This window comes from Xiphophorus hellerii, chromosome 9 (assembly GCF_003331165.1).
Source record: "Xiphophorus hellerii strain 12219 chromosome 9, Xiphophorus_hellerii-4.1, whole genome shotgun sequence".
NCBI classification, from domain to species: domain Eukaryota; kingdom Metazoa; phylum Chordata; class Actinopteri; order Cyprinodontiformes; family Poeciliidae; genus Xiphophorus; species Xiphophorus hellerii.
The window spans coordinates 12965959-13252421 of NC_045680.1; the positions used below are offsets into that span (position 1 = coordinate 12965959).

At 37.5% G+C, this 286463-nt stretch overlaps 16 protein-coding genes across 34 annotated transcripts; 4 read left to right on the top strand and 12 right to left on the bottom strand.

Annotated features, from left to right (window-relative positions):
• Window positions 1–2652: 2652 nt before the first annotated feature.
• Window positions 2653–10213, bottom strand: LOC116726527 (afadin- and alpha-actinin-binding protein-like). 3 transcript variants are annotated; one of them, XM_032573303.1, is made up of 14 exons: window positions 10131–10213; window positions 8940–8995; window positions 8443–8594; window positions 8107–8310; window positions 7869–7979; window positions 7618–7753; window positions 7254–7329; window positions 6004–6184; window positions 5624–5771; window positions 5117–5253; window positions 4458–4631; window positions 4263–4380; window positions 4027–4174; window positions 2653–3941 (listed from the first exon to the last, which is right to left on the bottom strand). In XM_032573303.1, the coding sequence occupies exons 1-14, from the start codon at window positions 10133–10135 to the stop codon at window positions 3788–3790; spliced, it is 1800 nt and encodes a 599-aa protein (XP_032429194.1). In that variant the 5' UTR covers window positions 10136–10213; the 3' UTR covers window positions 2653–3787. The 3 variants fall into 3 exon arrangements, with proteins under 3 accessions (XP_032429194.1, XP_032429196.1, XP_032429195.1); XM_032573305.1 differs by having other exon boundaries at window positions 8940–9047; window positions 10131–10200; XM_032573304.1 differs by having other exon boundaries at window positions 8940–9149; window positions 10131–10199.
• Window positions 10214–24992: 14779 nt separating this feature from the next.
• On the bottom strand, window positions 24993–33411 carry lpar3 (lysophosphatidic acid receptor 3). Of its 2 annotated transcripts, none has more exons than XM_032572831.1 (3): window positions 33263–33411; window positions 31897–32645; window positions 24993–27200 (listed from the first exon to the last, which is right to left on the bottom strand). In XM_032572831.1, the coding sequence occupies exons 2-3, from the start codon at window positions 32630–32632 to the stop codon at window positions 26872–26874; spliced, it is 1065 nt and encodes a 354-aa protein (XP_032428722.1). In that variant the 5' UTR covers window positions 32633–32645; window positions 33263–33411; the 3' UTR covers window positions 24993–26871. The 2 variants fall into 2 exon arrangements, with proteins under 2 accessions (XP_032428722.1, XP_032428721.1); XM_032572830.1 differs by having other exon boundaries at window positions 33251–33410.
• Window positions 33412–35279: 1868 nt separating this feature from the next.
• On the bottom strand, window positions 35280–59765 carry mcoln2 (mucolipin TRP cation channel 2). 3 transcript variants are annotated; one of them, XM_032573006.1, is made up of 14 exons: window positions 59649–59765; window positions 58910–59063; window positions 57657–57830; window positions 55016–55169; window positions 54789–54867; window positions 54650–54701; window positions 54407–54506; window positions 54046–54158; window positions 53631–53780; window positions 51621–51722; window positions 51200–51322; window positions 48167–48373; window positions 47310–47449; window positions 35280–35725 (listed from the first exon to the last, which is right to left on the bottom strand). In XM_032573006.1, the coding sequence occupies exons 1-14, from the start codon at window positions 59690–59692 to the stop codon at window positions 35689–35691; spliced, it is 1629 nt and encodes a 542-aa protein (XP_032428897.1). In that variant the 5' UTR covers window positions 59693–59765; the 3' UTR covers window positions 35280–35688. The 3 variants fall into 3 exon arrangements, with proteins under 3 accessions (XP_032428897.1, XP_032428896.1, XP_032428899.1); XM_032573005.1 differs by having other exon boundaries at window positions 54605–54701; XM_032573008.1 differs by lacking the exon at window positions 59649–59765 and adding an exon at window positions 59153–59318 and having other exon boundaries at window positions 54605–54701.
• Window positions 59766–61377: 1612 nt separating this feature from the next.
• Window positions 61378–75580, bottom strand: LOC116725999 (chloride channel CLIC-like protein 1). Of its 2 annotated transcripts, XM_032572447.1 has the most exons (10): window positions 74352–75569; window positions 73654–73677; window positions 72780–72866; window positions 71965–72177; window positions 66149–66289; window positions 65965–66064; window positions 64203–64300; window positions 63263–63409; window positions 62702–63150; window positions 61378–62580 (listed from the first exon to the last, which is right to left on the bottom strand). In XM_032572447.1, exons 2-10 carry the CDS (start codon window positions 73669–73671, stop codon window positions 62520–62522), a joined length of 1314 nt encoding a protein of 437 aa, XP_032428338.1. In that variant the 5' UTR covers window positions 73672–73677; window positions 74352–75569; the 3' UTR covers window positions 61378–62519. The 2 variants fall into 2 exon arrangements, with proteins under 2 accessions (XP_032428338.1, XP_032428340.1); XM_032572449.1 differs by lacking the exon at window positions 61378–62580 and having other exon boundaries at window positions 62969–63134; window positions 74352–75580.
• Window positions 75581–76425: 845 nt separating this feature from the next.
• On the bottom strand, window positions 76426–83583 carry LOC116725998 (chloride channel CLIC-like protein 1). Of its 2 annotated transcripts, XM_032572445.1 has the most exons (11): window positions 83197–83583; window positions 82992–83099; window positions 82458–82568; window positions 81869–82090; window positions 81436–81576; window positions 81249–81348; window positions 81013–81110; window positions 80312–80458; window positions 79617–80222; window positions 79468–79518; window positions 76426–77305 (listed from the first exon to the last, which is right to left on the bottom strand). In XM_032572445.1, the coding sequence occupies exons 1-11, from the start codon at window positions 83335–83337 to the stop codon at window positions 77207–77209; spliced, it is 1824 nt and encodes a 607-aa protein (XP_032428336.1). In that variant the 5' UTR covers window positions 83338–83583; the 3' UTR covers window positions 76426–77206. The 2 variants fall into 2 exon arrangements, with proteins under 2 accessions (XP_032428336.1, XP_032428337.1); XM_032572446.1 differs by lacking the exon at window positions 79468–79518 and having other exon boundaries at window positions 83197–83581.
• A 2105-nt stretch (window positions 83584–85688) lies between these two features.
• Window positions 85689–90755, bottom strand: LOC116726000 (uncharacterized). Of its 3 annotated transcripts, XM_032572451.1 has the most exons (10): window positions 90642–90755; window positions 90323–90407; window positions 90193–90246; window positions 89310–89459; window positions 88563–88712; window positions 88368–88467; window positions 87882–87979; window positions 87573–87719; window positions 87117–87488; window positions 85689–86795 (listed from the first exon to the last, which is right to left on the bottom strand). In XM_032572451.1, the coding sequence occupies exons 2-10, from the start codon at window positions 90395–90397 to the stop codon at window positions 86664–86666; spliced, it is 1278 nt and encodes a 425-aa protein (XP_032428342.1). In that variant the 5' UTR covers window positions 90398–90407; window positions 90642–90755; the 3' UTR covers window positions 85689–86663. The 3 variants fall into 3 exon arrangements, with proteins under 3 accessions (XP_032428342.1, XP_032428341.1, XP_032428343.1); XM_032572450.1 differs by having other exon boundaries at window positions 90323–90738; XM_032572452.1 differs by lacking the exon at window positions 89310–89459 and having other exon boundaries at window positions 90323–90737.
• A 655-nt stretch (window positions 90756–91410) lies between these two features.
• Window positions 91411–99881, bottom strand: ftsj3 (FtsJ RNA 2'-O-methyltransferase 3). The gene is made up of 21 exons (XM_032573069.1): window positions 99689–99881; window positions 99454–99559; window positions 99014–99060; window positions 98860–98939; window positions 98646–98745; window positions 98370–98564; window positions 97796–97911; window positions 97525–97629; window positions 96274–96374; window positions 95789–95875; window positions 95534–95701; window positions 95303–95438; window positions 94985–95172; window positions 94094–94208; window positions 93854–93935; window positions 93160–93316; window positions 92920–93014; window positions 92644–92746; window positions 92275–92458; window positions 92065–92159; window positions 91411–91955 (listed from the first exon to the last, which is right to left on the bottom strand). The coding sequence occupies exons 1-21, from the start codon at window positions 99753–99755 to the stop codon at window positions 91706–91708; spliced, it is 2577 nt and encodes an 858-aa protein (XP_032428960.1). The 5' UTR covers window positions 99756–99881; the 3' UTR covers window positions 91411–91705.
• Window positions 99882–100552: 671 nt separating this feature from the next.
• Window positions 100553–109102, bottom strand: plaat1 (phospholipase A and acyltransferase 1). The gene is made up of 5 exons (XM_032572857.1): window positions 108876–109102; window positions 108120–108169; window positions 106127–106265; window positions 101723–101991; window positions 100553–100729 (listed from the first exon to the last, which is right to left on the bottom strand). Exons 2-5 carry the CDS (start codon window positions 108144–108146, stop codon window positions 100628–100630), a joined length of 537 nt encoding a protein of 178 aa, XP_032428748.1. The 5' UTR covers window positions 108147–108169; window positions 108876–109102; the 3' UTR covers window positions 100553–100627.
• A 4182-nt stretch (window positions 109103–113284) lies between these two features.
• mfn1b (mitofusin 1b) lies at window positions 113285–126408 on the top strand. Of its 2 annotated transcripts, none has more exons than XM_032572332.1 (18): window positions 113285–113449; window positions 113862–114019; window positions 114099–114234; window positions 115420–115582; window positions 116226–116350; window positions 116479–116587; window positions 117470–117577; window positions 117914–118067; window positions 118395–118462; window positions 121293–121414; window positions 121668–121794; window positions 121889–121993; window positions 122853–122955; window positions 123338–123576; window positions 123650–123823; window positions 124342–124538; window positions 124729–124863; window positions 125529–126408. In XM_032572332.1, the coding sequence occupies exons 2-18, from the start codon at window positions 113872–113874 to the stop codon at window positions 125596–125598; spliced, it is 2283 nt and encodes a 760-aa protein (XP_032428223.1). In that variant the 5' UTR covers window positions 113285–113449; window positions 113862–113871; the 3' UTR covers window positions 125599–126408. The 2 variants fall into 2 exon arrangements, with proteins under 2 accessions (XP_032428223.1, XP_032428224.1); XM_032572333.1 differs by having other exon boundaries at window positions 123338–123564.
• Window positions 126409–127433: 1025 nt separating this feature from the next.
• LOC116726095 (guanine nucleotide-binding protein subunit beta-4) lies at window positions 127434–150349 on the bottom strand. 2 transcript variants are annotated; one of them, XM_032572617.1, is made up of 11 exons: window positions 150226–150349; window positions 144287–144370; window positions 139432–139617; window positions 139286–139324; window positions 137190–137296; window positions 135353–135416; window positions 134306–134468; window positions 134092–134158; window positions 133669–133870; window positions 133311–133527; window positions 127434–132453 (listed from the first exon to the last, which is right to left on the bottom strand). In XM_032572617.1, exons 3-11 carry the CDS (start codon window positions 139486–139488, stop codon window positions 132347–132349), a joined length of 1023 nt encoding a protein of 340 aa, XP_032428508.1. In that variant the 5' UTR covers window positions 139489–139617; window positions 144287–144370; window positions 150226–150349; the 3' UTR covers window positions 127434–132346. The 2 variants fall into 2 exon arrangements, with proteins under 2 accessions (XP_032428508.1, XP_032428509.1); XM_032572618.1 differs by lacking the exon at window positions 150226–150349 and having other exon boundaries at window positions 139432–139493; window positions 139582–139617; window positions 144287–144504.
• A 1033-nt stretch (window positions 150350–151382) lies between these two features.
• Window positions 151383–154689, bottom strand: aldh7a1 (aldehyde dehydrogenase 7 family, member A1). 4 transcript variants are annotated; one of them, XM_032572614.1, is made up of 3 exons: window positions 154609–154670; window positions 153598–153630; window positions 151383–153491 (listed from the first exon to the last, which is right to left on the bottom strand). In XM_032572614.1, exon 3 carries the CDS (start codon window positions 153484–153486, stop codon window positions 151858–151860), a length of 1629 nt encoding a protein of 542 aa, XP_032428505.1. In that variant the 5' UTR covers window positions 153487–153491; window positions 153598–153630; window positions 154609–154670; the 3' UTR covers window positions 151383–151857. The 4 variants fall into 4 exon arrangements, with proteins under 4 accessions (XP_032428505.1, XP_032428506.1, XP_032428504.1 ...); XM_032572615.1 differs by having other exon boundaries at window positions 154597–154615; XM_032572613.1 differs by lacking the exon at window positions 153598–153630 and having other exon boundaries at window positions 154609–154689.
• Window positions 154690–154719: 30 nt separating this feature from the next.
• Window positions 154720–163185, top strand: actl6a (actin-like 6A). The gene is made up of 14 exons (XM_032572616.1): window positions 154720–154884; window positions 156884–156960; window positions 157621–157795; window positions 159210–159310; window positions 159590–159687; window positions 159864–159958; window positions 160868–160974; window positions 161076–161165; window positions 161260–161321; window positions 161409–161523; window positions 161713–161793; window positions 162145–162240; window positions 162356–162442; window positions 162549–163185. The coding sequence occupies exons 1-14, from the start codon at window positions 154860–154862 to the stop codon at window positions 162627–162629; spliced, it is 1290 nt and encodes a 429-aa protein (XP_032428507.1). The 5' UTR covers window positions 154720–154859; the 3' UTR covers window positions 162630–163185.
• Window positions 163186–163251: 66 nt separating this feature from the next.
• mrpl47 (mitochondrial ribosomal protein L47) lies at window positions 163252–165906 on the bottom strand. The gene is made up of 7 exons (XM_032572619.1): window positions 165750–165906; window positions 164816–164964; window positions 164528–164588; window positions 164185–164281; window positions 163909–164039; window positions 163636–163731; window positions 163252–163540 (listed from the first exon to the last, which is right to left on the bottom strand). Exons 1-7 carry the CDS (start codon window positions 165881–165883, stop codon window positions 163429–163431), a joined length of 780 nt encoding a protein of 259 aa, XP_032428510.1. The 5' UTR covers window positions 165884–165906; the 3' UTR covers window positions 163252–163428.
• Window positions 165907–166045: 139 nt separating this feature from the next.
• ndufb5 (NADH:ubiquinone oxidoreductase subunit B5) lies at window positions 166046–169706 on the top strand. Its single transcript, XM_032572620.1, has 6 exons — window positions 166046–166212; window positions 167362–167444; window positions 168035–168101; window positions 168233–168294; window positions 168710–168816; window positions 169493–169706. The coding sequence occupies exons 1-6, from the start codon at window positions 166095–166097 to the stop codon at window positions 169611–169613; spliced, it is 558 nt and encodes a 185-aa protein (XP_032428511.1). The 5' UTR covers window positions 166046–166094; the 3' UTR covers window positions 169614–169706.
• An 834-nt stretch (window positions 169707–170540) lies between these two features.
• Window positions 170541–204380, top strand: usp13 (ubiquitin specific peptidase 13). 3 transcript variants are annotated; one of them, XM_032571712.1, is made up of 21 exons: window positions 170541–170890; window positions 172695–172820; window positions 174396–174456; window positions 177479–177600; window positions 178933–179075; window positions 179508–179692; window positions 180931–181028; window positions 181214–181404; window positions 182351–182422; window positions 183559–183652; window positions 184826–184951; window positions 187334–187487; window positions 187914–188088; window positions 188184–188272; window positions 188626–188748; window positions 193738–193761; window positions 194127–194270; window positions 198417–198586; window positions 200536–200725; window positions 201027–201111; window positions 201244–204380. In XM_032571712.1, exons 1-21 carry the CDS (start codon window positions 170780–170782, stop codon window positions 201338–201340), a joined length of 2580 nt encoding a protein of 859 aa, XP_032427603.1. In that variant the 5' UTR covers window positions 170541–170779; the 3' UTR covers window positions 201341–204380. The 3 variants fall into 3 exon arrangements, with proteins under 3 accessions (XP_032427603.1, XP_032427604.1, XP_032427602.1); XM_032571713.1 differs by having other exon boundaries at window positions 183559–183631; XM_032571711.1 differs by having other exon boundaries at window positions 170543–170890; window positions 183559–183664.
• A 294-nt stretch (window positions 204381–204674) lies between these two features.
• pex5la (peroxisomal biogenesis factor 5-like a) lies at window positions 204675–285280 on the bottom strand. Of its 3 annotated transcripts, XM_032571714.1 has the most exons (15): window positions 284731–285280; window positions 252350–252454; window positions 242771–242882; window positions 238897–239106; window positions 238059–238179; window positions 236693–236786; window positions 236406–236435; window positions 233997–234092; window positions 227109–227225; window positions 225408–225551; window positions 223172–223242; window positions 221145–221363; window positions 217250–217415; window positions 213945–214102; window positions 204675–211182 (listed from the first exon to the last, which is right to left on the bottom strand). In XM_032571714.1, exons 1-15 carry the CDS (start codon window positions 284749–284751, stop codon window positions 210981–210983), a joined length of 1866 nt encoding a protein of 621 aa, XP_032427605.1. In that variant the 5' UTR covers window positions 284752–285280; the 3' UTR covers window positions 204675–210980. The 3 variants fall into 3 exon arrangements, with proteins under 3 accessions (XP_032427605.1, XP_032427607.1, XP_032427606.1); XM_032571716.1 differs by lacking the exon at window positions 252350–252454; XM_032571715.1 differs by lacking the exon at window positions 236406–236435.
• Window positions 285281–286463: the final 1183 nt, after the last annotated feature.

The window sequence follows — 286463 nt, forward strand, 5'->3', positions numbered from 1 at the left end:
TTGTGCATAGTCCCTAACATTAATATGATCAGGCAGCATGTAATCATATTTACTTAAATGAATTTTTGTTGTAAAGAAAATTTATGTCTGTATCAAACAAGTAGCCCTTCGTGTTACTCTGAACCTGTGAAGTAGCTCCCAGTCTCAAAAAGGTTGGTGACCCCTGGTCTAAAAATAGCCAGACTTACCATGATTTTATGTAAAAAGAAATCAACTGTTAAGTACTATTTTTTTTTTTTTTAAATGGTTTCCACTAGTATTTTAACCATTTTCTTTCTTTCCAACAAGAATCCAAACAAGTGTTTGTAGTTGGAAGTTCTCTTTTCCATGACATCATCTTCATTCCAAATTTCTAAAATCTTCAACTTTTCAAGGTTAGAAAATTTGTATCCCTAACCTTCTTGAAAACAAGAAGGTTAAAACAAGAATGTCTTGCATGGCAGGCACCTATTGTTCCACACCTAATAAAACGTCTCTTTATTGGGGCCTAATATTAGCCTGCATTATCTTGTTATTTCAGGTTAAGGCACTGGCTTGCGCAGATAGTGCCGATCTATTAGCTTTAGCCTTTAACCTAATGCTAATAGATAGGACTACAAATACGCCATATCTGTAGTTCTAACTAACACTGAATTAAAACAGAGGACTGAGCTGCCATTTAGAACTACTGGCTGTTTTGCCAGTAAATAACTCATTTAACCTAAACAACAATTCTATATGAAGCTTACTGAAAATTTCAAGATAAAAGCCTCAATATCCCTCTGAGGATAGTCACAGATTGACTTCAATGCATTTCTGAAAAATTTCTGAGCTCAGCACACACCATCTTTCTCTCATCGCTGTTATTACTGTGAGTGAGGTAGAGAATATGAATCGTGGTACTATTGGAGACGACAAATAGCCCTCTCAGATGCTTCAAACGGTTTTCAAGTACGTATCACGGTTCCCGAACGGGAAGGAGTTGTTAGGACTGCTTTTTTCTGTCAAACTGGCTGACTCAAAGAAATAGAATTCTGTCAGCCCTGAGTGTCTGACAGACAAGCTTCATTACCATAGCAACAGAACAAAGAACAGGACAGGGCAGAGCAGCTGATTAGGACTACAAAAACGCATCACTGTAGTTCTAACTATGGCAGAACATGCAGGTTAGAACTACGACATGGCAGAACTGTCAGTTACTACAGAGGAGGACTGAGTCTGCCTTTAGAACTACTTGTGTTTTGGGCATTTTATAGCTGATTTTACCCAACCATTGTTACACATGGGATTAGTGTGGCCATTTTAAATTAATCTTAATAAAAATGTGAAAATAAAAGCCTTGACAGTTTTTACATCAGGTAATTGCTCTTTCGGGCATTATATAACTGATTTCATCCAATCACTGTTACTCATGGGATTAGTTTGGACATTTAAAATGAAGCTTACTGAACATTTCAAAATAAAAGCCTGAATATTCCTCTCAGATCTTTCAGAAAAACAAACTACTTCAAACTACTGGAATTCTGTCTCTTCCTGTCTGCTTCATCACGCGACAGCTGAGCTGCTCTTTAGAACTACAATGACTCAAGGTTAGGACTACAACATGGCGGAACTGTCAGTTACTACAGAGGAGGACTGAGCTGGCCTTTAGAACTACTTGTGTTTTGGGCATTTTATAATTGATTTTACCCAACCATTGTTACACATGGGATTAGTGTGGCCATTTAAAATGAAGCTTATTAAACATTTCAAAATAAAAGCATTGACAATTTTTACATCAGGTAATTGCTCTTTTGGGCATTATAGAAACGATTTAACCCAATCACTGTTACTCATGGGATTAGTTTGGACATTTAAAATGAAGTATACTTAAAATTTCAAAATAAAAGCCTTAATACTCCCCTCTGGTTAGTGCACGGCCGTAGGCGGTGCAATAATTTTAGCCTGTATTATCTTTCTCTCTTAGGTTAGTGCGCTGCCTTTCATAGCAAGGCAGTACATTAACATTAGCACAAACATTAGCACTTCACTGCCCTCCACTAGTGCACCGCCATAGGTGATGCAATAATATTACCTTGCATTATCTTTTTCTCTCAGGTCAGGTCACTGTCTTGCGCAGTAGCTAATCTTAGCATTGATGCTAATTTTTAGCATCCGAACACTGGGTCCAAACCGACAGGCACACTTTGGCAGGCCCCGGTTAAATTTCTTCAGGAATTTTCTAGTTTATATCACTGTCATAAACAGCGTTTCCCCTAACACTGGAGCAGCCTTAAAAACGTAAAAAAAAAAAAAAAGACGAAATGCTAACCAGTGTTTTTACATACATATATGACTGCGCGCCATTGTTTTAACTGAGTCTAACTAATGGTTAGACTCATAAAGCGATAATTGACATCTTTCTGATCATACTTAAAAATACATGGACGTAAATCTTCTTACCTTGAAAAAAGTGTTCGCTACAAATTCCCTATTACACCGAGGGCTGCCAGTCACCGCCGATCCACCGCCGCCGCATCTTTCCTCATTAAACTAAAATGACAAGTGCTACTGTCTAAAGTAGTAGCACTATCCAATGTGTGGCCCTAACTGCATTTTTAAAATGATACAAATCTGTAGTTTAGTATTACTTAGGGCAAAAATGATTACCGACAAAAATGCTCTTAGAAAATATTAGGTACAACAAAGTATTTATCTTTTAATAAGCACACTTGTAGGATCACATCTATTCCATGACTTTTACGAAAAAGTCAAATTTGATGGACTCAAATATGCTTTTAAGTTATTGAACTTGACCAACTACAGCAAGCATTTCCAAAGACATCCGAATTCCGCATTGCTTCAATTAGACAAGTTTTAGTTTTTTGTTTGTTTTTTCAATTAAGACCAAAATTATTTGCCATTTGTCTTTATTTTCATGGCTGACTTGACAAATTTGGTCCATAATCTGACAAAATGTCAGTGGTCACCACGTGTTTGAATTTATGCTTCACAATGCACACCAGCACCACCTAAAGGGCAAAGAGAGGTAATGCAGGTGAAAGATCAGAAAAGGGCTAATGAAGTACGGTCAGAATATCATATTTAACAATGTGTAATGACTCATTTAAGTATAAAGTGTGTGATTTCATATTAGAGAGTTACAGTAACTGTCAGAAACCTTAACAAACCACATTTACAATTATAGAAACACTGAAGTGGTTTGAATCTAACACATCATGTACTTTTATAAAACTTACACCCTCGTACACATTTACAAAAAAAAATCATATTCTAATAAAGTTGATATTAAAACTAGGGAATGATAAATTGTTCATTCTATTTGTGCTACATTCACATTGCTCTGAGATAAATAGCTGCTTTAGTGCTACATTCTAAATCTTGGCCAGAAAAACAATATCTTAACAAGCTCTACCAAGGAATTCCTCTTTTAGGCTATATGAACCACCATTAAACACTGAGCACAACTAAGAACAGTCCTGCTGAAGAGAAATATGTTTGCTCCTCCACAACTGAACAGAGATTAAAAAAGGTCCTCATTCAGTTTCAAACATAAAATATTACGCTCAACAACAATGATTACAGTACCACATAAATAAATAAAAATTTTCCCCCAATTGTTTTAAAACACTAAGAATATAAAACAAGAAACCTTTACAATTCATTTTGTTTCAGTCATTAACGAGACATATTTGGCTTCATTTTACTGTCTTTGATGTTTGCATTCATCAGATACACATTTCTGCAACTATGCATAAACAGCATACATTAAGAGATTCTCATTCAAATAATAAAAGTTTCCATGGCTTCATATACTACTGCTCTTCTCAGGTGTGAGTGAATGGTTGCTGAGGTCTTCGCTCTCCCTCCACTGTTTGTCCCGCAGAGAAATATTTTTGCATAGTGGGCTCAATTCCTCAAAATGTTCTGCCTTTCTGTGTTTTGACGAGCTGCAAGTCACACTTTACAAAGAGAGATAAAATACAATTACATTCAAACGTAGAAATTATTATTTTACAAACTTAAATTCAAGTAAAGACGTTGTACCCGTTTTCTGGAATAATGCGAAGTTCACACTCCAAATCAGCTGCAGAAGACGATGTGAGAGAAACCGATCTGGGTATTGGGGAGGCCGAGTCTGGTTGCCATTCGCTGAGTGTTTCTGGACCCATTGGTGCACTAACCTCCGTTTCAGCTGGTTAGATAAAAATGTGACTTAATAACCAACCAAGATTAACAACACTGTAACTGTTAAATGGTTCTGAACTTAAGGAAAGACTCACAGATCAATAAGGCACTTGCAGACTTCGGCACATGAAGCTGCTTTGAGTTTCCAAACGGACTCATACTTAGAAACTGCTGTTTGAGCCATGTTCCCCGATCCTCCTCAAAGATCTTCCTCTGCGAGTTAAATCAGAACATCTTTAGAAACAATCATCATTTTTAGGCTCACGTTTCCTGTACAGCATTTTGTTCACCTCATGGCTCAGTCTAATAGCTGCTTCAGTGAAGTTCCTCCTTTCCCTCTCAAAGCTCTTTCTCTGTTCCTCTAAGCTCTTCCATTCCTCACTGAGGCGTTTCTTCTCCTGCAGCATGTAGCCATCATTCTGCAGCGACACCGAGTCTTCGTTGCACACACAGCTCAGCTGCTTCTGCAAACCGATTGAGCACAAGTATAGTCAGGACCCCAGCAAAGCAGGAGGTATTCAGAAGAAATTCACAAAGCTCAGAATTAACTTGATAATTTCAAAAAGATAAGATAGGAATTGTGACCATTTAAAAAAAAAATCATATATGATAAAATATGGCAGCTTTAGTAGTATCTTTATGTAAATCTGTCTCACAGAACAGATAGACTAGCATCTATAAACATAACTAAACACAAAGATACACATACAACTTCACAGAAACATAACAAAAATACTAAAATACACCAATATTGAGGTTAAATAAATACGCAAAAAGTGGTTCGAAAGTCTGAGAACAAGTAAAAAAATAAAGGCCACAATTCAATTAAGATCTATTTCAGTACAAAATAGGTCTTGATAAAAATATTGTTTGATGAGCTTTATCTTCAGACTTTCTATATTCAAGTACATATTTTTTTATAATTTAGCCCCTCAAAATGCTGTCTTACCTGTAGGAGCTGCTGCTGCTTTTGAATGAAATCTTTGCACCGCTGGATCTCCATCTTTAGCCGGTCCATCTCCTCCTCATGATTCTCACGAGGGACAACGTCATCATTGTTAGACTCAGACATCTGAGTCAAAGATACTAAAAAAAAAATAAGGAAAAATCATCTATGTCCCAAAGGTCTTATAAATCTAGAATTTGATTATTACCAAAAGAAGAGGGCCTTGAAAATTAATAATAAATTGATGCCAGACCAGAGCATTAGGATGATAAAAAAAACTGCATGTACTGCTTATACAGTATATGCACTGTGCAAGATGTGTTGTCTGATTTTAGAAAATCTGTTGAATCCTTGATCTTGAAACTTTCCTTTTTAGTCATATGATACAAGGAACAAAAATAAAGAGCTGTTTGAATGGTTAGCAATGAACAGTTCTCTCCTGATCTACTGAAATTTATTTGACAATGGTTAAATAGTCCTCAAACCCAATAAGTTTTTTCTCCACACTACCTTGGCTGTCCAGTCTTTCAACATGGCTCTTGAGTCTTCTCCACTGGAGGCGAATACTGTTAGTCAGCTTCTCCCTGGCATCAATACAAAACAGCTCTAAACTTTCCTTACTGGGGTCAAACACCTCATCGTCTTCGTCTGAGGCAGCCTGAAATCAAGATACAAATTCTTGGTAAAAGTGTGCAAAACACCGTATAAAATATATTTTTGTATTCATAGATAAAATAGACAAAACGAAAGGAAAACTAGTGTTTACAGAAATACGAGTAAATTGTAAAGAATATTTGGTTATGTGTGCAACAGAGACTTAACAGGAAGAAAAAGGACTAGAAAAAGTGGAAACAGTATTTATAAACAGTACTGGCCAAAACAGCGCCAACCTGCGTGTCATTATGGTCATAATTTTCTCCTTTGGGGATCAGTTTTCTTGACTTCAGGATGGACACCATCTCCTTCTTCATCTGATGCATCACCTTCCTCAGCTCTGCATTTTCCAGGACCATCTCCCTCTGCCTCATGTCGTAGTTGCTTAGTAGTGTCCTATACATCTCTCCCTCATGCCTTCAGGAAAAAAAAAATATATATATATATTATTTTATTTTATATTTTTTTGTTATTAGTCAGTTATAAAGCTAGAGTCAAAGGCTGCCAAAACCATGTAAACTCTACCAGATATGATGCTCTTAAAGGTAAAGTTTAATCTCATATAACAATCTGTTTAAAAACCTGGGTGACTTTAGGTTTTACACCTTTAAATTCAGACAAGACAGAAGTTGTTTTTGTTAAGTCTTCTCCACTGGAGGGGAATACTGGTAGTCAGCTTCTCCCTGGCATTAATACAAAACAGTCTCTGAAAAATGTCACCAAGGGCTTAACTAGTGACAGCATCTGAATGGCATTAAATTGGCGTTTGGTAATAAAGTAAAGAACGTTGGTGTTATTTTTGACCAGGTTATTTTGAGCTACCTCTGTAGACATGCTGAAAAGCTTAAGGATGCTGGAAGCTGTTTTTCCTCAGTCTCCATTTTATGTCTGGTCTGGTCTTAAAACAGCAATATTATCATTTATCACAATAATGATTGGGACAATTTCTTGCACAGAAGTTTTTTTGATGTTGACAGAACAGAGAACCGCCCAGCTGGTCGTGGCAGACGGTTGCTCAAAATGAGTCGGGTTCTGCTGTGGGTATTTATTTTTTTTCTATTAAAAGGAAGTCGCCCCTTTCTCATGTCCAAAGTTGATTAAAGATGCAGAGAAAGCATGTGAACACAGTTTTGTTGTTCATGAACATAGCAATTGCTTTAAATTACTGCTTTATAAATAATATAAACTAAAATTAAAGTTCATGTTTGAAATACATATTATTTAAACATCCTGGCCAAAACATACCACTTTTGCTGGCAGTGTAATATTACAATCACAACAACCTTTAGCACAAACATCTTTACCCAAATTTTAAATACCTCCAATGATTTTCTTCCTTTATGTGGCAATACAAATGTAATAATTTCCTAATAATGATAAAAGCATTCTGAATTAAAATGTATTTCTTTAAAACTGACAGTAAAATCTACCATGGCTCTAACAATAGAGCTCTAATTTGATTTTACAAAAGTTAAACAGAACCTACTTTGCTTCTGTTTTTTCAGTTTTCCAAAGGCTTCTCTTTCCATCAGCTCTTCCAATGTTGTTTAATACGTCAATAGCTGGAAAACAAGAACATGAAAAACAAAGAACATAAAGCGGGGGAAGTTACCTGTTTCTCCAGTTGGTTTATGCATTATAATATTGTACACTTTTATTTTCCGCCACATTTTCTTCTTCAATCTGCCCTGAAGTATCTCATTGTTTTTCACAAATACAACTATCATTCTTATTTTCAGCACAGTAGAGGGGTGAGCAGGTTTCAGTGCATTGTCTCCAAGCTTTTAATTCCTTGTATACAGTTAGTACTAAAATGAAAAATTATTATGCAAGCAAATGTGCTATTTTACCTGGTTTTCTATCTTTTTTGTCAGCAAGGAGTTGATTCAGTCGCTCCTTTAGTTTAGTGAATTCTCTCTCCCTCCTTTTCATTTCGTGGTTGAACTGACAGGCACGGCTTGAAATTATGTTCTGCAGTTTTTGCACCTGTCGCGAAGGAGAGAAAAAGGAAAAACAAGCTGATGCTTTTTGTACAAAATGCATGGGGTAAACTGTGAAAGTATTACTTATGATAAAACTAGTGCACATTGCCTCATCGCACCTCTTCTTTCTCATTTTTCAGACAGTTCTGCAGACTCTTCAGTTTCAGCTGCAGCTGTCGTTCTCTCTCAAGCAATCCCATGTTTTGTCGTTTGGAAACTTCAACCTCTTCCTGCACAGCAAAGCCAGATCACAGAGAAATCCAATTGAGTGTGTGTGTGTTTTTACTATTCATTAACTAATCTGCAATTTTATTATTAATGCAATATTAAAAATAGGCAAGTCACTCATTACTTTACCTTTAGATGAGTGTTATTGATCTTCAGGAAATCCATATTGCTGCTGAGTTTCAGCTGCTCTATTTCCATGTTCTCCAGTGTTCTCAGGCTCCTGTGGTGCAGCTGAATCAGGTCATACATGCAATTCAGCACAGCCACAACATTCAGCTGTGAGCCGCTGTCTGACTCGGTCCAGCCAGGCGAGAGACCCAGCAGTGACACCTCCTGTAAAATAAGATAAATCAGGTGAGTTGACATTCAGACTTCCAACACATTGCTGCAGTTTGCCCCAGATCTGTCTTTGGGACTCAATTTATGAGTAGGCCTATCAATTTGAAAGCTACGAAACTAACAGACCTGACTGATGTGAGACAGGCATTCCTGCAGATTGTGCTCTGTGCAGAAGGTGCTGAGCCTGTGAGAGTTTCTGTGGAGTGGCAGCGATGACTGGCTGAACTGACTCAAGGGAGGTGTTCTACATTCAACAGAACAGCGGCGAGCGTCCTTGACTTGAAGGGGAAAAGAAGTCTGTCAAATATCTCCCGTCTTATGTTCATTTACTATATGAAAGAACTAATAACTTTTCAATTAAAATAAACTGTTGAAGGAATTTTAGGAATTATTTTTACAATGATTACAAATAAAATTTATCAGTTATGATTTCTTATACAGGACTAAGCTTGGATATACTGTTTATTGAATAATGCAATAGAGGACTAAACTGTAGAGAAACCTACAGGACAGAACATGTAGCGCTGAAGGACAAGATTGATAGGTGAGTCAAATACGACACATTTTGTGAGACAAAGAGCATTTTGCAATGAATTATAATATTTCACGAGACTTAAACTCACCCTGTGAGGACTCTGGCATTGTTGCAGTGCAGCCGTCAGCAACCAGTGTGGAAAATCTACAGCATGTGCAGATTAGAAAACATGAATGCAAGATCCACCTACTGCATCCTGAAATAGACGGTCAGATTAGCAGTGGCCATTCGACGCACTCTGGATTACCGGGCTTTGAGAATAAACATGCGGTGGTGAGGGGTTGAAACCTGCAACAAACTGAGTAAAAAAGCTCATGAATCAAGAATAAAAAGGTTGTAATTTGCATCTAAAATATAGTGTATTTCTTTTACAACTATTAATATGGTTATTTTGTTAGTTTAAGTGTATGGTATCATAGCACTTAAAGAGATTGCACGCTGAGCCAAGGCTGTTAATTTTTCTTAATGGAGTAATCTGTTGATCAGATTAACTCCAGGCAGACAACATGTTGGTTTATTTCCAGAGAAACAAAATCAAGAAACATGGATGGAATCTATGTATGTTACAAAAATAATTTATGGGCTTTCGAGTGAGACTGATCAACTCTCATTTGAAAGCGCTTACTGAACTGTTTCTCTTACAATTTTTGGATAAAAGCTACACAAAAATGTATAGAGTTCAATTAAAACCTAAAATATTTAAATAATTAAAATGTTCTGACAATTCTGTACTACTGTTGTTGTTTTTTTTTAACCTTTCCTGTATCTTCTTAAAAGTTAATAATATAACTCAGAAGGATATGCATTTTCTCTCAATGACACCTATTCTGGTTAGACAAATTGGGAATCCTTAGTGACAGACTACTAGTGTTAACCTTTAATGAGGGCATTTTAAATTTAAATGTCTGTTCATGCGTGGTATTTCGAGAGTTCTGCCATTGTCTATAGGGCAGTATCCAATAAATATGATTATTTATTGGATATTTTTGATTTAAATTAATTATGAAGTAGTCCTGGAGCTACAGTTCAGTGTCACTTATTTTAGCATGTCTTGTCTGAGAAAGACTAAAACATGTGTACTTTGTATAACCAGAAAATTGAATAAACAGAAAAAATGCACACGTTACTTCATTATAATCGAGATAAAACATTGAACTGAGCGCTGTGCGGCGTGACATTTAAACTGTATTGCTGCCTAATCTGGACAAGCTTAATCGTATAAGGCGTGAATGAGTTTATTTACAGAACAAAATCAACGAGTAATGTTTTATGTACTCACTTCATGCTTCAATTTATGCCGTATTTCCGAGGCTAAATGCGTCCCAGCTCAGCTTGCCTCTGCAAACCACCGACACACAAACCAAACACGGCGCTGAATGGCCCACTCGTTGCATAGCAACCAAACATGGCTCATTGTGATTGGCCGCTGGCTGTGAGGCAGTTCGACGTTCTCAAACGCAATAAATTTTTAACGTTAACTTTTACCATGTTTAACAAACCCTTCACACAAAAAGCGTTTCTCACTTGGTCAGATTAAAAATGGACTTGAAGACTGGAAGTCTAAAGTTAAAAATAAATTTAAAGTGAAATGTCAACTATACACGAATTATTTTTAAACGAAAGCAATGCAAAATGGCAGTTCGAGCAAACATGTTGCCATCATTTAAAAAACATTTAAAACATAATATCGACATAATATAATAGTTCTATCATTCTAAATCAATGTATTAACTGATATGTTATCTTCTCATCATTCCCAGAAAAATATGTTTCTGGGTTGAGGTGTCTGATTTTGTAGTAAGCCTTCAGAGAACCTAAAAATTATGAATTATGATTATTTTTAAGTTCATATTTAAGCTTGGACATATCTACTGTCTATTACAAACACAAGAAAGAAGAGCTTGAAGATAAACATAAAAGCATATGCAATTTTTAAAATCTTATGTAAGACATCATTTAGTTAAAATGAGAGCAGATCTCTGAGTTCTCTTCACCCTTTTATAATTTCCTCTTTATTCTGTTACATTGAGACAAAATAAGAAAACATGGGAGAGTGAGACAGTCATATTGCAAAGCATGTGTCCCTTTAAAATTTAAAGGAAGCCATTAGAGTCTGGTGGCCAAAGGAGCACCACTGAAACACATCAGAGTGAGCAGAGTAGCTTTGTCTCCAGGGACTGGGGAGTAAACCCATCCCCATCAATTACAACAGCCCCACCCTATCAGATCAAGGGTCAAAAGAGAAGTAGAACCCATATTCTGAAAGAAAAACACATTTTGCCTGTTTTAGGAGGGTTTAGGATGTCATTTGATCTTTTAAAATCTTTATTCTGTTTCGGTCAGTTTCATGGCATTGAAAAAACTGTGGCATTCATTTCACATTAAAAGTGTAATTATTTCCAGAAGATTAAGCGTGGATGAAAATTAGGCAACTTGAGCAAAATATTTTTACCACTCTGTCTGGATAGGCCTGTCGCAGTGAGTAATAAATCAATTAATTGTACGATAAATCAAAATGAGCTCAATAATTTCTATTTGCATAATTTATTGTTTTTTCTCTCTCTTTCTACCAAAATTTGTATGACAAAAGGCTTCAGTCTGGTAGATTGGTCTCAACTAACCCTTTTGTTGAAGGACAATTTTGTTTATAGAGATTTCTTAATTTATTTCATTTGTTAAATGTTAATAGGATTTTAAAATGTATTGATAATTTTACCATTACCATCATATTATTTGAAAATGGTCTCAGGAAAACAATATTATTGTTTATCACAATAACATCTTGGACACTTTATAGTCCAGCAAAGTTTGACAGGGATCTGTTTCAGAATAAAATGTAAATGTCTTGAACCCCAGACAAAATCGATATAATACAGTTATTAAAAATTTCCATTAACATAAAACTAATCTTTTCTAAGAACTTTGTACATCTATGACTTTTCTGTCTGTTCTGAATTCGTAATACACCATATTTGTACATAATGTGTGTACTAAGAGATTGTCCAAAAACCCTTAAAACATGCAGGGATCTTGAATCTGCTGCCATCTTCAAATATAATGAGTGTTCTGTGGTAAAGAAACCATCTCAGGTGTTCAAAAAACTTCTGAAATCCACCATCAGTTAAAAAAAAAATTAAAGAAATAATAATAATAATAGTAAACTGTTTGGAGTAAATGCAAGTTCAAACTCCACCAGCAAGCTATGCATGACCTAGGAACAAATGTTACTCTGCCCATCAGTCAGGTACTGCAGACAATGTAACAGCTTTTTTAGGGAATGAGTTCCCGACTGACCTGCCAGCAATTTTGACCTGCCACCTACTGAATATGAAAATATATTAAACAAAGAAACATAGAAAGTTTCTTTCATTTCAACCTGACTTTCAGATTGAAAAAGGTGTAGATGCTCTATTTTTATGCCTGCAAGTCATGTGGAGATCCAGGATCCTACTGGCTGACTCCAGCGGGATTGATGCCGTTTTGAACCCAAGGGACCACTCAGCAAGTAAAAGACAGGAGGAGAGCGATGTACTTATCTACTGTATCTCTACATAGGTACATATGTTTGCGCAGTCTGTGTGAAGAAACGAGCGTTATCTAGCAGTACCACACATTTGGATAAATGTGGGTAGTTTATCTGATTGCAGATTTTGAAAGAACACCACATGAGTGAAATCTGATTCTCATTGTAGATAAAGATGCTTACATCCGTTGTGAAGCAAGAGATAAGTAAAGACGTAAAAACACACAGAAGAATTAGATTTTCTCTGTGGATCTCAGCAAATTATTGTAGCTATGTCAACATCTAAATAAATTCAACTGTGACATAACATAGAACGACCAAAATCTGTAACACAGCTGCAGCTACAAAGGCAGTGACATATTGATAAACCACTTACTTTTGTAAATTTTGAAAAGACGAATTTCTTCACTTCCACTAGATGGCAGTGAAGAGCTCTGGATTAGATTATAACCATAGTTTGAGATTCAGGGTTAAAATCTGTTTCTATCCTGCACTGATATGCATTGTTGTTAATTATGAACTATGTTTACACATTAAACTAGTACATACACTCCTGCTTTGTTTTTCTCAGGGCTAAGCTATACATTGTCAATAAATTCTGTTTTAGTATTGTTCTGTCTGTCCTTTTTCATCGTATTAGTTTCTGTTATATTTGTGTGGAAGTAATACACAATGACCAGCATTTGGAATAACTCCAGAATTCGTCAGACTCTTAAAAAAGTAAAAAGAAAAATGATTTTTAAAAAATCATATTAGAACAAGTAGCAGATTCATCATCACAAGTGACGATGACTTTGTCCGTCATGGTAGTCATCTGTTTTACCATGAATGTAAATGGCTCCATGATTTTATAAGGTGCACACTCTTTTAAAAAATATAGCAAAACATCACTTAAATATAGCTTCAGTTCTACGTAACATCCTTTCTCACCCATATTCCTGGTAAAATTAGAGACAACACCTGGTACAAATCAAATGGCTACAATCTATAGAGAAAGCTGTAACTCTGACTGAAAGGAAGTTAGAGCAAGTCGCACTTTCAACCACAAAAAGAGTCATGTGGTGTTACCAACAGAAAAGCTGGAGCCCTGATAGTTACTGTGTGTTTATTTTCATCTCAAGCAAATCTGCTAATAATAATTATACCAAACATTTGTCTTCTTCATCCAAAGATCTGCATGTGTAACGTTAAAAAAAATCTCCGAGTCAAACATGTGGGCATCTGTTATTTCCCAGGAAATAACAGAAACTGCTTTTCAACAGAAACTGTGGAACACAGTTTGCTAAGTTTACATCTCAACTACCTTGTATATTTCCTAACAGAGTGTTCCTCTGGCTGACTTTAAGAAGCCACCCACAGAGGAAATTATAGAGTGAAAAGAAGCAGTTTATTGGGTGATTGCTGCCGATGTACAATGTGGCTGTTTTGTTGTATCAGATTCAAAGTATAAAAGCTGTATAGCTGTACATGCAACGTCAAATACTGAAAAACCTGAAAGTAACACAGTGACAAAAGCTCTCACTTGTGCTGGAGATATTTTGCACACTCTGCACACTCAGCAGTCACCAGCAGCCCTGTTTTGAAAGTGAAGCTTCCCATAAAAACCCCTTGTGCTGCTGGAGGCAGGACTTCCTGCTAGCAGACAGCTAATTCATGTGTTGGACACAGCAGAGAAACGAATTACCCTTTCAGACTCCACACCCAGAACAAATAGGATGTCCTGCTGTGTCTCATGTGGGAGTTTCAATGTTGTCTGAAATGATTTTCCAAGTAGATTATGAAACACAGATGTTTATTCCAGGAGAGCAGGTATATTTATATTTGTTCACTTAATAGGTTGAGCTTTCATCTCCCACAGGACATCAATTCATTGAAAATCTTATGCATTGTGTTTGTTTGTGTGGTTAATTTCGACTGAGTCACATTGCAGGGTCCTTAAAGCAGTGTGGTTGTATAAAAGCAAATCCGGTGAGTCATGCTGTGTGTTTACAGTAAACCTCTGTCAACAATAAATGAAAACTTTTATCTCATTCAATGAACTTGGGTCAAAGTTTCTGCTTAATTGCTCTAGCTCTTTGTTATTTGAATAAGGAATTTAAGTTTCCAGCAAATTCTTGGCTTTTCACTCGTCTCATTGTATCTATCATCTTGAAAAACAAAATATCCACTGGGAAGACAACTCTGGATTCCAGAATAGTGTCTAATCTTGTGTATGACAACCTGATGTTGTTGTCATACACATGTCATTTTAATAATATTAACAAGTAACTGCCAGTCTTTTGAGATACGTTTCTACCAGCTTTGAACATCTGGAGCCTGAATTTTGTGCCAATTCTGCTATGAAAGATAACATAAAGTTTTACCACAGGTTGGATTTAGGTTAGGACTTTGACTAGACCATACTAACACATGACTAAGACTTGATTAAAACCATTTCATCGTAACTCAGGCTGAATGCTGGATGGAGAATCTTCCTCCCAGTCTCAAATTTTCTGCAGCCTCTAGCAGGGTTTCCAGGATTGTCCTGTGTTTAGCTCCATCTGCCCTCCAGTCAGTTCTGACCAGCTTCCCTGTCTCTGCAGAGAAAAAGCATCTGGTGAGAAAAAGCAGCGATGTTTTTTCACCACACATTCAGTGGGGTTTTGCCTGTACTCCAAATAGTTTATATCCAGTCCCATCTGCAGCACCTTCTTCCACATGTTAGCTGAGACTTCCTAAAAGGGATTTCTTTAAAAAAAAAAAAAAAAGCTTTCCTTTTAACACTCTCAGATCAAGACCATATTTGTGGAGTGTGCAGCTACTGTAGTTGTCCTATCAATAGAGCTGTGGATCTCTGTAACTCCTCCAATGTTACCTTCTTAGTTTAAATTGACAGCCATGTCTTGGTTGGCAGCTGTGCCATTCGCTTTCTAATTTCAAGTGATTAATTTAAGTGCTTTGTGACATGTTAGAAGCTTAAGTTATTGCTTTCTAAACTTACCCCGCATTATACTGCTCCCCAACTTCATCCCTGGCCTGTCTGCTGTGCTTCTTGGTCTTCTTGATGTTTATTCAGTAATGTTCCCTTTGGTCTTCACAGGACAGCTGTATTTATGCTAAGGATAAAGTGTACACATGTAGACTCTCTATACTAACCTCTGAAGGCAATTTGTTGCACCAGATTTCATTTAAGAATATCAGAGTCAAGAGAGCTGAATATGAATCCACAAATCTTCACCACAAATTAGCAAAGAAATTTCCACAATCAGCGTTTTATTCCAGACAGTTCCCCTGAGTCCCAGCGCACTGAAACTCAAACACCACTTCTGCATTGTAGGTGTCCTTCAGTAGACAAATTGCTGGAGTTAATGTTTACCTCACCAAATAATGAAACACTGAAATGTAAAGGTTTGAACTAAAAGCATACTTATCACTTTAGAAAAGTACTGAAGATTGAGGTTTTGAGACATGTCTTTTGTTTTTGCATTTTTTCTATAGAAGCATTGCAAATCTATATAAGGGTTTATTATGATCCTGTAAAAAGGCATGTTAAAAAGTAGAAATGCATCTTTTCTAATAGCTGTATATACATCACTTTACCTTTGAACTCCTGCTTTTTATGTGTGATTTTATGTGAAGCCGGTTCAAAGCTCTAAGAAAACACAATTTCAAAGTTGTTGCTAATGGATAGAAAATCTTAATGCACACAGCTGAAGTTGTTGCCCAACTATTTCAATACCTTCACTATTCAACATGTCCGCATTTACTGTGAAAGATGAAACCATGTAGATTGTGCCTGTGAAAGAAAAAACGTTAGAGTATGAGTTATTAGTGTGGGTGTTGATGTGTAACAGAAAACCTTTACATTTATTAGACCTGCTGTGTTGTGAAGTCTTTGTGTTTGTGACAGAGGGACCTGTTGCTGCATGCCAGCACTTCCCCATCCTGAGCCTCAGGGTGTCTGGTCTGCATGCTTTGGTTAGAAGTTTTTTTTTTTTATCTGCTTTTGTACATTTGTTTTACATCATTTCACAATTATTCTTCAGTAGAACTTGGAGACAAATTGTTCCCTTTAAATCAGCTGAAGTGAACTCAGGTTCACACACCACCAGTTCACTAACATAGCATAGAAAAACACAAACGTAGCCTGATGCTGGTGCCCTATATTTCACCAATAGGTTGGGATTTGTTAAATGTAATCTGGCATTTTGTTCTATCAGTGGCATTTCAGCCAATATCAGTACAAAACTCACTTTACTGATAATGACATTTTCTTCCCAGCTTCAGTCTGTTTTTATTCTGGCACTTAGCAAAAAAAAAAAAAAGTGGGATTTTGATTATCATAGCTCACCTTTAACTGGATGAGCTATGGTTTACCTTATGGTTTAAGGTTTAGTTTAATTTCATGTAAAAGAGTGAGGAAAAGAGGTTAAGTGTCTTTTTATACATTGTATACAAATACTTTCTTTCAACTCTATATGTACTTACTTAAAACTTACTTTTGGTTGACGCCAGTTTCCAGGGTAGTGAAAAGATTTTGCACAATATTGTAAACATGTAACTCTATAGCATTAAAATGATCTCACAACACAGATCAAAGAGAACAAATACACACTATTTAATGTAATACAAAAGCTGAATACATTCATGCTTAATTTAACCAAGAGTTTTCAAATCCAAACAAATTTTAGATGATCAGGTTATTTTCTAAAATGATTTGTATGGATATTTTTATGTTTTATTTTAAGTTTTTTCTACCTTATTTGTTGTCCTTTCCCAAAGAAAAACATTCAGAAATAGACTGTCCTGAGTAAAAAAGTAATTATATATAATTACATTAAGCCAGAGGGAACATAACAAACTTGACTACACTAGAATTTAAACTTTATATGTTAGATAATTTTGTTGAGAGCCATGTGGGATGTAGGTTAGTTCAAACATTTTGTATATCAAATTTGTCAAAACTGATCAGTTGACAAGGTAAAACGACACGTTTTATGCAAAGTGTGTGCTTCCAATCATTAAGATGTACAGTACATGAGATGTTTTTCCTGACTTAGATAAATTTTAAGCTCACATTGCTTAAAATTATAGTAGATCAGCGCCGCATTTTTAAATGACTGAATGTTTGTATTTCACTTGTAGTAAGAGCATCGGAAGTTAAGACCAAAACCTGAAAAGAGTTTTGATGACGATCACAAATTCAGCGGAACCTGAAAGTCTTGTTCATGACTGTTGGTAAAGGTGAGAAATCTGAGACCATCAACGTTTGCACGAGACATTGAACTCGACTGAGCGTCATTTTATACTGACGACATCCAGAACCGTTGCAACACTCGTCCGGCGCAACCACATTCCTGCAATTACACAAATATGCTGTGACAGTCGAGGCTGGCAAAGCCAAGTCTTTAACACAAACACAAAAACTATTTTAAATTTATCTTTACAAGTACTGTACATTGTCTCAAGTGTCACATTTACTACATACATTTTTAATGCAAGTTGTGAAGATTCTAAATGATAAAGTTTCCCATCAAACTGTAAAAGTAACAATGCTGTTATTTTAATTTGATTTTCTTGAGCTTTTAACAGACAGGAGAGAAATACGATGTGGTCATCTGCAACTGTAGCCCACCTGCTTCAGTTCAACATGACGAGCATTCAGAGGTGGTATTTCACATTCCTGGGACATCTGATATTAAATAGGTATTTTCACAAAGTAAACTGCAGGACACAGGATTTTAAAATCCAAGAATATCAGCAGTTTCTGCTGGTTGAGCACCAACAACCACAGCATTAAATCACTTCAATTCCCACATTTCTACTGTATTCATTTTGTGTTTTGTTGTTTCTTGTTCTTTTAGTTGTTTTGAAGTATAGTTTAGTATATTTTGGTTTGTGAATGCATTTTAGAGGGAAATTTATAGGACTACAAAGAAATAGTCCTTTTGGACTAATAAAGTTGTCTGGATCTGAATTGTTTTCACCATATTTTTGACTTCCTGTCATATGTTTGCTTATTAACAATCTGTGTTGACAAGCAAATAATCAGTGTACATAATAAAGTGATTAGTAAGTGTGAAGTAATTTAAAATGTATGTGCCCACTGTCAGCATCATCCTCAAGTCCTAGCTTCATCTGAAGGCATCATCTCATTCTTTACACATTTCTACTTCTAATTTCCACTAACCTTAGTATGTTTGTGAAAAAATTGTTCACAAAACTGACTTGTGACTGAGCTGAAAGATGTTGACCTAAAAACAGATTTAGCTTTGAACTTGTCATCAATCTGAGTACCACATTTTCACAACCAACAGGAACGTTTCTGCACACCAAGTCATGGTAAACATTTTTATTTTTTATTTTTGCTCACATATGTTTGCTCTAAAATTCAAAGCAAACCGAAATGCAACATTTCTGTAGATCTGTACAATTTAACTGGTTTCCCAAGAACGCGTAATTACAGCAGGGCAGAAGAAGAAAGTTTCCCTCTCTGTGCAGTTTACGGTTCATATTTTTGGGTAAGCGAAACCAGAGTGGCAGGCAGCAGTCACGCCAGGTCTACAGATTTCTCTTCAGAGGATCCAAAGAGCTCCTACCAAACAGTTTAGACATAATTTAAACCATATGAAGTGTTTTTTTTTCACATTTGCAGATACAAGAGAAATGAATTTTGATGGATAAAACTCTGATTTTTCATCTTGGGAACACTAAGATGCTCAAAGCAATATGTATTTTCTCTCAAAACAAAAGTTTAATTATTTATAACTTAACTTATTTTTCTAGTAGTCAAAGTCATATGAATTTTCTCTTATCTGAATCATGTGTCTCAGTCTTCATGGCTCTGCAGCATCAGAAACCATCGTAACTCAAGCCAGTGAACTCAGCAGATACATTCAGTACTAATTCAAGGATCTGCTTGTTCTTCTCCTCCATAGATCACTTGTTCTGCTGCTGCAATGAAAACTCAAGATCTATAGAGATATTCAAACTATTTTAGCCATACAATAAATCTTACTTCAACTGAATTCAGTAGCTTTAAAGTTGGCATCAGAAGTAAATCGTATATCTTGTTCACTCTTTTGTTTTCATTGTGTTGTACATTTTTATGTTTAATATTGCTAATATTCTTATTATTATTAATAATTGTGTGACCTTCTGACTGCAATGTGACGTTGCTAATCGCTGCAGCACTGCATAGCCGATGATTATTATAATTACTATAATATTCAATTCAATTGCATTTAGACAGCATAGCACAAATTCACTACACATCATCTCACTGAACTTCAGAAAACAACATAGTTCAATTCAGTCACACAGACAGGTTCAAAATAAAGTAAATACTGTACACTACAGTTGATCCTAGTTAAACATTGCAGTAAGTTTATTATTGAAACTGACTAAAAAGTTTCATATCCAATAAAAATGAGCAGATTGCAGAGAATCAGAGACTTGCAGGATTCATTCCTCCCTAAAGAGAATGTAGCGACAGCTGACAGTGCTGTTGATTTGGCACCAATTCATCATTCTGAGTAAGTATGTAGTGACAACGGAAAGGAAAACTCCTCTTTAGCAGGAAGAAACGTGCAGCAGAATCAAGTGGCCATCTGCTTAGACTCACTGGGGCTTTGAGAAATTACAGAAAACATAACAAAAAGAAACAGAAGCACTGATCCAGGAGTAATTGCTATGTTAAAGAACAGCAACAAGTTAATTTTAAGTAGAACTTCATTTAGGAGAGAAAACAGACTCCTATGTCTGAGCAGAGAGGCTGCTGCTTTCTCAACACATAAAGAAAGAAAAAGAAAGTTGGAGTAAAGAAAGAAGCCAGTGATCAATGCAGCTGAACTTACATTTTTACAAATAATTCAAAATATAAGATCAAAAATGAGAGAACAATAACACAAATTAAAATAAACAAGTTGGAAAAGAAAATAAGGATGGTTTTGTAAAAAAACCCCCCAAAAAACAACAATCTGTCTCTTTCAGTTCAACAGCAAATTAGTTTTAGTTGAAATAAATTCCTGATGTTTCCTCACAGGAGGTGATTTGTTCCTATTGTGATAGGAAAATGGACGATAATTAGGAAAGTGAAAGTAAATCACCATAATAAAGTTTACTACTTTATTATGTTCTCTTTGCCCAGATCAGGGTGGTGAACATGGCTTTATAATAAATCACTCTAAATATCACATCTTTATTGTTGTTATTTCCTGGCCTCTGTGTTTCCTAAACCTGCATCTGGCTGCTTGCCATTTTTTACGATACTTCTCTTGCAACATGAGCATTCCTCAGTGAGGCAGCTGTGGCAACTTTTCCTGGACGAACTCAAGAGGAGAGAAGCTTAAGGTCATTTCCAGAAAAGCTGAAAGGTTTAAAATGTTCAAAATGTGCCAGTCTGTAACCTACTGTATTAATCTCAAAACAGTAACATATTAAATCAAATAACTATTGTTAAATGAAACTTTCTGCTGTGATAACGATGAAAGCGCTCTTCTTTCTCATTTTCTTGCTTAATGAACAACATCAGAGGAACAGACAAAACTTTGTTGTTGTTTTGCCACTTTTGCAGACTGCTTAGGGTTTAAACCCTGGGAACGCATCTTACAGGTTAATTTGAATCTCATTATAAAAGATTTAAACATGTGATAAGTGATGCTGTAAAACAGGTTGCAGAAAGGAAAATGAAAATGTCTGTGGATCTGTAATAACAAAGAATAATACTACGTTTCATAGATTGGCATTTAAAAAAGGGATTCTAACAAAAAGAGAAGGGACTATGAATAAAATACTTTTTAATGTTGTCTTTTCACATCCTGTAGTGTTGTTCTGCTATACTTGGTGTTTCAGATATAAGATTTAAGATATTTACAGGAAGAAAATTTTAATCTTGAATCTTGTTTAAAAAAAGGGAAAAAGTTTGATACACACAGTTTAATATGTTTATTATTTAAGCTTAATTTTCTCTGCGCTCGTTTATAGGCTATTTATTGATTAATATGTTGCATATGATTGCTTGTTATTTATTTATTTATTTGTTTATATCTAGTGATTTTGAAATTATCACTATATCTATATAAATTACAAACGTTGTATTTATTATCTAAGATGGAGTAGCTTTCAACAAATAAGCAATTTTCCCTTGGGGGTCAATAAAGTGTATTCTATTCTATTCTATTCTATTCTATTCTACTCAATAAAGAGGAAATCTATAATTGTCTTCAGTGAGCGTAGGAAAACAAGAACCCAGTCAATCATGTTGAACTCAAAATCATTCTTTTAAATTCAGAGAAAGTTAGCATAACACTTTAAAAATGCTTTAAGTTGAATTGTGTTTTGCTAGTTTAGAGTTTAATAAACTTTTGAAATAACTCAGAATTAATCAATGATCAGGTATTACGTTTAGAGGATTGAATTTTGGCTTTTCCAGTCTAGAATATTTCTTATAGTTAAGTGGTATTACTGTATATCTAGGTTTGTTTTTCACAGTTACATTATTTTTCTTAAAAATGATCTAAATTCCCCCCCTGGTGATGTTGCAGTTTTTTAGTGTCAGTCAGACTACACAGAACGGGAATCAAACAGAGAAACTCCTTGGATTTTCCAGATCTTTTCCACTTATTTGAAATTAAGTTGCATCATTATTTATCGTAGCCAGTTGTTGTTTCAGCATATCTTACACATGAAGTTCCAGAAAATGCTGTTTATTTTTGCTTTCATGCAATTGCGGTAGAGACAGAAAAGACCGGATACAATAAGATAAATTTTTGACAGTGTTTCATGTTGAGAACTGCAGTTCCTGAGTTCAGCCCTGTTCGTAAACAGGCAGCAGAACAAAAGCAGAGCCAAAAATAAGCATAAATTGAAAGCAACTGGATTGTTTCTCCTGTTCTTTGAATAAGTTTCTCTACTCATACAAATCAAATAAAAGGACTTCTTCAGTTCTGAACAATCTCATGAACTGAAGAAACATTTTGGAGGAAATGTGTACATTTTCTTCAGAGAAGAAATCTATTTGTCTTTTGTCTAAGTGATTAAAATGGTCATGTCTGTCAGGATCTGTGTTTTTCTGTGTGTTTATTTTGAGTTTCCTGTGTCTCTGTGTCTCCGTGTTGTCCTGTCTCCTTTTGATTAGTCTCCAGGTGTTTCTCATTCTGTGATTACCCTCTGTGTATTTAATGCCACCTGTGTGTCTGCGTCCTTGTCGGGTCCTAGTCGTTTGTGCGTGCTGTCTCTGACTACATGTCCATTCGTATAGCTAGTGCTACCTGTGTTGAGCCCTGGTCCCCGCTCTGCAGTGCTGCCTGGTTTTGGACTTTGTGTTGTTTTTTCTTCATTAAATCATCATTATTCATCTAACCTGGTTCCATCGCGTCTGCCTCACCACTCATCCACACCGCACCTAATGACAATGTCCTCGTGACTGAGAGTCTACGCCGACATACCCAGGTCAAAAGTAAGGTGTGTCTTATCAGTTTATCAAAGGCTAGTTTTGAAGTCATTATGTCCCATACCTTTTGGCCTTTTTCCTCCTGAATATCCCCTTATCCCAGGGTCACTGTCCTACATGTTTTAGTTATCTCCCTGGCTAAACACCCAGGTAGTAATGCTATGTTCCAGCTGTACTCAGAACTGGAAAATTCCAACTTTCCCAGTAGGAAAAATCACCTGGAAAGCCCCACAAGTCTGACTAATCCCAGCTGTGACTTGAGTGTGTCTAAAATCAATCTTGAATGTGGCCTCTGCAACTCTAAACTGAACAAATTAAAAGTGCTGTTTGCATTGCAAACGATCTTTATGGGCGTCACCATGTTGAAATTGTGACTTCTTCTCTAGACTGACGTTAAACCGAAGTTCCAACTTTCCGGGAAACCAGAACAGCATTACTGCCTCCTCAGCAGAGTAACAACCCATCAAGTGATGAAGATGTGTTGAACCAGGGAAAAACTAAAACATGCGGGATAGCAGTCCTTGAGGACTGAGGTACAAGGAGATTATCAACAACTTTACTACTTAGTGTGAGGCCAACAACCTTCACATCAACCAAGACAAAGGAGAAAGTGACTGACTTTCACATGAAGTCTGTACAGACATCGCCAGTGAACCAGAGATTAACCCTAACCCTATTTCATGACACTGTGGTGCATCTGCAGTGTTTCATGCTGCACTTTGGGACAGAAAGAGACTCAATAAGTTGGATAGGAGAACCAGCTCGGTCCTGGATCAGCCTGTGGATCCCACTGAGGTGGTGGGTGAGATAAATTGACATTCATCATGGAGAACATGTCTCAGCCCCTCCATGCCAGTCTGAGCTCAGATCGTTTAGCAGCAGGCTGCAGCATCCACAGTGTAAACCTGAGCACTTCAGAGGTATTTCATCCCCTCCACCATCAGACTTTTCATTAATCACGTGCAATAAATCACATGAGTTACCTTCATGTGAGCACAGTAACGTTGTGCAAAGAATATCCAAAATATATTCTGTAATTATTTGTTATATATTTTAAAGCCTCCTGAATTTTGGGGTTTTTATTTAATTTTTTTTTTATCTGTAAGTAGTTTATTAATACACAGTTAATATTTTTACATATTTTGTTAGTGGACTGTTGTAACAAGTGAATTTTCCCACTGTGTGATTAGTAAAACATTTCTATTGCATTCAGTTCTTTCTATATTCCTCCTTTACCCTCTCCAAACATTTCCTTTAAATTTCAGCATTCAAATCTCATAATTTAAACGTAGACAAAGTTAATAAAGTTAAATTTTCCTTCAGATAATAACGCATTCGTTTATAATGTTTGCATTGCAGTGAACGTTTGCAATTACCCTTATGGTGGCTAGAGTTCATGTTTGTTGATGTCGTATTTTGTTTCTTTACTTAGATAATTATAAAATATATTAGTGTGATTACTAGTGAGTTAATTATTGATTCTAAATGTGACTTATATAAAGATAATTCGTGATTCTCAACTGGAGTGTCAACATTGGGGTTCTGACAATAATTATCCATCCAGAAACATAATATATAATTGTAACTTTAAATGACTTTCGACTCTTTATAGTTTTCTAAGCCAAGTAGGGAGCGCCCTGGATTACTTAAATAAACTTTTTTTCTTTTTACTAATCACCATTTAATAATTTCCTACTGACTGTGCTCTGTGTAATACTCCTGGTTTCTAATCTAAACAAGATTTTGTTGGACTGAATTAAAACAAGATGTTCTGAACAGACTGGTAATGAACTCGTCTGCTTTTATGCTAAATGTCTCATCAAAACTTTAATTTGTAATAAACTCAAGTGAACAAGCTACCCGACTCACGATTTGCACAAACTTTAATTGTTCCTTTTAAATATGAAGAGGGTGTTGTTTATGATAACTGCAGATATTACTAACAGCGTTATTTAGCAAGAGAAAAATATTATCTTCATCACATGAAACAAAATCAAATAATAGTTTGATCAATAACACTTCAATAGCACGATTCCTGTAGTAATGGGTAGAAAAAGGTAGAAAGGACAAAGACAATTTTGCACTGTAAATAAATTTAATAGGTGCCAAAATCTCATTCTGTTTATAAAAGACTTAGTCCAGATTATAAAAGTGCATTAGACAAATAAACCACTTTCAGAAATGAGTTGATTTGTAAATCCATATTTTAATGTCAAACAAGGGAAGCCCAATAAGATTTGGAAACAGCAATTTATGAAATGTATAAAAAGTTAACATTAATACATCAGCAGGTTCTTTTCTCATAATCAATTCTCTCAACGTCTTGTTTTGTTTGTTTTAATAGAGCAGAATGTACATTAAGGCAATCATTGTCTCATTTTAAGTAAATTAGACAATAAAACATAAAAATCTATTTTATCCCAAACTCTACAATTCAGATCCTCAGGTTGTGTGGCCTTAATATTTTAGATGTATCCTTGCTCCAACAGAGGTCATGAACCCCAGCATGGATTCATGTTCATCCAAAATGAGGTATGCAGGACAAGGAAAACATCTAAATAAAGACAATAATTTTATTCCACTAATCTACAGCACAGACATGCATGGTGTGTTCTAGTTTTCAGGTCAGTTACACATTTATATGGTATAAAATACTAATTCAGGCTATAAAAAAAGTGGGCCAGAAGCCTGCAGGAGCAGTTCTGCATAATATGACGTCCAAGCAATAATAGCTGCTCTTGGTGCAACAAGTGACTGCATACAGCTTGTCTCCTTTGCCCTTTAATGTGGAAATGTAGTTCTTTCTATAAGACACTAAATTATGGCGTTCTACTTCTACATGAAATAAGTTTTTATAAACAAAGCACAGTTGAAAGTGAAAGATTTCACATGGAGGAATAGTCAGAGAAGTTATGCAAGATGGTTGATGATTTGACAAGTCCAACGGTCAAAGTGCATGAGCATGGGTACGTAATCTCCGCTTAGCTTAATAATTGGAGATTCAAATCTTTCAACTGAGCAGTTTTATAAAGCTGAAGTCAAAGAAAAGATTCAAATAGCTTTGATGATGAGGGGTTTCTTTACAGCAGTGCTTTTTATTAAACACATTTAATAAAAGGTCAGTTGAACTCTGCTGCGGGTTTCGCGATGTGGTCAGCTTGCAGCGGTTTGTGCAACTGTCTGTGTGGAGAGGGATTCACTGTCTTATCCTCCTCAATGCTAAAAACAGTATCAGCTGAATCTATAGCGGGAATCCAGTGTGTTGCAGAGAGGTGAGGCATATTTTTAAAAAATGGTGCAGAAAAGCATGCTTGTCTTCATCAGGTTCTTTAACAGGACGTTTCGGGTTCCATGAGTAATAAAAAAAGAGGAGATGGATTGGGATGAAAAACAAAATCTGATCAAGAAGTATAAAAAGGGTATTTAAGAAAAATCTTCTTATACTATGTTCAAGTATAGAGTTCCTTTACAGCAGTTTACAGTCATTTACACAAACACATAACTTTAAAATTCAGCCCTGCCCAAGCATATTTCATTCTAAATCCTCCATTATAGTTTTTAAATACACATGCAGTAAAAAAAAAAATCTATTTACAACAAATATCAACAAACCTCTAATACAAAGAACATCCTGCTTCGTACAACTTTTACACTTGAGGGTTCAAAATGTTTGAATGCACCTACTTCATCAATCACTGGGGCGCAGCATCACCTTCTCATAAGATGAGTCACAGATCTGATGACACTGACAGAAAACACGATGAAACTGGAATGAATCTCCCATTACACACGGATTGGAGTAATGTGCCCAAATGGATGAAACCCTAGTAAAACCGGGCATCTTTACAGCCATTAGAGAATTTAGTAGTGCATAACGGTATCTTATCTCTTTTAATTTGAACAGATGGTCTGCAGTCTCTTCAAGAAAACCTTTTCAAGCTGAGGAAAATTCATGGAGAACCACTACAGATAAACTGTCTTTGTCCGAGTTGGCAGAGTCTTCACAACGTTTCCGAGTGTACAACTGGGAGAGCAGATCTGAAAAATCTACCACAAGACGATGTTTCACGAATCGAGTGATCCATTGTCATCACTTTTTCTTTCCTCTGAGGCCGGCGGAGTCGTGCTCGTGTCCTGACTGGAGCCCAGCGGCTTGGCATTGGCGCGCGTCGACCGCTGCCGCCGCGTGCCGTTTCCGATGCAGCGCATGAGGTTTTTGAAAGTTGTCCACATCTCCTCGTCCTTGTAGGAGTAAATGCAGGGGTTCATGACGGAGTTGGCAACAGCCAAAAGCAGCATCAAGCTCTTCAGTTTCTTCAGATTGCAATTCTCACAGTGCAGGCCGTCCAAGAGCATGACAATAAGACCGGGGGTCCAGCAGATCACAAAGGCTCCTAAAAACAGAAACAAAAATGATCATAAATGTGTGCAAGTCGCCCTGCGACAGACTGGCGACCTGTCCAGGGTGTGCCCCGCCTTTCGCCCGGAACGTTAGCTGGAGATCGGCTCCAGCACCTCCCGACCCCACTAGGGACAAAGGTGTAAGAAAATGGATGAAAATGGATGGATGGATGCAAGTTCTACATTCCCTGCACCTGCGGTAATGTAATGTAGTTTCACAATTCATACATCTTTGAATGAACAAAAAACTGTTTTCTGCATGCACTTTTTAATGCTTGGACTAATAAGAGCTGGAGGGTTTAACTTCCGGAAGTAACTCAAACAAATAGTGAAATATGAAAAGCAAATGAAATATTAGTCAGTTGAAAGAGGGAATTAAAACTCTAAAACACAGCACAAAGGAACAGAAATAGACAGTTTTTGTAAAAAGTGCAGAAGTGGTGCATCATAATATACTGGGAGCCGTCACAAGTCATTGATTGATTTTAAACTGTTGAGTTTTAGTTGCTTTTATTTAACTTATTTCTTGATAATCAGAATGATTTTATCAGTGCCAGGAGTCACTAAAAAATATTTTTGCAACATATTAAAGCTGAAGTAAACACTTTCTGAAAATCAAAGATCCACAGAGAAAACGGGTGAAGACTGGCAAGAATTTTTTTTCTCATTGGACCAAGCCCAATTAATGATCAGATGGCCTGAAAATAAATGTCCAATCTTTTCTTCCAGATCAGTGAATTCATCACATGAGACCGACAAAAACAATCTTCAGTGTGAAAGATTTATGCTAATTTCAGTATCACTGAGGGATAAATATTTCACTTCAGAGGAAGAGCAACATGTATTAGGGACTTCTGAAAAGGAAAGTGTGGTTTCTGTAAAGGGATATCTGCTTTTTTGGGTTGATAGAGGCAAAGTTGCTCTGATTTATCCTCTGAGTTTTCAGGCTCCAAATATTAAGGAACATGTTGGAATTGGACATGTTGGCTTGGAAAATCTTGCAGAGAATGCACATTTAGTAATGCTTACAGGATTAAGTGTACTAATTGATATGTAGGATGCTAATGACAGGTTAATATAATGTTTCAATTCTGTTATGTTGCTTTTATTTCTGAAATAATAGTGAAATACTGTTTAACTGCAGAGCTAGGTTCATTTTATTCTCTCAAACACACAATCCAACAGAAATTAGATAGAAATTTTAAAAAAATCATCTATCACCACAGAAAGGCTTTTTGGGCACCTGTATGCCTGAGTGATAAACAATTTTAGATTATTCTAATTTAATTGTGCTTAGCTAATAATCTGAGAAGTGCAGTAATACTTTTTAGTAAGATTTTATCCGTAGCTTTGAGCTGTTTTTAGGCCATAAAGGCTTCATTTTGATATTAACATTTTATTGCAAAAGACTCAGTTCAAGTTTAAATTTAAAAATGGTTGTTTATACTTCTTTTAAAGGAATCAATCTGCTAAAATCTAAACTGATCTATCAGATCTTTACAAAATATGCTGATGGGAACCTGACCACAAAACCTCTGATCGATGCATCTCAGTGATGCACAAAACAATTGTCTGCCCCGTCTGTGTGTAATGCATCCATCAACGCTAGTTTTTCTGCAATCCTACACTCCCCTTTCATAAGGAAAACTTCCTTGTCTGTCTGTAACATTAGTGCAACTCATCCTTTCTGAAGAATTATGAAAAAAAAAGGTGTGTCCTGGTTTGCAGCTAATCTCCTTATTCAGACTCTCTCGGCCTTTAACTCACCATGCCACTAGAAAAGCAAATTAGATATTTACTCCAAGCATGTTAGGACACACGTTGCAGGGGGAGGAAGCTGCAGGCGGTGACTTGTCTGCACTACCAGCATTTCTGTAAATATACAAATGCAAAGCGCTACTGCAGCTCACTTTGCTTTGTTTGCTTCTGCACAGGTATTTTAGAGGAGATCAAGAGGACCATAAAAGTTTAGCTTTTACATTTGAAAAGTACTTTTAGGCTAGATAAACCAAAGTTTTGCTCTATTTTGACTGTCTAAGACAAAAAAAGGTGACCTTCTTTAAGAGACAGATTGAGTCACTTGTTTGAAAGTGGGCTTGGCTCTAACTCTGACAAAAGGAAGGATTTTTTTTTATGGACATGTTCTGAACGCTTGTTGCTTTCATTATTTATAAATCTGATAGTTGAATAAGTCGAGCTGGAACAAGTTTAAATTTATGTACAAGTCCAACCTTTCTGACTATTTCCATTTACTTAATAGAGTTTACAGCATATAGGTACCAGATCGGAGTCATTATGAGGTCGTAGAAATGCACTGTAAAAGTGTCCTGCTCCAGAGTTGTACATGGTGTTGATTTCCAACTACCTTCATTCATTTCAGTCTTCTATGAACAAAGCCAGCAAGGTTCACATCCTGCATCCTGAACTGGTTTCTCCGGTTGAGCAAAAGACTTTATGTTGGGAACAAAGGTTTTTACTACTCTCCCCTCTCCTTCTTTTCTTTACTGTAATATCTGTTTATTAGTAAGATCTGGAAGGTATTTTAGAAAATCAAATTATTAATTAAATGTTACGCTGTATTGAAATGATGCAACGAGCAAAGTTTATTTTCTACCGAGCCTTAAGGTGAGCAAATAGACAGGAATCAAGGCTGCTAAGTCACACACACACAAACTTCTACTGAGTAGCATCTGAAAACAATTGCCAGAGTCTTAAAGTATAACTTTTGCTTTTCTTGGAGTTGGGGACGTTCGCTGAAGGCCAATGTGTTGTGGCCGACGGCTGGCCACACAGGCTGTGCAGCAGCGCGCTTGCATAGAGGATAATTACACGGCAGCTTGAAATAAAGGGTGTATACAGGCAAACAGCTCTTATGTACCATACAGTACAGTATGGAGCCATGTGGACGGAAGAAGAGGAAGGCCCAAATTACAGAGCGTTTTCTGCGGAGGAGACACAACAACCATCTTGTGTATGTATTCAGTTGGATGAAAACTGAAAATGCTGAGATAAAAATATTTCACCAAGGCAACACTGAAGTTTGCTCCAGATTTCAAACAATAGGAACTAACACTGAAACAAAGATGAATCCAAGCTAATAAATGTCACAACAGTTTGCTCTCCAGTCTAGCTGGGTTCTTTTTAAGCAAGTCTGATACCTGTTGATACCTGAGTTCCTTTTGTCTGGTCTGTGCCACACAAATACGGCTTCCTCAGAAACCTTTGATATTGAACCACGGCAGAGCTGCAGTCATGGCATAGCCGTGTGTGCTTTGGATGCGGGTGCTTTGGAATCAGGGGCATGGCATGTAACAGGGTCTGTTTGTTATATGACCTGCTGAAATCCTGCTGTGCCAGCTGGAGATTAAACATGGGCCTAACACACACATCAGAACTCTTCAGTTACTTTCGATTTCACCCACAACTAAAAATGTAATTAAACAAGTTAGTGGTTCACATTGATCTCATTAAAACTCAGTTTGTTTGGCTTTTGTTTGTATCTGAAACGTTTTTGCAGGCTGCTTTACTTTTTGTGTTAAAGAATTTAAATCAGGAGGTATCCATTCATACTGAGAAAGAAAATGTAAAAATATTGTAAAGAGATGTTACGAAGAGTTTAAAGGAGGGATGTGTAACTCCAGTCTTCAAGGCAAGCTGTCCTGAAACTTTTGGATGCATCCCTGCAGAATCAGCAGACAGATTTAGCAAAACTTGCTCACATGCCAAGGAGTTAAACCAGCCACTTAACTCAGGTGTGTTGGAGCAGGAAGGCATCAAAAGGTTGCAGGACACGACATCTGAGGACTGCAATTGCAGATCCCTGGTTTAGAGTTTTAATTTGAGGTACTGTGATCAGGTTATCCACTGTTCTTATCTTACCTGCATAGATAATTCACCTGGAATTTTCATCTAGCACAAATCCTGATTAGTTTGTTGTAGATGCTGAAAATAATCGTTTATCTGACCAAAGCAGACCTCTATCGTCCTAAAACTACTCCAGTTTCAACAATATCATGTCGGTGTATCTAAACACATTTTTCTAAAGTTTAAAATCATCACCATGTTTGCATTTAAACTAACATATGTGTATACATTACATGGACCTAGGAAGAGACTTAGCAGATTATCTTCTGCAGGAAAAATAAATCTGGAGTTAGAAGTAGGCCCATCACAATAAACAATAAATCAATTAATCGCATGATAAATTAAAAGAAATGTAATAATTTTCATTCGCTTGATTTACAATTTTTCTCTTTTCTTTCTCTTTTTACCAAAAACCGAATGCTAAAAGTCTTCAGTCTGGTGTTTTGGTCTCAACTAGCAGCTTTCGGAAAGATAATTTTGCTTACAGAGACTTCATAATTCATTTTATTTGTTGTTTCTGTTGTTTTCTTTATTTATTTTGGATGCTTAAAATGTCTTCCGCTTCCAGTCTTTAAATGTTCATTAGAATTTAAAGGTTATTGATCCTTGAGAATGTTTTCTTGTATTATTGCTATTACATTGCTTAAAAATGGTCTCAAAACAGCAATATTATCATTTAATAACAGCAATAAGTTCTGGGACAATTTATCGTCTGGCAAAATTTGTTATCGTGACAGGCCTAGTTAGAACCTTCTAAAAGAACCTCACTTCCAAAATTCCAACTATCCCAATGAACCCGGAGCCTCTTTCCTGGGCAGCACTTACCGAGCACAGCCATGACCGTCTTGATGAGCTTGATTGGCGTCCTTTTGCGGTTGAGGGAACTGGAGGTGTGTGACATCAGCATTGTTGTCTTCCTCTTGACGTAAGTGTAGATCCTCATGTAGATTGCCACCATGGCAACAAAAATAATCAGGTTAGAAACCGACCAGAAAATCAGGTAGCTCCTGCTAAAGATGGGGGCCATCTGGGAGCAACTCTCCAGGCTACAGATGCAGTTCCAGCCCAGGCTGGGCACCGCCCCCATAAAGATAGAGATGCTCCACACCAGAACGATCAACAAGGTCACCCTTCTCTTGGTCAGGTTGCTGTGGACTTTCCAGTTCATTACAGAGATGTAGCGCTCCAGAGCAATGACGAGAAGATTAGCCAGAGACGCCGAGAGACTGACATCCAGAAGTCCTTGGCGGAAAAAGTACTCGCTAATAGTGAGCGTTGGCGACACATCACCTGTGTTGAACATGAGGTACACGTACGCTATGCCTGCCAGGAAGTCCGAGGCAGCAAGGTTGGCAAGAAGGTAGTAGAAGGGGTAGTGAAACCTCTTATTGGTTATTACAGCAGCAATTACCATAGAGTTAGCAACCAGGATGAAGATGCAGAAGGTGGAGCCGATCACTTGGACCGTGATGAGCATGGTGCTGTTCAATCCTTGTCTCTTACCGACTTTGTCGTAGAAGAACTGCATGCTCTCATTATAATAACAGTTATTCTGAGCCATTTTGTAGACCAGTCTGTAAAAGGAAAAGATAAAAGTAGAATAATATGGAAATGACAAATACGGACTCAATCAGAAAATTTCTGCAGTTTATGATTACTGAATAACGCGTGTTTAGTGTAGGACTGAAGTTGAGATTTCTAATATTAGACAATTAAAAAATGTAATTGACTCTATTCAGCTGATGAATCTCGCACTTCAAATACTTTGCAAGTATCATATTTGAGGAATTCAGGCAACAGGATAGATCAGGTTATCAGCCAAATATGCTGTAACAGATTTAACTCTACTACCGTATCTATTTAGTAACGTTTGACAAGATAATTACTTACACCGTTTCATAGAGAATGAAACGGTGTGTTTTTAAATGTTTAAAAAAAGCATTTTAAGCTGACAATACAGCCATGATAAAACACAAGGCTTTCTCTGAGGTTTGTTACGCAACTTCACAGCTATTTGCCCGGCCAGGTCTATTAAACCCGGTTAAAGAGGAAGAAATCCAACCACAAACAAAAAAATATTTAAGAAAACAAGAAAAAGATTGTTGTTGTTTTTTGTTTGTTTTTTTTAAACTACAGCGCAGTTAAATAATGAGAAATACAATTAAACAGGTAAGTTTACCTGTGGACGGACCGAGGTATTGTAAGTGCGTTGAGGTTAGTAGAGTCAGAGTTGCGAAACCTGCTGTGCTGCGTGATTAAGCATTGCAGCAGAGTTGTTCCTGGCAGCTGTACACAGAGGGACGTTACAGCAGTGAGCCTCCGGACTACAATGAAGACGGAGCAGCCGGAGTCTTCACTTTAAAGCTGCCTTCAGCCCGCTGACGCGGAGGGCGTGGCCCACCCACACTTTCAGCTGAATTCCCCGTAAGACACGCTGACGTATTCACCCACACAACCGAGACTTAAATGTTTTAATTTTTTTACTTTATTTCATTTTTGTTTTACCCTTTTTAAAGTCGGGGAGGGGAAAATAATTAAATATCTTTAAATTAATTGACAAATATGTTTCTTTAAGATGCCTCGTTGACCAACTACAACATGATCACAAAGACTTTAGGGGAGTAGTTAGTCCGGTTTGACTGAGATTTTTTATGTTTTAAGTGGTGATATTATGTGGAAGAAGTAGGTATTAAAGTTTTCTACATGTTTTTCTGGATTGACAAGACAAAAGGACACACTTCTTGGCCTTTAATTTCGTAATATGTTCGTTTTTTTTGTTTTGTCTGGTTTGCAGTTGTTGGTAAAAATGTATTATGACTGCGTAATAAACACTCTATGCCAGTTTTGATGATTTATTTAATGTACCATCAATGCAAATTGAATTGGGTACCTATCATCTACCAATGCACCCCACTTTGAAATACTTTATTTGCACATTGTGTATTACTGAGCCAACAATAACCTGCCTGGACAGTTGTTTATTAACTAAAAGGCACTTGAAATAAAACATTGTATAAGGTGAAAGTTGTAAATACATCAGGCCAAAAGGTGGATATTTCTTCATATATACATGGAAAGTAGATGAGTTCACTTTGAGATTTATTTGCAGCCAGGCAGCTCACATGCAAGAACAGAAATGAATGAAAACAGCAACAAATACTTATTTTATTAATTTAAATCAAGATATCCTTCTTCAAATCATTTTTAAATTTGTTGGAGTGAAGTTAAAAGTTGCTTGAAACCCTCAACTTTTATGAGCCAAGGTTCAGAGAGAAATGTGACAATTTGAAAGCTATAGTCATCATGTTTCACAACAAAAGCCTCTGAACGCTATGAGAGTTTACCTCTGTCCCAGAAAGTATTCACAGCTCTTTCCTTTCTCCACATTTCAAGTCAAAGTTCAACACACAAATATCCCGTTATGAACATGTGGAAAACTGTTTTTGAGAGCTTTGCTATTTTAGTAAAAAGAGAAAATCAAGAAATCACATGAAAGTATACATAGCCTCGCCCATGACCACAAAATTGAGCTGATAGGCGATTTATCTTGTTAAATTAAACTAATATATTAAAAAAAAAATCTTGTTGCCACCAAATATTGTACTTTCCTTGTGTGTTTAAACAATCCACACACTTACAAATGTGATTACTGTTGACCAAAACACAATCCTGATTGATGAAAGTCTTAAAAGTTGCTACTCTGCTCCTTTTCTGAATATGCCAGAGTTTTGCATGTTTATGGAAAACACTGATGTGGGCAGCATGTTCTAACAAAATAATGATTTGATCTGAACCTCAACACTGTCAATGTTTATGGTCATTGTGCTGCTGGAAAGTGACACTCCATCCCAGTCGCCAGCCTTTGCTCGCCATTGTTACAAAAAAAAAGTGTCTCCACAGCATGTTTTTTTTTGTTTCTTTAACACTAAAAAGTATTTTTTCCCATGTGTGTCTTGTTCATGTTTTATAGGAATAGTCCTCCCCCAACAAGACCCTATAGGAGCAATTTTTGCAAAAAAATAAAATCCCCCATTAATGCCAACATTACTTTTACTCAACACAGTTATGTTGTGATCGTCAGTCAACAAGGACATTCATGTTTCTACTTGCATCTTTGTGCGTTAAGCTGTAAAGTAATTTCATGCAATGACTTCCTTAAATGCCTGCGGCTGTTTATAGAATTTACTTATGCAAGAAAGACAAAAGTATAAGTTTTATACCAAAATTTAATTCAACATTTGAATAATTTACATTCTGCACTGCATAGGATCCATGCAATGCCCTGAAAACAGTTCTTTGGCCTTGAAGTGCCTGTGCAGACCTAAAAAAAAGGCCCAGTAAACTTTTACGCCATACCTTGAAATACAGTGGAATCTGCTACTATATTAAATAATTCATCTCAGTTCCAGGTCAGAGTCCATATTTGTGTTTCCTGTTACACTTTATTGGATATTTTACTCATGAACTCGACATGTGCCTGGATTCTTTTTTTTCCTTTTTTTTTTTCTTTTTTTTTTTAAAGGCATTAAAGTTTGAACTCCGAGATTCCGTTCAGAGAAAGAACGTCCCGGTTCCAGAAACTTCCAAAAAGCAGCTCTTCTGGAAGTGGGCCTGCATTCAGCTAATTAGTATGACATCATCAGATGGTGGGGCCCTGCAGAGAGGGGAAAAAAAAAAAAAAGACATGAAGCAACCGATCTCGTGTGAAAGAACCATTTGAATATCAACCACACGAAATTAATAATAATTAACAGTGGATCTGAAATCATTACTTTCAGAAATCAGCATTTTCTTTCATCCCAAGGGTATGAGCCACCAAAGGTAGGTCTCCAGATTATGTTTTAGTTGTTTTTTTTGTTTTGTTTTTAAAAAAAATCATTTTAGTTGAGCTTAAATTATAATCATGTCCACAGTTATACATTCTGAGGCAGTGTGTGAACCAGTTCTGCAGGCTCACACGGTTGCAGCAACACGTTTCACAAATGTTCGTGACTCGTGGCTGTGATTGACGTCTTCAACAGAGCTGTGTAACAGCTCTGCATGAGCAAACTGCAGGCTGCATGTTGGACAAGTCTTTAATTCGATAAGAGTGTGACAAACAATCGTCCACTGATTTACTGCACAGCACACTCTAGTGTTTGGTGGCTCTTAACTTCAGCCTGAGCTTGACGGCTTAAAAGATTTGAAAAATGTCATGAAACTTCACCAAAAACCATTTATCAAGTCTAAACAGTTCCATGTGTACAAATTTGCCACAGGTGGCAATGCAGAGGGAGAATAGGTGAACATGACAGGTTTTGTTTGAAGCTTTGAAAGTGAGCATCCACAGAAATCCTAATAACTTCATATCAGACAAAAAGGTACAAGGCTTTTTTAAACTACATTTTAATACAATTAGACAGAATTGAACAGTTATATTGCTTTCAAAAAGACTAGATTATTTATTACCGTTAGTTCTTTGATTATTCTTAAAAAAAAAAAAAAATCCCAACTATATTTTGACAGGTTTAATTTGCTAGTCTCCTAATTTCAGCTTTGTCTATTTTCTTTCAACCATAAAACTGATGGAAGCAACACAAATTAATCGGATTAAAAAAAAAAGTACAATTTAAAAAAATAAATATATATATCTCCATCCATCCATCCATTTTCTGTTCACCCTTTGTCCCTAATGGGGTCGGGAGGGTTGCTGGTGCCTATCTCCAGCTACGTTCCGGGCGAGAGGCGGGGTTCACCCTGGACAGGTCGCCAGTATGTCGCAGGGCAACACAGAGACATACAGGACAAACAACCATGCACACACACACTCACACCTAGGGAGAATTTAGAGACCAATTAACCTGACAGTCATGTTTTTGGACTGTGGGAGGAAGCCGGAGTACCCGGAGAGAACCCACGCATGCACAGGGAGAACATGCAAACTCTATGCAGAAAGACCCCGGCTGGGAATCGAACGCAGGACCTTCTTGCCGCAAGGCAACAGTGCTACCAACTGCGCCACTGTGCAGCCATATATATATATATATTTATTTATTTATTTATTAGTTCAATTTAGTTGGTTTAAAATAATCTGATTATCCCACAAAGTGAAGACATGTTTTGATCCACAAAGCAAATGGGAGTCTGACCCAGCTCCTATAATAAAAAGGCTTATTTAGCTGTCAGAAAGCAACAGAATTTTTGCACCAAAGCCTCATAATTATGCAGAAAATGTTTGTTTAGTCACTCACTTATTGTTTCGAGAAGGTAAATGTAAATGTCTCATTTAGAAAGTGAGAGGGAATTAGCAGTGGGTTTTTAATACCGCACAAAAATGAGTGTGCAAAATGGTTAGTGGTGAACCTTACTGGATCTGTGCTTGCATCACCAAGTCAACCCAAGAATGACAGATGGCAAAATACACTTTGCTCAGAAATTTTAGTCTTTTTAAATTGATCAAAATCTCTGCTCACGGGCGTGCTGTGGTGGCGTAGGGGATAGCGCGACCCATGTTTGGAGGTCTTGAGTCCTCGTCGAGGGTTCAACTCCCGGACCCGACAATATTTGCCGCATGTTCTTCCCTCCTCTTCTTCCCCCTTTCCTGTCAGCCTACTTTCATATAAGGGACTTTAGAGCCCACAAAAGACCCCCTGGAGGGGTGAAAAATAAAATAAAATCTCTGCTCACTATACTAAAACAAAACAACAAATCCAGAAGGGTGAATGAGTTTTTAAAATAATGATTACTGCACTTTCGCTAAATGCCCTCTTCTTCCTTAGCCAAAGCCTTTTGTCATTTCCTAACAAAGTTAGTCATTCTTGAATACACCCCAGGCCAGAACTGCCCACAAAAGACTCAGGAAGTCCTATGAGTATGTTGCACCAAAGTTGTCATAAAACATACCACAATTCAAACAAGAAGCTGCTTATTCAAACTGCTCTGGTATTCACATCAGTAGGTGAGTGGGGTCGTTTGTAGCAAAAGGTTATTACAGATCATTTATTGGAGGTTTGGAGCAATCATAGAGAGTCTTTCTATTCCTAGATATTCTACTGCCATGTGGATTTGGCAGATACAAATCAAGCAGCAATGAGCAAATATATTTCAAGTGGGGTGGCATTAGATAAGAAAAAAATAAACATGAATTTTGTCAAGAGTAAATTTCAAAAACATAAAAAGCATCTCAAAAGATCTGGGATGCACACAGGAAATCCTACTGCAAAGTCAAAGAGAAATGTAGAAACAAAGGTTCACACAACCAGGATTCATAGTATTCCATGATTGTTCATTTTTTTAATGCAGCTGGAACAAAATATGTTTTAACATTTATTTCACAATTTTTCAGCTATAAAAAAGGGGAATTTTGTCCAAGACCAGTCATACTCATGCCACAGACCTACTCAGCCTCTCACTTCCACAAACATCCACATTTCAAGTACCGGTATGTCTTTGTACACCAGGGAGGAACAAGTTTTCTGAAAAACAAAACTCAAAGCTTTTAACCAAGAGACATCTGTGCACAACACCACATCCTCGTTTCCATTAAACACTCACATTTTAGCTTCTTTGTTTGGCACCAGCTGCTTTTATTGAACAGTAAATTGAAAAGAAATGGGGTGGAGAACAGGGGGACCTGCAGCAAACGGTCCGAGACCAGGAACTGATTGTACCCTGAGGGGTAACAGAGGAGAAATAGCCTTCATCACAAAACCAACCTTTTTTTTGTTATTTTTGCCTTCTTATTTTGTTTTGTTTTAACAAAAATAGATGGCTCTACATCCCTGTATTTGCTACAATTCTTGATTGTTAAGTCAGAAAACTAAATAAATACTTTCTCAGCTGTACCAGAATAGGCTCCAAGATGCTGTGGAAAAAATCATCAAGTAGAACTAAAGCTGTGTGTTTGTTGGGTTCTCTTTAAATGTAAAAATCACTAGAACTGTAAGGTGGACTCCTAATTTTTAAAGTTTCCCTCCATCAAATATTCTCTTTAAATAAAAATAGAAACTTATAAGAGCAATTTAAAAAATATATAGGTAGATCCTTGCATTTCAACTTCCATCTTAAACCAGAATAAATGATAAATGCTGATGATAAATGAGTCCCATCATCAGCAAGTCAAAAAAAAAAAAAAAAGAAAAGCTTACTGAATTCAGATCATCTTTCATCCTGTGGGACGTCGGCATCTCATATATTTCCACAAATCAAGACAAACGTACTCCGAAGATCAATTTAGTCAGCTGCAAGATGGCAACTGTCTCCAATTATACAGGCTGTGCAATTTGTCTTGGGTACTAATGATACAACTTACTTCTTAATTGAGTTGCACTACTCAGTCTTATATAATTGCTCCGTTACTGAAACTACACTTTAACCACTTAAGATCTAGAGCAGGAAACCCTAAATGGCCCAGAAATGGATCACAGCTCTAATAGATCCAGGAAAAACATATGAATTACATGTTTGAGCACAAGAGTCTGGTGAGAGAAACCTTATTGTGGTGATGCAGCACTTTCCACAAGTATTGGCACCCCGGGTAAAAAAAAATCTATAAAAAAAAAACAACCTTCAAATAAATGAGAACTACTGTATGTTGCAATGGTGTAATCTTCTATGGTGACATTTATTGAGTGAAGGGAGAAGAAACCGCGCATTAGGACAAACTTCCTTTTTCTTTTTAAAAATGTGTCAATAATATTTGGCATCCATAACAACTGATCTGTTGGTTAATTCTGTACTTTAAGTTGATCGGCGTCAATTCCTAGACAGTTTAAAATGGAAATCCTATCCCCAGGCATACATGGCATTGCACAGGTCACCATTTCTCTATCTCAGCACTCGGTATTAAATAAAAAGATAAAAAACACAAACTATGAAAAACAATGCTGGATGAGGACACGGTTTCATTGTGCCACCACATAGTAGGGAGGACAGGGAAGTTGTTTGGAGAACTGCAACAACAAGTGGCATCTTGGGGGGGTTACCAAGTCTCCATAGCAACAAAAGGGTAAGATTTTGCACACATATTTTTCAGGCGTGGCAATAACAACAATGGAGGGTTAAACATGTTTTCAAACAGATCAGTGTTTAAGCTAAGCCTTTCAGTTCCATATTGGATCTCATTTTAAAATTATGCAAGTTCATATGACATAGTGAAGGAGGAAAATATGCCAGGAAAGTGATACCTTCTTAACACTAAATCTGTTGTAGATAAAATTAAGTTTTTACCATAAACTTACATTTTACATACCTCAATCAACTTTGAGTCCAACTTAGGCGAAAAGAAATACACATTTGGGGAAAATGTGAACTTTTATCTTATTTTAAGCAATTTTAACATCAACAATCTAATTACAGTTTCCAACATTTTCAGGACTTTAAACATTGAGCCATTTCAAAATCTTGAACACATCAGAATAAAATTAAAACTTTTTTTTTAAAGGATTTACTTTTAAAAGTTTCTACACCATTACTGTGTAGAGTAATAGTGCAGAAACTACACTATTACAGTGTAGTTTCTGATTTCATTGAAACATTTTTCAATGCATCCAGGACTCTTTAAAGGTCTAACTGTCTGCTGGTTTACACACCAAGTCATTAATTGTTCATTTTACTTACAAAGCACATTTCATGAATATAAACTTCAAATTCAAAAGGGTAATAGAATAATAATGAACCGTTTTATCACTGCAAAAGATAAAACGGCAGCACTGTGGCTGCTTGAGTTGTTGAAGAGTCCACAGAGTGAATGCCTAAGAGGCAGACGTGACTCAAATGCGATGGAGTGACCAAGACAGTAAAACACCAGTCATTACTTTATGTTAGGAAATTCTCATGTCATCTGATTACAAAAGAGATAAAAAGAAGAAGAAGCATTTCTACAAGATGAAATTAGACACACAAGGGAGATTCTATTGCATTATCTTCCACATTAAAGCTAATGAGTAACTTTAAACCATAGATCGTTCAGAAGTCTTCCCACTAAACCACAATACGCTAAGAAAATGCTTCTGACTAGTCCAGCTCCAGTGAGAGAGCAGAGATTGTTTTTTTTAAGGGTAATGTACCGAGGAGAGGAGGTGGGGGACAGAGCGATGTTCTTCCTACTTTTCAGGATGCAGTTTCTCTGTGATCAGTCCATCACTGGGTGTGTCTGCATAGTTCCCACCACTAATTTCATTCCTCTCAGACCAAGGAAGGCCACAAGCCAATCCACAATGTGGAGGAAACATCGCTGCTGGCTGATGATAGGGATCAACTCATTGGAAAGGAATGCACATTAAAAGGAAGACAAGACTGTTACATGTCTCGTTGGCAGCAACAAGATGAAACGGATGCAAAGTGAGCTGCTAATTAAATCTACTAGCAGTGTTACTTTATAGCACAGTGGAGTTGGGACTGACAAAAAGAAAACCTGACAGCAAGTTATTAAAATCTGAACAAAAAAAAAGGTTTTGATTAATGACAAACCATAAACTGCAGCTATCTGTATAATACACTAGTTTATTCGGCTTAGGTTGCTCTACTAACACTTCAGTGTCAAACTTATAACTGTTGGGGTGCTGCGGTGGCACAGGGGTAAAGCACAACCCACATTAGGAGGCCTTAGTTCTCGATTTCGTCACAGGTTCAAATCCCGGCCTGATGACCTTACCTGCATGTCTTCCTCTCATTACCCACTTTCCTGTGTGACCACTCTCAAATAAGAGCCACTAGACCAGTGGTGTTAAGCTCAGTTATGTTTTGGGCCATATCAAAACTCTGAATGTTCTTAAAGAACCGGTTGTGCCAGAATGGGTTGATAAAACCCATTAAACTGTTAAAAAATTAAGAAATAGCTGTTTATTTGGTTTTTGTTTTAATTAAATATTGAACATCTTTTCACACTAATCAGTCCCTTCAGAATTTTTTGTGTTTTTTTCCAATCTAAATCACAGATTTTGTGGTGCTAATGTAGAAATATGTGTAAGAAATTGTTCCGATATATTTCCGATGTGTAAGGTTAAATGTGTCTTTTTATTACTCATCATATCAAACACAAACTATAACTTTACATCAAGCAAGGCTGAGGCAGAAGTCACTTAAACCAAATGCTTTTGACCAGTTTTGAGAAAAATTTGCAGTAAAATCAGAAAAAATATTTTGCATGAATTTTGTGGATTTGTGAAAAACTGGAGACTTATTGATGTAAATTGGAGTCCAGAGGGCCACATCAAAAGCTGCGGCGGGCCAGATTTGATGACTTGAGTTTGACACATGTGCACCAGACCCAACAAAATATTTATATAAAGAAAAAGAAACCTGTCACTGTCAAAGAGTTGAGGTTAATATTATTCATGCACCTGGCAGATTTAGATTCACTTCCCTTTCAAAGACAATGTTAAAGACAAATCGGTAGCACTTTATTTGAAGGAGCGTGCATAGGACTGACATGACACTGTCTTGAACATGAAGGAGTCTTGTCATGAAGTGTTAGGCCTGTCGCGATAAACAATAAATCAATTAATCGCACGATAAATGAAAACTATCGACCTCATTTTAATTTATCGGCTTTATCGTTTCTGCCTGTATTTTTCTCTTTCTATTGATGACGCTGGATGAGAAGGCTCAACTCTGGTGCTCTCCACTGACCCCTCCTTTCCTTATTTTTTTAGGAAGGGAAAAAATGAGGAAGGAAGAGTGGATTATTGCATTAGGTAGTCAGGGCGTGCATCATTTTGCACTTCTGAAGCTATAGAGCCCCGTGAGAAGATAGCAAGGTAAAGAAACACTATCTGATATTGGAGGGTGGGAGGAAGCTCGAAATGGAACTGGTTTCAAAGCCGACCGCAACTGCAGCAGTGTGGGAGTATTTCGGATACAAACCAAATGACCGAGGCGAACCGCTGAACCTTTGCGAGCCAGTATGTCGCATTTCATAAAACAGTAGCAACTAAGAGCAGCAGCACAACCAACTTGCACCTGCACCACAAGCACAACCATCCAGCGAAGTTTTTCCAGCTAGGGACAAAAAGTAGAACCGGTGGCCCGTCTCCGTCTTCAAGTTCGCGACAGTCCTCCATCACTAAAGCAATTAATCGACAGGCAGTGTACAAAAAGGACGGCGCAAAGTGGTGCGCGCACACAGACAGCGTAGTTCGCTTAATTGCTAAAGAGATGCTCCCATTTAATATTGTTGAAAAGCCGGCATTTCGAAAAATGTTGCAAACATTTGATAGACAGTATGAAATCCCCGGAAAAACATACATATCACAAACGGCAATTCCACAACTGTACAACAGTATTAAAGAGGAATACTGAAGGAGATAAAAGACATTTCATTTTACTCTGCTACGTCGGATATGTGGTCAAGTTCAAATATGACCCCTTATATAAGTTTGACCATTCACTATATAGCTGCTGACTGGACCCTGCACTCTAAATGTTTAGAGACCAGATATGTCCCAGATAACCATACTGCTGACATCCTGGGAGAAAACTTGAAATCTGCTTTAGCAGACTGGGGACTGGATGAGGACAAAACTGGTCTGCATCACAACAGACAACGGTGCTAACAATGTCGCTGCAATAAGAAATCTTGGCTGGCCATGGCTCAACTGCTTTGGTCACAACCTCCACCTTGCTTTTCCCCATGGTCAAGACCAGGGGTGGGCAATCCTGGTCTTCCCTGGTCCAACGCATTTGAATCCAATAGCTGAATTACCTGCTAAGTGCAGTCAAGTTCTCCAGAGTCCTGCTGATGACCTCATTATTTGACTCAGGTGTGTTGAAGTAGAGATACATCTAAAAGTTACAGGAGACCGGCCCTCGAGGCCTGGAGTTGCCCTTCCCTGGCCTAGACAGTGACAAAGAACGGACAGCACCTGCCATAGGATTCTGTAAAAGTTTGGTCAACACATTCAACCTGAGCTTCCTTAAAAAGAGAGGCCTGAGGAAGGCACAGAATGAAGCTAATCTCCCTCAGCACAATCTCATTCTGGTGAGTGATTTTTAAAAGTAATTTATTCATTCATTTGTAACTCAAAATATTCAGAGTCATGTTTATTTTTTTGTAGCATGTAGACCTGTAGAATCTAATTAAGACTGTTGTCTGGAAATAATTTTACATACAACAACACAAATTATTAAGGATAATTAGTAGAAATGTAAAATGCAGCATTTCTTTAAAGAAGTTGAAATACATTAACTAATAAAAATAGTATTGTTCTAATATAGTAATAATATATTTTGCTTTTTGGTGTTATTTCTACTTCTCAGCACAAGGGGAGTAAAATGTTACCTGTCACTGGTGAAGTTTGGCCCTAAATGAATAACATAATAATTATATATATTTATAATAAACACATTTTCAATATCCCACAGGATGTTGTCACATGATGGGGCACTAAACAGACGATGGTCGAGAGGGTGTTGGAGCAACTCCCAGCCATAAGACGAGTCCTGGTTCAAGACAGAAAGCACGGCCATCTCAACCCAACCTGGCAGGATGTTTCGGTGTTGGAGACCATCAACGCAGCTATGAAACCACTGGCTGACTTTACAGATGTCCTTTCAGGAGAAACATGCGTCACAGTGTCCTCTGTTAAGCCTGTGCTGGAACTGATTAAAAGCGACCTTCTCTCTCCAGGTCCTGATGACAGCACACTGGCTGCCAGTATTAAACAAAACATATCCAAGATACTGACTGAAAAATACAGCTCACTTGCCATCTAAGACCTCCTGACAAAAGGCCATCCTGGATCCAAGGTACCGTGGCAGCATGGAGGAGGCAGGGTCATCGGACGACGTCAAACATCAGCTGGTGCTTGGGCCAGAAGTAAGTGAAGAAGGTGTAAGTGGTGAGGGCTGCAGCCAAGCTGCTGGAGGAAACAAAGATGAATCTACAGCTGCCCCACCCACCAAGAAGAAGAGGCTAAGTGACCTTCTTCAAAACAGAAGAGCTCAACTAACAGGCCAGACACAGGCTAGATATCCAAAAAGAGAGCAGGCTGACCAAGTTCCTTCAAGAAGATGCTATTGATGCCTCTTGTGATCCCTTGATGTGGTGGTGTGACAATCAAAGAAGATATTCTTTAATGGCAAACTTGGCTCAAAAATACATGTTATTTGTGCAACAACCACCAGTTCAGAGAGAACGTTTAGCACAGCTGGAAACATTGCTACTCCTGACGGATCCTGGGACAGAGCCACACAAACTCAACATGTTGGTATTTCTCGCTCGGAATCTATTTGACTAAAGTAGCTACAAATCTGCTTAAAGATTGTTGAGGTATCTGGTCTTATTTAAGAGTGTGCTTTTGTTACTTTGCACTTTTTGTTTATAAAATGGCAGTTTTGCCCATCTTTATTTAAGTCTAATGATATACAGACTTCATAATCTGTACTCTTTTGGTCGAATGTAGTTTTTATTTACACTGTGACTTTATCTTGTGTTTAGTTTTTATTCAACTGCATTTTTTGTTAACAGAGTCCATTTTATTTTTATTTTTGGTTGTTTTATTTTGTTGACCAGTTCCAGTGTTTAGTGTTCTTTTGAAAATAAAGTGCATTTATCTTTGACAGGATGTGCTTGCATTATTATGTCATTATCATTACATCAGTTTAAAATGGTCTCCAAACAATATTATCATTTATTGCAATAATTTGTGAGACAATTAATCGCTCAGCAAAATTTGTTATTGTGACAGGCCTAGTAAATAATGACACTTTTAATGCAAAGTTCCATTAAAACTTGCATGAAATGTTCATTAAAAGTGTTAACTTTGTGTTACAAGTGTCATTATTTACAGAGTGACACTTCATAACAACAATTATAAACATTTATGAAGATTCCTTTATGTTCATAACAGGTGTTATAGCGTAACAGCTGACAGTGTCATCTCAGTGTTATGCACACCCCCCTTCAAATAAAGTGCTACCGAAAAATCAAATAACCCCCAAAAATGTATGAATTAATCTAGAAAAAAAATAAAAAGGTATGGTAAACATATAAACCCTTATCATCCACTCAACTCATTTATCCCTCACTTTGCCAAGATCTGCTTTTTAAAACCCTAAAACTAAAAACCACTGGAGCTCATTAATACTGTACAACAGAGGATACAGGTTGCATAGTGTAATGGAAAATGTTATAATGTGCTCCTCACCCCTCTTCTGCTTTAGGTTATTTGTCCTGTCATACAATTGGTCAACCTGCTCACACGTACACCTCTACAGTGTCATGACGGCAGAGGAAAGATCCTTTTTCCTGGATACTAAGTGTCACTTTTCCAACCCAGAACTTGTCTGCCCTCTTTAGCATCAAAGAACAACCCCCTTTCCTTAACAATAGATAAATGGCAAAAAACATCTGTGTTTTGAATCCTTTGTGCTTAATAATCAAAGATTCACACCTATAGTCTAATCAAGCCTCTCTTCTGTGACCCGAACCTATAAAAGGAAGCCATTATCCTCTATCGGAGCAGATTGACAGACTCCTTTGACTCTCCATTTCTGTTCTCACCTTGCAAAGTTTTAATAAATGTTTTCTCATCCAGACTCTTGTTAAAGTAATATTTTCCACCAAATGAAATATTAGATTTCCGTTTGTCTGCAATTTGACAGCAGAAAGCTTGAACAAATCAATATTTCAAACAAGGTTTCCGTTTTATAAATTAGTACTTTTGGTCAACAATATTTATGCAATGTCCCAGTTGGACCTTGAAGTTGAAGTTTTTAAGTTCAACACCCTGAAGTCAGAAGATCCAATATGCCTGCTGCAAACACAAAACATAATAATAGCTACTGTAATAAAATATTTATTTGAACCTCATTAAATTAATTGCACATGCAGTATAGTACAGTAAAGGTGTTGCTATTGGGGTTGAATTGAGAAAATAAAGCTGGGGCCCAGCAAGCGATCTGCCAGCGTGCATAAGGCAGATGGAAGGATGCAGTAAAAGAAGATGAGGGAAAAAGGGATTTGTATCTTATTTTATTCCAACTGTTAAGCATTAATAGTTTCCTTGATTTTCAAAGACTGGTACGCCTCAACTCAAAATGTTGACAGTAAAGCTCAATTTGGATACAACTGTGGCCGTGTTGGTAAATGAAACTGACACCAGATTAAATTAGGAGAGGAAAACCTGAGAGGACTGGGCAGAGTGAAGGCTGGGTGTTTGATATAACTGAAAAATTATATAATTTTTCAGGTATAATTTCTGAAAACTCACAGATTTGAACCAGGTTGTGATTTTAGAGTATTAGCATTGCTGTCATACCGTTGGCAGCAGTAGCAGTGACGTATAGAGTTACTGAGCTCGACTTCTGTCTGGCCGATTTCTTCTTGAACAGGAAAATCTTTATGTCCCAGAAGAAATTTCTGCAAATCAGTGAGCGGGAACCCGTCCCTCTGGTAGTTCTGCAGACAAAGGAAATACACAAGGTTAGAGAAGCAGCACATTTCAGATGAGATTTGAGAGAATCTTTGTTAATTTTCCCTTTAGTTTACATGTTTGATTACACACAACTAGGCCTGTCACAACAATCCACAAATCAATTAATCACATGATAAATTAAAACAAACTCAATTATTTCCACTGGCTTGATTTATTGTTTGTCTCTTTTTTTCTCTCTTTCTACCAAAAACTGGATGATAAAAGTCTTCAGTTTGGTGCTTTGGTCTCAATAAGCCCTTTTTTGAAGGGAAATTTTGTTTACAAAGACTTCAAAATAAATTTTATTTGTTGTTTTGTTTATTTATTTTTGATATTTAAAATGTCTTCCAGTTCCAGTGTTAAATATTCACTAGAATTTAAAGTTTACTGATCTTTTAGGACGCGCGCTTGCGTTATTATTTTGCCATTACATTACTTAAAAATGATCTCAAAATATCATCATCATTAAACAATATTATCGTTTATCACAATAAGTTCTGGGACAATTTATTTATTTATTTATTTTTTTTGGACAGGTGTTGGTCTACCACATTAAATCCAAATCAAATGTTACATTTGAAGAAACATGTCCAAATGTAAACAAGTTCAGGGGATATGAATACTTCTGCAAGGCTCTACTGTGTATCCAAATGTTTCAAGAGAGCTGCCATTTTCCCCTTAGACAAAGAGCACAGGTTTACCTTAATGGTCTCATAAGAGTCGGTGATGAGGGCGATGAAGAGGGACAGCACCATGTAGATGAACAGCGAGATGAAGGAGTAGAGGTAAGCCCGACTGAAGAGCCACACCAGGATATTTTTGTCCTTCAGCTGGGCAAAGGTGGTGAACATGTCGTCGCCATTCAGCAGAGAGAACAGACACTCTGCAACTCGACTCAGGCCCTCAAACTAAAGGAAAAGCAGGTGAGAGATAAGTGATAAAATGGTGCAGGTCTAACGTGAAAATGACTTTTGCATTTAATAATATACACAGAAAGAAATGGGTAAATTCCATATATGAAGAACCTGGAATACAAACTGAAATAAAAAAAGGAAGATCTCCAAACAAATTGAATCCAAAAAGGAAGCAGGAAACAGATAAATGACAGTTGGCAAGAGACTGAAAGAAGGATAAAGGAAAGAAGAGTCCTGAAGGTCAGACATGGACTTAATCCAAGGAGCTCTGGTCATCCAGAGAAACAACATCCCTCTCCATGGATTCGAAGCACAATACTTTGAGAATCCATGTATGGAAAGTGGAGTTTTATTACATCCTCTGTATATTTACTGGAGTGATAAACAGAGATTCCTGGAAGGGCTGACAGGAACTTCCCTGGTCAACTTTCTTCAAGTACTGATAATTAACTGCTGTGGTGAGCAAATTGAATGCGTTACAATGCCACCAGGGTGCCTGCTCATGAGCACTGGAGTTAAGTTTTATATAAAATATTAAAAGGATACAAACATGACAGTGAGAAACCAGAGAGTGCTACATGCTTTGATTACTTGGTGTAGTTTTGAGTAGAACAACAGTTTTAGGTTTGTATGAATGCATAATCAGTGTTTTACTGCTTGAAGTTAAGGGTTAAGCAAATTGGTAAATATTGAAGCACTATATAGTTATGCCATAAAATAGGAAGAAACCAGTTATCTTTATTTTGGTCAAAACAAAAAAATTACCAAAAGGAAGGGATGTAACAAATAAGGCATTCAGATGTCACCCAGCTTTTGGGAGTAGAATTACTTTCCAGTTTAATGAAAGAATAAAATAACAAAATACTGCCCATTAAATTACAGTGTGCAAACTAGGCTACTTTGTATCATGTTGGAAAAAAGAATTAAAAAGTATGTTCCAGCCAAATGTTTCCCATAAAGAAAAAAGATTTATGGCTGAACAGCTGAAGATCATCAACAACTTTTATTTGCTGTAGATGAACTCAAGTAAAGCAGCTGATATAATGCCGTCTGAACAAACTTACCTCTGCAGGCCATGACTTGTTTTGACTCCCACGTGCGGTCAAAACTTCCGTAAATAATTTATCTCGCCAGAGAAGGATCGTTAAAACACATGGCTCTCCGGTGCCGCTTGCTGGCAAGGGATTTTCCTGTCGCCACAACCAGCTGTGGCTCACTCCTTTAGAGAGGTTGATGAATAATTAAATGGTAGCAAAAGTCTTAAGTTGTTAAAGTGCTGGAACATTCAGAGTCTGCTTCATAAACTGTCCTTCATCAGGTTTCTGCATATATTGGTTGGTTTCTTTAACTACAGCCTGCAGAGTACAGATTTAAATGGATATCCATGATGTGGTGGTTTATAAGTTTATGAATGAATTGAGAATCCTTGAATATTTGTTACATGGCAGCCTAAATGACTTAATACAAACAAACACCCCTTATGTATTGAATGATCACACATTTCCAAGCATAAAAATGTTATTTCCTCCAGAATATGTATGTGTGTACAGCTTCATGACTTCAGACTAACTGGGGAAAAACACTGACACCTAGTGGATGAGCTGTATCATTACAACAACTTAAATGTAAGAGGATTTTTTTCCAGTTTTCCAACATTAATCATGCACCGCCTACACCAAGCTAGCAGTGAGGCATCTTTTACAGGCTTCCATCACTATAAGCAAGGCATGATTAAAGTTAAAATCAAGTTATTAAAGTTAGTTAATTCTGCAGCACTTTTGCAGAACCTAGATTATCATACATGTCCAAAAAATGCTATCTTGGAAGATGTTAATCCAGGTGTGTTGTGGCTTAAAGATTTTTAGATTAAAAAAAAATTCTACAACATAAATTAAATCAGATAATCAGTCTAATGTGTACTTAAATTTTTTCTATAGTCAGATTTTTACATTTATAATTAAACGTATGTTTGGCTAGAGCACTATGAGCAGCCAGCTACTTTAGCAATGACCTTTTGTGGGCATCAATGGTAGTTTGTTGGACAACAAGCCAGTCAGAACAGTGATGATGTACGGCAAAGGCATCACATTCATGCCTGAGGACCAAATTGGGCCAACAATACAACTAGTTAACTAGATCTATCCAAATGTCTTCAGGAGCTGGTCAGCGTCTGAGTAACTTTGTGCACTTTTCCTTTCCACCAAAGCATAGACCTAATTTCAGGATGTTTATTAATTTACAACTATTTTACAAATTTAAAAGTTTCTGAGCAACTTTCAGCCACAATAGTCAAAAAAATTTTTTTAAAGTTTGTCTTTTAAAATTTCTGAGTTGGTGTGTATGTATCTCTAGCCTCTTAGCAACCCAAAACCTGAAAAGGTTAAATTTTTGTTTCTTGCTGTGATTCGTTGATGAGGCAAATATAAAATATCTGCTTTTGGAAATGGAAATAAGGTACAACATCTGGAAACTACACAAATAAGCATGTGTTTAAGGATGTGGTCTCCAAGTTAGATTTTTATGAGAAGGCTGCCGTTGTATTTCTATTACAACCCTGACCTCCTCAATTATTATTGGTGATGTTGGTAGCTTATGCACTCTTGTTAAAAGGAAATTTTGAATGGAAATGCAGTTTCAGACATTTGGACTTCCTGTGTTTAACCACACACATGGCCTCAGCAGTTCTGCTTCAACAAATGGCATTAGTCACCTAAAAACAAAGACTTTACAGTTCATCCGCAGTGAGTTACTCCACACCTCTCTCAACATGACTCAGTGCAGGTTCTTGGATAAACAAACCTCTGTGTCTGCAACTTTTACCTTTTCGTGGTACGGTCCGAGTACGATCCACCCGCAGAACGTGTAACCGAGGTAGATCATGCCAGCACAGCAGCAGAAACGGAGAACTTTAGGAAAGGCTGCTTTCATTGTTAAAATCAAGACCTGGAGGCATACATGTTGAGTTGTTTAATGTTTTAGGCATACAGCAAAACTATTAAAACTCCCAAAGATGAGAGTTTAATGTCCATGTTTCTTGGCATTCAATTCTGATTGCTACACTGTTGGACACAACACATAAAAAACAAACATGTAGCTAAAGAATTATAAAACAACAACAGGTCCACTTTTTAAATCCTTCTGTCAATCACTGAACATACTCAAAAACATCTATGATAGTGAGTTTTTTGTTGTTGTTGTTTTTCTAATGAGATGCCAAGGAATAACAATGCTCTCAACTCACATTATATTTTTGGAAGTACCCAAGGTACCTGATCACCCCGACCCAGACCAATAACGTCGAGGTTCCCAGGAAGATGCTGCACACATCATAACTTGTCAGACTCTACAGGAGACAAAGAGAGCAGAGAGAAAATAAGAAAGAATATCAGAGCAGCATGAACAATTGAACAAATCACGAGTTCTTGTTTAATAAGAGTAAATAATAAAAAGAAAAGCTAATAATTGTGTGTGACTTCAGCTTTATTTTAAGAGTGAAATCACAACACAACATGCCCAAAATACAGAGTACACAAGATAGCTATATTCATATGAGTATTTTTATTTGTAAAAGTGAACATGAAAGACTTCATACAAAACATTTGTAATTAATAAATTACTTTCTGGTTCAGCTTGTTTATCTCCATGATGCAATTTCATTCCAAAGTTCACTCACAATTTCATAAATGGCTACAGGTCAGTTTATTACACTAATAACCAGATGTCAAATCAAAAGTGATACCAACCAGCTATCTAGGCACTTATCTGTAAAGATAGATAATATAATAATAGATAAAAAGTGCCACAATACATCTCCATTTGCTGAACTTCACAAAATTAACATAGAAAGATCAAAAACTGTTCTAGACGAGAAAGAACTAAAAACCTGGATTACTTCAAATGTCCAGCAGGGGGCAAAAGATTTGGAGTACAGCAGAAAACCATTGTGCACAGAATATAACTTTATACTGCAGTCCGAAGCATTTATCACATTTTTAACTATAGATCTTATTTTCATGCAACAAGTTTGTTCTCAATACATTGATAAATGTATTCTTACACAGATCAAAACATTAAAATTTTAGGCAAGTTTTTTTTTTTTTTTGCTAGATCTGTACATGATGTCAACGGAACTATGAGGTCAGATTCCTACCTATTTATTATTTATTTAGCATTTAATTCTGCATTTTTCTTATGATCTATGATACTAGTATTTTTATTGGATAAAATATAACAAAAAAAGGGCAAAAAGCAATATATCAATTACTATAATTTGAGTTTTGGCGCTTTTGAGTTAAAGGGTGTTCCTAGGCCCTGCATGTTTAGTGTCCCACTGTCTCTTAATGTATTACACATTTCTGTGAGGTTTGGGGTAAAAGCAAACTTTCTCACACCCTATTTGATATGAAATGTGATATTAATGGCTGAAAAACATCTGGAATGGGGCGTGCTGTGGTGGCGTAGGGGATAGCACGACCCACGTTTGGAGGCCTTGAGTCCTCGACGTGGCCGTCGCGGGTTCAATTCCCGGACCCGGCGACATTTGCCGCATGTCTTCCCCCCTCTGCTTCCCCCTTTCCTGTCAGCCTACTTTCATATAAGGGACACTAGAGCCCACAAAAGACCCCCTGGAGGGGAGAATAAAAAAAATTTTTAAAAACCCATCTGGAATAAAGCAAGATCGGTTGCAGATGTTCACACAGTAGGATTCTGTCTTTTATCACCAGAAATATTTTATAATATTATAAAATATAATAAAGGGAAAAGCTTTGGAGCTTCATTTCAGCCTGCTGACTAACCATACAACAAGTTGGGGAGGGGCAATGATGCATTACAAATTATTTTGTAAGGATGGAAAAAAACTCTAGTCACTTTGGTACTCCTCCTGTAATCTAATTTTAAAAAAATAAATAAATTCTATAGGATTAATATGATTTCTTTTTTTTTTTTTTAAACTCAAGTACATATCAATTTTGGTAACTGGGCAGACTTTTCTAGAATATAGGCAAGCAAACAAAGTGCAATGTTTTTAAATGAATAAATACATTTACATCATGACATTTTATACTTGATAGGAGTATTTTTTGCCAAACATCTTAAAGTGAGCAGTACATAAACACATCAAGTGCAAAAGAAGTGCAAATACACACTGACCACATTAAAAGGAGCTTCATAGCCAGTTATGTCAAACTAATCAACAAAGAATTATCACATTAAAGACTTAATGTGACTTAAGCTACATTATGGAGCTTACCTTTGCCTGAATTTCCATCTTCAGTATAGAGCCAACTATTGCCAGCAGGTCACTGACAATGACCAAAACGTACCAGCCATTCAGGAACTCGCTTTGGTCGTCCTCACACACTTTACGATTAAAGTTCTCTTGAAAGAATCGAGAGAATCTCTTGTGGAAAAAAAGAAGAAAGTCAGTAACTTAAATTTAATTCCCAACAAAAAAAGATCACAGGAAATGGAGGTCAGCAAGTCCAGATGGTAAATGTCAAATATTTTGATAAGATAAATTTTATCACTGAAGTTTTGTTTCAAAAGGTTCTTTTGCTTGGATGCAGATTTCTCCCAATAATCGTTAACCAAGTATAGAAAGAAACCGATAAGTGGACAGCAGCAGCAAAAACATAACAAAAAACATTTTCTTTATTATAGCTGACCTGGAGTAACCCGACAGCCAGTATGATTGAGCGCGTGCATAACACGGCTGATGTTATGCAAACCAGAATGACGAAGCCATCAAACACCAGCAGATAGTGTGTGTTCTTCTGAGCTGAAAACGACAATAAAAAGGAAGGGCCTGAGTGTGCGCTTATCTCCTTCACAACCCCCTCACACTCACTGCTGATATGAGTCTGCAAGAAAACGCCTTTTAACAGCGAAAAGCTTCCAGAAGGAAAAGTCTGATAGAGATTTCACTTAGAAAACGTGTTTGAGTGAAACACAGAACGAGTGTTTAACTGGGTAGAAGAAAAAACATGGTTTTGGTTAAGAAACAATTCTTAATCTACTGAACTTCACCTGTTCCAGATATCTTCCAGTCTTTGCATGCATTGCTTTCGGCATCTATGTCCAGGAATAACTTGACCTTCCCACTATGACATTGGTTGTCAAATATAATCTGAAAGGGAAAAAAAAAAGAAAAGTGATCTTTTATTACATTTCAACTTTGGCTCAAATAATTGATTTTCACCTATAAACAGCAAAGAAAATCTATACAGTGACATGGAACGAATAGCAGTCAGGTAGCTCCCGGTGTCGAACCGTCTGCAGGTTGATTCCCTTCAGCTGGAAGCTTATCTTTATGTTAACAAGCCTTAAAGAAAAAAGGAAAAAGGTTTGAAAGGTTATTTCTATTGGGGATTCTGACATGAAAAAACGGCACGGATACATATGACACTACCTGTAGAAGTCCAAACTGAAGAAAGATGCATTCTGGGTTCTCCACATGTTTGTAGTTCTTGGATCATGTGACATACAGTCTGAAAAAGAAAGAAATACATTTGGAAAAAAGTACAAATGACAAAATAATTGCTGCTGTGCATTTGTATAAAACAAGTGCAAACAAAAAAAAAATCAAGTTTCTTTTAAAAATTTCCCATATAGGATGAACATTTCAAACTGGCCTACCTGTTTCTAGGTGAGCATCGATATCATAGGTCTCGTCCGAAGGCTCCAGGCTGCCATTTCTGTAGTACTCTTTACAGATGGTGAGAGGCAGCAGCTTCCCATCTTCCTCTGCATAGCTGATAGGGCCAACCGAGAGCTGGCCCAACTGGCTGTACTGTAAAGATCACAGGATTCAGGTGAAACAGTCTCAGAGTAAAGCGGGTTGAGGGTCTCCTTACAATGACCCCACAGCAGACCGAACATCTGCTTCTGTTTTCTATCATCCTCTTCACAGCTAGTATAACCAAGCAATGTTAACATTGCAGTTCGTTACCTGTAGAAATTTACATGCATGGTTCGTGACATAATATTGTTAATATCCTACAAAATAATGCATTCAAGCAGTCCTTTGTGATTGCAGTGTTTTACAAATTCATATTAGGGAGACTATTGTGATTCCAGCACATAAAATGTCTTGCACTCTCATCTCTCGTCAGCTGGCTACTTTTAAAATAACTTGGCATCCAGCTTATCCCTGATAAAATGTTTGTAATCTTCTGTAAGTATTGCCTATCAAAAACACTTTTCATAAAGAGCTAAAGTGTTTGCTACAAACTTTCCATTGTTGAGCAAGTAGCAAGTAAAAGGCCACAAAAACCAACTCACAAAAGTTGTTACATTTGGTCGAGGTTTGCAGCTTGTCCTGTCCTTTCAATGTGACAGAATAACACAAAGTTGTGCGTAATGGTGGAATAAAAAAAAAATGACATGGTTTTACATTTCTATAAAGAATCATTTAAAATGTTAGCACTTTGCAAAAAATAAAAAAAACTCTCACTTCAGTTGCAGGTTATTTCACATTTAGACTGATTTTTATTTATGTATTAATTTTTTGCTAAAGTTAATTTTAGCTAGCTATCTTTAGCTTGGACAAAGAACATCCAGTCATAAATTTGACTCATGGAAAGTTCTTAAAAAAACAATGTGTTTTTTGACTAGAACATTGCATAATTCCACCATCTTGTAACAAGAGCAGCTTCTAGTTCGTTTAGTGTCCTACATGGTTTATTGAAAACTCAATTTCTTATGGTTTTCTTTCAACAAGGGGGTCTTCTGGACCTCATGACTAAAGTTGTTTTATTGACAAACATTTGCAATTGAGCCTCATCCCAAATTACTATTCCCATCCCATAGTAATTTTGGCCCAGACTGTCAATTTAGCTCGGCCACAATGCCTTGCTAGGTTTGTGGTTCTGTCATAATGGGAGTAGTGATGGACTCTGACCTGAACCTCCAGAGCCACATAAAGACAGTCACAAAGTCGGCCTTCTATCACCTGAAGAACATTTCCAGGATTAAAGGACTAATGTCTCAGCCAGATCTAGAGAAACTCATCCATGCGTTCATCTTCAGTCGTATTGATTATTGCAACAGCGTCTTCACAGGTCTGTCCAACAAATTAATCAAACAGCTGCAGCTGATCCAGAATGCTGCTGCTCGCGTTCTCACTAAAACCAGGAAGATAGAGCACATAACACCAGTTCTAAAGTCCCTCCACTGGCTCCCTGTAGCTCAAAGAATAGACTTTAAAATACTGTTGTTAGTTTATAAATCACTGAACGGCTTAGCACCACAATACATTAAAGATATGCTTTTATTGTATCAGCCTTCCAGACCTCTCAGGTCTTCCGGTTCTGGTCTGCTCTGCATCCCCAGAACCAGAACCAAACGAGGAGAAGCAGCTTTCAGCATCTATGCACCACGAATTTGGAACAAACTTCCAGAAAACTGTAAAACAGCTGAAACACTGACTTCTTTTAAATCTCAACTGAAAACCCACCTGTTTAGAATTGTATTTGAAATGTAATCAATTACAAATTTATTGATGTAACTTGACTTAATGATTGATTCTATATTGCATTGTGATTCTGTGTTTGTTATGATGTAAAGCACTTTGAAATGCCTTGCTGCTGAAATGTGCTATACAAATAAAATTTGATTGATTTGATTGATTGATAATCTGCCCCATTTAGAGTGACGGACAGTAACAGAGGGAAATGTTCAAAGCCTGGGACACGTTTTAAAACATAACTTTTTCCTTGACCTGTCATGTTAGCTTCTTGGTATTTATGATGATGTTTGTTCACCAATGTCCTCTAACAGACCTCTGAGGCCTTCACAGAACAGTTGTATTTATATTAACATTAAATCACAAGTCAACTCCATTTAATATTAGTTTATATCTGAAGATTAGTTGTGCTACTTTGTGTCAGTTTATCAAAAATCCTAATTAAGTTTATCACATGATAAATAAATGTGAGAAAAGGTCAGAGTTAGTGCAAAGGTTATATAAAACCACCATTTTCCAGTCAGTTCCTCTTTTTATGAAATCACAAAGTGTATTCAGAGGATTATTATGCAACTTAGTTGTTATACAGCTTCTGCACTGCAGTAGTGCCTAATATGTGCAGGATTCTTCTCAGATTCCAGGAAAAATAATGCTCACATTGCAGGGATGGACTAGTAACTGAGACAATATTTTCTACAAAGTAGACAGTTAAAGCAAGTCTTCCACATTAAGTTTCCTAAAATTCTCCTTTTCCTTATCCTAAAAACCATCAAAACACAAAAATCGAACAGCAACTTTAATTTCTGTACTTGCCTGATCAAGAATGTAAAAGAGGCTGTCAAACACAGCCTGCTGTGTATAAACAGCTACACTATAGTCATCCTCATCCACCCCAGTGTATCCTTTCAGGAAAAGGTTTTTCAGGGCCATGGTGGTTTCCTCCTTATAGGCAACCACCAGCTGGTTGTTGAGGCCAAACAGGATGAGCTAGAAAGAAAGAAATGGAAAGTGGACACTTAACAAAGGCCAAACAAACAGCATTATTCAGGAGGGTAATTTTCTTTTTTTATCCCCAAAGGTGTCTAGTTTTTTCATGGTATCAATTCAATAAGGTGTGGGAAATATTCCTCTGAAAGGTTAAGCCATTTTGAGAGAACAGACTGAATCAGAGAGTTGTAGCAGCAGGATTTTGAGCTGAATATTGATTATGTCTGTAGCAGTGGCTCGGGAGGTAGGGGTGCGATCCAGTGACCCGAGTGGGTTGGGTCCCATCAAATCTGGTGACTCTGGAGGCTATTTGAGGACAGGACAGCTACGATTATATACAAGAAACCAATTTGAGTTGATTTGAGATTCATGGTGCACCATTCTGCAGGAAGTCATCAGAAGATGGCTAGACAGTGGTCATTAAGGGACGGACACGGTCAGCGTAAACCCACAAACCCACAAACTCACAATAGACTGTGGCATTTAAACAATGCTAAAAATCTGCAGAAATGGGGTCAATAATGTGTCCCCTCACCACTAAACCATCACCAGCAGCATAAACCATTGATACAGGCAGGATGAATGCACACTTTCAGATCATTTTTTACTAAATTCTGACTTTGTCAAAGTAAATGGACTTAGCAGAGCAGGAAATAATTGTACATTCTGTTTTTGTCCTTTTTTGGCTCTGTTTCCTGTTATTAGCTGGCAGAGGAGGCTATTCTGATGCAGCCAATCAGGTTAGAGGGTTGGCACTTCGAGATGGTACACCACATTCAAGCTGCTCTGAAAGCAATATGTACATTAGATCTAAAGTCATTTTGAATCCCCTCTCACCATTTCAATGTGCTGTTTGAACTTCAGCCAGTTGCATCCATTTCATCTAGTTCCCTTAAACGCTGTAAGTTGCTGTCATTTGATTGGCTGTTTTGCTGGAGTTTCAGGGGTGTGAGGGCTGTGAAACTTAGGTTTAGTTTGTTTACAGAAATCTCTCAGGTACATGTTTGCATTTTTCCCCGAATAGGTGTGGAACAGATCCAGCATTATTATCCTATTTTGAGGCTGTTCTTTATACATACTTGTGTAGTGATCATGACGATCTTCAGAATCTGGACTCCCATTTTCCAGGGTATGTGTCGACGGGTCCTGTACTTCTCACAGGGGCTCATGAAGTAGTATCTCAGGTCGTCTCTCAGCTTCTCCTCCTTGATAAGCTCCTGAGTCATGTCAGAGCTGCAATGAAAACAGAAACATCAGGCAGGAGCAGATGGACCTTACTTGTGTGTAAACAAAGTGGTGCTGCAGAGGACAATAGTCTCTACCTTTTAGCCTATTTCCTTTGCAGAAAGCAACATAAAGCTCTCCGGAAGAAAATGCAGAAGTGGCACTGTGAGAGAGCCGTTATTTCCTATGTAACAGATGTTTAGTGAGGAGGTAAAAAAGCAACTTCACACAGAGAGTACAGTGCCTGCTTTCAGGGTTTTTCCAAGGTTCAAGTCCAAAGTAAATCAGTCAGTGAGGGGGCTACTTTCAATATTTTCTCAGTAGTTTGTCAACCGCAGGCACAGCACCAATCTCTCCGTACTGCACGTTTCTGTGAAGGTTTTTCTAGCGAGTTTTAGAGGGGGGGAAATGGTGAGGTGAGACTTAAACTTTAGCTTAGTTTCTGTTTTAGTCACTTTGAGAGTGAGATCGAGCAGACGGTTGAGCGACAGACACAAAGTAACATAAAATACTTTTAACTCCTAAATGGGATTTTTACTCATAATTAAAAATAATAATAATAATAAATAATATTAATAGTAATAATAATCTTACCTAACAGAGTTGCTCCTATCAAGATACCGAACCAGTAACTCCATTGATGGTGAGCCCCGTGAGAAGCACCATTTACTCGAGTGGGGTTGTGACAGCGATTACAGACACTTCTCGCGTAAAAAACTCCCTGCAGCCGAGCTTTCTGTTTGGTGTCCAGTCAGCCAATCAGCAACCGAGTTCAGGAGGCGCTCAGGTGCGCAATTTGTGGTCAGAGTCAACTATGGAGCGCTACAATAGCCAAATTAACAGGAAGGCGTTAAAATATTCTAATTTGAAATTAGAATATTAAAATATATATATTTCTTAAATTATTTAAATGACTATAATAATTTAAATGCTAATAATAACCCGATCATTTTTCTACACTTATTGATATTTGATCATATGCCACAAAATCTGTATTATTTTGAACACACACAGCAGTAGTTGTGATCTTTAATAGAGATTTTTTTTTCACAGTGATGACAAATGTATAATTTCACCATATTGTATCCAAAAAGTATGTTGCAATAAATCAGTAAATAAATCTACTTTGCAGTATTTTCAATCGATCAATTTTTTCGTACATTTCAAAGTTCAACAACAAGGCAGTAGAAAATGTTTTACATCATAAAAACACAAAAATACAAAGTCATTGAAAACACCATACACTAACAAACGTTACATTTTGATGAGTGCCATCATCAAAATCATCAATACACATTATGTACATATGTTGGTCAATGTTCCATTTATTATGATTCAAATGCAACTCTGAACAGGGGGGGGGGTAGCCTTGATTTAAGGGAACGGTGTTTCACTAGTTTTGCAGTTTTCTGGAAATTTGTTCCAGATTTGAGGTGCATAGAAGCTGACTGCTGCTTCTCCAGAGCGGACCAGAACCAGAAGACCTGAGTGGTTTTCAAGGTTTCTCCAAAAACTGAAGATCTTGCAAAGGATTTGAGATTAGCATTTCACCTTACAATTAATTTGAATATTGCCATTTTTTGTGCTTTTCATTAAAACAATTTACGTGATAATGACCAACCACAGAGTTCTTTTGTCAGGTTGTTGCTTGTTTTAATAGGAGTTACCAGCACCCCTGGGACCCCGCAAGGATCAGTGGGTATAGATAATGGATGGATAAACTTTAATAGCTAATAATTGGATGAAGCGGTTATGTGTCTTTATTTTATTCTTTTAGCTGCTGAGGGTTAGCGTTGGGTATTTTTGAGGTAGAAAATGTTGCTTCTTCATTTTAATGAGCCTCTCCTCACTAAATGGACATGCAATATGCATTTGTGACATCCATATGTTAGTCAATGTATAGCATGTGTTCTGGTTGATTTTGTTGGCAGAAGTGCTGCTCTGCTGGAAGCATTCGGTTTATACAGTAACAGACTGTTTGACAAGAAGAAATAGAGAATTAAAAAGAAAAAGCTTAGATAACCTTGTTCTTGAAATCTTGTTAAATAACTTAAATTCTGGGGAAACAAAACAGAATACTTGCACTTTTAAAAAAATAATCACATACCTACATCTGCTGCTCAATTTCTTATCTTTATCCCCACCAAACATATACCTCTAGTCACTTTATTTTCACTCTAAATAGAAAAACGGAAAGTAAAACAAATCTTTTGCTGTGTTTTTTTTATTCCAGAGGCGTTACATGTAATCTCTCTGGCTTCTATTTTATTTCAAAAACCTAACATTTTATGTAATGTGGTCTAAAAATAGAATACAAACAACAGTATTTCAACATCTTTTTATCATAAACAGGCAGTGTAACACCAACTGTGTAAAAATACAAACAGTGAAAAGAAAACCTTGAATCCCTTCAAATATGACAGAACTTGAGGTGTTTTAACATTTTCAATGACAATCACACACAGATGACTGGATGCATATCTGGGTCTGTAATAACTTTATGAGTTGGTTGTCTAGTGCCTGGCAACATTTTCTAATTACATATTTGTTTAAATGTCTCACAGTGTAAATCTACATAAAAACCAAGCCCATTTTACAAAGAAAGAAACTATGTCTGTCCAAACCTTATAATCTTTTTAAGCAGAAGTAGAGACAGGCAGATTTTTTAAGAACAAATAAAGCAAGAGCCGATTTATGCAACAGCTGCCACAGCAGTCAATATGAGCTGAAAATCCATATCCTTCAAGAATATCGAGTGCACTTTTTAATCCTAATTTTAACTTGTTAAATGGGATGTATAATGTGGCCTCTGTTTTTGCTTTTTATGTTGCATGTCTTACAACATATCCGTACAAAAGGACATCTGTATCTTTGACACTAACTCACAAAGTCTGTAAAAAATATTTTTAAAAAGTTAATTCCTTTATAGGTCTTAAGAATCTAAGTAAAAAATATTGCACTCATTCATATTGTCTGCACTCTTTTTATATTTTATAAAGAGTTTAATTTCTAGAGAAAAAAATATTAAAACAGACATTATAAAATAACGTGAGTAAATATTTCAAGTTGTATGTGTTTAATGCAAACAAGAAGCTTAAATTATCATACTAAACCAAGTATCTGGTTATTGCACATTCATGTTTCATGAATCTATCCTGTAGTATTGCTCCACCACCATGATTATAGGAAATAGATAAAATATTTAAACACAGTGTAAAAAAAAGTCTGAACTAAATCAGTTTAAGAGAGAATCAATGGGAACAAAGTCCTCCTGATACAATCAGCTCTTCCTTAATGCAGCTACAGTGCTGCAGACCAGACAACAAACTGCTCAGTATTGGTTCAGCTTAATTTGAATCCAATTGTTCTCATTTAATGCATTTTGAAGTGAACAGCCATCACTGATAGTAAATACCGATGTTATTTAGCTTTGAGCTATAAGTACAGGTAATCCATTGGAGCTGATCATATCTTCTGAGCAGAAATATTTTCAGTGTGAATCTGAGAGATGCTGACGCCCTTTCTCCTGCATGGACAGATTTACAGAAATGAGTCCCATTTTTCCACATGCTGCGACATCACAGTATTAAAATGTGCTTTCATAATTTTAGAGTGATTTATCTGAATGATTATTATAACTAACTCACCTGTACGCCAAAGGTGCAGGTGCTGCACCGTCTCCACAAGGCTCATCATGAGAACCTTTCTTCTCTGCTTTTACCTTTTTATTCTTTACCTGTGAATAATCTAATTCAAGTTGACTGCCTTTTGCTTGGTCTGTTGGAGTCACAGTACTCCACCTGACCTCCTCCCACATCTCCTGCTGGTCTTCAAAGCCGGAATTAATAGAGATATTATTCCTCTCATCAGTGCTTCCCTGGCACCCCTCAGGGTCAGGAACCCCCTCAGTTTGTGGACGGTCAGCACTTCTTAGAATGCTGTTGGGTTGGCTTTGATAAATGACAATCTGCTCTATCCTGACATTGTCATTTTGGAGTTGGTTAGGTGCTTGTGTGCCCTGGTTTCTATCCAACCAGGGTAGAAAACGTCTCACTTGCTGAGGGAAAACTGCTGGCAGTCCTACCATCAGAGCTCCCTGTCAGTCCAAGACATAAAGGTGGAAAACAAAGTCAGATGTAAATAAAAGTGAAGAGACATACTGTCTATGAATTTATTAGCATGTGAGTGTCATGATGACATATCTTTACCAAACTTAATATGGTGATAATGATGAGGACTGGTATCCAAAGGATAAATGGTAGATCTTTGACGAGTGCTTGAAAGAAACCACCCATCCCTTCTCCTAAGGCCCTCAGTGGCTCTATGATGAAGGTGGTCAATGTGTACACAAATGCCTAAGAAAGGAAAAAGAAGGATGTCATTTTACAACTTTCTGTTCATGAGGTATACATTTGCTTTCTGACTACGAATCAGGACTATCTGTGTCATTATAGCCAGGTCAGTTGATGAGGAAAGTTTTAAACTGCGATGAGGAACATGTGAGTTTTCATGACTATATTTCAGTATATATATTTATTTCATATTGAGGAATCATGCAATATCTTTTGAGACCTCGTGCAATTTTCTGTTTAAGAAAAGGAAAAAAGACTAACAAATAATTATTATCCTTTAGAATAAAAATCTAAACAAAATGTATGTTGTGCATATAAAAATTTTTAAGAGCAGTCAAAATTACTGCAGAGTATAGGAAAACATAAAAGGGGGGCAAAACATTCAACATAAAGTCAACATAGCAACACTAAATACTGACAAAGGACTTCATGCAATAAGAGAAGCAATTTTGTTTTCCTCATGCAGCACCTCCTTGTGGTCACTGTTGGTTACAATATCATCTTTAAAATGTTAAGTCCTAAATTCAACAGTAAATAACAAATGTTGGATGTTTAGAGGCTTTATGAATAATTAGCGATAAACATTTTATATGCTTTCATGGATGCCTGAATGATAAATGGATTTAAGGCCCATTCTAACTTTACCTTGGCACAAAAAGACACTTGATAAATGTTGTCTTTGCAGGCAAAAACATCTAATGTTGCTTTGAACATCAACAGAAAACAATTTCAGACCAAGCAACTCCCAAATCCAACATGGGATATGCTTGCAATATACAGCAGCAGAGTGGTTTACCTTGATTGGCGGTACCTCGAGAAAGGGGTCAATTAGGAGGATCTTTAGGTATTCCTCACAAGGGTCGCTTTGAAAAGTCCAAGTGGTTCTGAACCATTCTGAAAATAAAAAATACACTCACAAATATGGATTACAGTTACAGATAAAAGCTTTACATATTCTCTGTGCCATTTTCTACGCTTTCCGTACTATTACAAATGCCTCAAAAGGGACAAAAAACTTATACAAAACTGAAAGAGTGGAAATTAAATCATGAAATATAAACATAGGCAAAAAATACTTAGTCATTGTGCATTCCATTCTTAGCATCTATAGCTTCAAAAAATAAGCAATTTAATATCTTCTTTAATAGCTTGTAAAATTTCTGAATATGAACATTTTGTTTGAGAGCTTCTACACTATTTATAGCAGCTAATATAGTTATTTGATACTTGAAGTTCTTCTGACCTACCACCGATTGCAAGCTAGTTCAGTATTGATTCTTTTTGCAGTAAAGAAATGCACTGTATGCATTTAGTCACCTCAATGTGTCAAAATATATTAATCAAGCTTGGGTTACGGGTTTGGGTCTTGGTTTGGATCTCCACAGTGCCATGAGCCTTTTTTTACTTTCTCTATCTCAAGGATGTTCCAGTCCAGTTCTCAAGAGCAACAGCACTATCCTGCAACATTTAGATGTGCTCCTTCTCCAACACATCTGAATCAAATGAAACTGACAAAGTTGAGGGTTGTGGCTCTTGAGGACTGGACTTGGACACCCCGTTTTCTGTTATTTTCTTCCTCTGAGAGTTTAACTATTGTTACTTCTCCTGCGCTACTACTGCATGCGCAATCCATCAACTCACTAATTTCATGAGAAGTTGTCTCTGGCAGAAGAGATTATGTGAAGTTTAATGATGCTCAAACTTCACAGAGAAATGTCTCTGAACTCTTCGGGTCTGAATTTTGCTACTTGTAGTTTAGGATGACACAATGTCCTAACCTGTGCTAAATGTTCATAAGCATAAACTAACCAGCTGTCTACCTCAAAGTACTTTTATTTCATGTTTAATTTGAGGGATTGTTCCAACCATCCATCAAACCCGCTTATCCTTACCAGGGTACCCATAGAGATCCCATGCATGTGCAGAAAGAACATGCTAACTCCAAAAAAGATCCAGGCTGGGATTCAAATCAATGACCTTTTTGCTGCAGGGCAATGAGGTGATTGTTCTTTAAGTTTATTTGTGGTGTTTCCAAAATGCTCCTTTCAGATGTTGCTAAATCTTATGAAAAGCCAGCTTAACATTTAGGTTCCTTTACAAATTTTTATTTAATTTTGTCTTCAACTGTAAGATGATGTTAAAGTTTAGTAGGTTTATATGTTTCATATGAACTTCTAGATGTTTAACAACTCTGGTTGCTGAGACAGCTGATCTTTCTTCTATACAATTTTGTCAAAATATTTTTTTAAATATAATTTTTTTCTCCAGCTGGGTCTCTTGTTCAAAGTTAGCTTTTGTTCAAGAAACACATTTTGATAATGGAGGAAGGTCAATGAGTCTGTAGGATAGTCCAGTTCCCCTCTTGTGTGTTTTAGGTGTTAAACAAAACCGTATTTAATCTTCACAAGTAATAAAGTGAGAGTAATGGAGTCTCATTCTTTAAAGGTTGAATGCTTCCCGGTAAATCAGGATTTATTACCTTTATATTTTCCCCTGACTTGACCAAGGAACTAATTTGATTTTAAAAATCTGTTTTTGCTTAGTTCTTTCTTGCTTACCTCGAATACTACCAAACCAGCTAAGATTCTGCAGTTTCATGCACTCTTTATGGAGTATTTCCACTTTCATTAGTTTGCTCTGGTGTTTTGCATAGGCTCCCTGATCAAACAAAAAACAAAAAGAGAAATGTGAATTGTTATACACTAAATGAGAACAAAACTAAAGAAGAAAATAACTTTTCACCTTGTACAGATAGAGCCAGTTCCAAGGAATGCTGGCAAAGAAGGAGATGGCAAATGTTGTAATGAAACACTTCAGCCAGGAAACTCTTAGCCGTGGCTTAATTAAGGCAATAAGTAAAAAAATGATTGAAAACAACCCGATCTGCAACAGAGAAAAATAAAACTAGTTAAACAAGATTGAAAACTCCTCAATCCTGGAGAAGTTTTCAAGACTGAGTAAACTCAAGCTTGAGTTTTCTCAGTCTTGAAACAACATCTATTATTTGAATTTCAGGTTCAAATTGCAATACTTTGTCACATAGCAACAGGTTGGATTTCATACCATTTTTCCTTTATTAAATAAATCATCTGAAAATTGCATATAGGTTTTTCTACACCTGCCTCTTTGTCTGAAACTATCATTTGACTGATCTGAAACATTTGTGTGTCAACAAGGCAAAAAACAGATTAACTGTCAGAAGCCAAATACTTTTACACATTCATCTACAGCTCTGGAGGACAAAAATACTGAATCTTGTTTAATCATTTGCAATTATGTGTTAAAGTAAAAGTGACATTTTCCCCAAATTGTAATACAATTAAATTTTCAGCATTAATTCTTCCTCCTCCATGGGCTGCCACCTTATCGTGGTGGAGGGGTTTGAGTGTCCCAATGATCCTAGGAGCTATGCTGTCTGGGGCTTCATGCCCCTGGTAGGGTCACCCAAGGCAGACAGGTCCTAGGTGAGGGACCAGACAAAGAGCAGCCCAAAGACCCCAATGATGAAGGAAAACTTTGGACTTGGTGTTCCCTCGCCCGGACGCGGGTCACCGGGGCCCCACTCTGGAGCCAGGCCTGGAGGGGGGGCACGATGGCGAGCGTCTGGTGGCCGGGCTTTTACCCATGGAGCCCGGCCGGGCTCAGCCCGAAGAGGAAACATGGGCCCCCCCTCCCATGGGCCCACCACCCGTGGGAGGGGCCAAAGGGGTCGGGTGCAGTGTGGGATGGGTGGCAGCAGAGGGAGGGGACCCTGGCGGTCCGATCCTCGGTTGCAGAAACTGGCTCTTGGGACGTGGAATGTCACCTCTCTGGTGGGGAAGGAGCCGGAGCTAGTGCGTGAGGTCGAGAGGTTCCGGCTAGAAATAGTCGGTCTCACCTCGACGCACGGCTCTGGTTCTGGAACCAGTCTCCTTGAGAGGGGCTGGACATACTTCCACTCTGGAGTTGCCCAGGGTGAGAGGCGTCGGGCAGGAGTGGGCATACTTGTTGCTCCCCATCTCGGCGCCTGTACGTTGGGGTTTACCCCGGTGAACGAGAGGGTAGCATCCCTCCGCCTACGGGTGGGGGGACGGGTTCTGACTGTCGTTTGTGCTTACGGGCCGAACGACAGTTCAGATTACCCACCCTTTTTGGAGTCCTTAGAGGGGGTACTGGAGAGTGCTCCTCCTGGGGACTCCCTTGTTCTGCTGGGGGACTTCAACGCTCACGTGGGCAATGACAGTGAGACCTGGAGGGGCGTGGTTGGGAGGAACGGCCCGCCCGACCTGAACTCGAGCGGTGTTCTGTTGCTGGACTTCTGTGCTCGCCATGGATTGTCCATAACGAACACCATGTTCAAGCATAAGGGTGTCCATATGTGCACTTGGCACCAGGACACCCTAGGCCGCAGTTCGATGATCGACTTTGTCATCGTTTCATCGGATCTGCGGCCGTATGTCTTGGACACTCGGGTGAAGAGAGGTGCGGAGCTGTCCACTGACCACTACCTGGTGGTGAGTTGGCTCCGGTGGTGGGGGCGAAAGCCGGTCAGACCTGGCAGGCCCAAACGTGTTGTGAGGGTCTGCTGGGAACGTCTGGCGGAATCCCCTGTGAGACGGAGCTTTAACTCCCATCTCCGGCAAAACTTCGAACACGTCCCGGGGGAGGTGGGGGACATGGAGTCTGAGTGGACCGTGTTCCGTGCCTCCATTGTCGAGGCGGCCGATCGGAGCTGTGGCCGCAAGGTTGTCGGTGCCTGTCGCGGCGGCAACCCTCGAACCCGCTGGTGGACACCTTCGGTGAGGGATGCCGTCAGGCTGAAGAAGGAGTCCTATCGGGCCTTTTTGGCCTGTGGGACTCCGGAAGCAGCTGATGGGTACCGGCGGGCGAAGCGGCATGCGGCTCGGGCGGTTGCTGAGGCAAAAACCCGGGCGTGGGAGGAGTTTGGAGAGGCCATGGAGAAAGACTTCCGTACGGCTTCGAGGCGATTCTGGTCCACCATCCGGCGTCTCAGGGGGGGGAAGCGGTGCAGCACCAACACTGTTTATAGTGGGGATGGTGTGCTGCTGACCTCTACTCGGGACGTTGTGGGCCGGTGGGCAGAGTACTTCGAAGACCTCCTCAATCCCACCAACATGCCTTCCACTGAGGAAGCGGAGCCTGGGGACTCTGGGTTGGGCTCTCCAATCTCTGGGGACGAGGTCGCCGAGGTGGTTAAAAAGCTCCTCGGTGGCAGGGCCCCGGGGGTGGATGAGATCCGCCCGGAGTTCCTTAAGGCTCTGGATGTTGTAGGGTTGTGTTGGTTGACGCGACTCTGCAATGTCGCATGGACATCGGGGGCAGTTCCCCTGGATTGGCAGACTGGGGTGGTGGTCCCCCTGTTCAAAAAGGGGGACCGGAGGGTGTGCTCCAATTATAGAGGGGTCGCACTCTTAAGCCTCCCTGGCAAGGTCTATTCAGGGGTCCTGGAGAGGAGGGTCCGTCGGATAGTCGAACCTCGGATTCAGGAAGAGCAGTGTGGTTTTCGTCCTGGTCGTGGAACGCTGGACCAGCTCTACACCCTCGGCAGGGTCCTGGAGGGTGCATGGGAGTTCGCCCAACCAGTCTACATGTGTTTTGTGGACCTGGAGAAGGCGTTCGACCGTGTCCCTCGGGGAGCCCTGTGGGGGGTTCTCCGGGAGTATGGGGTACCGGGCCCTTTGATACGGGCTGTCAGGTCCCTGTATGACCGGTGTCAGAGTCTGGTCCGCATTGCCGGCAGTAAGTCGGGCTCGTTTCCGGTGAGAGTTGGACTCCGCCAGGGCTGCCCTTTGTCACCGATTCTGTTCATCACTTTCATGGACAGAATTTCTAGGCGCAGCCAAGGTGTTGAGGGGATCCGATTTGGTGGCCTTAGGATCTCATCTCTGCTTTTCGCAGACGATGTGGTCCTTTTGGCTTCATCAGATCGTGATCTGCAGCTCTCGCTGGAGCGGTTCGCAGCCGAGTGTGACGCGGCCGGGATGAGGATCAGTGCCTCCAAATCCGAGGCCATGGTCTTGAGCCGGAAAAGGGTAGAGTGCCTTCTCCGGGTCAGGGGGGGTGTCCTGCCCCAAGTGGAGGAGTTTAAGTATCTCGGGATCTTGTTCACGAATGGGGGAAGAAGGGAGCGGGAGATCGACAGGCGGATTGGCGCAGCGTCTGCTGTCAAGCGGGCGCTGTACCGGTCCGTCGTGGTGAAGAGAGAGCTGAGCCAAAAAGCGAAGCTCTCGATTTACCGGTCGATCTACGTTCCCACCCTCATCTATGGTCATGAGCTTTGGGTCATGACCGAAAGAACGAGATCGCGGATACAAGCGGCCGAAATGGGTTTTCTCCGTAGGGTGGCTGGGCTCTCCCTTAGAGATAGGGTGAGAAGCTCAGTCATCCGGGAGGGACTCAGAGTAGAGCCGCTGCTCCTTCACATCGAGAGGAGCCAGTTGAGGTGGCTCGGGCATCTGGTCAGGATGCCTCCTAGACGCCTCCCTGGTGAGGTGTTCCGGGCACGTCCCACCGGGAGGAGGCCCCGGGGAAGACCCAGGACACGCTGGAGGGACTATGTCTCTCGGCTGGCCTGGGAACGCCTCGGGATTCCCCCGGAGGAGCTAGAAGAAGTGGCTGGGGAGAGGGAAGTCTGGGCCTCCCTTCTGAAGCTGCTACCCCCGCGACCCGACCTCGGATAAGCGGAAGAAGATGGATGGATGGATGGATGGATGGCATTAATTCTTCACCACAATACTAATGCTTAAACTTAAGAATATATTTGATGGAATAACCTTGATTTTCACCCACAACCTTTCAATCTTTGCATTCTTTCTATCAGTGTTTCAGGCTGCTGATTGCACTGGTGATAACCAGTAACTCATTAAGAAGAATCTGGACTGTTTTGTGGATCTGGACCCAAATGCAGACAAGAGAATCATCAAATTTGCAACTGTCAAAATAAGATGTACAGAAGAACTGAAGAATTTATAAAAAAAAAAAAAAAAGTAAGTATGCTGGTATGGAAGACAGCAGCCTAAGGACAATGTAAGGATCTGACAAGGTGGTAAATAAACTGGCTAACTTTGAACTGCTGAGGAAATGATTGATACTCCTGACAATACTGAGAGGTTTTGGTATGAATCCCAAATGTGTAAATTTAAAAGAGCAATTTGAAAAGCAACCAGGTTTCAATGCTGAAGTAGAATATTCATCAAACAGCAATAATACTAAAAGATGTCAGCTCTCTGTCTGATTTGTATGACCAGACTGAAGACTGCAGGTCTCCTTCAGACCATCTTAATACAACTGCTTAGATGGTCATGGCACATTCGGGACAAAAGAACCTTCTACAACCTGTTTCTAAGGAGACGGTGGAAATAAGATACGACCTGAAGAAGCAAACAGAAAGTCCAGACTCTGATCTCCTTTTCTTACATTTCTCTGTAATCCTCCTCTATATGCTAATGTTGGTGTTTTAACCCTCACTTCTGGGAGTTTTTGTTTAGTAAGGCCTTCAATCTACAACTCAGGTCTCTGATGACTGGGTAATTATTTAAGAGCATGTGTTGCTAAATAAAGTGATTTATTTTAACTCCCTCCTGGAGTCACATCACAGATCTGTCTGTGTCAATAGGGGGACTGTCTACATCAATAACTATTGAGTGAAGATAGACAGTCTGGAAGCTCTGGATAAGCTCTTTTCTTTTGAAGAATCAGACACACACAGGAGGGGGCGTGTGGGGTTTTCATATAAAATTGACTGTTTTAGATATATTAGATGTTATAATGTTATTCCCTCATTAAAAACACACCCATAGTGTTCCTTTGATTCTTTCATACATGTTTGATAAATCTTTGAATCTCCTGTGGCAGCTGCTAAACATTTGCTCTCACAAAAGCCTATTTACACTCAGCTCCTCCAGACTAGCAGCAGCAGTGATTAGAAAACACCTGATTGAATTGCACACCTTCTGAGCTCATCGTACGAGCTACTTCTCAGTGCAATGCTGCTAAGAATGGTTGTAAACTGCATAATGGAGGAGCATTGTTATGATGACGTGCTGAAGGCGGGGTGTCAGAAAGTACAGGAACTTCTTAAAGGGACAGAGGTCCAATTTCAAGGCGTCAAATTTGTGAAGTCAAATTTCTTCTGTTTGATAAATGCAGAATTTTCTAACAATTGAAGGTAACATTGATACATGATCACGCTATAAGATGAAACTGAGCCTAGAAAATACATACTACAATCTCCTTGAGGTTTTCTCTCACTCTTTTCATTTTTAAGACATTAGAGAATCTAAGCCAAAGAGTAGGTTGTTAGTAATAAAGAAAATCTCACCAACCGCAGTAAGCTTGTTTGGGATGAATATCCAGCTAGTGTATGGAATATATCTGGAATATATCCTACATACACTAGTGACAATCATTTACAATCCAATATTAAAATGCCTAAAGATCAGCTGAAACAAGGATTCTTAGTTTAAATCCATTCAGAACAATGTTATTTATAAAATATAGTTTAGCAGACAGTATTAAGTTGGGTTAAAAATACATTCAAAAAAAATTTATAATCTTACTGTTAACATTGGGACAATATCTACTCCAAACATGTATTCAAAACTGGTGAAAAAATTGTGAGGTTTAAGTTCCACCAGTATGCCACTGAGAGCATCATCCAAAGCCTCGGGTCTGCAGTTGTCTTCATCATTCATAAACAATTCAATTTCCCTTATAGTTGATCTTGACAGCTTGATTTTGGCATTGTAGTATAAGTTGTTGAAGTCTGTGGGCTGAGAGAGATTGGGAAAAGTGCATTAAAGTGAAAATGACCTGTTCTCCTGTTTTGTTCCACAGGTATTTATGAAACAAAAAACCCACTGGGGATATAAAATTTGAAAAAGGCAACACTCCAAAAACACAAAATCTTACCAAGTATTTCCAGTCTAGTTTCTAGTGCAAATATCTTAGTCCGCTTTCCAGCAATGCTATTTTGCTGAAAAATAAACTTTACAGCAAGATATAGGAGCTTGTTTTGAGTTAGTAATTCCTTTATATTGATTAAAATACATATTGTATGTATTTTACAATGGCAGATTATTTCACTTGTATCAAGATATTTTTCCCATACTATAAGTGAAATAATCTGCTAATGGAAAAAATACTTTTCCACAAATATTAAGGAGTCACTGACTTAAAACGAGCTCATATTTCTTGCTGAAAAGTTAATTACAAGTTAGTTTTGTCTCATTTCAAGTGAGTTAATATATTTGCACTAGAAACTAGACTATAAATACTTGGTAAGATTTTGTGTTTTTGCAAAGTGCCATTTGACCCCAGAACATTGCAACACAAAAACATACAACATAATAGAATGCATAAAATCCTGACTTACCTCACCAGCCCTGTATATTTCCCTCAGGAGCCTGCCAAGGAACCTCTTCAACACTAAATCATACCTCGGTTTTGGTTTTGCCACAATCTTCATGAGATAAAAACAAAGTATTTAGAAAACAGAACTTTCTCTGTCCATCTTAACCACTGTTGTTCTGGGGCCCCCAAAGCTCAATTTTAGGCCTTATTTTGTTTATTTTATATTTATTGCCTCTTGGTCAAATTTTTTGCATTTAATTTGACTGCTTTGCAGACAAAGTCCAGATTTATATCCCCCTAAAAATGCTAAACGGTCAAATCTGAATCTGCAGGAATTAAGAGATTGTTTAGCTAAATCATGGATGGACCAAATTTTCTTCACCTCAATCACAACAAAACTCAAGTCTTATTATTTGATCAAAACATTTTTACTCAAAATCAGGATTAGCACCATTTTGTCTGTTAGGGGTCTTTGATAGATGTTTGCTTTCATAGCTGTTTAGAATTAGTAAAAAAAAATCTTACATCAGTTGTTAAATCAAGCTTTTACCACTAGCAGGAGTCTAGCTGACTAGACTCCTGCTTTGTGTTTTGAAGGAATTATCCATACCATTATTACATTGTAATTGGATTATTGTAATTCTTCATATAAAGGTGTGAATAAATCCTTAATACAGTGTCTTCACATGATCCAGAATGCTCGGCTTCTTCCTCCCCCTTTGATGCCCCAAGTGCCTTTTTTTGAGTTTAAGTTCATTTTGGTATCTGAACCGATAAAGTCTGTTGATTTCTCTGAAGCACCAAATGAGTCACACAGATATTTAACAATCATGAATATCAGGACACACAGATTTATAAAATCCGACAGTTTTAGTACATAAAAAAAATCTACTAACCTCAAAGAGACTCCACATTCTTTCCTGTCAATAGAACAAAATCATTTGATTTTAGTCAGACTTCTTTACATCTGGTATGTGTCAGGTGTGTCTTTTCTGACAGCAGCTCCACTTACTGGCAAACAATATTGAGAGGGAAGATATCTGTCAATAATGGGAAGGGTAGGAGCCTTCATTCTACATGAAGATATGCATGCAGAATACATATCCCACAAAGAATGATTTAGCTGAGTTGCTGACACCTGACATCTGTACCACTCGTAAAAGGAGGATAACGCAAGTTGTCATTTAATTTATCTCTCCTGTTAAAAAGGTACAGATTTTAGGATTGCAGAGAGGAAATTAAAAATATATATACAGTATATTAGTATTCCAATCCCAGTTCTTTGGATTGTTTGGCACCATACTGAGCATCAAGTCAAAAGTAGTCAGAAGGAGTTCATATTTATTCATGAACATTGATTAGAAATGCATTAATAAACTGTTTAGAAACATTAGAATCTATTATCTCTCTAGGTCAGCTATCATTAATGTGTTTGTTCAGATCTAATTAGTTCCTAATGAGTTATAGATGTTTTTTCAGAGACCCAAATTACTCTAAACAAATTTCATATTTGAGCATAAAACATATCAGGATACATGTTTTTTTGTTTTTTTAAATACAACAGTTTAGATTTAAACATAAATCATCTACTAACCTCAGAAGGTTTCCACACACAATCCTGCAGATTGGAACAAAGTGAAAAGATGATCTGAGTCAAGGTGCTTTATATCAGGTCTGGTTTCTCAAACAGCAGCTATGCCGGAGGCAAACAAAATTGGGAGGGAACATACCTGGCAGGTGGGGGGAGAGTAGAAACCTTGAATCTATATAAAGACACATCACCTGAACGAGCTAACAGAGTCACTCACGCTAACCTATTAATTATGCTCTCAAAATAGGAGGATAATGAAAGTTTGCCAAGTAATTAATTTATCTCATATGCTGAGGAAGGTACAGATTTTAAGATTGCAAAGGAGTTGTAGCATCATGAGCACAGAGTCAACACAGAGTGTTAAGCTAATAACCCCAAAGCAAGAAGGGTTAACATGCACACTTAGATTCTGGCATAGATTAAAATACAAGAATGAATAGCTTGGAAGGTGTGTCAGAGTATGAATTTAGGCATCTTGAAGTTGACTGACAGAAACCAGTTGTTCAGTTTGATTAACCATAACAGCAGGGCAAACAAAATTGCCCTGTTAAGGGAGTATCCTCACTTCCAGATGTTTGCTTTGAGTATCCAAATATAGAAAGTCATATTCTGTCACTGCACTTTAAGATGTCTGAAATTATTTCTTATTACAACTGAGCATTACTGCCAAAATAAGAAACATCCAGACTCACAATGATGTCCCAAAACAAGACCATATACTGTATATGTCACTTTTATGCTAAACCAATGGAGTCTAAATCCATTTCTAGCTCCCTACCATCCTGCTACTTTTAGATGCATCTCCTCTCCAACTCATCTGAATCAGAACATGTTAATAAGGAAATTCAGGTTGTTAAAGAAGGTGTGATGGAGCAGAGATACATCAAAATGTTGCTGGACAGTGACCCTTGAAGACTGGACATGGGCACCCGTAAGCTAGACTATAGTGATTGTAATCTTTTCCTGCTCTGCTGAAATCTTTGTGCTCTACATAACGATCAGATATCTTCATATCTATTTTAAAAAACAAAGTAATGTCAATAATTTGTGGTGGACTACTGTAAGTAGTCTTCAACAATGGCTCAGTGAAACTCTTATCTACACTAGGAAGTCACACAAAACCTAAGGCTCTCCTATTTGATGTCTTACTTTGACCGCATGTTCCCAAAACTGAGACATTAACCTTAAAGATGAAAAACACAGTTCAGATCTGTACAGTCAGGTGCGTTACAGTCCGGCACAAACCCCCCCCCAATATCTGCAACATTCATTTCCTCATAGAAATTACTAGTTGCACCAGCTCCACTGCACTCCAGATTGTTTCTACGGCATTTTTTTTGCAAGTCCTAAAGACTTTTAAAAGAACCACACAGAGGCCTGACCAAAAGTGACAATTTTCTGGTGTCAAAGAGGAAAATGTCTTTTCACACATAAGATAGCAAATTGAGCCATGGTTTTTATTTCACTGACACAAATAGGGTTCAGAAAGAGAAAGGAAACAAAACTTAGAACCTTTCTCAGGAAATGGAAACCTAAAGCATTTGTAGAAATGAAAGGATAAAAACCTAATACTGTTCTGCTAATGACGCATACCAGCAGGTTGAATGACAGTTACATAAACCTGTATTTCTTGCTTGTTCAGAGCCTGCATTTCTAAAATTGGACCTATGGTGCAACTACTTGTTTTTACTCCTGCGTAGAACATGCTGATGAATTCCTCTCTTTAACACAGGATTAGTGACTGTCACAGTATGAAAGTGTAACTTGAAGATTAAATTATAGCTGGTATGAGGACATGAAACTCCCTTTAAAAGGTCTCTAGCTTATTAAAAATATAGCCATGTGTTTTGAACCATGTGTTCTGAACATTAGGATTATTTTCAACAATAAATATTAGGTGTAGATTACAGATATATACTGTATATTTCTTTATCTTTTTAAATATCTTAAAAGTTTCACTTTAAATTCAACCATATGTGTGGAAAACCAACCTCAAGGGGGCCAATATATTTGCCAAAGGTTACGCCCAGAGTGGGGTAAACAATGTGAAATTCTGATCAACTATGAAAGTGAATAATTATTTACATCCGTTTATTTTAATACAGCCAAAATTTCAGATTCAATAACATTTTTTATATCGCTCTCAATAATTACATCTGTTCAATTATAAATACAGACTGTAGAAAATTATTTAATGTTTGTAAACCGTTGAGTTTCTTTCATCCATTTTCCACCACTTAGGTCTTTTTTAAGAATTTCAGTTTTTTATGTGCTGATTTTTTAAAATAAAACTCACCTTTCATTTCCCTCCACCTAGTTTTTCTTAATCAAATTCTAATGCAAACATTTATTCTTTCTTCAAAATATTCAGCTTCATACTTTTAATCAGTAAAATCAGCTTCTTACAATATCACCATTTGAGCCTTCAAATACAATATACATCCAAAAATATTAATTTTATTTGCATAAAGACATGGTTCATCCATTAAAAAAAACATTTATTTGGAAGTTCAATTAAAAATTTAAGTCTGATATTAGTCTTAATTAAACTTTAGTAGCTTCATTCTTATCCACATGTAAAACTGTGATCAACAGCGCAGCTTTGAAATTCCCGTCATCCTGATGGTGTTGAAGAAAGGCTTCTGTGTAACTCAGTGCTTTACTCTTTTAACCTTAAAAGACAAAGTAAAACCATACAAAGAAACAAGAAGTCATGCAACAAATGTGAGCACAAAGCAGAAAATGAACTACACGGCTGAATAAATATCTACAGTCCAACATTTAAAAGCCATTTGCTCTAAGACCAAATGGCACCAGTCACTGACGGGTAAAAAACTTGCTGTTTTGATCAACAGTATTCATTCTGCTGCTGGACTCGTCTCCTGAACAGGAACTCCAACCATGTCTATTCCTGTCAGTGACATCGAGTGGTTCTGTTCTCCTGAGGCTCCTGGGTCCTGCAGGGACAAGATTGACATTTAAGTTTTACACGCAGCTTGTGTATGCATTGGCCTAATGGAGATGCTTTTTCTGCTGCAAATAGATGCCACCACTTGTCTTTGGATTCTGGTATTCTAGAATTGGAAAACACATCTCTTACTCCATCATCCCCCAATGCTGGGATACCTCAAGGGTGTGTGATCAGTCCACCGCCATTTATGCTGTTACCATGTTAACTTTCATTCACATAGTCATTAAATTTGCTTGTGATATTATAGTAGTTTAAATTAATCCATCATTCCCATAAAGCAACCAAAGGGAGAAAGTCAAAAAGCTAGAGGGCTGGTGCAGACAACAACAGACTCTCCCATGATTCATTCAAAATGTTGAAATTAGCTCTGATTGATGTAGCCACATCACAAAAGTTGCACCATTTTGTTCGCGCCGAGGCATGATATAACGTCAGGAATGGGTCAAACTATTTCGCACAAAGCTCAGTGTGATGTGTTGTGTGATTGGTGAAAGGTTTGTGCCCATGTTTTATGCAGAAATGCGCTTGGACAGCAATGCTAATATTTGCTTCAAGTAGTCCACTTCCACTATCTGTTTTGATTCTTTTGAGGAGCATTTATCTGACACAGCAAGGAAATATGTGCAATTTTTCAATAAATAACTACAAAGACTGTCATGTGGGTAAAATTCCTGGATGGAAACTGCAAAGCTGTTGTCAAAGGACGCGGCTGTCTGAAAAAACGATGTGGCACTTTCTTTGCGACTAGTTTGTGAAAAAAAAACGGCAGATGCAGAGAGGAAAAGGGGGAACTCTGAGCATTACGTATACTGAAGATGGAGGGGTGTCACTTAGGTGGTTTGTGCTGTTGAATGAAAGTTATGTGGAAATACAAATTTCATGCAACCATTTGACTGTGTCGACTGCTCAGCTTTTGGGAGAAATATAGGAGTGCTTATGATGCTCAGTGAGGATAAAATACGCAAGATAATATCGGACTACTGGAGCTAACGATCGGCTTTACCAGCAGCACACTTTCAGTAGGAAGAGTGAATAAGCCTCTAAAAGTTTACATCTCTGATGACCTCGTGTGGTGGAACAACAGCACTGCAATATTGAACAAACCAAGAGGCCTTTTGAGAAAACTAAAAACAAACATCACTATGAACCAGCATCCTCCCTCCAGATGCAATATGCCAGACAAGAAGCACATGTACAGGATAATGAAGGAGCTTTCAACGAACACCTGGTAGCTGAATTGATATCCAAGGTTTCCCCCCGAAAACTTGCTAAGCCTGGTGGTTGGCTGCTAGGGCAGTTATTCATCGAGCGGCTGGTCGTTTTTTTTTTTTTAGTTAAAAATTTTTTTCAAGTTGACAGGAAATTTTAAAATATCACTTGATAATCATGTGTTATTGAAAGACGGGAAGATTAACACCTGAACACCAACTATAAAGTTGTAAAAAATGCAAACATTTTAAAAAGACTTAAATAAATAAACAATGCTTAGCCTGGTGGGGGCACAAGTAAAGCCTGGTGGGCCACCAGACTTATAATACATGGGGGAAACCCTGGATATCAGATCACATATCCAGCAATTGCTGTGTTGACATATACACAAAAAAGCCACGTATTTGTAATTTAGAGTCCTTTAAAAATAGTTTGATTGATGGTTGATCATAAATTTATTTAGCAGCACCAAGTATTTTCTATCAAATATTAATATTGCTGTTATCGCTGGTAACCTTTATTTGTCAATATTGTTTTTATTAGTAAATATATTTCAGTATTTCAACACATTGAAAAAATGGCCACACCACTGACATTAAATCTCTTCTTCAGTGAAACGCATAACAATCCTGCACTGCATCACTATTGCATGAAATAAACACAATATGACCAACTCCACTCCCAAAACACTATGCAAACGTCAATAATATAGAAATAAATATTGGTCACTAATATCAAACTTTTATTACGCATCGGATCGATACTGATATGTTAAAAATGACCAACACCAGCTGATCTTAATCCTAATGTGGATATGCATTTAAAAATAAATCTAAAAATTGATGTCTAAGCACATTCACAAACATGTCATAACATTTAGCACGCAGAAACAATGATTTTAAAGAAACAAAAAAAACTTCCAAAAACCCAGATCTTTACCAGTTTATGTTGCAGGTTATTATTCAGCCTCCTGTTTGTGCCAGCATGGCACTGCAACGGTGAAACAAAATTCACACGTGAAAGGACACTTAAAAACTATGATAACCTTCTAATCTGAACTAGTTTGATGCAAATTAAAAACAACTCACCTGGACATCAGTCTGTATGTCTGCTTGTTGGGGTGGCTCTATTGCAACGTCTCTTCTGAGTTCTTCTTTAGAACCGTTCTGCTTTGTTTGTATCTGTTTCTTCTTTGCTTGTGATGAATTTGATTCAGTTTGTTGATTTACTGGTTGGTCTTTTTTAGCAGCAGCATTTTCTTTTTCTACCTCCTCCCGGGTCTCCTGCTGGTCTTCAGACCCCGCGTTAGCATTAGTGTTCTCCACTTCAAGGCTTTCCTCATGCTGCTCACTATCTAGTTCATCCTCGCTGAACCGAGGGTCTGCAGCTTTTAGAGTCTCCACACCGATTGGTGCTCTTTCCTCCTTGACCCTGTTGGGTCGTCTGCGGTGAATGTTGTTCCTGTCCGACCTCGCGTCATTACCTTGCTGCCGTGGGATGGGCTGTTGAGCAATTGCAAGTGGAGGTGCGAGAGCAGGTGCGTCTCCACCAGCCAGGTGGTCAAGGTTCTCAATCCTGGGAGGAGGCCGCTGGTTATGCTCCAGCCCTGCAGGAGGTGGATCCCTTCGAGGGCGGCGAAAAGGCGCCATGATGCCATGCTGAAAGGCTGCGTGCACACTTCCATACATGACCACCTGGACGGGAGTCAAACATACCCGTCAAGAGATCCATTGCCTTTACTGTTCACTTTATTTTATTACTAAGTGTTATGATGTGTACTTACCAAAATAGAAAGCACAATAGTTAAGAGGACTGGGATCTGCAGGGTAACTGGGAGATCTTTGAGGAGTTCCCTGAGGAACTCACTGATTCCCTGCCCAAAATGCTTCAGCGGCTCTGTGATGAAGGTTGTGATGGTGACTGAAATAGCCTAAAAAATAAAGTATTTAAGGATTAAACATTATAATAACGCAAGTTACATAGCATGTGAAAGTTGATGTTTAACAAGTAAAACAACAACAGAAAAAAACATTTTAAGATGAAAATAACTTTCAATTAGTAGCTGGATAAAAGTGTTCAAAGTCAGACATCTATGTCTGCCATTAACTCAAAGCAGAAATACGAAAACACGATTTAGCTAAGAATATATTTAACACAACAACATTCACCAACATTATTGCATGTTTTTGTTTTCTACTATTATTGAACACTATTTTTTCCTTGTCTGGTATTAGGCTTTTTAGGTGATTTCAAACATTTAAGTGAGACAAAAAAAAGAAATCTGTCAGGGAAGGAATACGTTTCAACAGCACAACACATGTAAAGACCTGCTGCACAGGTTCTACATTTAGTGTCATGATTTTGTGAATAACCTTGCAGCATGAGGAAGCTTTTACATAATACTGGACAAATGCTTCCAGCATTTTAACAGGTCTGTTTACCCCCTCAGCAAACATTAACACATTCATCAACATGAAGGCCTACCTTGGTTGGAGGCACCAGCAGGAGGGGGTTAACCATGAGGACTTCATAGTATTTTTTGCAGGGGTCATCTTGCAGAGTCCAGGTGGTTCTGAACCACTCTGTAGAATAATATTATAATAATTCATGCAACAGTTAAAAGTGCATTTCTTTTACAGAATTGGGCAAATATTATAAGTTGAACGAACTGATCCGACTTTCAGGACATCAAATATGTGTGATCATGCTTGATGGCTTACCTTTTAGATTATCCCTCCAGTCAATTTTCTTCACTCCGGTGCACTTTTCATTGAAGTTTTCCATCTGTACTATGTCGTTCTGGTGCTTAGCGAAAGCAGTCTGAATAAGTAAGAAAAGCACATCATTTCAAAGCTCTGAATGGTAGTTAAATAAAACAGCAAGACATCTGAAAGAGCTCATTTTTACCTGGTACAGATAGAACCAGTTCCAGATAATACTGACAAAGAAGCAAACAGCAAACATCCTCCTGAACTGGACTAACCAAGAGACAGCTGACCACAGCTGGGTGCATATTATGGTTGATACAATGAGAACAAGTATCATGATCTGGAACACAGGGAAAAGAAATAAGAGTTAACATAAATAACTTAACTCCTAAAGCTTATAGAAGATACTTAGAAGGTTTTAGCCAGCCTAGCTATTATTATTTAACACCACACTTGGTTAAAACCTCAGTTACAATATAGAAATGTACTTTTATTGCTGGTTAATGTTCGTTAAGAAAAGGTAAAAAAATCATCTGACTGCAAGCTTGACCTTTGACTTACTTACGAGATATACAAGGCCAGCTGACCTGTAACCTACTAAAGATACTGTACATGCAAAATAAAATCAATACCTTTAATACTGTATCCAGCTCCACACCAAAGGAGTCTTCAAAACGCCACTTCCAAGCTTCATAATCATGTTGTTTAAAGTCCACCAAAATCTGACTGAGTGCATTGTCCAGAGCTCCTGTTCTCCATCGATCCTCGCCCTCCAGAAGTGACTGAATTTCAGTCATGGCTTGTTTGGACAGCTTGATTTTGGCATCATAGAAGACATCCGACGAGTCAGTTGGCTGATGAGATTAAAAAAGTAAAGACAGAAAATTGCTTGTTTTTGTTTGGTTTAGTGTGTGAATAAGCTTTTTGGGTTCATTCATAAAAAAAACACCAAAAGCTACTGTACAGGAAACTGAAGCTAAATGTAACTAAAAATCTTCTGATTTCACATTTTTATCCAATTTTCTGAACGTTTAAAATATTTTTTAATTTCTTAACATAAAAATCTCACTAAAACTGTTCATATGTCATTTATTTTGATTTATTTTTTCTTCTTGTATTAAACAACCTGAACGTTGTGAAGCACATTATTATGGTATCCAGTTAAAACGGATACCATAATGATTGATGATTTATAACATCTTGTATTAAATCAGGACCCACCACACCGAGTCTTTGTATTCCCTTCAACAGTCTGCTGAGGAACCGTTTGAACACTGGGTTGCAGGTAGGCTGTTGTGACATGAGGGCCATCGCCTTCTTCTGGTCCTCAATCTAAAGCAAAGTAAAACTATATTTTATACAGATGACTTTCTGTACAATTATACAAACATTACTGTTTTTTGGACTGTGTGAGGAAGCTGGAGTACCCAGAGAGAACCCACACATGCACAGGAAGAATAATGTCAACTCCATGAATAAATCGGGATTCAATCCCAGGACCTTCTTGCAAGGCAACAATGTTAAGATTACTGTTTACAAAATAAAATGGTTTACAATTTTTATTCATGTGTTTACTCATTTAAAAAATACATGAAAAGTCGTTTGGTATTTAATTCTTTAATATTTGGTATTATGCTTCTTTACACATTTCTGAATCCAGCATACATAGCTGCCATCTTTAGTGTCTGCTGCTGTGAGGCTGAAGGGAAGTGAACATTTTACAATAACATTTAAGTGACTTTTGTGAGCACTGACCTGTCTCTGCAGATCCTCCACCTGGTGATTACAGGTTGTCAGCTCAGCCTGGTTCTGGTCCTGGACGTACTCTCTTCTTTTGGTGACCACATTGGTAAAGGTTGTTGGCTGGGAAGTAACACACCCACAGGCTGAATACGGCACCAGAACCAGAGACATCACCATATTTTTCATAACACTCAACGAGTTTGTGTATTAAACCAACCTCGGGAGGTTTCTTCATCGTTTTGGTGCTGGAATCGTAGTTGAGCATGTCGTAAGGATCGAGCCAGTCGTCGTCTGCCTCCTGACACCGAGCAGGCAGTGACAGGTAGCACAGCAGCAGTAAAAAAAGCATTTTGTCCATATGTGCAGAGGACCAACTAAACAGCAGCTCCAGCCCACCTGAAGACGAACTAAAGCAATTATGTCGAGGATACAGCTACAACGACAAAGAGTCTATCGAGACACCAACTTTTGTTCATGTCTTCACTTAAAAACATTACTGCGTTACCGAAAGTAAAAGTTACCGCCACATAAACGATTCAAGCAGCACAACAGCACGGAGTAGGAGACATCCGTTTTCGGCTACTTTATAAAATCCGGAAGCAGTTTGAGGGATAGTGAAAGGGATTGTGGGAAATGCAGTTTGTCATAAAAAAGATTTGAAACGGATGTCTCTCAAAAAAGTGGAAATAAGAAACCACTGATTGCTTTCTCAGACGTGTTTTTAAAATATGAAGTCAATGAACAAACCATTAAAAGGCTTCAATTGGTTATATAGTTTATGCAATTATGGCTCTTAGAGTACATCGAAAACTACAAGGAAGTAAATACCTTTTAGCGATATTGGATTAGCTCCACCCTCTGCTTTGGACAGGGCCCGGCCAAGCCTCTATGGGGCCCTAAGCGAAATTTGGTTGAGGGGCCCTCTATCTCTGCTAACAATGTGGACCGGCTGGACTCAACAGTTAGAATATTAGATCATTCGCACACCTGCTATAAACTTATTGCATCTCTGATAGTGCTGTTTACATTATATCCTATGCATATATAATATAGAATACATTTATTAGCCAGTGGATTTCTGGGTGCCGATTTCCTTAATTTTGAGGAATTGTGATTGGCTGATATTTAATTGGCCGATACTTACATGTGAAGCCCATCTTATTCACTGATCTTATTTTTTGTCAGCAAAGGTTTAAAAATCAGTCTCTGTCCTCTTCTGCTTTGCAGTGAGAGGTTTGACTGACAGACCGGCCCACCAGGTCATATCTGAATGTTTACAATCATGACATTCTATGATTAAATTAATTTCTCTTAAGCATAACTCCAATAGCTAAAAATTTTATTTGCACCAGGTGAGTTTTTCTCCACTGAGAATGTGGACTAGTACCGGTACCGGGTTGATTCTGAGCCTTCAAATAATTTTATCAGAAGTTTTGCATACCTTATAAAATTGATGTAAAAATATTGTTTGTTTTACCCACATAAATGATCAGCAGCAAAACAACATATCCCCAACTACAGCTTAGAACAGCTCATTGTTATATTGATGCACCAGCCATGTAACCTGATGGAAAACTATTTGCTACACAATGTCAAAAATTGAGAAGTTTTAATTATTCTTATCAAACGTTATCAAACACGCAGTTTTGAAGCTAAAAAACCTCAGAAATATACAGAACCAACCATGAGAATCAACTCATTTAAAACTCAGCTTCACACAAAGACCCTAGCATAAATGTTTGGCTGTTGAACTGAACCGTTCAAGGTAGCTATAAAGCTAATTTTCTATTAGCAGCTTCACAAATCTTTTTTATAAACATTACATTACCAAGACATATTAAAACATATCTTTATCTTGGCTTTTTTTTCTAATCTTCCTCTTTCTTTTCTCCCTCCCTGAAGGATAAGTCCCTTTTTGAGACATTGATTTGGTTTGCCAACTTATCTTCTACCGGAGCTTTGGACCCTTGGATGAGCACCACACATTGCACAGCAGCTCAAATTACCGGCGTAGCGTGCAGTACCTACCACGGCCACCAGGGGCCCCCAAGAGCAATTTTTTGCCCTACACATACATCATCAAATATATATTATTGTAAAAACAAATCATTTCATGATAAAATTGTGCGTTTTTGTTATTATAATGACATAGAAATTGTTACAAAAAAAATTTAAAAATCAGCTCCACTGAGGGGGCCCCTTGGTGGCCCTAAGCGGCTGCTTAGTTTGCTTATGCCTTGGGCCGGCTCTGGCTGTGTACATTTTCATAATATGAAACTAAAGATTTAGATTTATTTTTTTTAAATCAACCTTGAATTTGGCTGAATTAGATTATTTCTGAAGAAATAGTAACAATGACAAGTTATAAAAAGAAGAATTGGAAAGTAGAGCCCCAAACAACTCAACCTCAATTTAAACCATTAAGATTACACCCTCCATCTCCTCTTTTTATATATTGAACAGCTCCAAGAGATAAGAATCATGTAAATACACAGTGTAATTTAAACAAATAATTAAAAGTAGTTTAAGTTGTTAACATTTTAGGTGGTGTCTTAAAAGTCATATACAATAAAGTTTAAAAACAGGAAAAATAACAGAGACCAGGGTTTATATAAAATTGCTCTTCCTGCTCAAGTACTGAGCTCATTGTGTTTGATGTAGAGTGACACTAAAAAGAATATATTCCAATAAAGAACGAGAAGCTTGAACCAAATTTTAAATTCAGTGATTTATTTTACACAATTTCTATACATGGCAATGCTTTGCTGAGGTAGAAGCATAACTTAAGCTTTACTACCACAATAACTCCAGTTAATTAACTAAACCCTCAAAACTGTACTTTAGTATTACATGGGCTAAAATAACAATAATGCAGAATTTCACATTTCAGGTCTATTTCAGCAGAAGAAGACCAAGATTGCTCTGGATACACTGTAATAAAACGTCTGTCAACCATAGCTGAAAAGCCTCACCAATTTCTGAATTTTGCCTGATGATGAACAGCAAAACAAACTTCCAAGCAACCAGATAATTCTGGTTGTTTTAGTACGGACAAAAATGCACATTCAAAGTCATTTTTCACAGAAAAATATTTTCATCTCGTTGTATAAATGTCCACTTCTTACAGAAAACAAAATCACAGAGAACCAGTGAACAACAAACAACACTAAAATGTAAAATGGAGCTGAATCACTGATTAACATCCTCAGCATAAAGTATTTTTTTAAATCTTTATAAAATAACATTTGTAACTTTCTAACTCTCCTTATAGTCCTAAATGTCTACCTCGTAACTGTTTCTGAATGTATGAGTTGTGCAATCACAATAAATGAGTGTTATAGACTCATTACTCATAACAAAAAAAATACATTATTTTCTCTTAAAAATAAAAATACTAAGAGATTAATTTATTTTGGTTATTTAAACATTTTTTGTTTATTGCTCACTTGTTTCTTCAAAAGTCTTTTCTTGTAAATGTAATACAACTAGTAGTAATTACAGAGGTAACATTAAGTCTTGTGAATTGGGGAGCATTTTCCTTTGTATCTAAAGAAAAATAAAACATTCCTGATAAAAGAGCAAAGTGTCTTGTTGCACCTAAATTCAACTTATCACAGAGGAGCCATTTTACTGTTCGCAAGACGATTCTACTATCAAAATATGAGTCAAGCAGTTAAATGTAGATCATTTCTGAACAACAAACTTTGCTTTGAAGTCTAATCCACTAGGATTTGTCTCCTCAACAGAAGTCGGTAGCTTAAAAGAGTTTCTTAGAGACATGGAGGATGCGTCGTCTTCCTTGAAGTCTTCTTTGTCCTGCAGAAATGGGTTTATAATTGGTTACAATAAAACAACTCCAAATTTATAATAAAAAACAAAAAGCACCTTATGTTAAATTTATAAAAGAAAGCAATATCATTTATGAGTTATTTTCTCAACTACACATTATAAATTGTTATTAAAAAAATAGATGCATCAGTCAATCAGTCAGAGATCAAAATTGGTCAATCTTTCAATAATCTCCGGTCAGCAAATGGCATATCAAATGTGGAATTTTGTTTCCACCCCCCCATGTTTCTTAAATTAGATAAAACTAAGAACTCTGATATGGTTTTATAAATTTTCAAAAGAACCAACCTCCAGATTAGCCTGTGAAGGATTCACGTTGACTGGGCATAAGCTGTCTGGTTCATCAGTGTTGGCAGCAGACTTCTCAGGTGTCTTCTGCTGGTTTGTGAACCTTGAACTAACAGAGAGATTCTCAATCGCCTCAACATTTTCTTTGTTCTCATTTTTTCTAAGTTGAGGTTCGACACAGCCCAGTGTCTCTGCAGTGATGCTACTTCCCACATTATCGACAAGACTTTGATCAACAGCTTGGTCACAATCCTGGTCAGACGCAGACACCCGATCACCATCCTTCACTCCTGAAGGAAGATCTTGCAGATTATTCATTGGTGTCTTGGTGTAGTGTTGCGAGCCAGGCTCTACACTTTCATTCATGAACCACTGTGTATCAATAAAGCACAAATATTAGTGATCATATATCCAGAGCTGTGTATTTGTGTTCATGAAACCTTGGCTTCTCATTACCAAAATGATGAGCATGATGATCATGAAGACTGGAAACTGAAGGGTAACTGGCAGATATTTTAGGATTGCTCGATGAAGCTCACTTATACCCTCCCCAAAGTGTCTTAGTGGGTCTTTCATTAAAATCCTGAAGGTAAATTCTACTACCTAAACAAAAAAATAATGTTAAGAACAAATAAACATAACTATCCAATTAGAGACAGAACTATTCCAAAACAGACAACTAGCAGGACAAAGTCATAGCTGTAAGAATGGATCTTACTGTCTTTTTTTCAGAACAGACACACAAAGACACACCAGGTGACCCACCTTGGTTAGACGTACAAGACGGAGGGGATTGGTTCTAAAAAAAGCATAGTAATCTTCACAGGGGTCGTCATGGAGAGGCCTGCTGGTTCTGAACCACTCTGCAGATTAGCATGAAAATGGTTTAATTAGCCTGACCAAAAACGATCTTACACAACTTTAAATCACATCATCTACACCATTTAAATACTATGTAATCGAAAACAGGTTTTCCTTTCAAACCTGACTTATATCACAAAATCTCCTCCCACCAAAGTTTTGGAAGATACAACATTTACGGTAATACAAAAACATTTCCAGGGTTTGCTGCATTTCACCTGTGAACCACCTGATTTACCATTTCCAACATGAATTTACCATTTACAGAGAGGATGGATTCAAAGATATAGAAACTCTATAACACTCAATAATCTTTCAAACAAGTGAAGACAACAAATCAATATAACTTAATTAGTTTGCATTGCTATGCATTCATAAGTGCAATCCTACCTTTCAAACCATCAGTCCAATCCATTTCTTGTATTCCTTTACATTCTTCATTGAGGTTTACAGTTTCTCTGATGATGTTTTGATGCTCAAAGAAGGCAACCTAAACAAACATTGAAAGTATTTAACGGTTAAATATTGTAAATATTGTATGACAGCCAAACACAAAGCTAGAGAACCAAAGGTGCTCTGGATTACCTGGTACAGACATAACCAACTCCAAGGAATACTGACAAGGAAGTAAACGATCAGCACCATGATGAATTTCAAGGTCCAAAAGATTAGAGAACCAGAAAACGTCTTCTGGATGCAGGTGATGGCTAACAGTATCAAAACAAGCATCCCGATCTGGAAAAAGAGGGCGGCAGGTAGCAGGTAAACGAGATGGGGAACATTTATTCTTTAAGACATGAAAAAGACAAATGACAACAACTTTAGTTAAATTTGGACTTCAAAGCGGTGTTTTTAAAAACTACGCTTAGTAAAGAAACTCTTCAAATACATTTTAAACAATGTTTTATGTGTAGTTCTTTTAGTAATCCCTAAATTCACTTACAGTTTCCACTTCTTTTAATGCAAAATAAAAATGTGAAAGCAGGATTGCACATTTATGTTTGCTTTATCCATCTCACCTTCAACTCTTATTAACTTCCCTGTCCCTTGTAAGGAAAAGCATCCCTGCTCTTCTGCTTCCAGATGATGGATTGAGCAGTGCTCCATGTGATAGTCAAAATGTGGGATATAGCTTCCTCAAGTTATTCCTCACCTGTTTACCTTTCTCTTAATAATGTTCTTTTACTATTCTTCTCAAATAAACATGCTAATTCCATGTGTTAGGTTCACCAAGTGGCTCAGAGTTAGAGCAAGTGTACCAGATATAGATCTGGAGGCTGCTGTCCCACATTTGATTGATGAATAATGAGAACCAAAGGTGCTCTGGATTACCTGGTACAGACATAACCAACTCCAAAGAATACTGGCAAGGAAGTAAAAGATCAGCACCATGATGAATTTCAAGGGCCAAAAGATTAGAGGACCAGAAAACGTCTTCTGGATGCAGGTGATGGCAAACAGTATCAAAGCAAGCATCCCGATCTGGAAAAAGAGGGCGGCAATAGCAGGTAAACGAGATGGGGAACATTTATTCTTTAAGACATGAAAAAGACAAATGACAACAACTTTAGTTAAATTTGGACTTCAAAGTGGTGTTTTTAAAAACTACGCTTAGTAAAGAAACAAAACTCTTCAAATACATTTTAAACAATGTTTTATGTGTAGTTCTTTTAGTAATCCCTAAATTCACTTACAGTTTCCACTTCTTTTAATGCAAAATAAAAATGTGAAAGCAGGATTGCACATTTATGTTTGCTTTATCCATCTCACCTTCAACTCTTATTAACTTCCCTGTCCCTTGTAAGGAAAAGCATCCCTGCTCTTCTGCTTCCAGATGATGGACTGAGCAGTGCTCCATGTGATAGTCAAAATGTGGGATATAGCTTCCTCAAGTTATTCCTCACCTGGCTGCTGTCCCACATTTGATTGATGAATAAAGACAACTACTGCAAAAACATTTTAACTATCCACGCAGTAAGACCTCAAACCAAGATTATGACCCAGGACTTTCATGATGCAAGGCAACAGTTACATCACCTGCCCTACCATGCAGCCCTCAAACATTTTTGATGTCAAACATTTTAATGTTGATGAGGTGTGTGTGTGTGTGTGTGTGTGTGTGTGTGTGTGTATACCCCAACAGATTTTAGATCACAATTATTTATTTTGAGCATCTTAAACAGTGTTTCTGCATGCACCCTGTTGAAGCACTAACCTGTCTCTGCAGATCCTCCACATGTTGACTACTGGAACTGCACTGTGGCTCAGTCTAAATACAGAGAAAAATGAACGCTGGGACTCGTTTTTAAATAAAAAATTCTGTATAAAAATAGATATAAACTGACCTTTACCGTCTTTCGCATAGTTTTGGCAACTGAATCATAGTTGAGCATGTCATAAGGGTCTAGCCACTCGACCATCTCTACACGCCTGGAAAAATAGCAATAAAAGCTGGTTGATAATGCAAAAATCCAGTTTTCACAACATAAGACTTTCAGCCAACCTAAAATAAAATGGATGGCATTAATGTGGCGGACTTCACAGCGCCTCTAACCCTACAAGTATCAACCGAAAGTGAAAGCACGGTCGACAAACTTATTTATGGAAAAAAACAGAGCGGCGTACAGAAAATGTGGTGAGGAGAGACGAACGGTAAAAACTCACAGTGAAATATCGAGATTTAATGGCGTCTAAGATATTGTTGTCGAAATGCCCGGTGCACTAAGTAAATGGGCTGCAGGAGTTTGAGGAGGAGCGGTCCGATAAAGATTCATATGAGCTCCGCCTTCTTGTAAATGATCTCTATCAACATTGTTTACGATAAACACTCCCAAATACTTCATTGGTTTGTATGACCCTTTAAAATATAAAGTGCTCAAAATAAGTGAGAAGATAAAAACAAAAGGCTAATGTTTGTACAGTACATTTTACTGTTATTTTTTCCAAATACAATAAAATACAGATGTATAGTATTTCATTTTTTCCATATAACTGGAAAGTGATCTTTGCTAGTTTCACATAAAAAGTACAAAAACTTAAAAGACATCACCGTGTCACCTGTTGAGGGTTAATTGTTGTAAACAACTTTGTGCCTGTGGTGCTAATATAAATATCATCATATATCATCGAACACAAATGTATGTAATCACTACCTGTGGCGACTATCTGCAATATTTTATAGCAAAAAATAGTTTCATGATCATTTGAAAACTGTATTTTGCATTTAATCTGATTATCTACCTTGAATTAAAGTTTGTTCAATGATTTTACAATGTGACAAAAAAGTAAAAACTGAAGAATTCTGTTAGTGATTGTTGTTCTTACAGCATTGCAAATGTCATACTTTTCCAAACCTTTAAAGACCTCGGACCTACAGATCTGTCTAAACCAAATATAAAACAAAACGTGAAGATAAAAACAAGCATATACCAACTAGTCTGAGTAAGACATTTATTGTCAAATTGTAAATATTTACAAAACATCATGAATGCATTTACTGTAGTTAGGATAAACTGCAGTTCATCTGCTGGAAGGAAAATCATCTTTAAAAAAGATGTACAAGTAACATCAGCTTAAACACCACCAGAACAGGTCCAAAGTCTCCAAGGCTTAAATACTCTTTCAGTCATATTTACCTGAAAACAGTATTTAAAAATAAACTCCAGTTCACGTGTTTGTCACAGAGAAGCTTGATGCGTATGTGTCAAAGAGAAGGAGAAAGTTTATATTTATTTTCCTCTCTTCCCTTTACCACCTTTAGGCTGTCGTCCTTTTCCTTTTCCTCCTTTTCCTCCTTTTCCTCTCCCTCGCTGTTCTTTCCTCTGCACCCCCCGCATGTCCTTCTTCATGCGTCCGTCCACCACTTTGAAGAGTCCCTTCACTCCACGAGGCCGACTCACCTTCTTACCAACTCCTTTTTTGGCTACCAAGTATGTTACTTCTCTTTTTTCCTTTTTCACGCCTGCTTTTTTGTAGATACTGACAGAATACGGAAAAAGAAACTTGATTAGTATATATATATATTTTTTTAAGTTAGCATTAACCAGTAAACAACTGCAGCTCCAGTCTCACAGTTGTCAAAACAAACCTCTTCAGCTGAGCCATCTTCTCTCTTTCAGAAATGTCGGCAGTGTTGACGACAGCCTCGGCCTTCTTCTTGGCTTGCTCCATCTTCTTCAGCATCTAGATGAATCCAACAGAAACTGGACTTAATCTCTGTCCATTTTCTAAATTATAATGATTTCAATCCTTCTGTATATCCCCAATCTGACCTAGTTTCACAGCGTTTTTCTCTTACCCTTCTCTTCTTCCTGGCCTTCGCTTCAGCCACCCGCTTGATTGGCCGGGCATTGATCTCTTTCCATTTCTGTTTGTATTCCTCCACCATCTCCTTGGTGACAGGCATCGGTCGTGTCCTGTGTTTGCGTTCATCATCCAGGAACCACTCCGGTACTTCCCATGGCTCGTCAGAGTTGGCAAACCTGCAAAGCAGAAACAATCAGCCCCTCTGTACGGACTCAAAATTCATCCAACCCAACTGTGTAGTTCATATTGTGTCTAATGTATCAAGAAACAGCAATAAGAATAATGATAATAGGTTTGTGTATTCTCTGCTGGAAGAGGTATGCACATTTATGAAGTATGACTTCCAAAAGCAGACATTTACCTGTGGAAAGAGTAGTCTACCAGATCTCTGGCTTTCTTCTTGGATGTAGCGATCTCACAGCCGAGGGACAGACCCTCTGCGTCCAGGATACGGGCCTTTTTACCTGAAAACCAAAAGAAAATTTTTTAATACAAAGTTCAACAACTATTAAACAAATTCTGCAGTAGGAGAAACCTAAGGTTTCAGCATTTGACTTCTTGTGTCCTGGCCAGATAAAATGCTCTTTCCCCCACAAAGCTTACATTTCTCTGTTCTCATGGAGGCTTTTATACTCACTGGTGCTTTCAACAGGAACGACCTGGAAGTTGTCATCTTCAGCCCCTCCTGCTGCCCCTCCGGATCCCATGGCTTGCTTCATTTTTGTAATCTCACTGAAACAAAATAAGTGAGACTTGCATACCAGTGGACGTTTTGGCTGCAGCAGCAGTGCTCAACTATTTAAGCTTAAAATGTCCTTCCATTAACTCTGTACATTTTGGAGGAAATACAACCCAGTCAGAGAAAATCAAGTTTTACTTTTCATCATCGCTGCTGTCGTCCGAGTCGCTTTCCTCTGCTGCTTCCTGTGACGGTTCTGGAGTTTCCACCTCTGCAGGAGCAACTTCCTCTTTTTCTTCCTCTTCTTCTACTTTATCTTCACTCTCTTCTTCAGCTTTCCTCTTTCTCCCTCTCCCTACAAAACCAAAAAAACTGATTTAACTGATTTACAGAGCTGTAAAATAGTAACCTGTCACATTTTTTTTCTGTATGTTTTCACAGCAGTTTCACTTTAATAAAAAAAGATAACCTGAATAAACACAAACTGTTGTACTTCAGACTAATGTGGCCCCATGTGGAAAAAATAGATATAAAAGCTGTTTTTGGCCATTACTAGTAATGAGTCTTTTACATCACTAGACAAATTTTGACCCACTATTAGTAAAATTGTATCAATTCCACCACTTAAAAAGGTTTTTGAACAGGAATCACTAGTTTACAGATGTAATATTGGAGATTAAACAACACAGTCAAGTTGAGTTGAAAAGTTAATATTGGTGCTAAAGTTAGTAAAGCAAATAAATGTGATGACAGTTTGAAGACTGAAATAACTCAAGCTATTTTCATAGTGAAATGTGGCCAAAAAGCAAAAACAAAAGAAATCTGCAAACATTCTTCATGGTATTTTAAATGAGACATTCTGAGATATGAAGGATTGGAGACGGTTGTTTACCTGACTGTTTGGTTTGGAGCCACTCTGTCTGTTTGAGTTCATTCTCTGCATCACCTTCCAGGTCAATTTCTGAAAAGATGCCCTGAAGAAGGAACGAAAACAAAGATAAAAACCGAGATATGATTGAGTGTGAAATAGGTTTAAACAACCAATCAAAGGAATGTGATTTGAAGTGAAATGCAGAAGAAGCACTTAAACTTACAGAAGTTGAATTAGGAAAAAATGCATGCATGGACTAACCTTGCTGAACCACATGTTTGTTTCTCGCTCCAACTTTTCATTCTTTCCTTCCAGTTCTACCAGCAAGCCACCATCCTGTTCCTCTTCCTCCTCAGCTTCCTTAGTAAACTTCACTCTGAGTAATAAAATTAGGAACGGTGATTATTTTCTATCAAAACCAAACTATGTTTTAAAAACATGAATCAGACATGGCAAAAATAGAAATTAGGGCCGTACAACATATCGTGAAGAGATCGTCAATCTTTACTTTTACGTGTTTACTAATAAAATATGGACCCCAAAAAGAAAAACAAAACAACAACAAAAAACACTTTGGGGATATAAATACTAGGATTAGGAAAAATATTTCAGAACAAATGTCATAGTTGCCATAGTACACCTTTCACTGTGGTTTATTGTAGTTTTAATTGCATGTGTTGCACACTAAAACACTTGAAAACTCTAACATGTATATATTCCATATTTTTCCTTAATACTTTGTATTAATCTAAATAATAAAAAATTATGACATGTTTGTCTCAGCAGCATCAGGAATAACTGTTGCTTGTCTGTTTTAAACAAGCATCATCTGATTTTTCTTTGAGATATTTCTATTGAAGGCTGTTAACACAAAAAATGTTAAGACAAAACAGATTTACACAACAAGATGGGAGGTTTTCTAGAAATCAAAGAGTGAGGAGCTTAGTCATCAATTTCCTTTATAATTTTAGGCTAATAATTTGTTATTAGACTGTGTTTCATTCAGTGATTTTCTTGAATGATAAGTAACTTTACTTGTTTATTAATCTAAATCGAAGCTGAAAATATGAGATTTCTTCATTTCTGGTTGTGTCTCCCTTAAAGCCAAGGGATCACTGTAACGTCTTCTTGTAAGATAAATCCATCACTTACTTCTTCGGGGCTTTTTTTTCCAGCTCTTTTTGTTTCTGTTGCACTTCTTCTAAATCCTCTTCATCCAAATCAGATGCCAGGGAAATTTCATCCACATCTTCGTCCTGATCTGAAAGGTAGATGTCATCGTCTCCGTCTCCCAGATCACCCGCAGCCTCCATGTCCCCTTTGGAGATATCAGTCAGCACCTGAAGGAAGAATATCAAAGAAGGTTTTAATTCAACTAGAAAAACATGATCACACTTCAATGTGGAAATGAGAACAAGAGCTGACAATTATACTGGCTCATTAGTGTTCTTAATTGTGTTTGATCATAACCTGCTGCTTCTTGAGAGAAGATAAGGAAAACAAGGATGAGTCGGTGGTGCTGGCGATGGAGACACCTGGCAGGTCCATCTTCAGCTCCACTCTCTCCCTCTGCTTCCTCCTCTCCTTCAGCAGCTTCCTCTTCTTCCTGATGAAGCACCAAAGCTCAAGATATATACACACATCATAGCAATAAAGCAAAATATACTGAGGTTAAGCTGCACCTGAAACGTAAAAACTAACCGTTTGAGCTCAGCCACTTCCTGAGCTTTTAGGTCAGCCAGTTTTCTCTCCATTTCATCTTCCTCATCATCATCATCTTTTTCCTTGTTCTCGTCAACTTTTTCTTTCTTTTTCTTCTTTATACCAGATTCATCTTCTGAGTTGATGCCCTCCTCATCTGAACTTAAACTACAAACAAGGCAGAGTTTTTATAAATGCCCTGTGACATTTCATTAAAACTTCATTTTGTGGTTTTAACAGAGTAAACGTGTTTACCTGATTTCCTGGTCAAGTTGCTTGGCCTCTTCCTTCAGTTTCTTTGCTAGATATCGTCTAAGTTTTGCTCTCCAACTCAGCAGCAAACTTAATGAGGGCAGAGGAGGAAAAAACAACACCTATGTAATCGTGCAGTAATGACACATCTTGAAATCAAAGGTTTCAATGCAAAAGCAGAGCAAATTTAAGCTGCATTATTTCATTATGTATTTTAATAGAAGAAGTGTGCATGTTTAGCTAGCTAAAATTAATGTGAAGAAGTGCAATAAGCACCAAAACTTGGCTGTGTCTTGGTCTGAGTTATTTTAGACACTTACGTGTTTTACTTTGGTCCCATTCTTTAATTGTAAATACTCATGTTCTTTTTTAAAATTTATTCTAAAGTTTCTTTATATGTATGCAAAGAACTAAAAAGTGTTAATCTTAATTTTAACTTCAATAGTTGAATCAAAATCACTCAATAAAGACAAAATAAAATGACCCACCGGAGTTCTTTGCGCCCCAGGACTTTGATATCCCGACAGCACTCCTTTATTTCATTGCTGGTGGCAGAGTGAGATTCCAAGAGTGGATTGTCAAATGTGATCTGAAAGAACGGAAGAAGAGTTAAAATAGATATTTTGACCCCATTAATGACCTTATTAATGTATGTTATAGCACAGACATTAATAAGACATTTCTAATTTGTCCTGATAACTCTTAAGATTCTGGACATTAGACCTGTCTGAACAATTAATTGTAAAATGAATTTATTACAAATATGTTCCCACAAGTATAATAACAAATTGGGGGGGGAGGTGACACAGGACAGAGGGTGGAAGGAGTAGTGACCCCTTGTATTTTTCTCCATACTTATCAGGTCAAACCACATAGTGCAATACGATATCACTGGTCAATCTATCCGTCAAATTCTTATATTTTTTTTGTGTTGTATTTATATTTACTTATATTCTTATATTCTATATTCTTATTCCTTGTTTCTTGCATAATTTAAGGTTTTTCTTGCATAATTTAAGGTTTTGGTTACTCACATTTGGTGTGTACCTTAGTATTTAATTTGTATTTTGTATTCTTTTGCACTTTTGCTTACTGTGTGTTAACTTTGTTTTTTGCCTGGGAGCTGCTGGTAACTTCAATTTCCTGAGGGAGTCTTCCCAAAGGATCAATAAAGTACAAGTCTAAGTCTAAGTCTAAGTCTAACAAAAGCAATGAGCTTGACTTTTGATGTACAGAGTCATAAAGGCTGTTTGAAATAGTTTAAGAACCACCAATCCAGTTTAAAACACTGGCATGAAATCAAGAAGCACTGACAGGTGTGCCATTATTTTCTTTAGTGTCTTTTCAACACCTGAATAATCTTAACTTCATACTATAATGTTGCAAATGAAAGATAAGAATTTATTATTTTTAAATATCCTGATATACGATATCAGGATATGCTGAATATCCTGATATTCTAACTTAAATTTCAAATTTCTACTGATCAGCAACATACAAGAGTAAAAATGTCTGGAAACATGACATGTTTCTATCCTTGACCAGAAAGGGAAATAATCAATAATTTATAAATTTTGCGAACTTTTTAAAACTGTTTTGACATTTTGTTTATAAAAAAAAAGCAACATGCCAAATAATGAGTAAATTTCAGCTGTGTTTGCTTAAAATGATTCTTCCACAGAAGAATTAAAAAAGGAACAGGTTTGTTTAAAGGTTGAAGGTAATGGCAACAATCTTACCTCGCTGGCTTTTGCCAGAAAGTCGACAGGGTTTTCGGCCTTTAGAAAAGACGTCACTGTAAAACTGTGGTACAGCGTCAAATCACCATCAGTGTATCCCTCCGCCTAGAACGCACACAGCTGCTTGGTCAATGGCAGGTCAAATATCTGGGATCTTTGCTTCCCAGTACATTTCTAACACAACATCTCATCTACATCAGGATAATTTTTTATTGTTCCATGTACATATTTACACACATGAAGCTGATATAAAGAGGTGAATTGTGCTTGCCTTCGGCTTCTTCTCAGCGACGAGCTCCTTCACAGTTTTGGCCTGCACCTCCACCTCTTTGAAGGCATGCTTGGGGTCAAAGAATTTACTGTCGATTTTGTCTGGGGCGACGTAACCTATTCAACACAACAAGAGCTTGTTTTAGATATGCAGAAATGCTTTTACACACAAAGTTATCCAAAAAATGAAAAATAATTAAAAAAATTGAACTTTAAATTATTTAATGTTAGCACGTCAATGTTTAAATTGTTTTTTTTTATCTCAGGGTAGAAGGAAATTTAATTACAGGCATTCACACCTGTTAGCAATTAACCTTGCTAATATCAACAAAAAATGAGTTTTTCAATTGAGAAAAACACCGGACACCATTTATAATTAATGTTTCCCTTCTGATCTGAAAAAACTTCTGAGATGTTTCTTATAACCGTCAACTAGTTGTTTTTTTTATTTCCTCCATTTATAGACTGCGTCAGAATGGCTGAAAAGGCTGTCAAGGTAAGTCCTAACCTTTCAAATAACTAAATATATTAAAATCAGAACACATGTTTCAGTCACATCTGTAGCCGTCACCTACCTTGACAGACAACAAAGATTTCTGCCGACTCGTTTCTGGATGCTTGAGGCTTAGTGGCCTGCACCTTCTTGAAGAACTGCTGGAAGATCCACAGCAGCGGCTGATAGTCTTTGGAGCGGAAAACCTTTGTGATGAAAGTGCCGCCTTTGGTCAGAAACTCACAGGCCAGCTTCAGAGCCATGAGGGTCAGGTGAGCTGAGGAGGAAAAGGAGAGATTTTTAAATCTAGTTCAAAAGGAGAAATGAACAATTTAATCAATGTTTTTGTTTATCTTACCCTGGGAAAAGGCATCGTGCTGCCAGTTGGTTCCCACATTTGGGGCTCCGTCATTTAACACCACATCTGCTTTCCAAGTTTGAAGCTCCTTACGGAGAGCCTGATCGAGAAATAGAAAACATCTCAAACAAACAAACTCCACTCTCTAACACAGTAGGACAGTTTTAAAGTGCACTCATTGTTTAGTAGAAAAAAAACTGAGTGGCATTCACACCTGTTTGCACTTATCAGTCGTGATGTCTTCTTGCAGTGTCACCACGTTGGGAATGGGCTTAATGGGGACCAAATCGACACCTGACAGGAACACAGACAATTTTAGTTGTCATACCAAGCACACAGATATTGAATTAAATTAACACTATACTCACCAATGATGAGACTTGAAACAGGCATAAACTTTGATGCTACCTGCAACCTGGAAATTACATTTCCAATCATAATTAGATTATTCAGCAATCTTTATTTTATTAAATGCAAATCTATGCCATTATTTAAAAGGTTTCTGTACAAAAGTCCAACAGTATTCATTTCAAGCTTACACTTTACATACATGATCTTAACATCATTGAAAGGTCATGTGATGATTTTTTAAATTATTTGTTTTGACATACAACTAGAAAAATTCTACTCAAATGCCTAAATTTTGTACTTTGCTCTTTTGAATCACAAAATCTTTGCGATGCCAGGGATCGTTCTGGTTAGTCAAATGCAGATAATTATCTTTCCTTTATTCAGACAGCTCAGTCGTGTTTCACACTCTGTCTGAAGATATTGTAATGTTGGAGATAAAAGTAGTCAGGCTGCTCACCATCCTCCAGGAGCAGCGCACAAATCCACCAGAGCCCTCGCTTTCTGCAGAAACTGGAACTTACGGTTCAACTGGATGAGTTTGAAGGAAGACCGAGACCGATAACCTGAAGACAACGAAAAACGAACCTTATGTAACAATAAAATCTTCTAAAATCTAAAGCTTAACCAAGAGCTAATGCTAACACCGACCAACGAGTCTCTGCCTCTGGTGTTTTCTACTAACATTACGGTACCTGTTTCTTTCGCAAGATGGTAGAATTTGTCTTTCCTCGTCTTTCCTACTTTTAATTTCTTCCCCATCTTTATCCTGGTTTGTTAAAACTGGACTCCGGTGCTGAAAAGTCACAACTGTCCCAAACTCATGAAAACAACACGTGTGAGTGTCCCTGCGCAGATGTTTAACGTCACGCTCTCTTCTTCTTCTTCTTCTGGTGTTTCCCTGTCGTTCAGAGAAGATGGCACCACCTGCTGTCAGCTTTGTATAATGCAACCCAACTTCTATAAAAAGCGCTTCTGGTTGGGTTACTGTTCTTACTGTTTCTGTACTTATGCCAAATAGTTGACTACATTCCGTGGTGGGATGAAACGAAGTAGAAGTACTTCGTTACTGTACTTAAATACATTTTTCATGTATCTGTACTTTACTTAAGTAGATTTAATCGTGCATACTTTCGACTTTTACTTGACTACATCATACTTTTACAGTAAGTATCTGTAATTTATATTTTACTACATTTCTATAAAGCGTTGCATTACACGTTACATCCAAGTCGCATTGCGCTTTTTTGACGTGACTTACTAATTACGTGTTTCGGGTACAGCTGTCAGCCATCGCCTCCCCCTTTTACTCGCAGGCGACGGTCCAATACATGTGCAGTGGTTTTCTCTGAGTGGGAAAGTCTGTCTAATCCTCAGTAAGAAATCTCTCTAATTTGTCCAAAAGAGCCTTTTCAATCATTTCAGATGTCCAGTAACATTCTCCCAAACGCTTCCATACCATTCTGACTGACGTGATGCTGCTTTTTCACTATTCTTTCCCCATACACGTAGAGATACGTGAAGAATATATGAGTTGCACAAAAATTAGCATCAGTTCATTTTTGTTTTCACATTCTTTTATTACAGTTGCATGAACGCTGGGGAACAACAGCCTGCAGTGCAGATCTCAGAATTCAGAAAGGCCTGTTTCTGGACCGTGTGTTGATCAGCCCCAGGACAGAGAAGGCACTGGCTGCTGCCGTCACCAGACTGATGGCCCCCATGGCCCGTGAAGCCTGCAGAGACAAGGAAGAGTACAGGACGTGGACTCAGCATGACCAAACTCACACTTTATTTTGAATTAGTAGTACTGCATATTCTGTCCCCATACACATAGAGCTACGTGAAGTGACAGGTAGCTAAACGAGTGTCCTGAGTATTGCAAAAATCGAACAACTCAGACATGAAAGTAAAGTTGACATCAGTTTGTCTTCATCTTCATTAACAATGTTTCCAGGACAAATTTGTTTAACTGTAAATAAAAACATAAAAATGAACCCATAATATTATACAATTAATTGCCTTCCATGATTATTATCTAAACTACTACTATCTAAACTACTATCTAAACTACTACTGCTAAATGAAACTAAAAGAATCATTTATAAAACTTACTCAAACTAAAGTTAAGAGAAACCGTATACATCAGTTCTGTGCCATTAATATAAATGTAAAGTGTAAACGTACAAACAAATGGATAATATCCAGCTTTTCCCTGCATGCTTCTTATAAACAAAATGGCTGACCTCTCCACTTGATTACAAAAGACCAATTATTTTCTTCCAAAAGAAAGATGCCTTGATAAAAAAAATTTTCTGAATTTTTTGAAGATGCCTAAAAGCTCCTTCTCCCCCTCTTTACTGTCTATCTCCTTCAGTTTTTTAAGCCCATGCTGCACAATACAGTGTCTTATCATTCACTGTAATGAAAATGAGTGCGAAGGTCAGAAGAGAAATCTAAAAGACCCTCTGATTCCCTAAAGATTTGATCAAGATCATTTTAGAAAGTTTCTTGGGAACTTTTTTCACAGTATTTCAATTTGAGGAAATACAACCATTGTCAATGTTTCGAGAGGCATGAACTTATTTCTTGTAAAAAAAAAAATTTAAAAAAAGAAACGAAGAATGGCCGCAAGAAGAAACTATTCATCAGGCATTGTCTAAGGAGTTAAATGTGTCAATGATGCTCTGATGGCACATTAGAAAAAAGCAAAGCAAACAGTCATGGACCTGCTCAGAAACCCCTTCCCCGTAGCGTAGAAGGGTCACAAAGTGCTCGCAGTTGCTCCCCAGCAGGTCATAGGACACCTCCTGGTCGATGAGGACTTCAGCTCGCTGGATGATCTCACGGACAGGCAGAGGTGTGTGGTTGTCATCATACTTGTTGTTGATGCGGTACGAATCGTTTCCCACCACCTCTTTCAGCAGCTGCATGCGCACCACAGCCTTCCTGCTGAACACAGACTTGACGCTGGACATGGTGGCTGCCTGGCTCTCATCTGTGTGAGACACCATTTTTTTATCATTAGAAGTAAAAAAATGGAGAAATGTTTGTTACAGTTATCAAAACGTCACTGAGTTTTGAACCTCATATCTCAAGATAGGAAAAAAAGCAGTTCTTGCAGCTTGTTAAAGCAACTTAAAAGGGAAAAAAATAGGATTATAATGGTTGTTTTCCATTACTAACAATAGAGATGAAAAGATTTGATATTGCTTTGGGATAATATTTAACAAGTATCCACAATAAGCAGAAACTCTTTTTTTTTTTTCAAAAGTGTGAAGTGGATTTAAATACCTCCTCCTGGATCTGTTATTTATAGTAGAAACTTTCACCATAATTTGATTCTCGGTTTGCTACCTCTCCTCCATGGGCTGCCACCTTATCGTGGTGGAGGGGTTTGAGTGTCCCAATGATCCTAGGAGCTATGCTGTCTGGGGCTTCATGCCCCTGGTAGGGTCACCCAAGGCAGACAGGTCCTAGGTGAGGGACCAGACAAAGAGCAGCCCAAAGACCCCAATGATGAAGGAAAACTTTGGACTTGGTGTTCCCTCGCCCGGACGCGGGTCACCGGGGCCCCACTCTGGAGCCAGGCCTGGAGGGGGGGCACGATGGCGAGCGTCTGGTGGCCGGGCTTTTACCCATGGAGCCCGGCCGGGCTCAGCCCGAAGAGGAAACATGGGCCCCCCCTCCCATGGGCCCACCACCCGTGGGAGGGGCCAAAGGGGTCGGGTGCAGTGTGGGATGGGTGGCAGCAGAGGGAGGGGACCCTGGCGGTCCGATCCTCGGTTGCAGAAACTGGCTCTTGGGACGTGGAATGTCACCTCTCTGGTGGGGAAGGAGCCGGAGCTAGTGCGTGAGGTCGAGAGGTTCCGGCTAGAAATAGTCGGTCTCACCTCGACGCACGGCTCTGGTTCTGGAACCAGTCTCCTTGAGAGGGGCTGGACATACTTCCACTCTGGAGTTGCCCAAGGTGAGAGGCGTCGGGCAGGAGTGGGCATACTTGTTGCTCCCCATCTCGGCGCCTGTACGTTGGGGTTTACCCCGGTGAACGAGAGGGTAGCATCCCTCCGCCTACGGGTGGGGGGACGGGTTCTGACTGTCGTTTGTGCTTACGGGCCGAACGACAGTTCAGATTACCCACCCTTTTTGGAGTCCTTAGAGGGGGTACTGGAGAGTGCTCCTCCTGGGGACTCCCTTGTTCTGCTGGGGGACTTCAACGCTCACGTGGGCAATGACAGTGAGACCTGGAGGGGCGTGGTTGGGAGGAACGGCCCGCCCGACCTGAACTCGAGCGGTGTTCTGTTGCTGGACTTCTGTGCTCGCCATGGATTGTCCATAACGAACACCATGTTCAAGCATAAGGGTGTCCATATGTGCACTTGGCACCAGGACACCCTAGGCCGCAGTTCGATGATCGACTTTGTCATCGTTTCATCGGATCTGCGGCCGTATGTCTTGGACACTCGGGTGAAGAGAGGTGCGGAGCTGTCCACTGACCACTACCTGGTGGTGAGTTGGCTCCGGTGGTGGGGGCGAAAGCCGGTCAGACCTGGCAGGCCCAAACGTGTTGTGAGGGTCTGCTGGGAACGTCTGGCGGAATCCCCTGTGAGACGGAGCTTTAACTCCCATCTCCGGCAAAACTTCGAACACGTCCCGGGGGAGGTGGGGGACATGGAGTCTGAGTGGACCGTGTTCCGTGCCTCCATTGTCGAGGCGGCCGATCGGAGCTGTGGCCGCAAGGTTGTCGGTGCCTGTCGCGGCGGCAACCCTCGAACCCGCTGGTGGACACCTTCGGTGAGGGATGCCGTCAGGCTGAAGAAGGAGTCCTATCGGGCCTTTTTGGCCTGTGGGACTCCGGAAGCAGCTGATGGGTACCGGCGGGCGAAGCGGCATGCGGCTCGGGCGGTTGCTGAGGCAAAAACCCGGGCGTGGGAGGAGTTTGGAGAGGCCATGGAGAAAGACTTCCGTACGGCTTCGAGGCGATTCTGGTCCACCATCCGGCGTCTCAGGGGGGGGAAGCGGTGCAGCACCAACACTGTTTATAGTGGGGATGGTGTGCTGCTGACCTCTACTCGGGACGTTGTGGGCCGGTGGGCAGAGTACTTCGAAGACCTCCTCAATCCCACCAACATGCCTTCCACTGAGGAAGCGGAGCCTGGGGACTCTGGGTTAGGCTCTCCAATCTCTGGGGACGAGGTCGCCGAGGTGGTTAAAAAGCTCCTCGGTGGCAGGGCCCCGGGGGTGGATGAGATCCGCCCGGAGTTTCTTAAGGCTCTGGATGTTGTAGGGTTGTGTTGGTTGACGCGACTCTGCAATGTCGCATGGACATCGGGGGCAGTTCCCCTGGATTGGCAGACTGGGGTGGTGGTCCCCCTGTTCAAAAAGGGGGACCGGAGGGTGTGCTCCAATTATAGAGGGGTCACACTCTTAAGCCTCCCTGGCAAGGTCTATTCAGGGGTCCTGGAGAGGAGGGTCCGTCGGATAGTCGAACCTCGGATTCAGGAAGAGCAGTGTGGTTTTCGTCCTGGTCGTGGAACGCTGGACCAGCTCTACACCCTCGGCAGGGTCCTGGAGGGTGCATGGGAGTTCGCCCAACCAGTCTACATGTGTTTTGTGGACCTGGAGAAGGCGTTCGACCGTGTCCCTCGGGGAGCCCTGTGGGGGGTTCTCCGGGAGTATGGGGTACCGGGCCCTTTGATACGGGCTGTCAGGTCCCTGTATGACCGGTGTCAGAGTCTGGTCCGCATTGCCGGCAGTAAGTCGGGCTCGTTTCCGGTGAGAGTTGGACTCCGCCAGGGCTGCCCTTTGTCACCGATTCTGTTCATCACTTTCATGGACAGAATTTCTAGGCGCAGCCAAGGTGTTGAGGGGATCCGATTTGGTGGCCTTAGGATCTCATCTCTGCTTTTTGCAGACGATGTGGTCCTTTTGGCTTCATCAGATCGTGATCTGCAGCTCTCGCTGGAGCGGTTCGCAGCCGAGTGTGACGCGGCCGGGATGAGGATCAGTGCCTCCAAATCCGAGGCCATGGTCTTGAGCCGGAAAAGGGTAGAGTGCCTTCTCCGGGTCAGGGGGGGTGTCCTGCCCCAAGTGGAGGAGTTTAAGTATCTCGGGATCTTGTTCACGAATGGGGGAAGAAGGGAGCGGGAGATCGACAGGCGGATTGGCGCAGCGTCTGCTGTCAAGCGGGCGCTGTACCGGTCCGTCGTGGTGAAGAGAGAGCTGAGCCAAAAAGCGAAGCTCTCGATTTACCGGTCGATCTACGTTCCCACCCTCATCTATGGTCATGAGCTTTGGGTCATGACCGAAAGAACGAGATCGCGGATACAAGCGGCCGAAATGGGTTTTCTCCGTAGGGTGGCTGGGCTCTCCCTTAGAGATAGGGTGAGAAGCTCAGTCATCCGGGAGGGACTCAGAGTAGAGCCGCTGCTCCTTCACATCGAGAGGAGCCAGTTGAGGTGGCTCGGGCATCTGGTCAGGATGCCTCCTAGACGCCTCCCTGGTGAGGTGTTCCGGGCACGTCCCACCGGGAGGAGGCCCCGGGGAAGACCCAGGACACGCTGGAGGGACTATGTCTCTCGGCTGGCCTGGGAACGCCTCGGGATTCCCCCGGAGGAGCTAGAAGAAGTGGCTGGGGAGAGGGAAGTCTGGGCCTCCCTTCTGAAGCTGCTACCCCCGCGACCCGACCTCGGATAAGCGGAAGAAGATGGATGGATGGATGGATGGATGGGTTTGCTACCTTCTCTGCATTTCTGAATTTCTTATTTTTAAAATAGCTCAAACTCTATCACATAAAGTGCAGATATGTTGTGAACATAAATCTTCACATCTTGCAGAAGATTTTTTTTGTAAATTACTGCATTGTAGCTCTGACTGTATGTTTGCATACCTGCAGGAAGCTATACCTATGCCCTAGGTCTCTATTCTTTTGCATCCATTTTCATAGCTCTGCCCCCAGGCAGAAAATCAACTTTTAGCTAAGCCATGACTGACCCTGCTTTATATCTGTTGAGTGTATGTGATGCAGAGGAACTCTATTGTTAAAAGCAGGTGTTTCAAATTTGAGGGACGAAGGGCAGAGTTTTACTCAAGTTAAGCTATAGGAACACTGGGATTTGTCACTGTCTACTGACCAACAGGAGTTAAGTTGATGATGTAACCATCTCCCAGGTAGAGAGCCCAGTGCTGGTATGCTGGTCTGAATATTTCAATGAGGTCACCAGGTTGAGGGTCAGCAGAGGGCTCAGAAAGCTCAGGGTCATTAGAGGCCATCTAATACACAGAGCAGAAAAGACAATTATTTTCACAAATTACCGTTTTTGTGTCACAAAAAGACTGTCTTGGTAAATAAAACAACTTTACTGTCAAAAGAGCCATTTTGTCGCCTCCTTCACAAAAGAAAAATAGTCTAGAGCCGCAAAACGTAACACAGCTTATAAAAAAATTAAAAGTTGACATTTTTTATTCCATTTTATTTTTTACATGTTATAACAATGGAACACAACCAACAAAAGTGCACCATGCATGAGTAGGCCTATTCTGAAATTAATTAAACACTGAACTATGCAGGCCTATTTGAGTTCTTCCCATATTTGTTTAAAATTAAAATGAAAACAAGCACACTTTAGTATAAATAAAACACAAAGCCACAGTTTAGATGCTTTAAAAGATTTACATAAAATTAGGAACTTTTGTGACAAGTCCAGTTCAGTGTGCTGTCGTCCTCGATTGGGTAATTTTTGTGGCCTGCAATTAACCAAAGCACCTGAATATTAAAAAAAAAAAGAATTACATCAGCTTCAGGTCTGAAATAATTTTTTTTTTTTTCTGAAAAATAATAGCCTATTAAATGTTAGTGTTCTCAACTGTTTAATGTGATTTCTGTTCCTGTAGTTCGCCTCAGATCTTCCCTATATGTCGGGGCTGTAAGATGTGACTTTAGGCAGGACTGTAGGCTCTCATTTGTGAGGCGGGAGCAATATTTGAACTTTTTAATGTTCATACTTGAGAAAACTTGCTAGCATAAGTATGTTTACCCAAAGATGGATAGGACTCCAAACGCATACTTTTTCATGTTTACATCTGTTGAGTCTACTTAATACAGAGGAACTTTACTGTTAAAAGCAGGTTTTTCATATTTGAGGGACAAAGGACAGAGTTTTACTCAGGTTAGTTGTAGGAACACTGGGATTTGTCTTTGTCTACTGACCAATAGCAGTTAAGTTGATGATGTAACCATCTCCCAGGTAGAGAGCCCAGTGCTGGTAGCCTATGCTGGTCTGAATATCTCAATGAGGTCACCAGGTTGAGGGTCAGCAGAGGGCTCAGAAAGCTCAGGGTCAGGACTCCAAACGTATACTTTTTCATGTTTACGTACGTGTTGGGAATGACACTCCATGTTTAAAAAAAAAATTGTTGGATTTGGGGAGGTTGTCAATTTCACTCCATTTGTGCTCTTTAGTAAGAGTGGCCTTCAGATCCGCTCTCAGGTTTTTGAACTTGTTGATATCCAGAGGTGTGACAGGGAGACCTTATTTTATTTTGAAATGTTCTTTTTTGACAGCTCCCTCCCTCTATGAAAGGGGTAGCTAAAAGTGTGCAAGTGAGCACACTATCTGCCCTGGTCAGCTACAGCTAAATTAGAATATTAATGAGAAGTTTATGTATTTCAGTAAACACATTATGTAGATTAATTCCAGACAGATTCATATTTTAAAGATTTTTTTTTACTTTTGTGAAAAAATCTTTACATAAGTAAAGATTACTTTTTTTTTTTACATATGCATGAAATCATAATTTCTTGCTTATGTGATTTCTTGTAAGCAAGAAATCATGTAATGAAATATGATATTTAAGATTAGAATATGACATCAAACCGATTAAAAAACATTCTCAATACAGAAATTGGGGTTTTTTAGGGTCTTAAAAGTATTTTCAAAAGGTGCTTTATCTGACATACGAGCCTCATCGGAACCTGTATTCTAATTTATTGAATATGACTGTAAATGTTAATATGAGATGATTATTCATACAGTATGACACTAACAGTAAAGTTATTGTGAGCCACATGTTGCAACTGGCCCTAAAATCGTCTTTTTTTTCGTGACAGACGTTCAGTGTACTTACAGCAGAGTTTGGTTGTTGTTTATCCATCCCACATCATGCTTCCACAAATTCTGCAGACAAAAGAAGACAAGATTTCCAACCAATCAGATGGTTGGAAATCTTCAAATGAATTTCTAAATTTTTAAAATTCTTACATTTTAATTTAGGTTTTGGTTAAATGTGACAGGAATGAGGAAACGACAAAAATGTTGTTGTGAAAGAGAATGCTACATAAATGGTACACCACAGAGGTCACTTAGAGAACACAGCAGCTCGGTCACTCACACACAAACACACACAATACACATATGAGCTCCTGTGTTGCCTGTTCTGCTACAATAGCACCAGCACAATGTGGAAACTGAGGGAAAAATTACTGAATTCAGGTTGTTTTTCACTGAAGGAACAAGTGCCTCGTGAAGTTAAATTGTTTTCAGTTGTGTATTTTTTTGTTGTCAGTTTTACCAGGTGAGAAAATGAGTATCAAAGGTTTGGTGATCAAAAAAATGTAAATTGGATCAAAGTTGCCTATGAATGAGGGGAAATGTATATCTCCCTGGGGGAGCAGAGAGTATGTCCATCGCATGATTTATTTATGACGGTGAAGCTGCATAAAGGCCATGAATTAATTATCAAAGCATAACTCTACCAGCTTCAGAAAGTAATCTACTGATGTAAAAAAAAAAGAGAAACATATAAACTATATGTACTTACATGATAATAAGCTTGTTTCTATGTTAGCAGTGTATTGTAAAGGCTTAGAAAGTTCATACTTACTCAAACACCAGTAGTTTTTTCTTCCTCACCATTTTACTTCTCCATCTTAAATCCACTCAAAACTACAGAAAAATACAGCAAAAAAAGAGTGATCCAAAGTTTTTAGGATGAAAAGCGCTCACTGAGTTGTTTGAATCCCAAACTAGATGTCGGAGGTTTCTCCTGGAGCTCGTTCAGTGTTCACGGTTCTGGCTGATTGTAGTTTCTGCCACTGTTGCTAAGTTCTGTCTCTCTGACACAAACACACACACAAACACACACATAGATTCATTGACAGTCACAACACAAAAAGGCAGACACATGCATGCGGGGCACTGAATGCACTGCTATTTTAGTCTAAACGAATAAAGACCATGTTAAGCTAAAAATAAAAAAAGAAGAAATAAAAGCCCATTTTAACCAAACAAATAGAGGCTTTTATTTAAAAAAAAAAACAATTTTTATAAGTTTTATCAGAACTTTATAATCTATTAATGTCAACTTCATTAGAAAATTGTGATATAATTCTGACAAAATGGAGTGAAGAATTAGGAGTGGAAATTACCACTGAGAAGTGGAGTTTAACTTGCACCAAAGCTCACATGCAATCCATTAGTACAAAATTTAGATAATGACAGTACTAATGGACTATGAGAAAATACATCACACCTGTAAAACCAAATAAATTTAACCCTAATATCTTTTGATTTGTTTACAAAATGCATGGTGGAGAAAGGGACACTATTACAATGGTTATGGCAATGTAACAAAACCAGCTCTTGGAGAGGAGGCTAGGAAAATAACAGCAAGAATTATTTCAAAAGATTTTTTTAATGGACCCTGCTCTATTTATCTTGAGTCTATATCCCAGTGGTCATAGATACAAGCATATTTTGATAGATATGTGTCTCTTGTATGCCAAAAAAATGTATTGCACTCTTTTGGAAAAGAACTGATAGTCTGCATGTCACATTTTAGATTAGACAAATGTTAATAACTTTTCCGTTGAAAATGATAACATACATGCAAAAAGAGCAGCAAGAAAAAATTGAGGAGGTTTGGTCTTCATTTTATTTATTTGTTAAAGATGCAAAACTCATAGATGAAGAAAATTATTATAAGATGTGTATGGCCCTGGTAAATAATATTAAAGAAAATTGTTGGTCTGGGGAAATGTAATTGGTTTCTATTGTACTTGTCTGACAGTTTTTATGTATGTGTGTGTGTGCATCTGCGTGCGTGGGTGTGCGTGTGTGTGTGTTTTCCTTCTTCCTTTTGTCTGTCTTTGGTTGATTTGTTTATCTGTTTGGTCATTTGTTTGTTCCTGACATAAATGTTCAAATCATATGTTTATTCATATACAAATATGCTACAAATGTGTTATTGGAACCCATAGAAACTTGGAATATATATGTGTGAATTATATCTCTGGTTACTAAGAATATAGATAGATAGATAGATAGATAGCATTTATTGTCATTGAACAGAATTCAACGAAATTTCCATTGCAGCTCCCGTGCAAAAGGTCAAATATATACAGTAAAAATAAGCAAACACACAATAATAATAATAACAATATATACAACTAAATTAACTAAAGGCACTCAACCATCCAAAGAAGTAGCAGCAGGTCCAATTATGGCAAAGTACAGATGATGTGACAGTGCAAAGTGCAGAACAATATGGCTGTGTGGGGGTGGGGGATATGTATGTGTGACTGCGAGGTTATGATATGTGTGGGAGGGGGGGGCGGCAGGGAGTAATGGCTCTGACGGCTGTGGGGAAGAAACTGTTTCTCAGTCTATTTGTTGTAGTCCGTATATTCCTGTACCGCTTGCCTGATGGCAGCGGCACAAACAGTCTGTGGCCCGGGTGGCTGGAATCCATGGCTATGGATCCAGCTCTCTTCTTGACCCGGTCTGTGTAAATGGAGTCCAGGTCTTGGAGGGGGCATCCCACAATGCCTTGTGCTGTTCTCACCACCCGTGTCAGTTGTTTCCTCTCCAGTGCTGTGCAGCTACCATACTACACAGTCATGTTGAGGCAGAGGATGCTCTCGATCATCGCCCTGTAAAAGTTCACGAGCAGCCGTGAGGAAAGTCCAGCCCGTCTCAGTTTCCTGAGGAAGAAGAGCCTTTGTTGTGCTTTCTTCACCAGGTGGGAGGTGTTTGTGTTCCAGGAGAGGTCAGACGTGATGTGGAGGCCCAGGAACTTGATGTTGTCCACACGTTCCACCACTTCTCCATCTATGAGAAGGGGAGTGTGATCCGTCTTCCTGGACCTTCTGTAATCCACAATGACCTCCTTGGTCTTCCCTGTGTTCAGCACCAAGTTGTTGGCTGAACACCACTGAGTGAGCTGCAGAATCTCCTCTCTGTAGTGGGTCTCGTTGTTGTCTGAAATGAGACCCACTACTGTTGTGTCGTCCGCGTACTTCACGACTGTGTTGGTGGGGTGGATGGCCACGCAGTCGTGTGTAAACAGGGTGAAGAGAGCTGGGCTGAGCACACAGCCCTGCGGCGTGCCTGTGTTGAGGACCAGTGGGGACGATGTTGAGCCACTTATTCTCACCACCTGAGGCCTGTTGGTGAGGAAGTCTCTGATCCAGTGGCACAGTGAAGCGGGCAGCCCCACCTCGAGTAGCTTCAGCACCAGCTTGTCTGGGATGACGGTGTTAAATGCTGAGCTGAAGTCTACAAATAGCATCCTGACGTAGGTGTTGGGATGCTGCAGATGGGTCAGCGCTGTGTGCAGAGTGATGGAGACAGCATCCTCTGTTGACCGGTTCGCTCTGTAGGCGAACTGAAGGCTGTCCAGGTTTGCGGGGATGAAGTCTCTGATGTACCTCAGAAGAATCCTCTCAAAGCACTTCATGATCACCGGGGTCAGAGCGACGGGCCGGTAATCGTTCAGGCTGGTGATGGACCTCTTCTTCGGTACAGGGATGATGGTGGAAGACTTGAGGCACTCAGGAACCATGGCGAGCTGCAGGGACAGATTGAAAATGTCCAGAAACACTCCTGCCAGCTGGTCGGCGCAGGTTTTCAGCGTCTGGCCTGACACCTTGTCCGGTCCTGTAGCTTTGTGAGTGTTGATCCTCCTCAGGGTGGACGTCACCTGATGCTTCTGTAGGACGAGGGGCTGGTGCTGCTCTTCCAGTTGGGGTAAATGTACGGCTTCTCTGCTGCCCGCCGTGTCAAAGCGGGCAAAGAAACTGTTTAAGGTGTCAGGCAGGGTGGGGTCGCGGCTGGTCAGCTGAGTGCTGTGTTTGTAGTCCGTCATGGTTCTTATGCCTCTCCACATGCTTCGGGGGTTGTTGTTGATGAAATGTTCCTCAATCTGCTGTTTGTACTGGAGCTTGGCCTGCTTAATACCTTTTTTCAGTTCCGACCGGGCCCTGCTATAAGCCAACCTGTCTCCAGACCTGTAGGCAGCATCCCATAACAAATGTATGAATGTTTGGTTCCTACACAAATTCAAATAAAAACAATGTTTTTTAAAAAAGAAAAAAGTAGAAAATTCTTAGAGACTTCTTATTTTTATATGTATATTTCAACTAGTGCTTTTCTGCAGCTCTGACCTCTGTAAACTTTTGATTACAGTAAACCGGGCGCTAAAGGTTGTAAATTCAGCTCGCTGATTGGCCGCTGGAGGCATCGAGTCACAACCAGTCCCCGCCCCTTTTTTGATTTTCATCAAGCTGGCTCAGCTTAGTGAAAAAAAAAATTTCCAAAATAAAACAAGTTTGACTTTAAAAAATAATTTTTTAGCGTGGAAAATACTCACATTAACTTGTATTGAAAATATATGAAGTCAAACTTAAAAGAGTAAAAAAAAATTTTTTTTTAATTATTTGACAAATAACCACAAAGATTTATAATCAGGAAAATGTATTGTAATTAATTTAAAACATGTCAAATTCTTCTGAGATTCAAAAAGAAGATGAAATGTAAAAGTTATAAATATAGAGTTTGTTAATTTCCATCCTTATATTCTAAAAAGCCTTTATGACTTGATAGATATAGTATAGATATAAATGATAATACAATTTAAATTTAATGGTAGCAGTTTAATCTTTTCTGTTGTTTATGTATGGGCTTAAGTCATGTTTTATGCACAAGATAATAGCAAGCAAGAGAAATTCTGGTAAGCCAGAGATTGGCCATAAGCAGCATGTTCTGGATTTTAAGGCAGAGATAGTTTCAGACGTTGAGTTACAAAATACTCATCTGCTGAACATCAATCACGTTTCTTTCAAATACGGCACTATTATAGAATAAATAAAAAGGTTTTTCCAGCATTATGTAATTTGTTGTCAAGAAGCATTGTTTTAGCAAAGAATACACTAGACCTAAAACACATTTCCCTTTTATATTTCATTTTCCGCAATGTGACGGCTTTTATTTTTAAGAACTTGTGTCACAGTTGTATTTCCGGTGGCTAGCTTGCCTTTGCAGCGGTGCTAGATACAAACAGAAGGTTAGGCAGGTTGACAGCGACGAATCTTGTGCGAAGTGCGAGGATATTTAGTGTAGTCAGGGTAGAACATCTGTGTTTATGTTATGTGAAGTGGACGCCGGTTTATTAGGACTGTGGTGAGGATATATTTACACTTCTGACTAATGTTAGCACAGACCACATTGCCGCTGCCGCTGCTTTCACTAGCCTAGCTTAACGCGTGCTAGCTTCATAGCGGCTCGTTAAATATTACACTTCGACTTTTGTAGCTTGCCTGCAGGCAGCCTAGAAAACAGGAACATCTCTGTCAGTTAGTAATTATTTAATATTTTTTATATTATCAGCAATTTAAGTGTCAGTTATGTTATGGATTTAATGAGTATTAAATTGGGTTAAAGATAGATTCCTTCAGAGTAGCCACAATATTGTGGAGCTACTTTAGCCCTGTTAGGCTTTAATCTAAATGGTACGATGGTGGGTTTTATGCGCGCTGTCTATAAAGTGTAAATGCATTAAATGTAGTTTGTGTAACACTTCCCTTGTCTCCAGATTGAGCACCATGGCTTCTACTCCAACACTCAGGCGGACAGATTCAGCTCGGGGGGACTTTTCTCCTCTAAAGCACTTTGTTGTAGCCAAGAAGAAGATCAGCAATTTGTTTGAACAGCTTCTCGGCTACGTGAAAGAGACATCAGAGTTTGTCGAAGGTGAGTTTGTCAACTTATGACTAAACGTTAAAGAGCTGTCATCTGTCTTTAAACTTTTTAAACTATTCTGTGCTGACAGTCATCAGTGGGAATGAGGCTCTGGGGACAATCGCGACTCAAGATCAGAAGATGGAGATTCAAACCTATGCCGACAAGCTTGCAGTCATTAAGGAGGTCCTGGCTCGCAGGCACATGAAGGTGGCGTTTTTTGGCAGGTAAATGCGTCACTCCTCACCTGAGGTTTGATATCCTGCTGTAGAGGTTTTTCCTTCCTGTTGTTCTAATTTGGGATGTAAAATACAATACCCTGGGCAGGTGTGTTTCACTTTCACTTTGCAGTGTCCTGCAACCATATGTGGGAGTGTAGTAAGTTTAATTCATTTATACAAGTATATGGCTGATTTCTTTTTTTAAATAGAATTAAAAATCAACAAAAAAATCAAACAAAAACATCTCAAGACCTGAAGGTCTTTGGCTGTGATATGTGGCTTATTTGCTCTTTTTTTGTTATAATTTTTTAACTTTATTTTTTAGTAAATAAAACATACCAACCACAATTATTAGCTTCTTTCCATCTAAGGGGGGGGGGGGGGGGGAAACCCTCCAAAGCTCACTGAGGGAGAACTGCTGAGAGTGACGTATGTTACACTCAGTAATGTTTACCTTCCAACTAGTTGTTTTGGTGACATGCCTGGAATAAGCATTTCTTGTCCTACCACCACAAATAAATGTGTGTTATTAGCTGAACTCTTCTGAGAAATCAACTGCAACTGTGTGCCTTGGTCAGCATAGGACTCAACGTTTTATCAACAAAAATAAGGGTTAAATATGTGGAAACACCTCATTTACACTGTAGAGTATGGTGGAAGATCTGTGATCCTGTGGCCCTATTTCTCCTACAAAGCTACTAGGAATGTTGTTAGAATGAGTTATTATATGAGGAAATGGTAAATATAAATCTGGTAGCCTCAGCACTAGATTTATGGGTCACAATTGTTTCAGAGTTGTCTCAGTGACAGACCTGAATCCCATAAAAAACATGCTGGTTTTGTTAAATAAGATTGCTGAGGAAGGGACTCTGGGTGGTGGAGAATGATGAGCCAAAGACTCATCCTTTTGTGTTCTTCAACTTTGTGAAATGACCTTAAAATGATTATTGACCTCCATTTTAAAGATATTTGTAGTAAGTGTATTTGTACCACCACCATAATTTTAAAGATAATGAACTCCAAAGGTCACAAACATAAAATATGCACACATTTGTTTTTTTTTGTTTTTTTTGCTTTTTCTCCTAAATTAAGATTGTAGGAACTTGGTTTTGAACTAAAATCCCTGACGACATCTTGGTTTGATTTGAGTAACAGGAAGCGGCCTGTTTGACCTCTGATGTTTTCCTTTAGGACCAGTAATGGTAAAAGCACAGTGATTAATGCCATGCTGAGGGACCGCGTCCTGCCCAGCGGGATTGGTCACACCACTAACTGCTTCCTGAGCGTTGAAGGCACTGATGAAGAGAAGGCCTACCTTAAAACTGAGGGCTCAGAAGAGGAGAAGAGCATTAAAGTAAACATCTTAGCTTTTGTTTTATTTTTTGTCAGTTTTTTGTTATTGCAAATATGCCTAATCCTTGTCACATTTTACATCAGAACTATATAATATAAAGTAAAGTTTTAACACAAACCCACAACATAATTATTTCCTTCTAACTAGACTAACTCTGCCACCTTTATCTGGTTTTCAGACTGGAACAAAACTAGTGTATATTAGGAAATATAAGAGATCACATTTTGACTTTTTATTGTGTTCATATCTCAGTATGTAGTCGAATAAAGTGAAAGGAGCATGAAAAATGTGGATGAACTGAAATGTTCTTGCTGTTGTGAAAGAGTTAGTAAAGTAGGTCAGACTGTTAAGTACACAGTTTGATTGAATTTGTTCCTTAATAAGAGTTGAGACTTTCATACTGACTCCTAAAGACAGGCTTAGGATTTAATCGAAAAAGAAAATGTTTCTCCTCGTCATAGTTTGATCCACTGGTGGTCACGGGTATTTCAGGAATGATTTTGATTACTTGCTGTTGCGTATTTCTGTTTAGGAGTTCATATATTATCAGAGATTGCTTCCCTCCACGTTAATGAAACGCATATGTCTATATGTGTTTATTATTCCTTCAACATTCATCTCATCTTTTCCGACCCCTCTGCAGACTGTAAACCAGCTGGCTCACGCTCTGCACATGGATGAAAGCCTGGACGCCGGCTGTCTGGTCCGGGTGTTCTGGCCAAAAACCAAATGTGCTCTGCTTCGAGACGACCTGGTTCTTGTGGACAGGTAGACATAAAACCACATCTGGAGAACCTGCACGACTGTTGCATAGTAGTTTATATAGTTTATTTTAATGTAAAAATGCATTGTTTTTCCCCATTTTAACATTTATTTGGACATTTTTCTCCCTCTAGTCCAGGGACAGATGTCACAACACAGCTGGACAGCTGGATTGACAAGTTTTGCCTGGACGCTGATGTCTTTGTGCTCGTGGCAAACTCTGAATCGACACTTATGAACACGGTATTATTTCACACCAGCATCCTGTGGGATTCATTTATTTTGCATGAGGTGTTAAGCAGATTAGATAAGTTTTAAAGTCTTTTATTTATTATGAAACTTGGCATAACCTAGTCATTCCTATATTTAGCTAGTGCTGTCTATTAAATCTGTCGTGTCATCATGAGATTTGCAGGATTGGTGTCCTTAGCAAGGAAGCAGGGTTGTGCTAATGGTGTAACTGCTTTATGTGTTGTTGATGGTAGCGAGGTGGCTTTTTTTCTTCTTAGCTCTTTGTTTATAATGTTTGACGAAGATATGTTCTATGATATGGAACAAGTACATAATTAAAATACAGATTTATCCCTGGTATTTTTTTGTTATTTTAAAAATTCCATATAGTTGGGAAACATTATCATTAAAAGCTTGTTTTTATAGTATATGGAATGCTTTTAGTAGTCACTTAGGGTTTAATTGAGCAGCAACTATTTAATTTCCAAGCAAATTGTGTCTGGTTTTTTCAGTCACTTATGTTTACTCAATAGGCCTTTTTACATACTTTCCATCCTGAGCTGGTTATATTGCAATCGGCTGTGTGTACGCAGCCTCAGAAAGGCTCCACTTGTCTCTCTTTGCTCAGGCATTCATGCAATGTGAAGCTAAACACAGTCACTGCTGCTCTTAAAGAGAAAGCAGACTCACATTCCCATGGTGGCTGTCCACTGGACCCGAACCAAATTCTGACATGGCAGAAGATTAATAAATATATGTTGTTGTTGTATAACAATGTTTGGTTAGAACATTTCTGTTAGCTGAAAACGATGTACCGAATACATCCTGACATTTTTTGCTGCTGAGTTTGTTTTCTGAAGCATATTATTGACCTTGTGTCTTTATTCCATTTAGGAAAAACATTTTTTCCACAAAGTGAACGAGCGTCTCTCAAAGCCAAACATCTTCATCCTTAACAATCGTTGGGATGCCTCTGCAAATGAACCAGAGTACATGGAGGATGTGAGTTAAAACTCTTGTAGCTTTCATACCACAAACAAATACATTTCAACACATTAGGCAAATTATTATTGCTAGTAAAATAAACTTTACAAATTTATTTGAATTTATTTATTTCAAACAGACAATAAAAAGTGGAAATGGAAAAGAAAGATCAGACTGTCATGCCAATTGATTAAAAGATCTTCTGATTTTCTGCCCCTATAAATCATTCACAGAAACTGCTTTTGTATGATGACCTTACTTATTTATGTAATATTTGTGTTTTTTTGCAACTCTATAATGAAATCTCATTGAAAACGAACCTGTTAATATTGATGCAAGTGTTTATTTTTGCAGGTGAGGAAGCAGCACACAGACCGCTGTGTGAACTTTCTTGTGGAGGAACTAAAAGTTGTTGACCGTGATCAGGCACCCAACCGTATTTTCTTTGTCTCTGCAAAAGAGGTGCTCAACTCCCGGATGCAGCGAGCGCAAGGCATGCCGGAAACAGGTGAGCGTGAACTATAGTTTACCCTGGTTGAACAGAGTAAAGAATAGAAAAAGGTTGTGTAGTAGTTTCATGGATGTCTTTTGTTTATTTATTTAGCATTTTTGTGTCTATTCTTATTTGTTGTTTAAGTATTCTATCTTTACTTAGTGAAAAGAATTAGAGAGCAAACAAACCTTTTTATGCTAAATTAAATGAATACAAGCTAACAATAAACACAGTTGGATTTTTTTTTTTAAATATATTTTTTAAAGATTTAAATAATTTGTATTTTAGGTGAAGTCTCTAAATAGAGTTTAGGTAACATTATATTATACTTTTATCCCACAGGTGGCGCTCTGGCCGAGGGGTTCAAGGAGAGACTAAAGGAGTTCCAGAGTTTTGAGAGGAGGTTTGAGGTACACAGACTAGTGTTACATTGAGGATGTGGCTTAATATCTGGTAATATAATTACCAGTAAGGCATGATGATTATGTTACAAACTGATTTCTATTTTAATAACAGTCATTACAGTTTCCTTTCTCTTCATTGACTCTCCTTTCTATAGCAAAGCTTTATCTTTAGTCCTGTATCTATACAAGTTGATTAATAGATAATGACTTGGAGTTTTTTTATGCAGCTAGAATGGTTAGTTTACATTGTTCAATTATCAGCTGCCTAAAAAAACATTTACCATAGAATCTATGTTTTTATCTTAAACCACTGGAGAGTCTGTGTGAGAGACTCGCCAGCATAATGACGTAAGTCAATGACCAAAGACATGATTCAAATATTAGGCCGTGAAGTTTTCAGGAAACAAAGTGCAGTAGTTCTGCTGCTGTAATAAATGTCTTTTTATTGTTTTTTTTCCCAGTTATGAATGTCTTCACCTGTCACCTTTTCCTCACCAACCTTTCCCTCCTATCAAAATGAGAACCACATAAGAGCAGGATAAACACCTGCAACTGGCTTTCCTTCCATTATTGGACTAATAGCTGCTTCAAATCTCTGGTGTAATTGTGCTGCTGCAAAAAATAGAAATACCCAACTTAAGAGTTTTCATCATGTAGTGTGATGGTGGTTTTCAGTAACCAGAGAGCCAGCTCAGAGCCACATCAATATGTTGCTGTAAACTTAAGACTTCCAGTTAATGTTTGTGCTGATTTTGTTTCATTCAGAGGTTTTTGGAGGATTGCAGTGCAGAGAAACAGTTTAATAACACAGATTCAAGGTTTCCCCCAGAAAACTTGCTACGCCCGGAGGTTGGGCGCTAGGACAGTCATTCATTCAGCAGCTCGTCGTGTTTTTTAGTTAAAAAATGTTTAAAGTTGACAGGAAAATTTTTAAATATCACTTGATAATTATGTGTTATTGAAAGATTGGAAGATTAATACATGAACACCAACAATAAAGTGTTAAAAATGCAAACATTTTAAAAATACTTAAATAAATAAGCAATGATTAGCCCGTTGGGGACACAAGTAAAGCCTGGTGGCTCGACAGGCTTGTAATACACTGGAGGAAACCCTGAGATCATATTATTTATGTCAATATCCCTACAAACAGATGACGTCATATCACAGTATGATGTCTTAAATGATGCAGAAACGCTTTTTTAAACAAGTGCTGCTCGTTAAACACTTCACAAGAAGCTGTTCTATGTTCAAGAATTGCAGCACTGGACAGTTTAAGAAAAAACTGAGCGTTTACATCAGAATTGATTGACTCTGTCTGAAGACCAAGACGAGTATAGCAGAACTGAGTCAAAAATTTGTTTCATTGTTGTACTTTTTGTCTTTATGTGTATAAAAATATACATAATTGACTGAACTTTGAAACATAGCACTTGGACTGGCGGCTTGCTGTTTTTCAACCCACCTCCAGCTGCTGCTGAGAAAGCATTCATTTATCTGTGCTAAATTTAGGTCTTACAGTTGTGGAAATGTACAAAAGTGATGCTAAGCAAACAATAGCGCAAAGTTAACATTGGACTAGTCTGATGGGAAAAACTCCTGGTCAGTTTTTTTTTAATGTTTCCCCACTCAGAGCAGGCACCTGTAGGGCCATTTAGATATGTGCCTGTTCTTCAACCTGCGTCTTCATTGCTGAAGTCTAGATTCACTTAGGTGAGGTTAACAGTTGTTTGGTTTCATTTGACATCTGTTTGCATTTTTCAGTTTTAATATTTTCAGTTTTATTTCACCTTAACATATACCATTTTAGCAAAACATGTAGTTGTATATTTGAGAAAGTCAGCAAAACTACTTAGAAGTTTGAACCTTGAAACAATAGTAATTACTTACTGAAGCTGTGCTATGAACTAACCCAGAGGTGGGCAATCCTGGTCCTCGAGGGCCGGTGTCCTGCAACTCTTAGATGTCTCCCTGGTCCAACACACTTGAATCCAACAGCTGAATCACCTGCTAAGTGCAGTCAAGTTTTCCAGAGTCCTGCTAATGACCTCATTATTTGACTCAGGTGTGTTGAAGTAGAGACGCATCTAAAAGCTGCAGGAGACCGGCCCTCGAGGCCTGGAGTTGGCCACCCCTGAACTCACCTGAGCTAGAGCTTTTCTGTTTAGCTAAAACATATCTAAATCAATGAAGTCAGTTGCCTTTTGCCATCCAGTAATCAGTTATAAACAGCAAGTACCTGCAGATTTTAGTATAACATTTAATGTGTGAGTCCACCAAATCATGAAAATTGGACTTACTTCCAGATTGTATTTATTCATAACAAAAGTCATGCTTAAATTTGATTAATATTGAACTGATCAAATAAGAATAGACAATATTCTTATTTGAAATTAGTCTAAACTAACATCCTATTAGGAACAGAGGAGTTTCCTCCTGTTGCTTTAATGTCAAGACAAATCTTTATGTCCATAAAGTTATGTTCACTCTAGACACAAAGGACACAACATTCCTATGTTTTCTTGTTTTGACATGTTTTCTTTTCTTCTACAATTTGTCTGGTTTTTCATAAGTTTCTATTATTTACAAACTTTTCTGTGGCTAAGCCAACACACAAGTGTGACCCTTTTGTATGTGGGCTGTGCGACACAAGGTACACACTCTGCTGCTGTCATTTTCACGTCTGTGTCTCCATTTTTTTCCCTTCATCTTTAGTTAAAAGCAGCAGGTGTCTATCTTGTCCTGTTTGTCCCTACACCGCATGCTAACTCATGCAGGCGGTCTGGCAGCACCCAGCCTACCTGTCACAGTAAACTTGTGTGTTGTGGCCTCGCAGGAGTGTATCTCGCAGTCAGCAGTGAAAACAAAGTTTGAGCAGCACACTATCAGGGCCAAGCAGATCATAGAAAAAGTCAAGACCATCATGGATGCCATCAACATTGAAGCAGCCGAGAAACGGTGAGCATCCCTCCGCATGTCTTCCACTCTTGTTTTTATTTTATAGCCATTAAGAATTTTACAGTTCACGATGAACTAATTGTCTTTTTATCAATGTCTTAAAGGCTTTAACAGGTAAACTAGATAATAGAAATTTTCTGAGTAGTTAAAGTTAAGCGTAATGTGGTTAAACAATTAAAAAGAACAAACACAGTTGACCGTTCAGTTGCTTGGGTGCTTGTATCTGTCGTGACGTTTTGTTTTGGACTTTCAGAGTGGCAGCACTGGAGGACAGAGAGTATCAGAGAGACCGGCTGGAGTTTGTTAGGAATCAACTCAACTTACTCATTGAAGAAATAAAAAAGAAGATCAAAGCTATCAGCGACGATGTGGAGTCCAAGGTAACAAGAAGTGGGATAACTTCACCCTGCCTATAACAGCAACCAAATCACCAGTAAATATGCTGTCAGACTTATGTACTTGTGTTACACTCAGGTGTCCATTGCTATGGGAGAGGAGATCGACCGTCTTCATGTGATCGTTGACGAGTTCCGCGGTGATTTCCACCCTTCACGTCAAGTCCTCAAACTCTACAAGGCTGTAAGTAAAACTCTGTATAAAAGCTGTTCACTCTAGTCATGGACATCATACAGTAACCCCTTGTGAAACATAAAATGAACATTACATTTTGTGAAATCTCATCATCAAAAGCAAATATCAAATATATTAATTAATGTTCCAGCTATTATTAATCAAAGGCAACTTTAAATCTGTGGATTTTTAACTTTGATGTAAAGGATCTCAGAGTTTCAGCTGTTTTGCAGTTGAGCAAACTTCCACTAATCCGGACGTTTGCTCCAGATTAGTGGAGCATAAAAACTGAATGCTGCTTCTCTGTGTTTGGTCTTCTGGTTCTGGTCTGCTCTGAACCAGAATCAGAGAGGTCTGGAGGGTTGATACAACAACAGCAACAGGTCTTTAACATATATTGGTGCTCACCAATAGAACGGTTGAGATAAACTTGTGAGTTCTGGTTCTGGAAAAGCAAAGAATTAAGTGCAATTTCTGCTTGGAGTTGTATTGTAATGTGAACTATAAAATCATAATCACAAGTATTTATGCTCACTATATTTGTGTTTGCTATCAGCCCATTGGAGAACTCAGGTGGATGACTGCATTGGTTCTTGTAATCATTTCTTTAACATTATAATAAACTGAATTCATTCTTTGAGGGAGTTTCTTGCAGAATCTCAGATATCTTTCTCCTGATTTTATATTTGTGTTGAATGTTAATCTTGCAGTATTAAATTAAATACCATTGAGTAGAGTGATAAAATGGGGAGAGGGTTTACAGTCCGTCTAATTTATGCGACTTTTTCAAACTTATTTTTGCAACAGATCGGTTTAGAAAAGTGTTTCTTCTCTAGTTGACCTGAACTTCTTTCTTTGTCACTGGCAGCATCTGCTGGCGCATGTGGAACAGGGAATGGGAAAGAACCTGGCTTTCCGTTGCTCCAACGCCATCAACGTCTCTGTCCAGTCTTCTCAGCAATACATGATGGGTAACTGACTACTGACATTACAAGAAATCCCAACAGATTTATAGAAAACACATTTTACTGGATCATTTTGACTACACCTAATCAGAAGCGTTTGGTCATCTGACTGTACTATATTTGTCCTTGCTGAATGCCATCACCGCATGCCTCATTATGCTACAAATGCATCACCGTTTCAGACCTGCATGCAGACTGTCCTCTGTGACACTGATGCAGGTAAACTGGTAATGCGGTCGTTGATAAAATATACAGGGTGCTGTTACAAAACTAAACCATGAAGTCTTTTTTTTTTTTTTTTTTTGAAGAAATGAAGACAGGTAGCTACAGTATGTGTAAGTCTTTTTTCAAATACGAATGTTTTTCGTGTGTGTGTGTAACATTTCAGAGAGCATGGTGCCTCTGCTTCCCTCGACGGCTCAGAGCCAAGTCCACATGCTGGTGCCCAAAAAGACGTTCGACCTGAGCTATGACCTGAACTGTGCTGCCATTTGCAGTGACTTCCAGGAAAACATCGAGTTCCAGTTTTCGTTGGGCTTGAAGGCTTTAGTGCACCGCTACTTGGGTTCTGTTAATGCACAGAGAGCTCTCAAACTGGTAGATCCAAACTTCCAGGTACCTTCTGAGGTGAACATAATGAAACGTCATGTTGTGTATTTGGGGGTAAACCAGCCTAAAGTTGAAGTTGTGTTTTCTGTAGAACTCTAGAGCTGTAGTTCCTGTAACGCCTTCATCTGAGCCCCCATCCATCGCAGCACCGCCCAACAACGAGAAGGCTCTGATGACCCAGGAAGACCTGATGATAGCCATGGCAACCAACTTGGCATCCATCACTTCGCGCACCTCAATGGGCATCATCGTTGTTGGAGGAGTGGTATGTCCTTATGAACTGTGTGTATTTAATTATGGTCTAAATGCATCCTTAAAAAGTCAGGAAAAAATAAAGACTTTAAAATTTCTTAAATGAATTTAAAACATTTAAGTATACCTTAAATATGTTGACCACAGGTCTTAAATTTTGTCATTGCAAGACTAATTAATGAACATTTTTATTTTCTTGTCAAGGTGAAGTTTGAATCACACTCAAATGTCTTCATTTCGTTCTTTGACTTGAGGCGGTTGAGGCTACCAGCTACTTGTTGCTAACATATCCTTGCTAGCTAGCAAGCTAGTTTTTTTTTCCTTTATCATGGCCACAAAGCCAATTTCACAGTTTTTACTGTACTTACTGTAAAGCAGTAAGTTTCCTCAACCATCCTGTTTATAGATTTTCATAAATTTCCTTCAAGGTGCCATTAAAAAGGTCTTAAATTTGACTTGCCATTTGACTCTTAACGGTTTGTCTTAAAGCTTCTGACTGTTTTTTTTGTTGTTGTTTTTTTTGCTCTCAAGGTGTGGAAAACAGTTGGCTGGAGGGTTATTGCCCTGTCGGCCTCCCTCTATGGCCTGGTGTACTTGTACGAGAGACTCACTTGGACCACAAAAGCGAAAGAGCGAACTCTGAAGCGGCAGTTTGTGGAGTTTGCTACTGAGAAACTGCAGCTCATCGTCAGTTTTACAAGTGCAAACTGCAGCCACCAGGTCCAACAGTAAGTCCTGATGTTACAGAAGCTGCCTGTCCAATAACCTGGTAACTGAAAGATTATTTTGTTTCGTGTTGTTGGATAAATTCAACAACTATATTCATAATTTTGATTTGCAGTATTGTAAAAAACCTTTTGGAATGTATTTTCCCCTCATCATGACTTCCTCCTCTGAGCGGTGTGACTCTGTTCGCAGGGAAATGGCCACGACGTTCGCTCGGCTCTGTCAGCAGGTGGATCAGACGCAGAGGGATCTGGAGGCAAACATCCGTCAGCTGACCACTAATATAGATGAGCTGGAGACCGTCCAGAACTGCTCAAAGACTCTGCGGTGAGTCCTGAACACTTTCTCACGAGTACAACAATAAGGGGAATAGTTTGTAGCTTTTCAGATAATTCAGCAGGTTTTACCATGTCTAGCAAAAGTATTTATACTCCTTGAACTATTTTGCAGACTTTAATGGATTTTCTGAGGATATTATGAAATATACCAACAGAAAATGTTTCCATAATTGTGGAAAATGAACATGATTTTCAAAAAATGTTAAAAATTTGAAATGTGCCTTGCTTTTATAGAAACTTTGTAGAACTCACTTTTTCTGCAGGTACAGCTACAGTCTCCATCTTAGTACATCTACAGATAGAACTGACGCCCTTTTTTTTTCTTTTGCAAAGCAGCTTAAACTTAGTAAAATTATCCTCTGCTAACTAAAAGGGTACATATTGTGCTTTCTTGAACAAGTTGGGACAGGTTTGTGTTCCTCACATTTTGTTTTTGCACAAAATGCTTCACAAACCAGCTGACCAAACATACTGGAGCTGGGATTGCTAGGCAGCAGGGCAGTGCCCGCTGATTGAGACTTAATAATCGGGAGGTTTTTGAAACTGCTCGTTTTTCAGACACCAACAAAACATTTAGTTGTTGCCAAAAAGTGGATGACAAACTTCTTTGGTAAATTTGGTTCATGTTTTATACATGTTTTATTTTCTGCGCAGACATAAAGCAACAGAGCTGGAGAAACAGCTGGAGGATTTTACCAAGCAGTACCTGCAGCCTCAGGACTGAAGCCGCAGTCTGGCTCTTATGGAGTCGTCCTGCTCACGATGCCGACTGCTGGTGGCGGTGCTGGAAACTGAGTCAACCAAAACATGGAACTCTTTCTGCACACCACCGGGGGCAAAGCTGATGCTCCTCTGAACAAATGTACCTACAATGTTTTTCAGATATTAAGACTTTTTTGGTTTGTGAAAGATTCTTTTTGTTGCTCAGAAAAACCATTTGTTAATTTTGTAGGTTTCACAGGAAAAATTAAGTATTTTCCCTGTTCTTAACCCAGCCAGAAACATCAGGTGCTCACAAAAAAGCAGTTGAATTAAAAAGGAAAAATCTGCCTAAATGAACAGTGGTTGTGAAATTTCTCTCCACCAGGGGGCATCATGCATTGGTCAGGTTGCCAGGTGTTGGATTCAGTTTTTTGACACTAACCTTTTGTGACTTTAATTGTAAAGATGCCTTTTTTATTATTGTGTTTATGGAGAAAATGAAGACTTGTGCAGACGTTTGTTCAAACGGGATCAGTTGTTAGTGAAAAAAATACACGTTATATTAAAAGTGTAAGGAAATAGTAAATATATGCACTGTACTCGTGAGTCGGAAGGAAAGCATGTACTGTAGTTTTATTTCTATTTTCTAACAATCCAAACTGTATAGTTCAAAGAATTTCATTATCAGATGTTTTATATTATATTTTATTTATACAAAACACAATGGGCTTGCAGTTACACATCACTGCATTTTGTAAACTTTTGCGTTTCCTCTCAAAGGTGTATCAAAATTTGCTAGATTGCATTAAACCTGAAATTATCTAAAACCTGACTTTGTGTTTGTATTCATGTTTTGACAGCACGGCACCATTTTTACATGCATGTAACTTGGAGGTGTCAAAAGTCCGAATTGTGACACTTTGACTTAAGTTGTGTGACTCCCAACCAGAATTAAAACTGATAAATATTCAGAACCACAACACAGGCAATGGGTGGAGATTGAAACATTGAATGTTTTTATTGGGACATAATCTTTACTGAACTGCATCTGATCCTGTGTTGTCTGTCGTTTCCTACATGGCAGACATCATGACCTTGACATGAGGGAAGCTAAAGCGGCCACTGGGATGTCGCTTCTGAACGTCCAGGATCCATTTTGATATCAAAAGCAGAACCACCACATGCTGTTTTCTACCTCGAGTTAATAAGCAGAACTGTAAATATCCAACCATCTCAAGTTGTAGGCCAGGAATCCTACATTAAACTTTAGAGCAAGTTAGTTAATTTGAACTTTTAAGACTTTTTTTTTTTAATTAGTAACTTATTTCTTGTGTTGTTGGTCTATAAATATACCATGAGAAAAGGTGGAAAAAGAACAAGAACATGCCATTCAATTAAATAGATGTGAGCTGATCTTCGGGAATCTGTAAGCGGCTAACAAAAAAAAAAAAAAATTGATTTGTTAAAATTGCCCATATCTACAGAAGAGTCGACATACACGGCAGCAAATGGACTCAAGGTTAGGCAAATATTCAAAACCAGCTGTTAGGAGGACTGCAGCTGTCAAAAAAAAAAATCTCATAAATGTTCTCATTCATTCTAAAGCAAATAATATGCAGCAAAACAGGGCAGTACGCTGGGGTTATCGAACATTAATGTGAAATGCATTAGATAACATAAAAATGAATCAAATAAAATAAAGCACGGGCGTCATCCTAACAGTGGTTTTTAATGCAGTTACACTATGCAGTAATAGTATTTTAAAAACCATTTTACAATGGGGTACAATATGCTTTAAGGCTTTTATGAGCAAAAACTTAAAATAAAAAATAATTTAAAAAAATCAGTGAGACTTGATATTGTTGATTAAAAGCTTTTTTATTGGTTACAATAACTCATGGCAACATAGTATCACCAAGCCACTGTACAAATACAAAAAAAGGTCTGGTGTGAAAAAGACTATAAAAATTATCTCATAACAAGTGATTATAATTTCACACAATAGCACTGTAAAGAGAGTTATGATGGCACCAAGTCCCCGGTCTTTAATGGCTTCAAATAAACAAATAAATAAAGGAAAAACCTCAAATAAAAAACCAGAATGTCAGGACAGTAGGCTGTAGTCAAAGAGCAGTGCAGTTCTGTGGTGTTAGTGCAACAAAAAAAATTTTAATAGAAGAAGCAGGGGTGTCAAAATGTTGACATTTTTGTCGTACTGTAAATAAAACTGGAGCTCGATTACAGACTGAACTCATGCAGCAGCGACAGGACCAAACTGTCAGACACATGAAAGACGTTACCTGTTCAACACTGAACCTCTGGCTCTGAGCGCACGCATGTGATCAGTTTGTAACATCAGCCGACCTGATCAGTCAGAAAGCTGGAGGGGGAAAAACCCCAAACATTCGGGGACGCAACACTGATGAAAAGCACCGTTGTTGGATTTACAGGTTTACTGTTCGACCTGCATGAGTGAACTGCACAGGCACATGAGAGTGTTTCTACTCCAGGCTCCAGCGGCTGACAATGCAGAAATATACAGGGATAAAAGGTTTGTTTACCGAATATTATCATCTCATACTGGCTGTCAGCTGTTAAGGGTCCTGGTGTTTCTTCTTTTTTTTAAGATTCATACAGCAACACAGTGAGAAACTGACATGTTCAACATTTAGTGAAGATGAGAAGAAACATCCAACATAATACAAAGATACAACCAGTGATAATGGGAAATAATCCTAGGCCGTTATGAATTATGCTACACGTTAAAATTATAATCATTTTAAAACAGTTCTTCATCGTTTCCACACTATTACCATTTCTAGTAAGCAAGGAAGAAGAGCAGTGGTGCTTTTTCAGCAAGCTGACCAGCAGCCCACAGCAATAGGTTGCTGTTGCTTTTATGGTCAACACAGCTGGAGAAAACGCCAGTCAATTCAGCAGGATTTTTTTTTCAAGAATAAAACAATTAGGATGTAAATGATATGAACAGTTTTGAAACATTTTTTTGCTTTGGTATAGCTTGATATCCTCAATCAGCCTATGGTTAGCTGTCCAGGAGTCCAAATGTGTGTTTACTGGAATGCTCAAAGTTCCTAGCAATGGTCCAGATACTGGACTGACCAGCTTCCCAGCTGAGAAAACTGCAGCTGCTGGATCTGCCATTCTGACCAAAGCAGCATCATAGACTGCAAGGGGAACTCCTAATCAGATGTTATTGGGTTGTTTTTTTTTACTTTAAAATGATCCACTTTTCAGTTTAGATTCAGTCGCTTCCTAAAGTGGTAAAAATATTCATCCTGCACAACAGAACATATATATTTGGTTATGACTGGTTTGATTAAAACCAGCTATGTTTGAGAGTTAACATGCAGACAAATTCCTGCTGCATTAGTGTTCAGAGATAAAAAAAAAAATAGAACTAAAGAATGCAGCTCAAGTTACATTTTAATAGGTTAAGAAAAGCCACAATGTCAAGAATCTACTGCTGATGGAGTTAAGAGAAAATTAGACCAAAAACATTAAATGTTTCTTCAAGCATCTTCTTGTTGAACCGTCAGAGAGAGAGAGAGAGAGAGAGTACTCCCACAATGATGTCCCGTCTCTTTAAATCCAAACCTTTTAGTCCTGTAATTAACACATAAACATATCAATGTCTTTGAGCTTGGTAGCGGAAATGACACTTATGGTTACAAAACTCACTGAGACAGAAGCAGTCAACCTATCAGATCAGACAACAGATTGGGTGGAAAATGACAGAGAAAGTTGGCACTTGATTAACGCTAGCAATGGGTTTTTTGTTGGGTTTTTTTTATTTTACAGACTAGTTTTCGGTTCACAGCTCAGGGTCTGTGGAGCACATTGGCACAGATGAATGAGGAAGTAACACTTGAACATCAGATTACACCCGGTCCCTCTACCCAACACACACAAGCCTTCGTCAAAACTGATATGCAAGACATTTCACATCCTATACGTCTCTCCAGGATATCCTACTAACCATCTGCTGTTCACAAACATTCCCTCAGGATGAGTTATTTAACTTCAAAAGAAGAGTAAAATCACATGAACCCTTTAAAATGAAATGTTGACCAGAACCACGGCTCTTTAAAAGAGGGAATAACTGACGGCTGAACCAACCAGAAATACAAACGTTTCTGTGTTAATTGAAAGCAGATTTGTACATAAAAAAAAAAAAATACAAAGAATAAAAGAAGTGAGGCATTAAGAAGCGGTGAGGAGCTGCATGCGGTTTTCCTCTAAGCGTTCGTCTTAGTGTTCACTGGAATCAGTGTTTGCTTCTGTTGGGAGGAAAGAATCTTCTCACTCACACGGCTCCTAAACGCCACACTTTACAAGTCATTTCTGAGCCATGGTTCGAGTATAAAGACAAACATTTACTATCAATTTTAGACATTTCCCCTCAGTAGACAGGCTTTAGATATGGCATATAGAAAACAAGGTGGTAAAGAAGGAAAGATTTCTTGTTGGATGATTGAAAAATAGACAATCTGTGGAACGCATGGATGGTTTGATGAAGAGATATCTGATAAATAGATTGGCTCAGACAGAGAAATTGATGGATTATTTGTAGGGTCGATAAACTGAAGGATGGCCAGATTGATTTATAAATAAATGGGTTAAAGGATGAATTGTTTGATGCACAGACGGGCAGCTACTGGAGACCGGCCAGTGGAGGAACTGATGAATGAGTTTATAAATGGATGAATGGATTGAAGGATAAATCAGTTGGTTAGAAGAATGGACGAGCGGACAGATGCACTGGTGGATGGACAAACAGATGCATGGATTGACAGGATGATACATGGATGACAGATTAATGGACAGATGTCCAAACTGACTGATAGATGAATACAACATCCTATTTACTTACACACACACACACTTTCCATGTTATCAATAAATCAGGGAAAAATATCTAGAGAAATATATTTTTCTAGATATATTTCCAGAAAAATTTGTTTGTTTGGAAAACCAACAAATCAAATTCCAGACTGTAGGATCAATGTGGGGAGTTTGTGTAAAATAAAAGAGAAAACGTTTCTATTCTTAGCTAATATCACCCTCCATTTTGAACGGCGTACTAAGGCAAAACGGAGACAGCAGTGCCTCGTCGCAAACCCTCCTCTGTCCAGCCCACAAGCTCCAAAAGTTTAGAATCACAGATAGGCACCTGAGACAGCTGATAGGTCCAACTCACACAAGATCTGGGTTTTGTTTCAAGGTTCTTAAATGCAAAATGGATAACGAGAAACCTCAATATCACAAAATCTGTACTATACTACTGCTTGTGCGTGCGCTTCTAGCTCTCTATTAGGTGTATGTTCTTCACTAGTTAGATTAAAAGTTTATGATGTGTTTTTGGTGAGAAACAAAATGCTAAAGGTTTAAATGTTTGTGTCCTTTTTTTTTGTAGCAGGCTTGCTATGGCACTGGTGTGATTTTGAAGTGGCTAACATATTTTCTGCTGCTTTTCTCACACCTTGATGACAAAAATAAGTTCAATCCTTCATTCAGGAGGGAAACAAATACTGAACTGACACGGCAAGCTCTGACATCTTTTTCCCTGTTTTCTCAGGCTGCTACAGTCCTTCACAGTCCCAACAAGAAGCTCCTGTAGATTCTGGTCAGACAAACTCAATTATTTTTTTTTTTGTCCTTGGGCAGAGTTGTGTCAGGATTGCAGGGAGAAACCAGCTTCGGCTTGTATTTAAGTTGCCATCATAATGTATATAAATAACCGAAGCTTGTCCCAATGTTGAAGGAAAGACGAATCTCCTGCAGATCACGTGAGGTAGGGCTATTACGACCTCCGTTTACCAGTCAAGCTACAGCCGATTTGCATGGAATGGATGTAGTTGTCCCGATATTCAGAATTCGATGATCTGAAACCACCAATCCAAAAGAGCGGAGGTCAAACCGAAGCCTCGGATCGTTTCCTTCCCCGCCTACTGTAGCCTGAGCTTTAGCAGTTTCTACTTTGGAGTTAAAGCTTGATCCAGACAAAAAGAAGAAAAAAAAAGAAAAAATATTGGATTGAAGCTCCTCCTGAAATCTCAATCTCTTGATTCCCTTCCAAAACAAAATGAATATTTTGACTCAACTAATGCCAAAATAAAAACCTAAATATGCCTTTAATAATAATAATAATAAAGAATGTAGCCAGGCTAAATTTTGACTCGTAACTGAGTGAAAAGGCTTATTCTCATTTTCCTTTAATTAAAGTTCGCTAATGTTTCTGGCATTCTGCGGTTATGTCTATTTATCGTAAAACAAAAAGGAAAAGCAACAAAAATACCTCGATAGGCAAATGAACTACAAAAATATATACATACACACATTATATATGCATATATGATGCATATATACACACATAATGCTATACATATATACTGCCTTTATATATACATTTACATATTACACACTGATACTAATTTTGTTTTGTACTCATGGCCACAAATGCACTTTAATGCCCTTAAAAAGAAAAAGGAAATTAAAAATATCTTTCAGTTATTTTCATTAGAAATAATTTCATGGTTTCAATTTGACGGCTTTTTATAAAGAGGTTTTTGTGGCTTCGTGACAGCTCTGCTGAGAAAAAAAACTAAAAACGTCAAGAAAGTCTTCAGCTCGGAGGAGTGAGAAGGGCTTCAGAAATGCACTCCCTGCGGTCCAGCCCAGCGGGGGAGTCGGGGGGGCTGCAGACCCAGGGTGGCGGGCAGTGATCGAGTACATCAGGCGAGACGCTGAGTTTAGTTCCAGATCCGGAGGAAACTGTCCCAGGATCCGGTGGCCACGGCCATGCCGTCAGAGGTCACTCCTAAGCAGCTCACACGATTGTCGTGGCCGGCGAGGACGCCTGCAGGAGGAGGAAGACGAAGCAGAGCCGCAGGCTGGTCACGCAAGTACAGAGGCTTACAAGGGTTTTCATGAATCTGTTTTCGTCACACTGAAGTTAGAAACAAAGTGTTTTACTGGGATTTTATGTGACTGGTCAACACAAAGTAAAGCAGAACTGAAGTGGAAGGATTATGCTTCTTTTACAGATTTTGCTAAATAAAGCCCATTTCAACAAGTTGAGTACATATTATGTGGCTCTACAAGGCTAATGCAGTCAAACATGTATTAATCAAACATAAAGTATAGCAACAGCAAGAAGTTTACAGAAATAACAGAAAAATTGTAATGTACGAGTCAAATGAAGAAAAAAAAACAGAGGCTGCTTTTAGATATTATGGAGTCTAGTTTCTGGAAGTTTCTCCAAGATACGTCCGTCTTAAACTTATGTTTTTAGATGCGTTTCCTTGCAGTTAAATTTGAACTTTTTTGCATTATACTGCTATTACCTTTGTTCCACATTAAAAAACCTTTTACTGAGACAGTGCTCCATAAATAGACTACAGAGCATATCAATTCAAAGCACAGACAGCTGACCAATAAAGTCTTTGGAATCCAGTTTGGAATTCAAAAATCACATAACCTGACTTTAAATCAGATTTCTCACAGATTTGATTTTAAGTTACTGCCAACTTGTAGAGCTCATTTTTTAAAACTGAATTCTTGCTTCTTATTTCACCAGATATATAGGGTGAAATAAGAGCAGAAACAAAAATGTTTACCTGGCTACCTAAAAAGGAAGAGCATTTACAATTAAAGACAGACTGTGTTCATCGACATTACGCCGTGGGAGCTGAAGCCTGGTCATTTGTCTCATACCTGCTCTATCCCCTTTCAGAGTGTCCCACACGTTGCAGTTGAAGTCGTCGTAGCCGGCTAACAGCAGACGGCCGCTCTTGGAGAATGCCACAGAGGTGATGCCGCAGATGATGTTGTCATGGCTGTAGGTCATCAGCTCCTGGTCGGCACGTAGGTCAAACAGCCTGCAGGTGGCGTCGTCCGAGCCTGTGCCGAATGCATTACCGTTGGGGAAAAACTGCAGAAAGAAAAAGAAACTGCTAAAACTTTAACTGTTCAGATAGTGTTGTGCCTGCTTTGTTTTGTTTTTTTTCTTGTCCAGAAAAAAGCACAATCCTCCAAACTTGAATTTGTCTGAGGCTAAAGTTGCAGAACTCACACAGACGGCGTTGATGTCAGACACGTGGCCAGTGAAAGACTGCCTGCACATCCCATCACGGATGTCCCACAGCTTGGAGGTGGCGTCACAGGCGCCGGACACAAAAGTCCGGAAGTCTGGGCTAAGAGACAGGCTCATCACATCACCTGTGTGGCCGGTGAAGGAGGTGGCCTGCTGGCCCGTCTCTATGTCCCATAATGCACTTTAAAATAGAAAAAAAAAAGAGAACGAGTAAAAAAATTTTATACTAGTGACCCAAACAGTTTTTGTTTTTTACTCTTAAAGAGACAAACCCAATGAAACCAAAATATACCAGCACTAAATAAATGCACAGAGTACTGCAGTTTAATCATGTAAATCCTGAAGTATCCTCTGTCTGTACTCAATGGGCGCTGCAGTGTTTTGAATGTGGGGTCTGCTCACCAGGTGGTGTCTCCAGAGCTCGTTAGTATCTGGGAGTCGTCCAAGAAGCGACAACAAGACAAATAACCTGAACATAAACAGAGAACCTATATCAGAACAGAACTAATTTTTCCTGAAAACTCAATGTAAAACAAGTTTTACTGCCATTGTAACCAGGGGAGACAATACAAAATGTGGCAAAGTGTGAAAAAAATAAATAAAAAATCCCCCCTACCTGTGTGTCCTGGTAGCTCTCGGGTGACCCGCACGTTGCCCTCCCGGGTCTTCAGACTGTATATAGAGCAAATGTTGTCCAGGCCTCCGCAGGCCACATAGTTCCCAGAGGGGGCGTAGGCGCACGTCATCACCCATGAAGAACGCAGTGGGATAGCATGCATCTAAATTCAAACAAGAGTTAGTGACAGAAAACTGCAGATTTCCTACAAAGCTTAGGGTCCAAATAAAGGCTTGCGTCTTTTATACAAACTGCTTTGCACTCATTGCAACAACTACACCACAATCTAGATCACTAAATCTGCTTTCTAAACGATGTAGCAGCTTCATCGACAGTAAATGAAAATCAGGTTTTATTGCACTTGCATAATTTCACTACATTACTTCTAATCAACTTCTGATTCTTATTCCTGTGCAAAAATATAAAACAGCTTTATAAACGTTATCCCTCTTACTGCAGAGTTGGACATATCAAAGTGAAAAGTTATTTCTTGTAAAACTCATTATTTAAATTGCATGTTTTCTTGTCTTTACCCTGCTACACTTTCATCCTAGAAAACACTTCTGTTTAGAATACTGCAAACGCTTCATTCTTCACTGCAATAACAATGTGAGGAAAAAAAAGCAAATGATTATCTTTTTAATTTTGCATTGTATTTTAATAATTTTTATCTGTTAGCAACTCTGAAACCAAAAATGCTAAATGAATTTGACTAAACCCCAAGATATCATGGGGCTGGTTAGAAAGATTATCCATAATCTAATTATAAATAAATTTAATAGTTTTGAATTTGGTAACTCAAACTTTCCCCCCATACTCCATATGATCATATGCTATTGCAATAAAGGAAATAATTTTTTTAAAACAGACTTTTACTAAGGTTATATTACAATAAAACTGTCCACTTATGAACATAAAAAAGTTTTTCCCCCTTTCTTCCAAAAAACATCTATGACTAAACACACACTTATTGGAACAAATCATCACAAGACACTTCAGATTATACTTAAATAATTTCAGCTGTCAGCCATTATTAAGTCTACACACCTTGTTTGTTGTGTAGCTGTCCCAGATGATCAGCTTTCCATCTTGTGAGGCACTGACCAGTAACCTGGAGGCAGGTGAAGCACATCAGCATGACACTCCGCTCAGATTCACATTATCAAGCACAATCTAAGCTACATGCACCTTGTTTATTATAAGCAATGAGTGGCAGCCACCTTAAACACTGCTGTGCTGGATCGTCAGCCTGGAGGTTAAAAAGCATTTAGCGTCACCAATCTCTTACTCCTCTTTTTCCTCTGCATGTCCCAACCCAACTAATATTCAAACCTTCACTTATGCAAAAGCCAAAACTGTGGGTGACTTAATCTAAGCTGGGAGGAAAATTTGAGTAGCTAGGTGGAGGTGGGCGGGGGGGCTCTAGATGGCGCAGATGCAGGAACAGCTGGAACCCCTCCCTCTCATCCTGATGGGGTGTTTCCGCCTCTCCGGGTAAAGGAAGTGGTTTGATGGTGCTGCAGTACAATCAAGAGGAGAGCCGTAGTCCTCAAATGTCAGTGGCTGTATACAAAACAAATACTGGTCCCCTGGGGGGTCACGTAGTAGGTGCTCGGCACGCCTATGCACACTCACACCTTCAACCGAACACACATCTTAAGGAGCAGCCACAGAGATCAGGCCTTTACATAAGTCCAAGTGTGCCATTAAGCACCATTGCATCTTTCAAAAGCATAAAAATATCATGTTGTATTACATTAATGAGAGTTGGTGGATTCATTAAGAAACACCAAAGCTATTCTCACAGCTGTAAAGATTTCCCTCATATCAAACACCCAACACAAATGGATCAAAATCACTGGTTGTGCATGTCTTGCTGATTGACATTCTTGTATTTTTTTATTTTTTTTTGAGGCAAAGGCCTTTATTACCTTCCTTTTTTAGTTGAAAAAATATATACTTGTGTAATTTTGATCCAGATCAAATTAGTATATGCAGCTTGTGGAAACAAAAAATACTTTCTATGGCTCAAGATTAGTGCACTGCATGCATACTTATTGTGAACTATAATCCTAACTGTTAATTCTTGGTGCCTCTCAGTGTGCATATTTGCAGCAAATTGTTAGAAAAAAAAGCAGTTTATAAGATCTAGTTTAATGAACATTTGTAGACTACAGAATCTTGCAATGTTAGATTTGCAAGAAAACAGCAGTAAAAACTGAGATCTTAGAAACTGCATCTGTAATAAGAAAAGCGTTTTCTGCCATATGTCGCTGCTGTGCTCATAGCAAAGAGGTAAAACATTGCTGGTGCCTTGTTAACGTGATAGTAAAAGGTGATTATGGTAATATTAGTCATATTAGTAGAGAGAGGAGTGGGAGAACAGATGGAACTGATTGTTGTTCAGCCCCAGACCTGGGACTGTCGTCACTGTCACATTGCATTGCATTGATAGAGAAAGAAAGAGTGACACAAACACACAATAGAACAAAAGGAAAATATTTAATTACCACTAATTAAAAAATACTTTATTTTTGCTGCACTACAAAGTACTTGAACCAGAACTTTTCAGTGGTGCTTCTACAGCAGCCAAAGTATTCAATGCTGCAGCCAGGATCATAAATATAGATGGAAGATGATTGAATATTTTTGGTTCTTTTTCTTACTTTGAACTTTGGAACTGACTGCAGATAGATTACACTGGAGCTGACTGAACAAATTAAGGCAGCAAATGGAGGAAATAGATACTGCAAAGGCAAAAATCTAAACAAAGCCAAATCACAGCTTTTAAATGAAATTTTTTAAATACACAACTCTTGCAAAAACAAACAAACAAAAAACCCGATTAACATAAATATCTACAAATGACAAAGAGAGTCCTTACCTGGATTCACTCCCCCAGTGCATTGCATATATCTTGGCCAGGTGTCCCCTGAGAGTGCGTCGTGTCCGCATCTGTATCCGGCCCACCGAGTCCAGACCAGCTGTGATCTGCATAAACACAGGAAGACGGGTCACTGGTTACACTGGAGGGAAAGACTGATGCCAGAACTGGACACAAGCTGAGGCAGCAAAAACAGGATGATACTTAAAAAAAACAAAAAAAAAACATTTATATCAGGATTTCCTGGACTTTTATTTATGCACAGTGAAGTCTAAATGGTAAAACAAGCTTCAAATATTCAATTAGAATGAATAAAATACAATTAACGGCAATTAATGCACCGCTGTGAATTTAATTTCAGAACACCAGATACTAGCTGACTTAATTCAATATCTAAATTGGATTTAGATATGGACTTTGACTGGGCCAGTCCAACATTCAGCCTGAAGCAGTTCGTTGCCTTAAGAAGGTTTTCTTCAACAAATTGCCATAAAAGCCAGTAAAGTAAAGCAGCTTCTTTTGCAGGCAACTGGTGGTACTGGTTTGGCCCTTAAACACAGTCTACTACCTGATCCAAAGCTTAAAAATAAAAATATCCAGAGTCTTAATCTATTTCGTGTGTTTGATTAGAATTAAATCATAACATATTGCTGAATGTTTATTAAAATTATGTTTAAAGAGTGCAAAAATGTGCTTAACAGCAAGATAAACCACCAAGTAAAAAAAACTGCTAGATACGTCAAGTAAAAATGACTTCAATGTGGTTCCAATTTGGCCGACCATGATTATTTATAACATATGCAAATGTGGAGGACATACCAGAGGGGCATGTGCATGATGTTTTGTTTCAAAAATTAAAATAAAGCTCAGCAGCCTACAATGAAGAGAGTTACCATGTTAAAAAACTGATACGATCTTTCGCTACTCAGAGATTTTGATCTTGGGGGAGACGATCAGTGTCGCACTCTAGAAGTGAAAGTGGATGTCAAAGAAACACGGCTAGAGAAGTCTCCGGTGTTTTGTACAAATACACAATTATGCCTGTAGTAAAACCATATTCATGTAAAATAAAGAGCTCCAGACCAAAGTGGTTCCTTAAGTCTGAAAAACAGAGAATTTCACTTGTGATATTTCTCTGATCACCAAATGATAAATCATCCAGTTCAGCAAAGCAATGTTTCATGAGTATTTCATTACTTTAAGCTGCTACGTCTGCAAACTGTAACAACACATTGGGCACAGAGTTTACTCATAGCATTATTTGAAAACAAAGGCTCAATAGGCAATTCTTTCACTGAGTTTGTTCACAAACTGTAGTTTAGCACACAAATCATACATAGACATGTTTTAGGTCTGACTGAATAAAATAAGTTGTCATAATTTCCTATGTTGAGCATCTTGGCTACAATTTGCATACATATGTAGTGAAGATGTGTCTCTAATAAATGTTTAAATCACTTTTAAATTGTGCTTAAATATTCATATTTTCTTCGTTTTTAAGTTTTAATTTACTTTTTTTGTACAGCTATACCAAAACATTTTCATTGTCATCATTTCTGTGTCATTCCACTGTCTTTGTGACTGTGTGTTTAGGCTTTATCTCTGTCACTCATTTGACTCCAACATTGATCAGCTCCAATATATATTTTGACATTAATTGTAAGACATTTAATATTTTAGCAATTCACAGTAGATTAAGTGGCAAGTCATTTGTCAGTACCGATGCACAGATACCACATTTTTCCAAACCAAGTAGTAGTCTCCAGTTTTTACAGAGTTTCACTAAGAGTAATGCTTAATGCTCACTTTTAGTGTATTTAACATAAATAGAATTAGACTTTCCCTGCAGTAAATTGTTAGAAAACTGACATTTACAGCCTTGCCACAACTGTCACCAGAACAAAGCTCTTACAACCAACTCATCTTCATTTGTAGGGAAGGAAATGTATTTTTCTATGCACTGTCGAAGACCCTGTACGCAGCTTGTTTCAGTAAGAAAAATTGGTTGACAAAATTACACCTTGTCTCAAAAAACAACAATAAAATGAAAAACAAAAAAATAAACAAAGTGTTTTTTGTGTAAGTAGGTCCCTCACCTGTGACAGAGTGGAATCACTGCAGGCTTTCCTGGCATCCTACAAGGAGAAATCAAGAATGAAGGAAATTCAAAAGTTTCATGAGAAATGGTTTCAGCTGAAGCTGTGCGAGTCACTTCCAAGTTATTCTTTTTTAGTTGTTTTACCCGAATCTGGTTGCGTAGTTGCTCGGCTTCCTGCCGCAACTGTTCGAGCTCACTCATTGTCCCTGTGAGATGCGGTCAGGACACAGTCCTCTGTGAATACTGGCTGGGTTGAGAAAATACACGAGCCTGCTCGCGCACACACTCACTTACACGCTCACACACACAAAACGCTTGACCAGCTGACACCTGCAACACAGAGACAGAAATAATGTAAGTTCAACAGGTATACGGAAAAAGAATAGCAGCACCTCCATAAGACAAACAAAGGTTCCCTGTTTTGGGCTGCGAGGGTACAATGCTGCCATCCAGGCCCTCCAGGGGGATTTCAGGGGCTGGGTGGCAGCTTGGAGGGTGGTCTATCTCTTCAAACACCCTCACTCTGGTTCAAAAGGCCATCTGAACTGGGCCCTGACCTTTCCTTACTCAATCAGCCTTTTGTGTTGTCGCATTGCGCTGCTGGCACGGCCCACCGCTGTGCGTGCGAGCTCCGAACGAGTGTCTGCGCATCGTGTGGGCCGATCTGGACGGCATATTAGACAATATGTACAACAGAAACCATTTGAGAGCGAGAGTACATTATGTGAGCAGATCTAAGTGTGTCAGATTAAGCATTCATTTGCAAACGCATGCTTGTGTATTTATGCACGTGCAAGTTGCCACTTCCTTTACCTTGGGGAGCCTGAATGTGGGTCACAAAGCACTCAGAGATTCCTCTGAGATGTTTGCACTTCCCCGACCCCGTAGTCTGCTGATTTTCCACCCCATTTTACTGCGATCCACAAATCCAACGTACTGAGATTAAATTTTTAGATCCACGTTCAATAATTCAAATATTAGGGCCAACACAGGCCTACATATGTCCATACTGAAACACTTGGTCATTATAGAATAGCATAATTGTGAATACTTTCATAATTCTTTAAAAATTTGTCCAGAGAAGCCATTTTTAAAATGTCTAAAATCCACTGATGTAGCCTGTTGCTCCTCTCAGCTGACAAGATGGATTCAATGGACTGCTCATTGTGAGCTCATTTATTTAAGCCTTTGCTGAGGCATTGCAATGCATTCAGCTGCCCATAACAACGTCACTCTGACGCATCCGAGGAGGAGCTCAGCATCAGCCTGAATCAGAGGCATCTCTACTCTAAAACAGCCATCCATCTGTTATGCTATATGCCTCCATAGGCCGAGGCATCACACAGGGCTGCTTGTGCTCATAATGGGTTTAGAAAGCGCTTTTGTTAAACAATACTGCAATGAGTAACATAACAGTAAACGTTCAAATGAGATGGTGCTGATACTGGTGGTGGTGGTGGAGAGGGACATTAGGCAACACATCATTTGATTTCAAGAACTACATGAAAGGACTTGTTCACATTATGAAGAAACTACTGCTCAATCAGAAACCAAAACAGGAAGGAGGCTGTTATCTTGAGAAGAGCCATTAGGTGAATTATCCTACAAAGTTTTAAGTTGTAGTTTTCTTAACAATAACAGCTCTACATAATAAAAAGAGGGAAGAACATGAGAAAGGCAAAGGGACAGATACATTTTACACTATTGTACAGTCAAAAAAGTTTGCTGGCTATATTTCTTGATTCAGGATGTTGTCAATCCTGAATGTTTTTATTCCACTTTATTTCCAGGAGTTCATTCAGAAGTGGTGTAACAAAGCTGGGCATCACAGAGAATTTCCCCCAAAATTAAATAAAGTTTAAGTAAGTAAAGTTAAGGATATAGGTGCAGGGTTTACCCCAGAAAACTTGCTAACCCCTGTGCTTGGGGCACCAGGGCAGTCATTCATCCAGCCGGCCACCATGTTTTTCAGTTAAATGTTTTTTAAAGTTGACAGGAAATTTGAAAATATAACTTGATAGTTATGCATTTTTGGAAGACATTATTGGAAGATTAATACCTAAATAACAAGTATAAAATCTTAAAAAGAGGAAATTATAATAAAAAAACTGAAATAAATAAGCAATGCTTAGCATGGTGGGGGCACAATTAAAGCCTGGTGGCCCACCAGGCTTATAGTACACTGAGGGAAACCCTGAGGTGGATATCTTATAAAAGAATGGACATCTTTAAAGGAACCTAAGCTGCCTAGATTGTAGATTTTTATACAAAAACATATAATAACCCCAATATGGAATATACTACTAAAATAAATGAAAATTATAAATGTGTTCCTTTCCCTCTGTATTTTTCGTACATCTAGCAAACCCATTTTCACGTGGAATTTTCCTCTTTTTTTAACATGTCCTACATGTTTTCAATTAATTTAGGTTTTTTTTTTTCACCCTTTTGTCTCTCATTACATTTACTTCCGTTTCGTTTTAATATTCCGTCTGTTTTTTCTGTTTTATTCCTGTATGCATTACAACTTAATTAGGGCGAATCCATTTTTCAGATTTGAGTTACTTCCTGCGTCTGCCGCTCTAATGCTTACGGAAATGCAAAGAGTAGTCAAAGGACGCTGGTGATACAGGAAAAACAAAGACAAGGATGCAAATTAAAAAGGGATAAAGGAAATGTTAAATAGTTTCCTCAAGTATAATAAAAACCCTCAACAAAAACAGAGGAAGTAAAAAAATGAATATTTTGTCTGTATAGATGGAAACAGGTGTAAATCACATTTGCAATAATAAAAACTTAGCTTGGTAGTTAATTTCCATTTGTTCTTGATTAACAAATTTCCCATATGCAACTGGCCAATAGTTTTGGTTAAAGAAACGGAGGCTAAGTGAGCAAAAAGAAAACTGAATTTGTTCAGCCACTTTTCCATTTCAAATTCAGTTTATTCATATTCTGTCAAGTCGCAACAAATGTCATTGTAAGGCATTTAAAAATAAAAACAGGCTCAAATAATTCAGAATATCCATGACTCGACCTTTACTTATCATTTTCTGAAGATAAGAGGTTTGTTTTTCCCCCGACTTTATCTTCCACCAGTATCTTACTCTACATTACACTTTAAACATCTCCCACTTACTGAGGAGTAAACCAAGTACAGTTTTGTACGTCATAACATGAGTTAAAGAATCTAAAGGGTGTCTCTGCCAGGTGTGAACTTGTTCCTACTGACTAAACATCTGGAGAATGGAGAAAGTTATATCAAGATTCCAGTAAGGTGAACATTAACCATCTTCCTTCTGGTCAACCAGTTAATGTCCTTTAAATGTAAAGCGTCAATATTTACTGGAATTTCATTGACTTTTAGCTTTTGTCCAAGCTGTTCAAAAATGTAATTATAACAACATCAGAGACTGCATTTTATGGCTAATTTGCTTACTTTAGATAAACATTTCATTGTTTGGCCTCTAAACCACCTGAGATCATATTTATTTAAAGAACCACAAATCTAGTTTAAAACCCTAATTTATTCTTAATTGTAATAAAAAAAGAGAGACTGATACCACTGTCAAAGGTTTCAATTTCACAAAAGCTAATTTTTTTCAGACCTTGGTTTAAGCAAAGTCTGTATAATTTAATGGAACCTAAACTGCCTTGATAGTAGACATTTATACACAAATATAAAAGTTTAATCTATATTAGACTTGAATCTAATAAAAATTAGACACAAGTGAAAAGTCTAATTTTACTAGACGCAAGTGAAGCCAAAGCAAGATGCTGCACACTGCCTGTCAGTTGGCTAAATAAAAGCCCTACAATTTCCCCCCCCCGTTTTGTAGAAAAATAAAAATCACATTTGCCCGTTGCAGAGCTATGTAAGCATCAACAATAGCTTATACATGGATGGACGTTTTCTGACGTCAATAAAAAATTACATAAAAAGGTTAAGACATATATTTGGGTAGCATCAACAGGTGTAATCTTGTAATTCATTCATTTTGTTTACCACCTGAAATCAATAAACATGCAGAACATTTAACCACTTTTTGTGTGTGGAAACTAATCAGAGCATTTGATTAACAGTCCAGAAAGCAAACATAACTCATCTAAAATTATTGAAAACTTGTTTCTATTCTACATTTGATTTAAAAAAAATTTTAAACTACTTTTCCTCCCACTTATCTTTTTTAAATGTTCCTTACATAAATCGTTTGCAGTTACTCCAACAAAGAACCTGTTGTTAAACAGGAGACTTAAAATTTGACATATTCGGCTTTTTTTTTCGATACTAGACCCACCAAAACTAGTTACCACTTGTTGATGACATGATGAAACCAGCAGATTGATGACATGATTCACTGTTACTTCACAGTTTCAGACAAACACCGACTCCCAACCACAGACAAAAACGTAGTTAAATCATGTTAAGAGATTGTGCGACAAATAAAGTGTGTTGTTTTTACAGGCTGATGTTGTGGAGATGCGTCTGTGGAGAATGAGGCAGGGCCCCCGTCACACCACCAGTTGATACTGATAGGAAGGCGGACTGTATATTAATTACTAAGAAACAGGGGGAAAGCTACGTAGAGGACTGCGCAACAAGAAAACTTAAAAGTACTGTGGGAAAAACTGGAAACAAAAACGTAAATACAAGTTAAAAAAAAAAAAAAACTAGTGACAGTTTTCTTGCTCGTAGTTTCCGCCCTACAGGCGGTAAAAGGCCGCGTTTGGATAGCCGCGTTTAGGATTTTGTAGGCAATGGAAAGCTTCAAGGAGGGGAAAACACAGAATTGAGCCATTGAAAAGACTGGGAGCAGTTACTTCAACTGCCACAACCGCTGCCGCCGGGGACATTTCATGGTTCTGGGCAATTCTGGACTCCACCGAGGCTGCAAAAACAAAAATAAACCCGCTCCGAGCAAAAACAGGAAATAGCCTTTAAAAAAACACACACACACACGCAGACAACCAAAATACGAAATACGAGACTGCACGTCCTCACCTGAAAAAGAGGCGTTCTGGCTCAGTCCCGTTCCTTCGGTCCGAGTGGCACCGATATGTTTTCACACGACAACCATGGCCTCAGCTGGGGGGGAGACCGTGGAGAGGAGCCGCGTTAATTTCCACACAATTTAATCCGCTTTAGGGGTCAGAAGGGAGCACCCACTCGGATCGGATTTGACTGAAATTTTCACCAAGCAGGCTAATCACCACACCCATGAAAGTGGGAACATGGCAACAGCCTACATTGAGGGGTGCACACTAGTTTACATGCTCCATATTTTAATCTATTTAATCACAAAATCAGAATTTAAAAAATGTTCTACCTTTAAATCTATGTATATTTAAGTCAGTAATGAAAACAGGCTTTTGATTCGAAAGGTTTTTCTTGTTAAGCATACTTGGAAAATGTCTGAAAGTGTTTGTGTCCCCTCCCACTAAAATGGTACAGTCTGCCAGCCCCTCTACAAAAAGGAACCGAGTGGGATACGGGAAACAAATATTAGAACTCTAAAGCAGTTTTAAAATAAAAAGTAGCAATTAAAGTAGGAGCAGTTGTAATGTTGCAACACTTATGGTTTAGTTATTCATAAATACAAAAAGAAAATCCTTAAAAGTGCGGCACATTTATTTACTTATTTAAATATTAAATTTGTGTATTTTTTTTCTGTAACAAGTGATCACACCACACACACACACACACAGTAAGACCACAACTGGGTAATGAAACAGATGTTCACTGCCGAATTTCACAAAATGGGAAGTTTTAAAACAGGGCAGGAAAGAAATCACTGCTAATTCTGCGTTTTATGCTGACTTGAGTCAGTGACATCACACAAGGCAGAAGAATAGAGCTCCAGGTCAATTCTGTCGTTTAACAAATGATACTACTATTTTACCTTCACCCTTTCCACTCCACTTTCATGGCTATAAACAAACTATTTTATAGTCAGAGTTAAACCGCTGTTGATATGTTTATTTTTCTTTGTAGTTAAGTATTTTCAGGAAATATTGAGACAGTCACAAAACACTCAAATCTCACAAATAGTTTGAGTGAAAATAAAATTATTCTGTCATAAATTAGTATTATGCCCTATTTGCATTACGTTGGTTCTTATCCCTATTTAAGTTGACCCTTACAAAATCTAGAATTTGAACCTAAGTGACCTCCTGCTGCTAAATACAAATTGGATAAACGCATTTTCTTTCAGTACCCCATAAGAAACGGGGAATTACTTTAAATCCTTCCTCCTTTAGCAGGTACAAAATATTTGAGTAGCAAGAAATTAATCTGTAAGTGAACCAACAGATTGAACCATCCAATGAGGATGGTAATAAATAACCTTACGGTTTCTGTGCATATTTAAAACTACCGAAATGTATAAATTGTGTTTTCTTCTTGTTTCATGTCAAATTGTTATACATTTTACCAGTAGAGTGGTTCTGCTTGTTTGACCTCACACTATAACCTCTCTTTTTAATTGCAGAGTGATGGATTTTTTTCCCCCTCACTTCTTTCCACAGGTGTTACCTGGAACAATGTGATAGCTAGGCTCTGACTTCAAAACCGTGTTAATACAACATATTGACCATTTCCTTTTTATGCCAACTTGGCTAAATGATTGGTGAGTCGAAGGGGAGACTTTTGAAGGAAGAATTTGATTAAAAACACTATACTAAATGGTTGTGGCAAAACAAAAATGAAGGTTCTGATCAATTGTCTTACACTTTGTGTGATGTTACCAGAGGCATGTGAACGTTTAGCCTTAATCTGGGGGAAAAAAGAGCAAAACAAATAGAAAAGGTGATTGATTTCACAGCAAGTGTCTTAAAATTGAGATCCTTTACCTATTGATAATCATAGCAGCAAGAGAGCGCGAACATCTTATATTGAACCTCTCATAATGGTCACCATTAAAGACGACAATAATAATAATAATAATATAATCAATATTAAAATTCTGCCCAATTACCTGTTTTTGAAACCAAATTCTTTTTGTCACCCTGGAGTTTTTATAATCTAATTGTACATTCGTAGAGACAAACACTCCCAAGCAAGAAACAGTGGTTCCCTACTAAGTGACTTCCATTTTTATTACTGCAGCTAATATTTGTTTTTTTTAAAAACAATGGTTACAGTTATAATCCTGCAGAAGGAAGCTCGGTCCAAGACTTTTTCCCTCTGCTGTTTACTGTTCCCACCCCATCTCCACCTTCTGTTTATTGATAGACTTCTAGTTATTCTATGAATATGACACTTCCTCATTGTGTCTGCTCAGGTCACGAAACATTTAAATCTTTGCATTTTATCATGTTCTACCATTGTATTATCCAAACACTCAATACCAGCCTCCGCCATGGATGATATTTTTTATGGATAGTATTTTATGGGTTTGGTGTAAAGAGCAGGTATCACCCTCTTTAAAGATAGTCTTCAGCAGAAGAAGTTTTTAGATTTATATTTTGTGTAATATTTAAACAATAGTTTAGCAAGACATCTGAAAAGCAAAAATAAAGAGTTAAATAAGATGTAGCTTCAACTCATATATGCCAGACCTTATAAGTAGCTTAGACAAAGCTTTATATATAAAACTGTCACCAACCTTTTAACTCAGTTGTCTTGTATAAAATAAGCCTTAGACTTGCATAAAATGCAACCTAAAGTTTTTACCTAATCTGCAATGAACAAGAAAAACCTTATTAGTCTTTTTTTATCCATGTGTAGATATTCTGGTAGTTACAAAAGAATAAAAACCAATACCTAAAGTCATTAATAAGTTAGCTTTAGGATAACATCCAAAGCATGCAAATGTCTAATTTTGCATGGTGCCAGGAGACAGCTGTGCCGCTGCGTGCTTAGCCTGCAGCAGCCTCATTCAAAAGGATCTCTCTCTATCTCTCTCTCTCCATTAGGACGGGATGAATTTTTTATAGGGCCTATGAAAGGGAGCAGTGGGATAGGCTTTTCCAAATCTCTGCACGAGCCATAATCAATTGAGGGAGGATGAAAGTTTCACCAGGCCTTGGTTTCCTTTGGGAGATGCATGGGGTCAGATTAAGTCTATTTGAATTCACTTACACAGCGGTGGTTTAGGTGTGTCTCACCAATTTACCCCTAAACAGATTAAGAGGATTAGAATTAACATGATAGCAGATTATGTTAGAATGGGGTTATTATTAATGCATCTTGGATTATGTGGTTCTTTTCCTTGCAAGCATGACTGGCGAAAACTAGTAAATGGAGAATAATTATTTAGTTTTTGCACTACCTTAAATACTTAAAAAAAAATACACTACAAAATAACACACTAAGTCTTGTGCTCTCAGAGTCCAGTAAGCAGAATAAGAGTGAATTTCATCAGCCAGTCGAGTGTCACAGTCAGCAAAAGCATCCCATTGGCCAATCAGGTTCCCTGTTCTATTGCTTGGCAACCACAAGGAAAGGAGGTAGGGCAAATTGACAATATAAAAATAGCACATCAATAGCCTTGTGTCTGGAAAAAAAAGAAAAGCAAATACGTGGCGAAGGCTATTAATAGCAGAGTGGAACCCATGACGGGCATTGTATACAGTGTACTGTAACCTGTTTGTAATGTGGCTTGCTGTGAGACAATTTATTTGCATGGATGCAAATTTAGCAAGTAGCAGAACTCAGCGACACACAGAGTAACAGTACTGTGGATAAAATTACATTATTTGAATATGAAGGTTGTTTTTATAGGGTTCACTGGAAACATCTCGTTAATTCTCATGAGAAGTTCCTCCCAAACAGGTTTCTGCAGTAATCCTACTTCTTGTTAGATGCTGCTTTGCATAAATGCAAAAAAAGAAGAAACTTTTGCAAATTAGAATGCATTAACAGTTGTTTTGTTCATCAACAAGTTTGCAAGTCAAAAGGGAATTTAGGGTCTGGTCGTTCACATGAATAGGCTTATAATAATTTCTGTTATTTTCATTTGATTTACTAATTACGTATTTACTTGAAGAACTTCTGAGAGCCAGGTATTGATCTAACATATTAAACACCTCAACGTTTCTGATGTCACTGATCTTCAGAGCAAACCATAACCAAATCTTAGGAATTATGAATTTTCAAAGATGACCGCAGTTCATACTTGACCAAATCAAATAGAAATAGTAGAACATCTTCAATGCATGTTTTTATCATTTTTTTCTCCACTCATGGTGACACTATCCGACCGCCTTCATGTAATACTTCCAGTGTATCAAAGACAATTAAAAGGTGGAGCAAGAGTCGAACCTTAAAAGGCTTTATCTGGGCCGTCTTATCCACCAGACATCTCTCGGGGAGGCTGGCCGTTGCCAGAGTAACCATCATAAATGGCAAGTGACGTCAAGAAGGTGGGAGAAACACCAGGGAGAGCCGGAGCTGCTATGCATTATGGATTATTGGAGAAAGGGTCCTCTTGAAGTGTGCAAAGTGACTTAAAATATGCGTGCCTTGCTGAGGTTTCTACACCCGTCTTCTCTTCATTTTATCCGTGATGGGGAAAATGGGAGGTGACAGCTCCAGGACTGTATTTTCTGACTATCAAACCTTTAACTGTATCTCATTGAAAATGTACAATTTGTGTCACACACACACACACACACACACATATATTGATATATATATGTGTTATTAAACATGCTAACATATAATCTGCAACAAACTCAGATTATTACCTTTGGTTTAACGGCTTAAACCCAATGTGAGACCTCCATGTCCACCTCCATATATTGATATATATATGTGTGGGTGGGTGTGTGACACAAATTGTACATTTTGAATGAGATACAATTATATTCATATACAGTATATGTGTGAGTGTGTGTGACACAAATTGTATATATACAATTGTATACATTATTTACATACAGTATTTATATATATATATATATACATTATTTATGTTTGTTAACATATTTTGATGTTAAAGTCTAAACTTCATCTTGTAACAATGTGCTTTCTCCGTCCAAACTGAGACTCTTGAAGGGAGATTGGTTGAATAAATTAAAAACAAAATAAACTACGAACTATTCTACAAGGACCATAGATTTAGTTCTTCTGTAATTGGATTGTGTATGGGAGGGTCATAGAAGCAAACCTTGTTTCACAAATAAAGTCAGCTTTTTTCCCCAAGTACTTTTAGGCCTCAAGTTGATGAAGCTTGAGTGTATATGTGAAAGAAAATTAGCCCCTGTGATTAAGATTTTTTTTTAACACACAGGAAAAATATTTTTTCACAAATAAAATCTATTATAACTTCCTAGTGTTTCTTCTAAAATGCCTCATGTTACAACTTGGAAGGAGTCAGTGAAGCGAAAATGGAAGTTTTTTTTTGTACGAGAAGCTGCAGAGGAAATGAACAAAGTGAAGAAGTGAAATTATTTCATGCAAGGGGAATCCCAGATGCTTCTGTAAAAATCACAGGTCGACAGCCAACACAAAGCATAACAGGGTCTGTTTCCAAAAAAGTGAATTTTACAACTTGTGAACAGAGGGGGAAAAATTAGAGGAAGTGAGGAACAACCCTGGTGTGCTAATGCCACCATTTTCAAATGCCTCCCATCACTGCTGCACCACTATGAGATGATCATTAATTTATTACCATGAGCTCATAATTATTTTTGCTTGACATTTTGGTGCACCACACGTTGTGAACATGGGATAAGATCAGCGTATTACCTCTTAACTACCTGAAAGCCAAACACAAGCCTTCACAACAGATAAATCAAGTAATTGGACAATTTTTCCTCTAACAACTAGAGCTCATATTGGCAGTAGTTTAAGCTCGACACGTCTCTGTTTTAATTCAATGGTTTTACGACAGCATATTTTAGAAAATGTGTTTTTCAAAGCTGTGACAGACTCATTCACCCTGAAACTGTGCAGAAAAGAAAACCTAGATAATTCAAAAATAGTTGAGGCTTTTCTACCTTTTTGCAGAGAAGATGAGACGCAGAGGAAGTCCTGAATGACATGGACTGTGAGTCGCACAGTGCTGTGGTTTCGCTTCTTCTTTTCAGTTGTGAGTGGAGTAGATGCTACTGGGAGAGGTCATAAATAAATGGAGAGTAAAAGCAGAGCTGGAGTATGAGTGGAGAGCAGCTGAGTGGGAGGGTGAGCAAACTGGGGGTGGGAAGTGGGGCATGGGGTGTGGAGCTGGAGTAGTATTTTTATTAAAGAGACAGAGCTGATTTCATCAGTTCTATTTAATATTATCTCACAAATACAGACTTAAGTATATTTTTTCCAAAAACTTAGTACAGCTAACTTGTGAAATTAACGTTATGAATTTTTTATCTTGAAGATTACAAAATTTTGATGATCACAGGCAAAATGTACCAAATTCTATATTTAGAATAAACGAAAGCAAAATCATTAAATGTATTTTGAGCTGAATTTTACCTTTATAAGTCAGCTATATGTAAATTATTTCCTTTTGATTTGATTATTGAAATCAGTCAATAACTGTGACTGATATTGGTCCTATTTCAGTCTGCATTGCAGATTTCCCATCAGGACACAGGACAGATTTTAACTTGGTTTGCCTCTGGTAGTACACATCTTTGGCTATAACAAGTGTCACATTGTAATATGACACCTAAATAGGAATTTAAGAAGTACAGAGAGAGAGAGGTGCTTCTCTCTCACCTCAGGTGGAGAGAAGCACCAAGTAATGCCTTGCTCAGGATGCAAGTACTACTTGTATTTTGAACAAGTAGTACCTTTAGGAGTGTGTTAATCTATTTAAGGGGTTAAAAATAATAAACACTATGTTCCTGCTAACCAACCTCAGAAAAAAAGCATAGAATCTAAAATGTCTATGGTTTGCAGCTAAGTTTCTGTGTATTTTTGTTCTTTAAGTTTTTGGGGCAACTTTGCAGGTAATTGTAAAACAAAGGTTTAAATGGTAAACCTAATTTCCATACAAAGCAACTTATTTCCTCTCTAATATAAGAAAACTCCAACAGATGTGTTTCACTACTTTATTAATACTAATAAATAAATTGAAGCATAGTTAAACAACGCCACGCCAATGCTAGTTTTTAGTTTGATGTCATTTTAAAACTTAAAAGAATGACAAACCACATTTACATCCACAATTTTTTTTATTTAGTTTTTTTCAATAGCTTTGTTTTTTAAATGCATCATATATTGTAAATAGACCAAACAGCAAGTGTTTTGTTCACTACATTCAATAACCAATCACAAACTCTTTAAGGTCCAGACACTATTCTGGACCTTAGTCCAGTTGATTTTTCAGTTTTTTGTTTACAGTATAAAGAATCTGATACAGTCATTCAGTTACCAGGGTGACATTTAAGTGCTTGTAGAAAAAGTGCACATGAACATTTTCTGAGAACAGCGTTTGACCTTTAACTGAAAACTATCAAAATTTATTTCTTATCCAAAATTAGTATAATTCACAGCTAAATACTGCTCCAAAATTATTCTGAACTTTTGGTTAATGTACACAGGCTTTTCTAAATGCAAAGACAATTGTTTCACAGTAGATATCGTGAAAACTACATAGATTTAGTGTTACTAAAATTAACTTGACGGCTTCACTCAAACTTAATGCCTTGAGCCAGAGGAAGATCCTTGCTGTAGTTTATTGTGCACGTTGAGCGCCTCATGTACTGCTTCCAGGAATCACTGCCTGATTCTCTTCCACCACCAGTGTGCTTCTCACCACCAAACGCTCCTCCGATCTCAGCTCCGCTTGTGGGAATGTTGACATTCACAATACCACAGTCAGACCCTTTAGGCCCCATCCAGCGGAAAACTCTGCCCATATCTTTGGTGAAGATGCTGCTGGACAGACCCTGCTTGACCTCGTTGTTCCAGGCAAATGCCTCTTCTTCTGTCTTGAACTTCAGGACATAGAGGATGGGGACGAAGGTTTCGGTGTGGACAATGGATGAGTCATGAGGCAGACCTGTAATGATAGTGGGTTCCACATAGTTTCCAGGACGATCCATTACTTTTCCACCACAAACAACAGTACCCCCCTGCTGCTTGGCCTGCTCAATGGCAGCCAGATACTGCTCCACAGCTTGTTTGGTGTGCAGAGGACCGTAGAGAGTTTTTGGGTCCCAAGGGTCTCCAATCCGAACTTGTTTGTAGGCCTTAGATATCCTCTCAACCACCGTGTCATGAATGCTCTCATGGAGCATCAGCCTCCTGGTGGTGGTGCAACGTTGGCCGGCTGTTCCTACAGAAGCAAAGACCGCAGAGGGAACCACAAGGTTCAGGTCTGCATCCTCAAACACAATGATGGCGTTGTTCCCACCGAGCTCCAACAGCTTGCGTCCAAACCTTTCCTGCACCATCATGGCCACAAGCTTGCCAACGTGGGTACTACCAGTGAATGACAGGAGATCCACACGTTCATCCTTTGCCATTGCAGTACCAATATCTGCACCACCACAGGTCAATGAGCAGATGCCTCCAGGCAGATTGTTTTGTTCTAGCACCTCAGCCACTATTTTGGTAACTGCAACACTGGTGAGAGGGGTGGTTGGGGCACCCTTCCAAAGGCAGACGTTGCCACAGGTCATCGCAATAGCATTGTTCCAGCCATAAACAGCCACAGGGAAGTTAAAGGCGGTGATTATGCCAACGAGCCCGACAGGGTTCCACTGCTCCAGAAGAGCATGTCCGGGTCTTTCAGAGGGAAGGATGGGCCCACCAATCATTCTTGACAGACCGACAGCGTAATCACAGACGTCAACGTACTCTTGAACTTCTCCCACTCCTTCAACAAAGATCTTACCCATCTCCAGAGAAACTAAACTTCCAAGAGTTGTGATTTTCTTTCTTAATGCATCCCCTATCTGTCTGACAATCTCCCCTCTTTTTGGAGCTGGAATATCTGCCCACACCTTCCAGGCCTCCCTCGCCTTCTGAACAGTTACTTCATACTCTGCCATAGTAGCTTGAGTAACTCTGGCTATAGGCTCATTGTTGGCAGGGCAGTAGGACGTGACCACTTCCCCGCTGCCTCCCCAGCTCCCATTGTAAACACCCGGGTTGTCCTCAGATAAACCCAGCTCCTTTAGCCACGAATATTTGGGTTGGTTGATGAGGAGACTCGACATGGTGGCTGACTGGTGGCAGCGCACAGATGCAAATTTATTTCTTAAAAGTAGCCTGCTGTGCCGGGCAAGGGTCAGAGTGAAGCAGCGCTGCATGGATGCTGAAAAACAAGATCAGAGTTAAAAATTAATTTAACATGTCAGATGGCATTCAGAAGTAAATCATCTATGAGAACAATCAATATATAAGATTATGATTTAACTCACAATGTCCAAAAGAAAAACTATGCCTCCGAAATCCTAAAATTGAAAGTTAAGGTTAAAAGTTTTACATGTTTTTTAAAAAGCATCAGACAATGTTTGCCATGTCACGATAAAAATACAACAAGTTGCAACATTTTATTGTATTTCTTATTTTAAAACTCACAAACCTTGTTAAGCATTAAAATATCAGTCACCAAAATCTAGATCTGGTGTATAAACAACAGTAAAAGTCCATCAACAAGCCGAATATTATTGGAAAGCAAAGGATGAGGAATCCACTAAAAATTGCACACGTTCTTTGCAGATACAATGACACTGCTGTGCAGTAAATTGTGCAGATCTGGCTTCCAATGTAAAACCAGACTTTCCTAAGACTCAAGTGCAATAATGTTTGTATATTGTCAGTATATTTTCCACTTTATGTCGTATGTCTAAAGATGCTATGCTGGTATAAAAGTATATTAAAGTGAATGTAATGTAATTAATTTTACTGCTTTTATACCACTTATGCAGCAAATTTACATGATAGAAGAACATGATAGTTCTAAATTTTTTCATTTCAGTTTGCATTATCATATTTGCAAAACGCCTCTTTCTTTGCCTGAAACCTCTTACCCAGTAATAGAACCGTACCTGTTTTTTTTTGTTTTTTTTTAATGACGCACCAAATTACTCAACCTAATCCATCATGTACCAAGACTACAACAAATGTAGTCTTGGTACATGTTGTAGTCTTTGACACGAAGGCATTCATGCTATTGAATATGTGAAGGAGTTACCGCTTAACTGCAAGATAACGCCGCAATTTGTGCGTCTTAAACTCCAACATGTGTTGTTCACTTGATACTTATGCGCCATGAGGCGAGTTCATAGTACAGCGAGGACTCAAAGGTCTCCAGGTTAACAAACTCTAACTCCGCCGTATTGCTACAAGTCCTGCACATGAAGCATTTGCACATTGCCTTATTCCCTAAAAATCAAGTTAATGTTGTTTGTTATCACCTTTTTACTCACGCTGATATGAAGTCGACTAGGCCACGTCCACTCCAGAACAGGGAAGTACTCACAGTCACTTAACGGAAGCGCCACGGTTGTGCTGAATTCTGATTGGACGGCTGGTCCGACGCACAGTGGCGCCTGCTTTGTCAGAGCGATCGATGCTACATGCTAGCAGATAGCTTTTGTTGTGATTGAACATTGAAAGATTTATTTCTAGTCCAGTAGCTTCGATTTTTAAAAAATCGTTCGTTGAAACACTTTGCACAATGAGTGGTGGAGTGTATGGAGGCGGTGAGTAAAAGCTTTTGATTGAAGTGGAACTAAACTTTAGAACAAGTTGATGCGTCTCCCACTACCATTAGCTAGGCTTACAGTTAGCTAGATGCGCTAACGCTCAGCTCAGTGGAAGACTAAATATGCGTTGTTTTTTGTATTTATAGTCTCTGATTTAAATATATCAGGACTGCAATATCGTTTGGATACACTATGTTGTATTTGCAGCCTTGTTTACGTTTCGATCATGCATCTAACCGTAGTTGCTAAAAGGAAATGAATGGAAGTGTGCTTTCCGAAGCATCCATTTATCTATCTAATTAAAGCATCTGTTAGGATATAACATATTGTTTCGCCGTTATTGACTTGGAATGACAAACCCTATTACGGAGATAACGATAAAGTCCCCGTTTTAATAATTTGAGAACCTAATTTAAATGTCCTCACTGTCATTTCATTTATTAGTAACCTGAACTGTCTGTTAAAAACACACATAAAGTTAGTTTATCTGTCACTCGTCTTGTCTTTGTTACCAAAATAATATTACTTTCCCAGTACAAAACATTAATTTAATTTGTTTTGACAAATAATTAGGAGACACGTTGCACTAAGCATATCGATATAATAAAATCTGTTTTATTTTACTTATTATAAACCATTGAATGTACATTTAAATAACTGGTGACCTATAGAACACTGAAATCTATAAGATTATAATCTTATTTGATTTTACTGTACATATTTACTTAGAATTTTTATCATATGACTACTGTACTCCAAAATAGTTTGATTAAATGTGTTGGCATTAGGGTTGTATATCATGAAGTCTTATTGTTTATGTTGTAAACAAAAAAATCACTATTAAAAACAGATAATTAATGCTTTTTGCTAATGTAAACTAATATTTAAGCTAAAATAAGCTAAATCATTGTTCTGCACTAATCAGTCCAATTTTGCACAACTGCACTGTGGCACACTTGCTGTACATATATTTACATATACATACTGTATCTGCATTTTTTGAATCTTTGCAAGGACTGCTCTAAGTTGCTTTTTATATTGACAGCATGTTATATTTTATTTTTATTTTTTATTTTGTCTACAATTGCTACTCAGTGGTAGTTGTTGTGTGTCTTGTCTCTATGCTGTAACTGCGAAGTAATTTCCCTGCTGGGATGAATAAAGTAATTCTATTCTATTCTATATTCTATTTGTTTGTTTCCAAGCAGTCATTTACAATATTCATACTCCTTACTCTTTTGTTGTTATGATTGACACAATGTTTGAAGTAGATTTACATTTTATACACTGAACCACGAGTCTCCATATAAAGTCCTCAAGAGCTACTGTACTGCAAATTTGACATGTGTCCCTGCTCCAACACACCTGAATCAAATCAATAGCTAGTTAAGAATGGCGTCTGCTAAACTTGATAGCGTTCTGAAGAGTTAAGTCAAAAAGAGTTAACTGTAAAAGTTGCAAGAGAATAGCTCTTGAGGACTGGAGCTGTGGACCTCTGTCACTAAAGGAACAATGCATTCTGAATTGAAAAAAGTTACAAATTATTGGATCTCTCTTGAGAGTTTTGATTTGATTTTTGATATTGTTGTCATGAAGCTGTGTTTAAGATGTAAAGAAGAAATTATCTGTAGGCACAAGTTTAAATAGCTCTGTGATGATGACTTAGCATAGCAACATTGCGATGCTAGTGGTTGACTTCTTTTAAATTCATTTAATGTCTTCAGGTTTTTGTTGTCATTATGCCACTTTGTGGTAAAGTTATATATAACTGAACAAAATCTAAATAGACAAATTTTAGTCCAAATATTTATGGCTGGAAACACCAACAGAAAAAAGATATATATATATTTTTCCAAAATTCACTTTATTAATTAACTTGTTTTCTAAGTGCCCTTGTACTCTTTCTCTTTGCAAAGACATATATGCAAATATATTTAAATGCATGGTTTAAATTCTAACATTCTAACATCCCTGCATCATCTGCTCCTTTCTGCAGATGAAGTGGGAGCGTTGGTGTTTGACATTGGTTCGTATTCTGTAAGAGCTGGCTATGCGGGAGAAGACTGTCCCAAGGTAGGTGAATCACTCAAATGACCTGATTAACTGTGTGTCTTTTCTTCCTCTGAGTGTGTGCATGTTATCTCTGGGGGGGACGCCAGTGTCAGGAAATTGGGGCTGTCACCCTGGAGACAGGCTGAGTAAATTGAGTTCAGATCATATTTTGGAACACTTCCTTGGTTTAGATTTTTCTGTGCTTTTGTTGGAGTTCTTAATAGTGGAAATAAGATGAAGCATTGATTCATTAATAAAATGTTTTATTTGTTCATTATGATTATTTCAAAACACCTTGTTTATGACACAGTAGCATGCTGTGTGTTCAGGGTTTGTTTATTGGTATGACACTGTTGCGATGCTAGTTTGAATAATTTCTGACCAACCTTGAAGCAATGAATTTCCTTTGTGGGGAAATATAAATTAGCTTAGATGTATAGAAAAATCTTTCTAAAAATCTTCTGTTGGTTTGATAAGAATGCAGATGAGATTAAAATTGGGTACTTTTCAGTACAATGTAATTTCATAAGTAACACATTAGTTCGAATATTAGCTCGAAAGTTTTCAGGAAAACATTTTTCACCAACAGAAAGCCAATGCTGATGAAGAAGTAAATGTAAAAGTGTGCCTTGACTTGCAATGTGTTTTTTTTTTTTTAAATTTTGTTTGGCCCTGGCTTAGGCGGACTTCCCAACAGTGATCGGTGTTACTATTGACCGGGATGATGGCAGTACACCTATGGAAACGGACGGAGACAAGAGCAAGCAGAGCGGCACCACCTACTACATCGATACCAATCAGCTGAGGGTTCCCAGAGAGAGCATGGAGGTCATGTCTCCCCTAAAGAACGGCATGAGTAAGTATTCTGTCAGTCGGTTGGAAGTCTTTAAATGTTTTTCTGGCGATTTATGTACAAATAGAAATTAACTTTAACTTAATGAAGTTTCTCAGTGAATACATTTTCTTTAGTTTTTCAGTGCTGCATTATTCACATGTTGCATTTTGATTAAAAAAAATAAAATTAATTTTTACTATGGTCAGTGATGACAAATAGGAATACATATTTAGAAATTGCACTGCTTGATCCATATCTATAGTTGGACTTTCAGTGTAACTTTGTAATTGAGCTCCTCACAACCCTTACTGACACATGAGTTCTGTTTCTGAATATTTATTATACTGTCTTGAGCCAAAACACTAAACTCACCAAACATAAATGTTCTTTTCCCAGTCAAACCCAGGTGTCTCTCTTTTATTTTGATTTAAAACCATGTCTGTGTAAATGCTAAAATACTCCTCATCGGTGTAATCTGTTACTTCAAGCATCTACGAACGCGGACCACATGTCCAGAACTGTCCGTGGTACGGAACTGCGTTTAAGCCCCATTAACCTGCAGTGGCAATTGAAAAAATAAAAGTAAAGTCTTGGGCAGATTTTCCATAAAATGGTCTTTAGAACTAATTTGTACCGAGAGCAAATGTTCTTGGCATGCGTTGTTGTATGTGCTGTGAGATGTTTAAGATATGTGTTGTAGTGGCCATTCAATAATATTATTAAAATTATTTTGCTATGTTCCACATTAGAAATATAGTCTTCTTTGATTCTCTAAGTTATCTAAATAGGGAACTCAAAAACATTGACAAAATATTTAAGATTTTTTTTTTTATTCTGTAATTGAACGGTAATAAGCTGCATTTCCTTTCCTTTCTTATATCAGGATTATAATTTTTAGGATTTAAATCCACAACATTTTATGAATTCTCACAATTATCAGCATGATTGGAAATAAAACTTGCGTCCAAATGCACCATTCCAGCAGATGATGATGCAAGTCAGAATGGTGATCCATTGGCGTTTGGCTTTGCAGCTACCTAGAACTGAGTGTGACACCCATGCTAATTGCAGCAGAACAGCACAGTGGGACCATTGGCTCCCGTGGAGGCCTGACCTGGAACATTGGTGCTCGTCTGGTGCTCAAATTGTTATCTAAAAATAACTCTTCATTGCTCTAATTCTTTTATCATTATCTTGGCTGGGTCAAATAATAGTAAGAGATATATACTTTTAGTGTATGTGATGTTTAGCTTTGCTTCCAGCAGTGAGATTTTACTGTATCTAAGATGTCTTTCTGTTTTTTTTTAATAGACATAATTTTTTTTAACTACTAAGCACCATTTTTAAAAACTAAATGGCTGGATGTCACTTCATACATAAAAAAGACAGGTTAGAGTAAACAGTTGCTTTACTTTCTCTTTTATTTGATCTATAGTTGAGGACTGGGACAGTTTCCAGGCAATTTTGGATCACACATATAAGATGCACTTCAAGTCTGAACCCAGCCTACATCCTGTGCTCATGTCAGAAGCATCGGTGAGTTTGCTGCTGCTTAATGTTAAATATAATTGTCATCTTTAATACGTACTGTAATCAAACCATATTCATGTACTTTCAGCACAAGTTGGCAGCAACTTGAATTTCTGAGATGCCCTTTGTTTTAGGCTCTGGAAAAATATTGTGGGACGGGAATTAAAGTATAAAATTTGCTTCCTGTGCTGGTGCTCGTCACTAACCGGGGGTCTGCATTTGTTTAAGGGTGTCTAACAGCCACCATTTATTGCAAGTGAGTAACTGTATCTGTTTTGTTTGCAGTGGAACACGCGAGCAAAACGAGAGAAGCTTACAGAGCTGATGTTTGAGCATTACAACATTCCTGCCTTCTTCCTCTGTAAATCAGCTGTACTGTCTGCGTATCCTTTACAGTTTTTTTTTCATCCAGTAAAGAGAACAGTTTGACAGAAACTACTGGGCTAATTTAACGATGACCTTTCTCTTCAGTGATTACGTTAATTTGCAAAATGGTACTATAACTTCTGTTCCTGCACCTTGAATCCATTTCCTGGTCCCTTAACTGTGAATATCCCAGCTTTGCTAATGGGCGGTCCACAGGTCTGGTCCTGGACAGCGGAGCCACACATACAACAGCAATCCCAGTGCATGATGGTTATGTCCTTCAGCAAGGTAAAGAATGGTTTCACATGTAACCCTAGGATTAAATTATAATACAAGACAAATAGGAAAAAATGGTTGGAATCTAAAGCTGAATTATGTGGATTATGTCTCTTCTTGGCAACTTGATGCCATCTGCTGGTTGAAGCTCGTCTCGGTCATGTGCTTCTCTTGCATTTATGCAATTTCTGCAGTTTGTGGTAATGAGTTTTTGTGATGCAGCATTCTTTGTTTGGAAATGTGCTGACATTTTCAAAAAAAAAAACATAGTCTTATATATTGTTCATATTCTTGCAGGTTGACTCCTTAAATAATTAAACCTCAGCATTTGTCTATGAAACTTGATTAAATTATTATAGTACTATTGGAAAAGTAATCCTCAAACCTTTACACATTTTGTTACGATCCAGCAACACAAAATGTGAATACATTTATGGTGCCGTTCACACCAAACCAAAAGCATCTGAGGCTTCAAGTTCAATGCATGTGCACTTTTGGTGCATTCACGCCAAATGCGTTTTGAGCGTCAGGGGCGACTGGTTTATGTTCAAAGTCTATGAGGGGCGTTGAATGCGCTCGACCCGTCAAATGCTTCAAACAGTTCAAATTGCGCTGTGCTAGACGCTCAAAACGCGCCTCTACATAGACTTTGAATGTAAAGTAGACGCGCATGACGCTCAAAACGTGCTTGGTGTGAATGCATCATTAATCTGTATGAAGACTCTAAAGGGAAAACTTTGATCTTTTAATTTGGTGCAAATTGTGAACGAACACTGTAGCTAAAGTCAACGAAGACAGTGGAAATGGCCATTGGTGTATTATACAAAAACTAAAGATTTACTATCAAAATTGAACTCTTAACTTTCCCAATGTAAAGCTAATTTTGTGCTGTTTTTTTGTTGTTGTTTTTGTTTATGACAGGTATTGTAAAGTCGCCTTTGGCTGGTGATTTCATGAGCATGCAGTGTAGGGAGTTGTTTCAAGAGTTAAGTGTGGAGATAATCCCTCCCTACATGATTGCATCAAAGGTAAACATTTTGTTCATTTTAAACCTGTTTTAAGTTTAATTTGACACATTTTTAAGTAGCCATTTTTGCCGATTGCTGCCTGCTGTGTGAATATGTCACAGGATCCAGTGCGGGAGGGCGCCCCGGCTAGCTGGAAGAAAAAGGAGAAACTACCTCAAGTCACTCGGTCTTGGCACAACTACATGTGTAATGTAAGGAAAGAGTTAATTTGTTTTGCAGCACTTTCAGGATTTCTGTGGAGTGCTGGAATTAAATGTGTCATTTTCTGTGCTCTGTTTATCGCAGTGTGTAATCCAGGATTTCCAGGCGTCTGTCCTGCAGGTTTCAGACTCTCCATATGATGAACAGTGAGTTACTAGCAAATATTCTTAGAGTTCACAGTAGATATGTTAATTTTTGTTATCTGAACGACTTCATCTTTCCTTTTTCATCAGAGTTGCTGCTCAGATGCCCACAGTCCATTATGAACTCCCTAATGGCTACAACTGTGACTTTGGTGCAGAGAGGCTAAAGATCCCAGAGGGACTGTTTGACCCCTCTAATGCCAAGGTTGGTGCTAAGTTTGTCAGGTGACAATAAACTAAATGTACTTTTAAATTAACAGTTATCAGTGGTATAAAAAAAACGCAGTGAGTACATTGGTACCTTGAATAAAAGAATAAGTGTTCAGATATTTTTATTATTGCATAATTCGCCTTTTTTGTAAATAAAACTGATGCATAATCTGCTCACCTTTAGGGCCTGTCTGGAAACACCATGTTAGGAGTTGGCCATGTGGTGACGACCAGTGTAGGAATGTGTGACATTGACATTCGACCGGTGAGTAGTGGACAGCTTTTAAAGTTTTATTGCACCTAATTTTTTTAATTTTTTTTTATTGCAGGACAAGTTTTTGAGTTAGTCTGCAATTCCCAAAACAAAGGGATGAGCTATATCCGGTTATTTTAATTAGCAAATGACTAACTTTGAGTCTTCCTCTTTTGCAAACTATTTCTACATCAAAGAGTTATCATGGCCTGTTAGTTCATTAGAAAATGACTGAATATTTGAGTTTCACTGATTTGTCCAGCTGAAAATCAGCCGATTTGGATCAGAAGTTATTTTCTGTGATGAGGAAAACGATTGGCTCCGAGTTTGTTTAACTTTTGTGATTATTGACGTGTATCTAAGGGTCTCTACGGCAGTGTGGTGGTGACGGGAGGAAACACGCTCATCCAGGGCTTCACTGACCGATTAAACAGAGAACTTTCCCAGAAAACCCCTCCAGTAAGAAACAGTTATCATTTCTAAACAGTTTTGAATTTATCACAAGTTGTGACGGGAAAGTCAGTTTAGTTGCATTATGTTAAATGCTAGATTTCCTCTTGTTTGTAATCTACAGAGCATGAGACTGAAGCTGATTGCCAACAACACTACGGTGGAGCGCCGGTTCAGTGCGTGGATAGGAGGCTCCATCCTGGCATCACTGGTAAGACCATACAGAGGCTCTGTAGTACTGTGAGCCCCTTACCTGATAGAACCTATTATATATGTATGTATATTGCGTATTTGACAGCATGTTTGATGTTCTCCAGGGAACCTTTCAGCAGATGTGGATCTCGAAACAGGAATATGAAGAAGGAGGAAAGCAGTGTGTGGACAGGAAGTGTCCTTGATTCGACATCCAGTCTCAACCTTTCCTTCTCCATCTTCTTCTAGCTCAACTTCACGAGGAATCAGCCTCCGACCCAGACTCAGGAACAGTCAACTCTCATTTTGTATGATTTGTTTTTAAATCTGAGTTGGTCGCCTGTTAGGATCTTAAAAAAAAAAAAATTATAGAAAAAAAAATTCAACTCAAGATCCTTTTTTTTAATAGCCAAAACAGTTAGACTGTTGCCTTCTCTGTTACCTGCTGATGGAAACTTTGGGTCATCAAAAAGTTGTTTCCAATTACACTGGGAGAAATGAGTAATTAGGGTTGTACAGGATCCCAGCAGAAAACTGGTAAGATGTTGTGTGATAAGGGTCTTTATTTGGAGGAAGAATCATTTAGCAGGATGTGAATGTGTTTTGTTATTGTCATTTCGTGTACTTGGTAAATTCACGAGTTGCCGGTCAGTTGTTGCCCCTGGTTACTCATATTTCAACTAAAAATCTGTATTTAATTTTCATTTTTACTTGTCATTAGCTACATATGACCTTTGAAAAATAAAGTCAATTTTGTTATGATTACATGACTAGTCATTTTAAAAGTAATTCTGAGTTTGCTTTAGTTACAAGATGTCCAAACAGTAGTTCGGCAGGATGGTTTATTAGACAGTAACAAACCAGAACACATTTCCAATCGAGAAAACAGTTTTATCTTATAAAACCAAATAACAGCTGGATAAGAATTTGCTCAAACTTCAGTAGATTGTGTGAGCTGATTCAGGCAGCTGAGTTGTAGCAAACTCAAAAACAAAGATCCCTTATTCAGGAAGATGGAAGCTTTGTCTGGGGAAATCGCTCTTTTAATTTGGCCAAAGTTTTCTTCTTTAAGCTGGCTTTCCTGGCCCTTTCTCGAAGGAATCTCTCAATGCGCAACCTGCCAGAAACAAACAAAAAGAACCCTTAATGCAACATCTTTATATATTAAAATTAAAGGAAGAAAACTGCACTGCAGCCTATGAATGTTCTTACCTTATATGAGGTTGGACAAAATAGGGCGTGTAGAACTTCTTGCGCTTGTGTCTTTTATTCATGTACCAAGGAATTGTGTATTCTTTGAACCGATACCTGGAGGTTAAAAAGGACTATTTACTAAGAGTAAAAGTTTCTTGCCTTTAATGCGAGACAGGCGAAACCCAGAGTTGCATTTTACCAAATGTTGTGTACAAAAAACCCCATTGGGATCAGAGTCCAATAAGTTGCTGAATTACAGGTCCAGTATAAATTCACAGAAACGTTCCGTACCAGTATTCATATCCGAACACGTTCCTCCTCCACTCTCCTGGCCGGCCTTTCTCCTGTCCCGTCTGCAGCAGACGCAGTGCAATCTCCCGTTCTTTCACCACCGTGTCCAGCCTGACCATTGACCGTTCAATCTGTGAAGACACATACATGTTCTCTTTAGCCTGGGTTTTTACTTCACCATCAACAATAATCTGTAAATATAAACAACACATTAGAAAGAATCCCACTGAAGTGCGGGAGCTGGAGCTGTCACTTCAGCTTCAGCATCGCACCAACCTTCTTCATCCGTTCAGGACTCGGCATCTGAACCCTTTGTCTTTTTGCTTCCTGCTCAAGCGTCAGCAGCATGTTTCTTTCCTTCAGCAACACATACCTGAGACAAAACTGAGGTGTTAGAAGCAACGGTAAATGCAGAACTCCTGTTTAAAATTATTTCTTTAGCACCATTCAAGCGATGAGACATTTCAAAGTGCCTTACATAAAAAGACAAGAAAACAGTCTGGCAAAATTTCTTCAAGGTGTACAACTAGATAAAGATGAGTAACAGCATAACATCAAAACAATATATTAGATTTTCAAATATTTTCTAGAGTTGTCACATAGTCTTGACATTGCTCACCAGAGTTTGTGTAAGTCCTCGTTGCTCTTTGTTCTCAGCTGTTTTGCTGTCCATGGAGCTCCTGTAATGAAACAAATGTTGACCTACGACATTTAAAATGCCTTATGCATGATCATGAACATTGTGTAGCTACTAATCTGCAATTTTTGACAAATCCTAACATCTGCTGAGAACCATGCTGAATCCCTTTAGCATGTAATAATTATTTTCTGACTCTAAAAATCACTTCGATATTTAAACAACGTTTAAACAACTTTTACATACAATTTAATAAATGTAATGTTTTACCAGACTTCACATTGGACTCTCCCCAATTCTCAGGCTGATCAAAGAACTCTTCCAACCCTCTCCTGCTGATGGTCGTGTGCAAAGCTCGATGCTGACCCACAAAGCTGATGGGAGTGATCCAAGATGAGGCAAACGGGGAAAATTTTTCACTGAAGGGAAAAAAAGGATCCAATTCATGCATTATTTATACATAATTTCATTTTACTCAAAAATTTAATTAATTAAACGTCCCAACTCCCAGATTGTTCTATTGGGATGTCAAGCCTCCAAATAAGTAAAGAAAAAATAGACTGCAAAACATTTACCTTCTTGAGCTTTATTATCGGTCTGTTTAAGGAATCATGAACCAACATGATACTGAATTTGTTGTGAAGGACACCAAACTGGACTGGATTAAAAAAACACTTTGTTACGAACAAACCTGTTAGACTGGGATTTTCAGATGATAATTTATCTTCATTATTGATGTTTTTGTTCGTAAAAATACTAAATAATTTCCTTTTTAAAGGCAATTGACAGATTTCCCCCTGACTGATCAGTAAATCAAACACTGACAAATATATATTTTTTCTGTTTAATAAATTTATCTCAAATAAGAAGCCCTTCACCATCAATAGAAACCTAGACTTGTAATACTTTTATGCAATTTGAATTTTATTAATAATCTGATAAAGACTACAGGCGCATGCTTTGATGCAGAGATTAGATAATAGTGTAATTGCTTCATTTTCATTAAACTGAGAGAACCTCAAGCACATTTTACATCTTGTTAGATGTAAAATTATGTAAAAAGTTTACGGTTATAGATGCTGAGGTTGAGCTCATAGGCCAGAAAATGAAGAGCCCTGCCGCCGATTTGAAGGGACGATGGCTCTGTGGTAGTTTAACCAGACGAAAATAAGAAAATGCCATGTCCGCTGCTCCACTGCCCTACCTTAGAAGATTGTTCTGGCATCTTTTCAGATTTACAACGCAGTGTTGGACGCTTATCGCTGGAGATATCCTGAAGACGCTCTGTAACTGTTTGGACAGAGTCAAAACACGTCCTAACGACGAGGACGACGCCATGTTTTACCTAGAATTACCCAAGATGCATTTTGTGTAAAAAGATTTTTTTTTTTCCCCCAAAAAATAATATTTTCTTTATTCTACAATTATCGGATTTTATGTTATTATTATGCCTTTAGCATTAATGGCTAAAGGCATTTAGGTAAATATAAATGTAGTGTTTCCTTGAACCAATCACAGCGCGGCTTGTTGAACTGTCCCTACAGCAGCTATGGTGGGCATGAGCCTTCTCAGGTCGGCTGCTGCCTTTGCAGCCAGGTTAGGTCCTTTGAAAGCTGGGAGTAATGCTGCCAATATACTCGCTCGAACCATCCCACGGACAAATAAAGGTGAGAGCTTCTCTGCTGGTTCGGACAGATCAGCTTTCGACTCTAAAATCGGCTCCTTTCTGCTATGACCTTGCGCCGGAGCTTGTTAGCATGCTAACATCAGCTAACTGGTAACGTTCGCCCTGCTGTCAACAAAGAGGAAACAACTCCAAGTTTAATGATGAAAACTCTATATGTTAGATCTTGTAATTGCATATTAGTTGACCTTATGAGTGTAATGAGTAGTTACGATATTTTATCCTCTATACGTTTATTTATATCCTATAGAGATAGAAGTTAAGTGTTATTTAGCATAAATGGATGAAGGACACATGATTTAGCCACTGTATTTTAATAATGGAGTACCTTACTAGAGCTTTAAGAGTCCACATTGTACAATTTACAAGGTAATTCTATAAAGTTCTGATTTCGTAATTAAGCTCTTAAAACGAAATTATCTCAGATGTATTATAGTCTGCCTACTAGCAATAACATGCATTGCTGTCACTATTGTGTAAGGATGAGAAAACTTTGTTTTGCTAGGGCCTTAATGTGGCCTTGGAGGACACAATTTCCATAAAAAAAATGTGAAGTCATAAATTTAACAGAAAAAAATTACTTAAATTCATTAACACAAGAATAGCTATTTTCAAAAGTATGAGTGGTAGATTGGTTCTATTTTCCTGTATCAGATTGACATCTAAAGAGTGCAGATTTTTACAATTGTGTTGCAGCTTTTTCCTCATTGATAAGGCGAATCTGCAGGAGATGTCATTCTGATACTGGGTTATCAGAATGATAACTATTTTTGTTGGAAATTCCTGACTGTATATCGGCAGAAAATATGTTGCTTTTAATATTACAAAGCTATGTTTAAAATCATTTAAAAATGGTCATTTCCAACCTTTCGACATCAGAGAATATGTACTTTTTCTTTTCTTGTAAATTTGTGAAATTAATCTAAAAAATTTTGGTAGAAATGTATTCCTCTGTGACCATATTATTTTTTTTCTTTGTTTTTGATGGCTGTAATACTCCGCTGTATGAAATGGTTACATTTTAAATGTATTTTAAATAAGCAAATACTCTGTTTGATCTCATAAAACACAGTTGTAAATATTCCATTGGCAGAGACTTTATTGTGACAGCAACTATTGCTCTTTTTTTCAGTGGCGACCCGTTGGGGCCATGGAAAGAAGATGTTTGTGGTCAACCCAACTGACTATTACGACAGGAGATTTTTGCATTTATTGGTATGTATCATAACAAAATTCAGTTTACAGCGCTTAAGTCCTTTTCAAAAATAGGGAAGCAAATAGCTACAGTATATGAGGCAAAAAATTAACATTTCAAGCTGAAAAACATTTGAAAACCAAATATCCTTTTCCTGCCAGTTTATAGATATGCTCTGATCTATGTGGGTCTGTCACATAAATACATTGAAGCTTGCTGATGTAATATCAACAACAGATAAGGGGTAGGATTACATAAATGTTCACTTCTTCCCAATCCTTCTCAAACAGAAAAGTAGTGGTAAGCTAATTATTTTGTTCTTGGTTATGGATGCACATGTTTCCTTTTGTCCTACTGATTGCTTGTTTTCTTGATTTTAAAAACCTGTTTGAAATAAATAAATAAATGAAATATGTAGTGGCTTGCAAAAGCTACTATTCACTAATGCATTTTGATTTAGTGGTAACCCTACATTACCGGTATTTACATATTTTGTATGTCCAGCAAAACATTTAGTGAGGAGGGCCTTGATTGCATTTTTAGTTCTGTTTGTGGCAGACTGAAAACTGTAAAAGTTTTCAGTTTTTCATTTCTCTTCTTATTCTTGCAGCGATATTACATCCTGCTGACTGGTATTCCAGTGGCTCTGTTGGTCACAGCTGTGAATATCTTCATTGGTAAGTGCACATGTTCTTGGTGTTTTAAAGTATTTTATATTAATGTGTCCTTTTGGTCCATGATATAATTTTAGGAAAAATCAAGTGAATTATTTATGAATGATTCTAAGTTTTTTCTTTTACTTTTTTAGGTGAGGCAGAGCTTGCTGAGATTCCTGAAGGCTATGAACCTGAGTATTGGGAATATTACAAAGTGTGTTCCTTCTTTCATTTTGTCATTGGTTTGTCACAGCTCTTAAACAATGTTGTCAGGATAATTAGGTTCAGGTTTGTCATATATTTACGTATTGAGGTCACAGCACATACATTGCTTTGCATTTGGCAGATTAATGTTTATTTTACAGATAGTTTCAATTGGAGTGGTCTTGCACCCACAAACAGACATTATGATATTCCACAAAGGAGAGTTTATTTTTTTTTCTCCATCTGTACATGTGTTTTTACATTTTTTTTGAAGTTCTGAATTGGTATTATTGTTCCACAACAAAATCAAATAAAAACAGGCGCTGCTTGTAAGAACTCTTGAAGAATTTCTAATCTAGCAAACATATTGCTCTTTTGAAAGCAATAAATTTTTTAGTATTATTTATTGGTTCTTTTCATTTCAGCACCCCATCACCAGGTGGATTGTACGGAACATTTATGATTCCCCAGTGAAGGACTACGAAAAAGTGATGGCTGCAATCCAAATTGAAAAGGAGAAAGCTGATATGAGGTGATTATCAGAGTTTGTGTCGCCAGTTTAAGACCAACATGTTGAAGTCTCTAAGGGAAACTAAAATGTGTGGTCTTTAATATTTCCTGCAAAGTGTCTGACTTACATGTGTCAGAATGGAACCGATTAAAAGGAGTGAGATTTCAAGAGATTCTCAAAGCTGAAACCCAAAGTTGCTTGAAAGCAACTATTGAACTGTTTAACTTAGAATAACATGAAAACTGTCTAAATGGAGAATACTTATCAGGCGAGGGATGGAGCTTTTAAGAAGAAAGAAGATGTTATGTCTGAGTCCATATGGCTGTGTTTGGACCTTGCAGTTATTATTATTACTGATTTTGAATTTGTCTGAGATTCATAGTGGAGTTTAGTTGGCCCCTTCTTGAATCCTCAGTAAATGAGCTCTAGTTGGATAGTGTAAGAAGAAACTGGAGGTCTGGACCCATGTATTTATGTTTTCTGAGGGATTGTTGGGTCTACACTGCTGTTACACTCCTCTCTCGTAGGAAGTAATTGTTGCATCCTCTAAGAGAAGCAGATATTGTTCCTGCTGGTGTGTGTTATTTTAGAGATGAGCCATCATTACAGATTACAGCGACTAAGTTCAATAGTCGTAGATGTACTTTTCTCAAATTCACAGCTTGTTTCTTGACTACTGTTTTGTAACCCTGAACAGACTGACACAGCTGGAGGTTCGTCGGCAGATGAGACATCATGGAGACGGCCCCTGGTTCCAGGTGCCGACGGCTGACAAGGGGCTGATTGACAACAGCCCCAAGTCATCACCTGACAATTAACGAACGGTGTTAGCAGTACATGTGGTCATCAGTCCGACTGTTTGTAAATTTTTCCCTTGTTGATTAAATAAAGTATGTTTATGTGGTCTAATAGCCAGTTTTGGGTACAATTACTGAACATCAAACATTAAAATTTAATTCTTCAGTTTTATCACAATCCAGAAACATAAAGTGAATAGACTCCACCACATCAGTGTGGCTTGCTATCTGTTGGTTTGGCTTAGAGGCAGTGTCCCTGTACAAGAGGTAATTCTTACTTCAGAAAGGTATTACATATTTACTGCCTTATTTTGTTACTTTAAAGTCATTTTGGTTATATTTATACAGCTCAAATTTACCTGAGGGTATTTAAAGTAATTTAGATTTTGTCCATCCATCTCAAATAATTTAATTCAAACAAAGGAATCAAATTGAAATGAAATGGATGTATGCATGCTAGATAAATTAGAATGCATTCATCGAGATCAATTGTTACATCAATTTCCGTCACTTGATTTAGTGCTTTCATGTCTGATTGCACAACTCTACACTGCAAGGAGAGGAGAGGCCAATAGTCATAAACGCAAGAATATCCACTGCATAAACGGGTATACTGATATATCCACTGAACCATATTCTCCACTGGGTGGCAGAGCTCTGTAAATAAAAGGTTAATAAATACATGTGGATATGAACCACAATTATTTTATTTATTCGTACAATAAAAGAAAAACTCTCCATATTCAATGCATTGCTTTTTTTTTTAACCCTCATGTATTTTATTTTATTTTTCTGTTAATCGTTAATTTAAATGATGGAAGAAGGAAAATCTGCGTGTGTTTCTGGGTCCTCCCTTAGAGGTGGGAGTGGTCCTTTCGGTAAATGTGAAAGGACGTCACTACAGTCAACAGCAGCGCTGTAATTTCTGCGCAGGTCCATGCTTCAGTAAGAAAAAAAAAAATCAACAAAAGAGCAGCTCTTTACCCTCCGTGCCCTTACCCTCAGACTCAGAGGCCAGCCTCCTCCCGCCCCCTGTCATTTTATTTTTACGTTTCCAGCGTCACATCCCCTCTGGCCTGGCCGGAGGAATGTAGAGACGGAGGGGCTTTAAAAATAGCATCCTCCGCTCTGACAGCGCCGCTCCGGAGGCTCCGCAGCACTCTGCAGGGAGAAGCAGGAATGCGAAGATGGCTGCAGACCTGGGAGAGCTGCTGGTCCCCTTCATGCCCACCATCAGAGTCCCCAAAACAGGAGACAGAGTCTACAAGAGCGAGTGCGCCTTCTCCTTCGACTCCCCCGTAAGTGTGTCCGCCTGTCAGACACCCACATACGCAGCCTGCACACACCGGAACATGAGGGACATGAGGGGTAGAAAAGGTGCGTCGCAGGCGGACTGAACATCACACGTGTTTCGGCTGTAATCTGATGTGTTTGTAGACGTGAAGGAAAACACTGTTTTCGTCTTTGGAGAGAGATGCAGGCTTATTATTTTTCTTTTCACGTCCAAATCACCTCCCAAAATCTTTCATTGTCGTTTTAAAAACACTACACTTGAAGTAAGCCATTTAATATTTATAATGAGGGTAATAATTCCTCTAAACTACACCTTTTGTTTAAAACAGACTGGTTGTTCAATGTGATAGGTGGACTGTTTAGCCGTTTGAATCATTTTAAAACAAATCACTATTTGGCTCAAAATGTGAGGGTTTAATACATTTTTTTAAAAACACATCATTCTGAAACCCAGATTTATTCGTTTTTATGCCTAGGAGCCACTAGCAGGGCCAATATTTAAATGTTTTAAACTAAGTTCTTTAGACCAGTCCTCATTTATTATTTGTGGCAGAATCAAAATTAGCAAAGTTTACGTTTGTAAATGTCAGAATATATTGACTGAAGCATAGATTTGATATTTTTTGTGTGTGTGTTTCTGAAGCGTCTGTGATGAACCTGAATGTAGCGTTCCCTTTGCTCCTAGAGCTTTCCTACACCTCTATCTGGACTGAAACCGTTTTTAAAGGTGACTCAGCTGTCTGGAGTTCATCATGCTGGCCTGAAGACTGGTTTATTTTTATCTTGCACTGTTGAGGCTCATATGTCACTTTGAACCACTTAAAGGTTTAACACTGGAGCTTATAAAGCCTATACACTTATTACAGATTTCAGGTTAGTTTATGAAGGAGGTGTTTTCCATGTGCTTTGTCCCTAGAGTCCACGTGTGAGGTGTAGGAGTATGTGTTTTCTTTTGCTTCTTTTTAAAAGCACATTTAAAACTAAACTAGAGTTATTAGCTGCAACCTATACATGGATCAAATTAAATAAACTATGTTAATATATGCCATCCTGTTTAAAAATAGTATTTTTTAAAGTAAAGTCATTGCAGGGTCTGAAAGCATAGATGGTATATAGCAAATTGTTGTTGCTATATACTATATACAAATTGTAGCATAAAAAATGCTATGTTTTTTGTTTTTTTGCAGAAGATTTAAGATCACAAAGATTTTTCTTTCTTTCTTTGACTCGCATATAATTGAAGATGATTTGTTTTTTTGTAAAATCTCTACGACAAAATTATTTGCTTCAGAAGCAGGTTTTTGCAAATAAAATAAATATTTCCAGGATGGATTATTGGCTGATTAGCAGATTTTCGATTGAAATGTTTTGAAAATGTGACTGTAATACAGATGATTAAGTTCTAAACTTCTTCCTATATATTATATATATAGGAAGATATATTAGTTGTCATTTCTATAGGTTGTGCTGATTTGAACAAAAAAGGATAGAATCTGAAGATGGATTCTTGGCTTAAGTTTTCCTCTCTGGTGTCCTAACATGGAAGTGGGTGAAATCTCAATTTGACTTTACTTCCACTAATGCAGCAAAATGTAATTTCTTTTGTGTGTTCAGAGTAACCCAACCATATGCTGATAAATAAAAAAAAAAGAGTATGATATAACTTATTGTGCTGACCAAAACAACAACAAATTCTTACACTTCATGTGAAGCTGGTTAAGTGGTTCAAAGTGACTGTCCTCTCATCTGGTCTTGTTGGCTCCTCAGCTCATGCTGCAGCTGATTGTTATTGTTTCCCTTTGTGTGCAGGAGTCTGAGGGAGGCCTGTATGTGTGTATGAACACATTCCTGGGCTTCGGACGGGAACATGTGGAGAGACATTATCGCAAAACAGGACAGAGTGTTTACATGCACCTCAAACGGCATGTTAAAGAGGTATGTTTTGTCCCCTGCCTTGTAGATAAAAAAAATATGCATTTTCAATAATTCTGTTTTCAATATATATATATGAAAGATGACAAACCATTTGAACACCATAGACAATCAAGAAAAGCCAAATACAACCACAACACAAACTATGATGTTTTCGCTGTCTCTGTTGTTTTTTTTTTAAAAATTTTGTCACATTTTATCATATTCAAGAATAGTTTTCAATTTAGGTTTTACATTATTATTTTTTATTTTAAAGAAAAATATGTCTAAATAAAAAATAAATAATGAATAAATGACTATCTTTATCAAAAAGAGTAAGTTTAGAAACTGTTGTTCTTCCAACAATTTCTAAAGTAAATTGTCTACACTGTCAATTTATTTAAATGTTTTCATATCTGCATAAATATGGAGAAACATTTGCATGCCCAAACTTTATTTCCGTTCCTATTTTCCATATTATTTTTTGCAGGATTTCAATAAATAACCCTTGTGCTTTATACATAAATAAGTAAAAGATGCACATATTATGTATCCATATACATACATGCCTGGATACCTACAATGAATTACCACCCAATGGTGGAAATATATGTGAACAAAAATGTGCTTTTTGGGGTTTTAAGAAAAAATGTCCTAATAAGCATGTTCCATTTATATTATTAAATACATTTTAAGTAATACATTGAACAGTGTAGATTTGTTGCTTTGTTATTGTTTTAAACAACAAATAAACACAAACTGTAAGACTTATTATGATTCCATTTTTGTTTAGATGTCATCTGTGCACATCTTTTATTTTTATGGTGGTTTTAAAATCGACAGTGTCGCAGTTTGAGTTTTTGGTTTTGTTGACTATAACTAGCAAGTCGATTCTTCCTAAGACAGCAAACTCAAACAAACCCCTCTTTTTGCTTCAAGCTGGTGGTGTGTTTCCTCTCTACCTCTAATTGCTATCAGATCAGCTCTGCTTTGAAAAGAGCTGCTATTTCCATGCCTGGATCTGACCGCAAACAGCTGCTGCACATTCTGCAGGCTCCCGTGTCTGTGCTGTTTTTCTTTCATGGTGGTTCTCTTGATGCTGTGGGTGTCAATATTTCCAGTTTCTCAACTTTGTCTGGTCAGATTAATCTAAAACTAGTCAAATTAGACGTAAATCTGCTTGGCGGCATTGTATTGTTTAGCTGACCAGGGACTAAGGCTACATATTTATGTTTTCATGAAAATGTTTTCTTTTTTGTTTTAATCTGTTTGGTTATTATTTTTTTAAGTTGCTTTGCTGTCACACTAGAAATGCCATTTGCAGTTAAGGGTAAACCCAGATGAATAATGTTTAAAGGTTTGGAGAATTTCCCTTCACTTATAATTATTATCTAGCCACCAAACTACTACTACTACCAAGACATTAGCAGCAGGCTAGATCTGATTCAGGGGAGCATATAAATTAATCTATGCTTTAGTTTAAAAAAAATACAGGACAAAAATCTTGATACATGTACAAGATACTATACATGTATCATTTTGCATATATATATATACTGTATATATATATATAATATTGTTACTACTTGTTTCTTGCAGAAAACCACAGGTGCTGCCGGAGGTGCCATCCCCAGACGAAGAAATGGAAAAGTGTTTCTAGGTATGTTGTTTTCACTGGAGTGACACTTCTACATTGCAATGTGAAAATCTTAGAAAAACGATTTTAAATAAATCTATTAGCTTGTTGTGACAAATATGCAAAATGACAAGATTGACAATTTAGCTCAGCAGTTAAATTGTCATCAGCTGCTGACGACAATTTAACTTACTCCGTTCACATCATCTCCACCCACTGGAGTGTGACAAAGAAAACTCTTCAGTGTTCTTTTGATTTTGCACATTGTTGTTTTTTTACTATTATCCTTGGCCTTTTGGCCTAACTGGCCTGTTTCTATCTGAGGAAGGCCCAGTTTTTAGAATATCGTTGCTGTTTTCAAATTTTTGCTAACTGTCTTGAATTTGCCTGTGTGCGTTGGGGTATTGTGTGTGTGTGTGTGTGTGTGTGTTTGTTTAGACTCAGTCAGGTTAAGGTTTGTTACAATTACCTGAGTAATTTATATTTGCTCAATGTCAAGTTAATGACAGAGGGAATATTATTTTTTAAAACGTTTTTACAAAAACATTGTTACAAACACTGGGTTTACACAATGTGGGAAAGCCCTATTGATTTGACTTTGTAAGTTTCTGATTTTAATGATGATTTCACTACTCTGGAGATAAAAAGGACGAATATTTGTGACAGTATTTTAAGGCAACTCCTCAAACACACAGCTTCCTTTTGTGAAATCATGGGAAGAAAGAAACGTAAACTAAACAAAACAGGCGCGGTATCAGAAGAATTGTTTCACAAATCTGATTAAAGCTTTTTTTCATATTTTGTGTTATTTTCCCTAACTGATTATTTTTTTTCAGCCACATTAAAATCAGAAAAAATTAAATAATTTCTCACACAGTATATATTTTTGGACTGTATCTTGTTTACCACAGTCTGGTTCAGCAGTAGTAAAATCTTTTGTGCCATAGCGACACTGCGTAAACTGGCTCAGTTTAATTGTTTAAGGCTTACATGGCCTTCAGATCACATTTGTTTTTATTATTATTATTGTTAATGAATGATGTTATCGAGGTTACGGTGAGTGCATGTAGATGATTATTGTATGTTCAAGAAAAAGGAATCAGTCAAATTGTGAAAAATGCTACAGAAGACAAAAAAGACGTATACCAGCAATGACCTGCTGCTGGCACTTTGCATAAATTGGTACTTAGCATTAGCACAAAGTTGTGGTTTTCTATCAGGCATATGCTCAATGTGAGTGTGTACTTTGCTTTTGCTGCTGGGTTCAGAGACAAGTCCAGACTTTGCTTATAAGCTTCTTATCAGACACGCATAATAAAAGAGCAGTCAATAACTGTTTGACATTACTTTCTGCGTCAGTCTAAAGAAGTAGTTCTCTGTACACCCCATTTCTGGTGCAAAGCATCTGTTAATTAGAAACATCCCAAAAAACCATTAAAACATGTCCAACCCAGATTTGCGTTAGCCTATTAGGAACAGCTTGGGCTGGATGATGGGTTTCTTTCAGAAGATCATTAAAAGTAGTGTGGCTTCTGTCTGATTACAGTTTTCTCATTGAACCGGTGATTTTTATGTCAGCAGGATAATTAGAGACAACTCTGTCTGCTTGGGAAGTTCATCCACTACATCTTTGTCAAAGTTTGTTGTCAGCCAGCTGCCGTTCTAACCAGCCTCAACCAAACATTAGATATTTCCACTGACGAGCCCTCTCCACCAACCCCTGTCCTCTAATAATAGCCTATTTATTTGTATATGTGGTTGCTAACTGGTCTAAATCAAAGCTTGGCCTACCCACTCCTCCTCCTCCTTCTCTTTCTCCTTCTCTTCCTCTGGGTTGGGGAGGGGTGGCAAGTGTACCCCAGCGCCTCTTCCAATCATGTGCCGGCCTCTCAGCTGCTGCCACCTGTCAGTATCCTGCTGAGGCCGACACACATCAAACTGAAGCGATGACGCATCTCGCCTAAGCCCAGGTGTCTGGCTTCCTCCAACCTCTCTGTTTGAGGAATTCCCTCCTCTTACTCCATTTTACATTCATATTCCTGTTTTCTACTTATATTTTCCACCTCTGGTTAATTGCCTTGTGTTTCTTCTCCTGTCTGACCAACATCTGCTGTCTTACTCTTTGTGACATTTTTCGCTGTCCCTTTAAGATCTTTGACCCATTCGACGTATCCATACCGGTTCTGTGATCTAATCAGACAGCTGGCTGCAAACATCATGTGTTTCCATGTAACCAACCAGTTGCCATAATATTACTAATAATAGTAGTAGCGTCAGAGAAAAAGTTTTCGTTGATGAAATAATTGATTGATCAAACAGATTTATAAAATAATTTGTAGATTATTGGGTAAGAAATGTGTTTTGTTTTGTGATAAATTAAAAATACTTATTTCCACAAAATAAGTCTGAAGTGCTTAAAAATGTTCAATGATTTTATTTGTTTTTGTTTTCTTTGAAATCAATTACTTTTTTTATATGAAACTTTGCATCACTTCCGATTTAATATAACTATTTGTAAATTCAAGCTAGAAAAAAAAACTGTTTCAGTAAGAAAATGTCATCGCAATTTTCTTCATATTGTACAGGAGGCGTGTCGAACTTATTCTATATGTCCTCGTTCAAAGGGACGATTGTGCATAATTGTATTGATAAAATCCTTTAACAAGCTGTCAAAAATGTTAACAAAATAACTGTCCGAATTTGATGAATGCTTCTTAAAATTAAAAAATAGTGAATCTCTTTTCACGTTGATGTAATTTGGCAGTATACTGATAAAAACTGCTTTTAATGTGATTGATAAAATAATGTTTAAGCACACAACTGTTTTTTATGTATCGTTCTTTGGTGTAGACATCAACATCAAAAGCTATGGTGGTCCAGATTTGCACCCCACATCTTGAGTTTGAAACCTGTGTTGTACAGGGTTCCACTTATAGATCTAATTTAAGTTAATAGTGATGCTTAAATAATGACTATTTTAATTTTGTTTAATGGTTTAAACTTGTGATCACTCTTACACCTAATAATCCTACTTCCTCCCTTAAAGATTTAGAGCTAAACCGAGATTTTAACGGAGAGGACTTTGAGTATGAGGATGAGGCAAAGCTCGTCATTTTTCCAGACCACTTCGAGATCCCTTTACCAAATATTGAGGAGCTGCCCGCTCTGGTCAGTGAGTTGGTTCTGTGTGTTTCTGTGCATGTTGGAGGGGAAACGTCCACTTGGTGGTTCCCTGGCTTCAGGACAGACATGTCTACGAATTAAAAAAAAGGGATAGTTAACATTTTTGAAATGAATTGTGAAACAACCGTCTGTCTTACCTGCAGCTTTTGAATATTTTTGTTTGAATGAGGTGTCCCCTTTTCATTAGATTTCGACCCATAAGCTACTGAAAAAATAATTAAATTAAAAAATACAAGCATTTGTCTTGAAAAACGTTTATTTGAAATCTGATGCTTGCCTCAATGTAAATTCAGATATCTTTGAGAGACCTGAATTAACTAACAAAACATGGTTTAATTCATTTGATGACTGAGTTGTCACTGCCTATAATAGCAAAAACGATCATTTTTATTAAACGCATCTTCTCCAGATGCCAAAATTGTTTTTGAGGACCTTTAACTTTGATTTTTCAGATTACATTCATGTGATTATTTCAAATGAGGTTAAGATGACTGCTGCAGGTGAGATATAGAGTATCTTAAAGTTCCTCATTAAAAAATCTATATGATTCCTTTAGAGAAGCTGCAATCTGTTACCTTTAAGATTCAATAAAACAAATCATTTTGAGAAAACAGCATCTAGTAAAACATTGTGTTTTCAGTAAAACATGATTCTGGGGAACCACAAGGTGTACATGTTGATGCTTTCATTTGTTGGGGGGCAGTTCTTTGCTTGTTTTGTGATACTTTTCTACTTGTTTTTCTTTTTATAGCTTCACTTTGGCATGCCTATTTGTTTGTTTCATTGCTATTTTTATAAGAACACCTGGTATAGAAGTTACAGATTAATTCTTAGTGTTATGTTGTAGATTAAAAGAGGCATTGTTACTGATTTTATTCGGAATCTGCATCTGCGGGAGAAATAAATTTGAAACAACTTGCATGTGATTGAGGATAAGCATAAACACTGAGAATCCAGATTTGTTTCCAGCTGGGTCTATTTGTGGTAAATTATAATTGTCTGTAAATTGCAAAAAAAAATAAGATTATTATCCCTGTATTTTAATCCTTCAAAAGATTTGAATTTCCTATACAGGTCTGAAATAAATGTCAAATGAGATTTGTGATTTTGTCTCAGTTTGATTTCACCCCTTCTGTTTTTACGCCATGTCAAACACACTGTATCACATTTATACCATTTCTAGCATAAACCTCGCACAGCTAATATGTCTTGTTGTGTGCACTGTTTCATGTGGAGATGTAGTTTATTTGTACTGCCTGAATTCATTTGTGCGTTACCTCCAACCTATCCATGCTCTGCTGTGCTGTCTGACGCCAGGTGACCATAGCCTGTGATGCAGTACTTAACGCACCTTCAGCTTACAAGAAACAGGAGCCTGAGTCTTGGGAGGAGGAGATCCAGGTGTCAAGACATGCCAGAAGCCTCAGACAGCTGGATAATGGAGTCCGGATCCCACCCAGGTAGACCTAACATAGTGCAATCATGTGCAAATCAGCAAATACAAATTAAGGTATATTCTCAATTAGAAATTGGTGTTATTGACACTTTTTACAACTTTTGTGGAAAAAAAACCCCTCTTAGCTGGCAAAGCTTTATTTTGAAAATGTTCTGTTTTAATCGGTGTCCAAAGATCATTTGCATAAAGACGATTATAATAAAGGTTTTGGAAGTTTTGGAGTCAAACTTCTAATCTTTATAGGATGACTACTTTTCTTACTCAGTCATAAAATACGTCAAACTGCAGTATGTTGCACTGCTGAAGAATTGTTATAAAACGAATCAGAGCGAAACGTGTCCACTTAGTTTAAAAGTGGTAGATAAAAAGATAATATTGTAATTTATTCATTATTGGATATTCTGGTCAACCTTTGTTTCTGTGTTTTTGCCGTCAGTGGCTGGAAGTGTCAGAAATGCGAGATGAGAGAGAACCTGTGGCTGAACCTGACTGACGGCTCGGTTCTTTGTGGGAAGTGGTTCTTTGATGGAAGTGGGGGCAACGGTCACGCTCTGGAGCACTACAGAGAGACCAGCTACCCACTGGCTGTTAAACTGGACACCATCACTCCAGACGGAGCAGGTCTGGGAACAGCACAACACAACATCTACGGTGTATGATATGTGTTCTTACAGTGTGTCTTAAACCCAAAAACTATCATTACTTTGCAAAATATGCACAGTACAACATTTATATGCTGTCAGAATAAAATTACTGGGTAGTATTTTTTTTTTACAAGCTATATTTATCATAATTCAGTCATCTTATATAGCTGCAAATCTTGTTGTTTGAGAATGTTTTGCATAACAGGGATGCAAACTTTTAAAAAGGGTTTTACAAGAATGCCCCTCAAAATTAATTAAATCCAGAATCTCTTGATTTAAAGGCCCCATGTTTTATTTATTTATTGCTTCCTTTTAGTTCATTAGAAATATGTCTAATTAGTCTGAAACAACTGCAGTTGGCAGGATGTTGGGCTGAAAACATCCTTTTTGTATTGCAGCACTTTGCCTGGATCCCATTTTATCCATTTCTCCACTGGACCTTAAACCTATATTTATAAGAGGCACTGTTGTTGTGAAGGAGTTTTTGTTTTTCTTAAAATGCTAATTTTATTTAAGTTCCAGCCATGAAACAAGAATAAAATAAAAACAGTAATAAGACTGCCCCTGCGACCTACACACATGCATAAATAAACAATGCAAATCAAAACCAAATAATGTGGTAGCTCATCGACAAAACAGAATTTATGTGTTTAAAACATCCAAGTGTTCTGCTCTGTCATAAGTTTATAATATCTTTTAAAAGAAGGTGTAGTTATTGTCGTAAGTAGACTTTTAGGCACACAGTTTAAAACTGAGTGGTAGCTGCACATTCAAATCCTGTTACAAATGTAAATTGTTTACAGTGTATTTTTAATTGTACAATAACCACTATGGTATCTAAACTGTAGTGTCCCAGTATGTTTAGTATTGGGCAATAATCGTATCGTTACCATGACGACAATAGTGATGTTTGCAAACCGGAGAACAGTGTGGTTGGGATTGTTACTTTTGATTATTTTTTTTCTACACTGCCATGTGAACATTGATATCTATTAGTATAGTCAAAAATATGACTACTGGTAATTATTGTGCTGTTTATTGATACAACAGCACATGATAATAAAATATGCTAAGCTAGGCTTTTTGATAATGACTATATTTTATTAGAAACAGATTTTGTGTCTCTACGGTTATGGCTACGTATTATTAATTTTATTTATGAATTTTTTTATTGGTAATTTTGCCACAGTGATTTACTTTCCTTTTTTATTACAGATGTTTATTCGTTTGAGGAGGAAGAGGCTGTTTTGGACCCCCACATGTCAGAGCACTTGTCACACTTTGGGATAGACATGCTCCAGATGCAGAGGAGAGTAAGTGGACTAATTTCACTTTACATGAACTCAATCTAATTCGAAACAGCCGCAGTGTTTAAAGAAAATGTGTCAAAAATTTATTTTATTAGAGCTTTATTAGATGTTTTGTCAACATTTCTACACAGCAAAGAAAATTCTTCACATAAAACCGTCTTTGTCATCTCCATCTCCTCCTATTTCAGACAGAAAATGGACACCACACAGACAATAACCCCCGACCGCGAGTCAGTGAGTGGGAAGTGATCCAAGAGTCGGGCATGAAGCTGAAGGCGGTGTTTGGTTCTGGTTACACAGGCATCAAAAACCTGGGAAACAGCTGCTACCTCAGCACAGTGCTACAGGTCCTGTTCAGCATCCCAGATTTCCAGAGGATGTGAGTGCTGTATGCTGTGACGCATTCATATCGTACTGTTTTTGTTTTTTTTACTACAGCAATCCTTGATGACATAACTTTTGACATACTCATGTTAAAAATCTTGAACCTGACAGCCTTATCAACTAATACAATTTTTCAATGTAATGATGCTCATTTAGCAGATGGAAATCTTAAATTATTTTCATTAAACCAAGAAGTTAGTTTCTGATTGGAAATAAGGGTGGTATCACTGTATATTGTGTGTTAAGTAGTTCTCTATATCAGTGTGTGAAATATTTGGTAGCTTAAACACACACGATTCCGACTACAAGCTCTCAGGTATGGGTGTGGTCCATTACTATATTAAATTTAAATTTAAAAATGTGTTGTTGCCTTTTAGTACTTTCCTTCTCTGACATTCCATGGTGTTATCATGGCACATCACCATGTTTACACTCCTAGCTGGGCTTCCACAATGGAATAGGTACTGCTTTTGATATCATTTCAAACACAATTTACTTTTTTACTATTTGTAAATGGTAACATAATAGAGTAAATGGAGTATCATTTTTTTAAAAAAAAAGAAGTTTTTATTTATATACAACTGGCAGTTATCAATGGACAGATCTTTTTTTTTTTTTTTTTAAACTTACAGCAGTCAAACTTTCCTTTATGACCAGATTTTGCATGTAGTTGATGATTAACTCCAGGTTATTATAGTTGAAAGGCCTATATAACATCACCCTAATCTTTAGCTTCCTCTTCAGATTCTATATCTGATTATGGTTTGACACTCGACACTTTGTTTGGCTGCATCAAAACAAATTTGGCTGTGTATGATCATAGATGATAATTAAATAACTCGTTGACCTGCAGCCGGTTTTTAAATTCCTCACATGTTTCTCTAGAGGCAACGTCTGTGTGTCACCCCACATATCAACCCCCCATATGTTTTCTCTCTTAGGTATGTAGGTAACCTTCAGAGGATATTTGACTATTCGCCCCTGGACCCCACCCAGGATTTCGCCACACAGATGTAAGTGACTCCTGAGAGTTATGCAATGCAGTGACAGAAGAGAAGGTGTTTTCCAGCTCCCTCTGTCACTATTATTGATATTTAAAAGCAGAAGTTCATTAACAAATAACCTAAATTACATAAGCATAAATTGCATAATCTGTATATTGTAGTACCCATTTATTTTATCTCTATTTTAATAAAACCATCACCATTTTGTTATTGAAGTCCAAGTGTTGCAAGAGGCCAGATGCATCAAGAGCCTGACGGCAGCTATCAGACAGGTGGCCAAATAAACATGTTTATACCATAAGGCAAATGGTATTTGGCAATTTGAAAAAGTTGTTTACTTACTTTAATGTAATGGTTAAACCCAACCCATTTCTAGATGACAAGGATCCTCTAGTGATTTTTTTAAATAGATTTATCTATTTCTTGCCATTATTAGCTTTTATGACAAGAATAATTTGTCTGGAGGTACCCAATAAAGAGGATGCACAGTGTGCACAGATAATTATAGTGGAGCCATAAGTTTGCCTCATCCCCATTTTTTAACTTTGATGTTGTCTGCAAAGGGGTATTTTGATTTAAAGTAATTATAGATATAGTCTTGGTTTTATTGTTGACTCTGATAAATCAAAATTTGGTTCATAATTTGCCCTGTTTCATATTTCCACTGCCTCAGCAGGAATCAGAGGAGCAATCAGTGGAACAAGGTGTAATATAAAACAAATACATGTATTATATTTTAGATATCAGCATGCATATTTATCTTCATAAATAAAAGGTTTGAACAATTATTCCCTCTGGTTTTGAATGTTGTGTGGCTGGAAAGATTTTTGTTCTTCATTTCTTACACCTAGATAGTTGTGGGTGTGTAACCATGGCCATAAGGTGTTTTTTTTTTTCCTTCACAGGCTTTCACTACACTTTCAGTTTGATTAGATGTGTTTTAAAAATCTCACTTAAGCAAGACTTTTATGCTAACTAAAACTCAAAACTCATTTGTGCTGATGTTGACAGTAGTTTCCTGCAGGAACCATATTTTTGTGTCACGTGAGAATTGCTGTATCTTCAGAGTGTGATGGGCAGGGAATGAAGCCAAATGAATGTGGAATGAGACTGACTCTGTTTTTCTGCCCGTTTTTGTCCATCAGGGCTAAACTGGGACACGGGCTCCTCTCAGGCCAGTACTCCAAACCACCCATGAAATCTGAGCTCATTGAACAGGTGATGAAAGAAGAACACAAGGTATTAAACGGGGTATGTCCTGCTCCATAACTGAGTTTCCATGGCCAATGTTGAAAATGAGATGTGACGGAATCAGTGGTCATGGCATCATAAAGCATTACAAAGTAATTTCCTTCTACTCAATGTAGCGGTTTCTTGATGTGAGAAGCATAAAGGAGTTGAAATATTACATAGACCAGGACTTTCTGTGACCTCATGGCTTGTTTTTAGCCTGATTGCTGCCAGTAACTGACAGGGCAAAGCTGTGATCCTGAACTTAAATGTGATGGAGGAGTCAAGTTTAGACACGTCTTGACAGCTGAGAGGAAACGGCGGTGGACTTGTGCTGACACGCTGTGCTCAGTTTGCACAGAGGGATTCTTAACCAGTGCAATCACATATATATCATTAATCTGGCTTTCTAATTTTATTGATGATGATGATGATGGGAAATTTTGACATGCTGAGATATGGACTTGTTTGCTGTGAGAATGAATGTCAGGGTTCAATGCCCCAAGAACTGGTTTGTCACTTTGAAACCCCTGACTTCAATGTGTTTTATGTGATAAACCAGTGTAAAATTAAGTGGAAGAAAAAGAAAGTATATTTCCTTACTTGTTTTTACAAATAAAAATCTGAAATGTGTGGAATCTGGCTGACACCCCAGCCAATGCCTTCAGGAGGCACCTAATTAATAATTAGAAACTAGCTGTGAGTAATTTAACTTTAAATCTGCAGCAACATTATAAGTGGAAATGAAATGTATTTGTTTAATTTTGCTTAGAAAATATATACTATAAATATAACCCACCTGAGTAGCAGAAGTACTGTCCCACCACAGAAGACAAGTGAACTATATATCCAGTGACATTATCAGGTCGACTTCAAAGATAATTCAAACTTTTACCTTTTTTAATGTGGTGAAAAAAGTATTTAAGGATTATTATAGAAGCTAAGGTTGAGTTAAGTGTTCACTTTTAAGGCTGTGATTGACTACTTGCATTCTGTCACATTTTCTTAGTGGTGAGTGCATCCAAAACTATAATTTTAGTTCTCATTTCAGAACAGTTTAACCAAATTAGGTTTTTTTTTTTAGCTAGTTTTAGTGTCATACTTTCGTCTTTGAGAAAGGTGACTTCTCATGAACAGTCGGTGTGCGTGACTCTTTCAATATTTAGTTTTTTGTCATTGCAGCACCAACAGAGGGGAATCTCTCCCCGAATGCTCAGGGCACTGGTCAGCAGGGGGCACCCAGAGTTTTCCTCCAACAGACAACAAGATGGCCATGAGTTCTTCCTGCACCTTATCAACTTGGTGGAAGTAAGTGAATCAATCCCTTCTGCATATTCAGGATATACAGTGTGTTTGCAATCATATACCAGCTAACTTCCTGTCCGTCGCTGTAGAGGACAAACGGAACAAATCAAACCGCCACTAGAGTGACGCCACAAAGAGATTTTGATGCAAAATTATGTTGGTATGAACCGTTCATAATATAGTCGGCCACATACACTATTTTTTTTTCTTATTGTTCTTTTCACAAATTGAACAAAAAACATGCTTCTTTTTGAAAAAGATGTTCAACTAAACGTTGTTCCGATGTTTCAGACCTTTTTGACTGGTTCTTGCTGGTTTTAACAAAAGGGTTCAGAACCTCCATAGTCAGCTCATACATGCAGTACAAAAATCTTTAAATGGGTTTTTCTGATGCAGGGTTTATTTATGTTCATTGCTATCAGTTTCATGTAGTGGTGAGAAAATGCTTTCTTAAATATCCTGGTTATCAGACATAATCAAGCCCCCAAAAAGAACCTGACACTTCAATCCTGTTGCATTAATTAAATACATCAACTTCTTTCTCCCTTTCTCCAATATGAGGATTTTCTCCAAAATCCTCATATTGTCTCAGTATATGCAGAACTTCTTAAACAATTCCTAAACTCTCCTTTTAATCCAGTTCTTGATATTTTTTTTAAGCTGTCTGTAAATGACCCCCTGGTTTATGCAGGCAGATAACCAGACTAAAGCCACAACCATCAGTCACCCTACAAGCTGGGCCTGGGTGAAATTATAGCTTGTGCATTTCTGTAGCTTCTCAGAATAGAAGGCAATAGCCCACAGCCATGCAGACTGGTTTCCCTTTCATAAAGCCCTCAAATAAAACCCCCAGTGACCCCAACCTATGTTGGCACTGGAGACCTGAGCAGCTCCTGGAAAATAATTAATGTGGTGGTGCTTCTAAAAAGATGTAAGTCTGTCAAAATTTAAAGATAAATTTGAGATTAAGTGACATTGCTCTGTGATCTAAGTACAGTAGCCTACAGTATTTACACGCACATCTAAAACACCTGCATGTTTTAGATGTTCCCCTAGTCCAGCACAGCAGAAATATAAATTACCTCTTCAGCATGTCATTAGTCTGAGGAGGCCTGGTAATGAACTGTTCATTTGATTCAGGTGTGTTGAACAAGGAGTTGTTCCCTCTCAATTGTGGCCAGACTTGTAGTGGATAATAATTATAGTCATTTCTACGTCTGCGATGGAGCATTACATGAAAATTGAATTAAGCCAAAATGAGCAGAAGGGTGATGCTAGGTGTTGTAATAGCAAAGTTTCTAGCTAAAATGTAACTTCATACTGTGAACATAATTTACATCTATTTAGAGACAAGGAAGTCAGGAGAAATGCTGTGTGGGTGCAGTACCTTGAAAACATAACAAACCGGCACCCTATGGAAGGATTTAAAAGTGTTCTGTGTGAGACACGTCTGTCTGTAATTCACCACAGTGAGGAATGACTACAGAGAGGAAACACTGACTTGAAGCAGAAGCATTCTCATACACATGTTTTCTAATTCGCCCACCATCATTACCCTGCTGGCATTAACCTTCTCACTAGAATACTTGATATTATGGCGCCACGTGTTATTTGTGTCACTTTTTTGCACATTATAAACCTGGTTTTATTCATGAGGAACTTGTTCTTCTGTAATGTAGCTGTCAAACATCAATCTGATGACTTGTGCTTTTTGGTTAAAAAGCCACTTCAAACTAAGCTGGAAGTCAGAATAATCAGGCAACCTCTGAAGTCAATTAATTGTTCAGAAACTGAGAAAAAACCCCGATGATGTTGCCAATTATTGGTAAAACAAATCAAAGTGCTTTGAACAGCTCCTGTTGCGACTCCAGTCCAATCATACTACTAGTATTTATTCTGGAGGTCAAGTCAATAACCTCAACCTGGCTGAGCTCTATCAGCTTGAGCTACTGGTCATACCAATGATGTGAACTGTGTTGTGTATCTTCTTTCAGCTTTGGATTCTTCCTCCTCTTAAATACAGGATTCCATTTTTTTAATAATCTTGAGACAAACATTGTTTTTGGTGGATGAGCAGAAATATGTTCTCCCTACCTGTGTGTGAGTTCACCCACGTTTTCTAGATGGTATTAAAATGCTCACTTTATCCTTCTTCTCTGTTGCCAATACACTCATTATATTGCCCTTATAATAGTTTAAATAGTAAAAAAAACCCCACTTCTCCCTCCTTTAAATACGGGGGCTCCTTGTTTTTAGGCTCTCTAATCTGCTGGTTTTGTAATCTTCTATCACAAATAAAAAAAGTTCAGCTTATTAGCTTTTACATATTAGTAAAACTTTGTCTCAATGGGTTTATATATTTTTTTCTTGATTTGTTTTTTTCAGAGAAACAGTGCTGGTTCAGAGAACCCAAGCGACTCGTTTCGTTTCTTGGTGGAGGAGAGAATTCAGTGCTGTCAGACTCGGCGGGTTCGTTACACTCAGCGGGTCGACTACTGCATCCAGCTACCGGCTCCCATAGAAGCAGCGACAAACAGAGGTACAGACAGGGGCTGTTTTTGCATCAATGAGCCCTTCCATCAAACTTCATTTGGGCTTTCAAAAATACGTAAGCAAAAAGGAATGATTGGTCCTGGTTTGAACTGCCTATGCAATTCATTACTCACACTATACACCTTTGGTTTATTGATGTCATAAACCAAAGGTGTATAGAAGGTGTATATAAATTTTAAGAATCTCACGGCAGAAGGGTCTATACAAAGTCTTACAGACATGCACCTTTACATGCACGTGCAGGATTGAGAGATCTTTGGTTCTGAATTGAGGGGGACATTTATGTACTGTTTTATGTAACTAACTTCAAATTTCCATTGTAATAACAGATTTTGTTTTACAATATTTGAATCTCTGTGTTTATGTTATGTTTGCTAACAATTCCTCTCACTTTGAACTCTGATTTTTCCAGAGGAGTTGCTTGCATATGAGGCCAGGCGGAAAGAAGCCGAGGAAAACACGCGGGCTCCTCCTGAACCGGTGCGAGCACGGATCCCTTTCACAGCCTGTCTTCAGGCCTTTACAGAGCCTGAAAACGTCCCCGATTTCTGGAGTTCAGCATTGCAGGCCAAATCAGCTGGAGTCAAGTAATCAGACATGCATCTAATGAAATCACTTCATTGTTGTGTCTTTCATTTACTGCTTGTTTGTAATCCAAATCTTTTTAAACATTCGTTCCCAGAACTTCCCGCTTTGCCTCATTCCCAGAGTATCTTGTTATGCAGATCAAGAAATTCACCTTCGGTGTTGACTGGGTGCCAAAGAAGCTTGGTAATTAAGCTACAGCCTGGTAGTGATTAATGGGAGCCGAAACTGAGAGTCCTTAAGTGCTGTAATACTAAAAATAACCAGCGGAGGGCAGCACCAAACTGCATTTCGCAAAGCATTTACATGTCTGACAAACTAATGCAAATTCATAAATAATTCACCTGCAGTTTGAAGATAAACAATTTTTTTCATCATCCATATTTATCAACACTGTTGAAAGCATAAATTTTATTATAGACACAGACGTGTTTGTTATTGATATCGTGTGAAATTATTTATGGTGCTTAGTGACTTGCCAAGCATAGTTGTTAATGAATCTCCTCAGCTGACACCAGTGTGCATGTTGGGTTTTACAGACCTGGCCATCGATGTTCCAGACTTCTTGGACCTGAGCCGGCTCCGAGCCACAGGGCTGCAGGCGGGCGAAGAGGAGCTTCCGGATCTCATGCCTCCCATTGTTTTACCGGAAGACACCAGAGGTATGACACTGACCAATATGGCTAAAAGGTTTTTCTCTGTTTTGAGCTAAGAAAACCTTTCTTTGTTGTTTTGTACACTTACAATAAATACAAACTCCAGTATTTGGTTCTGGCTCAGTTAAAACCTTCTCACCAAGAAACAAATGAGATTAAGTACAGAATGTAAATAATCAAGAATACAAATATATTCTGGATCATTCAGATGCTTTTTTTTTTTTTGGTAAAATACTTCAACATTTAGTGGATAAAATGTTGAGAAACAGAAAAATGATTGCAGTGAGATTAGATTCTGAGTAATATTTATTTTAGATTTACCTGTTTCTACTGTCTTCAGAGAAAAAGAAAGTCAACAGAGCCCCGTTGTATTACAGAAAAAATATGCATATTAGAAAAATATATCCATGCAGAATATGATTTTGCAATATATGAGATAAAACATTTGCAAGGTGTTTTATTTAATGTTTTTATTGTTACTGATGTTAAGATATTTATATCTATTTTAGATAGATAGAAATATCCATTATTTCTATCATTCTGTTATATTTGCATTTAACAGAATGTAAATGTAAACATTTAAACATGCGATTGCTTAAAAGTTTTAAACTGAACGATAAAAAATATATAACTCTTTGTGTTCAAGTTTATACATCTCCTACGATGTGCCAGTTTTTTGTGGAGCAGAGTTGTGGAATAGTAGCCCATTTTTCTCCGCCTCACTTCACGGACAGGGGTCTCCCATGATTTACAAGCAGTGGCCCACAGCAGCGTCGGTGGTGATGCATGAACTCGTTGAAGAAAATGCTAAATGGCACTCTTTACGACTTGGGGCATTTTTGGCCCTGCATTTTCAATTTCACAGTCCTATTTGTGATGTTAAAGGGCAGCGTTTTCCCTGAGCGCCTGCGCTTCTGTTTGGCCAAACCAATTTTTGTGCCTTTGTTGAGTCACAAGTTGTGACTTTTTTTGTCCAACAAAGTCACAACTTCCAGTTGTTTTGAGAAGAAACTGCAATGAGAGTTGTTAAAAGCAGATACCATAGATTCTTCATGTGGAGTATTTTTTTGAGCCCAGTCATCTGTGAAATTGTCTTTAATATAATCTGCTCAAAGCTACCCCAGTTCTCTCTTAAGTACACATTCAATGAGAATCTCAGGGAAGGGAAATGCTCAGTCAATTAAGGTTGTTGTGCTGAAAGTCGTGTTTATTTCATGTGAGACTTTTTAAATGCACATCACGGGGCTTTTGGAGAACAGACCCTGAAATATGCTGCTGTGTTTTGGAGGAAATAATGGTTCCACTTTTCTAGAAACTTTGCTTAACCAGACTTTTACTTTGTGAGACTTAATTTCATCTTTTTTTCTGTCTTTGTTCAATCCACATTCTGTTGAAAAGTTAATCTACTTGAAATTGTTGGTGTGTTCCTAATACTGTATATTAGAAGAAATATGGCAGATAGAGGGAGAGTTGATGGCAACACTTGCAGTAGCTCATAGAAAGAACAAAACCAGGATATTTAAAAAAATACTTTAGACTACTACTTCTCAGTAAAGGAAACTTGGAGAACAAAAAAGACAAATTGGACTTTCTTAGAGTGGGCCTAAATATTTCAGAACTGAGCAGCTTGTACTGAACACACTGAACTGGATTCAGAATCTATTAAACATATCTATATTGGTCATTATGTATGAGCACAAAACTGTGCCAAAAATGTTCTGTACTTCTTAATCAAGGTTTTTAATGTTGTAAAATGTCTAAGAAAAGAAAAAGTATCCTCCTTTTAGGATCTAGTTGTTGGCATTTTTTTTTGGAATACCTAATTGGAGATACACTGCCATGAATATTTAAACCTTTAGCGATTTTTTTATTTTTTATTAGTTGCTTTCTTCAAAGAAAGTTAGATAATTTTTCCCCTTAATAAATTAAGTGGTTTGAGCCAGGCTTTATGTTTTTAATCAGATTATGTTTGTCCGATATAATAACTATTTGAAATATATTTATGACAAAAAAACAAAAACAGAAGAAATTTGTTCTTTATTCACAGCTCTGTACAAACAGAATGTGTATAAAAGCCTTCACATGTCTAAGTGCACATTTTGGCTCACTTATTATGCATTACACTGATTGTGACCAATCAAAGTGTTCAAAAAGAAAACGTACATTTGCACAAACCGTAATTTCTCACCGAGCTGGATTTAAAAACACAAAATGCTTTTAGCCTTAATTTTTGCCAATATTTATATGCCCTTTACTTGCCTCACATTGACCAAATTTACAATTCAATGGATGCATATTCAGAAACCAATCTCGCAATTTGACAACAGGACCACAAAAATGGTGACCACACTTATAAAACATTTTTCTCATTCGATTAATTTTATTTCGGTGTTATTTTCTCTGAGTTTTCTGCTCAAATGTGTTTATGCAAGGTCACAATAACATTCTTCTTGTATTTAATCTGATTAAAACTGTGAAATGAAAAGAGGTCAGAGCATACAACTTGCTGTTTCTGAATGTGCTCCTATATTTGCTTATTTTGTATTAATATCTTGAATTTTTATTTGCTGCCAATGAACCGCTGGTTCGTTATCCCATCTAGCTGGAGTTGGCAGTGATGAATGATTGGTCACCCTTTTGTCTCCAAATGCATCAGTGCTTCGCACTGATTACGCCATAACCCACAAATGTGTTTTCTTGTAGCCTGACTGAGCCACAATATTGCTCATCAGTCTGTTATTCAGTTGTGTGCTAAAATATTTCAGACCATTTAGGGGGAGAAAAACAGAAATTAGTTGTTTTGCTTCAATATTTTTGTTTTAATACATCAAACTAATGAAAGCACCTTGGATAGCACACACTTAAGATATTGATTTCTGAGTTCACCTTTTCTTTTTTTTTGCATTTAAATATGAAAATAAGCCACAAGAATAAATATGTAAACTGTTTTGTTACTAAATTAAAATGTTGCAGAGGATAGGAGCACAGGAGCGCTTCCTGTGTAGATTACACAGGAAGAACATGTACAAAACAATTTATTTACACATGAAGATGGGAACAGAACAGCAATGTTGTTTTGTATGTGGCTTGGGAATCTTAGTTTCTTTTAATGAGTTATAACAAGAAAATATATGACGATGAAAAGTTATTTTATTTCAGTAATTTAGTTTCAAAAAATGAAACTTGCATATGTCATTACATAAATTTATAATTTTTAAGTGTTTGTTGTGATAATTTAATCATTGTGAATTTCATCTAACAAAATCCCAAAATTCTGTTTCTCTAAAAGTTACAATTTTGAACACAAATATTGGTTAAAAAATAAAGAAAATTCATGTAGAAATTTTGTGGGCCACACAATTATTGGGAAGATTGCCAGCTTAAGTCAGCAACACCTTGTAAGTCACAAAAGGTCATTGCTAAAGAAACTGGCTGTTCAGAGTGATGCATGTTAGGATATTAATGGAAAGTTGATTGAATGAAAAAGTGGAAAGAGCTGCAAAAGCATAAAGGTTAACTACAGCCTTGAGAGGATTTTGAAGCGAAGTCCTTTGAAAAGTTTGGGAGAAGATTAAAATAATGTGGACTACAGCTGAAGTTCTGCCTGAGCTAAGAGGGAAAAGGCACATGGTAGAACATTTTATATTTCACTGGAAAAGGTCTGAGAGTCTGGAGGAAGAGCGGAGAGGCACGTAGTACAAGCCGTTTCAGGTCCAGAGAGAGGTTTCTACATCCAGTCATGATTCAGGGAGCCATCTGATGTGCTGGCGCTGGTCCAATGGGTTTTTTTCAAAGTCAGCAGAACAATCAACCAGGGCACTTTAGAGCACTTCTGCATCTCCATAAGGCTTTTTCATTAGAGGAGAACATGAGTTCATTTTCCAGGAGGACTTAGCACCTGCCAAAAGGTGCTAAAGGCACCAATGCCTGCACTGATGACCATCACCAGTGTTAGCTGGCCACCAAGCTGGCCTGAGCTAAACCTTAGAGAATCTATGCAGAAGACTAGTTGAAGGACCTGTTCTTCCTCAGGGGCCTAAAAACTATTGAGTGCATGTACAGTACTTTACTGTACAAATGACTGTCAAAGTAAATACTTTCTCTGAAGTGAATGAGCACAAATCACACAAAATAATGCAGGGACTGCTTTGTCTGTAAAGCGTCTGCTGTGTGCAGACGAAGCATCGCATCAGAAATTGAGCATATTTGCTTCTCATCACATAATGCTTTGGTTGTGTTGGTTTCAGGAAATAACATTTTGCTTAAAAATCACCGCTGCTTAAAATTGGGCTGCTCCTCATTAAATGTTCGTTTAATGAATTTTGTGTGTTTGCAGTAACTCTCACTAACATGTTCCTTTTAGCTTTCTTACAAGTAGCCTCGTTCACCGCAAAAGCACAAAATCTAACCAAATAAATTTGGTGTAGTTTCTAGTAAGAATATGTTAGCAAACTTGAAATAAGACAAAACTAACTTAAAAGTGACTTTTCAGTAAGATCTATAAGCTTCTTTTAATTAAATAATTCCTTTATATTGATGAAAACAAACTTGTTCCATTGGCAGATTATTTAACTTTTATAACAAGACAATTTTCTAATTATAAGTTAATTTATCTGCTACTGGAACTAGTAGGTTTTCATCAATAGTAAGCAATTATTTACTTACTAAATAATTCCTTAATATTTAAGTTTAAAACAAGCTTAGATATAACAAGCCTTTACTGAAAGTTACTTATAATTTAATTTGTCTAAGTGTAATAAGATATTTGCACTAGGATCTAGTGCAACACGCAGTGTTTAAAGCAGTGAGGAGAGGTGTTTGTGATGAGCTTACACAACTTTATGGATGTGAGACATTTAGGGAATGTCTGTAAATCCTTTAAAGCTTTACTCTTCCTGCAGCATAGTCTGAGCTGAAACAAAAAGCACAACTTGTGATTATTGATCTCACTGTATGCTGCTACCTCTAAGCAATCATTCTCCTCCTTTTCTCCAGATAACTCCATGAGCTCAACCGACTGTGAGTATTTATTTCTCTTTTGACTCGCACTCTTTGAACAAATGTGTTAGATGCATGTAAGTTATTGCTTTGGAAAGTGTATTTTCCTTTAGACAGCTGTGATGAATGCCTCCACTACCTGAGCAGGTGCTGCAGGTGCTCTATACTTTCAGGCAAACGTAACTTTTTCTGAATGTAGCTCTGCTTATTTTAGCCGGGCTCATTTCTCTCTCTGATAAATCTTACCTGGCCAAAGATGCCTCGCCGGACCCGATTCTCCTCTGGTCCTTCTGTATAATGAGTCCCAGAGAGAGAGGGTTACTGTTACTGCTGAATTGGTGAGTGTATGCTAAGGTGTTGTTGATGTTGGTTTATTTCGACCACAGCTCCAGAGATAGACGAAGGCGCCGTTATGCAGCTGGCAGAGATGGGTTTTCCACTGGAGGCCTGCAGGAAGGCTGTGTACTACACAGGAAACATGGGCCCAGAGATGGCCTTCAACTGGATCATAGCCCACATGGAGGAGCCTGGTAAGGCAGCAATGCCTCACAGAGCATGGCAGCATGGTGCTGAGGGGGAGTGTTTGACAGAAACTGAGCAAACTCCTTTAGGCTGACAGCAGCTTTTAAAAAGTCTTTTGACATATTTCAAACGTTAGTGGGCCTAGATATTATTGCTCATATATGAGACATTTAAGAGGGAACCTTTCTAATGGTAGTAAGTTAATTAATAAAATACATAAACACAAAAACAAGAAATTTTGCTTTATTTTTGACTTAATAAAAATGAGTTAGTTTTTCTGCTAATTCTGTTTAAGCTGTTTTAACTGAAAACATTTCTTTTGACAAATCAGTGACTACCAAACATTAGCCAGCAAATGTAGCGATTTACTATTTAATCTTACAACTTTGACAATATTTCAGTTGCACCAAAGCCATATCATATATTAGATATCTTGCAAAAATGGCATCAGAAACATGCAGACAGATGTAAATGTTCACCAGCCTTCAGAAAACAGGATTTGTAAAGGGTTTACAAATAATAAAAACCTACTATTGGATTATGTACAGAAATAAAATGCTGCAAATTTTCAAAGGGCAGTGCATAGAGTTTTATAAGCTCTCTTATGTTTTAAATTAAGGCTCCACTTTATCCATCTTTTTGTAGATTTTACTCTTCTATTAATGAAATGCACAATTAGTGATGGAACAGAGTGGACTAATAACATAACATTTGCTTTTATCCTCAACTTGTGGGGTCTATGAACATCCAATTTTGAAAGCAACCCAAGAAATAGTGTTTATGCAGTCTGTTGCCAGCAAATATGTGGAAAAACTAATCGCACACCATCAAAATTAGATAAGGAATCATAACATCAAAAGCCTGCAAAAGATTTCTCTTCTAGATTACTCTAGTTTTGAGTTAGTATTGAAGGGAAACTGAGGAACTAAAAACCTGAACAACTGCATCTAAAACTCTGTTTAAAGTTATTGTGCAGTAATTTTAAACAGGGTCTACAGGCTTTCAGAGGGTGCAGAGAGGAGCAGAAAAAAGGCAGAACTTTATTTATTAGGGACCTTTTGAGCACAGAGGTAATTTGAACTTGTAGACACGTCACATCTAATGTTTTTTTACTCTGTATATATAGAAACCCAACACTGTTCCAGACAATCTCCAGTTCTGGGCTGCAAATGTTTATTTGTGCATGTCTGTATATTACTGATTGTCAGGTCTAAATACCTATTAGAGACAATTTAAACAAATACAGGAAAGACAAGAGAGTTAGATTCTGTTATACTCGCGAGGAGAGCAGACAGAGATGTGCTTTTAGTCACAAATCTCCAACCACTCTGCCACACATCTGTCTGTTCCTCTCTTTTATTGATCTTTAGGAAACCCTGCCACACGGGGCGCTGCAACTCTAAAAGGGTGGAGTCAAAGCATTCATCACATGGTTGCAGCGCTAAATAACATTCACTTCTAGACACATGTTATCTATATTCTAAATCTTTCTTTCTCCAGGCACGGTGTTGAATAAGGCACGTTTGCATAGCTTCAAAGCAACGGCTTTGTATCACAAAAAAGCACAGAGCAGAGTTTATTGTCAGGCATGTAAAACTCTGCTGGGAGCATTTAACACCTCTGTCTTGTAGGAAGTCCTGCAAGGCAACAGCTGCTGAGAGTAGCTGTCACCTCTATTTCCCAGGGAAGTCTCAGGATAGAATCAAAGTTATTTAACACACAGAAACATTATCTAAAATGTAACTACAAGGCTACATGATACAACAAATATTTGATAATTACTAATACAATTTACCTAACACTGATCCTCAACAAAAACTTAGTGGAAATCGACCCAGAGTATCTGAGCTGCTCAGCAGTGAAGCTGTTCCCCCAAGGCGTCGAGGCGTGTCACTTTTTATTTCCCTTGCTGGATGTAAAGAGCCTTTGTACAGTGGATGGAAATTAGAGCAGCCTCCTGCCTGTTAGTCTTTAAATGGGTCTAATGCATCTGCAAAATGGCTGCAATCAGATGCCGTAATATCAGCAGGATCAGCTGTTCAAGTGTGCTTCATAAAGTTTTATTCTTGCTCAGCTTTCTTCTTTTTGATTAGCCTTTTTCTCACCATTATTACTTCAGATTCTTCTAAATGTTTTGCCAGAAGAAAGCTTTACATCTTTCTACAAGTTTTTAGAACCTGAAAGCATTGTTAGTTAACAAGATACTTAACCACATTAACTTTTATTTCCACACACATTTTGTAGCTTTATTAATAAATGTCAAGCAATATTAAATTCTGCAGAGATGTTCCCTGCAAAGAAGGGGACCAGTGCTGCAAAAATCTGTTTTTTTTAATATATATATATTTATTTTTACATAAAACATATAGAAATGTAGAAAATTGTAGACTTAGCTAAAATGATCACAAATGCTTTAAAATGGAAACCAAAGGCAGAAAAAACGTGAAGTGAAGAGAAATTATAATTGAAATACATGATAGGACAGCTGAAACATCCATCGATCAGCCACAAGAACGTCAAGAGTTTCCTGTTGGTGCTGTAATAATTAATTGGTGTGAAACCAAGTTTTTGCCAAGGAGCCACTGCAAAAGGTCCTATTGCTGGAAAACAACACATCTAAGGGGTAAAAGATTGTTACTTTTGGATCTACGGGCAGCACAGACCTTCACTAAATTCAAACCACAGTACACTGGGAATCACTGTGGATCAGGCTCCATGTCATGAGGACAGTGAAGTGGGCACTTTGTGTTCCTGTTTATGAGTAATTTAAAAACCAGGTTGAGATATTTCAGTAACATAGTCTTTCTGCAGAGGTAAGCTTGTTAACAAAAAGAGCTAATGCACTCTTTCTCTGCAGCTACTAGTTGACTGTTTTGCTTTTAGACAGTCTATTCTCTTCTTATAAGAGCTGCATGCAGCCAAGGTCGGTCTGTTATATTTGATTTATTCCTGAATTAGCTTTTAGAAAATATTGAAGCATGTTTACAATGGGCCATTAAAGTATGGTTTCCTGATCCAGCTATAATGATAATATCTTGAAGACGCCCATTTTCATGTGAATAAAAACAACTTGATTATTACTAGCATGGACGCAGGACTACAAGGCAGAGATGGAAAATGGTCCTGGAAGATAATGTTCTGCATTTTCATTTATGGCAATGACTATAATAGAGGCTCTGTCTAATACCAGTGCGAGAGTATCTATTAGATGTGTCCTTGTTTGTGGTTGAGGGATATTATGGTGCGATTTAATTTGGATTAAAAGACCTGGAAACCATGATTTTTTTTTTCAGGGTTAAATCTGAAATGGTTACCACGTTTTTCCAGGTGGGCCAAATCTTTGCCTTTTTCCTCACAAATAATTTGATATAAAAAAAATAACCACTAGAGCATTTTGCAGATTGGTTTCCAAGCAACACACAAGCGCAACAACCAAAGGGTCACAGTGGCAGGAAAAAAATGATGGGTGCCGCTAAGAGCCACATTAACATTAGGAAAATGTGCATAATGAAATCTCCATCCATCCAGCTTCTACACCTGCTTGTTTTGCAGGACTGGTGCCTATCGCTGCCAGTCATTGAGCAACAGGCGGGGTACAACCTGGACAGGTTGCCAGTTATTCAAAGAGCAACATAGAGGGCAAACAATCATGCACACACTAAGACTTAAAATCAATCTAGAGAGACCAGTTAACCTACCAATCGTGTTTTTGGACTGTGTGCATGCGTGGGGTCTCTCTGACTTCCTGGCTTCCAGTTGTTAGCAACACTGCCACTGTGCAGCCCAGATGCAGTCTCATTGGAAATTGCAATAACATGCCTTATGTTTTTGTTTCTCATGTCATCATGATGCGTGAGAGCGCAGTTACCTAAGTTTTATGTACACATTTTGTATGTGCTGTCAGATTAATTTGTCATCAGATTCACAAAGCAGATTATTCTCCCACTGTTACCTCCTGATACTTTTTATCCACCTTCCTTTTGCTTCTTTATTTCTTTATTTTATTCCTCCTTCTAATAAATCATAAAATCGGCAAAATCTGTCAGCCCATAAAACGGGCTTTCATCAAGGACTCGAAGTGTTATTTCTATGTTCCCAGTAGTAATAAATACTCTCTATATATTTTTTAAAATGATCTTTCTCTGTTTTTGCAGACTTTGCTGAACCTCTCACTTTGCCCTCAATGATGGATCCTCTTCCCTCTACCAGTGACAGCCCCATGGGGGCGACGCCACTGGACAACTTGCCTCCTGAGGAGAGCATCGCCATCCTCACCTCGATGGGCTTTCCTCGCAATCACAGCATCCGCGCTCTCAAAGCCACGGTCAGTCATCTGCTTACTGTGTTTCTTTTCTATCATTTGCTTCTACTGAACTTAAATAATACATTCTTTCTTTGTGCATATTGGACTAATATTGCTTGTAAACCTCATAGAGACTGATATATTCTTACCCACACTTTGTTAGATGTGAATACAGGGCATTAGAAAAGTTTTTGTATCCATTATTTCCTCATGTTTCAAACGCAAACTTGAATGTATGTCATTGGGATATTGTGTGATAGACCAATATATATTTTTGAGAATAAAAATCTATAAAATGTTTCAAGTATCTATTCAGCCTTTTGTAGAACCACTTTCCTCTGCAATTACAGCTGTAGCGCTTTTGTGCTATGACCATCAGCTTTGCACATCTCTGCAGTGTGATGTGAAAAGTGAGTTATTTTAGCTGGAAACACGCAGAGCTGAGCTGTCTCAGCGTGGGCAGACACGGCCGTCGCGTCTGACCTCCTTAAAGAGGAGAAATCTTAGGTGGATGGCCCTTTGTCTGCCTTTCATGCAGACTGTTGATAGTTTGAAAGGAAGTGGAAATAGTCAGACTTGAGCAAGAGAGAGGATGGAAAAGGGGCCGCCTACACCATGTGCTGAGTGTCTCGGGGAAACGAAGGGCTAAAAGCACATCTGTAACAACTGTCTGGCAAGACAAGGAAACACTTTTCCGAAACTTAAAAGAAACTGTAGCGTAGGTTAAAGAGGAAAAAAGCAGGAGGAGGGCAGGAAGTGAAGTGGCATTTGAAAAGAGGGCAAAGACGGAGCACGATGATGAAAAGCGAACTCTGTAAGTCATAAAAGGCTCTGGCTGCCCTACTTGTTCAGTTTCCAAGGTGCGGATTTATTCGGACCTACATGTCAGAGTGATTAAAGATGTCTGCTCTACATGGTGTTTACAAATAGTCCCTGCATCACACAAATGCCCCCTCCCCTCACCTCCATGTTGCACAGACTTTCTGGTTGAGGAACGCACGAAAACATCAGACAACTGGTAAAGCAGTCCATAATCACAAATGGTGTGGAATAAATGAAATGTTTTTACTTCTTTTATGGGTCAAAGAGAATGCCACCTCCATTTCCAAGTTCCTCCAGCCTCCAAATGGCCGCTGATTCTCACATTTCATGTTTCATATTTCAAACTGCCCCTCTCAGCAAAAATAGCCCCGCAGACAGCTGGTAGGAAGCAAAAATAGATGCCGGGCTTTCTTGTTTATCATTAGTAAAGCCACAGAGCTTGCTGGCAGACACGCTGCTGCTGCTGCTGCTGCTGTTGTTGAAGTGGAGAGAAAACAAAGAATGCATATTCCTCCCGAGGGAGGGAGGGAGGTGTGAAACAGCGAGGGGTCTCACTGCTGGTTTGTTGTCGGACCATATTGAGCGTGAGGCACGTTTATCTGACCCCATAGACCTCTCTGAGGGATAAAAACAGATGCCATCAGCCAAGCCGTCTCCACATGCGTTCCCCAGACTCTCATTCCCCACCTGTCACACCTCTGCTTTGGTCTCAAAACAAACAGGGGGAAGTTTATCACAGATGGAAGCCTCCCACTTCTCTAGTGAAAGATTGCTCATTTATCGTGTTCATCATGGGGCATTCAACAAATTGGCAAAACTAGAAGAGCAAACATTTCTAATCCTGGTTTCTGTAGCATGCTCCAAGATTGCAGCTCTTTGTAAGAGTAGTACGTGGGTGATGGTGGCTCAGGAGGGAGGAGTAGGTCCTGTGACCAGAGGGTTGCTGGTTCAAACCCCTTCACGAATACTAATCCTAGCTACTGCTAATCTTTGCATTAGCAGTAGCTCAGTTTCCGTGCAGAAAGTGTTTTAAAAATCTGCATCAAATGACCAGTTTCATTTGCAGCGACTGTGAAACTGGCTAACAAAAAGACGGCTTGATATCAACTTTTTTTTTCTTAGCTTGGCTTCCTTTTATGATTTTCTAGAATAATAATCTTGAGCGAGCGCTCGACTGGATCTTCACCCACCCAGAGGAGGAGGAGAGCGACGGGCTCTCTGACATGGCGGACACGGAGCCCAACGACAACGCCTTTTCCAACATGAACTCGCACAGCGACTCCACGCTGTCCCCAGACAGAGAAACGTCAGGCCCGAGAGTCAAAGATGGACCAGGACGTAAGTGCTTCACACTTACTGTGTCTGTTTTTGATCTTTCTGTGAAGAAACGGTAATCAGATTTTGGACTTTTTAAGCATCTTTTAAGAAATCTTCAGCACTTATAAGATTTTTTTTTTGTAAAATTCTGCAAAAGCTTCCTGGCATAGTAGGAGTAATGTGATCATTTTCCTGATGTGCTTTACATACACAAGGAAATCTGACTTTAATGACCCTTGAAATGGCTTTTTTTTATTAAAATGTTGCAACATTTCTGTGTTAGTTTGTTTCTTATCATGTTTGTGGCTTTTCTTCACTTAAGGATATGAGCTGTTTGCCATCATCAGCCACATGGGAGCCTCCACAATGTCTGGACATTATGTTTGTCACATCAAAAAAGAGGGAAGGTCAGTAGCAACCTGTCTCAAAAAAATTGGACAAAGTCTGTTCACTTTTTCCTATTTATTCTATTTAATCTTGTGGTCTTCATGGCTCTGAACAGTGTGTATAATGAATAATCTTCGCTCCTCTTCATTCAGGTGGGTGATCTACAACGACCACAAAGTGTGTTTGTCAGAAAGGCCTCCAAAGGACTTGGGCTACATCTACTTTTACCGTCGCCTCTCGAGCAGTTAAAATCGCTGCCTCCCTCCTCCCTGCAGTCTTTAAATAGCTTCAGTCTTTTACCCAGAAATACTGGCAGACACCTGCAACGACAGCCACAGCAGAAACGATGGAAGAAACCTCACAGACCAGCTTCTTGCCTTATCCTCATCTCACACAGGAGTAATTAGGAATAATAATCAAAAAAGGAAAGCGATGTGCTTATTTTCTGTGCATTTGTCGTACTTTGAATGTATATTTTATGGTTTATGTTGGGAGAGATGAAAAGAGGGAAAAAAAGTAAGTACACAGGGATGCATGCAATTTGTACTTCTGGAGTGGTCTGGAAACAAAACGATGCAACATATCAAATCAGGTTGTTCCTCCTCTCTGCCTTCAGCTGCTGTGCTGTACTTTCACACTGCTACATTTTATAAATGTGTGCTTAGATGGCAGTGCTACACTTCCACTCCACAAATGCTCAGATTCTGCAACAAAACATAAGTGATGTCTGTGCTGTTGGTGGCTTTGCATCTTGCCAGGAAATACAACAAATGTGTCCCATTTATTCACTCTGGATGCTGAGGGAACACCCCAAACACCTTTTAAGCTTTCAGATTCAGGGAAGCACAAGGAAGGTTAAAATGTTATCTAGACTGTAAATACACAGAATTATTTGCTGGATTACAGCTAAAAACTGCCCCAGAAACAAGATGTTTCTGTTTCCTTCTGCGCTGACTGACTTCTAAAATGCCCAAAAGCACTTTTAAATAATACAAAAAAGGTCTGCACTTGTTGCAAAAGAAGTGGAATAACATGTCTATTCACCAACAAGTGAAGTTAAATTATTCCTTAAACCGTGACAGTATTTAATATCGTGAATGCCCAATTGGAGCATGTATAAGCCTGTTTAAATAAATATTAGGTGAGTGCTGCAGCTATATCTCGTATAAAAGTTCACAGTCCTGAACTTTTTAAACAGTTTTTTGCCCAAATTGCAAAATATTTGCTTCCTCTGCAAACTTGAACCCAGCTGCACCTGCAGCAGTTTGGTTTCTTTATCACCCCGACAGATTCAGACTGTGACCCAAAAAGGTGAAATGAATGTTTTCTTTGAGTTGTTGCCAATTTGCAGGACTCTTGTTGTTATTTATTGAACTGTTGTCCAGACTCCAGAGCAGCACGTCTGGAGAAATATGCACTGCAGCTAAATCCGGGATGAAGGCTGCACACTGATCTGTGTCTCCTCCGCAGTGCACACGCTGCACATGCTTTTACATTGCCAAATGTAAATCTTTATGGTGCTCATTGTGAACAGAACCTCCTCTTTCAAAACCCATAAACCAGCAAAAATCATTCAGCTCATTTGAATCTAAATAGGATGTCTTCAACAGTCAGGATGCACTGACTGGTAGACATGGGATTTATACATCAAGGTTTCAAAAGGTTAGTTTCCAGCTGATATCATCTTGTTATACTTTAGAGAGTACAAAGAGCAGAACAGCTTAGAAGGTATATGTTGTGCAATAAGTACTTAAAAACTAAATTTAAGGGGCATTTTTTAAATGTAATTTGCTGTGAATCAAAATGACAGTAAATAAATCATTTAACGATAAATCAGTATAATTTATTTTAGCAGCAGCAGTGGGAATAATTTTATGTTTTGTTATTTTAAACACATTGACGCACTGAAGCCATGACGTTTCACCACAACCTTCTCAAACCAGCAGAATCTCACGCTGGCCCACGCTGGTTTGTTGTACTTTAGTTTGGACTGGAATATAAACTGGTTTTGTTTTATGCATCCACGCGAAAGACAATGCAATATTTTAAAGCATTGGCCATTTGTTTTGTGCACTGACATGCTTAGCAGCAACTCAGTAGCTCCTGAAGCTGGAGGTCTTGAGAATTCAAAGTTTACTCTCAAATTGATCCTGGGTATAAAAAGATAATTCAGTATTTAGGGTTTGGAAAGTCTAATTTTGTTCTTCTTTATTTGATGTACCAGTGGTGAATGTATTTCCTGACTGGTCACATGTCTTTGTTTGCTTTGCAGAACTTCACTTTGACATCTGTGGGTTGTAACGTTTTTTTTGTCCTCCTAAACTCAAGTCCATCTTTACATTTAATTGTTGACATAATGGTTTCCAAGAAAAAAGTGGATGCCAATGTTAATTAGTGTGTTGTAAAAAAGAAAAAAAAAGTAGTTTGAATAAGAACAGCAACAAAAACGCTATTTTTAGCTGGTAGTTGGAATATGACGGAATAGAAACAAAAACGCTTCTTTCATTCATAATCACCTAAAGGCTGTTTCTATTCTGTCTTTACAGATTAAATGCTATTTTAACAAATACTCAATCTATGGGATAAACTTAATTTTTACTGTGCTCCTCTTTAACAACACTGTGCCTAAACCTCCCTGGACAAATCTCTTATCAAATCTCCACCTCTCAATGAAACTGCTGCTGTGTTTCTCGTCTATGCAGCAGGAAATATTACTCAAAGTCTCTATGCAAGTCCTGCATTTCTGCTGCTCCTCATCAGCAGATGACTGATGAGGTTGTTGTCTCGCTCAGCTGTGGTCAGTTATAAATGTGTCCACCTGTGCTCTGAAGTTTGTCTTTTCGCTGCCCCTTCTGTTTCCTGGATAGATATTTGTATTTATTTTTTTTATTCTTGTCTTGTTTCAGCTTTTCCTCCCCTCTCTCCTTTCTTGTCTTCTTATTCAATTTGTTACAAGAAAAAGTTTCATATTCAGCACGTGCACTAAAGGTCAACAAGTAGTTATTTGGATTGTACAATAGTACTTTTGCAGCTTTTATCCTATTTTATTTTTCACTTCCATAAATGTCAAACATGTTAATTGTTTTTCTCCCTGCTGCCTTTTTGCAAAAGTATCTGTGCCACCACCTTAGTTTTTATTTGTGGGATTATTTTACTTTTGTAATGTAGCTGTTAATTCAAATGTGGCTTTAATGTACGTGAATACCGTACAGTATATCCAGTGGCACTGTTTACTTTATGATGTTTGGGTAATTTAATAAATTCCACATTTGTTGAAACAACCTGAAAAGCTTGAACCAGATTTTTTGTCTTGTTTCTTAAAGAAATCATATTTTCTGGTGATATTCTTGAAATGATACTAGGCTGATTTTTTCTTCTTCTTTTTTTTTTTGTTGAATTTTGTTGAAACTCAGCTGTTAGTCCATCAAAACTTTGTGGTTGCCTTCTAACCTCACATGATTTCTGTCTGTTCTGCATTTAGCTGGAGGACATTCAGACCGATAGCCAGATATCAAATGATGTTAGATTAAAAGTAGCCCGAGAACAGATTCTTGAGATACCCCAAAAAAGACAGACAAGCAGAAAATGTATAACAATAGTTTATTTTAAAAGGTTACTTCCATACTTTGTTGTTAAAGGTGCTAATGCTTTCCTTGTGATTATACAAGTTCAGTAACAAGCATTATAGTAAGTGGTTTAATAAATGGATGCATGTATAGAAAGTATATAATTTCTAGTTTCAATCATCAAAATATAGTTTTTATTCAAATGTGATGCTTCAATTAAATTTGCTAAAGCAAACTATCACTATACATGTTGCAACAAAGTAACAGCAAGGGTTAATGACGTTCATGAGCCCCGGCCTACAAGCAGCTTTAAGTCGTTTTTAAATGCTTTAAAGTTACATCGCAACAAAACCAGCATATACATTATTACATCTGTAAAGTACAGATTCTTTACATCTATGGAGACATAAAATGCATTCGAGCCTTAATAAAATATAGAATAAACATTTAAGATGACAAAATGCGTTATTTAATAAAGGTAAAAAAATAACTTAATCTTGTACTATAATGCATTCTTTCTTAAAGCAGATGCTTTTTTAAATGTCTTTCTGGACATTTAATTTTATCCTAGATACATGTGTGAACTTTTGGTCTTTCTGTGAAAAGCATAAACAGAGGTGTTTGAAAGTGTTAAATCTCTTAAGTAGAATAAGTAACAATGATAGGTGTAAATGTAAGAATGTAAAATTATTTCAAATAGTTGCAATAAACTGCTTTGCAGTTTTACTTTACATTTAGTATAACATTTTTAAAATCCCTAAACCCTGTCTCACTATTGCATATCTGCCTCGTTTTTCCAACTGGTGGCTTCCTGCTCGTCTGATACCGTAAAGTGTAATTTCATCTCCAGTTAAACAAAGAAATGCCAGAAAGCTTTTGTACAAGTAAAAAAAAAAAAAAATCTTTCACATGAGCATTGCAACTAAGAGATGTCATATACGACACACATAGGCACTAGTGCTACAAATTTGACATAAATGCTACTTAAATGTTTCAGCAATATAATGTTAGTGATGCTATGCTACAGCGTGCAGAATGGTTCAAGTGGCTCCAACAGCTAAATGGAATGACCTATTTTCTGATAAAAATCAGCTAATAATTATTTAGAGGCAGTCACAGATTGGTGTAGAGAATTTAACTTTTACTCCCGGAGGGATAGACAAGTAGGGAAGACCATTTCTGTCGCTTTGATTAAAAAAAAAACAACTTTTATCTCATAATTGTTATTTTTTTCTCTGCCAAACTGGCAACCATTCAGTTTTTGTTTTTTTTTAAATTGTGGGATTCTTCCAAAACTGGTAAGACTAGATTTATAAAATCACCTCTTTCTTTATATTAAGCCAGACTTGTTTCACTCATCTCTTTATAATGTCACAGAACCAATTCAAGGCATTTCAATATAATTTGATACAAGTTTATTTGTTTTTTCATCAAAGAGGCAGGAATGGGCTTCCTCAAACAAGAGCTAAGTAGGAAAAATAAATAGCAGTAGTAATTTACACGCTTCGTCCCGATGTGCTTGCACTGCACTAAAAGAGGTCACAGCGAAAGCAACATGCAAACTTTATAGAAAAGCAAAAAGTGTTTTTATATACGGCAACAAACATGGCATGATAAGAAAGTAACCAAGGCAAAAAGCAAAGTTTTATAGGTTGGGTTCACTACATCAATTACCCCCTAATGATCAGTTTCAAAATTTCAGTCTAATAACTATAATCGCCTACAGCTGCAGGGAAATGATCTAACCCTAGATTTTTATGAAAATGTTTTTTGTATCCTCATTATTCTGCGTGAGCCCTGCACTTCTTCTTTTATGTCATAGAACATACCGTGTGTTGAATAAATACTGAATATATAGATATTGTTTAATGCTAAGGTTGCAGTACATTGTAAAAATATTGCAAGGGAGCCTCTTCTTACGCCTAAATGTTACATATATTATTGATAGCATAAGCAAGCACCCACATGCATTAAAATGAAGGTATAATTCTGTGCTGTAATTAACATGCTATCTCCTCATGATGTTTCTCAGAAGCATGCACTATGCTACTTCAGTTCACCTGAGGAAGTACCTAATTCTGCAAAAATCTTGACTTTAAGGGCAGAGCTTAAAGCTTTCTCCTTTTTTTTTGTTTCAAAGTTACAGAATAAAAAAGTGAAGGCCCAAGATGTGATTTGAAAAAAGAAGAAAATTTCAAAACATGGTGTTAGTAAGTAAAGTAGTAAGTAAAGCTATTACAAAGAAGACATAGGATGAAGACAGGCAGAGGCTTACCTAGCAGATAGTCAGATGTGCACACACATCTGACTATCGTAGTTGTGTTCTTGGGACATTACTGCTTGACTATTGTAATTATTTCCAGAAAGACTCCCAGAAGATGTAACTGAAAATAACAAATGACATCCGTAAATACATATTTTTGATTTGAGTGGAAACATTTCTGGAAGCAGCATCCGTTGACCATCACTAGTATTTAACTTAATCTCATAACAAAGTAACTTACAAGTCAATATATTAATTGACTGAGCTAAAAAAAAAAGTAAATTGAATTAATTTTACTGCATGTTTCAATTTGCACAATGCATTTGCTTGTAATCCCATGCTTGTATCATTAAGAATCCAATTAGTTCTAAACTGGAAAAAACTGTCAAAATGCCAGAATGTTGTCTTTGTTTTATAGCTAAGCTGAACCAAACTGGGGCAACAAAGTGCTGGGAAAAATGTATGTCATGTTGATTTCACTGAGTTGATGAGGAAAGGCTATAATTAAAGCAAAAATGTTAACATTTCAGCTTGTGGAAGGGGAGTTTAGTTGTTGAGAATAATTTGGATTTGGGATGATTTTACACAAAACAAGAGATTACACATTAATTAAGTGAAAACAACATGAGTAATAGTTGGTGCATCAGAAACTGTTGAAAAACTCCCTCTTTACTCCTAAATTAGTAAGTATTTCAAATATATATAAAAACTCAACAAGTTTCTAAGTATAACTAAACTAAACTTGCCAAAAGAGTACCAACCTCTCTGAACATAAAGTTAGAAATACATTTGCCCCCTAATTTTTTGCAAGGCCTTTCCAGAAGCTACTTTTGCAAAGTATAAAACATTCAACCTGCATTTCATATGCCTCTTTGAAATGAAACAATTTTGTTTCATTTTCAATTGTAATGCAAATGTCACTGTGAGCAAATGATAGCCAACTAAAGTGATTTCCTCTTAAAAGTTTTTTTGGGCACTGAACATCTTGTTGAAGGTGGCTGCTTTGTGAAACTCACTTTATTTAGCGTCCTAAAGTAAAAATAAATATCTTTGAGAATTGTTGCAGTACAGCCACAAACTTCATCGAATTGTATGCAGATTATATAAGACAGACAACAAACACAATGTTCTGCATGACGGTGAAGTCAAATGGAAATAATAAATGTTTTTGTTATTTTCACAAATAAAATAACACAGCATAAGCCCATTTATGCTATACCTATGCTACAAATTTACTTATTATAGATCACTTGTGTGTAACTTCTCTATATAAATTCATCTGTTCTGTGAAGGCCTCGAGGTTTGTTAGAGAACATTAGTGAACAAACAAAATCCTAGAGATGAAGCAACGCATCAAATAAGTTAAAAGTAGGGTGAGGTTTTTAAGCAACGTCCCACAATTTGAACATCTCATGGGGATCATTTGACCCAGCTGCAAAACAATTCAGACCTCCGTAAATTGGCCAGAGAGGGAGCGCATTGATCAGAAAAGCAGCCATGGCGACCAACGTGACTTCAGAGGAGATTCACAGCTCAGATTGGAGACTGTTTATATGTCGCACTGGTGAACAAGTGGCAACAAGCCAGTCACGTTGAAAGAAAGACATAAGATCAGGATATGTTGATGCTACTTCAGAGTGAACAGAGCCTAAATACAAGACAATCATAAAAAATAACAATACTGCAAAACCTACAACCAAAGATACCATGGAATGATTTGCTGAAAGCATTTATGTATTAGAATGGCCCTGTCAAAGTCTATTCCTGCATCAACTGAGGCATGACTTAAAAATTGTTGCTGACTTATGTTTCCCATCCAACCCAACTAATTAGCAACTTTTCAAAGCTGGTAAAGGAAAGCTTTAAAGATTTGCAGCTGCAATCTTTGTAAAAATGGATGTTACACTGATATTACTTATGGGGCCTGAGGACAAATGCATTTTAATTTGAATTTGTAAAAAAATAACCAAAAACTGTCTATCAGTTTTCTTTCTCTTCAAAATGATACACAATTTTGTTTGTATATAAGCAAATGTTTGTGGCTGTAATGTGACAAGTATGAATACTTATGCAAACAAAGAGAAAAGTGAGCTGACAGAAGAAAAAAATGTCTACAGCTGTGAATTTGGTGTGTGCAGCTGCAGCCGCAGATGCATTATTATGTCGCAGATTCATACGGTGTCAATGCTGCACTTCAGCTGGTTTGTGTTTGTTCTCCCCCAGCCGCCTGATAAAACACTCCTTCTAACACAGAGTGTGTCATCCCAGCTGCACTGTTAGGAAGATGAATGGTTCTGGTTCTGGTCTCTGCTTCCCGCTGATAGCATTCATTCAAAACACAGAATCAACACTTCCCTTTGGTCCACTGAGGCAGATGGGGGACAAACATGAAACGTGACCTTTTGCATAGGAGCCGACAATAAGAAGGAGAAGGAAAAAAAAAAAAGCTTTCTGCAGCGCACCCGGACTGCGGACACGACCGATAAACACCAAAGTGAGCTGTACTGCACAGCAGATAATCTATCATTCACTCCGCCGCCGCACGGCAAGCTGCACGGCGTTAAACTCACAGTGACTTTCAAACTGTGACTAAAAGGAAGCTGACAACTGAAAATCATAAGAAATATTTAGAGGTGCTGCAAAGGGTTTATCTTAAGCAGGAGCATCAGTGTATTTTATAATGTATAATGATCTTCTGAACAGCGTTTATTTATTCATAAAATCTGTTTTTCCTTGTATGGAGGCATATTAATCTGGTAAAAGCAAACTTACAAATGTGTGCAACTCTACGCAAGTCTCTATAAATATTGAAATCATGCATGATGGCTGAGGGTGACTGATTTAATTAAATGAAGGAGCTTCGCTGCCGGAAAAGGAGCAGCACAGATACAAATGACTACATTAAGGAAATTCATCAAGCTGCTGTCTTGGGTCCTGGCTTGCAAATACACATCTTTTAATCTAATGTTAGTATGCTGTATTGAAATGAATACAGTCAGCATAAATAAAAATTAGGCGTTTCTTTGTAGGGGCCTCTGAGACGAGACATTTTTAGAAATATAAGCACTTTTCCCTCTGAGAAAGGTAAAAAAAAAACACAATTCAAATCAATATTACCTGCTCACTGTGTGCATTCCTCCAGCCAGTCAGCATTAAAGCAACAAATATTACATACAAGCTGCATAAATATATAAACAACTGAACTGAGATTAGCGGATCAGAAATTGTACAGGTTCTAAGAACAGCACTTATGTTAAGAAATTTAACCCGGTCTGAAAATGGCTTTGATATATTTTGTTCCTTGTTGCCATAAAAATAGTGTAAATAAATAATGTTGGACGCATGCATCTCATTAAGGCTTTACAACCTGGGTTGCGCATTCCACGTGGATAGAGGAAGTCATCTAAAAGTGCAAAGGGAAAACTTCTATAACTATTCTAATCTCTCCATTTCTGAAAATGTTTGTTGTGGTTTTTTTGATGCAGAGTAATAAGTCTCCATTGACAGAGGGGGAGATGAAGCCAGGAAGACAATATAGAGCTCCGGGGTTATAAGGTGCAGCCTTTATTGTTCGGCTCACAGTATCCATCCGTCAGAGAGGGGGAGAGACAGTCCTGAGTCAACAGATCTTCCTCTCAAAACCTCATCTTTTCTGCTGCAAATGGCTTGTGAGGGTTCCTCTGTGGGAGTCTTAAATCTGGCTGTCACTCCTGGCTCACCTCTGTTCCACTGCATGAGTCAGTTTTTAATTGATGTGTCCTCTAAGGCATTGCTCTTACAATCTTCGCCCGTCCTTGTGCTCTTTAGGGAAATCACAAATTGCTGTGCAAATTCCATTGCTAAGCAGTCCATCCGAACCCCTGGAAGAAGCGGCCCTCCGAACTGCTCTCAAGAAATTTAGGGCGAGAAGACATGACAGGGTTTGACCTTTTTAGTTCATTTTGATATGCAGAAACTAAACACACACACTGGTGTGTTAACTCAAACCATGTGCACTTTGGGCTTTTGGCTTCTGGCTAGAGATCAGAGAACAAATGACAGAGCGCAATCCATCCCTTACTCAAAAGTCCAAGTTAAAGGCCCTCATCAGGAGATCCAGATCGCCAATGTTTGCGGCCTGGAAGAGTTCGGGTTGGTCCATCATAGATAAAGCTATCCTCAGAGCTGCCCAGATGTTGCCAGACATCACCTGATGGGACTGCTGACCGCTCTGGCTTTTCCTCTGGAGACTTAAAGCCGTCAGGAAGTTACTGGCTGCCTCTCTGGGGAAACAAAACGGACAAGTCACTTCACGTAGTGTAAACTGTTAAGAGTTTATGTCCGGTTTATTACATTTTCTGAATAAGTTATAAATAAATGTCCAAAATGAGATCTCCTCAAAGTTTCTATTGTTTAAATAGGATGTGAACTCTAGCTTGTTACACTAGCCAGATGAAAAGCAAGTCTCAGAGATTAGTTTATGTCACATGAATAACAATGTATGGTGCCTTGCATAAAATAATTTGCCTTAAAATTTTCCACATTTTGTACAAATATAAATAAAGTTTGTATTCAACCCCCTTTCCTCTGACAGCCCTACATATAATCGAACAGAATCAGCTGCTACCTTTAAAATTCACTTTATTACTAAAAAAATTAATTTAATCTATGCATAAATAGTTCTGAGAAGATCTCAGAAGTTTAAGGATTTTTTATTTTTTAACAAACAAAGATCAAGAACTACAGTAGCAGTTCTAGAAAAACGTTATGCAGATGTTTTAAGCAGCGTTAAGCGTTAAGCAACATTTGACAGACATTGGACATTTGACAGAGCACTGTCCAATCTATATTCTATCCTCCATCCCACATGGAATAAACGTATGACTGAGCTATGAACCTATTGTCCACATAAAATAACACACTAGGCAAGAGGGACATTAATCAGGTTCATGATAACTTTATGTGAGCTGTAGAAAGCTCAGGTGGGATAATCTGTTGTCATATCAACTATTGTGCTGTCCACAAATCTGCCCTTCCTGGATCAATGGAAAGAAAAAACACATTGTTGAAACAAAGCAATAAAAAGTACTTTTTTTGATTTGCAACACGAAGCTGCTCTGTTCACTTGAGATCAAAAGTTTATTTTCAGGTGAAAGATAATCTTGAGCACACCATTCCCACAATGCAACATTACAGAGGTGGCGTCATGCTATGGGACTGCTATTCTTCAGCAGGATCATAGAAGCTGGACAACATCGATAGATCCTCAACTTTCAGAAGGAGCTGCAATAGAATAAGTTTGATCCAGCTGTATTTTTGTATTGGCTTGGCCCAGACAAAGGTTTGTCTATCGCTAGACATGGAAACCTTGGAGGGACATACAGCAACAAATCTTACAGTTGTAGATGCAGTAAAAGATTATTTTGTTACATAAAACAACAATAAAATACATTGAAGTCTGACAGAAATCAAAGGTATAGAAATGGTTTTGCCAGGCTGTGCATACCAACTTTGATTTACCATCTGTCTTGTTTCAGACAGGATTATGTGGACAGCATGACATTCGCTTTCCCCCCACAAGTATAAGTTTCTCTTGCTCTCTGCTGGTTTTTTATTTGTCATTCTAATTCTGTTTTTATCTACTGTATGTCTTAATATTAACAGGAAAAAAGTTCATACCTTAATATATACAAAATGTCAGAATTTTAGCACTGCAGCTTAACTCCATGTTGATGATGATAATTTATTTCAGACAGACATTTCACCAACAAAACATAATAATAATAAAGACTTTCATGTTTCTAAGTGTAAATACAATCAAATTGCTATTACTATCAAATTTACATACTCAAATACATGTAAATACAACACTTATTCGGTGACAGTGAGTTTGAAAAGGAGTATGATGAAGTTTAACTTATATAATCATGCCCCTTTTCCATTCATTAATTCATAGTCTTCCTGTTTCCAGTATTCATTTATAAAATTGGCCATTTGTTGCTGTACTGGGATTCATCAGATTTGAACAACACATATTAAAATACATAACTCAGCTCCGTGATAGACAAAAAACCTAAACTCTGATTGTTATAGATGGTTTAAGCAGTCTCTCAACCCTTGTAGAGTGTTATTTGCAGCTTCACACCATGAAGATAAATGCTAAAGGTCACTGCTTCTCCTCACCAAGCCAAGTGTTTGGCTATTATCCTGAAAACAGTTTGTTCAGCTACTGTCTGATTGCTTGGCGACTAACGGTGCTGCTTGTTTCTAACACAAATAAATAAGAAAAGTTATCATACTAAAGAGAATTAACTATTTAGTAGCTAAGTCTAAGTTAATCAAATATGTTTTACAGCTTCTCAAATGATGATGTTTTTTCTATGGCTGAAATTTGGTTCCACATTACAAAAGCATTTAATTTTCTTCCATGAGAATGGTTCCTAATTTTTCGTCAGTTGTGTACATCTCTCCATCAAAACTATAAAACACTCACTTGCTTACAAAAGTGATTCAGTCAGCCTTGCGTTCAGGAATTAAAAGATGGCTGACTGAACCTTTCTGCTGTTATTGAAAGAAATTCAATGTTTAGGAAAGATGTCACTGGAATATCCATTAAATACTCAGAGATGATCAATATAGTATCATAATGGTATAATTTATGACAGCAAGGTTTAAAGTCATTATCTTCTCAAACATTGTCAAAACTTGTTGTCATAATTAAGATGTTTAATGCCGGTATTTGCAGGCTAATTTATCTGTAGTTGATTGACAATTTGTGATCCTGCATTTTGGAAGAAACATTTAGACATATTTTTCCATTTTGTTATTGTAAATCTTGTTAATTTGTCTACAAAAAGTGCTTAAAAATAGCCAATTAGACATTGAGGAAAAAGTAAGATTATCTCCAGGGAGCAAAAATGAGAAAAGTGTAATCTGATGTTATTCTTACAGTGCTTCTGGTTTCTGCTGCATGTTGTATGTGGTACACTGCATAAAACAAGGACATATTCATTTGTTCTCTGTCACACAGTCTGAGGTGACTCACCTGTGGGCCCCCAGGTTGATGCAGCTGATGCCCAGGTTGTAGCGGGACCTGATGAACCCTGGATGCAGCTCGAGGGCTCGCGTGTAAGCCTCCACTGCCTCTTCACTCCGGTCGCCGTTCGCTAATGTGGCTCCAAGGCGATTCCACAGCAAATAGTCCTGCGATGGAGGAAGAGCACTGAGGTGATGAAGGAAACTCAAATATATATATATTTTTAATTTTAAACTATGTTTTTGGAGGATTATTAAATCACTAATGCCCTTTTTCCTTTTTTTACATTAATTTAGTAGCTGATGTGGTTTTTGTTGTGTCATTATAAGGTAAATATTCATGGGTGGTTGTTCATTTTGATGTCTGCAGAACAAATTACTGTTTTATCAGCAAATTATGATCTTCGCCCAACAACAACAACGTATTTTGAACAACTGTGCATGGATTTTGGATATAAAAGTAGTCCGACAAGGTTAGTTTAATGAAAGCAGAGTTACATCACGCTGGACGTCCTTGTCGCTGTTTCCCACCTGCAGGCTCACAGGCTCATTCAGAGGTCAGTGGTCTGGTACAGAACAGGGGTACTTCATCTCTGGCTAAGCCAAGCAGCAGGCTATAATTATCCGCCTTTTGTTTTCAGTGCTGTTTTCTTTTTCTTTTCAGCGGGGGAGCAGAAATTAGCAAGTCAAATGTGGAAGACTGGATTTAACAATAATTGTCATGCCTGCCTGAGAAAGGGAAGGCGAAGAGATGGACTGATGCTGATAGAGGAGAAAGTTTGTAAATGTAGTCGATTTTGAATACATTTTTTTTTCACATATATTTACTTTTTGCCAAAAAGAATATGCATTTATGTTTACTTTTTTTGTAGGGAGATTATACACTACAACTTGATCTTGAATAAAAATCTATATCTATCTTCAATCAGCTGCAAGGTTTTTCAGGGTGAGAATATTTTTGATGTTTGCACTCATTGACTCTCCCTGGTAAGGTTGTTTGCATTTATTTTATTCATGTTAGCTTATGAATCTCTTACATCTCTGAATCTGCTCTCATACTTTGAACTGACCTTAAAGTATTCATGTAGATGCATATAAATTCCTTTTTCTTGTGCTTTATTGGGGGTATTTCTAGTCTAAAACCATTTTCTAACATGCATTTATTTATCTGCTCCTCAGCTCATTTCTGCGGGAGCTGAGATGAAAGTCTGATTGATGGATCCATATTTGATCAGCTCTTCTGATGATCCTGCAGACTGCATTATTAATTGAATAAATAGGACTCTAACATTGCAGCACTGCCCAATGGAAAACATAGAATATAGCAAAATTATTCAAACTGTTTGAAAACTAGAATCAATGATTGAACTGAAATGATTTTGTGTAAAGTGTCTTGACTCTGCCAGTCTGCTCCAGGGCAGCTCAGGCTACGATCCAGTAGCTCAACACCATCAGCAAGTGAATGTAGTGTAAAGTGCTTCGGAGTCCTTGGACTTTATAAAATGCTATACAAATGAAGGCCATTTATCATTCAGATATCCTGTCTGTCGACACAAATCTGAAAACTTGAGCATGATGGAAAGGGCTATAGCAATGAGTCTTTAGGTGCAAGATAAAACTGTTTAAATTGTGAAAAAAAATACTATTGGGTAGTACGACTTTGGTTTTGGTAATGCACACTTAAAACTTCTGCTTTAAATGCTGATTGTGAATCTTTATGTCAGAAAAAGTCAGATTTTAGCTCTTTGCTTTTGCTGACTAGATAGTCTGCCTTAACAGAATCATATGATGGGCATTTGCATTTGTCCTCCTGATTAAATATTTTGCAAAACTCTCTTTTGCTGCAAATACAGCTACAAATGTGTCTATTGATGATTTACATCTGGAGACTGACATTTTAACTGCGCTTCTTCACATCAACAAAACCTCCGTACATAGAAGACCCAACAGGGCTATCAGTTTATATCAAGTTCTACAGACATATTTTTTTTCTTTAAAACTGCATATTGTGTGAAATCACACTGCCTATGTAGATTAAATCCAGCGCGATGTTAGATAACCTTTTTTACAGCTTTTGCAGTGTTTGTATCTCACTCAATGCACTCCTTAGGTTGCTCCATCTGGAGTCTCTGAAGCTGCAGGCAATTTCATCTCCTTTTTGCCAGGTAGATTTTTACTGTGCACAGAGGAACAAATGTCAGAACTATTTTGGACAAACTGCTGAAGAAAGATATCAGAACCACCCAGCGAGTACAAAGACCTCTTTCCTCAAACACCTCAGTATGTGCCCTGGCTTATTCAAATGCAGCTCCACATTCAGCCAACGACATAACTTTGAGCTGCACATATTCTTAAATTTACGAGTTCTGGTATAAAAAGTCAACTCAAGCTAGAAATGTGTTTATAAAGTCAGGAACTGCTTGCCAAAGTGTTATTTTAATTACTGGAAGCTGTATTTTGGGCTCCTTTTTTAGACATTTACTTGGTTTTTGAGTTAAGAACTGAAATTTAAGAGAAGAAAAGAAATGCTAAAACTAAAACAGCAAACAGTTTGAAAACACTGTGTAGTTTGTTGTTCCTTTTCATAATTATTTTCACACTACATGGAGAAAATTTCCCAAAAACCTAAATATGAGCCATTTATTCCAGATATGTTAAAATATGAACTAGAGTTGAACTTTGTGTACCTTTATCTTCCAAATACCTACTAACAACAGAAGCTTTATTCCATAAGTATTGGTCAATATTGCTGTTTTATGTTATAAAAGCAGCAGCTCTAGAAAAAATTAAGACGACTTAAAATGATCAGTTTCTCTGATTTTACTTTTTATAGTTATATGTTTGAGTAAAATGAACATTGTTCTTTTATTCTATGAACTGCTGACAACATGTCTCTGACATTCCAAGCAAACATTTAGTATTTATTTGCATAAAATGAGAAATGGTCAAAATAATGAAAAAGATTCAATGCTTTCAGACCTGAAATAATGCAAAGAATACAAGTTCTTAATAATTTAAAAACAACAATATTAATGTTTTAACTCAGGATGAGTTCAGAAATCAATAATTGGTGGAATAATCATGAGGTTTTCAATGAGGTTCAGTGCAGTGGGCTCTTAATTTTTCCCAGAGCTGTATATATGTATATATATAATAAAACAACAATAAAAAAATGTAATGTTACATTTAACTGGTGCAGTGAAAATTTGCCTTATAGGCCACAACAAGCAAAGGACATTTTTAGAACTCAGTTCTGTTTAGTCTGCATATTTTCTATCAGATTGAGCGAGAGAAAGCCTTTGAGGGGTTTCCTACCTCAGGCCGGACTGACAGGGCCGTATTGAAAGCCTCTACAGCTTTGTTGAACTCTCCGCTGAGGTTGTAGAGGACCCCAAGGCCCGTCTGTAAATCCGGGTCAACGCTGTCCGAGTTGTTCTGAGCTGCTTCCAGGAAGAGCTCCTTGACCTCTGGCAGCAGTGAGCTGAGAACACACACGAGCACCAACACACACACACACACACACACACAGAGGGATCAGGATTAGTGTGACTTAGAGCTGCTGCTGAGTCTGTAAAGCTGTGCTGTACAATGTGGAAATTTTCATTCATAAACTGATGGAAGAGGACTGATTGAGTGAAGGAGTGAAACAGAGTTGTCAAAATAAAAATTAGTTTAAATACATCAGGTCCATCTAATGTACATAAACACACAATGCATTCAGTGATTATACATCTATAGTTATAGATTGAGGTAAAAAGTCACACTTTAATGTAAGCCTCCACTGAGAGCAGCCTTAGAAAAGAATGAAGATTGAATCAGGGATATGTAAAGAATAGTGAGGTTAAACTAAAGTAATGGTATGTGGTGTAGATTGTTGTCCAGAGGGAACAGCATGGTAATTGGTTCTACCTGTATCTCGCTGCACAGGCGAGACGATTAATGACTTGATGAAATTTTACTTTACACTGAGAGAAAAGTTAGGCCTCCAGAATCTGATATATGGAGCGATCGAACCCATCGGACTAACAATGAAGTGGACAGCCTGCCTTCCTAAGCAGTGAGAGCTGTTTTACAAGAAGGATGCTTTTTGGTTTGTGTCTGGCTTTTTAAGAGTAAATTCAATTTATACCATCTGTGGATGCAAAAATGTAAGAAATATTTCTAATAACATAAAGACAGAGACTCTAAAACATCTCATTTTAAATTTCATAGGAACAACTAAAAGCACAAACTTGTCAATAATTTTTTTTTTTTTACAGTTGGACTCTGAGGCATCAAAGCAAGATGATATTCTGACCTGATAGTAATATTTAAAATACAACATTATAAGGAAATTACAACAGAAAAAATGAAATATAAATATAAGCAAAAGGGGATATAAAAATCAAAGTAAATAATTACATAAATAAAAACAGCATCAAACTAATAGGAGGTCTGACTTTAAAGATGAAACTGGGCCACACAATCACCAGAGTTTTTGTTTTCATTCATCATATAACATATAAAATCCTCAAAGTCTGCAGAACTTCACATTATTAGTTTAGATTAATAGACTGTTCAAAGTAAATAATTTTTAAAGCAGTATTTATGAAATTATTCACCATTCTCCCAGAAAAATGGAGGGTCTGATGATTATGATGGATGAGAAGGTTTCTGCTCTAATTCATCCCAAAGTTGTTTCTAATAGGTTGAGGTCGGGACTCGTCAGATTCTTCCACACTAAATTCACTCATCCATGTTTTTGTAGACTTTGCTTTGTGCCCTAGTTCCAAATCAGGTTTACAGGAAAGCGGCTATCGCCAAACTGTACCTACAAACATGGGAGACAGAATTTCCTAAAACATCTTGGCATGCTGAAGCATTAAGAATTACTTTGAACAAAACCAAAGGATTTTAAAAAAATTAGGCCTATTACATAATCCCCTCACACAGCTTTACGTCTGACACAATGCAGACTCTTCTGGGATGCTACAAACCCAGGCTCGTCCATTGGACTGCCAGACTGAGGCATGATTTGTAAATACAGGTGAGGCCACTGTGTGATGTAAACCAATCCATTCTTTCACATCTGTTTATAGTAGCTGTCTGCACACCTATGTAACCCGGGTGTAAATTTTAACCTTTATTTCCTCCTTCTCCGATTTTCCAGTCTTTTAACCTTTTTATATCTCAAACCTCGCGATGCTTTTAATAGAATGATTGGCAATTCTCGCGAGACTATTAATTAGCCAATTGCGATTGGGGTCACGTGTACCGCTGCAGCGTTACCTGCTAGGTATATTAGCTGGAGCGGGGAGGCATGAAGGTTAGACCACGTTGGAAGGAGCAGAGCTGCAGGTCAGTTAAGTGTGGTGTTATTCATTTCCCGTAAATCTGTACGATGCTCACTTAATGCGCTAAACCATAGGAGCCAACAGGTGTGAGCCAGAAGGGAGATGAAAAAACCCGGTAGGGTGAAATAAAACTGCGGAACTGGTGAGTGTTTTCGTCAGTGACTTGGCGTTGGCTTATAATCACTGTTATTGTGTAGCCGCTAAATTATTGATTGTACACTTCTTTTGATAAGCAAAAAGGTGGCTTAAATATTTGTTAAACACTGGTTTAAATTAGATTTTACATTTCATGTTTATTGATTATATGGTGTATATTTATTGAATATTTCATGAATGTAATTTATACTGAAAACATGATTGTTTAGAATTATTTATAGTATAAAGAGTGCTATTTATTGAATTGTGTATACACTATGAATGTTTAGATTATATATAAATATTAAGGAAATGGCCCTGTTTTGTTATTCAGGCCAGGTTGATGGCGAGCTAGAAGACCGGGCATAGAGCCAAAGAAAGTATTCACTTTTTTGGGTGATCGAAGACTTCAGTTTCCTACCAGGATTTGAACCAAGCAAAGTATAATTACCTTGTTGAGAGCCCTAATTAATCCCAATTTGGGATGAATGGACTAACAGGTGTGGCCTCTCAATTGTGGAACTTTGGGAACAATTGATTGATTTAGTTTCTTTTGTTGTTGTGTTTTAAAAAAATTTTTTTCCCCTTATGTTGTTAATGGCCATTTGGATGTTCCCAATGCTATTGTAAATATGTATATATATTATTCACACTGCAAATATAAACAACTCGCAACTACAATTTCCAGCCTACCTGCTCTTTTTGCGTCGTACTCATCTTCTGAGGAAAAAAAACTAGCCATTTACCTTATTGGTCAAAATCCAATTATATTGAATAACAATATGGAATATTGTTATTCTTATAAATATGCTACACCTACCTGCTGGATTTTATACACATTTGGCCATGGAGGTGAACTAAAACATTTAATTTATCAGTCTGGATATCTTAGTACATTTGAAAACAAATGCTTTATAAAAAGCTGAATTGAGTCCTGCCTCCATCATTTTTGCAGTTCTTTAGATTTTGATGCTGTTTTTTGCAAGTTCTGCTGTTTCTTATGTCTATGCCACCCAACTGGTAAAAATAAACAGTAATTAAGAAGAGAGACAGGCTTATTCCCACCGTGAAACCTAAGAAGCAGTAATTTTCTGTGAAACATGGTTAAATTTAAAACCGTTCATTTCTATAATAACCAAACAGAAAACGCCGACATAAACATAAACAAATAAAAGTTCTGAAATATTAAAAAGGCAGATCCTCACATTGATATGCAGCACTGTTTTTGGCTATTAAAATAAATAATTAGGCAGTTACGAAAGCTGGAAAATTAATGGGCACATAATTATATTATTGATCACAGCAGATTGTTAGTCATTCTCTTTTTGCTGTTTCCTCAGTGATGTGAGGACTCTCAACTTTATTATAACTGCTTATAATAAAATTATAAGCAGTTATTTATAACTGCTTAAATGTCTAAATTTTTTAATTGAATAAAGTGAATCAATATTTATAATTTGATAAATGTTAATTTATTCATGCATTAATTGTTTATTAATCCTGAAGCTAATTAGAAGATAAATCAATAAGGCAGTAAGACAACTATTTTTCTTTTACACAATAAACAACAAAGGGGGGAAATAAGGTCCTAATTTGAATAAGTAAATTAGGAATAGAATGAAGAAAAATTAAATAAAACTCTCCTCAGAGTTATTTAGCCAATGAAGAAAGACCATAGTATCAAAAAGTTGCTGTCTGTTACTTTTAGGACTATCCATGTTGGATCGGTTCAGGTTCTCTACCTTTCATGTCGGCCTGCGTTGAGAGCGTAAGACAGTCTGCGCTGAGAGTTGGGGGAGCCTATCAGATGGATCTTGGCCTTCAGCAGGTTCTTGTACTTGGGATTGTGTTTCAACCAGCGGAGCAGGGCTTCACAGGCGTCATGACGCATGCCGGTGTTGGTCAGGCTCACGGCCAGAGCCATGAGGGCCGGTAGGTTGTTAGGGTGGAGCTCCAGACACCTGGACAGAGACAAGGAGAGAGGGTGTAAAGTGGGACTTCAAAGAGAAATTTAGATGTGACAAACATTAATTGGGACCAGTTGATGCAGAAGCACATCAGGCCTGGATGAGCTGCGACTCTTTTTGCCCTGCATTCTCCACAGAGGAGCAGGTTTTTCATGCTGCCCACACCTGGTTGATTTGAATTAACTTTGCATTTATGCAAACTCTCATTTGGTGATGTTGCAGGAGATTGGAAGTGTCTCTGCTGTGGTTACTGCAGTTATATCTTCAAAATACATCGCTGAAGATCTTTTGTTGGTTTTGTAAGAGGAAAGGAAAGTAGACCATAGAGTTGGAAGAAGGACTTGGATAAGTTAAGAGACTAGGTGAGAGGCCAAAACAAGATTTGGCTTTCATTAACATTTAAGCCTGATTTGCTGCAGTTTATCTGCCAACTTCCTTAAAACCATCATAATCCCAGACCAACTAAATTATTCCAGCCTCCTGCTGGGAACTGTTCTTGGCTAAACTTGCACACATGCAATGTTTGAATTCAAAGAACACTTAAAGAAATGTGTCTCTTTTTATTGAAGGAAAGAAAAAGCTAGGTTTGTGTGTTTACACTTTCTATGGTTTAAGGACGGAACTGCTTGTCATGTCTGGGAATAAATGATTCATGTTTTGATTTATTTAGCTACACACAGCAAGTGCTTGTGTTGTGCAGAACTGTGGCTGGATACTTTAATGATTAAAAACTAAAACCTATTCAGACAGTAAGTTTTTGTAATTAGATGCAAAATGGCAACGTGATGGCTGCCAGTTGATAAAGATCAGAGTAGCAACAGCAGGATTAATGCCAGAAAAAAAATCTAATCTCACTTCAGACCAAACTACTCCTCACAGATGGAGTGATTACATAACAATCAAAGTCAATATGAAGCCAGCAAGCAACCTGAAATTTGAAAGGTGCTCGTATGCAAGAAGACCATTTTAGAGGCAGAAAAATAACTATAGATCTGCTTTGTAATCAGTTCAGTTTGAACCTAAATTATCTGCTTATCTACTAAAAAAGTAAATTGATGAAATACTTTGAAAGTATGGATTATTTCTCCTCAGCAGCACCTTTACTTCACTTGTCAGTATTCACACTCTGGGAAAGGTGCAATTTCTGACTTTGGCAGAGTTGTGAATGAAATTGGGCCACCTCCTATTGAGGAATCCAGTCAGAGCCCCGACTTTTGCAATCACAGTCCAGGCAGGGTTCCTCTAGTTTAAGAATAGGAAAAAATTACATAAATTGTTCTTCCAATATGGTTTAAGGCAATTCAATAGAAACTAGTGGAGGCCTTATGCCTTTTAGAGCTGTGGCTACACTTCCATTTCTTACTAAGATATTCATAGCCTTTTTACTTACATTTTGTCATGTTACAACCTCATCTTTCATTGTATTTATTACAGGTGGCTCTACTCAGTGTTGTCTCAGGTAGGCTGAATACAAATGCACATCATAGTTTTCTGAGTATTATTTGTAAATCATATTTCATCTTTCTATCCTTCCTTGTGTGCTTCCTTGTGTTGCTCGATCGCATAAAATATCAAGAAAATACATTAATTGTATAGTTGAAATGTGACAAAATGTAAAAAAAAAAAAAAAAGTCCAATTCATGGTACTTTGCAAAGGTCTTGGCGTCCATTTATCTCTAACTCCAGCTGTATGTGCATATACTGTCAGAACGCTTGTATAAACCTCTAAGCAAATATGAAATCAGGATCTTTTGTTATTTTTAGATTTCAAATCAGAACCGAACTCAGATGTTTCTCATTACCTTTGGAGGGAGACAATTGCCGCCTGCTCATTTTCATTTTCTGCCTGTGTTGTCCCTAAGACTTGCCAGGCCTGTAGGGAAACAGAGAATACAGATATCAGTAAATAGCAGGAAGGAAAAATCATAGCGTGTCTTCTCAGGGGGGTCAAACACAGAAGGAATAAAAAACAGAGATCTGTCACAGAGCGACTGATGCTGCTGCTGCAGATCAACTGGCTTACATGAGCTCCAGAGCTTATCAACCACAGCCGAGCATTTCGCTCCTCTTAGTTGAAGAAATGTACCTTTAATTTATTTGATTATTTTAGCTTCCCAGTTTCATTCCCCATCTCATTTGGGTAATTAATTTGTTTAAATCTTGATTAGGTAAAATGCCTATAAGTCAATTAAATCTTTTTGTGAATGTTTTTCACCATGTAGGTAATAAAAGCAATTACACAAACACCAAATCTTCAGTGGATCAAAGATAAGAATCATTTTCCTTTGAATGATGGATCCTAATTTTCCCAGTGAATAAATAACTTTGCCTTGTTGCCCATTTTATTCCAATGGTTGTAAGACAATTTGTTGTAAACCAGAGTAAATATATTTGAGTTTGCATCAAGCTGCTCAAATTAACCATTAATTGAATTTGAACTAAGAAGAATGAAAAGTAAGTGATTACTTCAAAACTTATAGAGAAACAAGCCTGAAATTTTGGAGATTTAAGAAGTGCAAAAAATGCTATGAGTTGAAAGATCTGACGACAGTTTGTGTTTCAGGACATTGTAAACATAAATAAGATGATTTGCATTCAGTGCCTATATGTACCTTGGAAAAATAAAGCACTTTGGTATTACAGCTTTACATACAAATTGCTGTGTTGGCAATTTTTTACTGAGGCCTAATGTTTGCAAAGTCAAGGAACAGAGCCAGCAAAATTAATCAGCCATAGACCGACAGATGAGATCAGCTTTGGTTTCTAACTCACGGAGAAATACGAGTATAATAACTTCTTAGGCAAATTTCAGGGATTGTATATGATCCTATATAGCTAACAGGGAAACAGGAGTTGTACCAGTTCCTGAAGAGCTGAGCTAGTAACTCATTTTACAAGAAAACTTTCTTCTGCTCTTTAACTTAACAAAAAAAAAAAAAGATTTAATGTTCGAAGATAAGTTTGAGGGTTTTTTTTCTATGTCTGACTAAAATTGTTCATTTTTGTATGACCTCAGTGATTTTCTCAGGGTGGAAACTAAACCCTTCAACAGCAGCACTAATTTTATTTCCATTTAAATGTCCTGTCTTCCACAAACAGGTTCATGTTCTTTACGTTCTCATATTTTTAAAGGAGAAATGGTTAATAACTACAATGCCTTGCAAACATATTCACACCCTTTGAATGTTTTCACACTTTGTCACATGAGTGGGATTTTACGTGACAGACATAATCAAAACACAAACACAGAGACTGCAGATAATTGCTAAGTAGAAAGAAAATGACTAAACATTTTAAACAAACTGGAATCTAAAAACTATAATGTAAAGGTACGTTTATTGACTTATTTTGAAGGTAATCTCTGACGATGCTGTTTTGCTTGACTCTTTGAAACGAGGGGCAAAATGATTTCTGAATGATTCACGGTGGGGCAATAAGCCACTAAGCACCCTATGAGGAATTTGGGAATCGTATTAGTTCCATACACCACAGGATAATCCTCTCCTTGGAGTAACTGGCACATTTCTGAATGTTCCAGGGGACTCTGAAAGCACTTCGTGTGACGGCTTTGCTCTTTGAGCTTGCAAAGAGGTCACTCTTTTAGTAAAAAGAGGAAGATTTAAAAATATACTAGAATGAGCTATTATTCAGCTCGTTGAGCAAATGGAAGCCCTGATGAGGAGCAAGTTGTGAGCTACAGTAAACACTCCTGCTGCCGGCAATCAGCGTCAGGTCTTTGGATGCTGTCTGCTAAATCAGCTTCACACAGCCTGTGGTCAGGCAGGCGTTCTTCCTGTGCAGCTTCTCACCGCATGAGGTGGAGAAGGTGGGGTTGGACTGTGATTAAGGTATGCAGCTTATCCAGGTGCTGGCTGCAGTATTTCTCGCAATCACAAGAAATGTTCCTTCCTTCTCCTCCCATAAAATGTATGTAAATAAGAACGTCCCTATGGTTAACTTTGGTAGTCAAATAGAGCAAAGAGCAAACAAACCACAAACCAAGGAGTGTGTGTTATCTCGTGTGCTAAATGAATTCACCTCTGAATCATGAGGGTCTTGCAAGACAGCTGCTTCGAGCAAAAGCACAGCGTTTGGCAAGTCTCCCTCTCGAGATTTCTTCAGTCCCTCCTCAAATGCATTAGGCAAGTCCTTATAAGGATTATCTGTGTGGAAGTAGTAACCCTGTCAGCAGAGGAGAAAACAACAAAAACAGGGGCAGAGGCAATGTCAGTTTTTCTTCACATGAAAATGCACACCAATGCAGCGATCCCGTGCTGTTGATTTTTAAGTAAAGCTCCAACAGGAGGCATTGCTTTTTTTCCCCCTTTCTGCTTCACATCAAAACCATGAGGACCTCCTTTGGGTTCGACTATTCTCTTTAAATGTTAAACCTTGCATCCTTTTTACTTGGGTGAACATACTCTTTTACATGGATTTGTCCTTGATGACTTTGAAACTGCTTTTTCTGTAAGATCTTACTCTGCTAGGAATCAGAAGACCCATAGTGCTAATATTATGGGGTTTGCTTTTATGAGAAGGTCAGTTCATGGTTGAATGGTTCAGGAATACTCTGGTGTACAGTAGGGACTTTTACATTAAAATTCCAAAGTAATAAAATTAATTATACATTTGGTATGCAAAAAAGAAACTAATATTCTCTTGTGTCAATATTGCATGACTTTATAAAGAGCTTATTTCCAAAACATTGAAAATGTTTTTGATATTTTATTAGAGCCTTTCGCAACATGAAATTGAGGATTATTTTATTTTTTAAGCCTTTGGCGAGTCTAAAGGCTGCTGTAGTATTCATGCCTTGACTTTTGATTTTCAAGATTGACTTGGACAAGTTTCAGAAGTCGGGCAAAAAATAGTCAAAATCTTATAAAGAAATGATCATGTAGATGTAATCCCTTATATAGACAGCAAAACAAAACAATGAATAAACAGGTTTGTGTTTCTATACCAACTGAAATGTGTGAATCATTTATTAATTACACAATTTGATAAAGGTTTACTGTAGTTTTACTGTAATTATTTTGAATCACCTGTGCTACAGAGCATCAGACAACAATTTAGAAGCTCATAAATTAAACCGTAACACCTGATTTGTTAAACTGAACGGCGACTCGTCTGCTTGGATGTAGATGCTTTGGCCCCACCCACTGACCTCAATTAGCAATGCTGCAAATAAGTTACTGTGCTGCTACATAAAGTTATGAAAAAACCTTTAATGTCTGATTTTTAAATTATGTATAACGTTATCAAATATGTAAATAATTATCAATGAATGACTCATTTTGTATTGCACTGTCTCTTTAGTCTCTTAATATGCATTAAATTAAAATCCTAATCTGTGAACTTTGTGCAACTCCTAGTAAATAATGCATTGTTTATTGTAGGTGTGCTGTGACTACATGAATCGTTTTAAGACACCAAAACAGAACAGATTTCATCTCAAGGCAGTTTACAAACATACAAATTACACATTTATTTACATGCATTTCAGTTTAACCCTGAGTAAAACACAAAGTGGCTTAATTTGTTTCATAATGTCAACAGGTTAAAAATGGTCTGTCTTATGGAAGGAGAGCTGATTTTATTGAGTTATTACCAACAATGTCTCCTTCTGAGCAAACATGTGGCTACAGTGGAAAGGAATGATCATTTTAAATGTCTTCTGCACATTTTCTTCACTATCTGGAGAGATCCCTGCACATGGATGCTGTAAGACATTCTGACCTTTTCATGTGGAGATACAGATGAGGGTATTTGTGCCTGCTCGTTTTCTGTCAGCCAGTTTCGTCGGGCCAGTTCTTCCCACTCTGCCTGCATTTTGTCCCAGAACTCTGTGTCCGACTGCAGACATCATAGAGAGGAAGCAGAGGAGGGTTATGGTTGCTTAGATGGGGAGAGAGTGCAAGGTGACAGCGGGGAATGACTGATTAGTGTGCTGTAAAACAAAAGCTCCTGTTAGGTTTTCCATCACCTGGAAATGTCACATTTGTCAAGATCAGCGAGTCTTTGTAATTTATGGACTTCACCCTCCTTCTGACTTATAATTATATGTCAAAGTGGAGCTTAAAAAAGTTTGTAAATTGAAAACAAAAATATGGATAAAAAAATAATCAAGTCCTTTAGTAATTGAGCAGCAGGTCAAAAAAAAAGGATATTTAATAAAATAAAACACAATGTAATGAAAGTAAATTATATTAATGTGTTATATATTTTAATGGTGCCCTTAAAATATATAATTTAATGTAATTAAGCTCTATAATCATATTTTTATTATAGAATGAAATATAGTTTAAAAATATCTTAATTGCAAATGTGAAAGCATCCCAACCCAGGACTTTACAGTCTCTATCAGCTTGACATTTGAACTGTTATTTGCTGGCATTTAATTAGCTGCTAACAGAGCTGAGGTTCGCTCTAGATGGGCGACCTGTCAGTTTAAGATGCCAAATCACTTTCTGCATTTACGTTTCATCTTTATGTTTGGCAGGGAAGCAAATCCTGGACCTTTGAGATAGAGGAGCCTTTACTTCATGAACCTTTGTCTTTTAAAGCCTCTGTTTGAAACTTCAATATGAGACATAAATGAATTGTTTTCAGTTTGAATCCATTATTCCCATATACTATAATCTGAAATCTTTCTATTTGTACACTGTATAAGTTTTAGACTGATTCGGTGAACATCAGCGTTAAGAACGAAGGATGTGTTTAATTTTATTTAATTAATAGCAGACTTCATTGTAATTTATGATGCATTAAATACTCTTTAAAAGCATAATAGTACTTTGCATTGAAAATATTTAACTTACTTAATGTGAATTCATCTACGTCTACAACAAATAGGGAGGTCATGAGGGAAATGACCCTGAGGATGCAGTAAAAGTGCCAAAAAAAGACAGTAAGTCGATGTTTTGGCTCTGTTCTTTATCCCATAACGTGTGTGTGAAAACACTGGTTCTGTCAGGAGGAATGGGCCAGAACTCCATCAAACTATTGTGAGAAGTTTGAGATTGGAAAACCCAAAATGTTTGACCCAAGTCATACAGTTGACAGTACTGAGGAAATGCATGCAAACTTATGGTCTTAAAGAAATTAATAAATAAACCTCTGACACATTCTTTTTCTTATTATTGTGGCATATAGGAATAATTTGGGTAACTTCAACTGAGCTAAAATGAGTTTGGACTGTTTCACAGTATGTGCTATACATACTGTGAATGTACAGTATGTCTCTTATGTATTTAAACGTCCAGTTTCAACTATTAAAAAATGATTGACTGAAAACTGGAACAGTGCTAATTACTAAATTAATTTTACTAAATTAATTTCTTCGATGACAGAGTTGGTCAGTCTTTCACCTCGTGGTTTGATTTGTTTGTATTAGTTGGAAAATATGCAAACAACCGACTTATCAAAAAAACCCATTACAATTAAATTCTTAATAGCTACCATTTGATTTTACTTTAGTTTAGGCTGAAAAATCTTATTTTACAAACTCAAAGCAGATATTGTTAGAGAAATGTTTCTCTGAAGGAAGATCGACTCCGATCCCAACCAACATCAGTTGAGCATGAATCAAGTTCAAGTTTTTTGTGTTTATACATTTGAACACTTAATGAGTGGTCCCATCTCTTTTTGTGCATATGGCTGCCACTACAGATGCTTTCACTGGCAATGAATAGCCTCAGCCTTTTCTCTTCCATCTGGCTGGTTCCATGATTTTCGGATGTCTTCCTGTCAGAAAGGAGAGCGAACCGGGAAGAATGAAGCCAAGCAGAGCAGAACAGCCTTGTGCGACTGACTGACTAAAGCCTGAACTCCATCAGTACATGACGGATCAAAATACAGTCACTGTGTGTGCACTGATGCTGCAGATGGGTGTAAAATACAGATCTATATATTTACACGGCAAGAAGACGGGAGTTGATGTGAGGTGACATTAAATCCTCCACATGATTGATAGAGGCCATCATGTTGCTCCACTGAGTGTTTACCTTATTTTGATTTTAACATCTTTTGCAATTTGAGAAACTTAAATAAATAAAGTTAAAGTTTATTCTATATCTTTATTCACTAAATATTTTATACTGAGTATTGTTGCAGTATGTATAATGTGAGTTATCCTTTAAAGCAGATTTGTTTTAGTACTTTGGCGGAACCATCACACATTGCATCTCATTTGTTTCTGATTGCTTTTAATGTCCGTCCTGATGCCTGTTTTAATGATTTTCATGCAGCAGCTATTATCATTTTCATAATGCTGCCTTAATGCTTTTCATTATTCCTTACAGTGACGTGGGCTGTGACTTAGTTCATTGTCTTATTACTGTATCTTGTCAATCTACTCTTCCTCTAATCACATCAAATGATGAGATGCATGTTTGAAATGGAGTGAGTGTGCAGGCATGTTATTATTACAAATATGTTTTCTTATATTGCTGTGATGTTGTTTTTAACACTGGTGCTGACAGTTTAATTAAGGGAAACAGAGCAAAAACACAGAGAGAAAATTTAAATCCTGTGTCTTTCTGGAAGGAGCCCATAGCTCTGACTTTTAATCTGAGCCGCTCTGAAGGAGCTCCCAGCCAATAAACATGTCACAACTGGTTAGAAATTAATTGGTAATACCTACATCATGATTAGTGTGGCTTAATCTGCATAGGACAGAGAGAGGGTATATGCAACCTAAGTAGATTTTCACTCTACTGACAACAACTACAATCCATGTCAGGTGCATAGAAACTATTTAATATTCTAAACTTAAAATTAAAATATAATCAGTCCAATAAAAACATTTTATAATACAGAAATGTGGGTTTAATAAAAAATGTCATTCTTACCAGTTTAAAGGTTATTTTCAAAATGAATATGACTACATATCTTCAGACAAATTTAAATGCACGGGATGTTAAATGATTTGCATGACCACATACAATAGTCACATTATTAAAATACCATTGTGGAAGTTTTTCCAGTAATCTTATCCTTTCACTTTCATTAAAATATCAATGCATAAACCCAGCACTGCAAAGCGACCCCTGTTTTTGCCTCATTAAGCATTGCTCCCAATTCGTATACTGTAATCCCAAAAGGAATTGAATAAAAAGGTTTGTTAGAGCACAAATGAGCCTTTTCACCATCCACATTAATTTGGTCCAAGAGATAAAACCTAACATTCTGCAAAGCCAGCTGTCGTATATAAACTTTATGTTCACCAGCTGCCAGACAAGCACAAAAAAACGGTGTATAAAGAATCCTCACAAAAAAAGAACCTCAGCAATGTAATGTAAAAATAGAAAACTGCTGTTCATTTGAAGTGTAGTTTCTTTATTCTGACAGGGAAGAAGGCTTGGAGACATGGGAGACTTTTAATAGTAATCTTTTTTTGATAAACACACAATTATTAACCCTTTATGACCTTAGTTTCTAATGTCTGTCTGGACATTTTTGCTTGTTTTAATTGTACGCAGTTCTTTAAATGTCCTGTGAGTAAAAATATATTTGCCCATTTATCCATAACAACTGGAACTTTCAATAGCTAGCAAGTTATTTCCACAATTTACCGTCTATTAAAAGAATGTCTCTGATTAATTTCACTCCCTGCTACAGTGGGGTGAAATTACCGTAATAACCCAAGATTGGCTGGAAAACGCAACGTCTCCGCTTTCAGAAAACATTGGAATTTTTTACGGTACTGCAAATTTGGTTGGCTCGTCTGCGCTCTGTTTGGTCTGGAAGGATTAAAGAGTTAAACATTTGCATATATTGTAACTCCTAATATATGAATCCATCAGGATTAATTTATTAGATCGGGATTTGTTATGATTCATAAAAATCCTATTAGAAAAAGTGTTTATTTGGCATTCAACTGTGTTATGCTGGGTAGCCTAAAAGTTTTAACATTAAACATACATTTTTATTATTTTGAATTGAGTCAGAGTCTCTGGAGCCGAGCAAGTAGTTCCTCGAAGTTTCTTAACCATATTTTGCCCAGGGAGCATATTTAAGAAAAAAAGGGAAAGTCTCATTATTTACCGGTGACACAGCAGCCTCCTGATGGGGGAAAAAGTCCTTTTCATCTGCAGCACATTCCTGGCCTGGCCTTTTAATGTTAATGAGCTACCCGCTGCTATGCTGCATAGGGCAAGTCCTTGGTCAGCAGGACAAAAATAGGAAGCTGGAGTCCTGATAATGTCACTCAGAGGAGAATAAAACATCTCCTTGTACAAAATACTACAAAGTTATTAAAGAAGGGAATAATAAAACTTTGGAAATGTCTTTCAGGAGCTAACGGTGTGCTTCTGTTGCGAACCGTCACAAAACCATTGTAAGCTGTTGTAACATCAATCAAAACGTCAATCAATGTCTGATCTTTTATTCTCAAAGGAAATAATCCCTAAAGATAAATTGTCAAATACCAATGAAAACATGCAAAAAATGGTTAAGAACAAATAATTTTTCTACATGACTGATTACGATTTAATTTAATTGTTTACAACCTGGTTTTAATGGCTGTTTGCTTAGTAGGAAGCATTTTCATTAGTTCCAAATTACAAATTATGTATTTTGCAATTACAGTTTCTATTCTATTCTATTCTATTCTGTTTTTGAATATTATTTAATAGGTTTTTCATGGTTCTCTTTCATAAAATTGCCTGCATGCAAATAAAACAGTTTGCAACAATAACACAATAATATGATAGATGACAAAGGAATATATGAAGGTCAGATGAGATGATAGACAAATAAAACAACAGTTTCAGAGTGAAAACTGAAACTCTGCAAATCCTTCAGAGAAAGAAGAGATACAGTCTTCACAGAACTGTATTTCTTCTGCAATCCCAAATTGTCTGCTTTTCACGATGTTCTGAATAACAAAAGTAAAACCCTCCTGTTGTCATTTTATACAAAAGAGGACTTACGGTCACCTTTCTCTCATTTTATCACCAGTGTGGGAGTATTTTTAATTGTCCCTCAGTGTTCTTCAAAGTCATGCTTTGGCTGTTTCAGTGGTTTCATGAAAGTATTTCACTGTCACCACCTCATTTAAAATGCACAGCCATTTGCCTTCTTTAAATATCTCTTCATCACCTTCCTCGAACAGGAATTCAAAGCTGAGCCCCATCTCTTGGATCACCACCCTTTCTCCTCCCTTCTCCATTGAGTTTTATGCATAAGGACATAAAACCTTACAGTTTCTTATCAGGGACGACTCTGTAAGACGGAGCTCATACTTCTGAGACTAATTCTTTGTCTGCTGCCTCTCTGGGCCCTAATTTCCTGATGTTTGTCTGGCTCTTCTAATCCAATGAATTAAAGTGAAAAGCTCAGTGCTAATTTAATATTCTCTGAGCTATCTCTTTTAGGATTTCTAGATGAATGTGAAAGGGCATGAGTATGGACTGCCTTTTAAATTGGAGTTATGTGATGCGGGCTTTGGACACTTACAACAAAAGCAAGAAACATTAAGCCTCCTTGAAGCACAAGGTATCCACAGAGGAGGCTGAGGCTGAAGGATACAATTACAAGTTGATGTGGCAGGCTGAGATGGTGTCGTTTTTGTGGATAGTTTTTGTCTTTTGTCGTGAGACATCATTGCTACGTTTGAAAAGGGATTTCCAATTCCTGAAGTCTCTGCTAGAGCTTTCGCACACATTCCATAGTTGCTTCCTATGCTATTCAAAAGTCTGTAGAGTAGGCCTACTTTAATTCATTGGTAGTAGAAGTGAGAAGTACTCATTTAAGTGTAAAAAGTATTGGGGCGTAGTGTAGCGCTGTGGTTAGAATGGGTGCCCTGACATAGCCGTCCTGAGTTCAACACTCATTCTTGAGTCTTTGGGAATATTTTCTCTTTTCTCTATCCCCTCCCTGGCAGACTACTGCTACATAAAGGCCACTAGAGCGGAAAGTCGGCCGTCTTGTTGAAATTGAAATTTTTTAAGATAAAATTCCATATTTAACCGCTAGTTGGCATCAGAATAATGCAGGAATTGAAACTTAAGAGCAGAACTTTGTTACATTACAGGATAAAAAATTTTATATATCAGCTCAACATTTAATGGTCTTGAAAAACCATCCATATATGCCAAACAATGCACATTAAAAAATTTTATTTGTTTTCTTTTCTTTTTGGGGGGATTTAAATTGGTGGTGTAATTATAAAGAAATGGCTTTAAAAAAATAACAAAAACATAAGACTCCATAGGACTATAAGATATAAGAAAAACAGAAAACGTTTTTTTAAGCATTTCTTCTGCAGGGATTCATTTGGGAGCATTGGGTATAAAGTGTGAGCTTTATTCATAGCTTACCCCACAGAGTTAGCATTGTTTTTTGTTCTTTAAATAAACAGCCAGAATTATTGCTGTTGTTAAAAAACTAAATAAAAAAAAAAACTAAATAATCTGTTTAGTCTGTTTTCATCATTCCATCTCCTGACTTTAAAAAAATATCCCTCACAAGGACATTACACAAGTTACACAAATTTTATCTGCTGGAAATTGAAAAACCATCTTGGCGATTCATGTTAAATCTCATTAAAAGTTGGCGGGGAAGATGCCTTGCTTTTGACAGGTGACAGATGTGAGCAATAGCACTGAGCTGCACACGGCTTACCTCAACAGCAGCCTTGGCTCGCTCAAACTCCTCCTCCAGGGACTGATGTCTTGACAGGAGGGCACTCCCCCAGCGCTGCTCCTTCGTTAGACGAGCCTGTCACACACACACACACACGCATACACCCCTTTCATGATATAAACATTTATGCCAAGAAAAGGTCTATTACACGTACACCTTTACATTCACGTAGCACATCACAGCACACACGCGCAGCCAAAGGAAGAGGCGGGTTGGGAGAGTGTGCAGGGTCAGCCGTTGCTGCTTTCTCAGGGCCGAGTACATAGTCCTGCCTCAACAAAGCCTCTAACATGCTCAGGAAGGATAGCAGATCTCAGCAACCACCACCAGCGTACATCCCCACCACCCGATCCACATCTGAAAAAACTGGCTTCTCTCAATTTCATCCCAAGCCTGGACCAATTTCTGTGCACCTGCACATGCAATAGTAATAAAAAAAACAACACAAGCTGATATATTTTCTGTGACAAACTTAGATGCAATGCTTTGTCCTGCTTTGAAAAAAATAATCATCGAGTTAAGTCCATGCATGTAGTTTGGCATTGTCAGACTGCAGTGTAATTTCTATTATGTTTATTACAAATCTGCTCTAGTAAATTGTTTTTATATAACCCTTCATGTTCTGGTATGATATGACACAAGATTTACTGTAAATAGAAAAGGCTACATGTATCCCAAGGCAAGTAAATCTATTACAAAGACCAACACTGCTCTATCTTCTGATTTTATTGCTTGGGAGGTAGGCGAGTTATTACCTGCAGCAATTTCCATCTCTAAAGATGGGAATTGAAGTTTAATTTAGGTTGATGCCACTAAATGGATCAGGAAAATTAAAAAAAGCCAATGCATATTTGAAAGAAACAAAAATATAGCCAGATTTAGAGTTTCTGGTGCCCTTTGGGATGGCAAAACATTATTTTAATACACTGCAGTTGGTGTTTTAAAGGAAAAATCCACCCAAAAGGGACACAAAACAGGGAATTTAATTTTCTACATCTTTACAGCATAATTATCTGTGGACAATATTCAATTAGAAACCAAACAACAATTTTCATTCAACTGAGAACAGGACTATTTAGTTATGATTTAAGATAAAGTTGAGAAATTAAAAATGACTTAACTGAAAAGATTTCAGATTTCTTTTCTTTTATATATAAATGATCACACATCATGTGATCATTGTGTATTTCTTGCCTTTCTTTAGTAAAATAAGTAATGTCACACAAATTGCAAAGTGGAGTAAGAATACTCTGGCTGTCCTCTTAATTACTGTTGCTAAGTTATGCTTATTTTCCATCATGGTGCAAACAAAGTTCAATTGCAAATCAAAATGCTAAGTCATTATAAAGAGGGCATCATAAAAAGGGATAAAAACTGAATGTTGCCTGTTGTACCTATAATTGAATCAGAGGTTTTACTATGGATGTAGTAAAGCAAATTTCAGGATACAACTATGTAGATTATGATTTACCATTAGGGTGAATGCTGACTGTCTTTCTTGCTTTTATTTTCAGTAAAAGAAAGTGAACCCTCAGTCAATTCTAGGATATTAGTGTGGAAATTATCTAGGTTGTATCATTTTATCAGGCTATGCAGTGGTTTAATCCTCATGCATTTAAAATCAAATAAGATTTTGCTATGTTATTATTGACCTAAAAAGACGTGTATAAAAAACCCCATGCCATGTACCTAAAACACATAAAGCTCTATAATTTAAAGAGGATGCAAGAGTGTTTTTTTTAATTTTTTATCATGAGTTAGGGTGGATTTTTCCTTAAGCTCAAATAATTGAGCCACACAATTGTTGTTAGTTAGTTGGGAAATAAATCATGCAAGACATGTTTCCTCTATGCATGCATGCTTTTCCATGTATTTTTATGTATGTGAAGAGGGTGTGTTGGTTTAAGGGTCACTAAGTAGACAGGAAAGTAAAACTAATCTCCACAGTATCTGAGTCACAGATATAGCTTGTAATTCCAAAGTGAAACACATTTCTGTGTTTGTTTGTCAATAAGGTCCTTCCATGTGGAGCTTCTATCTTTACTCCAAAATCTATTATTCATGAGAGCTGAAAAGGTGATATATGCTTGCTTAGTAGGACCAACACTAATGGGCTCAGGGTAAAGCAGCTAAATAATTCATAGGCTATTAATCTAATAATGGCATCTGGAAACAAGACTCCTTACGTTAACCTACAGAGCGGCGTCAACGAAAAAGAGAAGCGCGTGACATTTGGACATAAAGGCACCACAAAAGGAAATGGTAACAGTGAATGTTGATTCCTTCGAATAACTAGGACTTTGGTCCTTATTGAGATGGTGTCATGCTGTTGAAGTGGTGCAAATGTAAAAGTCTTTTGTTGCTGAAAGGATATATAGGGAGGCTTACATGTCTTCCACTAATATACTGCCTGTTGAGCTGAAATGGAAGAATTGTAGGTGTTAGGACAAAATGATGGGTAAACAATGACAGAACAGAGTGACTTGTCAGACACAAGCTTGGATATACATCACCATTGTGCAGTTGTTAAATAAGTTAAACTCATTTAAAATGTCTAAATGATGATTGGATATGTTAAACTGTTCATATCAATGAACAGGGTTTAAATTGCACACACAGAGCTCACGGTAGTGACATTATCTCTCAGCTCTTCTGCTGTAATACTGAATACTTACTTGTGATGCCAAGGCTGATTCTGGCTCTGCTTTGGTGTTTGCTTCCAACAAGTTCTTATTTGATGAGTCAGATTGGATTTTGCAGTCTATAGACCTGCGGGAGAAAAACATCAACATGAGGTGCAATATAGCACGTTACAAGTTATTTTATCTGGGTGTTTTTACTTGACACATATGTGATCATATGTGGAAATCCTTTTGGTGCTTCTAATGCAATCAACCCTTCCAGACCGAACGGAGCAGCGACTTTCCAGTCAAATTTGCGGTACCGTAATTCTGCCACATTTTGCGCTATCTGAAAAGTTCCAATGGTTTCTGAAAGGGGAGATGTTGCGCTTTCCAGCTAATATTGGGTTATTCCGGTAATTTCACCCCCTCTGTAGCAGGGAGTGAAATTAATCTGAAGGGTGCTCTTTTAATAGACAGTAAATTGTGAAAATATCTTGCTATATATTTAAAGTTCCATTTGTTATGGATAAATGGGAAAATATATTTACTCACAGAACATTTAAAGAATTGCGCACAATTAAAATAAGAAAAAATATCCATACAGACATTTTAAATTTATGTCTTAAAGGGTTAATGTCAACGTTTAAAGCTAAAAACAAATGATTTGTTTTAAGTCTGTTTCCCGGTAAGTTCAAATATGTTCAGATTTCAGCTGCTCCGAGGTTGTTTTGTTACTCATTCTGCTGCAAGTTGGCTCAATTTTGACGCGCAAGACGTAACCGGTAAAATCCGGTTTGGGATTTTCAAAATAAAACATCCGGAAGTAGTTCATTATTTCTTGCGTGGCCCGGTACCAATTGGTCCGCGGCCCGGTGGTTGGGGACCACTGATATAAACAATGTTTGCAACGCAATAGAGGAGGCCAAATTTCGGTGAACATTAGCAAAAACATTTGGTATCTGTTAGGATAGTCAGTTGTTTTGTTGTTATTATGTGGAGAGCAGAATGGTTTTATGGTTCTCATGTTTTTAAGAAAATTCACATCAAAATAAATGTTCTTTGCTTGTAAAAGACATGCTGCCTTAACAAACTAGTTTTAGTGTGATTAGCATTTTGTCTACAATGTGCAGATGGTGTTGTGTTGCTTAATGAGCAGAAACTGAAGGTTTATTTTATTATGACCAGACTGTTTTAGTACAAAAGCCACATCTGTTGCTACTTTAAGCATTCTCAGTATGCAGACATTACTGATTATTTACATTTCAGCTGACAAGGGAACAGCTTTTTCGTATGGGTCGTATCATAACAAATCATATAACAACATCATATCATGCATGATGTGAAGTACAGATTAGTAAAGAACATAGGATCATTTTTGTTATATCTTTAATTTGTAGGCAGAACAAAAACAACCTACCACAAGAACTCATTGGATGAGTTTTTTGAAGAGCGCCGTCTCTCCAGCTTCCATTTTCTGTTGCCATTCTTCTCAGCTTTGGGATTAAGTTCTTCCCATTTATCCAACGATCCAATGGTAACTAGGAAACATAATTGAAATACAAAAACATGATGATTGCCACACAATAGTTTTGAAACAACCTGAATTGAAAAACTGAATCCAAACACAATCATGTTTTGATCCTAGTAAAAAGCATGAAACTTTCCAGTAAAACATGACCTACAAAATAACCAATTAAGTCTGACAGGTCTTAATTGCCACTGATATTTCACAAATAAAAGAAGAGCTGATATTTTTCTCAAAAAGCTTCAGGACCTAAATCAGTGTCACTCTCTTTGACTTCCAGTGCATTATTACTTATCCCTTTCACCTTTTCAGACGCCAAATGCAAAAGTAATTGGCCCTATCCTGGAAATGCCTTTCAAAATGATAGCTGTCATTACCCTAAATTGGTTCGCCCCCTCTGTGGCCTATCCTGAGGATGTTTGAGGTGGCAGAATAATGGAAATTATTGCTATGGAGGGAAAGTGCCAGAATTGCAGAGAAAGGCTTGTGACGTTTTTGTAACTTTAGAGCACAGAGGTGACGTGAGCATAAAGCATTGCAGAGTATTTTCTTTAATATTTTCCCTTCATTGAATATATTGGCTTCATAAAATTAAAACCAAACAGAGATTTCAATTTATTTTGTGAGTCAGACAACAGTTGTTTCCAGGTATTAAAATTCTAAATAATTGCTGGTTCATTGAGGGACTAGTGACTTCTTTAAATTTTGATAAACAGCAAACTGTCTCTACCTGACTCAAGCGATGCCCTCTCAGGGTTTCGCATGCCTGGTCCTGTCTGTTCAACTTCCACCTGGATCAGCTCTGTCTCATCTGTCTTTTTCTTGTGTGAGCTGTTCTTTTGACCGTCACCCCGGGACACCAGAGCACTTTTCTTGTCCTTGCTATTCCTCCTTTCTCCCGGTTCACTGAGATCTAAAAGGTCCAGTGTCGAAGAAAGAACTGTAAGAGCAAAAAAATAAAAAAAGAGAGAAGTTAGGCTGCTAACAAAGACAAACCACTGTACATGGCAAGTGCAAACTGTCAGTGAAGACTTTTTAAAACAAAAAGCTATCAGCTTGGTTTTTCAGTAAATAAACTCTACATTGGGGCATAAACTGTTCACTTGGTTGTATAAGAAACAAAGATGAGAGGGAAAGGAAAAAGGTCTTTCAGTGAGGATATTTAATTCTTATTCACTGGTTTTATTGTGATTGCAGTCAGATTTATTGTAAATTCAGCTTTTGTTCTTTAAGCTGCAGTAGACAACTTTTAAAAATATGTTTTTTCCATATTTGATTAAACTGTAACTATGTCCTGACAGCGAAATATGAGACTGATAATCTGTGAAAAACTCAAACTCCATTGACTTCTTCTTGTGGTTCTACTGCCATCTGCAGAAATGGACCACACCCTGTCAGAGCCAGCAGGAAGATCTTAGTGCTGTCAATCATGCTCATGTACACATCACTCGCATGTCTGTCTGCTTGCTTTCTTGGTTATTCATTTTAAAAATGTAATTTACTATCCCTGTACTGAGGACAGCGTTCCTGCTCACTGACAACTCTAATTTAAAGTAATCGGAAGGCTGCTGCTTCCAGATGAATGCTACTGCTAATTTAAATTTAGCTAAATTCTCCATAAAATGCATTTGTCTAATTTGTTTCTCTAAAATAAACTATTTCATATAATTTTACCTGTTTTTTGAAGTTGGATAAAAATAAAAACAGCTTTTATAGAAATCATGCAACCCTCCCCCCCCAAAAAAACAAGAATATGTCAACTAAATCTGGATTTTTGTACTTGGTAAAAACTGAAGTATTTCACTTTTTTCTCCAAAGGTTTTGACTGTATATTTTGTAGAGCGTGAAGGCATAGCTGCAGGCACATGTCTGAATAATTGGCATGTTTCTGTTTTATGACAACCAACCAGAGAGCATTTGCTGACTGAAATCTGTGTGTAATTAGAGACTATGCTTGCTTTCATGCCTTGTGCCTTTTAGATGACGAGGGTAATTACAAATCAAAGGAGACAGACTCAGGAGGGTAGTTGTCTGAACTGTTTTCAGTGTTTTAAAACGGGTGCAAGCTACTCATGAAAACACTGTAATGTCAAAAAGGTTTCTCCATTTCTTGGTGAGACTGGATAGATGCTGTGTTTACCAACCAATTTTCTGTTTGGTGGTTTAAATGTCCACAAATTAGCTGACTCAGAGAATATAAGCTTGCTTTAACATTTGAGTGTCTATAGATTAAATTAATTACTTCAATCCTATCTAGAAAGCATGCCTTTGTCAAGTCTGATATGCCAATAATGCCTGTGATAATGACAAAATTGGTACAGTGCCAGCTATATTAGGAGACCTGCATCCATTTAAAGAGACACTGCTATGTGACCAGGAAGTGTGCCAAGCTTAATCATCAGTCATATGCCCTGCATACATCTTTGCAAATATATCAAATCACAGTTGACATCACAACAGGGTGTGCAATATCACAATTGCAAAGGACTGTTCTTATTCAAGACATTTAGTTTGGTCTGTATAAAAGTCAGACTGTCTTGCTTTTGCTTTAATCCTTCACGTAACTACGATGACTAAAATATATATTTCTCCACCATAAAGGCTTTGGCAGAAAGCTCTTTATTATTTTGAGAATAAACTTTCTGAGTAGTGTTAGCCATGATTTGTTTTAAGGTCTGTCGCTCATCACTAGGCAAACAACATGCAAATTTGTCACCTGATGTTCAGTGGTTATAGTAAGTCTAGTTGGTTCTATTACTGGGAAGAAACACTTTATTTGATGGGTTGTGAATAAGACTGTCATGATACCATGTCATAAACATGACATAACACCTGTCATAATCATGAGTACGTCTTCATGAATATTTATGACTGTAAATCATAACACTTTTAACATAAAGTTGACATTAATTAAATGTCTTCGTTATGACAACTTGACATTAACCAAGAAATCATGATCTGACATAAGTTTGTTATAAAAGTATTACTGATTAAACTTTAGCTTTAATAACATAAAGCTACATAATTTTAAAGTATAATCAGTAATACTTATATCACAAATTTATGTCAGATCATGATTTCTTGGTTAATGACAAGTTGTCATAACAAAGACATAGGAAACACCTTAAAATTATTTTTTGTTATTATACACAAACCACCAAACCAATCTGTTTGTAAAAAGGTGAATGAGGATCTTATCTAAAGTATCATCATAGTAAATTTAATCGATTTACCAAATGGAGAACAATAGCTTGCATTATGCATTATGTGTATAAGGCTTTTTAGAAACAGTGCTGTCTGTACGCCTGCTCTGGTTCTATTATGGTGTTACAATAAAACTATGCCCTTTATAATACACACTCTTTCTCTATTCACCATATGTTGGTCAGTAGACCAATTCTGTTAAACTAATGCACATTGTGTCTTGGCACAATGACAGCATTATTCTCATCTCATTTTCTTTAACTGGGCATAAATGACTAGCTAAACTACAGCTACACAAAGAACTGAGAGAACAAAGACTGATGTCTAATGAGGATGGAAGTACTTCTGTTTGTGATTATCTTCATTAATCTTGGCCAACTATCATTTAGCTTTGGAGAAGTCCATGAAAAAAACCTTTATCATGAAAATCAAAAATCAAATCTGTATTGTTTTGTATCGTCTCAGACAAGCTCAAATTTTAAGCTTTTCATGTTTCCTAAAAAGAAAGGATTATCTGTTATTTTGTTTGAATTTGATTTGTGTGTTTAGTTGATGCCAGTGACAGCAGGAGCACCATGAGGCTGTGAGACAGAAGGCTGAGGGGTTCCCAAAACGTTCTGCTATTTCTTTCCTCAGCTGAATCAACATTAGTCAGTGGCCAGTTTAGAAATGACACATGTCAGCTGTGCAAACTGGCTCTGCAAATTATGACTTTGCAGATGGTAGGACTTTTTGATCAGTTACCATCTAAACCAGGATGATAGTGGTCTGAATGATTTTTGCCCTTTCACAGATTTCCACAGTTTTATCTGTTGCTTAAATGCTAAAAACATTAAAAGAGTCAAACTTACTGAAAGAAAAGAAAAAAAAAAAGAATATGTCACTTTTTAAATTATATTTCTAACATTTGTCTAGAAGTCATCTCTAGTTGGGACAAACACTAGACACCTCTGTTCAGCATCAGATGAACAGAAAACACAGAAAATCCGAGTAACATGGGAACTCACAGAAACTAATTTGTTTAAAAATAAGAGCCAGAAAAACAGTTGGCGCTGGCATTGCATTGCCATTGATAATCCTGTTTGAATGGTGCACATATGCCCTGTCTTAAAAAGGCACAATCCATTACTGGCTGCAACACAAACTAATTTGGTGACTGAAAAGCCTTGTTCTTTTGTCGGATGCAAACCTCATGTGAAAATATGTGTTGAATAAGTTGTAACAATGAACATGTGGGTGTTCAAATAACAGACATCTGATACATCCAAACAGAAGACAAGCAAATCTCAGATGGCTGATAAAAACATATCAGTTGAAAGCAGCTGCGAGCTTATTGTTGAAGTCCCTCATGTGTTTTGTGTTATCAGTAATTGAACAGAGTGAAAGGAAAAGAATCGCACCGGCTGTGTTGGAAGTCACTGGGCGGGAAATCCCATCACATTTGGTCTCGCAGAGGAAATCGTCGATGGAAGGGCTTAATAGCGGCCGACTCTCTTGTTGCTCGCTCACCAGCTGTAAGGACAAATGGATGAGACAGTTCAGGCTTTCACATGGCATATTTTTGCGAAACTCTCATTATGTCCTTTGCAGCTTGCTAACATGAAGTGAAGATCTGCTCTTTGGGCATGATTCACATGACAGTAATTTCCCTGTGTCACGAAAGAAATTGTCATCTTCAAAGTTATTTTGTTGGGGGAGTTTTGTGGGGAAAATATACCTGCTTTTTAAATTTTTTGCTTTACTTTTTTATGCAAAGCAAATCACTGAAAATCACGTTTGTATCAGATGTATCAGAAGCTTATTGTTTTAAATAATCTATTTTAATCCATCCATGAATACTGATCATGATTATACTCAGCAGATGGCTACTAGAAATATGGATACATACAATCTGAAGGATTTCAAACCCCTGATGTTTTCTCACGTTACAACCAAAGACTACTGCGTTCAATTGGAATTTTATGGACCTTACCAAGCTCCGCCCACAACCGACCCACGTGACCGCAAGTCTCACAAACAAAGCCTCGCGGTGCTTTGTTTCTATGTAAACATGACTCGATTAGTGAATCATTTCTACCGGATTTTCACAATATATCAGCTACTACAATAAACAGAGGAAGTAACAAGTTCATGTCATCATCTGGGAGGAGGTTACTGGTTTCTTAGTCACAAGCTGATTGCAAACCTGAGGCCAGCAGGTGACAGTCAGTTATGGTAGATCTGAAATTTGGTTTGATGACGTCAATATGAGAAGCTACAGACTGATAGGAGGAACCAAAGAGCTCTCTGAAGGTAAAGGCAAATCTTCTGAAGTTGGGATAAAATTAATTTAATTTCACATAATTATCGCGGTAGAAGCCATTTGTTTGTTAAAATTTTATGAAATATATTTGTTCTATTTGATGTTTGTTGTGAATGACGTAAACTCACAAACGAACGAGGTAATTAGTCCAACGTTTAGAAACTACAGCTGCTGTAATGCGCCACAGCAAAGGGAAACAAAGGTAAAATAACCCGAACAGGTGATCAACTCAAAACCACTCCTACCTTTTTACTCTCTCTCTCTCTGTAGCTTAAGCACACCTGTTACCGTGGCAACCGCCTGCTCCCCGCAAGACGAGCAAAGATTACGTTAAAAACATAACATTCAGTCCGTTACGATATCAAGTTTCCAGGCTTGATATTTATTTCTCGATTATTAATCAGCGCTTCCCTGAACACAGCGATGGTTGATTGACTAGCTGTACTTGGTGCTAACGTGGCTAACACAAGAAACAGTTTAGTCCAAAGCCTTTTCTGCTAAAATAAAATCTTTAGTGTATGTCAGATACAGACACATTGCATATTGATCTGTTTAGCTAACGTAAGACTGTGTAGCAGACAGGCTTCAAGGTGTAGAAGTTGTATCAGTTCTGCCATTATGCTGTACTTAGCTAACGGGAAGCTAAGTGTGTTTGTGAGACGGCCGCGCACGTGACCACGTAGAATGGGTATCAGCCAATGAAAAGCGGCCCTTGTGGTAAGGTCCATGTAATGACAAACACATTGTTGCACATTACAATGAAGGGGAAGAACTATGTTAGGCTGCTTTCAAACTTTTGAGCAAATGAAAATCAGAAAACGGTGGAAATATTTTGTATTGTGCCGATGTAACATGAGATATTTACAAAGATAGATTTTAAAATTTTTTTTTGATACAATATGTACCATAAATAATTTTTCCAAACACTGCATGTAACGCGGATGTTTAATAAAAAAAATACCAGGAAAAGTTATTGATTGCAATCTACTGCGAACTAAAACTACAAAACCACTGAAGTCATATTCAATGTCGCATTTTTCACACGTTTCTCGGAGGACTTGAAAGGGTTTGCAGCAGAGCAGACATAATGTAAATCAGGGTGGTCAGGAATGACTCTGTTCACCGGCGAAGTAAGCAGCAGAGAAGCCTGAAGTGTAAATCTCAAGTCACAGATTTACACTTAAGGACATTTTAGAGAGACCAATTAATGTGACAGTCAATATTTTTGGACCGTGGGAGGAAGTTGGAGTACCTGGAGACAATCACACATGCACAGGGAGAACATGCAAACTCCATGCAGAAAGAACCCACAATCTGCTGCAAGGCAACAGCTACAAACTGCACCACTGGGCAGCCCTGTCACTTTCGACTCAAGGAAAATCACTCTTGAGCTTGTGGTGTCCTCTTAATCATGCAGTAGTCCAGTCTTTCGAAACAGGTTGATAAAAACCCATATATTAGGTGCATGTAGTCCGGAAATTATGGTATTTATGTCACCCAAGAATGAACAACCAAAAATGAGAGACAACCTGACTACTAAACTTTACTTACAGCGTGCAGGTGAGATGCCCTGATAAGAATCACAGAATGAAAACACACTTAATGAATGCATCCCTGAAATACTTACTTAACTTATGTGAGCTCACCTTCCAAACTATGAATCTGCTAACAACTCTCTTTCACTGTGGGTTTGTCAGTGCAGCAGCAGGATGGTTTGCCTTCATGTCAGTATCTCTATTCATAAGGTAACCAATTTTCCCACCAATGCTACAAAGTTTGGAGGTGAAAATTAGACAGATAAGCCACCACATGCAGTTGCCAGCTTGGCCAGATTGACAAGAAAAAACAACTAAAAAAACAAAACAGAATTGAGGGAGCATGCTACTTTACTTTCTGTAGCTGCTCTTTTGGCCGTTCTCACAAGTTGAATTTTAATAAAGGTGCATGAGGTTTAATTATGAAGGATGAAGGGGTCTGCAACCTGCCATATGGTTCATAAAAAATTGTTCAGTGTGGGAATTACAGGTCCACTGTACAGTATGTTCATCGAGTAGCTCAGATAATTAACATCTTCAGTATGTGTTCTTGTGTGAGCAATACAGAATAAAGAATCATTTTTAATATCCAAAACTTATAGCTCAGGAATGTCAAATGATTTCTTCTTATTATTTTTTAATTGCAGTGAAGTTAGCAGACCCTTTTCATGTTTTTGTGAGCTAAAACAAAAAAGGAGATACATTTTGGACAACATTACATGTACTTGCTAATTAAGAGCAGTAATGATTTAAAATATATATATATATATACATAGAAAAAGCTTTTTTATACTTTGAACATGTACTATAAAATGAACTTTTTACTAATGTCTTGATTTAAATTTGCTTTTAAATTTTAAATGTTTATGTGATTTTTTTTATTTTGCATTTGTTTTTACTCAGCTTACTGTTATTTTCACTTCAACTTCTAATACTTTATTCCTTCTAGACAAAATCATATCAATCATTAATGTCATCATCAAAAACCATCATGCGTCTCATTTGTTATTATCCTTTTTTATAGTGATAATCTTTATACTAAAAATTATTAAGAAAATCAACCTTTTACTAGTCAATTATATATTATTATTATATATCGATTATAAATGATGTTCACAGAAACATGAATAATTAAAAGTCTACCAGGTCATCTTCTAACTCCAACCTTTACACATCGTCATCCTTATATAAAAATAAAAACTTCTACTGCAGGGAAAATGTAGGATAATGCACATGGCCATATCTCTTTTGCTGCATGTTTTAACTTGAACAACTTTTACATGGGATTCCCAAACATGAGATTTGAACAGATCTACTTCATCTTGGCAGAGCGCCTCCCTTTCACTGCTTTCATATTCTTATTTATTTGAACATCTGTTCTAAAATGGGATTTTGGGAGATCTCACATCATCTTGACATCATGCATATTTAAACAAAATGTTTTTCTTTTGTCACTTCAATTTAAAATTGATATTCTGCCAAAATACAAGCTGAACGATTGGATTCGCTCTAAAGAAAATGGAAATGCCAGTAACACAAATTTTAGATTTGCAACTCACAGCAATCCTTTGAAAAAAAAAGTAGAAGAATACAAACCCAGACAAGGGTCATCGCTTTGTTGTGTGAGAGTCTGTGAAAATGCTGAGCCAGCACAAGTAATTAGGGCGACTGAGGGTTTCTGCTGGTGTCAGAAGAAAGATGTAGCTCACAGGAAGCCTTGCATTGAGAAGGGAGGTTATTTTGCCCAAGGCTGCTGTATTTTTGCTGAGTCCTTATAAATAGAGACAAATTATAAGTAAAATGTAATAGTGCCAGATTTTTTAAGGGGTTATTTATTTAGTTGTTCATATAATGTTTTCTCTGCTAAGTTTGATTTGATTTTATAACATCAATTTTATGAATATATAGACAGCCTTGGCAGTGAAAACTGCTAAAGTCTGCATGTGGAAAAAAAGGCTAATACATACAGAGGTCGGTATGTGCAGCAGACTCCTAAAAGAGACCTCTAAGATGGATGAGATAATCATCTCAACCTTGATTTACATTATGTCTGATTGGACTCTATCTTCAGTATTTCTGTTGTAAACTGCAGCCGGATAAGCAATGTATAGATGTGAAACTACATGAGATTGGTTTATCTGAAAGGACTTTGACAGAACAGTTCATAAATTAAGATCTTTTTGGTTTTTTATTTATTTAAACAATTTAAACATTCTGATTGTTCTATTTTTTCGAAAGAAAAATACCTATTTTGGGAACATAAATAAAATATACTTTTACTTGTTTGGAGGCACAGCTTTCATAATTAAAGTACTGTGCTGTATGTTCCACACTGCTTTTCTATATCCAAAAGGAAAAAAAAAACCTTCTGTTGTTCTTGTTTCCAGCACATTATTTAAAGCTGTTTACAAGCTGCCTCTTGGCTGACTCATCTATTACATGTCAGCAGTGAACACTTGGAAAACTCAGAGGAGACCTGATGACTGGAGGCAGACAAGCTCTTAATAACGTAAATGATATTCATGAATCCACATGAGGCCAGCTGACTAGATGATAACCAGAAAATCATCTGTCTGTGAATAACAATTTATGTCTGTTGCAGACATCTGTAAATTACTGTTTGTATAAGATCTATTTTAAATAGTACAATAAATTATTCAATATTTTCTGGCTTTTCACTTGAGTTGCGGTTTCTAATATGGGTTACATGGGTGACTGCACAGGGCGACATCTTGTGGGGGCGGCATGAGCGCTCCCCCCAGTCGCCAAAGTCATCTTTGAATATTTTTTCTTAACATATTTTCTTAAGAAAATATGCAGAAAATATGCAAAGGTTTTACTTGTAGAGCAACATTATGAAAAGTGATGGTGAAAAGTAAGTACCAGCAACCAATCTGTTGTTTAATTGATTCATAGGAGAAAACTACAAAGATAAGACAATATTCCCTAAATTATTTGAAATGAAATAGTATTTTACTTGGAGTTAAATGGGTAAATATATTAAATATTGTCAACAGCTGTTGGTAGAAATCAGTGCTGAGGCTAAAAGCAGCCTAATAAAGCTGGTTGCATGCTTATGGACTTTGATAGCACAATTTTACTGCAGATGTTTGCTTTCATAAACTCCCAGTGTTTGTGTTTTGTGTTTTATTAAGGTTCATGTTCTAGTACCAGTTTAGAAAAGCCTGCCAGCTGCTTCCAGATGAGGGACAATGTCACTCTGTGACATTTAAAAGTTGGTGGACATGTTTGCATATTTAACTTAATAAAAGTTGCACGTTCCTCTCTCCAATTATTTTTCCTATTTCCGTGCGCTCACCACAGTACTGAGACTAACCTGACCTCTGCATAAATACGGACTGTATAGAACCATAGTGCTGGTTCATTCAACACTGTTGACCATGGTAAATTATTAAAGCAACTGCAGAACTGGGTTGAACTCTGGTACGGTACTTGACTGGTTCGAGTTTTACTTAAAGAACATTTACTTCTTTGTGTCAATAGGTAACTTTTCATTGGATGCCTCAAGGATCCATCTTGGACCAGTCTTATTTAATTATCTACATGCCCCTACCAGCTCAGATTACAACAAATAATAAAAGTTGCCATGACTTGTCTTTTGACAATAAACCTACATGAACCCATGCATAGAGGAAACTAATGCATGAATGTGCTACAACTTTATTCTGTTAAATAAAAACAACGCTGAAGTAATAATTTTGAACCGAAAGAGATTTGGCTGACACCCTTTCAAAATAAAAGCAAATCAGAAACTTTCCTACTAACTGGATTGAATGTGACTGAAAAATATACATATTTGTAATCAAAACAACTGTGTAGAAAACTTTTGACAAAAATTGTGACGTTTTGCTTGGATGAAACCTTTGAGGAAAAATGGCATAATTTGTCATATTTGAGAATATGCTGGTCAGTGGCATTCGTCAAATAATTTTCATATTTTCCACATCAGATGCAATTTACAAAACATGTTTTTAAAACATGTTTTTATGTGGAGTAATGCTCGTTCAGTGCATCCTTTCTTATTAGCTTTTCTGAGAAATTACAAGAGAAACCCAATTACCGACTGTTGGGTACATTAGTATAAACCCATGGGACATAATTGTTTGTTTCATATTGAGTCTAAAATGTATTAGTGTCACAGATTTTAGTAAGCACTGTAATCATGCTGTTTCCTCAAAACATTTACAACTTTCATTAAAACTGAAATAATGACATCTCATTTTCTTCAGTCATCCAAAAAACAGGGATAGAAGATAGGCTGTGTTGTTCCTGGGAGATGATTCAAGCACAACGCAGGTACCAAGCAAAGACTAATTATAGGTTGAGTTTAAACCCAGGAGAGGAGCTTATTGAACCGTTTGCCTATTACTCTGAGCAGCAGGAACGTTGCTGTTATATCCTGTTGACATTTTCCATATGCTCTTCCTATGCTACTATTTTTCCTCCTCTCCTATTCAACACACTCTGGCGTTTTGTTTACAAGTGTTTGAAGAGGTAATCTTAAAAAAAAATTATGTAATGGAAAATCTTGGCTAATTGCGCCACTTGGGCTTTACTCCAAGAAATCTCTCAGATATTGCTGTCAAGGGAGCAACTAGTCTTGTCAGAACCTGAGGTGAGGACATGCGGGAGGTGGAGAAGATGGAAAATACTATGTTAACTGGAAGGTGTATAACAGAAATATAAGAAAAAAAATATATATACTGTATATATATATATATATATATATATATATATATATATATATATATATATATATACAGTACAGACCAAACACAACTGTGTGTCCAAACTTTTGGTCTGTACTCAATACAGACCAAAAGTTTGGACACACTTTCTCATTGAATTCAATGAGAAGGTGTGTCCATACTTTTGGTCTGTATTGTATATATATACTGTATATATATATATATATATATATATATATATATATATATATATATATATATATGGACTTTCAAAGCCTGTGTTTTGTGGTTCATAAAATTCACAGAGGGAGAATAAAATTTACCTAATACTAATTCTAGCTCTCCAGCATGAGTACTTTAGTTTTCTGTAAAACACATTTATTGTATGTTTTTGGATCACTTAAAAATGTCTGTATCAGAACTTTACTCATTACCATATTTTAGCTGCTTCAGTGGGTGGTAATTTAGTCGCAAAGGCCTGAATACTGGAGGTTTGTTTCGTATTTTGTGACTCATTCTAATGGGCCAGAGCTGCCCTTACATCAAATTATAAACCTCCATGTTGAGAATGACTGGATTTCAGAATGGTTTGATAAGTTTTAGCAAACTATGATGGCTCTGTGTTTTCTAAACCCACACTATTTCTGCTAAAGCTAAAAATGAGTAGGTGGGAGTGGGTGAACATTTTAAGAGAATTTCAAAACTACTTATGAGATTTTTCGGTTACACTTTATTTGACACTTATCTGAAACTTTAAAAAATATGTAGCTTTATGTTATTAAAGCTAAAGTTTAATCAGCAATACTTTTATAACAAATTTATGTCAGATCAGGATTTTTTGGTTGATATCAAGTTGTCATAGCGAAGACATTTTGAATAATGTCAACTTTGTATTAAAAGTGTCATGATTTACTGAATGACACTTTATGACAACAGTCATAAATATTCATGAAGACTTACTCATGTTCATGACAGGTTTTATGTCATGTTTATGACGGTGTCATGACAGTCTTATTCACAACCTGTCAAATAAAGTGTTACCGATTTTTCTTTTAGGAAAAGGTAAAGATAGCTTCCCTCTTAGATTTATTTAAGCATATTCCTACATTGGACAGACCTAGCTACATTTTTAATACAATTTATCAATACATTTGCAATAAATGTGATGTGAGTTGGTGTGCTTACAATGAAACAGTTTACTGACATATGACGCTAACTGTATATCAATATGATCCTTTTCTCTTTCAAATGTGTGTATGAATTTAGAGTGTTAAGAAACTCCAAATATTGAGATGTCATGTCATCAAAATACAATTCTTAAGAAGGAACATTTTTGTAATTCCCTTACTCAGCTCATGCATAAAATATTTACCAGCTGCCCTTTGCAAAACAGTGCTGACTTGCACCAGCTGCTCTCTTCTGCACATGTGTTTGTGTAAAGTTTGTATTGGAAAAATTAGAATCTGTTTACAGTGTCTGTATTTATTGTAAACAATCTTCTCTAGGTTGTCAGATTTAGCTGTGATTAGCAGCTCCTGGTTAAAAACCGAACAAAAGTAGGCTTAACTTTTTGTCCTTTTAGCATTTACAATATGACACATAGTGACTGTAACTATCAAGCTGAATATGAGCTTTAAGTTATGAAACCACTTTTATTTATCGTCTTACTTAAACAATGACTGGTAAAATTGTTTCAGATGCTTTTAAGCTTATAAATAAATATAAATATAATATTTGCCACAACTATCTAGACATAAATATTCATACATACACAGCAGCACTCGCACACTTCACAGAAACAAACAAACAAGCACAGCACACAAGAATCTATTTTGGCATCTGGAAACTCCATCCTGCTAAACATTTCTAAAAGAAAATATTTTGCAACATTTATAACAAAGAGAGCTCAGACTGAAGCACAATGCTATACTATTATGCATAGCATTTAGAAAATGCTTTCACACACTTTGATTAGCTGCTTATGAGGTGCAAAAGTCATAAAGTTTTAACTGACCTCATTAGGAATGGGACAAGAAGTTTGGCCAGCACCTCCCATGAATCCTTTATGCTGCACTCAATATACCACAGAATACATTTTAAGAAGGGCATCATGATTTCTTAATGCCTAACTGGAAAAGATAAAATATAATATGAATTACTGCAACAAACTGACCCTACTTTTGCTGTCCATTACATCATTTATTCACTGAATAAATGCAGAAATGTAAAGTGTTTTATACCCCATAGAGCAGCTGGAAAATATAATTATAGTCACTCTTTTGTTAGATACAACAGTCATAAGCCTCAAGTAATGAGTTAGCAGACAGTGGAGGTCAGCTGTAGGACACGCTAAGCTTTGCCAATGTTTCAGTGTCACCAACACATGAAGACGTCCCACTTAAAGGCGGGGGGTTCTGGAATGGATCTGCCCACCTTGGTAGTCACCGTGAGGAGGGGCTTCCCTTCTGATGACGCCTTACTTGGTATCTCCTTCAGGACCATGGCAACAGTCTTATCTGCAGCCCTAGAGTCTTTCCCCTACAACAGTGAAATCAACAATGACTTTTGTCAGGACAGTTAGACAACTTTTTGCCCCCATCGAGGGAACATCAAAAAACACTGTATGATATGTGTGAGGCTGTCTAACAACAAAAACATCAATATTTCCACATCACTATGGCAATGAGAAGCATCACTGCACAATGTAGACGTTTGACTGCATATACAGATGAGTATGGTTGTCCAGAGCAATACTTTTTCCAATTTAAGATGGGAAAGTATTATACAGAGTCTAAAAAACAGCTTGTAACATGGATAATTACAACTCTAACAGATGTATGACAGGATAATCACGTTACTTGTCACAAATCTACAGCAAAAACTGTATTGAGTTCAGAAAATGACTTGATTTATTTTATATAGAATAGAGCCAAAATCTATTTTTTTAATCTATTTTTTTAATTGTTGAATACTAACTTAAAGGTGCTATTTGGCCTTTGGCTGCTTGATTGTGACAGTACATCATACAATTCTTACCTGAATAAATAGAGGACAAAATAAGTAATGTACTAATGGATAAAATACATATGTATGATGACACTAAACTGTTTAAATCAGATCGTGCTACTGAGTATTTAAGTTGATGATACCAATGTTTGGATAAAATGTAATTGGACTTTTCTACTAAAATTTTGGTGGCACCTCATGGCTATTAGTCCATAGCTAATAGCTAATAGCCTGAACCATCTCACTTAAGCCCTTTTTGTCCTAAATTTAAAATGGATATAATGGATATTTTTGCTTATTTTAATTATACACAGTTCTTTAAAAGTCCCTTTTATCCATAACAACTGGAACTTTCAATATCTAGCAAAGTTATTTTCAAAATTTGCCATCTTTTAAAAATTACCGTAATAACCAGATATTTGCTGGAAAGAGCAAAGTCTCCCCTTTCAGAAACCATTGTAGTTTTTCAGGTAGCGTAAAGTGTGGCAGAATTACCATACTGTAAATCTGGCTGGATCGTCACTGCTCTGTTTAGGACTTAAAGGTTTAAGTTTTGTATGTTGTAAGTGGAAGTTTTACATACATGACGATAATACACTCATCTACAGCCACACAAGTCACATAATAGTACACCGTTTTGTTAGTTCTTTCACCAATTCTGCCCCTACACTGCTATTTTTGTCCCCACCACAACCCATGTAAAGCATTACATATAAATGTATTTCTATAGGTAGTTACATAGTAGTTAGATGGATAATATGCATAGGTAACCATGAAAAGACAAATATATTATTTTATTTGTTTGGTTCCGCTGTTACATCTGAAATGTCTGAAAATAGTGGAGTCACTAGTAGATAACTACAAAACCAACCAACAGACAAAAAATGTTGTTCACCACTCTTTAACTTTATGTTTTTACTCTGCAAAGGTCTCAGTTCAGAGCATGAAATACTTTGCCAGCAAATCTTATTAGGGGTTTTCACATTTCAGCTTGTAAGAAAAATAAATTAGATTCTTCGTCTACTGATTTCCTCAACTGATCAAGTGACAAAATGCATGAGCTGAGCCCAGAGGGAGACTTTCCTTAAAAGCTTAATACTCTTGATAAAGCACCTGCTCCCTATCTCTGGCTTGAACTCACTCATATAAATCAGCAGCACAACTCGTCGAGATGTAGCCAGAAGCGAAGCGGGAATTGAGAGACCAGCGATTCAGGCAACACAAACATTTGTTCCTGGAGGTTTAGTCTAAAATGCAAATTATGCAGTTTTTGATTCGTCAGATTTTCATTTTGTGTCAAATGTTCAGGACTTGCATAAACTGGAAAAAAAGTCCAACACAGACATACTTTGTTTACTCATATTCTTCCATGTTGCAGTACTAGGAGAAAGAAATTTGCTTTCAATTTTTTTCTTCTAATCATTCCAAAGCAAATTGAGCAACAACCTTAAAACTTAGCATCTTTTAGGTTCTCTATTAAATCTGATTTGTTAATTTTAGGACCTTTCATTTAGATTCTGCTTATGTCACTTAGTTTATCAAGAACATTAAGTATTTTAATAATAATTCAAAACATGTTATTCTTTTCACATTGTTAGTCTTGAGTGCATTCAAACTTAATTTAGTTTTTGTACATGAAATGACAAACACCTCTGAAACAAGTTGTTTGTATACTCTGTGTAAAATGACAACATTTTTATGTTACATACATTTACATTATTTCTATTTGCGATGCACATAAGTGTATATAGCAATTTGTAAAAGCTCAGATGCATGACTTTAAGATTTCTTATAGATTAATTCCCAACATTTGAGGTATTTGTGGAGACATCTAATGATATATTTTAAGGCAACACTACAGATGCACTGCTTCTCTCTTCTGTTGGATCAAAGAAAATCAAAAGAAATCAGGAAAGACATAAGAAAATTAAATGTAGATCTCCATAGCTAAGATTCATCCTTGGGTCCAATATTTAAAACCCTGAAGGTTCCATGCTGTATTCACATACAGTAAATACTTAGTATAACCACTTTGTTCAGATAAAAACCCTGTCTACAGTGAAATGAGTCATAAAAAAAAACACAGAGAGAGGGAGATGCCATTATGGCACAAGCAACAGAACAAAGACGTTCTATAACTTGCAAATGCACAGAGGGACGACTATAGGGGAGACATGTCCTGCAGTCTGATGAAATAAAAATGTTTAGCCATAATGACAATCATTACTTTTAGCGGAATAAGGGGAAGTTTGCAAGCCTGAAGACAACATTTCAACTTTAAAGTACCAGGGTTTGTTTTCCTCACAGCCCAAAGCTGTAGGGTTGTTTTGCTGTAGAAGGGAGTGGTCCCATTTACAAAATTAATCATACCATGGCAATATTAATGCCACATGATTGTCAGCCAAGAAGTTAAAGCTGGGCCCAAATAGACCTTCCAAGGCACAAACTAAGTTACTTGGTGGAAGTATAATCAAGATAGAGGTATTTTACAAAGTACTAAACAAGTTCCCCTGAAATTGTCAACATTATACTATCTTCTTCCTAAGACATAGAAGAAGGTTTAATTTTTAAATGAAAACCCAGGTTTCAACAACAACAACAACAGCATAACCTAATCCACCAGAGCAGAACCTGAAATGACTTGCAGCTTTCGTTAGCCCAGACCATTGGGTGAGGGATATATCCGCCTGAAGATGCAGCTCTAGCCAAGGGACTTGATTTCCTCATGTTTCCACAAGAACTGAAGACTTTATAACTTTCACTGAATTGGCAACTAGGAGCAACATCTCAAACCAAGAGGCAGAAAAACTTAATATCAACGTTTCAGCAACTCTCTTTAACACCGAGCCTCCTCCCTCTGACCTCATGCACCTCAAAATGAAGGCACAGTCGTTCCCCACAAGGACGAATACATCACAGTTTTGCCTGCAGACATGTGGAGATGTTCAGTGATCCTTAATACACCTGACTATAACAGGACAGTCATTATATTATGAAGGGATACTTCTACCTACAAGGCACTGAATAAGGACAAACTTCCTAAAAAACAAAAAAAAGATAATGAATGATTGGTAGTTAACACCCTACATCACTTACTAAAGGGTAAACGGCTTCCTTTTGAATACAGCAATATGGGCTGATCAAGGAAAATAGATGATTCAAGAGAGAAGTGGAAGAATCTATCTACAGCAAACATAAAAAACAAACACTAACCAAAGGGTGGTGGCCTTAGGTTCTCACTTTCTAAAATCTAGATTGTATCTTTGACTCATTTCACCTGGTGGTTAGACAACTATAGGAACATGTGATCTAAACACCTCATGCTGGCATTGTAAGGAAGCATTTCACAAATGATAACACAAACATTGGACCAAATGAAGTATTGAGTGGGTGACTTATGTGACCTTTGCAGAGTAATAATTCTGACTGCAACTTTTAATCCTGATAACTCATGAACAAAACTACAGACACCTTTTGAATGAGAGGGGAATCTAAGAAACAAGAGAAGAAGTCCAACTAACTTTATTTTAAGTGCTTACATAAATGCAGCATACTTTTTGCTTCTTGCAAACCTCAGTTCCTGTCACCTCCTGCGTGTCTGTCTCTCGACTTCACAGAGAAGCTACAAACAGCTTGATCCCTCCAGGCAAACAGAAAATTGATCAGCGTGAGGGATGAACTTATACTCTGTGGACTAGAGTGGCAGATACTGCCACCGGTGAGCTGAAATACTGTGGAAAATAACAATAAATAGAATATAGGGGCGACTAACGCATCCCACCTCATTCAAAGAGAGAGTTTTAAAGTTAAAGCAGATTCTCAACACTTTAACATTAGCCTTACATAAGTTATTGGACCAAACCACAAACATTTAGAAAAGGAAGGCAGTTCAGTTCAAGTGTGTGTAAAGTTTAGCTACATTTATGTTTTAGACTGAAAACTGAACTTCCTGTGCTGTTAATTTTCTATATAACATAGGTTGTATCTAATGAATATTATTATTATTTTCATTTTATTGCTACTGTTTCCGCTGTAATGTCTCAAAGAGAGTTTGGTTCTTATAATGAATCAGCAGTAAACAAAACAGGAATCTTCAGCCTGACATACTTGAAATACAGCAGAAATAACTTTGCGGGTGGAGCGGCATACATCACGATCCACATTGATCGCCCTGGACTACAATGTGCTAGCCTTTGCAGCGACATCGGGCAAAAATCTGGGGATTTCTTTGTTGATGGCAGTTATTACAAAGCATGCTCTAAATTAAACTGCAGCTGAGGGACATTTATATCCCAGTGCAAATAACTGGCCTCACTCTAAGGCTTGTCTGTAGAGGATACATTTATTAGACACTCGTGTTTTCTGAGTGGTTTATAAGAACTGAAACATGATCTCCAGCTTCCCACAATAAATGTCAGCTATGGACATGATGAAGCTTTGAAACTTAAAACACTTTAATAATTAAAAAAATTTATTTGAGTTTTCAATTAAATACCTTTTGGTGCTAGAGGCAAAATGAACTGAAATGAATTGCAATTATTGTAATGTGCTTTAAATGAAAAGCCTGAAGCATGGCGGTTTTATTCCATGGTTATCTAATTACATCCAGGATAAGAGTCCAGATCAGACGTTTGAACTAATTAGATAACTCAAATGGTTCACCAAAATTGTTTCTCATATACAATTATACAGCAGAACATAAAAGACAATATTCATCACAACTTGATGAATATTGGAAGAAGTGACGTGTGGCATCAGTCTTCTTAGAGCACATTTGGCTGGATAAAGTAGTCCATTTCTCTCACAGCCGGAGCTTTGGTCATTTTGCTTTGGTCATTTTAAAAATGTTTCAGCTTTTTTGTGTTTGCACAGCCTTTCATCGGCAGATTGCTCGGACAGCAGCATTTGGCTGGTAATCTGTGTGGAAGTGTTTGCCTGTCAGGAATGCGAGCTGTAACATGTGACAGACAGGGCTGTCAGGATATAAGCTTTAGTAATTCTTTGAACCCTTCAGTCAACAAAGCCGGCTTCAGGCGATTTGCTGAAAGGCACCCTCCGGCAAAATTTCCGCACTTCCTGTGTTTAACTACAGACCAGTACGTTAAATGTCAGTCATAAATCAGAAAAGTTAAATTGTTTTTAATTGTTTATTTTATTTATTCAAACTGGCAATGTTGTATATTTAATAATATATCACAATTCAGTGAAAAAAAGAAAGCACTAAATCTGTACTTTAATGTGTTGCTTATTTGTTAAAATGGACATTTAAAATCTAAAGTATTCTTCATAATTACACACAAAAAATAGAAACAGTCATTGTTTCCCCTAAAATAATGATCCATATGATTATTTTATGGTTTTCTGTTGCAGATTTATTATATTTTGTCTGTCAGTCTAATCCATCAAAGTTAGTGGGAGAATTAATTACACTCATCAGGATGATTGCTTTAAATTACAGTTGTTATCAGACAGTCTGTTGATGACAGACAATAAAAGTTTCAATTACTTAATAGTTTTGCAGCTGCAGCTCTAGTGCTATTACAATAATACTGAAATAAGATGTATGATCACAATATTGAACTTTTTGAGCAAAATGAAAGTATTTTGATTTATAATTTAATTATATGATGTTGCATTTAAATGAGTGCTATACAATGTAATTATTTATATGTTCATTTACAGCACAATGATTGCAGGGTAAATTTTTTGATATATTTAAAAATTTTGCATCCAAAACTGTGTGTTTTCCATAAAGAGACATTATTTGGACAAGTATTTAAACCCTGGTGGCAGTTTAATAGCTAAGATCAATAAGAGTTACTAAGGTCTCCATGCATCACTTCTCTACATTTTCAATATAACATAAGACTAGAGTCATACATAACTTTCTAAAGAATCTAATATCACAATATCTAATATTAAGTTTTAACGGAAGCAGAGACCATCAACAGAGAATCTCTGATCACAGAAAGCTTCCACTGTAAGTCTGTAAAATATTTTATGGTAAAGTCAATACTACAAAGATAGCAAAAACAAGCCAGGATCATAAAATGTGTGAGGAATATAAAATTAATCTAAGGTTCATCTAACAAAACTGGAGAAAATAAAATGAGGAATTGTAACTGCAGGTTACATAAACTTGATTTTATCAACCAATCAAATATTTATAGATACAATTTAATTTCTGGACACACTGGATCATTTTTAACAATGCATACCTTGAGTTTCTGTAGTTCGTAGTAATGTCAGCCCATCCAGAACCTATATTTTTTACAACCATAATTTTGCATCTTGGACTTGGATTTTAAATTCATATCAACTCCCAGAAGGGATGACTGAAATAAGAGCAGGTTTTGTAAACCATTTTCTGTCATTTGTAATTTATTTTTAAGAAAAGAAATGGATGAAAAAAAGAGACCACTAATTTAAATTGGATTTGGGATGAGTGAGATTTGATTTTCGCCCAGACCTAATTAATTACTTTTGTTACCTAATTCTAATTATTTGAGTTGAAGATGTTGACTTTTAGGTTTTCTCTTGACTATGATGTTTTTCTCTCTACCAGTTGTGCAACTTAAAGCCAAAGCTTGGACTACACATGAAGTGTGCCTATTTGTGTCAAAATATGTATGGGAAAAGTAAACAGAACTGGGACAACTAAATGAAATACTACTCCGTAATTAGAAATGTAATAAGTCACAAGTTACATCTAATGTACTTCAGTAGTAGAAGTACAAAATTATGAACACACAAGACGATGTTCTTTGTATGGTAAATAAAGATACAAACATCCTCCTGGATGTTCCTCTGTATAAAATAATGGATTCACTGTTATTTATGATACTGCAGGTAAGTATGTCTGTTTATAAATCAAGAGGTAATTGACCATAGTTTCATCATCACACCAGCTATTTACCATTTTTATCTTTGATTGGATTTACAGCACAGAAAATAATCATTCAACCTAGTCCCCACAAACCTAATTTCATTGAGGAGCAGCTGGTAGTATTTCATTTTGAAGAGAATGTGCCTGGGCCAAGCTTTTGCAAAAATGAAGCGATGCTCTGGGAGAGGGAGAGAACAGTAATGCCTCATAATGATTATAGATGGCGAAAAATTATCCCAGAGGTTTCCTGGGACAGCTCAGCAAACATGACTTACATAGAAATGAGCGCAAATGCATTAGTGCGTGCTTGAGAATAGTGACACGACTGCCCATAAATCCAAATTGAGACCAACAGGAATTTTCTAGCTTTGACACTGGATACATCAACCAAGGTGGAAATGCTATGTGCCAGGACTAGAGGTATTGCCGGGTTATTCACAAACCAGTGAATAACCAGTTGGATATACATTGGGGCACAGATTTTTTTTAGCTAACAATTGGTCTTTCAGTGTTTAGTGTCATGCATAGGCTCTGTTGCGTTGGGTATTTTTCTTTCGTTTTCTCCCTTGAATAGCGTCTGTGCTAACCGTCTGCAACATTTATTTATGAAAAAAATAAGATTCCAGTTTTTTCTGATCTCAAATTCCTTTTAATTAAATGTTAAAAGGATGATAAATGAATGAAAAGAATCACTTTCTGACCACCAGAACCTAATCTATTAGTCCTGGGGACGGTCTTGTTACTTCATTGTGTATAATAACCTTCATTAATCACTCTTCTGTATGTACCCCATTATAACGATGATTCTTTTATAAATGGCATCATGTGTATCATTCAGCTTTGCAATCTGTTACACTTGCAGCTCCGTGTTCAACACCCAAGGTTCAGATGGGAGAGCAACTCGAGCAAATAAGATGAATGAATTCACAATGTAACCAGACGTGTCCTTCCATCTAATAGACATGTAAAAGCCCATTAGTCTGCATCACAGATGTACACACACCAACACACATTCAGAGTGTGTAAGGAAGACCCTAGCTTCTGTTTTAGGCATCCAGATTAAATTACAGGCTGGCAGAAGTTGTCAGAAACGATGAAAAAAAGGGTTAAACAGGCTTTTTGGTGATGAGTGACAACAACATTTTAAGACTTCAACCATTAAGCATATTTTGGGTGCCGACAGTGTCAGTTCTTGCATGAATAGCAGGTTAGCTTGTGCTTCCTTCCATGAGGGGAAAACATGAGCAACTACTCACCTCTATCCCAACAGTCACTGGATTCATGTTGAATATTGATGAGAATCTATCGTGCAGGTCTATCATTTGCAAACTATTAAAAATATTACAAATTCTCTAAGTTTATGGAATAAAGAAAAAAAAGATAAAACTGGTGTGCAGTACTGCACAAAGCTGGAACCTGTCGTCATATTCTAAGCAGCAACTCTGCACAACTCAAGGGGAACTAACTCCATATTGAATGGGCAATCAAATAACCAGGACTGCCCTCAAACTAATGGCGCCCTGGCAGAGAGTCATATCTTCGTTTTTAGCAAATGCTACCGTTGAAGGTTTTATGTTGTAGTTAATTAATACTTTAATCAAAATCTAACAAAGCAATTTACTTTCCTGTTGGGAGCATAACAAAACATGTAGCTATATTTTGAAGTTTTCATCTATTTGGAATTGTTCAGTCAAACCCACTTTTTGACTTGTGGGGCCATAATAAGGTTACAAACCAGATAAAAAACATATATACACATATACTTAATTTAGCCCATTTGTTTTCATTGTGAATAGTAACCATAAAAATAAAGATTTAATTTTATAAATTATCAAATACAAATCAAATCTCATTAATCTAAAAATAAAATTAAACATAATTGCAGTTTTTTATTACTATTGCACCACTTGCTTTTATTTGAAGACTTTTTACAGTACCGTAGAAAAAGTAGCTCCTGTTATTTATAGTGTGGTGTCACCAGGTCAAAGTTTCAATTTTTCTAATGTGGTCACGTTTTTCTTTGTTTGAGCAGAGGTCAGGAGGGCAGAAACACATGTTGGCCCAGTTTCACCAGCCAAGCTAGGTGCCAAAATGATTAAAAAAACAAGAGGGTGCTAACAGACCTTACCACGATACTCATGTCAAACCTTTCAACCTGAAGCAGTGTGATGTGCAGATGGCCTGCGCTCCAGTTGAAACGTGAACATGAAACAAAGACTGCTGCTCATAAAAAATTAACTCTGGATTACAGAGCATGTAATCAGTTTCAGGTTGGCTGCATAAATCCCAAAGATGAGGGAGCAACTGTGACCTGATACATGAATATGTATACCCACTGGACATTGAGCATGTTTTGTTGCAAATAGCTGTGAACTGGTGAGAGAACACGGCTTATTAAGCATCAGTGTGAAAATGAACTTGCTGGCTTTTTTTGCTAGATGAGCCATTTATTATCTTGAATCAAATTTGGTAATAAAAAACAGCTTTTTGTTGACATCGCTGATATGTTTGACAAAACACTCTTAAGTATATGATATTTAATTGCAACTGCTTTTATGAATTATGCTACAAATAGATCTAGAATGCATGCACAGATTTGAATTTCTGTCTTGAGGTAAGGTAAGAGAAATATTAAAAATGATAATAGATTTAAATCTAATTAAAATGTCAATTGCTTTTCATCTACTTCCTCTGGAACTGGTGTTAATAGTTGTAGCTACTTGTTATTTCTCTGACCTTCATGTTTCATTTTCCCAATTTGCATGCCGCTAATTACAGCTCTTAAATAAGATCTATCTTGTTCAGACTTACAAGCTTGTACTTAATGAACTATTATAAACTCACAGAGGTCTATAAGCTGCTCTGTCGAGTGTTTGCATTCCTCTTAACATGCTCTTCTCTCCTCTCTTCCCCTGAATCTGTATGTTTTCTCTGGAGACTACTCCACAATCAGGTAACAAGGCACAAAATAATAACCTTTGTTTGGGCCTCCAGGTTTCTGAGTAGAAGATTGATTTTTTTCTTTTAGCTCGTTAGATTACGCCTCATGTCTCCTGACTGAGGGGTGAAATTGAATTGTGCACTTTTAAAGTGAAGTCTGTGTGAGCAGAGATCATTCTTGTTTTGGGAAAACACACTGATGGTTCTTTATGGTCAAGTCAGCCACAAGGACAGGGGAGCAGGCTTTAATTTGAGCGGTCATGACCAGCTAGGCAGCTGACAAGCCAAACAGCCTTGCAGAGTTTGCTGTCAGTGATCAATTATTGAAGCTGTGTGGGCTTCAACATCCAAACTGTTACCAATTTCATGCCTTTATTTTCATTTCCCTAATAAACTGAGCGTTTCACCAGCTGTAAATTGAAGATTAGAGATTAGAGTGTCTTTGTAAGCCTTCATTTTAATTAGCATGGTCATTTATTTTTTGGTCTTTTAATGAGTGTTGCACCATCCATTATCTATACCTGCCTTTTTATACAGGATTGGGGGGAGGCTGGCACCTATCTCATGCAGTTATTGGGTTAATGGTTATTGGACAGCTCTCCAGTCCATCAAAGGGCAATTCATGCACACACATGTTCATAATACAGAACAATTTAGAGAAGCCAATTAACCTAACAGTCAAGTTTTGGACTGTGGGAAAAAAACCAGAGTACCCAGAGGGAGCCTGTGCACGACTAAGGAGAACATACAAACTCCATAGAAAGGCCAGTATTCAAACCAAACACCTTCTTGCTGTAAGGCAACAGTGTAGCAACAGTTTAGAAATTGTTAGGCCAAACTGATTCCTTATTGACTGATTCCTCTTTCATTCAAACCAGAGTTTCCACATTAGTCAAATTCTCAATGCCTTCAGAAATAATGATCTACACCTCAAAATCAGCTGCCAAGCAAACATCTATGTTCTCTGAAAGGATTGTATTTTTACTTGCCTTTAAATGAGGCGTCATTTACAGTATTTTAGTCCTTCTATTCAGCTTAGAGTCAGGATAAATTACATCACTTTTTGTGACAAACAGGTATAGCCTGAAATTCAGTCTCCCAAAAACTAATAATACTTAAGCAGGAGATGAAAAACCTACGTTTGCATAACAAAGGAATATCTGCTTTCTTTTAGTGTTGCATGTTTGACATTAGCACAAATAATTTCTGTAGTCTACAAAAGAATAGGTAAAAACATAGTTGTTGCAATCCTACGTGTGATTACGGTGTGCTTCACATTTCTACTTCTGTCCTTGCCATGTCTGTAGCAGTGATTGTGCAGTAAGAACTTATATCACTATAGAGCAGTTAATTTGCACAACTGTTGTACCTGAAGGGCATGCTTGAATCCACCTATAATTAGAACTATTTGCTTATGAAGTTTATAGGATGCGCAAAAGTGGAAATAAAAAATAAATAAAACATCACCACCACAACCCCAAATTGGAAATACAAAACTTTAAAATAAAAAAAAGAAAGAAAAAAGACTCTGTATCAAATGTTGCTGTCTTATTATGCCCAGCAGCAATTAGAATACAAATCTTACATTAAGTGGGGCTTTTACTGCGTTATTACATTGACTCTAATGCACATTCTTGAGACGGTAAATGACCTGGCAGGAAGCCTTGATATAACAGTAAATGAATCATCCTAAAGCTGTTCAACAAATAACCATGAGTCAGCTCTCTCCTTCGTCTGGACAAAGCACTTAACAACCATCTGTGAGCCACTAAAGAAAGTGATGAACTTATGAAATAGCATAAGCTCAACCGTTTTTTTCTGCCTTTGTACTTTTGTGCACTCTGTCAGCAAAGACTAATGATAGAAGACTTATTTTGTTTTCGACAACAAAGTAGATCATAAAGCAGCTGTTTTTCATATGATGCATACATTATGAGGTAATAGCTAATTGTTGCATCAGCATATATGTTTTTAACATGTTTAGATTTTCTAAAATACAGAATCCTTGGATCACTAGAAAAACAAAACAATTAAAGCTAGTGGTAAGCTACCACTTTAAATATAGCAGTTTTACTCTCACACAAACTCACAAATGCTATTTAAAACTGAGAAAGCTCAAACCATTTGAAATAGATCAAAATGAACACAAATGCTTAATGTATTTATATCTGCCTTTGGAACAGATCAGACCTGGTGGGCACTTTGACAGTGGCCAATATATGAAGAGTGACTCAAGGGCAGTGGAAGTTTAATGATGATGTGGCGGTAAATCTCAGCCTCAGGTTGAACTCTCCTCTCTAACTTCTACCGCCATTGATAACGCCTCAAATCCTGACAGTACAAAAGCCTTTTTCAGGCCCTAGTGGCCAATTTCCTCCTTCTCCATTCACCCGCCCATTAAGAAAAACCGTGGAGGAAGCGGACAACAAGATCCTCTTGCAGCGTGTGCACAACTCATTACTTACACTGTAGCTGTGTTGCTACTTGCAACTTGGCTCGCAACTGCTAATGATGAGGGATGACAGTAAAAGAAGGAGAATCCCCTCTGTGCATTGAGCAGGAGGGTACAATAACCTGATTACTAACGACTGGCTGGAAAATAGCATTAGGCTCTTTTTGCAGATGTGACACTCACTTTGAGCCGGCGACTGTCCTAGATCCGGGCAGCTGCACTATCTCACTCTCTGTAGATCAGTTTATCACTGTCCTTTTAAGTTGCAGTACCAATAGCCGCTATGTTTGCTCCTTAGTGCTTTTTATTACAGAAGTTTGACTTTCTGCCTTCCTTTTTTTGGAAATTACTCTGCCACTTTATAGAGATATGCAACATTTTTATTTAGTTATGTATGTAACCTTAAAGAAGATTGTTTACATCCAGATTTCTTCATTTAAAGAGGACAAAGATTTGGTGTAAACATTTAGAGGTTTAACTAGATGTGCTCTCTAGGATGAAAACAAGGTGTATTATAAAACCCTAGGGCTCACACATAGTTACACACCAACACTTTGCACCATTACATTACCATTTATAATTAATCTCCAATTCATGTTCTAGGAACATTCAGACAGTCTGTAGTTAACTATGGTAGACAGATGGTTCCAGAGTGTGAGACTAAGAGTTAGCAGCCCTTCAAGGATAGGGCAGGGGGATATGGATGAACAACATATTGCAATATAATTTCATATCAGTCAATACCAGAGGTCGCGTTAACGGAATATTTTCTGTATTTGATCGGTAAATTTTTTAAACAACGGGAAAATTTGAAGTCCATCAGTCATTTGACACCCTTGACCGGTGCACACAGGCAGACATTATAGACTTTATGCAAAGAGTCCATCACGGAGGCAACTAAAACCAAATAATAAAAAAAATCCTTTCTGAATATCATCTCATGGACACTGAACTAAATGCGTCTTTCTGACTGGGAGCTGACAGCGTATTGAAGAGTTATGGACCGGACGCTTTGGAGCGGTTGGTCTGGTTCAGAATCGCATTCCAAACCTTTGGTAGAAATGGCGCATTTAATTTCAGTCTTCATTACAGACCAGAGAAAACTAAAGAGAACGTTGTGTTAATCCATTTATAATCTAAACAGAGGAGCCGGCAGTTTATCTTGAGGAAACAAATAAAGGTGCAGAAGTTAATTAGACCGTGACACGCGCAATCCGCTGCACAACTAATGCGGACGCTGCAAAGAATTAAACTTAACTCATCCAGCGGTTTTAACAAATGGAGCTGGAAGACATTAGGTTCTGGATCGAAGTTCAATGAAATTATCAATAGTATCGAACACGTCTATTTCAACATTTATCATTATTGCTTTAACACCCAGCCTTACTAGAATCTCGCTCATCCTATGATGTAGAGCTCTAAACTAAATATTGATATCAGCATGACTAGCTGGATCATAATGACAGTGTTAATATGCAGGCTTAACGCTTACTGGTGCAGATATCAACACTTTCAGCTCAAAACCTTCACAGTGTAGTTGTACATTTGACATTCTCTGTTTGTAATATTGCCAGGCATTGCAATGAATTTATAAAATACTTGTTCAAATATTTGGGAGAAGTGCATGTTGAGGCAGTGGATTCACCTCTGGTGGAGCTGTGTCACCACAGGGAACGAAGCAGAAAGCTGGTGCCTGCCCATTGATGTCTGTGTTTATATTCCAATATACATGTTTGATTACACATGCAGTACACAGGCTGACATTCCACAGTCTGTCTAATATATTTTAGCCTAACTCCTTCCTTACAGGCTCCAAAGTTAAAGCATGTTTTTATTTTGAGCGCATTGCCTTTTTTCAGATAACACACATTGCAAATTATTAGCTTGGTAATGCTGGGGCACTCTCACTGACTCATTTTCTTCATCTGCTTTGTCCTGTTCATGGCCGTGCAGGGGATGAAGGCTCTCCCAGCAGTCCTTCAGTGAAATATGGGGTACATGCTGGACAGGCTGTTAATCTGGTGCAGGGTCAACACGGAAATGCACAAGACAAAAAAAAGCCAGGCAGATGCACATATAGCTATGAATAATTTTGAATCAGCAATCAATGTAACAAACATTTTTTTACACTGTAGGAGGAAACCGAAGCACCCAAAGTCCAAGAAGGCACAGCAGGACAGAGATGTGTCTGCTAGATTTAAATAAGTATAATTCTCTGTAAAATAACGTTTAAAACAATGCAGGTTCTGGTGAGGATTAAACTAGTACACCCCACATTTATGGCTAATATTACACACATGATGAGAACACTTTTACTTGGAATTTTAATTGAGGCTCAGACATTTAGTTCAGTGTGTTACTGACTACTAAAATTTGAAGCTGTGACAGTTGAAGGTTAAGGCCTCAAACAGTTCAAACAAATGAACTGTTCGAAGCCTTCAGAGAGAAGATTGTAGCAGCTTTAGATTCAGATTAGGAGGTCTCAAAAGAATTTGAATCAGCCACTAGATTGAGTGGAGAACATGAAGGAAGTTCACATTGAAAGCAGACCGCAACTAAAAGAAGTTTTAGTTTTTAGAAACTATATAAACTATTATATAGTTTATATAGTATATTTATATTAGAAACTATTATACAGTTAATAATCACATCTATTGTTTTTATGGTGGTACTAGACTGGCATCCAATGTTTTGTTATTGTTTTCCAAGCTGTGGATGGCAATAAATATAACATAACATAAAATGGGACCAAAAGCAGGTTCCTGCTACTTGTTGAACTAGTAGGTTGTCTTTACCTTTGACTTCACATCAGTCAAATCTTGTTGACCATGACTGGTTTCCTGCTTGTGTTTGTGTAATCTAACTCAATTACTTAAACTTGAGTGTGTTATTTTAAGTGTTCCATAAAATGGACAGAAAATATGACAAATGGCTCAATAGAAATCAGATTTTCAGAGATTATACATTACATAGCAGTTGTAGGTCCAGTGTAGGTCCCCTGATATTATATTACACTTATTTATCCCCCAGTGTGACGTCCAGTGGAGTCACACTGCTTCGTCAGACACTGACACCTAACTCCACCCTACCGCTGGGCTCCACCCTCCCTCTCACTTACCGCTTCTTCTCTTTGAAACTGGAACAGTTTCAAATCCATCTGTGCAAACAAGACATGTTGCCAAAAATTGCTTATTGTTCAAGGATTTTCACTCACACTGTGAAAGGAAATTAATGTCGGCTTTCACTCAGCTTCATGAAAGGCTTAGAGTTTATGATAATTATATTGTAATGCAATCAATCACATATTCTGTGTGTTGTGTCTTAACTCTGATTCAAATACTGCGAGATAAATCTTTTATTTTTTTGTATTGACTAAAGTCCTACGCAGAATGTGTGTAATTAATTAAAATTAGTAACAAACAGAGTATTAAATGATTTTCTTTCAGTTTACGACTTTATTTTCCATTAGAGATGATTTTACCACAGTGAAAATGTAAATGTGTGAACCTGAGATTATGCTACTTAAGAGAAAGATGACTTTTGTTTAAGTTTTTCTATATAAATGTATATGGAGGGTGCTGCTACCAGTCATATATTTAGTCTGCCAGTTTCCTCCCTTTATTCCATTGGTAATAAACACAGATTAGTGTGTTTAGTCTACACACACTTTATATGTATATTTGAAGAAGAATATTCCATTGAATTCCTTCAGAATTATTCAGATTTTTTAAAGACACTGTCAGACTAGATTTCTGTTTTTCTGCACTGCAAACTGACATTTTCTGTTTCTGTTGAATTAATACAATTTGTTTCATGCACCAGGTAAAATAACATAAAAGAGATGATGAGAATGAAATGAATATCAGTTTTCTTTTATGATTTTCACAGTCATTTGGGGGAAAATGGCAGACTATAAGCCATAAAACACAGAAGACTTGAAGGTCTAAAATGCATCTAAAAAACAGACAGCAGCTCAGATATAATTAAGGCTTATGTGAAGCAACATCACAAAGGCCTGATAGACAGTCAACTTCCACTTGTCAAATTGTATCACAAGCATCTCCTGGACAAGTTCAGCAGGTTCAGTAGAGGGAGTGACCTCCAATTAGTTTTTAAAGTGGAACACTTCAGGTCTCTGACAACATAAAGCTGCTTGTCTCATGTAATTCAGGGACAAAAGAAAATTGTACTTCCTTACAAAGACATAATGCCTTTAAGACGTACAGTACAAAGCCATTTCATTTCAAGAAGGGGCTCAGTGAACCATCTAATGGCTCCACTGTGGTCATCACATAGTAATGGTATAAATCTATCAAAAATGTGTCAAATATAAAGAGCAGGATGCCTTAAATGGAAACTGTCAACTGTTATAGCTAGTTCTCTTGTATTGAGGAGGCACAAATTTTATTTTTCAACATGTAGGTATGTTTGAGTCTTTGTGAGAGTAAGGTGGTTTCCAGACTGATGATAGAGCACCCAAGTGTGTGTGATAAAGAGAGAGAAAAGAGAGAAGTCAGCAGACAGTTTATCTTTCCACCACTGCCACAAGACCTCGGTCTGATAATAAATGCCCTCTCACAGCTTCAGTGATCTCAATGGAGAAATAATACAAATGCTACACAAAAGCACCGTCTAACACACATTAATACCTTGACATGTTTTTTTTTTGTTTGTTTTTTTCAGGAAATTTAATCCAAAGGCAGAGGTGACATCACATCATGATCTCACTTTCCCTCTTTTAAGATTAAATCTTTGAAGCTCTTGGGTTTAAATCAGCACTAATCCTTCCTAAAATCCTCAACGGAAAATCAAACTATGATCAAGGGCCACAGTGGCCCAATGCCATTTATTACAAATAAAACAGGCATCGAAAGCAGATCCCTCCTGAGCCATAGATAGATAGATAGATACCGTATTTTCCGGACTATGGAGCGCACCATACTATAAGCCACACCTACAAAAAAACAAAACAAAACTGTAAACGTACATATATAAGGTGCACCGGGCTATAAGACGCTGGTATCTCCGCCGTTCTCGGGTTTCCATAAGGCTCAGCAGAGGGGAGCGTCCTAATAAATCGAGCAGATTTATTAGGATGCTGCCCTCCATCTCTAAAGCCGAACCATGGATTCGTTCACGCTGTTTACGTGCAGCGGCTCTACTTCCCTCCTGTACTGTCAGATCGACAGCCCTCAACTTAAAAGCTGCATCATATGAGTTTGAAGAAATTTCTCCGTCGTGTCTGCTGCTAGCACGTGCTTGTTTTAAATAAAAATTAGAACTTTCTTCTTTGATTTCCAATTTTTACTTCCAATGATTCACTTCCTGCTAAAGAGACCCCTGGTGGTTGAAGAAAAATCCACAGAAAAGCCACACTGGGCTATAAGCCGCATGGTTCAAAGTGTAGGAAAAACGTAGCGGCTTATAATCCGAAAAATACGATCGATCAATCGATCGATAACATCCCTGATGATACTTCCAGTTTCTTTACAACTTTAACTGAAATTCATCAAGATGTCAATAAATCAAATTTTTTATCATGTTGGCTCTAAATGATATAAATACCCACTCTAACCCAAACCCCGTCCAGCCAGTTAGGACAGCTCCAAGTTCAGTGATCATTAAACAATGTCTGTGCAATCCTGACAAACAGCATCACTTGTAATTAGGAAAATCTTTCTATCGCACATTTTTGCATAATGTCTCACTTTAGCAGATAGCATTCGTGAAGTATTTTAACAGTGTTTATTGTTAACATTTCTTGATAAAATCTCAGTGTCTGTCTGCCTCATTACATGTTCAAATAGGTCGTAATTACAAAGTTGTATAACTCTTTCTTCTTACACAGCGGGAGATCAGATTATGTCATTAAAGCACATTCTGTGACTACAAACTATTAAAAGAAGATAGTAATGATATCAGGGTGTGATTTGTGGTTTCTGGATGGAAACAGATACACAAAGGAAACAGACCAGGGATTCCTCGGCGATGGCTTCCCTGCTTTGAAACAGAGCCTGGCTTTAAGCCCAACTAGCAACTAGGGAATCTAAGATTTCACAATTGCTTTCTGGAGAGACGCTGCTTCCAATTTCTATTTTGAAACACTTTACCACATGATTCCCTATGCAGAGCTTATTGATAATTTGATACTTGATGATAATAACAGCTTGGAAACATCTTTTGACCAACCAATCACTGCTGAAGAGCCACATTCATCGGGGCAGAGATGTATATTATCAGTATGATAATTGTCTCGTGTTGGGCCACTCAAGAAGACCAAAGTGTTTTGTTTTTTTTTCATGGAGAGGCAGATGCTGGTGTTCCCACTTCCCCTTATGTAAATTTCATATTTCTAGTGCAAATTACCACAGCGAGGAGTTCATCATGGAAGGCTAATGTCTCTGCTGGTCATTTGGAGCTGGCGCTGGTGACGTGTTTGTGTCTGAGGTGTGGCGGGCGAATGAAGTGCTCCTCACGTAAGATTTAGATGTGTACAGCAGGGCTGATTACACAAGAGGCTGAGAGCCACATGTAATCATGTCGAAGAGCTATTTTCTATTTTTTAAACTGTCTTTTCTGTCTGTCATGACCAGGATATTCAATCTCTAATCTGTTGGACTCATTTTTAAATTAATGAAAAGAGAAAGAAACTGAAATAGTGCTTTGTGCCATTAATATATTAACATATTTCCTTAGATCATCTTAGTCTGTTGTTGGAGTTAAATCCTTTGGCTACTGAAAGAGTAGCCAAAGGATTTTTCTTTATAGGATAAAGAAAAATGATTTTTGTCCTCTTATCAGCATGAACCTATCCTCTGTTTCACTGCAGGCAGATTTACACCAACATTATAATCTAAAAAAATAATATAATTCCTTGATAATACTTTAATAGATTTGTTAGTGGGAATTATGAAATTATTTTGTCAGATCTTTTCTGACAAATATATATTAGTGTGGCATTCAGAATATAATAGTAGTTATGTTAGTTCCTAAGACAAGTTGGAAATGATGTTTCTGAATCGGTGTCAAACACAGATAAGAAGTCTCTCTCAAAGCATTTTCTGTAATTATTTATTTTAAGCCAAGAATGCAACAAACCCTCAAATAAATACCTTAGAAGAACCTAAACATGTAAAGTAAAACGGAATGTACATCTCTTATTCCTGCTGAATGAAGGCTGCCAATGTTTCCCAAATTTGGATAATTCATATAAAATGTTTAAAACTATCAAAACTGTTTAAAAATAGGTCCCAAAAACTCTTATACAGTCCCTTCAATTAAAGCCATTAGTTTTTATTACATTAGTGTAATCTCACCATTTTAAAATTTTTTCTGAAAAAATCTGTTTTCTGAGTATTCAGTGGGTAAAATAATTCCCATCTTAAGAATTATTGCCTTTAGCAAAATCACCAGCGCCAAATTGATAACACCTTTAACAATCCCTCTTAATTTACTTTTTTTCTTGTTTAGGTTCTTATCAGATTGCCCTGGAACAGTTTGGAAACATGAGGAAATAATAGATGATTCAAACCATGTTAGCAAAAAGAGCTAATACCTCCTCCAGCTTCGATGGTTTCCATAGCTGTAGATTACAGCAGTAGTTCTTATTTCCATGTCTGAATTTGAATTCTTTGAAAGTAAAATCCTAAAATGAACAAATCGAGTCACTGTGAGCAAATTGCTAAGATATGGAGAAGAATGTCACATAAACAATGATTGTCTAAGAAATAGTAGCGAGATGTTCTAGGATTTATCCACTGCTGTGATGCGTTATGACACTCTGTGACTGCAGAACCATCAACTTCTTCTTCTTCAGCTTTAACAAGAAAACTATTAACAGTACTTGATTAATCACCCCTGGATCATTATCTATGTAAATATTAATGGTGACATTTTCATTTATAACAGATAAAAAATGGAATGGTTTTATGATTCTTATTTTATACAAAACAAGATGGATTGTAATTAAAAAGAACAGCGAGCTTTTCTACCAGCAAATAAAACTCATTTCCCTCACTATTCTCAGTGAGCAGCAGCTCAAGTCTCTACTGCCACAGGTACAGGAGACAACTTGTCTTCCACCTCACCTAACCTCAATTTAACCTTGTTGCTTCACTTCTACATCACAGTTGAGCAACCAATTGCTGCCAACAAGCACCAGGCCAGTGCACCCGATCGCCGCCTCTCTGTGTCACAAAGTGCAAAAACACATAGAAAGCCTGTTTCCTATAAGGCAGAAATTCAATATGCCAAGCCCTAAAACAACTTTACGTTTTCACTTTAAGTTTTGTAAATAAAAAAAGATAAAAGCCAGGACATTTGGTGTGTGCCCTGTAATTGAAATTAATCATATTTCTACTGTTTTTATTGTATTTTTTGAAGCAACTTTTTCAGAATTTTGCATTAAAAATATTACAGAACACTTCTGTCTTTTTCCAAAGGCATGATATAGGACAAAATGTAAGTTTTATTTAATAAAAGTTTTGGATTATTAAAACTTTCTTGCAGTGATTCATATAAAAAAATCTACAAATGTTCACTTCCAGCAAAAATCTTTAAAGGTACTAAAACAAAACATGAGAACAATAAAAACAGCAGCCAATAAATCACATCTGACACTCTGGTATTTTGTCAGTACTTTATCATCTTTTTTATCTTGGTTTATTTTTCTCTCTATCATTAAGTCTTTCACTGACCTTTCCTTTGGCAGCCTGTCTGCAAACGATAGCTGAAGGATACGCTTTAATTGACATGAAAGTATTCCTGAGTTCGGATGAGGAAAAATCCTGAAAGCAGAAAGGTTACAGAGGGCTACTCAACAACTTTCTGTGAATTTAAATGAAGCTATACGGAGGAAAAATGTATCAATCCTCTGCAGCAGGAATAAACAATAATTCTGATAGCGATGATAAGGACAAAATAGTCTTAGAATATTCTCTGTGGAAAATGTTAAAGGACATTTTTGTAAGCTGTGTACATTTTAGACACCTTTCAGTGACTTAGTAAAATTATTTTCTCTCTTCTTCCATTGGAAACCAAACCAGCACAGCAACGCTTGAGAAAAACAGCTCTGACTGCTGGTCTGCTTTAAGTACCACAGACATACAACACTTATCTCAAGAGCTTACTTATCCATTAACTGGAAACAGGCTAAACATTTTCTCTAAATTCTCAAATGAATTTTGTCGACTAAGTCCTACTCAGTTGCTTGTTTTGCATTTCTATGGTTTTGATGTGCAGTCTGACCCAGTAATATTCACATGTAAACAGAAAAAATGGAGGGAAATTTTCATCAGGCCAAAATAGAGGTGGGTAAATAGAAGTGGAGTGTGCTTCATTATCTCCACTGGTGGTTTATTTCCATCCAGTCATCAATCCAGACACTTCTAGTTGGTGCTGCTGTATGTGTGAGACGCCTGTCACTTTTTCATGAGGAGCTGCTCTAAAAGTGTGTGTTCATCATAATTTTAAAAGTTAAGAGGCCAGAAATCGTTATATTTTAGAGTGGGAAAATGTAAAACTCTTGAGAGTCTGAAACAAATATAAATACGTTTCGATAGATTTTTATAGCAAACAATGGAATTTTAAAGCACTTTTCTGAAACACAAAGAGCTTTTTACCTCTGAAAGGAATCAACATATGTGGATGACGCCTAACAGCATCTGCAACACCACTCAAAATATCTCAGTATAGTCACATAATATATTGTTTCTTTAACAAAAAAGTATTTTCTAATAAGAAATATGCCAGATGGATGTTTAGCCAACTCTTATCAATATAAGGAAGACATAATATCACCAGGTTGGTGTGGATATGTCATTAAACTTAATAAATCAAATCATCACAAAACAAGTTTTTGCACTAATGTACGGAGCCCTCCAAACACTGATTGAAAATCTTTTCTTTTTTTTTTTTTACTGCACGTTTATGTCTGTTAAGGCTAAGATGGAACTGAAAGCAGCCCTTTAAACCATTCAGACAACCAGCACAACAGAGACACAATTAAAACTGTCACATGACTTATTACCTTCGATAATAACTCAGAAATAGTCCAAATTAGGATGTATTTTTATTTCTTTCCTACTTACGAAAAGTTTCTGTTTATATCATAGGTTTGTGGTGCCTTTCTATCCTAAAGAAAAAGATATAGAACTTCACATATTTCACAAAGAGATATTAACATTCATGGAAAAACCTTACATAACCTTATATTAAAGAAGAAAGTACGGCGGCCATCGTAAGAAAGGGACTCAGGGAGATTTTGTCTAAAGCGGTATTTTTTCACTGTAGCTTTCTCTTTTCTCTACCTCTCACCTCTCTAAACTTTAATCCTACATTTCTGTGAGTCCTGCAAGCTAATTTCAGATCTAAACAAGAATCTCAAACTGTTGCTAGAAGACATTCTGTTCAAAGAGTTGTAGTATTTTATTTTTGTTTTCTCTTGTGCTTAAAGCCATGAAATGATTGCTTCTGTTATAATAGTCCTGCTCAGAGCAGGCAGCCTTGGGTTGAAGTTGTTGAATGTCTGAAGGATGTATTATGTTGTTTCAGGTTATCGGTTTTCAGGCCTTCAGTAACTAGAACAGAGAGTGAGCAACTACTACTTTTTCTTTTACTTCCATTCGGATTCAACACTATGACGTTGTTATGAATTTTATAACATTTGTAGTTCACAATTAGCTACAAACATTTTTGACGAATGATACAGCAAATAAAAAGAAATAGATAATATATCAAGTCAAAACATTTCCATTTTTAAAAAGGTACAGTTTTGGAAAGTCTTTCTCTTCACTAAGAAGCAAAGCAGTGGATTTAGACAGGCCAGCTACAGCGCTGCCTGGTCTTATGACAAGATAATATCTGATGTGCCCCCAGACACAGTATTCTAATAACAACAAATTATACAAATTTACCATTTAAAGACATGATTCATTCTTTTTTAGTCTTATTTTTCCTTCTTCTACCTTCTGTCTGCTCCATACTTTAAATTCTCCAATTTTCCTCATTAGAAAAGACTCTAGGAATATTTATCAAATATTTTCTCAACCTATTTTAAAGGTCTCAATCTATTAGTTTGTGAAGTAATTAAATTAAATATCAAAATCAAACAGAAAATTTATTTTTTTACTACTTTTTTGCTTCCTGTGCTACAGTACATCAAGAACTAATTCAAACTGCTGCTATGTCCGAGTTAATTAACCCTAACATCTCAGTTTCTTTGGCTAACCTGCAGAGAAACTCAGCAGCAGACCACCTGTGGGTGGAAGTGACGTTGTAGTAATATCAATCTTAAGCAAGCTACCAAACAGTGAAGTCATTACCCTGTACCATCCTCCAAACATCACCTGTCGGAGCGGTTTTAGTTCGAACTTCCACTTCGAAAGACACACAACAGGTCTCTGATAGAAACTGCTAAGTTTGTTAGCATCATAAGAACAGAGGACAGAAAGATGAGAGGTCCAGCTGCAGGTGAAATTAGATTGGAGAGCAAAGTGAGGCGTGTTCCTCAGGTGACAGTTGCTTTATGACGCTACTTTATAGCAACGTGATGGAGAGGCTGCCTGACATGGGGCAGAGGAATAGACTGAGGCCGTGTATTTTCATCTCCTATAGTACACCAAATATTTAATTCTTTACTCGGGCAGCGGACTGATCAGAAGTTGTGTCAGAGGACACAACTTCTATTCTCTGCCTGAGACAGTCTTGTTTGTCCCCCCACTGTCTGCTATAGATAGATATACATAGATACCAATTTCAAAACAGATTCCTGACAATCACTGTTTGGTTATATAGTATTGCAGGATGCTCCTGATTTCTTTAGCCCCAGATGTTGAACCCCTAAGCTCTCCAAAGTGCCTCATAATTGTGTGATTATTAGTGCTTGTCAACTTGTTCCTCTCTGCAGCCTAAAACTGGACCAAACTTTGTGAGAAATGCAGTCAAAAAGTGACAACCCACTTGAAAAAACTGAACTTGCAAAAAGATTGTGGAGAAAGACTCTTTTTTTTTTTTTTCTTTTCGCCCAGTAACTTATGCACATATAATTATTTGCTTTGCTAGCAAGAAGAATCCATTGGGCCTTTTGACCTCCTCTCTGGCACACTGAAGCTCCAGACATTTGAATGCATACCCACAGCTACATGCAGGCACACCTGTACATTTGGGAAAACTCTGACACATATGTTATATTTAAATCTCAACAAGCATAAGGTGTAGCACATATTCAGAGTCAGATTGTGGCCTGTGGAACTGTTCCTTCTCCTCTGTATGGCTTAAAAGCTTTCCTGCCATCAAACCTTTAAGCTGGTGTACCTTCGAACAAAGATACATCTCTCGTTTAAGCTCTGCTCTGAAAGCCCAGCTTTTAACCTCTGCTTGGGAATTTAACTGTAGAAAATGTATTTATAGAAAAGCCTCGCTATTCTCCCTCTGAGCTGCTTGATTTAGACTTGAACAAGTGAAGGAAAAGTGTTACAATTTCATCTTTATGACCTCCTTTGCTTTCCAGCTTCACCTAACAGACGACTTAGATGAGCATGGTGATGTAAATCTATTCATTATTAAACCCTCCTTTAATTAAGTGTGTAAAAATAACATCAAAGGTTCTTGTTTTCACTACAGCCTCACACAAATAAGTGACCATGTAGCAGTTTTATAAATTAATCTGAAGTAAATAAGCCACCTTTCCTTTATGTTTTAATATATTTTCTCAAAAGCAGGGTGGTGTTTGGTCAACACTCTAGCAAGGACCTGAAACTGTGACTACTGCTGAGAGGGCTGTTAATGAGTGCATGCTAATTTCTGAAATATTATGCAAACCATAGTTTTTGTCCTATGCAATTATCTGACATAATCACTGGCTTGGGGAAGAAGAGCTGCTGTTTATGCTGAAAGTGATACTCGCCACTTTATGTTCTCATAAAAAAGTTGGGAGTTTGCAAAGGAAGAAGATACATATCCCATAGGAGCTACAAAACACATTTAAATAGAAGTCAAAAATAATGTATGATACAGATAAAAGCTGCATTTTATCTATTCATTTAACCATTAACAAAGATTCATATTGGCCTGCAGCTTGATAAGTAAAGCTGTCCCTGATTACAGATTTGATTTTACTTGAGCCTGTAAGTCATTTAAAGCAAAAATGTTTTTGAATCACAGGCAGGATAACAGCTGGGGTCAAAGTCAAGAAAATTAATCATTTTCTTCATTCAGAAACAAACAAAAAGCAGAGCAGGCCTGAAGTATAACCAATCTAGGATCTCTGTAGCAGCAGGGGGCCAAAACTACAGTATCCTTATGTAGTTTTTGTTTGGTTTTTACAGTGAATTTTATCAATAAGGAGACAAATTTTAGCTTCACTGTTTTCAAAATTTTGAATTCGTAAATTAAAATTAATGAGTTCCACATTACTAATCATTTAAAAATAAGACAACTCTGCAGGTAAGCATACAAAGTCAAATTGTATTGTTTTTATATTTGTGACTGGCCACAGCAAAACAAGAAAAGTGTGCATTCTAGGTTTTCTAATAATGTCAAACCTGGCAGGTTTGGCAGTAAAAAAAAAAGGTATGCTCATTTGAATATTGACTCTTTGCAAGCAAAATTTGTGTAAAAACAGAACAAAACAAATTCTGAAGAATAGTCCCCAACTCTGATGAGCGACCTGGAGCTGGTAATTAAGTAATTTAGATTACTTTGCAACAACCCCAAACCTCAGCTTTGACTTTCAACAGGTAAGTACAAGAAGGTGTGTAGACAAAAGGGAGTTTTTTCTGGCTTATCTAGTTAGAAATATAAATTTCTGAAGGTTTCCAGATTGTGTTCCATTTTTCAATAAAGTTATGAAAGCAAGGATCTTAGTGGAATTGAACCATGCTTCAATTCAACAATGTTTTCTTTCACTCCAAAGAAAATAATAATTTTATTGTGTTTCGTCTACTAGCTGCAGTTAGTCTGCATGGTCACCTTTTGTGCAGGTTTCCAAGACGAGTTGGCAGCCCAATCAGAACTGAGTTGAGTTAAAATGACTGAGCAGTTATCAAGGCTGTTGCTCATTGTACATTTGTTTGACAAGAGAACAAATAATTCAATTGTTTGGCAATGTGAAAATACAAATTAATTTCATGCCCTGTCCTAAAATTCATTATGAGCAAATTACACAGGAACAAAAACAGAGATTCAGCTAAGGTGATAAATAATAAAAATAGAAAAGTTGTGAGTATCTTCTATTTTTTCCTGACACGGACTGGTTTGAGAAGTTGCTTTTGCACACACATTGAAAAGCTACATGATATAATAACAAAATGCTAACTGTATTTTCACAGTTTTGGAATAGTTTCAAAAATATACCAAATTAAACAATAAAGTGATTTCTGTTACTCCACAAGGGACAATGATTATTGACAAAGAAAACAATCCAAGAGGTTAAATCTGCATTAAAAGTTGATGGTAGGTAATTACTGAGGTTACAATAAATCAGCCCCTCAGAGGAGAGCTGTTTTGCTTACATCTGGCACCAGTGAAGGGCGTATTTGTTTATGACCAGCTCTCATCCATGAGGGCTTATGTCTCCCTTTAGAAGCTACTCCATGCTTTCTACTCTCACGCCCTCAGACGCCTCGTTTCTGGAGCAAATTCATTCCCGGTTGGAGAATGGCTGTTATGAATGGGTTGGGCAGGAGAGATGGATGAACAGCTCCTTCTTCGGCACGGCCCTCTGCTCCCGGTGACAAAGATGCTGGAGCTTGTCCTACTTTTGTAAGAGGAAGAAAATGTGACTCTTATACAGTAGCTCAGGGGGCCTCTCCGCATGGGGGCTCGTAGGGCAGCGGTGGTAACGGGTGTGAAGCAGAAACGTACCCAGAGGAAATTCTCCAGCAGAGATGGTGACGTGCTAAGCAGTGAATTGTTGTTCTACACATAATTAGATCATTTTTAAAACACAGGCTTTGTCTTTATAAAATCTGCCACACAGTTTTTGTGTCTCAGTTTAGACCAAATCAATTCCTTGACATTCAGTTGAGCAATCATAGTATTTTCTGAACACTAGTGCTTTATAAACGGTTTCCAAGTTGTATTAGAATTGATAATGTAGCACTGAAGAAGAGAGTTTCATTTAATATATGACACCATCTGAAATACATGGCACCAGGATGCACCAGGAGGTCTGATCCTATCCTTTTAATCCCATCACTAACATCACATGTTAGCAAGATCTAAATGGGGGATTAGTTTTACATGGCAAAGAGTCTATCACACTACATTTTTTGCAATATATTGCCCACAGACACCATGTTGGATTTGCTAATTATTAATTAAAAAGGAATTGTAGGATAGTGTTAGTATCTTACCCATCTAAACAACCTCAGGTTGGAGAAACAGCGTAATTGTGACTGGAGCTCCAATCTCAAATAATTTGTAGGTGTGTAGCGAATTAATGACAACAATCTTTCATAAACTTTTCACAGCCGTCATGTTTGCATTAACTTCTGATGCATGTTGAAGAAGTTCATGACTATTATATGTGTGTTTTCCGTGTGTTTAATTCTGCCCTTGTCTGTTTGCTCACACAAACTGTATTTTAATGTGGCCAAATTCTCAATTATGCTGCTATTATTTACAAGCAAAGCAAGTGTAAAAGGTTTACCAATAACTCTATATTTTTTATGTCAGACACCTTAAAATTACTACGAGACTGGTTTCTTTTTGGTAAAACCCTGATTTTGTTTAAATAATCAGACGGTAAAATATTCTCATGTAATTAAAAGACAGAAGTGACTTCATTAAGCTGCAGCTGATTGTTTCTGCTGTATAAATGCTCCCTCCATGCCTTCAAACAACTCCTGTACACACAAACAACAATGTAGGAGCACCTCAGATCATTAAGACATTAAGACTCAGATTTTATTGCTATAATTAAAGCAAAGAAGAAGGTGATATAGTCAAGCTTAATATGAAGAGAAAGGCATATATAATCAATAACAAGTCCCCCACAAAGACAAATGTATGTGTGCACACCGAGTGAGTCAATGTGTGTTAATGGACACAAATATTAAAATACTGCAAGCGCTACTCTTTCAACTTTAAGAATAAAAATTCCTGCATTAAAATATGTAAGTAGAGGAACTTTTAGGACCAACTTTTGTGTTTTGTTTACCAGATAATTAAGTGCAGTTTATGGCACACCAGGGCCAGCTGTGCTCTTTTTAAGCTCATCATGTAAATAACACTACTGTGAAGATCAGAGTTGTTTATTTTAAGGTATTATTGCACAAAGCTGAGAGGACATTCAAAGAACCTCAGAGATGAATTGTGGCTCATTTGCTTCCAGCTGGATGTAGGTTTTTAATCTGACTCCCATAGGATTGGCTTCACTCTGTATGGCTTTATTTCAATTAACCTTTCAACTCCTCCTCACTACAGTAACTCTGTTAGCATTACCACTCCATCAAGTTCAATTTAAAATATGCTGTAAAGGTCATGGTTTTCTGCAGTTACAGTTCAGTTTTCACTCCTCAGCTAAAGCCAGTGTTTTCTGCATAGACTGTGTTTTTAAAATCAATGCAACACTAGCCCTTTAAATCTTTAAGCTTTCACAGATTTTAGACTTTAATTCGATGGATAAATATTTAATGTTTCTCTTTTGGTGGAAAAATAGGCAAACTAAATACAAGGTTGGTAGCAAGTTATGACCCGATACGCAATAATTTATGAAACCATGCAGCAGTATGGTCAGAAACATATTTCCATAAACCGTTGTGAGATCCTGCTCGCTCGGTGCTTTTTATTTATATTTTTTACATTTAGAACTGTAACATTTTTCACATCTGATTACTCACATTAAATGCATTCTAAAATAACAGAACCCTCCAAAGATGCAGAAAACCATTAATGCACCAGATTGCCTCAAGTGTCTCTAGCGCAGAAACAAACAGTTATACAAAAAATGCAGTTTAAAAAACAAACAACAAAAAAAAAAGTTCTGTTGAACCATAATTGACTGGAGGGAAATCTATAAACAGTGTTTGACCTGGCAGATCAAACTGCAAAAATAAATCAGCAGCATAATAAAATAGTAATGCAAATGACTGGGACCTTAAGAGACTTGATCTACTTCTTATCAGCATTTGTATCCGTCCAAGATCTTCCCTGCAGCAGTTTGAATATGATAATCAAATTATGTAATAATGTTGTGCTTAACAGTCCAAATATCTGAAGGCACCAGAGTATCACTCCTATTACGGCAGGGTGTCTATTACATAAACACTACCAGTGAAACCTTAATTGGATCTACAGTAAACATGAATGCCAACACAGAAAAGCTGCTGTGGCAGTTCCACACATTATAGGAGGATGATGTATAAGAAGAAGAAATAAAATCTTAAGGTTTTTTTCTCTCTTTTTTTGATGAATAGCATCAAAACAAACCACGCAACCAAACTAACAATGATGTCTGTTTTGTTTGACAGAAGAACAGCTGTGCTGAGTCAGCTCGCCTCACAGAATATCCAGTTCCATGCTCACACAAAGAGAAACGAGGCTGAATGACATCCACACCTTTGGACTGCTTATCTTTAAGTGTACGAATCTATTCCAACACCGGATACAGTAAGTAATTTTCTCCCTTAGAGAAGGCAGACAATGACTACATGCATGACAACAAAACAATAACAAAAGGGGCATGTGGATGCATTTGGAGGAAATAGAATGGCTTAAAAAATAGAGGAGAAGAGCCCAGCATTGTGTTTCTGCCAGGCAACACCGATCATGCCAAACTATGACGCTGTACATGTGGAATTGATCCACACAAGCCAACCTTGATGGAGGTTTGGCCTCTTTCATGAGACTGAGCTCACGCCAAGATAAATTGATCCATCCAATACTTGATCGTTGTATGCAGATCATTCAGAACTGCATAAGGGGTAAATGTGGTAAAACTGAGGGAGTTAGCTGTATAAAACGAGTCAGATTGAAACTGGACGCTCTTATCTTAAAGCATCACGAGCTGCAATGACCAAACAGCCAAATCTTGTTAACTGGTAACTATGTAACAAAGATGCACTTCCAAAGCATAGGAACTTCAGGGAAGGAAATCTGATAGCTCAAGCTATGAAAAACTGAGTCATGCACCGGTAGTCTATGTAGGAACAACATTTAAAATTCCAAGCAATAGAGAGGCACATTTCTCAATTATTTATGCCACAAGCTTTCATTCGGAGGTCAAATCAACAAGGGAAACAAGTTCAGATTAATATTTTTTTGTGTTCAACAATCATTTAATGTTTTATTTTTTCCATGCATAATATACATGCAAAGTAGATATTGCAATTAACATTTTTGCAATTGAAGGAAAACCCTTCGTTTTTAAATGCATGCACTCTAACCTGCAGAAAATAGTGTGTATATTATTTACTTTTATTGATCTAACAAAAAAAATACTTTATCAATGCCAGGAGACTCAACTATCTTAAAATGTACAATCTCATTCCTTCCAGATTATATTCAGCATAGATTTGATGGGAAAACTCAAAGTTTCACCTCGCGTTGATATTTTATGCATGCCCACAGTTCTGCATTTGACTCACAGTCAAAAGTGACACCAGGACGAATGTTTTCATTCTAATTACAAATAGAGCATTCACTTTTCATTTGCATTTATTTTTGCTGAATTTGTTTCGCACAAAGGCTGAACTGGATTCTGACATGTTAAAATTGTACGGGCGCCGTTATGACTTGCATGCATGTTATGGGAAACACAGAGTGTGTGACACTCAAAGCATGAATGAAACATGGAAAACATATAATTTAGATGAAAATCCGCATCTGGTCACATTTAAAAGCATTTCTAATTAATCCCCTTACATCAGTGTGATGAACTATAACGCTTTCGTGTGTCTCAGTAGCAAGCGAGTATTACATAATCAGCTGTCTAGGAGCAGGAGTCTCTCTATGAACTATCAGGCTTCTGGAGTTCAAGGGGACTTTTAGTAATAAACACTGGAGTGTTGTTTTGTGTTATAATTATGATCAGCATATAAACAGCTGATCATTTAAAATATTTACTTCCACTTAAGAAGCTGAGGCATGACAATGCAGTTTTTAATAGCTGCTTTTGTCACGATTCTTGCAAACCGGTTTTAGATATTGGGGACTCTGGACACAAAACACATTTTGCTGTTTACAGTTTTGACGTCAGACCAGATGACGTCAAAATCTGTGTTCTTGGATCTTGCTAAATTGATATCTCTGTAAAGTAATCTCAAACATGCCACGGTGTTGTTAACCTTTTTCATGCTTCTGCACGTGTTTTAGACATGCACTGTGAACTATCGATCCGGAATACACGACCAACTGATTTGATGGGGAATTAGTAGTTAAAATATTAGCTCTATCAGAACAAGAACACAAAGCAAGTCTAACTTTCCTCCATGACATAAACAAAATACCTTAGATATAAACTGGGCTGCAGGAAGAAGTGAGCCCGTTTGCTCCGTCATGCTGGACAACATGCAGAGTCTGGCTTCTTACCTGTAAATGCCCCTGGTACATATTGAGCACACAGTCGGTCGCCGATCCTTCCCTGAGCGGATCTGTGCGCTTCTTCCTCACTTGCAGCGGGCAGGGGGAAGCAGCTTGTCGGACCGGGGCAGTTCACATCAGAAGCGGCAGAATAGTTTTTGGGGCAGGGTTTCCCAGAAGGAGCAGGCAGAGTGGAGCTTTCCTCCTCTCAGGTGCTGAAACTGACACTTTTCCTCCCGCCGCGCTTATCCAGGATTTGACTCAGAAGCGCCCCAGGAGCGCGACGCCGGACCGAACTTTAAAGAAAAGGTGTCGAATCCTCACTGCGTCCTAATAGTTTTGTGCCGTTCTGTAATAAACAAGCTATTGGCTTTAAGGAAAAAACAAACAAAAAAAAAAACAAACAAACAAAACAAAACATTAAAGACAATTCAGGTCTTCATTGTGAGCGCTCTCCAGCGTGTTTCCCCCTCCCCTCCTCTCTCGGCTAAATGTTTTGACGCGTCTCCCGGCTAATGCTCCTCTTATAGCGTGCTCCTCTTTCCTGTTTGCCAACCACCCATCCCTGCGGAGCCTCCTCCAGTGCTGACGCACTCACTCCACAAGGAGGCACGCAAGCACACCTCCATCTGCCTTCAAAGCACAATATTCAAAGAAAAAACTTACAACTCCCGAAACACGCATGTGTATAATTTACACGACAAAATGTTATGTGTGGATGAAGGCTGTTGAGACATCGTGCATTATTTCACAGCATGCAATGCACAAATCAGCCCCCCTTTTTCTCCCACTAATTAGTGGGAGAAATAATTACATAACCAAAATCGCAAAAGACACCTAATTTCCAGGAAGCTAATTACGAGCAAGAAGCGGGACAGAAATTAGCCTGCAGTATTTATTTATACAACAAAGGCAGATGTGCTGTTTTAACTCAAGTGTTTCAGTTTTCCCATATGGGTTTATGTTCCAAGTAGGGCTTAGCGTGTGTGAAATTTGTGACTATCTCATCATATGTAAATGAAAACAGGTTACTTTTTTTCCAAGCTGATACTCCTCTTGCATTATTTTATTGTCTTTTGAGAGATGCTTGTCTTGTTTCCATTTGGAAACACTGAAGTGAATCTACTGTTTTACTACATCTCACAGGTGATCTGATAACAGTGGAAGCCATTGGAGTATATTAAAAAATAATGTGAGCTTTGTGTCATGGCGCATTACATGTAATAATTGAGAAAAACAATAAAATGTCAAAATTTACTTATGAATTAAGAACAGATGTTAGATTAAGGAGTAGGGAGAGAATACTATCTCTAGAGTAAATACAGAGGAGTGTATCTTGTTAAATATTTAATAGTTTGACTATTATAGTCACTTATGTAATTATTGTCCTAACTAAAACTACCCTTACTACCCAAACTTTCTCTGCATTTCTTAGGAAAGGGGATGGACAGTTTCCAAAGTACATAAAATCCTTCAAATATTTCTGGTAACATGGATTGAACTTATATGAACATACATGATATATTTCAGAGTTCTTCTACTAAACAAAGTGTCTGAGTTAAAGATGTATAAGGCTACTTCTCACACAGCTTGTGGGTGCTAGAAAGCATCTAGAGGTAAATAATTAAAAATGTCACTAACCACAGATCATGTTATGTGACAAGAGTGAAAAGTACTCAGTGTTTTCTCAGCATCAGTGTTGAGAAGCAAATTAAGAAGTCAGACAATGTACTCATAACGAT

Bases quoted from the DNA above. Each gene is read 5' to 3' on its own strand.
- ndufb5 (XM_032572620.1), top strand. From the start codon at position 166,095: ATGGTGGGCATGAGCCTTCTCAGGTCGGCTGCTGCCTTTGCAGCCAGG. The intron at 168,295-168,709 runs GTGTGTTCCTTC...TTTTCATTTCAG, and splicing joins AGTATTGGGAATATTACAAA to CACCCCATCACCAGGTGGAT. The intron at 168,817-169,492 runs GTGATTATCAGA...AACCCTGAACAG, and splicing joins AAGGAGAAAGCTGATATGAG to ACTGACACAGCTGGAGGTTC.
- LOC116725998 (XM_032572445.1), bottom strand. From the start codon at position 83,337: ATGGACAAAATGCTTTTTTTACTGCTGCTGTGCTACCTGTCACTGCCT. The intron at 83,100-83,196 runs GTTGGTTTAATA...GTTACTTCCCAG, and splicing joins CGATGAAGAAACCTCCCGAG to CCAACAACCTTTACCAATGT. The intron at 77,306-79,467 runs GTAAAGATCTGG...TTGTCCCTGCAG, and splicing joins ATAACCTGCAACATAAACTG to GACCCAGGAGCCTCAGGAGA.
- actl6a (XM_032572616.1), top strand. From the start codon at position 154,860: ATGAGTGGTGGAGTGTATGGAGGCG. The intron at 161,166-161,259 runs GTAAGGAAAGAG...TGTTTATCGCAG, and splicing joins GGCACAACTACATGTGTAAT to TGTGTAATCCAGGATTTCCA. The intron at 161,322-161,408 runs GTGAGTTACTAG...CTTTTTCATCAG, and splicing joins GACTCTCCATATGATGAACA to AGTTGCTGCTCAGATGCCCA.
- plaat1 (XM_032572857.1), bottom strand. From the start codon at position 108,146: ATGGATAAACAACAACCAAACTCTGCT. The intron at 101,992-106,126 runs GTCAGTAGACAG...TGTCTCACACAG, and splicing joins CATCAACTTAACTCCTGTTG to ATGAGAGCCAGGCAGCCACC. The intron at 100,730-101,722 runs GTCCATGACTGT...TTGTCTCTGCAG, and splicing joins GGGAAGGGGTTTCTGAGCAG to GCTTCACGGGCCATGGGGGC.
- ftsj3 (XM_032573069.1), bottom strand. From the start codon at position 99,755: ATGGGGAAGAAATTAAAAGTAGGAAAGACGAGGAAAGACAAATTCTAC. The intron at 95,439-95,533 runs GTTAGTTTTTAC...GTGCTTCATCAG, and splicing joins GAAGTGGCTGAGCTCAAACG to GAAGAAGAGGAAGCTGCTGA. The intron at 95,173-95,302 runs GTTATGATCAAA...TTCTTCCTTCAG, and splicing joins CTTCTCTCAAGAAGCAGCAG to GTGCTGACTGATATCTCCAA.
- LOC116726000 (XM_032572451.1), bottom strand. From the start codon at position 90,397: ATGGTCGAGTGGCTAGACCCTTATGACATGCTCAACTATGATTCAGTT. The intron at 90,247-90,322 runs GTCAGTTTATAT...CTCTGTATTTAG, and splicing joins CTATGCGAAAGACGGTAAAG to ACTGAGCCACAGTGCAGTTC. The intron at 88,713-89,309 runs GTAATCCAGAGC...CTCTTTTTCCAG, and splicing joins GTTGGTTATGTCTGTACCAG to ATCGGGATGCTTGTTTTGAT.
- LOC116725999 (XM_032572447.1), bottom strand. The intron at 66,290-71,964 runs GTAAGATTATAA...TCTCTGTTGCAG, and splicing joins ATATTGTCCCAATGTTAACA to ATCGGGTTGTTTTCAATCAT. The intron at 64,301-65,964 runs GTAAGCAAGAAA...TTTTATTTTCAG, and splicing joins CTGGTTTGGTAGTATTCGAG to AATGGTTCAGAACCACTTGG.
- pex5la (XM_032571714.1), bottom strand. From the start codon at position 284,751: ATGTACCAGGGGCATTTACAG. The intron at 227,226-233,996 runs GTAAGCCGTGTG...TGATGTCTGCAG, and splicing joins GAGCCAAGGCTGCTGTTGAG to TCGGACACAGAGTTCTGGGA. The intron at 223,243-225,407 runs GTGAATTCATTT...GTTTCCCTACAG, and splicing joins AAGACCCTCATGATTCAGAG to GCCTGGCAAGTCTTAGGGAC.
- lpar3 (XM_032572831.1), bottom strand. From the start codon at position 32,632: ATGGCTCAGAATAACTGTTATTATAATGAGAGCATGCAGTTCTTCTAC. The intron at 27,201-31,896 runs GTAAGTGCTGCC...TTCTGTTTTTAG, and splicing joins GACGGTCATGGCTGTGCTCG to GAGCCTTTGTGATCTGCTGG.
- mfn1b (XM_032572332.1), top strand. From the start codon at position 113,872: ATGGCTTCTACTCCAACACTCAGGCGGACAGATTCAGCTCGGGGGGAC. The intron at 114,235-115,419 runs GTAAATGCGTCA...GTTTTCCTTTAG, and splicing joins AAGGTGGCGTTTTTTGGCAG to GACCAGTAATGGTAAAAGCA. The intron at 116,588-117,469 runs GTATTATTTCAC...TATTCCATTTAG, and splicing joins AATCGACACTTATGAACACG to GAAAAACATTTTTTCCACAA.
- mcoln2 (XM_032573005.1), bottom strand. From the start codon at position 59,692: ATGGAGTTACTGGTTCGGTATCTTGATAGGAGCAACTCTGTTAG. The intron at 57,831-58,909 runs GTATGTATAAAG...CTTTCTTTCTAG, and splicing joins TCGTCATGATCACTACACAA to CTCATCCTGTTTGGCCTCAA. The intron at 54,868-55,015 runs GTAGGCCAGTTT...TTTCTTTTTCAG, and splicing joins CGATGCTCACCTAGAAACAG to ACTGTATGTCACATGATCCA.
- mrpl47 (XM_032572619.1), bottom strand. From the start codon at position 165,883: ATGGCGTCGTCCTCGTCGTTAGGACGTGTTTTGACTCTGTCCAAACAG. The intron at 164,040-164,184 runs GTTGGTGCGATG...GTGTCTTCACAG, and splicing joins GTCCTGAACGGATGAAGAAG to ATTGAACGGTCAATGGTCAG. The intron at 163,732-163,908 runs GTACGGAACGTT...TTTAACCTCCAG, and splicing joins GTGTTCGGATATGAATACTG to GTATCGGTTCAAAGAATACA.
- LOC116726527 (XM_032573303.1), bottom strand. The intron at 8,311-8,442 runs GTCTGTTAGTTT...CTTATTTTACAG, and splicing joins GCCTGTCTCACATCAGTCAG to GAGGTGTCACTGCTGGGTCT. The intron at 7,754-7,868 runs GTGCGATGAGGC...CCTTCGCGACAG, and splicing joins TGAAAAATGAGAAAGAAGAG to GTGCAAAAACTGCAGAACAT.
- usp13 (XM_032571711.1), top strand. From the start codon at position 170,780: ATGGCTGCAGACCTGGGAGAGCTGCTGGTCCCCTTCATGCCCACCATC. The intron at 181,405-182,350 runs GTGAGTGCTGTA...TTTCTCTCTTAG, and splicing joins ATCCCAGATTTCCAGAGGAT to GTATGTAGGTAACCTTCAGA. The intron at 201,112-201,243 runs GTCAGTAGCAAC...CTCTTCATTCAG, and splicing joins CACATCAAAAAAGAGGGAAG to GTGGGTGATCTACAACGACC.
- aldh7a1 (XM_032572613.1), bottom strand. From the start codon at position 153,486: ATGCAGCGCTGCTTCACTCTGACCCTTGCCCGGCACAGCAGGCTACTT.
- LOC116726095 (XM_032572617.1), bottom strand. From the start codon at position 139,488: ATGAGTGAGCTCGAACAGTTGCGGCAGGAAGCCGAGCAACTACGCAAC. The intron at 134,469-135,352 runs GTGTGTAGACTT...GTTTGAATTTAG, and splicing joins ACAGCTACACAACAAACAAG to ATGCATGCTATCCCACTGCG. The intron at 132,454-133,310 runs GTATGAGACAAA...CTCCTCCTGCAG, and splicing joins TCTGAAAGGGGATAGAGCAG to GCGTCCTCGCCGGCCACGAC.